The sequence below is a fragment of the Mercenaria mercenaria genome, chromosome 6 (genome assembly GCF_021730395.1).
Source record: "Mercenaria mercenaria strain notata chromosome 6, MADL_Memer_1, whole genome shotgun sequence".
Lineage (NCBI taxonomy): Eukaryota > Metazoa > Mollusca > Bivalvia > Venerida > Veneridae > Mercenaria > Mercenaria mercenaria.
In genome coordinates, this window is record NC_069366.1 from 54123152 (window position 1) to 54398905 (window position 275754).

General features: G+C 34.9%; 5 protein-coding genes across 15 annotated transcripts; 2 read left to right on the forward strand and 3 right to left on the reverse strand.

The window, feature by feature from the left end:
- Positions 1-1987: 1987 nt before the first annotated feature.
- Positions 1988-152540, reverse strand: LOC123548857 (teashirt homolog 2-like). Of its 11 annotated transcripts, XM_045336454.2 has the most exons (3): positions 14096-14218; positions 12533-12697; positions 1988-12163 (listed from the first exon to the last, which is right to left on the reverse strand). In XM_045336454.2, exon 3 carries the CDS (start codon positions 12111-12113, stop codon positions 8517-8519), a length of 3597 nt encoding a protein of 1198 aa, XP_045192389.2. In that variant the 5' UTR covers positions 12114-12163; positions 12533-12697; positions 14096-14218; the 3' UTR covers positions 1988-8516. The 11 variants fall into 11 exon arrangements, with proteins under 11 accessions (XP_045192389.2, XP_045192385.2, XP_053401918.1 ...); XM_045336450.2 differs by lacking the exons at positions 12533-12697; positions 14096-14218 and adding an exon at positions 152391-152540; XM_053545943.1 differs by lacking the exons at positions 12533-12697; positions 14096-14218 and adding an exon at positions 81405-81428.
- A 40-nt stretch (positions 152541-152580) lies between these two features.
- Positions 152581-169329, forward strand: LOC123548856 (zinc finger protein 62 homolog). Its single transcript, XM_045336447.2, has 3 exons — positions 152581-152674; positions 155955-156942; positions 157700-169329. The coding sequence occupies exons 2-3, from the start codon at positions 155966-155968 to the stop codon at positions 161268-161270; spliced, it is 4548 nt and encodes a 1515-aa protein (XP_045192382.2). The 5' UTR covers positions 152581-152674; positions 155955-155965; the 3' UTR covers positions 161271-169329.
- A 20292-nt stretch (positions 169330-189621) lies between these two features.
- On the reverse strand, positions 189622-204088 carry LOC123548855 (zinc finger protein 62-like). Its single transcript, XM_045336446.2, has 3 exons — positions 204001-204088; positions 194536-195434; positions 189622-193616 (listed from the first exon to the last, which is right to left on the reverse strand). The coding sequence occupies exons 2-3, from the start codon at positions 195423-195425 to the stop codon at positions 190880-190882; spliced, it is 3627 nt and encodes a 1208-aa protein (XP_045192381.2). The 5' UTR covers positions 195426-195434; positions 204001-204088; the 3' UTR covers positions 189622-190879.
- Positions 204089-211441: 7353 nt separating this feature from the next.
- Positions 211442-230611, forward strand: LOC123548853 (HAUS augmin-like complex subunit 4). Its single transcript, XM_045336444.2, has 9 exons — positions 211442-211580; positions 216253-216392; positions 218212-218343; positions 220312-220449; positions 220977-221082; positions 221952-222091; positions 224256-224386; positions 227148-227216; positions 230250-230611. Exons 1-9 carry the CDS (start codon positions 211532-211534, stop codon positions 230449-230451), a joined length of 1107 nt encoding a protein of 368 aa, XP_045192379.2. The 5' UTR covers positions 211442-211531; the 3' UTR covers positions 230452-230611.
- A 12614-nt stretch (positions 230612-243225) lies between these two features.
- On the reverse strand, positions 243226-265326 carry LOC128557751 (uncharacterized). Its single transcript, XM_053545944.1, has 3 exons — positions 265052-265326; positions 251572-252329; positions 243226-250860 (listed from the first exon to the last, which is right to left on the reverse strand). The coding sequence occupies exons 1-3, from the start codon at positions 265252-265254 to the stop codon at positions 246095-246097; spliced, it is 5727 nt and encodes a 1908-aa protein (XP_053401919.1). The 5' UTR covers positions 265255-265326; the 3' UTR covers positions 243226-246094.
- Between the last annotated feature and the right edge of the window lie 10428 nt (positions 265327-275754).

Consider the following 275754-nt stretch of genomic DNA (forward strand, 5'->3'; position numbering starts at 1 on the left):
TACATTCTTGCTATTCTTTTCCATTGAAAATTATGACATTCATTTTGTCTGAACAGCAAAAGGAAAGGCGCCAATGTGACGTCAGTGCTGCTTAGTGATAACGGGCTGCTGTTTTGACGATGTCTGCATATAGTCGGGGAGAACGTTCCTTAGATGACGTAACAGTTGTTCTGTCTGGTAAACAGAATGGCCGGGAAGCTGATTTAATGTTAAATAAAACAAAACGTGTGCAATTTAGAACATAATCTTGTTTACAAATGGAAAGGAAATATAATGTAAATATAAGAAATGAGTTAATTTTTTTCGTAGTTCATGCGAAACGAATGCCAGAGTAGGATTGGCAAATTAAACATGAATCACTGCGATTCATGGATTTGCCGATCCAACTCTGTCATTCATTTCGCATGAACACCAAAAAAAAAAAAAAATTTTATTATTATTATCCAGCTTGTTTCATGGAGTCACGCTCGAAAGGTTATACGCTCGAGTTTGAGGACCAGTCTCAATTAGTGCTCAGAAACAACCAATCAGATTGCAGTTCTGAGACTGGTCTCCTGGCTGGTAAACTTGGTGGTTAAATTCAAATACAATCCATGGGTGATTAAATGCAACAAAAGCAACAGTGCTATCTAATCGGCTTGAAAAGTTTGACTGCTGTAGACCAAACCATTTCAGTCTCGGGTTATTGTGACATAATCTCGAGCACCAAAACATAGATCTTTTACTTGACCACAGGCAATCATCCTATGAAGTTCGAAAGATGTAGGCTGCATCATTCTCCAGTTTTCAGTTGCAAACCAAATGGTCTATTGAAGCACTAATCACCCAGCATGAGAAAAAGAACACACCCCATTTTCCTATAGAACATTTTTATGCCCCCCTTTGAAGGAGGGGTATATAGTTTTTCAAATGGTTGGTCGGTCTGCTGACCAATTGGTTTCCGGATGATAATTTAAGAACGCTTGGGCTTAGGATCATGAAAGTGGATAGGTTGGTCATGACAAGCAGATGACCCCTATTGATTTTGAGGTCAGTAGGTCAAGGTCACAGTGACCCAGAACAGTTAAACAGTTTCTAGATAATAACTCGAGAACCCTTTGGCCTAGGATCATGAAAGTTGATAGGGAGGTTGATCATGACCAGCAGATTGATAGTGAAATCATTAGGTCAAAGGTCAAGGTTACAGTGACCTGGAACAGTTAAAACTGTTTTCAGACGTTGACTTGAGAACGCTTGGGCCTAGGGTCATGAAACTTAATACGGATATTGATCATGACCAATAGGTGACCATTTTTGAGGTCAGTTGGTCAAAGTTCGAGGTCACAGTGACCCGGAACAGTTAACCCTTTTCCGGACGATAACTTGAGAACGCTTGGGCCTAGGATCACGAAACTTAATAGGGAGGTTGATCATGACCAGCAGATGACCCCCTATTATTTTGACATCAGTAGGTCAAAGGTCATTGTCACACTGACCTTGAACAGTAGAACTATTTTTGCCAAACACTAGAGAATGTTTTGGTCTAAGATCACATTTGATACGGAAGTCACTTATGACTGGTAAATGACCCATAATTATTCATCTGAGGTCAGTATGTCAAACGTCCAGTGCAGAGTGACCAAATAATTTCTGTTTCTTGTGCAGTTACTGAATGCATCAAGGGGGCGCATTTCGTGTTCTATGAGCTCTTGTTTAACTTCAGCCATAGTTACTGGAAATAAATCAATTTGCAATCATATTTGGTAAAATACAAATACATTCGTGACACAGCGATTATGATTGCTAACAAAAATGCTCAGCCATAAATGCTGGCTTACCATGTAGAATTCTTTTCTGTTGACGAAACTGGCTTATGGAACCCAGGTGCCTACCAAGACGTGTTCCTTGGGTTTTCCTCTGCTATTAAAAGTTGCAATGTCACCATATGACATATGCTGTGTTACAGTAACAAAGACCCAATGATGGAAGAATAAAACAAAACTCTTGATTGCTTTTTCATATTTGTTTGTATTATAATAATAAACATATTTCAACCATGGAAATTCACAGAACATCAAAAAGGCAAAAAGTGATGTATATAATTATATGTAAGAAGATATGATAAAAGGGATGAAAATAAAGCTAAAAATGTAAGCAAGCCATCAGTGTAAAGCTAGGAGGTAAAATATATTTTCTAAAATGTAAGATATAAAATTAATTATTAATTGTAGTATAACTAATAAATTTTCAAAAGAATTATTTATAGAAAATTTATGTATACAGATGTATTTGTCTTCAACTGTTAAAAATATTCCCAGTTAAACATGAAAAAAAAAAAGAGATAACCTAAAATGTATAATTACCCCTCCACCATTTTCATGGGGTCACGGAGATTCAATTATTTAACAATACAGATAGACTAAAGTTAAAAATGCAAGTATTTATGCATCGTTCATAATTAACTGGAGTAAAAAGTTTGCAATGTGTACAAAAATTCTAAGAGAAACTCTTGCTGAAAACACAAAACTTTTTTCATGGATTTTTGATTGACTGTAATAATGCACAAAGGCCACCTTGATATATGTGTATGATATACCAAGTATATTACTGTATGACTTCAGTAATTTGGACCCATAGTGTTCATGTTAAAAGGTATGTTGCAAAAATTTTGAAAGTTGATTCATAAATGCAGGTACTACTGGAACTTTGCAGAAGCAAAAAATTTTTAACTCATTTTTTCCCAAAACAAGATTACAACTGCATTTATATATCATCTTAATGAAATATAAGGCAAACAAAATGATAGTACCCATGCAAGGCCTGTATTCATCAGTTTTTTTTAGTTCGGAATTAAAGTTGCTAAATCACCAGTCAACAGTTCGTGCTATTGACCACTCTAGTTCAACATAGTTTGCTGCACAGGAGTAAAATGTTGAGAAAAACAAATTCGAAATTGGTTTATATTGTCATGTGATAACATACTCAATGAATTGATTACCAGTCTATAGTCAAACTATTTCCCCTCAGTACTCCAGTAAATAGTTTTGACTATTGACTGGCAAGTCATTCAGTGAAAGATAGAAATGTATAGACTCTACAGGATTTATCAAGCTATGACATTTCACTGCCTAGGGTCCAGAGGTAAAAACACTGGTGCTGAAATAATCTAATAAAGGATTTCTCTGCATTAAAACTGAACAACAACAAACATAAACATACAGAAGGAAATATACATCACTTAAAAGGCAAAGAAAAATCTTTGTGTCGCTTTTTCTAATGTTACAGCTGCAGTTCCTGACAATATATCAGTTTAGAAAGCAATTGTTACACAATCTTACATGAAAGTGATCTGATTCGTATCATAATATTTTGTTTTTGTCAATTTTTCTGTTAGTTGGAATTTCTAAATCAACTGATATTTATTTAATCTTCTCAATAAAACGATATTTATGTAACGTATGACTGCATTACAGTTAGAAATATATAAAAAAAATATATTACTGTTTTTTTTTTTTCAGAGTCTCAGTTATTGTAATACATCAGGTAAAGTCACATTTTCCACTGATACATAACTACAAAATGGGTAAACTTTGATTAAAACCATAAAAAAAACCCAACAAAAAACCCAGAGAAAATGAGTTTGTTTTACAAGTAAGATCAAAATATCTTTCTTTTGTGAACACCATATCATACAATTTTTTGCAAAAAAAATTATTGCATTTGGTATTCACCCGATGAAAGATGTTTTAACCTTGCACTAAAACAAACAAATATCCTCTATAAATATTCTGTTTTTCATTATAAACAAAACAGTGTAACCTATTTATGCAACTTTAAATGGTAAGTCATTAATAAATAAGTATTACAAGAACAACAAAAAGTACACAGGTACAAAACTGAACACAGCAGAACAAAAACAACTATGATATGTTAACTGGATTACACTGAAAATATCATGAATAAATCTCCAACATAATATATACATATAATAAATTCATTGGATTTTAATTGAATGGTTTTTGTAGTATTTTAAATTTCATTTCAACAGAACATGGCAATATATTTATACAATAACAGGACAGGGCAGAATAGAACTTTTAGCCATATAATTATATGACTGAACGCTTAACCTTTTTAAAATGAACTGGTCTATCATTTAGTTTAGGCAATACCATTTATTATTTGAAGGGGTGTACACTGAAAATTTACTGCCTGAATAGCAAACAGTGCTGACCATGATCAGACTGCATGGAAGTGCAGGCTGATCTTGGTCTGCACTGGTCGCAAAGACAGAATCCCTTGCCACCAGCACATTAAACTTGTCATAACAAAAAGTAAGGAGCTGGTTTTTCCTATCTGTCTTTGTTTTTGTATGTTCTCTTATCACTACTTTGAACTAATTTCTTCATACATTTCAACCTTTTATAGTTAAACTGGAAGAGTTAAAAAAGATGTACCAAAGTCTAGTAAGAAATAAATTGCAAGCACAAGTGAACAAAAACTATAAAACCGTAATAAACTAATTCCATGTTTTTTTACATTTATGCAGATTTTGATCTACTTCAAGTAAAAACGAGGATGAATCTTTGCATTAGTGAGGGAATTATCTATAGAACTTAACACAAGATATTGTAACAAAATTGAAATGGCTCAGTTTGATAAAGGTTTTGTACTTGATCACACTAATTCTAACCAAAAAAAATAGTTTTGTTCCTTACTTTCTCATAGTTCACAGCATGATATATGCATCAAATTAGTTTGATAAATTTGTCAATTTGGTAAGCTGGTACTTTGTAAATGTTTGAAATATTAATATAAATCATGGGAATTCTGCATTACTCATTTATGCAACATGCATTTTATTACCATGCATTATTTATTCAAAATGCCGCAATCTGTCCGTGACAAGAAAATCTGTTCATAAATTTTTATAATATACTATTTCATGCCAGCAGCCATTATTACCCGCAGAAAAATCCGTCATTTTGATGGAAAACATGTAATTGTGACGGATTGCAGCCATTTTGTTTGTCATCCTGCAAAAACATTGCTTCCATCATACATAACTATGAATAATCACTTAATTTTCCCCTCTTATATAAAACATGAAATAAACAAATTCATCATCCCATCAGCTATCTATCAAACCCTTAAAAGCAGTCTGGACTGAAATTTTTTTTATGTTGGAACCTAGACACTATTCTTGCATGTTCGTTATATTGAGTTTACTGCCTCATTATAATCTTTTGTCGGCCTTGAATTGTTGTGCAAGTAAAGACTCATTCATTGCAAGCAAAATTAAGATTAAATGCATGTTTTGTAAAAAGTTCTTTTTGATACATGGAAAAGATAATAAATTACTAATACGTCATTAATTACCATTTGAGCCGTGCCATGAGAAAACCAACATAGTGCGTTTGCGACCAGCATGGATCCAGACCAGCCTGCGCATCTGGTCAGGATCCATGCTGTTCGCTTTCAAAGCCTATTGCAAGGAGAGAAACCATTAGCGAACAGCATGGATCCTGACCAGACTGCGCGGATGCGCAGGCTGGTCGGGATCCATGCTGGTTAGCAAACGCACTATGTTGGTTTTCTCATGGCGCGGCTCATTTGATGTATTTACATAGTCTCCTTCAAAAGTTAAAACTGCAGAATTTAGTTAGTGCTGCAAACACTGATGCACCAAAAACACCTGTGTAAGCCCAAGGGCACATTACTCTCCAGAGCTTTGATTACACTTCAGGGTGATGTGTCTGTTGAAATACTTTGTAATGAAAAAATTTTGGCAACTCTTTTTTCAAGTACACAATGGTCGAGTTCCCTGTCAAGATTAATCGCTATGAATTGATATAATAGTAGACTTTATGGTTGAATGATGCTTTATCTATAATTTGTAATGTGCTATTTTTTAAAACAAATTTGATGGCAGTGGTACAAAAAATTTCTTAACAACGACTTAAAAAATCCTTAACTGGAAATAGAAAACAATGCCATCCCCAGTATCTTTCTTAATATAAACCTCTATGTACAAAAGAATGGGTAAAAAACCTGAAACATTTTAAAATATTAGAAAGATTTTGATTTCATACTAGTAAGGGAACGTGTACATGTAAGAGTACATCCTTTATTTCGAGATGCATCGGAAGCACCAAAATTCTGAACATCTTGGTTTTGCAGGAACACATTCAGTAGGTACGTGTGAAACCAAGACCTGACCTTATTAAACATGTACACTCAAATGTGTATATTTACTTTTGTAGATTTATATGTAGAAAACAAATAAATTTTAACAGCCCTATATTATTATTATTTAAAGGGAATAACTACATGTATACATACACTTACAAGTACGGAAATCACAACTTCTCTATTGAGTAACAACTGTATAGCTTGAATAATTTGTGACAATGTTTTAAGATACATAATTTAGTCTAAACAATATTCATCCAAATACATAAACATGTTTCCATGTATCATAACTTCTCAATATATAAAAGGGATCTTTTCATAGATTTCAGTACGTTTTTTGGGGGATTATTCATTTTCATTATTGCCGAACTACTATGTTAAAGTGTAATCTTTCTGTCTTTGGAAGCTGAGAACATCATATTCACTAAAAAATATGAAATCACATAAAATTTAAACTACACAAAATTTTGAGAGAGGATAGGCATATAAATTTACACTGATTGTCACAGCATAACAATTCATTAAATGAATTAAATATACATGTGATGATGCTCGCACCATTATACATACATAAATTGTCTTCACACACAAACAATATACACAATTTCCGATAACAACACTTCATAACAAAATATCTAACACTTGTAGAAAAAACAAAAATGGCGCATAAATACAATGTTCAAATTTAGACTAGGCTGTCAACTTTTTTTATACAAAAGAACGAGATATGAATAAGAAAACTGCACTATAGTGATGTGGAATTTCTTGACTGACACATGCTTCATAAGATATAAATATGCAAAAACAAAAAATATGTATTTTGTACATAAAAGAATATTCTGATCTAGTGGAAACAAAATAATGTTGCCCTTAGTTCTTCAAGAGGATTGTTAGACTTTCTTTGATTCAATAACCACAGTTTTGCTAAAGTAATATTTTGCCAGTGCCCCTAATAAACAAAGTGATTTGGAAGTCCATGCTCCATCATTATCAAAGTTAACGAGTTTGGGACCAGCAGGCAACCCTCGATCATTTTCAAAATTGCGTTTCAAAACAACAAATCAGAGGCTGAATTTGGAGACTGGTCTCAAAGCTAGGTTCCATAATCCTGGACTGGTTTCAAGCTCAGTTTTACAACTTTGGACCAGACATTAATCAGTACTTTGAAAGCATAAAATGTGTGGCTCAGAAAAAAAAGGTTTCTTTAGCACTAAGCATTAGTAAAACATGCTAGTAGCACGAAAATTTCGAGTCCTGAGATTTCATTATAAAAAAAGGTGTTTGGGCTTGAGTCATCAATTCTGCAGCATTTTCAGAATTTTGGATGGTTATTGTGCTGTTCATCAAAACATACATGCACTTTAGATAAGAAAACTTGAACTACTGGAAAAAAAGCGACTGAGCTGTTAACATCCAGCTGTTAATCTAAAGGGGACATTATCATGATTGTCCATTTTACTTTCCATAAATCTCTAAAAAAAAGTGCAACAAAGGTGTAAGTGCTTAATTTACTAAAGGGCACACACAATAGTTTCTTTTAACCTCTTGAAACAATCAGAATAAATGCTCAGCAACTGTTTTTATAAAAGCACCATTAGGACCTACAAATTAATTTTTTAAATTCCAAATATACATAAATGCAATCATTTATCATGTAAAAGCAAAAAGAAAGCTTAAGAGTTATCTAAAGCTATGTAAAATATCAATCATAAATGTATTTTATAACAAATAACAGTTCACAACCAAAATAGGATACACAAATACTTGGAATTCTTGTTCATACACTTTATACACCTGGTAAACAGGGCTTATTGGATGTACTGTAGTACATTGACAGTTCTGAACGTTAGCATTTTTTTCGTTGTTGTTTCTTAACCGGATAGTGTTTAAGTTGCAGGACATAATAAACTCTTACTTAAGAATTTTTTATTTTTTTCAAAAATCTTTCAATTAGCTTTAAGTCAAAAGCAGTTTATACTATAAAGACGAAATAAATTTTGTTATGATTTATGACATGCACCAAATGAAAATGTTATACAATATCTGGACCAAATGTATTTTCTTAATTAATATTCAGGGCTGTATTTTAACAAATATATCTTGGCTCTTCCATTTTTTTCTCATTCTAGGCCTATAAAACAAAATAATAATTTCAAGTCAATAGCTGACTGTATATATGAAAAATTCTTATTCTGATGTAAACAAAAACAAACATTAATTTGTCCTGTGTTAGTCAATGGCAGCTTGTGTGCATGAAAAAAATGACATCTGAAAAATAAAGAAAAATTTTAAAAACTTCCATACCAAATGCTTTGATAAAAACCTGTTTACCACAACTGAGATTCTTATTTAGTTCTGTTTTCCTTTGCTTTGTTAGCAAGCTCCTTTGCCATCTCATAATATTTTGAGAATTTGGCTGTATGATCTAATGGTAAGTACACATATGGACTCATATTAAATGCCTCCTTGATCCCATAGCGTTTCACACTTGACAGATGGCATCGACTTAGATGATATCTGTATGACCCTTTCGACGCAAATTTTCGACTACACGCTGCACAGCGATACTCAACTGGTTCACCGTCACTATTTGTCGGCGAATTCAATGGTTCATAATCAGACAGACTATCTTCGTCAGGTCGCGACTTTGAGTCTTCCTCATCACTTTCACCGTTTTGCGCTTTTACGCTTAAGTTCAGAGGCACACTAAGGTCGAGACTGGATTGATGTAACGCTAAATGTGGAGGGAGGTATTTAAAACCATGGGAAGCTGCTGCTGTACCCATTAATTTTGGAATGTCGGATTTTGTGATCAGTCTTTGTAAACTATCCAAAGGATGTTCACTAGTTAAGTTCTGACCATAAACAAAACTACTAAGATTGTCTAAAGCAGAGGATTTTTCCTTGTCTGTTTTACTTTCATCATCATTTTCATCCATATTTAAGTACTTAGTTTCTAAGTTTTCATTCTTATCAAGTTGACTAGAACTTTCAGAAACACCTGACTTTACACTATTTCTCCCATCATCCTTCTCATCACTACCATCAGATTTTGGTGATTCCAATTTTTCAAACCTTTCTTTACCTTTCTCTAACTTTGATCTTATTTCTTTCTTAACAACATCGTGATTACTCACTTTTGACTTATTTCCTTCTCTCTCACTTTGTCCTTGTTTAAAACCATTACCCAGGTTCAAGTTGAGCGCTGCATAGAAGTTTTTGTAACGACTAAGATAATCAGTTGTATCAAAACTCATTGCACTATTAATTGGTCTAGTATGGATGGTAGCATCTGAACTGCTATGTGGACTGATGATTATGTTGCCCTTTTTATAGTCAAATTTGTTACTGAAACTTTTTTTAATGAATGATTCCATGGCTGACAAAGCAGACCCTTCTGACGCTTCTTTCGCATGATCTGGATCTATTATGTCAAGTTTCTTTCCAAGAGGTACTTTTCTCGAAGTGTTACCATTAGATTTTTTCTCATTGTCAGATCTGTCCACCTCAGCTTTAATAATCTCTCTTCTCTCATTTCTAGAACTTTTACTATCTACTAAAGTCTGGATTTCTTTTAGGATGTTTTTACTTTTATCTCTGATCTCACCTAGTTCCAATTCATCACTATCACTTTCAAGTTTTATGGATTTTTCAGATTCTTTTGTGTCCCTTGTGTCACTAACTTTGGATTTATCGAGACCATCTGTATCATCTAAAATGCTTTTACTTTCTTTATCATCATCTAATGATTCTACATCTACATCAGATTTCATTTTCTCTACTTCACTATCACTATCAATACTTGATTTAACTGAACCATTATCTAACTTTCGCTTTTTCTCTTGTGATCTTAGCAGATCTGAGTCTTCATCATTCGTTTTGTCAAAATTTCTCTTTTCTGTATTTCCCTTTCTGGCATTTTCCTTTTCCAATTTAGCAACATCTTCACGCAACTTCTGTCCTAAACATGCTCTAACATGCTCTACAAATGACTTAGTTTCAATCTTACAGTTACAATTCTCACAGTTTATTCTACTATCATCAGTATCATCTGTTGATAACTCAGGACTAGCAGAACCTCCAGCTAAATGTCTTTTGTAGTCATAAATAGCTGCCATGCTTGGATTTCCATATGGATTTAATGATTCGTCAAAACTATATCGCTTCCTCTTTTTGAACTGCAGGTCACTAAATGACTGTGGTGGTCTGGGTGATTGTTTTTTGTGGTGCCCAGACATGATCATGTGATTGGCTAGGCCTTCCATGTCAGTAAACGACTCTTGACACACTTTGCATTTGAACACACATTCTTTATCTTGTTCCTTGTCACAATAAGCTGAACACTTGTGAGTTCTTCTAGCATGCTCAGAGCTCACAATCTTTGTGTAATGCTGTGTCTTCATCATGTGAACTGTTAACATTGGCAGTGTTTTGAAGGATTCCCCACACTGGATACAGCGTAGAATTCTACGTGTCTGTTCAGATTCCTGATTTAACCACATGTCCTGACCCCTCACAAGTTTTGGATACTCTAGCAAACTTACAGACTTATTCCTTGCTGGCAGATGTCCAGTTTCCTGTAAGTGCAGACTCAGTGAATACAGCCCATCAAACCATTTACCACACGTACATAAATGGTTTGTGTAATTTTCACCCTGCTTATCATCAAGACTAGGATCGTTTTCAATGTCTGATTTGTCCAATTCCCTTTTTACAGATTTCTCATTTACAGAAGAGTCCTCACGCTTGATAGTTTTGATACTATCATCATTGCGACTTTTGTGTGAAGGTGATGGAGTCAGATTTCGATGTCTTGAAGGGTATATCTTCTCTGGCGTCAGTTTTGGTTGACCATTTGACATTGGTAGGGCAAAATGAGGTAGCGACATAGATGCCGAATGAAGTAAAGCTTGATGAAGGGCTGGAATTTCTGGTCCATATAACATGTAATTCAATGGTTTTCTTAATCCACGCAGGTGAAAATCTCCACCAAACTTTTGTTGTAAACTTTGTAGACTAGTTGAGGAAAGTCCATTTTCATGCTTAAAAGAATCATGTTTTGAGTTGCCATTTCTCTTTGGGCTTCCCTTAGGCTCACTAGAGGGCTTTTTAGAAAGGTCTAAAGGTTGGTCTTCCTCTGGAGACATAAATAATGATTGACTAAATGGATATGATCTTGAAAGGTAAGAACTATGTGGAAATGTGGATTTATTCAAGCTTGTTGGTTTCAAGCTAGATGTCCTTAGACTAGCTATTGAATGTGAAAGCAACTGTTTGGGATGAGAAGCTGTCTTTGGAGGTACGCTCGTACTTGTGCTAGGTATGATCACTGAAGCTAATTTAGAAGTAAACCCTTCTTTATGTGATGAGCTGTCTCTGAACCTTTTTGGTGGTGAAGGAGATGACAAATTACCTGACTTTAATGGAGAGAAATCTTGTCTCATCAGTTTCTGGAGAGGTGGAGTTTCAGGTCTCTTGTTTGTCTTTTCAGCATTACCAGACATCCACTTATAGTCATCTATTTCTAACTTTTGTTTCACCTTTGGAATCCTTATCTCTACTGCTTCCTTAAGTTCCTTCTTTATTTCTTTTTCAATGTCCACATTATACACAATATTTTCTTTCTTTACACTAACATTTTCGTTTTCAGTACTATCAGAAATCGCTTCTTTACCATTACCTTCTATTTTAACATGTTCACCTTTCAAGGATTCTGCAGTTTCAGTTTTCTTGCTTTCAGAAGTCATATTTTCATTTTCATCATTCTCACATCCATTGACTTCACATTTAATACAATTTTCAACGGTTTCACTTTCCATGTTATTAGATGAATCTTTATGATTTACTTCTGGTTCAAGGTCATCTGCCTGATTTTTCTTTATGTCAAGGTCAGTGACCTTGCTGTCAAAGCAGCTGGGTTCAGTTGAAGTTTCTATCTGCATGTCTGTTGTGTTTTTGTCTTTGTCATCATCATCTTCATCATCACCTGATGCTGAAAATAGAGAAAGCAAACCTGAATACAAAATGCACAAAATCTGTATTAAAGTGGCAAAATGCGAAATATAATAGGCAGAACACATCCTTTTTAGACAATACCACTTTGCACGTTGCAAAACAACAAAGTAATAACATTTGGCCTTCAAATATTGACAATACCACTAGGCCACCCATGATTTTTATCTTCCAACATAAAATAATATGAGTGGTGAAATATTTTTATCAAAAACTTACATAATTATTCCATTCATTTTGTTTTACATGCTCAAAATCTGATCACGATTACACTTTTTCCACCAACAGGCAAATTTACAATTTTGACAGAAATACATAAATTTTAGCAATTGCACACTGGGAGTCATACTTCACATCCTGGTTTGAACATCATGTTCTCAAAATATGAAATGTTTACACATACATCATCCAATTAATGTTGTCAAAATTTGTTTGTTGTACTGTCTGCATTTTTTTCGCCATGTAACGTCATTGAAACCACAATAACAATGTTCTGACGAAATAAATTTCATCCCTTTTCCATTAAAAAATAATTTTTTAAAAACGACAAGCCGGCATGAATATTTCACAACAAAATAAAATGAACTATTACATAAATCCTGTCAAACCATCTGCATCATCCAGTGTCTTACAGATAATCTGCAGTTATTTCAATCCACATCCTTCTTAAATTATTTACATTCATGATAAAATTAATGGCCAAAATATCTCCACAAATCAGGTATGAAACAGAATTAATGGCCCAGTCAGGGACAACCAGTTACACAATTGAACAATCCTTTATAAAATGATAAATGTTTTATACGATCATAATTTATAACAAATTTCGTAAAAAAATTTACAATGTCATCATCATTTATCAATCACCTGAAATCTACCCGATATAAAACATTCAAAACTTAACTATTATCCGCAATATATTTCTATACAGTGTTGCACAGGGGTTCATTATTCATTTGTAAGCCGGTACGGTGTTACAAAACAGAATTTTTATGGTTTTACTGCATTTACATATGCATGTTCAACAAAAAGGGCCGTATAATGTTACAACAATGTCCGTCAGTCGGTATGTCCAAGGAGTTGTCACCACCTGCTTTTAGACGGATGCAGAATTTGAGTTGAGTTATGCCCCTTGTATTTTTTAAATTACATATTTCTTCAGTGCAGAGGTTAATGTTATACTGACATGCTATGCAATGCTTGCTGACTAAATGTTAACTTAAAAATGTCAAAAAATACACATTAAGTTAAATTTCCTTGAAACTTCAGAATAGAATTTTTGGAAATTTAAAACAACTCTCAAAAATGGTCACACAATCCATTTTCACAAGATGACTCGCATTAATTTAGTCAATATCAGAACAATTAATATATTCTTTGTCCTCTATTCAGTAAAAATAAATTGATATTTGTTTTATGACCTATTATTAGTTATTACATAAAAAACAGGCTCCAGTCTATTTTCGACTATTATTCAATCCCATAATTCAAGCATCAACTGACACTTGTCCATTCGAAAGCCATCAATTTTTATGCAATATAATATTACGAGCCTGCACGATTAATGTCACTATCATATATCCGTAATAAACTGGTGTCCCACAATGGATTTCCACATTCATTGTTCATGAATAAACAATTTATACATCTCCGTAGATGAATGCTTGTCAAAAACTTAGACAAACTAATTCGTTTCAATATTACGCACATTTTTTTTTTTCAAAAAAAAAGTTCTGCAATGTGTCAATCTTAACGTCATTGTGGAACAAAAGAATTGCGTATTAAATAAGGTTATATCTAACGATTTTCTCTCAAACACAATGAGTACTTGAATGCAGCCATAACTCAAAATCTTGACACTTATTTGACGACTGATCAAGAAGGATAACTGTGTAAAACTTGAGAGAATTACTTCCAGGAATTATGTAGTGGTTCAAAGTCTTCAAACAATAACGGAAACACTTTTTCTTCATTCACTGTCAAATACAACACAATAGCAACTTCGTCTTTAACTGTTTTTTTATGTTATTCTTATATTTTATATTGTTCTTTGTAGTGGTTAACACTGTTTTGCAGTAACAGAATGTTAAGCGAGATAATGTTTATAGGATATCCTGTTGTATGAGCACTTGAAATACAGCATGTTATTACACAAAACATGTAAGCTCCTTATATTTCAGTATATTCAGGAAACTGATAAACCTTCTTAAGTTCATGATTTTAATAGCTAGAAGCCCCAGATTTCATTATTATTTTTTTTGTAGAAAACTACTTATAGCGGTAAGCATTCACAATACGTTAAGTCAAACATATAGAATATACTGACGGCTGTTCAGTGTCTTCTTTATATATATTTCTCAAAAAAATATTTCACATTATCAAAATGTGCTTATGAAATTACAGTATAATTCAGATTTCTTTTTATAAACCAAGATGAATCAACATTCTCATTTTTTCAAACTGCAGCATGAAACGATGACCTATGACGTTAAATGTCATTAAAACTACATGTGTATATAATAGAATTAAATTTGTCAAACTTTTTTTTACTTATATGTAGGATAAACCATTTGATACTTAATAGTAAATGATAAAAACCCTACCATTATGCAGCTGTATACATCCATTTCTACCAGCTAAATGAAAGTTGGTGCTGTGCTTTGTAGCAGAAAGAAAATTGAGTAGTCTACTTAAGGTCTTAAATTTATTAACATATTTCAACATTAATTTTTTACAGATATTATCCCAGCAGGAGATCTCGCACTTGCAAATTTATTTTTAAAACAAATCCATTAAATCATGTTACATGAATATGAATATAGGCCAGAATTATTAAATATGAATGAACACTGATTTATTCCTTTTTCATCAATTCGGATCATAAATAATTTTCATATTTTTCATATGTAATTTTATATAGAGACATTAAGCGGAATGGGGAAACCTGACACTGGCGGGGGATTAGTAATTAATTTACATCTTCAATAATGATTAATCTTCCAAAAATTGGATAAATCTTGATGGTTCGGAAAGACAATGTACACAAAAACACTCTTGACAGTGACAGATAATTTGTCATGTCATATTTTATATCGATCGGCACTGAATTAACTAGATTATAAAATCAAACAGAATTGAAGAGGGTTATACCTTAATTTTTCCGTTTTTCTCTCTTATTCCTTGTTCAAATTATTTGTACCATTATTCATACTGTAATTTATTACCATAAAGCACTCATTTTAAATTGAATACATATTTTACCTTGCGGCTTTGTACTTTAAAAAGCTATGATTAGAATACTTAACAACTTTTCTTCCGGCCGCTGATGTGAAACAACATGAAAAACTTTAAAATCTGAACCTACATTTCTGGGTTATTCTTTGAGGAACAAATCTATAAATGGCAATAAATATAAATACATCATTTCAAAAAAATGTGAAAAAAAAACACTTTTACCTTTATTATGCTAATTCTCACACCATCAATCTCTCCCTTTTTATCTTTTTTTTTTTGGGTTAATCTTGAATTTCACTGAACAAGCAGAGGGCTGAACAGAAAACTGTTGTCACTCATTGAATTTAAAGAATTGACTAAGTGCGATTTTTTCCAACAAAACAAAATATATCAGAAAAATGTAGTTACCTATTATCCAACAATACCACAATATAATCTCAATACTAATTAGAATATAACAAACTGAAGTAATAATAAAACTCACTTTACATATTAATTGTTAAACACGAAAGTAATGATTTTCCCCAAATTAGGCACATTTCTGAAAATGTCAACATTTTCTACCTCAAAAAGCACCATCAGTGTGTGTCATGGCAATGACAAATGTTTCATTTCCCCAACTGGAATCAGTAATTAGAAAAATTGCTTAGTTAGCCCCGCCTCTGATAAATCTTCAGTTAATAAAGCCCATATATCAATTAAAGTCACTGATTAAAATAGATAGAATCCATTAGATAGTATTTCTTATGATATCTTGTGTACATCTAAAGAGGCAGCGCCACAAAACCATGTTTTTCAAACTATCCAACTGTCTCAACAAAAGCTACCTCACACAAAGTTTGGTGAAAATTAGTCAACCAATATCAAAGATACTGAGCAGAAACCATTTCTTGTCCCTAGGGACTCCAAATATAATCACAACCTTTGTTTCAATAAATGCTATATAAGCACACCACATTTGGTGACAACAGGTGCATCAATATTAAAGGTTAATTGAGCGGAAACCGATTTTCCATTTTTAGTAACAATGGTCTTGACCCCAGCATCCTCAAATGCAATCCTATCTGTAATTTCCAACTATGCTACCTGAAATCTAATATTCCTTGAATATATAGTTATTTATTTCTAGTAACAGTGACCTTGACCTAAGTGACCCCAAATACAGTTCCAACCTTTCTCTTTATAAAAGCTGTCTTAGGTGACAAGAGGATTAAGGTGTATCAAAAAAGTCGAGATACTGGGTGGAAACCATTTTTCTATTTTTAGTAACAAGTGACCTTGACCCAAGCAGCCCCAAATGCAATCAATTATATTGGTGATAACTTCCTCTTTCAAAAGAAGCTTGTTTATGATTGTTCATAATTTCAATAAAGGGAAACAGCATAAGCTGGCACCATCACCAACCTGTCCATCAGACTACGGAGAATGTACTCCAGAAATGTAAAAGGCATGACCAGGAGCAAGCTTTGACTTGGCAAATACAGATACCTCGATCCTCCAGAAACTGTGTGGAGGCACTGAGGATCTGCGGCAAACCACAAGTTTCATCGAGGCGACTCACGTCTGAGAGCGTAGGGCGAACAAAGAAGATAACCTGAACTTTCTAGGCTTAAATTACATTCCATTTCAAATAAGAAAGCTGTTACGTTTCATAACAAATAAAGAGCCATTTATTTTTGCAACAAAATTTATTTAAATTAAATAGTAGTAGTATTTTTTAACTGAGATCAAAATTGACAAAGACGCAGTAGTTCCATGCACTTACTGCCAATAACCACCAGCAGTTTTGTCTTTAGAGGTTAAGAACATAAGAAAACTTTGGTTATCAAATGTCAGTTTTCACAATATAAAATATAAAACTAAATAAAAATTCTATCACTATGCAGAAGGACATTTTACTCTTGCATGTACATATAAATGGGTACTTTTTTTTTGACAAACTGAAGTGTAATTCAGTGCTTTAACTTTCAAAGGGTGATAACTGTGGTAGCTAGTGATGGGCCGACAATCGGCGACAATCAAATAATCGTCGGCGTTGCACTCATGAGCGCGGTCGCCGACTTCACTTTTCCCTGACAGATTAATTACTTGGCACCCTAAACGGATAATTTAGTTGTTTTTGACCTTCTTCTTTCTGGTATTTACGGTTCTTTGGTGAAGTTACGCTACGGGAAACTACTCTACGTAAAAATGGCTTCCTCCAAAGTCTCGAAAGAAATTGGGGTCATCTGCGATCACCCAGATTTAGGATAATATATGGCTTTAAAAAAAATAAGCAGAGAAAACCATCAACACAAACTCTTGACATAAGTATGGCAGTATGCACAACATGCCATAAGACTTACGCAAGCATATATTAGCAAAGATATTTTCAATTTTTGATTTTGTAGGATTGAAATCATTCCACTCGTTTACTCAGAATTAATATATCGTTAACACTTTGTTTTGCTTCAAATAATTTTGATTTAATAACACAATATCACTGGATAGGTTCCTGGTGAAATTAAGACGAGTACCTGATTTGAAGTTCATTATCTTCACAAAATTAATGTTTTACTTTTATGCTGTTAACTTACTCAGTATATGAACGGATAAAACAGAAGTAGGATATTTGATGTCTGTGTGGTTCACTTCTTAAGGAAAGACATCAAACATACATTTCCGATTATATCCGATTAATCGAACCGGTTGGCTTGTCCGATTATGCCGATTAATCGGTTGGCAAATCTAACCGATTTGCCCATCACTAGTGGTAGCAGTAGTCGGGCTACCAACTAGATCAATCTTTTTTGATTTTTTTTTTCAAACCATTTCTCTTATATATTCCAAGCGATCTTTCACAGGTATTATCTCCCCTCCAGTGAAAAGTTTCACTTCAGGGGAGATAACAACCTATCAGAAATTTATATCTCCCCTGATATAATGATACCTGAAGGAAAACGTAATAATTTACTGTTATATAATATGCTGTCACATATTAACAACTTTAATTAAAGTTAATTAAAAGTGGTATTCAAAAAAGACAGCATGTCATCAAAATATTATTAAATTCAAGTCATTAAATTTTGTCAATGGCCACAAATGATTCATAAAACAGAGGCGGAATAGATGCTCTGATAAAGTTCATAATGTGTGTTCATACGACACTGGTGGGGTTAATGTCACTGTATGGCCATAATGTTACTTGTTGACAATTTAAGCAAGGCTAAATAAAATGTAGACAACATTTGACTGTAAGTCTCTTGTATATGTATTTCTGACTAAATCAAGGAAATAACTCTGGTGTTGCTGAGTGAAATCCCAAACAAAAAACCCAAAGTGCAAAACTTCCTGTGTCAAATAATATACTAGGTTAAATCCTTTTTGAAATTTGTGTGACACAAACTTTTAGGCCCTTTACACACATTCTTGACTAAGTCAAGGGCTATAACTCTTTGTCTGGCTTAGTGAAACAACTTCTCATGCTAAATGACACTCCTATGATAATTCAGGGAAATCTGTATGACACAATCATGTAGGTCTTTCATGTATATTTTAGACTAAATCAAGGGCCATAACTCTTGTCTGGCTGAATGATGTCCCAAACAAAACCCCAGGTGCACAGGCTGAATGATATCCCAAACAAAATCGCAGGTGCACAACTTCATATTCTGAATAAAATTCCTACAATGTTTCATGACTCTAGGTCAAATCCTCTTTGAGATACAAGCTGCAAAAACTTTTTGGTTCCTTATGCATATTCCTGACTAAGTCAAGGGCCACGACTCTGATTTAACTGAGTGAAATCCAGAACAAAAATCCAGCTGCACACTTCACATGGTAAATGATATTTCTATACTACTAAATGACTCTAGCTTAAATACTTTATGAGATTTGTGCCATACAATCTTTTAGGCCCTTTCTGCATATTTTTGACAAAGTCAAGGGCAATAACTCTTTGTCTGGCAGAGTGAAATCCCATGCACAAATGTACATGATGAAATACTATTCCTAAAATGTTTCAGAATCCAAATCAAATACTTTTTGAGATCTGCAAATGTTTTGGCCCTTTATGCACATTTTTTACAAAGGCAAGGGGCATAAATCTAGTCAGACTGAGTGAAATCCCAAACACTGAATAACATTCCTACTGTGTTTCATGACTAAGTGTGAAACATTTTGAGATCAGCACAACACAAATTAGGACGGATGGCCATGTGGATGTACATGTCATATGGCAAAAAGGCAAATCAAAGTACCTGGCCCCACCCACTCCAAAAACATTTTTTGGGGGCACAAAAATATACTTTAATATGCTTAGTCTCTAGCTAGAAAAAAGCACTTGATTACACTGCAACTCCAAGAGTTACAGACAGTTAAGAAATGTGACATTTTAGAAGCTGTTATGATTTCAAATCTATTCATTTTTCAGTTGTAAATATGCCACAAAACTTCTCGCATTTTGATTAAATCAAACTTTCCAAGATTTTAATGAAGCGTTATCAAACTGTTGATCAAAAGCCATATTCTAGATATATAATTCACACCAATTATATTGTAGAACATTATAAATCATAAAATTACTGACATTTCTAGATGAAATATTTCTAAAATGTAACAGAAGACCGAAAGTGTCTCATCATTTGTACCACGTTTTTAATCAAATAATACAATTCAACCTCTTAAAAGTGTATAACAGACAAAATAAAAGAGAAAATGATTTTTCAAAAAACTATTATATTTTAGTGATTAAAGTGCGCTGCATCTGCACACTTAAGAGAGCAAGACTGGGGCCACTATCTTGAACTACCTTAAGACTTACAATGTTCAAGATGTCCAGAAAAGGTACTTATAAGGTATTCGCAGCAGACATTTCTTCGAAAGACTTATTACAACACTTAAAATTCCTGGTAAGTAAGGGTGAAAAGCTCCTCCACTTTAATGTTTTTCTAGGTTATGAAAGATCTTTTCATTGCAAAATGAAATAAAACTGTTACTTCCCCTTATCGGTACAGTGATTCCTGTGTACAGACAGGGTACCTTGCGGCAAGATCCTTAAATGTGATATAGAAAATGTTGATACAGTTGAAAAGTTGTCTTTGTACAGCATTGTTATATATCATAGTTCTTTCTATGGATGCCTAAGGAGAATACTGGACATTCCATACAAAACTTGGCACATATGGCCATAAGTTTAGAGTTTAAGTTGAAAGGTCAAAACCACCTGTAAAGCTATAAATGGACCACTCTAAAATGATAGAAGTCATTGCAGAATAAATATCAAGCAGCTGTTTGTTTTTTTTATTTCATCTGGAAAAACAGTCTGATGAAATGCTGATACTAATTTAACCTTTAACACCCCTTGGAATAATAAATGGTATTGCCCAATGCTGATACTAATTTAAGGCTAAGGGCACTTTACCTCTGGCAACAGATAAAATTCATTTCATTTGAACAACTTTTCCATGCTGTCAAGCTGGTGATCAGGTGGTACATGTGCAGCAGGTTGAAAGTCATGTTCCATAACTTAACAATATCATAACTAACTAACAATACTTTACCCTTACCCTGCTATATTTCTATAATGGACTGGTCCATCTTTCAATTTGGACAGTACCACTTATTATTCAAAGGGGTTTTCACTGAAAATTTACTGACTGAATAGCGAACAGTGCAGACCATGATCAGACTGCACGGATGTGCAGGCTGATCTTGGTCTGCACTGGTCGCAAAGGCAGAATCATCTAAGGGTTAAGTAACAATAACTTTATGAGGGCATCTCAGTCATACCTTACCTTTAGCTCAAATCTTAACCCTTAGCCTGCTGGCGGCAAGTGATTATACTTTTGCACTGTTCGACATTCAGTCAGTATCCTCAGTTTGGTTACAGCTCCCCTTTTAGCAGTTAATGGTACTGTCCAAATTGAAAAGATGGACAAGTTCATTCTAGAAATTTAGTAGGGTAAGGGTTAAAGACCTGCTCCAGTCCTACCTTTTAACCTTAAATTGTCACTGAAAAAGCATGAAAATCCTGACTATGAACAGTGACGCCTGTCAAAATAGAGTATATTTTACATAAAATTCTTTATAAAACACCTGTGGTTTTGCGTGCTTAAGTGTGGCGCGTGGCCATTAACTGTTACCTATTGTAATCATGGGTTGCATACACACAATAGAATTTGAATAGCCGCGGAGCAGGGCTTTAACTTAGAATACCGGTAACTTTTTGAGCCAGTGGCCTCTGATCAAGTCATGGACTACCTCAGCTAGCATTGGAGAAAACCAGCAGAGTACAGGATAGGTGTTTCAAAATGCACTGGGTAGGTCTTTGTCATGGTTTGGTGTTACCATCTAATTGTCACATTTCTCTACAAGTTATGCTGGTATCTTGTAAAATATTTTGCTATAAATTTTTTTTTATCACATTATATATTGCCGGAGTGTAATAAAGCCATTACATAAAACACTAGTGTAATAAGGCTTTGACATCAACGTTGTTGTCGTTTATAGGATAGGAGACGTTGGTCAAATTGACTTGTTTATAATAGTTAAAGAAAGTAGAATTTTTTGATGTTTCGACAGGAAAAGCTAAAAAGAAACTTGTTGAATAAAATTGATAAGCAGAGCCTCGCATTTTACTATTTTATTCAATTTGTTTAATAAATTCAATATGAAAAGACACTTAAGAAATATCGTCTATATCTCCTCACACCAAATCCTCAAATTCTATGCTGGTCTTTTTATGTGATGAAAACCTTGTATTTTAATTATTTTAATTTAAAATAGTTTTCATACAATGCACCTGCAGGGTGAATTCTTTCCAGGAATTATCCTGATTTCACCTTAAATCATTATGTGGTATTCTCTGCTGGTAGAATAATTTACATAAGTAAAACATTGGAGTCGCATCTTTTTAAGACCACAGTTCTTATGAAATAAAAATGTGGTCTTTTAACACGTGGTCTCTCATAATAAGGTAAAATCATTAATATCTGTGGACGGACTTTTTTTTCGTGGATTTTGTGGTTGAGATTATAATCCATTAAAATAAATCCCAACAAACTAGCAAAATTTCCATTCATTTTATGTTCAAAATTTCAACAGGCCCACTAAATAACCATTTTGGTCAAATCCACGAAATTACATGCCCACGAAATTAAATGATTTTACAGTTTGTTTACAAAAGATCTTCTTTTCTTTACCTACCCTACTCTGATCACCATAAAAGAATATTAAATTTTCAAATTGTAAATTTCTGAAGTGAGTAAACAAGTCCACTAATTAACCAGCAATTAAAAATATCGGTCATCAGTATTATATTCATACCCGAGTAACTATCAATATTAATATTAGAAACATCTGAAACACAATAAAATACAAACATAATACCCTTGGGGTGATTAGCTGAATATGACTGAATGTAATTAAATAAATAAATTCATTAAAACCTATTCATTGTTCAAAAAAAACAATTATACCGATTTGGCCCATCAAAATCTATCAGTCATAATTAATTACTTCACTATTTGGAAACGAGATATTTGATACCAGTATTGCAAACTTATCAATCATTATCGTGATTTTGACAGAATATCAAATGATAAAAGGACTAATTTGTTCAAAACAGACACAACCTTGAAATACCTTTGATCTATTTAGATAACGATTTTTTTTCCCCAAATTAATTAAAGTACCATACTTATACCAACATTAAGTCCAAACAACAGTACATGTACAGTAATCAAATGAGGCTTAAACAATCATCCTACCTGATTACATATATTTTTAGTCAAACTGAAATTTTGTAAAATATAAAAATTGCGTGTTTTTGTAACCCAAATTTTTAGCATACATTTATTGTACACCAATTTTTAATAGCGTTCTTATATAATTCGAATCTATATTCGTGGGCTGAGCGCGAAACTATTGCAACTGTATATAAATAAAGAACAAGATACAATAGTTTTGCGCTCAGCACTCGTATTGCAAAAAAATCAAAAGCAATTCATATCATGTCAAACTAAATACAAGTCTGTGAATCTGCTATTACCATTTAGTAAAACCCTCCCGTTTTCCAGTGTCATTCCAAGAATATACTAAAGCGTCAACTAAAACACTGTGAAAAAGACAGATGTTTTTTCCGAGGGTTGAACACAACACTGTCGTATCTGGTAAAAGCCATTTTGTTCTGACATCAAGTTCTCAGGAAATTATATTTTATACAAAATTCAAGACCTACTTACAAAGTTGCTTCCTTGATGAACTGTCACATTAAGAACAGGAAAAAAACATACGCAGATTCATTATATACAGTGCGGCAATGCCAAAACATTTAATTAAAATCTCAGTGTACTAACATATGCAAGTCAAAATCATATTTTCAATTTACAATTAAAACTAAACATATTCCATTCAAATTTCTATTAAATACATGCATACATGTACATAACTATAATGCACAATAATATCAAATACTGTAATATTACTTTTGTAACAAATTTCTTTAAAAAAAAATTTTACAAAATTTTAAATACTCACGCGGGTGCAGTAAGGCAATTTTCTTAAAATTCCAATATTCTCTTTATGGAATATTAAAGCAACGAACACATTTTCACTTAAACGAAATCCCCTAATGATAACCGTACCACCATTATACTATCACTAGTATCGAGTATTTAGAAACTGCGGCGACACCTCTAAAGGAAGAACGAAAATGACAATGATCCTACAATTGCTACTAAACACTGTCAATTTAATCACCAATACCGATATGATACCATAGTTTAAAACAGTACCGTAGTTACCAGTGCAAAAACCTGTTTTATTGCAAAAGTGCTTTTTTTTTCAGAAAGAGACATTCTAACATTCATGGAATAAACTTTAAAATGTTTTAAACTAAACTGATAATTAACTTAAATACTTATATAATATATAACATTATTATTTTTAAAGAACAGAAAAAAATGAACTCTAGCTGCATTCTGACAACTTACTCATGCCAGGCAAGTATAAAACGTCAATTCCTTCAACACCCAAACAAAGTTAGTCAAAAACATCACACTGTGTTCAACAAATAACACTGACAACTCATCCAGCAACAAATATGAAATCAGCAAAATTTTATACTGTATAATAATTGTAAAAAAATTCCAAAGGGCAGTAAGCCAGTAACTGTGTAAAAATTAATATTTACTCCTACAATCCAGTATACTGGCACTGCATATATATTTGAATATATTTTTGAAAAGATATTTCAAAGAAGCATTGTTCTAGACTGATCTGAAATTTACAAGAAGTTAGGAACAGTAAATTAGACAAACTTTGTGACAGACAGACTGGCAATCACACAGGAGAACCAGTGTGACAGACAGACTGGCAATCACACAGGAGAACCAGCGTGACAGAACCAATGTAACAGACAGACTGGCAATCACACAGGAGAACTAGTGTGACAGACAGACTGGCAATCACACAGGAGAACCAGCGTGACAGACAGACTGGCAATCACACAGGAGAACCAGCGTGACAGAACCAATGTAACAGACAGACTGGCAATCACACAGGAGAACTAGTGTGACAGACAGACTGGCAATCACACAGGAGAACCAGTGTGACAGACAGACTGGCAATCACACAGGAGAACCAGCGTGACAGAACCAATGTAACAGACAGACTGGCAATCACACAGGAGAACTAGTGTGACAGACAGACTGGTAATCACACAGGAGAACCAGTACGTGTGACAGAACCAATGTGACAGACAGACTGGCAATCACACAGGAGAACCAGTGTGACAGAACCAATGTGACAGACAGACTGGCAATCACACAGGAGAACCAGTGTAACAGACAGACTGGCAATCACACAGGAAAACCAGTATGTGTGACAGAACCAATGTGACAGACAGACTGGCAATCACACAGGAGAACCAGCGTGATAAGACAGACTGGCAATCACACAGGAGAACCAGTACATGTGACAGAACCAATGTGACAGACAAACTGGCAATCACACTGGAGAACCAGTGTGATAGACAGACTGGCAATCACACAAGAGAACCAGCATGATAGACTGACTGGCAATCACACAGGAGAACCAGCGTGATAGACAGACTGGCAATTACACAGGAGAACCAGCGTGATAGACAGACTGGCAATCACACAGGAGAACCAGCATGACAGACAGACTGGCAATCACACAGGAGAACCAGCGTGACAGCCAGACTGGCAATCACACAGGAGAACCAGCGTGATAGACAGACTGGCAATCACACAGGAGAACCAGCGTGACAGACGGACTGGCAATCACACAAGAGAACCAGCATGACAGACTGGCAATCACACAGGAGAACCAGGGTGACAGACAGACTCTGGCAATCACACAGGAGAACAGAAACACTAAAACTCTATTGCATTATGCAAGGATGGAAATACATCCAGAATCCATAATGTGAAATAAATTTACCTCGAATTCCTAAACCTGAATTTTTTTATGGTTATAATGTTCCTGATGATTTCAATTTGGATCCCAACTATCTTCCCACTATGCAATTGATTTAACACCCCTCTAGAGAATTTTCATTTTGGAATTTTGTACTTCACAGAATTACCTTTGCTGTTTAAAATAAAGCAAACATAACTGTTTCAAACAAGAAGAAGACACAGGCAGCAGTATCGGACCTGGGACAAAAATATGTTTGTTTTCATCCTAAATGAGTTAAAAATGAAAAATATGTAGTGAAATATGAGCCCCCTTCAAAATATACATATGTCTACTGAAGGCCAGAATCTCGAGAATCGAGCCTGCGAGCAATGGGTTCACTTCCCGGGCCGTTGTGAAATAATTTCTCTAGATAATTAAACAAACTACCTATCACCATTTCACGTGTACATTTAGCTACAAAATGAGACCGACCCCAAGTCTCTAGCCCTACCCATTCATGAAATATCTATCAGAAAACGAGTGCCTTTCTGCTGCAAGTTCCAGGTAGACAGAAATGTGGCACAACGAAACGGTACGAAATCACGGACTAAAATATGTTTGTCAGCCAAGCAAGGGTCAAATTAAATAAAAAATACTAAATAGTATAAATAAATACATAAACTAGGGCCACTCACAATCGTCAGTAGCATATCAAACACGCGATATTGGCGTTTCAAATTTTTCCACGGTCTTTCAATTGAATGCTACGCCATTGAACAGAATTCGTAAGGTATTTTTAAACGCAATTTCTGATTGGCCAATAGCGACACACCTCCGACAGAACCGCATCGTTTCGCACAAAATTACTCTGATATTATCGTATCGATTTCAATGGCGGATAATACAATTGAAAGACCGACGGAAAAATAAAAAAGTAAATATCGCGTGTAGCAGATAATACTGACGGTGGTGAGTGGCCATAATTTGCATATTTAGTAATACTTGTTATTAATGTCAAATGAATTCGACCCTTGCTAGGCTGACAAACATCTTTTAGTCCGTGATAACGTACCGTTCCGTTGTGCCACATTTCTATCTACCTGGAACTTTCAACAGATAGGCACTCGTTTTCTGATAGATATTTCATGAACAGGAAGGGCTAGAGACTTGGGGTCGGTCTCATTTTGTAGCTAAATGTACACGTGAAATATTGATAGGTAGTTTGTTTAATTGTCTAGAGAATTTATTTCACAACGGCCCGGGAAGTGAACCCATTGCTCGCAGGCTCGATTCTCGAGATTCTGGCCTTCAGTAGACATTATGTATATTTTGAAGGGGGCTCATATTTCACTACATATTTTTTATTTTTAACTCATTTAGGATGAAAACAAACATATTTTTGTCCCAGGTCCGATACTGGTGCCTGTGGAAGAAGACAGATCCTGAGACTGCTGTGTTTGGAAATGTAAGATTTTCCTTTTATGTCCAATGATCTTTTGTGAAAATAGACTCTGGGTTGTTAAAGTATGTGTTATAAACGACAAAACCTATATTTCAATTGCTAACACTCTAAAAAGTTCTGAACTGTTATGTCATAATTATATATATATATCCTGAAGAGCAACCATTTACTGAAAATTCATTTAAGGGGAGGTAACAAACACAAAGCATGAATTTTAAAAAGATGAATTAACTTTGACAATCATGGTGCATAGTCCAGTCAAACAAACATTAAACTTTTGATAACTAATTCTGGATAACCAAAAATTTGACTTTTAACCCTTAGCTTGCTGGCGGCAAGTGATTCTGCCTTTGCGACCAGTGCAGACCAAGATCAGCCTGCATATCCGTGCAGACTAATCATGGTCTGCACTGTTCGCTATTCAGTCAGTAAATTTTTAGTAAACACCCCTTCAAATGATAAATGGTACTGCCCAAATTGGAAGATGGACCAGTTCATTACAGAAATTTAGCAGGGTAAGGGTTAAGTCCATTACTTATTGATGAACATCTTTAACACTTCATAAAAGTACATCATGGTTTAAAACAGATACAAGAATGTCGCATACCCAGACTATTATCTCCGATATTATTTCATTTTCAAGCCTGTGTTACAACTTCCTGTTAAAACATTTTTTTTCTCCAAACTCTGGAATCGAAAAATCAAGATGAAGAGTTACAACAGGGAGACTGACAGTTAACGAAATGAAGACAAATTATTGTGCATGAGAGATTACCGCAGAAATAATGGATGTGTTCAATGGTTGGGGACAATACTCCATTTATCATGTATAAAATAAATCAAACAATAATCATCATCAATTCTACACTAATTGGTGAGAGATTTTCCCCCCTCAGACATAAAATATCATTCACAAATCACAACATTGTCATATGCGCCACACTTAAATAGAACTATTAAACACTCAGACTCGTGCAGTTTTTGCCAATCGCTAAATGCATCTTGCATTCCATGAACGTCGCAGCAATGCTAACTACAAGACAAAATGCAAGTAAAAACCATGCCGCTTTACAAACAGACTGACAGAAAATATGAAACCAACAAAATAATGAATTACGCAAAATACTTCCGCAATGATCTACAATAGTTGCACTTACTTACTTGCCTACCTGCAGAGCAAGCAACTTTAATTTATATAGTAAAAGAGACTGTTATTATCAAATTTACCATGTTTTACATGGAAACTGATCTCTGATGCTTTATCAACAAGAAATTTTAAATTTAGTTATAATAATACATAATATTCAGGTTCAGTCATTAAGTCCAAGGCGTTATAACTACAAAAGTTCAGACTAATTCTTTGGGTCCGAGGCCTTAACTATATAGTGTTCAGACTTTAAGACATCAGGTAAACAATTCTTGGTCCGAGGCGTTATATAACTACAAAAGTTCAAACTTATTCTTCAGATTAACAATTCTTGGTCCAAGGCGTTAACTATATAATGTTCAGACTTAGACATCAGGTTAACAATTCTAAGTCAAAGAGTTAACTATATAAGCTGCGCCATGAGAAAACCAACATAGTGGGTTTGCGACCAGCAACTGGATCAAGACCAGCCTGCACATCCGCGCAGTCTGGCCAGGATCCATGCTGTTCGCTAACACTTTCTCTAATTGCAATAGGCTTTGAAAGTGAACAGCATGGATCCTGGCCAGACTGCGTGGATGCGCAGGCTGGTCTGGATCCATGCTGGTCGCAAACACACTATGTTGGTTTTCTCATGGCGTGGCTCATATATGTTCAGCTTTAGACATGAGGTTGACAATTCTAAGTTGGTACGATACTGTTTCCTATTTCTATATCATTATATCACATACCCCTTATGAGGTGTCTAATCAATTCGGACATCAGGTGAGCATATTTTGATACATTCCAAACCTCTTGTTACATAATTTATGACCCTGTTTACCATACTCCTTCAATATGAACTTCCTTCCCATTTTTTATTAAAATGTGTGTGTCAACATTCCTTGCCTGTTTTAAAGTACCACAGGGTGATAACATCTTGAGTGATATCTCTCAAAACAAGTAATGAAAACCTTGTTTTGACTTATTACCCTGTATATTGGATGTTTTACTCATTTCAATCTCTCCGAAACTGACATAAATCATTGTCTATAATGGACAAAAGCCATACAAATCAAAGTATCAATGTGTCCACATATATTTTATGGTCCTGACATTACCACATACTTTGATGCCATCAATCCTTATGAGATTTGATTATAAGACAATTGGAAAGGGAATGATCAATACAAGTTTATGTACAAAGACAGACTTATATGATATCAGAAAAAAAAATTACAGCCATGGAAAGTCTAGAAGGTTAAGTAAACCAGTAACAATTTTATGACATGCAAGAAAGTGTTACTTGAACTTCTTATTTGAATTTTGCCCATTTTAAGAAAAACTTAAGTAAGATAAGATTAATGAGCACAAAAATAAAATTGTAACAAGATTTAACATGACAGCTTCTCAACCCAGAAGTCAAAGATTCAAGAGCTCCATCACCTCATACAAAACTGTTGGTTCAATACTGTAGACTGAGGAATTTCCACCCAGGCTTTATCTGGGTCTAATACTGTAGTCAAGGTATTTTTTGCCCAGGCTTTATCTGGGTCCAATACTGTAGTCAAGGTAATTTTGCCCAGGCTTTATCTGGGTCCAATACTGCAGTCAAGGTAATTTTTGCCCAGGCTTTATCTGGGTCCAATGCTGTAGTCATGGTAATTTTTGCCCAGGCTTTATCTGGGTCCAATACTGTAGTCAAGGTAATTTTTGCCCAGGCATAAATATTTAATAGCAATTCCATGGTTAGCAGGCATATCTACAGGGGGAAAAAAATAACTATTCTTTGTTTCCCCTCCTGCTACCCTACTCATAAAAATTGCCCCTACTCAAAATATTTTATCTCAAATATGGAAGCAAAATTATCGGGATGTGCAGCTTTACTTCTAAAAGAATCTTTTCTCTTGGAAGTTTTGTTACTTACAAATCATACAAATTACAGACAATGAGATATGTATTACAGAGAAAAGTGGTGTTCTTATAAATATGCGGGAGACATCTAGACTGATTTTACATCACACATTTAATAGTTATAATTGGAAATGTATCCAAGAAAAAAAAAATTAAGGTCGCAGCAAGATTGCAGTTGCAATCTTAACAAGTGTGCGGCAAGCTTGTTTTAGCGTGCAGCAAGATTGCGATTGGAACCATCGCAACCATTATTGAAGCTTGCAGCCTTTCAAGTTTGCACAATCATAACAAGATTGCAAGCTGCGCAATCCTGCAAGCTTAATAACAAGATTGCAAGTTGGCACAATCATAACAAGATTGCAAGCTGCGCAATCTTGCAAGCTTACACAATCATAACAAGATTGCAAGCTTGCGCAATCTTGCAAGTTTGCACAATCATAACAAGATTGCAAGCTTACACAATCATAACAAGATTACAAACTTACACAATCATAACAAGATTTGCACAATCTTGCAAGTTTGCACAATCACAACAAGATTGCAAGCATGCGCAATCTTGCAAGCTTACACAATCATAACAAGATTGCAAGATTGCGCAATCTTGCAAGCTTATGCACACTTATATGAGTGTGGACAAAAAGACACTTGTTAGTCCCTCTAAACCTTGTTATGATCGTGCAAGCTTGCAACACTTATTATCTTCCTCAACCTTATTTAGGTTTGTGAGACAAGAGTCTCAAAATTTAATTATGTATGTACTTCCTTAATTTGACAAGCTGCAGTTTATAAAACTTTCACACTTTAAATGAAACAATATTTGTTGTGATCAGTAGATAAAGACTTAAAAATCAGGGACAATACTAAAAAAAACAACAACATATTTTGACAAGACAAAAAAAATTAATAATTGGTTAAATGTATTACCTCCCTTTTATACGTATCAGTGAACTAACAGAGTTTTAAAAAGGTTACAGGATCACAAGCTAGTCCCAATCTTAAATAGTATTAAGATCGCAGGATGCCCGCTGCAAGCTTGCAAAGCAAGACTTATCCGCAAACTTAATTTCTATGCGAGCATCTGCAAGCATTATACATGTATTACATAACTGCAATCTTTTTAAGATTGCATAAGCTTGCGCAAGCTTATGGCAAACTTCTCACAAGCTTGCCACATGCTTGTATTTTGGTTCGGGTAATTTCCAAATTTTAGCAAAAATAAAAACATTGATCGTATCTACTACTCGACCTACAGTAAGCAGTAAGCTTTTGCGACATTTGAACTAAAATAAGTAGGTGTAATTAATTTTTCAAGAATTAATTTTTCCTTCCTATAAAACAGTAGACAAGACATAATTACAGAAACGTGGAAAATAAACTCTCACTTCTGTTCAATACAATTAAACTCCGATTTATCACTGTCCTTATAACCCTATACCGCTGAGACAGGTTAAACCTGTCTTTAATACATACTTAAATATCAACATATATTATTCATTTTTTTTTGTAACTTCTCTGTCTTGAGGAATTGGGTGTAATTATAAGCTAATTGCTGGCAAGCTTTATTTATACTTTGAACTTGAGTGAGTAAAGTACTGTAAACTTAGCAAATTTGCGCGGACACTAAGTCTTATAATCTTATCCTTGAACTCAAACAGCTTCGAAATCATCACTAGCTAAATAACACTTATGAAACAAGAACATCAAATAGTCAGTAACAAAATGCAAAATATTCCTTTAACAAACATGTCAATGTTTACAGTTATTTTCTGTGGACAGTTAAAGGAACACTGTGCCCATTCAAAGGAAGTTATTTATGATAAAACTAGAAATGTGTCCATAGGACACAGATGCCCCCACTACATAACAAAGGACACAAATTTTTTCCTAGGTCAGGGGCCAATTAACTCCTACAATACTGAATGAATCCGGACGTGAAACCCCAGGTGCACAACTGCACATGCTGACCAACATTCCTGTAAACTTTGGTGACTCTAAGTCAAATACTTGAGCTACGCGCCACACAACATTAAAATGACCAATTTTTAACTAAGTCAGGGGCCATAACTCCTACATGACTGAATGAATCTGGACGGGAAACCCCAGGTGCACAACTGCACATGCTGACCAACATTCCTGTAAACTTTGGTGACTCTAGGTCAAATACTTCCGGAGCTAGGCGCGACACAACATTAAAACGACCAATTTTTAACTAAGTCAGGGGCCATAACTCCTACAAGACTGAATGAATCCGGACGCAAGACCCAAGGTGCTCAACTACACATGCTGACCAACATTCCTGTAAAGTTTTGTGACTCTACATCAAATACTTTTGGAGCTAGGCGCGACACAACACTAAAATGACCAATTTTTAACTAAGTCAGGGGCCATAACTCCTACACAACTGAATGAATCTGGACGCGAAACCCCAGGTGCACAACTACACATGCTGACCAACATTCCTGTAAAGTTTTGTGACTCTAAGTCAAATACTTTTGGAGCTAGGTGCGACACAACATTCTCGGACGGACGGACAAGGGCAAATCTATATGCTCCCCCCCACCCCCCAAAGTGGGGGCATAAAAACAAAGGTGGAGCATTTTTTTAGGTTGTAATACTTTGACTTTCTATATCTGAGGTCATGTTGTCATGAAAGATATTGTCATGCATTTTACAGGTCACTGCACGAGGAGAGTGTGCACTGTGACATGACTTGAAATTAGTATATTTACGTACTTATTTACTTGTCACTGATCCCGAAGTCTGACCTTTAGACAATTTGTTTTATATGGGTACGGTAGTCAGATGTTCCACTTGTTTTCTTTTTTTTTTTTATTTATGACTGTTAGTTCTAGTTTAAGAATTTTAGTAATACATTTTCAGAATATATCTATTATTACATAATATGTAAATTTTAACATGTACAATACGTATACCTACAGTACCTTACTCTAAAGTTCTGTTCAACTGCGTACAACAGACTATTTGGCTGGTGTGTACAATATAAATATTACGGTAATGAGGTGCAAAAATCACATTAAATTAAAGTAATTAAAATACAAAGATGTTACCAGCAAAATTTATGTCAAAAAAAGGTGTTTTGTATGAAAACATTTGACAAATTATGAGCCCATTTGCATGAAATATAAATTTCATTTAATGAGTCTACTATTATTTTGATGCACATAAATTACAAATACACAAAAGTACGAAAATGTGCTGTATTGTACAGTTGCAGTGTATCATATTTCAGATTTTTAAATGTACCATGGTTGATGAAACTCTGTCAATAAGACTTTATTAATCAAAATGACAGGAGAATACTGCCCTAACAATCTGACGATTTCATACCAGAAATGTTTCTTACGCTAAGGAGGAAATGGGTAAACATCAAAGCAAAGTAAATATTTTAATGACATATCATTTTTTGCTTTCAAAACATTATGGCATGATTAGATAATAATTATGAATCACACTTTCATTACAGTCTGTCCAAAAAATGATTAAGTCAACCCAAACCAAAATGGCGAGCTTAATTAAGCTTGCATTAAGGTCGCAGCAAGATTGCAGTTGCAATCTTAACAAGCATGCAGCAAGATTGCGATTGGAACCATCGCAACCATAATTTAAGCTTGCGCAAACTAATTTGCGTGCTTCCAGCAACCTATTTAAGATCTTGCAAGCTTGTAAGGTTGCGCATGCTTGCGATTGGAACCCTAGCAATCTTAATTGTGACCTTGCAAGTTTGCACAATCATAATAAAATTGCAAGCTTGTGCAATCTTGCAAACTTACACAATCATAACAAGATTGCAAGCTTGTGCAATCTTGCAAGCTTAAACACACTTCTATGGGTGTAGACAAAATCATTTGCCTCCTGCAACCTTGTAATCATATCAAGGTTGCCTGCAAGCTTACAAGCTATACTATCTTCCTAAACCTTACTTAGGTTTGTGAGACAGTTTTAATAATGTAAAAGTCTAAAATTTTAATTATATACTTCCTTCAATTTGACAAACTGCACAGTTTGTAAAACTTTCACACTTTCATAAAACAATATTTTTAGTGCTAAGTAGATGAAGATTTAACAGTCAGGGTCAATATTTTTTTAAAACAACTTATTTTTACATAAAAAGTTTAATTTTAATGGTTTAACATATTACCTCCCTTTTATATCTATCAGTGAACTAAAAGAGTTTTAAAAAGGTTACAGGATCGCAAGCTAGTCGCAATCTTGCAATCTTAAATAGTCTTAAGATCGCAGGATGCCCGCTGCAAGCTTGCAAAGCAAGACTTATCTGCAAACTTAATTTCTATCGCAAGCTTAGTCGCAACCTTAAATAGTATTAAGATCGCAGGATGCTCGCTGCAAGCTTGCGAAGAAAGACTTCTCCGCAAACTTAATTTCTATGCGAGCATCCGCAAGCATTATATTACATAGCTGCAATCTTTTTAAGATTGCTGTAAGCTTGCGCAAGCTTATGGCAAACTTCTCACAAGCTTGCCGCATGCTTGTATTTTGGTTTGGGAAAGAACAACATTTTTATCAGTCTAAAGAATAGAGTGACTAACAATAATTTGATTTCAGAAATCAGTTCTTAAATTATGATTCAATTCATTCCATGCAAATTAAAAAAAAATTAAAATATCTCTACACTAAGACTTCAAAGCAATCTCGTTTATTGTTTAGATCATTATTGCTTTAAATCTATTTTTCCTTTGAATTTGTTAAGTAATCGAAATAACAGTGGTTAGATTTAACTTTATGCTAAAGTTAAGTCATACTGTAAGGATTTGCAAAGTTGATGTATTGGTCACCTTTTTCCTTAAACCCCAGTCACACATACGGCGTGGATAGCTACGTCTAGGCTCTACCCACGGATAGAAACATAGTAATCCGTATCGATCCGTACCTGAGCTAGATGACCTGAGCCGTACCTCAAAGTAGTTATTCGTATCAATCCGTACAAATACTTGGTCAAAACGTATTCAAGACTAATCCCAAATTTGCAAGTTTCTCCAACTTTTGAACATGCATAAAAGTTTGAGCAATCCATAGCCATTTGAGCGTGACTTTAGTCCAACTTGGTTGAAACTTATTCATCCATAGTTAATTAAACGTATTAAAATGTAGTTATCCATACTGAAACGTACCTTGCCGTAGCTGAACGTAGTTTATTATCCAAGGCTGCCCGTACTTAAGCATAGTTCAATGTAGGTCACTGCAGACCGGTCCATGCACTGGGCAAGTTGCCAGGCATAGTAAAATGTTGTTCAACTTAGTACGTCGTACCTATCTGTACTTATTCACGTCCTGTATTGTTTTGTTTGTTCCCCTTTTCTCACCATTTTTCCTATACTAAGACGTACTGCTCCGTACTTATCCGTGTCAGCCCCCCACCGACCAATCCCATCCGCACTGTACCTCAACGCAAGGACATATCCATATGTGTGACTGTAGCTTTAAGGTAGTTCTGCACATTTGATTAACCAGAAGGGATGCAGTAACTTCATTTATCCAGAAAACGTTGAAAAATGCATGGTAGCTATTTTTCGGGTAGCATTAATGTTGCCAGAAATCTATATCCCATGTCTTAAGGTAGTGGACCTGTATTGTCACTTGGTTGCGAACGACAAGAAGAAGTATTGTCACTTGGCAATTTCCATATGATTACATACTCTAGTTATGCAGTTTGGCATTCTTCGGACGTAAATGTAGCTCACCCCACATATGGCTTTCGGTAAAGAAACGGATAATGCCAAAATTTACCAACAGTCATTATGGGTCCACTACCTGAAGTGTTAAATGGTCAGCACTACTGTCTTTCCTTAGGTTAATTTTGACAACAAACAGGACTGGTTTTAATGCAAAAACAATCAAAATGATAACATAGAATATATAAGCAGCAATGTAAGGACTCTGATTGATATTTGGATATATTTTCAAATTGGTCAAATAAAAAAAATCAAGCACACAACCTTATCTCTTTTTTTTTTGGCTGAATTTCCTTCGGATACAATGGTGCAATGAAAACATGGTTAAAAAAAATTCTGCAGTTTAGAATAATACTTGTTTCAAATGTGCAGAGCAACCATAAGTATAATGATTCTGAAGAGTTAAGTAATCGCTGTACCTGAAATATATTGTCCTTTCAAATACTGCAGTATTTAAAGTACCAGACACTATTCATCATACTGTTTCATAAATATTTTTATGGCTAGCTCTTGAATTTGTAATGATGATTATGATGGCTTAAAAACATAACATATCAATATTATTTAGTTCTGCCATTTTGGTAAAAAAAATCAGCAATAATCTTTGTCTATCTGTCTGCTTGTTTACATTCATCACAATTATACCGGATGATGTATGATGGGTAAGTAATGCTCTTAGAACTACAAAATCTCCCAAACTCATATATCTTCATTTAAGTGGTACATATTTCAAAATTACTAGTCTCCATTTTCAACTGACAAAATAAGAAAAAAATTAAGTGAACTAAAGGATTCAAAATTAGCTCATTCCATTCAGCCTTAAACAAATTAGCTATAGAAAAGGGCACACTTATTCCTTTTGCATATGTTTTTGATGTAAATCAGTACACGGGGTTCATCAACTTGATATTCAGAAATTAAAATCCTCACAGCTGTATTACAAGTAAATTAAACTGGCAATAAATATGCTACTGAAGATTAACTATACTTCTACTATGCAACGTTTGTAAAATCATACTTGTGTTCACACACACACAAAAATTTCCTCCGTGCCGGCACAATTGAAAAAAAAAAGGTTAAAATTTGTTGCTGTGATACCTTTTTTTTTTTATAGATTGTTACAGTGTACAAAATGATCATAATTCCAAACCCCAATTGTCTAAAAATTCACAATAAAAACATACTACATACACACAACTAGAAATGTATCCTGATACATATGATGTGTAGTTGGCTATAGTTATTTCCCCTTATACAGTTTACATCATTTTCCAAGGATGTTTTGCCAAGTTAGTTGTTACCAAATTCAGATTGATATCACCGAAATATGGCTGAATAAATTGACAAATTAATTTGATAACATTAATCTACATTTTGTTGGTATGAATTGCATGCCACTATTTGCTGGCATTAAGTAAATGAAAATGGCTGAGGTATGGAATGCATAGTATGCAAATTGTTCTCTGACCGATTGGGCTAATACAAAATGCATGTTTATCTTCATTTCAGTCCTTAACAGTGACTCTGTTTCAGATAATTTTGTCACTGATATTTTTTTACAGAGTTTTAATAATTCATTTTATGTTTTACAGTAACTATTCAAGTCCTAAATCAACGACCGTGGTAAATCCTTGTTAACGTAAAAAAGGGTTATATTTTCTATTTAAGTTATTTTCTGTAGTCAAATAGGAGCCAAGACAAGAAAAATATAGTTCTTCCATGCTCCTGCTAATACAAATCTTTAAATTCATTTTTCACTCGTCACATAATTTTTAATGAACATGTTTTAAACTTTGTGTGGCCTAACAGGAATAAAACCAACAGTTTTTCAGTGATAGAAATTTAAGTGCAAAATGTTAAGCTGATGATAAATGGACTTCCTACATGTATACATATCAACCTTTGTTATCCTCCAGATTGCATGGAAAGAATCAAATGATAATTTAATATATCAGTATTGTAAAACATATAATTATTTATATTTCTAGATATCTTCCCTTATGAATTTAAAACGATTTAATATCAGTACCATTTCCATTTTAACAACATAACAGAAACTGCAATTATATCTGAATAATGGAAATGAAACCAGCATTAAGTATGCAATAGTATGTAATGGAAATTTCACCAACATTCTGGTGTGAAAAATCCATGCACATTTCCTTTAAAACATGAAAGTTTGATAACACATTGATGTATAATAATATTAGGCGCCATACAGGCATCGATGAAAGTTTGACAACACACTGATGTATTATTAGGCACCATACAGGCGTCGATGAATGTTTGACAACATACTGATGTATAATAATATTAGACGCCATACAGGCATCGATGAAAGTTTGACAACACACTGATGTATTATTAGGCACCATACAGGCGTCGATGAAAGTTTGACAATACACTGATGTATTATTAGGCACCATACAGGTGTCGATGAAAGTTTGACAACATATTGATGTATTAGGAGGCGCCACACAGGTGTCAATGAAAGTTTGACAACACTGTGATGATTGATGTATTATTAGGCGTCATACAGGCATCGTTGAAAGTTTGACAACACACTGATGTATTAGTAGACGCCATACAGGCGTCGATGGAAGTTTGACAATACAGTGATGTATTAGTAGATGCCATACAGGCGTCGATGAAAGTTTGACAACACACTGATGTATAAGTAGACGCCATACAGGCGTCGATGGAAGTTTGACAACACAGTGATGTATTAGAAGATGCCAAACAGGCGTCGATGGAAGTTTGACAACACTGTGATTATTGATGTATTAATAGGCACCATACAGGCATCGATGAAAGTTTGACAACACACTGATGTATTAGTAGATGCCATACAGGTGTCGAAGAAAGTTTGACAACACACTGATGTATTATTAGGTGCCATACAGGCGTTGATAAAGAGTGCTACTGCATTTGATAGAATACAGTTTAGAAACAAAATGATGTTACAGAACGATGTTACAATTAAATTCGCACACACTGTATAGATTATTAGGCGTGTAGAAATTCACTAGAAGTCAATGCACTCCTAACTTATTCCGCGGGACGTTCAACTTTTCATGTTTTAACAGTTTTCAAACATGGTTACGCATTGACGTCATGTCAACCTACTATATTTGGCGCCATACAAAAATGCTGTTTTCAAGGGCAGGTAACTTTTTTAAGTACTAGCGACCTCTGACTTTTATTGCATATTTTTGTTTCTTAGATGATTGTCCTTCAATATCCAAAGTTTGAAGAAAGTCTGTTAATGGGAAAAATTTTGCCCATCTCATATACAGAAACTTTAGAGAATGCCTTTAATTAACATTATGCAATATAACAGTTTATTGTACTAAAGCAACAAAATATGAGTTTCCTACATGTATACATTTTGAAATATCAACCTCTTTATCACCTGCCAGACAACATAGAAACAATTAAATGACAGTTGAATTTGTCAGCATTGAAAATGATATAATTATTAATATTTCTAAAAACCTAATTAATATAATTATTGTCCCTTCAATTCCATTTCTAATTTGCTCTTCATAAAATTAAATACATGCTAACAAATATATAACAGCATACTGTCATCTACTAAAGGGCGATACAGTTGTATTTCCTTCTGTTCTGTAACAGTTTACAACAGTACTGCACTAATAAGCTGCACATTATTTCTTCTTATAGAACATTTAGGGAGGAAGTTGCGAGAAATATGCAAACTGTACAACAATATCCAGACATATTAACCTGCAATCTCCTGTTTTCAGCCAGCGAAAGTGACTTAGACATCATATTCTGACTCTGACATATTAAATACATATTTTGATAGAAATTTCATCACAGAAATATGGACAGAAACTGTCATTGCTTTTTCAGCATATATTATATGAAACAAGTGAATGAAGTATTGCCATGCAATACAAAGTCCCCTACTGGAAGGCACCTAATTTTTTCCACTGCAGTATAACATAATGAACTGATATCTGTCAATGATGTATAAACAATATTGCACTACATATACAATATGTTATAACATTATAACAACACACTTGGATTAAAATGTGCATATATAAAAACCCACAGTTGTTTTCATATTGATTTTTTTTGGCTGATTATAAAAATGTTATCATGTAAGTTATTTATAGTAACAACAAAGGGAAATTAATCTTTAAAAAAAAAAAAAAAAAAAAAAATAATAATAATAATATAAGTCCACAAGAAACTGTTTACCAGGTAGAGATAGGTCAAAATACACCTAAAAATTGGATGTAACATGCATGCTGTACCACAGAAAAGTGGTCTCGATTTTTCTCTACCGCCAGTAATAAAAAAGTTACAATAAAATCTATTTATAGTAACAACAAAGGGACGTAATTCTAAAAACAAGGGTGCCTCATGGTGGTGAACATTTGGTCCAAGTTACATCAAAATCCCTCCATGCATGAAGAAGAAATGTTCCGTACAAAGTCATTCTTGAATTTGACCTTTGACCTCTAAATATGACCTTGACCTTAGACCTAGGGACCTGGTTCTTGCGCATGACATGTTGTCTCATCCAGGGGAATATTTGTGCCAACTGATATCTAAATCCTGCTTTGCATGACAAAGTTATAGACCGGACAGGAAAAAAAATCCTCTTGACCTTTGATCTCAAAGTGTGACCTTGACCTTTAAGCTAGGGTACTGGGTGTTGCGCATGACACGTCGTCTCATCATGGGAAACATTTGTGCCAAGTAATATTAAAATCCCTTCATGGATGGCAGAGTTATGGACGGGACAGGAAAAAAACTCTGTTGACCTTTGACCCCCAATTGTGACCTTGACCTTTGAGCTAGGGGTCCGGGATTTGCGCATGACACGTCGTCTCATCATGGGGAACATTTGTGCTAAGTGATATTAAAATCCCTTAATGAATGTCAGAGTTATGGACCGGACACGAAACAGACCCTGTTCATGCTATGTTAACATTTGACTGCTAAGTGTGACCTTGACCTTTGAGCTAGGGGTCTGAAAGTTGTGCATGACACATCGTCTTATTATGAGGTACATTTGTGCCAAGTAATATTAAAATCCCTTCATAGATTGGAGAGTTATGGACCGGACAGGAAAAAAAGCCTTGTTGACCTTTGACCTCCAATTGTGACCTTGACCTTTAAGCTAGGGGTCCAGGTTTTGCGCATGACACGTCGTCTCCTCATGGGGAACATTTGTGCCAAGTAATATTAAAATCTCTTCATGGATGGGAGAGTTATGGACCGGACAGGAAAAAAGCCCTGTTGACCTTTGACCTCCAATTATGACCTTGATCTTTGAGCTAGGGGTCCGGGGTTTGTGCATGACACATCATCTCATCATGGGGAACATTTGTGCCAAGTAATACTAAAATCACTTCAAGGATGGGAGAGTTGTGGACGGGACAGGAAAAAAGCCCTGTTGACATTTGACCTCCTATTGTGACCTTGACCTTTGAGCTAGGGGTCCGGGTTTTGCGCATGACACGTCGTCTCATCATGGGGAACATTTGTGCCAAGTAATATTAAAATTCCTTCATGGATAACAGAGTTATGGACCGGACACGAAATTGCGGACGGACGGAATGACGTAAAAGAGCATTCCTATAGTCCCCAAAACTGGTTTTCAACCAGTAGGGGACTAATAATAAAAAACTAGAAATGTGTCCATGGGACACAAATGCCCCCACTACATGACATTAAAATGACAATTTTTTCCCAGGCCAGGGGCCATAACTCCTAAACGACTGAATGAATCCGGACGCGAAACCCTAGGTGCACAACTGTACATGCTGACCAACATTCCAGTAAACTTTGGTGACTCTAGGTCAAATACTTTTGGAGCTACGCACGACACAACATTAAAATGACCAATTTTTAACTAAGTCAGGGGCTATAAGTCCTATAAGACTGAATGAATCCGGACATGAAACCCCAGGTGCACAACTGCACATGCTGACCAGCATTCCTGTAAACTTTGGTGACTCTAGGTCAAATACTTTTGGAGCTATGTGCGACACAACATTAAAATGACCAATTTTTTACTAACTCAGGGGCCATAACTCCTACACGACTGGATGAATCCGGACGCCAAACCCCAGGTGCACAACTACACATGCTGACCAACATTCCTGTAAAGTTTTGTGACTCTATGTCATATACTTTTGGAGCTAGGCGCGACATAACACTAAAATGACCAATTTTTACAAAGTCAGGGGCCATAACTTCTACATGACTGAATGAATCCGGACGCGAAACCCCAGGTGCACAACTACACATGCTGACCAACATTCCTGTAAAGTTTTGTGACTCTACGTCAAATATTTTTGGAGCTAGGCGCGACACAACATTCTCGGAAGGACGGATGGACAAGAGCAAATCTATATGCCCCCCCCCCCCCCGCCCTCAAAGTTGGGGCATAATAAAAAAAATCATATGATAAATCTTGAGCAAAGCAAGACAGTAGTGTTGGACAGGCATCACAACTTACTGACTGCAGAAACCATGGCAAAAGGCTTTGAAACTGAACACCAATTCTTTCAGCGTTCTTGATATTTGCTATTTCATTGCCACTTTTGCCTCTCTTTTTTTAAATATTTATACATGTGTTTGAATAAACAAGCTTTTTTTGTTGTGATTTTTGAACTGCAAGACAGTGAAACTCAAACTAGAAAATATGCAATCTTATACAATTCAGTTTTAGTCAAGCTTCTTGAAGACTTGTAAAGGTAAGTTAATTCTTGCTAAGTGAGTTACTGAAGAAAGCTAATTCAGGTCCCTTTCGAGAAACCAAATTGCTCTCTAAGACAACAACCATGACCTAAGCTAGGACCTCTCTCAACTGGGACAAATTCTTGCATCATTTTTAAACAAGTACAGTAAATTAAAAAGAATTTGAAACTGGTTTACTCCTGTTATGAGAAAAGTGTAAGAACTCACATTAAACATATACAACATAACCTTTAAAGCTTCTGAGAAAACCAGGTGCCCTTTTCGGCATACAACATTTCCAGTAGCCGCAGCTGTCACTCACTGGTCGTGAAATTGTCAAAATATGTTAAAAATAACCTGTTACCAGACTGTGTCAAATTTCATTTGGAAACAAAACATTTCAGTTTGAACTTTCTCAAAACAAACTAGCGATGACATAGAGGCTGCCAAAGTGTGTAATTACTATCTTGTAACAGTGATGAAAAGATTTCAACAACATGGTTGCTTCCAGTTGAAGCCCTGAGTGAAATGTCTCTCACAGAAAGTAATAAAGAGACTGTATAACAATTATTTTAATAGAGGAGTCAGCTGCTGCCTTTTTTTTAATTTATCTGAAATGTCATAAGAATACTTCGAGATTTAATTGCCCATTATTGTCTAAATAAAATACTATTGTTCTCGATGGGAAAAAAATGCTGAAATTAAACAAATACTGAAGAATAATTTATAGATTCAACAAGCTTATATTTACACTAACAAGAATCAACAATTCTCTTTTTTTTTTTGTAAATGACAATCACCGCTCGGCATTAAATCGTTTCACAAAATTGCATTTTATGGCAAACATTGTTACAAAAACACGCAGCTGTCACTGGTTTTTTTTTTTTCAAAATTACAAATATTCTATTGATTATCTCTGCAAGTTTTCATGACTTTTGGCCATTACCGCATTCATTCTTCAAATCAACAACCCGCTGACAGTTGCAATGACATTAGCTCACTTAAAGACAATAAAACATTATCTTACGGCACCTAAATACCTATTGTATGCAAAATAATTGTCTACTACTCCTAAGAGACGTACAATTACCCTGTTCCATATGTAAATCAACCAAGCTTCTTGATTCGAAAATAAAACAGCGGCAACAATTGTCTATCATTTTTGCACCTTAAAACCATTTGTTTACGATCTGGGGCTATGAGAGATGGACTGAAACTGCCGTAAAATGACCACTCTTCCTATTTTAATCAAATATGGGCGGGTTAAGTCACTCATCCAAGGGAGTATATAATTACCGGGATTTAAAACTGTCCACTTGAAGACAGAACAGATGAATACAAGATTTAATTGTGTATCTTGTAGCAGTAATAAACATTTGAAGTGCCACCAGCAACAGAAAAAATATCCTTAAATAAGACGGATCAGTAGCCTCCCTTTGATTGTATTTTTTTTGTCAGCTTTATATTGGTATGTTGAACAAAGAAGAGCTAAGCTCAATGTCCTGGTTAAACACGGATCTGGCGCATGTTTAAGTGGTATTTCGGTATGCCAGGAGGATTTTCAGTCAATGCAAAGATTGGTTCGAATCCAAATTTAACAATCAACTTTGAAAGTTTTCTCACATATTATAGGCCTGGTCTATAATTTCTCAGCCAAATTAAAACTTTCAACTATGGTTCTGGTGCCATGACACATATCAAAGTCTTTTATCTACTTTCTATTTTGCTACCATGGCTGCATTCCAGATCTTGCTAGAGGACCTTTTGGATGGTTACGTTGCCCTAAAATGGAGTAATTGTTTAAATAAATATTAATTTTTTTTTAATCTGTGATATCCCCAAATGAACTCTAAAGGCAAAAAAATCACAAAATGTATAGATTTAAACACCCTAAGTGCTTACTGTTCATATATGTATTGGGCAACTTCTTTTCATGAGAACTACTTTTTTAATTGCTATTATTGTGCCATGCTAAGAGTTTCAAAAGATATCAAAACAAGTTGGCTGGTGATCAGGTCAGATCAGGACACTGGGTGTTCTTGGATAATATTTATTATTTTGTTGTCTACAACTAACTTTCAATTTTCAAACATAAAACACAAATGGAAGACATATCATCATTTCTGTCAAATCCTAAGGAAAAACATGCCCCTTGTCCAAGGTCAAAACCAACCTTTGACCTCCTGATTCCCAGTCTGGTACCAAGGGCTAACTACCGTTATGCACAATACACACGTGCGTATAATTTTTGTCAAACAACCACCCTAACAAGAGCTGTCCGTAAGACAGCGCGCTCGACTTTTCTCAGTGCTTGACTCTGAATTAGAGCTTTGCCAGTAAAAAAAAAAATCCAAGTTAAAAAGGGGCATAACTCTGTCAAAATTCAAACCAGAGTTATGAGAATTTGTATCTCCTGGTGTAGACTTTGATAGTAAATAACTATTTTGTGTTTCAAGTCAAAAGTTTTAATAGTAACAGAGATATTTGACTTTAACAAAAATTTTAACAAAAAAATAATCCAAGTTAAAAAGAAAAAAAATCCAAGTTAAAAAGGGACATAATTCTGTCAAAATTCAAACAGAGTTATGGGGATTGTTTCTGCTGGTGTAGACTTTGATGGTAAACAAGTATTTTAAGTTTCGAGTCAAAAGCTTTGATAGTAACAGAGATATTTGACTTTATCAAAAATTCTAACCAAAAATTCTAAGTTAAAAAGGGGCATAATTCTGTCAAAATTCAATCAGAGTTATTGGAATTGTGTCTCCTGGTGTAGATTTTGACAGTAAATAACTAGTTTGAGTTTCAAGTCAAAAGCTTTAATAGTAACAGAGATATTTGACTTTATCAAAAATTTTAACAAAAATTTCTAAGTTAAAAAGGGGCATAATTCTGTCAAAATTCAAATCAGAGTTATGGGGATTGTTTCTCCTGGTGTAGACTTTGATGGTAAAATCAGAGTTATGGGGATTGTTTCTCCTTGTGTAGACTTTGATAGTAAATAACTATTTTAAGTTTCAATTAAGTCAATAGCTTTGATAGTAACAGAGATATTTGACTTTATCAAAAACTTTTACCAAAAATTCTAAGTTAAAAAGGGGCATAATTCTGTCAAAATGCAAACCAGAGTTATGGGGATTATTTCTCCTGGTGTAGACTTTGAAAGTAAATAACTATTTTAAGTTTCAAGTCAATAGCTTTGATAGTAACAGAGATATTTGACTTTATCAAAAACTTTAACCAACGGCGACAGCGACGCCGACGACGGGGCGAATACAATAGCTCTACTTTTTCTTCGAAAAGTCGAGCTAAAAAGCAGCCAGACTGCACCAAATGATGTCAATATTTCAAAAAATTTCTGGGGGAGGCCCCCCGTACCCCCACTAGCGAGAAGGGAACACCCCCTTCCACTCCAACCCCCTTTCCTATGTGTATAACTTATACTGCCCTGGGTACGCCCTTGGGTACTATAGTTATGTACTGAGCTTATACAAGATCACTTAACAGGGAAGGTAGCTAGGTGCTATGGTTACAAGCAAACAACATATTGACAGCTACTGCAAATATATCATATAAAATTGTGTGTTTTTTCCCAATCCATTTTTATAACCCAAAAAAACAAAACAAGAGGGCCATGATGGCCGTAGATCGTTCACCTGAGTTTCACAGATTGCTTGAAACATTTTGGTTTAGGTCAGCGCATGGAAAATATGTGAAATAATTATGAAAATGGGCAATTTTTTTCCAAGAAGGGATTTTTTAAAAGTATCACCAATATACAAACAGGTTTTAAGAATAATAGAGAAAACCAATTTGACAAAGATTTATGATGATCAAATAGAAAATGTGACCTCTAGAGTGCTAATAAGGCTTTTTATTATTTGATCCAAGAACCTTGGGTGAACCAATTTAAAACAAGAAATTATCTCTGGTAATTTAGTTTTGAATTTGACCTAGATTCCATGCAGAAAACATTCTGACAGTTTTATGAAGATCAAGTTGAAAATGTGGTCTCTAGAGGTTAACAATGTTTTCCTATTAAATGACCTAGTGACCTAGTTTTTGATCCCAGATGAGCGGAACAGCCTGACAGTTTCATTAAGATCTGACAAATATTGTGATCTCATGAGATTTAAGAATAAACTGTTGAAGGTGATCATAACAGCTCACCATGGGCATTTTGTGCTCAGATGAGCTAAAATGATTGTCACATAATACAGCATTAAGACTAAAATAAGTAGTTGAATCAGTAAAAATGATTGGATATCCCATTACATTTGAAGCCAGACTGTTTTTGAAGTGAATTTGTGTCAAGTATTGGTGATATTCTTCTTATTTCAGTGTAAAGGGAGGTAATTTACCATCTTCTTAACACTGAACAGGAACTGCAAGCAGTGATGACACACTGTGATTTTTTTGCCTTTTTTTATTCTACACTGTTGTATATCATCATTTAAACAATTTCAGTTGTCAAAACAAAAAGTGTTTTCATTTCATTAAATATAAAGAACAATAATCTTAGAGCCAGGCTATAGAATGGATCCAAAATTCTGCAAGCTTCGGCAATATAGTTTTAAATCCATTGAAACATCATAAACTTATAAAAGTACTGACTCTTGAATATACTTCTTGCTCTTTTGCTCACTTTGTCACCATTAATTATAGCTGATACTAAATGCCCAGTGTGTCAAAATGGTGAAGGGAGAACTGAAGAATAGCCAGAAGTAGCAGAAACAGCTGTAGTCTATTGTCTAAATCATGTCCAGGTAAACTGTGTTGATGCTGATAAAAATCATATCTCTCCCCGACAACTGTAAACCTGTCAAACTCGATTAACACCCTGTCTTATAAAAAGTCCAGCCAAAATGTTATTACAATATTAAGTTTGTAAATCATCGTAATAACTAATGCATCTTTTATGATAATCAGGTAATCAACATCGATCGGCATTCATTTTAAATGCGAGGGGTGTTGGCATGAATATATTTCTGTATAAAGAGTATCCCCGGGCTCATCAATTGTCACCCTCCACGCTGATGATGCAGAGCTAGTTAAATGTGCAAGCGATTGTTTGTGTCAACGCAGCATGATTTAGCATTGTTGTTTATTGTTGGCAACACAAAATAAATGCCTCTAATGCAGATAAATACAGGTCTCATTCGCCACAACCAACAAACACAATAGTTTACGAGCTCAATTTTGTAAATTAAGCTGTTTCATACAGATCACAATGAACAGTCCCCGACATATGTTACTCTCATATATCTTGTATTGCGGATTTTCTAACTGTCTCATTAATTATTGAAAGCGATATTTTTCTATATGCATTATTTGCAATTGAGTATTCTGAACAGGGAAGGAATATAAATCAGTCAAGGCGTGACACAATTTATCTCAATGCGTGTAAATGATAATTATTATTCCGAAAATAAATAACACTTAATTAAAAAAAAAAGTTAAATTACAAACACTTTGCTGAAATGGAAATAAGATTTACAAGGCTAGATTGAGCTTTTATTAATGTATACGAACTAATGAAATATAATTTTTATCATTCCATGAAGCCTCCTGATGCACAAGTTTCATTTTATCAGGAAAGTATAAGCAATGCCCAATCTGGGCAATAATTATCTAGTACAGGAGTGGTCAAAGAAGGGATCAGTTATTATCTGCATATACAGGAATGGTCCAAAGGGATCATTTATCTTGAAGGGATCAGTTATTATCTGTATAGTATTACAGGAGTGATCCAAGAAGGGATCAGTTATTATCTATAAACAGGAGTGATCCAAGAAGGCATCAGTTATTATCTGCACATAGGTATGGTCCAAGGAGGGATCAGTTATTATCTGTATACAGGAGTGATCGAAGAAGGGGTCAGTTATTATCTGTATACAGGAGTGATCCAAGAAGGGATCAGTTATTATCTGTATACAGGAGTGATCCAAGAAGGGATCAGTTATTATCTGTATACGGCAGTGATCCAAGAAGGGATCAGTTATTATCTGCACACAGGTGTGGTCCAAGATGAAAGGATCAGTTATTATCTGCACAGAGATGTGGTCCAAGAAGGGATCAGTTATTATCTGTATACAGGAGTAATCCAAGAAGGGATCAGTTATTATCTGTATACAGGAGTGATCCAAGAAGGGATCAGTTATTATCTGCACACAGATGTGGTCCAAGACGGGATCAGTTATTATCTGTATACATGAGTAATCCAAGAAGGGATCAGTTATTATCTGCACACAGATGTGGTCCAAGAAGGGATCAGTTATTATCTGCACACAGGTGTGGTTCAAGAAGGGATCAGTTATTATCTGTATACAGGAGTGATCCAAGAAGGGATCATTATTATCTGTATACTGGAGTGATCCAAGAAGAGATCAGTTATTACCTGTATACAGGAGTGATGCAAGAATGGATCAGTTATTATCTGCATACAGGAGTGGTCCAAGAAGAATGGATCAGTTATTTGCGTACAGTAGTGGTCCAAGAAGAAGAGATTAGTTATTTTTTGCAAACAGGAGTGGTCCCAGAATTAGGGATCAGTTATTTGCATACAGGAGTGGTCCAAGAAGAAGGTATCAGTTATTATCTGCATGCAGGAGTGGTCCAAGAAGAAGGGATCAGCTATTATCTGCATACAGAAGTGGTCCAAGAAGAAGAGATTAGTTATTTTTTTGCAAACAGGAGTGGTCCCAGAAATAGGGATCAGTTATTTGCATACAGGAGTGGTCCAAGAAGAAGGGACCAGTTATTATCTGCATACAGGAGTGGTCCAAGAAGAAGGGATCAGTTATTATCTGCATACAGAAGTGGTCAAAGAAGGGATCAGTTATTATCTGCATACATGAAGGGTCCAAGAAGAAGGGATCAGTTATTATCTGCATACAGGAGTGGTCCCAAGAAGAAGGGATCAGTTATTATCTGCATAAAGGGATGATACAAGAAGAATTCAGTTGATTTTTTTATAAACTTGTTTGGCAATAAATTTATACCATCTGGGTCAAAACATGCAGGTATATTTTTCTACTTGCAGGTATAAAATTAGATCTGCAGGTACAATTTTAACATTACTGCTACTTTTAACATAAATTGTACACCATCCACTTTATTATGTTTTATCAAATACTGTCATGCATGTCAACAAAGACCTTTTATGGTGGTCCTTATAAACAAGTTTGACTGTATATATACATAATCTAAATTTATTTCAAATTCATTAATGTCTATTTACCATCTTAATATTTCTAGATCTCCGCATAAACAAGACTTAGTCTGTTCCTTAGTCCTTCCTGGCTTAAAACACAACAACAAAAAACTACACTAACAGCAGAATACTCACTTCTACTATATTAATATCTCAAATTACTTCCCTTTATCGCCATCAAATTTGTTTTTAAGCATATAATCAGGCTACAAAATTATAGCTTTAAAAAATCAAAAATAAAAAAATGAAATTTTAAATAAAAATTGTAACAAATTCGATACCTTATTCCAAAATCCAATATCCAAAATTTGTCACACAAAGTTTACTTCAGTATTGTAGGACCAATGTCCAATTTATAATAAAGTTTTTTATATTAGCAGATAAGGCCTGGCAACATGTTCCGATAGCTGCCATATTGCCCATCATATTGACTAGATTTATGACAATAATTGCGACATTAAATCAAACAACTTGTCCCGAGTTGGCTTAATTGATTTAGACTACACTGTCATATAACCAAGCTCAATGTCAGATACGGAATGACTGTTTTTATCTAATTCTCAGAAGCTCTTATTTCTAGAATGTGCTTTGCTTTTATTGTCAAAAGGAATAAATGTGAAATAAACAAAATATTGTCAAAACTTCTCCTTGCTCAACAGTTAACTATATCGTTTGTACTATGTATATATGTGCCACTGCGGGCTAATATATATCCCAATGCGGAATAGATTTGAATAAACTCTAAACTCTATGTGCGAAATTCTGTTTAGATTCTACTGAAGTTCATAAAACCAGCAACCATTACAGAGGGGTTAAGCTCTGAAATCGTAAACATTTCCTTAGTCAACAATACTAATGCTCAACAGCAAATGTCCCCTTCCAAATGCACACTTGACTTACTTCCTTCTACAGGAAATGCAAGACTGAAACTTAAAGTCTAAGAACTTGCTTATTCCCTCATAAACCACCATCTACAAACCAGATTTCCTGAAAAAAATGTACTTCTAAACTTAAGTGAACTCAGGATTTAGGTTTGGTGACTGAAAGATGGATAGACATTATGGACAAACAGATGGACAAAGGGACAAACTGATGTGCATATTCTACATACTCCTATCTATTTATGTCCAAGGTTTCATGAAAAAACGAGCTGTCTCCATAGGATGACACATGCCCCCCAATGGTACTTTGAATGAATAGTTATGGCCGATGTTAAGAGTTTAGGACCTTTGACCTATGGACCTGGGTCTTGCGCAAGACACGTAGTCTTACTGTGCCACACATTCATACGTAGTTATTTTAACAAGAGATCACAGAATGATCTTGGCGCCCACCAATGTGCCATTTTTGAGTGTTCCAAATTTCAAGACTTAATGACTAGCTCAAAGTCAAATTTCATTTCCGTACACAACACTGTGCATGTGGTCCAAATTCGAAAGCTGTAGCTTGAGCAATGTGAAAGTAGGTCACTAGATCAATTTCAAGGACAAAGTTCTTTGTACACAGAACTATGCATGTGCATCAAGTTTGAAGGCTGTAGTTTGAGAAATGTGAAAGTAGGTCACTAGGTCAATCTTAAGGTCAAAGTTTATTTCGGTACACAAAACTATGCAAGTGGTCCAAATTTGAAGGCTGTACCTTGAGAAATGTGAAAGTAGGTCACTAGGCCAAAATCAAGGGCAAATTACATTTCAGAACACAAATCTATGCATGTGGTCCAAATTTAAAGCCTGTACCTTCAAAAATGTGAAAGTAGGTCACTAGGTCAATGTCAAAGTTTGTTTCGGTACACAATCCTATGCATGTGGTCTAAATTTGAAGCCTGTAGCTACGGAAATGTGAAAGTAGGTCACTAGGTCAATCTTAAGGTCAAAGTTCATTTCGGTACACAAAACTATGCAAGTTGTCCAAATTTGAAGGCTGTAGCTCGAGAAATGTGAAAGTAGGTCACTAGGTCAAAATCAAGGTCAAATTTTATTTCGGAACACAGAACTATGCATGGTCCAAATTTGAAGCCTGTACCTTCAAAAATGTGAAAATAGGTCACTAGGTCAATGTCAAGGTCAAAGTTTTTTTCAGTGCACAAAACTATGCATGTGGTCCAAATTTGAAGGCTGTACCTACAGAAATGTGAAAGTAGGTCACTAGGTCAAAATCAAGGTCAACTCATGTCAAGGTTAATCTTGCCACTCAAAACCATATATGTGGTCCAAATCTGAATGTTGTAGGTTATTGACAAGAAGATTTTAAAAGCTTTTCCCTGTACAAGTCTATATAAACCATGTGACCCCCAGGGCGGGGCCATATTTAACCCTACGGGGATAATTTGAACAAAACTTGGTAGAGAACCACCAGATGATGCTACATTACAAATGCCAAAGCCCTAGGCTTTGTGGTTTGGACCAGAAGATTTTCAAAGTTTTTCCCTATATAAGTCTACGTAAACCATGTGACCCCCGGGGCGGGGCCATATTTGACCCTACGGGGATAATTTGAACAATCTTAGTAGAAGACCACTAGATGATGTCACATACAAAATATCAAAGCCCTAGGCCCTGTGGTTTTGAACAAGAGGTTTTTCAAAGTTTTTCCCTATATAAGTCTATATAAACCATGTGACCCCTGGGGCGGGGCCATATTAGACCCCAGGGAAATAATTTTAATCATCTTTGTAGAGGACCACTAGATGATGCTTCATACCAAATATCAAAGCCCTAGGCTTTGTGGTTTTGGACAAGAAAATTTTCAAAGTTTTTCCCTATATAAATCTATGTAAATAATAGAAATAAACAAAGGGCCATAACTCATTCAAAAATTGTTGAACTAGTCTGATTTTCAGGGGGACACAACTAGGGTACCAATACATCATTCTGACAAAGTTTGATCAAACTCCCCCTGGTAGTTGGAGATGCGATAACGAGAAATTGTTAACGGAAGGACGGACGGAATGACGGACGGACAGACAGACGGACGTAAGGACGACGGACCACGGACGCAGAGTGATTTGAATAGCCCACCATCTGATGATGGTGGGCTAAAAATTCATGTATGAATGACAAAGATATGGACCAGACATGCCCATCATTGCATTATCATAAAATGTGACCTTTAACGTCTAAGTGTGACCTTGACTTTTAAGCTACGGACCTGGGTCTTGCATGCGACCCATCGTCTTACTATGGTACACATTCATGCCCAATAATTTTAAAATCCATGCATGAATGACAAAGATATGGACCGGACACGCCCATCAATGCACTATCATGAAATATGACTTTTAACGTCTAAGTGTGACCTTGACCTTTGAGCTACAGACCTGGGTCTTGCGCACGACACGTCGTCTTACTGTGCCACACATTTATGCGTAGCTACTTGAAAATCCATCCATGGATGACAAAGATATGGACCGGACACGCCCATCAAGCACTATCATGAAAAATGACCTTTAACGTCTAAGTGTGACCTTGACCTTTAAGCTACGGACCTGGGTCTTGCGTGCGACACGTCGTCTTACTGTGGTACACAATCATGCCAAGTTATTTGAAAATCCATCCATGGATGACAAAGATATGGACCGGACACGAAAATTGCAGACAGACCGACAGACTGTTCAAAAACTATATGCCTCCCTTCGGGGGCATAAAAAACAACTCTTGTACTTCCAAAGTTATGACAGACTCCACTATTTCTGACTTATGGATGGATGGACAGGTGGATGAACTGATGGACAAATGGAGAAAATAATGTTACATGCATGCTTTCCAGACTGTCTTCTATCCATATAAGAAGTTTCATGAAAATATCTCGAGTACTCTTTAAGTTATTGCAGGATCTACTTTTATGTCACTTTTTGGGGGCTATCTGTTGAAAGGGTATAACTGTTCATGAAATAATACAGTTATATAAAAACAAATTTCAGTCTTCTGTCAAAAGTGTAACTCTTCAAAGGTTGAACTGTATACAACTATTTCCATGGAAAAAGAGACTGTAGACTGGGTAGGTGATTGGCACTGCAGACTGGTGCAGTTAGTGGACTCCTCAAGATTTTACAATTGAGATATTGGGCTTACAGCTGCAGTAAAATTGGAAATAATCATTGACAGTGTTAGTGAAATACTTGCAGTAATTTGTAACCTACCTGTGATAGACAGGCTGTTATTGATGAACCTTATACAAGAACTGACAAGATAGAACACAGATGCCCATATAGGCTTCCCCATGAGGGATTAATGCAAAATCTTGCAGCATTACTTTAACTTTCTTATCATTATATGTACTGACATTGTCTTGCTTCAGACATTTGGGAGCATTTTCCATTTATAGAATGTGTTCTTGAATGACTGATTGACTGATATTGTGAATGATTGACTGATTGAGTGAAAGAAAAACTGATGTTTCAATTTACGTAACACTGGCAAGTATTCCATGTGTACATGATCAGCTGTCCATGCTGCATTTGACAGTGTTTTAAGCAAAAAGGCTAAAGACCAATTTTCACAAATGCAAATGCTAAAACAGACACAAGCCTTAGTTAAAGACACATGTAACACCAGGTGAATGCTTAAAGCCCTGCTCCGCGGCTATTCAAATTCTATTGTGTGTATGCAACCCATGATTACAAAAGGTAACAGTTAACGGCACGTGCCAAACTTTTGCACGCAAAACAACAGGTATTTTATATAGAATTTTATATAAAATAGACTCTATTTTGACAGGCGTCACTGTTCATAGTCAGGATTTCCATGCTTTTTCAGTGGCAATTTAAGGTTAAAAGGTAGGACTGGAGCAGGTCTTTAAATGTTTCATGCTAACTTAAACCTCAGATTGACCTTTACAGAATAATTAGTAATTTAGCAGATTACTGGCATTAATTCATCTATTTTTATATTAATTAAATGACAGACTGACCTTCAATTAACTGTTCACCCGACTGATAGAAAAATTGATTGACTTATTACATGCTAATTATAAGTTCTCTTTAATGAGGAAGAAATGAATATATAGCCTTGAAAGCAGAGGTTGCAGGTTTGAACTCTGTAGGAGGTATCACAGCATCTTGTTGAGGTCACTGTGGCCAAGTGGCTTAAAATGTCTTTACTCTGAATCACTTTGGTATCAAGGATGCGAGTTCAAAACCTCCCTTCAGGTGAATTATAATTCTTCATGCAATAGGAAGCCATCTTGATGGCTTACGGAACTCCAGTGGTTATACCAAGGTGCCCGCCCATGTCTGAAAAAAATGTTTGGAGGGGCTCATTGGTCTTTTCCACAGAAACTGAAAAGAAGATTTCCAGTTTTAAGCTAAAATCAATGCAAACCTAAGTTACCTATGTCTGATAATACTTTACATCAACTGCCAAGGCGGAGACACAGCTCTCAAAAGAAATTACCTTTCGTAAGTGTAGGTAACAGGCAGTAATACATAATTCCGCAGTGAAATATGGCTGAAAATCGTAATAAAGCATCCTATCATAGAAGACAATTCCTGTTGTTTGTGTTACACTTGTCAGTAACGATTAATTTACGATGTCTGTCTTCATATAAAACTTTGTAATAACAGGTAATATAGAATTTAAGTCTCGGAAGAAAAGAAATTAAGCAAGTCTGTAAATACACCTGCGTTAAATTAAAACAAAAATATAGGATATAAAGTGATTTGATTGAAACAGAATGAATATGTTTTATATTTTTTGCTGTGGAAGTGTCAGTTTATGTAATATATTTTCAGAATGGCAAAACCTGCTGTGAAGAATTGACAAGAAAAAGTGAGGGAAAAGCTGTTTTTATAACCTTAATTAATTTCAGGTATAAATTCTCTCAATTTTTTTTTTCAATGATCAGACTTCATGGACTTCTACCATCCTGTAAAATCAGAATTTTTTGCAAGAAATTACTTTTTGCTTATTCTTCATTTTTTTGTCTATCTTACAAAATTTAAATATCAGTCAACAAATTGGAATTTCTTTTATGTTAAATTATAATTAAAACAACTGCAAAAATTAATCCTCAAATACTGATTACTTTTATGCTAAATATTAACATAAATTACAACTACTGCAAAAATCAGTCCTCAAATTATAATTACTTTTATGCTGCATACTCAAAAATTAAATCTTTTAATGCTTAAATAATTACTACTACTGTAAAAAATCAGTCCTCAAATATTTATTAATTTTATGCTACATAATTACAACAAATGCAAAAATCAGTCCTCAAATATAATTTTTTTTATGCGAAATAATTACAGCTTCTGCAAAAATTAGTTCTCAAATATTGATAACTTTTATACTAAATAATTACAACTACTGCAAAAATCAGTCTTCAAGTATTGATTACTTTTATGATAAATACTGTAATTACAACAAATTTCAAATCTTGATGATTTCTTTTATGCTAGATAACTACAACTAACTGAAAATTAAAAAATTAATTGGGTTCAAAGAATTAAGTTAATATTTATATACTTTCAAATAAAATACATTAGTATCAAAAACATACTTTTTTTTTTATAATGAAATAGAAGGATAGATTTATACTTTTATTACCCGGCCATTAATGTTGTATGAACAAAGAGTCTCCTTGAGGCAACATATAACTATTACATAAGAAAATGCAAAACTGTTAATAGTATGGCATCTGTTTCCTTTCATAACCATTGAAATAAACATAAATTTTCTTCTGTTAAAACAAACAAAAAATGAAGAAGAAAAATTGAGAGAAAAAAACAGACACACAAAAACATACACAAATGAAAATCTATTAGTACCATCTGCCCCTTTATTTACATTATTCGTCAGATTCTCTTATGACAGATTTATTCCCCTCCATTTATTTTCATGTCAAATCTTGGTAGTTTGACAAAGTGATTTTAAAATATTATTTAAGCAGGGGGGAGTGTGGTGAAAAGCTCTACTACAGGCTGACATTAGTTGATGGTCGTAAATCAATCAAACTGTGACAGGTGATTATTGAGTTAAAATAAAGGTAGGGGTAATACTGATAGCTGAATGAAACTATCCATGCAAAAGAGATTTAACTCTCTCACAAAATGAAAGGAAGATAATGCAGTTTTCCTATAAATCAATCTTTATCACCAGAGTAAAGTTTTTCATCCTAAAGCCTTTCTGAAAATTGTTGATGAATACAATATTACTCTGGCCATTTCAACATGGATTATTTGAAATCCATGAATTATTAAAGCTAGTAAGTGGATTTATATCTCCAAATGAAAACAGTAATTCAGCATTATGCTTTAAATTACAGTTTTTTGTTTACAATTTAAGCTCGTTTGTTTTCCCTGAAAGAATTTAAATGGCAAAGATTATGTGGTGCATCCTTAAAGTTGTCCCAGTTAGAATGAAGTTCATGAATTGATGATTAGAACTTTCATGAATAGTTCATGACCACTTTTACTAATATGAGGGGCCATATCTCTAGAGCCATGAGGACAATCTAGATAGTTATTGAACCTGGCCAACATATTTTGCACATACACACTGTGATTCAGTTTGGTGAACCTGTTCAAGTTAAGAGTCAATTTTCACAGTTTTGGGTTATTCAAGGAGAGACCTGGAGGATCCAGCTGGCTGATTATCGAACTTAGTAGAGATATTATGCCCATAAACATTGTGACAAAGATTGGTGGACATTTGATGAAAACTGCTCAAGTTAGAGAGCCGGACACTGTCATTTTTTTTCACTTCTGAGTAATTCAAGCGCCATAACTCTAAGACAGTCCAGCAAGATCTAGTTGGTTATCGAACTTCATAAGAGGTATTATGCCCATTAACATTGTGACCAAGTCTGGTGAACATTGGATAAAAATTGCTCAAGTTAAAGAGCAAGTAACCTTTGTGGATGCCGCCCAATCACCAGTGGACCTGGTGTTCCCATAATTACCATATTTCACAAGCATACAAAAATGGGATTGTTTATAAACTTTCTAAAGCAAACTTAACAGGTAATAAACAATTAACAGTAACATTGGCATAGTCATGAATTATTCATACAACATTAGAAACACTATTACTAAAGTTTATGAATGTTCTTAATATTCATAAAATATATTCATGCAGTTTGTTAGTTCATGAAACATTTGAAAGGATTGTGTATAATCATCTTCGAAATTCTGAAGACTTAAAAATGCAAATGTGAAAATGCCAGCTGACCCTAAAAATAACCTTGACTTCCAAAAAAAAATTCCAGATCTCAGAAGTCATTTGCAGTAATAACTCCTTACACTATTTCTAGGCATCCTGAAGAATATAAGGGTGTCTATCTTGTATGTCCCATTTGAATTCAATTCTTGACCTCCATGTTGCAGACAGTTCTGAAAATCATCCTAAAGAGACTTGACATATTCAAAATCATATTACCAGTCTACAAGTTCTGTAGCAAACACATTTGACCTGGCAAAAATATGACTTTGGCCATGGCTAAAAATATGACCTTGACCTGTTTAACCTGGCTAAAGCATGACAATAACTTATACCCTAACTTCTTAAAAGTTGTTCAGCATCTCAATGTGTGTTCTCATCAAATGTCACGGAAGCTCTCATTTGTGCTCAAAATCAAATAATAAAATCCTACCAGAAAGGCATCTATAACTAGCTGTCAAAACTTCAAAAACAACTGCTACCTTTACAGAAAACTTGCATGCTTAATTGTTTTTGAACAATATCATAAATCTATCAATGTAGATCTTTGGAATCTTTCATATTTTTTCTGAATATCATCTTTGTGTTTTCTCTGTGCTTTCTGCCGACTGACAGCACCTGACCTTCAAAAAACAATAGCAACCTTCTGAATACATTGATCAATCACTACATTTCCCCCAACAAAACAATCAAGTTCCTGAAGCACAAAGATATTTTTTCTCAACACGTCAATGGATTGATGAACGCAAGCTGACAAGGGAACACTTGAGCCGCGCACACTGAAAACAGTATTAGTACATAATCATTGCAACTGTCAAATACAACTCACCTTCAATTATATCTGTCAGTCACTCCCGTCTTAAGTAATTCAATTACTTCTGTTTTATTTCTAAATCAAATGTGACAAAAACTGTCACTCATTGTCAACGTTTTATGTTCTAGATGCTGATCAAGTTTCAAGATTCTCGGTAAACTTGCAAAATTTCTAACCTTCATGTACAGGCGCAGAAGCTTTGTGCTACTTTTTTGATACAAACACCAACTTAATTTTTAGCATGCAGCATCAATATTTATGCACTATTCGGTTTTTACTGCCTTATTTCAATTTAACTGAACATTTTAAGCTAACCAAAATATTTTTTCCCTCAAAGCCAGTATAAACAGGGTGTATGACCAGCACTTATACTAAAACCAGGCACTCCCTGCTTTTTAAACACTCAAATTAAAACTAAGTAAATCTGAACATAGGATATAATCAAAGCCACATAAATTTGCATAAATTATTCAATTTAAACAACTAGTAATATACTAATTAAAGTCACAAAAGGAAACTAAAATTAAATTAAAATTAAAATTTCTGAGTTTTGTTTCTCTTTCTTTTTTTTTTGCTGAAGAACTGGAATATACATTCCTGAACATTACATATTATTTTAAATTCTTTATCATGTTCTTACAGCTTAACAAACCATTAATCTAAGCATATATAGACTAAGTTTTAATACACAAAACACATTAAATCTTTAATGATTTACTAACATACTGTCAAATTAAAAAAAATTCAGCAAACTCATTTTTTTTTTTCATGTAATATTAAAATAATGCCATCAAATTCAAATACCAAATTAGATTTAATCATCAACATCATCATTTCTTTGTTTCAAACTGAATGATAAACTCACCTGAAATCAGTTAAACTCCAGCTTTACAATGACACAGTATGAATTTCCACACTCCGCTAGTCAATATTATTACTCTGTTGTAAAGGATTTATTTGCAAAATTAAATGCTCCATCACTGTCCTTTTATACCACTTTAAACTTTTTTCAAATATTGATATATTTAAATGACTCAATAGTAGGCTGTTTTGTTTACTCTCCTCAGCGTTATGTCAAATTATAAAGTTGTCAAACTCAGAGCTGGCGTTTTTCATTCCATGTTGATTTCACCTGGACAAAACCTGTCAATCAAATTTCTTGTTATCACAATGGGAGCACCTGTTTGGTTACAAAGGTAGAACAATTTCGACATAACGCAACACAACAGCTGAGTTCAGTCACAAATGTCTGGTAAATTAGACGAATTATTAATCAAAGATCTATCCGGAGGACTTCAGGAAAATTGGGACCGACAGACATCATTCTGTATCATTCATTTATGTTGAATAACAAAGGAAGATATACCGATTTTGTCTCAACTTTTGACAAAATAGATAGGGTTTTATCAGCTATTTGTCCCTAATTTATAACATCCACTTTTTGTTATGAAGATAAGAATAGCTTTATGAAACTGTCAACAGGAAGCAGTAAACTGCATCATGCCGGGTAATTGCTCTTGCACCTTGCATTTTCTACATTAAAAAGAAATACAACATGCAAAAAAAAACACCCAAAAAACTGACTATTTATTGCTCAATTTATGCTGTTATTATAATCACAAATTTTCAAATTCAACAGGTGTCATTTTTTTTATTTCAGGAGGAATTTTATGTGTTTCCATATGACAGTGCCAAAGACGAATTCCACCTAAAAATCTGAAAACTTGGGCACCATTCTCAGTCTGGTTGCATCCACTTGAGTTACCAAGATGAGGTAGTAAGAGTGAAGTTTGGAGACCAGTCTAAAAAGTGGACTATTCAATTAGTTCTTTATGAGAATCACTTGTAAAACTTACATACCTAAATGTTAGAGCCTTTGTGGCTTGTTCACAGATCTGCTTTTTTTAATTCATTACAAAACAACTTGTACACTTGCCTGAGTTAAAGTAGTGGACCAATAATGATACTTCAATTTCTGTTGGAATACATATATCCTCATTAAACCACTATGGCATTCTGAAAACTAGTCTGACTACCGACTAGATAATCTTTTTAATTTTTTTTTTCAATAATTACTCTTATATATTCTGACCAATCTTTCTTGGCTCTGTCCAGTGTTTTGAGAGTGTCAGGAGTTATCTCCTGTTAACAAAACACAGGGTCTGGACGACATAAATATAGCTCACAAGCAGACAGCTTTCCATAATATTAACCAGAGAAACCGAAATCGTGTATGGAAAACTGCCATTTCAGGTCCGCAACCTTATAACCAGGACTAATCAAGGGCTTACACTTTTCTCAAAGGAAACGTCTTCTTACAAAATGTAAACAGAAATAGGAAACAAATGAACTTACTAGAAAAAATGATTCAAACAAACCAGCTGAAAGTAGATCCTCACAATTATGATCAACAATGTCAGATCTTGGTTCTAATGTATGTGTGTGTGTCATTCAGTAGAGATGATTTTCTGTGCAGCACAATAGCTATACTTCACTTGAAAGCATATATCAACTTAATTTAAAAAATATGAAATCAATTATTAATGCCTCGGGTAATTTAACTTGGGGTTATTCTAATTTTACTCTGTTTTAAATAAACAACATCAATTAACCTTATTAACTGTTTAAAGCTTTACTGTCAAAACTTAATATATATTATTAAAGAACAGATGGATATTTGAGCAACAGATCAAAGTGGCGTGGTCAATGACAGTTGGGTTTTTATGGCAAGTTAGGTCTACAGGGCATGCTCATAACTTTTTGTGATAATCATCAAAGTTAGTATTGGAATATTGACAGTCCATAAATGTACTGCTGATAACACATGATTGATAGGCAGTTAGAAAACAAATTTATTTCCAACTTAACATGTGTACACTGTCATTTGGTTTGTAAATGAACTGAGCCTGAAGGGCAATTTTTTTTCTCACTATTATTACGATATACGTATTAACATTAAATCTATACCGAAAAATTAGAAAGCCCCTTCTCTCGGCCACATACAATATTAAAATGTTTTATTGTATAACCATTTTTCTCCCCCAATTGCACCATGTGATTCTGTAATACATTTCCATACTGAATACAAAAAAAAATGAATATTGGATACACTCATTTTCACAATGAACAATGCAACTTTTTTTTTGGTATATTAATTCCCAGGAAAGCTATTGACCAATGGAAGTATCTGCATAAAATGCAATGTCAATTAAAGCCTGGCATACTGTTCCTTCCATATACCTTTTCATTATCAATCATTTGCATCTCCAGCATAATGAAATACTGCAACAACATCATTAATTGCATGATACTGGCATGCAGTACAATAGGGTTATTATAACAGTAGCTTGATCTGGGATGCAGTATTCGGCTCGAGTGGTTTTTGCCAGATCGGATCTCACGAGGCGCGCAAGCGCCAAGTGTGATCCGACCTTGCAAAATCCACGAGAGCCGAATATAAAGTCCCAGATCTAGCTACTGTTATAATGACCCTTTTATTATATACCTTTACCATTTTGATTCTAGTTTTGCTCTTGAACGAAATCTTCAATGTTTATCAATATTAAATGGAACATAGTGAAGTTTTTATTTGCGCTTTTTACAGAAATGTGTCAGGTCATGCATATTAATGAAAACAGTCCGGCAGCATACAATACGGAAGGTACAATACGGAATTTAAAAGGTGCAATACGGAATTTTTGTCTGTCTCTTCATATTTAATTGTGAAATACAAGCAGATTTTTTACAGAATTTATATAGGTATATAATAAAAAAATATATATATTCCTGCAGTCTTCAGTAATGTACAAAATACTTAAACAGTTCTAGATATACTTAAACAATCACTATACCAAATTTAATGATTAAATATGTCAGCTTGTATAATACAGAAAAACAGAAATTGTGCATTCCGCACACATTCATCAAAAATGTATTGTTAAGGATTATGTAAATTAGGCAGAAATCAAATTAAACAAGGATGATGTCAACATGGTATGACACATGCACCAAGAAAATGCTTGACAGAATAATAAATAAAGGCTACAAGAGTTATATCTCCAGAAAAATAATTGGACATGAAAGCACCCATTATAAGTAATAGTTATAGTATGTGTGAGAGTGTGTTACCAGGATATATCAGAGCTAGGGGTACATCGAGGGTATTTTTCTCTGCACATATCGTCGAGGCCGGTAGGCCGAGACAGATATGTGAAGAGAAAAATAACGAGATGTACCCCTAGCTCTGATATATCCTGGTAACACACGAGCACTACATATTATAACTGTTTTATCGCATAGCTTATCATTAAAATTTATATATTATTTTCATTTAAATTTGTTTATTATTATTTTTACTATTTTGATTCCCTTTCTGCGCCTCGCTGACTGAAACACTAAAACTTCTGTTTTAGAAAATGTTTTCCCCAGATAAAAGTACCCAACAAATTTCTGCATTGGTTTTAAATCTTTGCATTTCATTGGCCAGACATATTGTAAAACTTGTTGTTTTGTTTGTAAAAAAATCAAAGAAAAAGAAACATTTGAGAAATCTCAGAATTTCATATATTTCATGTATTTCTGAATTTGGCAATAACTATCAAGTTTTTGAAATATTCTAGTTTATTTATTCTTTTACTTTATAAATGTAGGTGTTTGTGACAATTCTTTCTCTGTGAATTGTAAATTGGAGCTAAAATCATCTTTTCTTTGAAAGGAAAAAAATATACTCCCTTGATAGGACCTCAATAGAGAAAAAGTGTTCCGATATATATCGGAACAGTTTTACTGTGCTGATATATATCGGAACACTTTTTTTCTTATGAAACTCTATAGAGATTTCCGTGTTGATATATATCGCAACAGTTTTGTAAGATATCAGCACAGTTTTGTAGTAATAATGTGTGTTACTATGTATAACATGCTGCAAAGATCAAAGGAAAATTGCTGCACTATGCGATAATTGCTGATAATATGTGCGTATGTCCACTTCATATGGTGAAGATGTATATTACCAAGTATCATTTCTATCAGATGGAAACTATGTAATAGTTATAGTATGTGTGAGAGTGTGTTACCAGGATATATCAGAGCTAGGGGTACATCGAGGGTATTTTTCTCTGCACATATCGTCGAGGCCGGTAGGCCGAGACAGATATGTCATACATGTGATAAGTTCAGAATCCCAAAACTGGAGGTTTGCCATTTTTCAGCTGGAGTTGGGGTCTCAAAACTGGAGGTTTTTTATTGACAAAAATTAAGCGCGCGGACACAAAATTTGGAGACAAAATCCAACATTTTAGGCCACACAATAACGCGTAAGTCTACACCGGAAGAAACTATCCTCATAACTCTTGATTAGAACTTTGACAGAGTTATGCCACTTTTTAACTTACATTTTTTTGTTAAAAGTTTTATATAATGTCTAATATCTCTGTTACATTCAAAGCTATTGACTATTATGCCCCTTTTGCTGGCAAAGCTTTAATTGCCCCTTTTACTGGCAAAGCTTTAATTCAGAGTCAATAACTGAGAAAAGTCGAGCATGCTGTCTTACAGAAGCTCCCTCTTGTTCTAACTTTAAACTTTCTTAATAGATTAAATTTGTAGAATCAAAGTCTCAATTTAGGTCTGAAATGGTGGTGAACATGCATTAACATTATTCTACTCGAAGACTGAAAAAAAACGAAGCTCTAAATTGGTCTGAACACAACTCATAAACTTTATGTAAATTCCTTACCCCACCCACTTTCGTATAAAAATACTGATTATTAATGATTTTGACGTGAAAAACAGAAAACAGAAATGCATCAACATGTATTTACCCTTACCAAAATAATGTAGATTGATGTTATCAAATCAGTGAGTGTGTGTTTTCATCCATTTTTCAATGAAATAAGTCCGATTTTATTAGCAAATTAATTTGGTAAACATTGGAAGAAAATGGCGTAACTGCATTAAGGGGAAATAACATTCATTTTCTAAAAATAGTAATGGGATGGTTTTTCCAACAATTATTTATGTGATTTTATTATAGAACAAAACTTGTCTTTGAATAATCAAAAAATCGTTTCAGCTGGGAATTATTTCTTATGACTGGGAGTTTTTTTGCTTCAAACTGGTAAAAAATGGAGCCTAATTGGCATTGAGAATGGACCGATATTCGGCCCCGTGAGACAGGTGGAAAAGGTCCAGCTTGTCTTATCCCTTATCAAAACAAACAATTAATCATGTTATCAAAATTCACCTGTGAAAAACAACTCTTTCCTCCAGCTACATGTGTGTCAGTCCGTGACACTTCGATTTACTGTGTAAACATGTTTGGCACTCCTCGGTAATTATCAACCCAGTCATAATACTGTTTTTTTTTTGTTTTTTTTTTTTTTGAAAAACGGGAGAATTATGGTTTTGGTCGGGAGACGGGAGGCAAGGTGAAAAAATCGGGATTTTGACCCTCCCGCGCGGGAGATCACATGTATGGATATGTGAAGAGAAAAATAACGAGATGTACCCCTAGCTCTGATATATCCTGGTAACACACGAGCATTACATATTATAACTGTTTTATCGCATAGTTTATCATTAAAATTTATATATTATTTTCATTTAAATTTGTTTATTATTATTTTTACTATTTTGATTCCCTTTCTGCGCCTCGCTGACTGAAACACTAAAACTTCTGTTTTAGAAAATGTGTTCCCAAGATAAAAGTACCCAACAAATTTCTGCATTGGTTTTAAATCTTTGCATTTCATTGGCCAGACATATTGTAAAACTTGTTGTTTTGTTTGTAAAAAAAAATCAAAGAAAAAGAAACATTTGAGAAATCTCAGAATTTCTTATATTTCATGTATTTCTGAATTTGGCAATAACTATCAAGTTTTTGAAATATTCTAGTTTATTTATTCTTTTACTTTATAAAGGTAGGTGTTTGTGACAATTCTTTCTCTGTGAACTGTAAATTGGAGCTAAAATCATCTTTTCTTTGAAAGGAAAAAATTATACTCCCTTGATAGGACCTCAATAGAGAAAAAGTGTTCCGATATATATCGGAACAGTTTTACTGTGCTGATATATATCGGAACACTTTTTTTCTTATGAAACTCCATAGAGATTTCCGTGTTGATATATATCGCAACAGTTTTGTAAGATATCAGCACAGTTTTGTAGTAATAATGTGTGTTACTATGTATAACATGCTGCAAAGATCAAAGGAAAATTGCCGCACTATGCGATAAATGAGGAGTAGAACACACCATTAAGTGTGACAGACTGACGAAGAGGCAGAAGGACAGTTCAAACACTGTTTGTCTCTCGAATCTACAACCCCAGGGTTTAGGGAGGGCGGGGGCATAAAAATGAAAAAGTTTTACTTAGATCATATTAAAGTGTCTGAAAAATAGCCACCAAAAATGTAAATTAAGCAGAATTCAGACCAGTAACCTCTGCCTGGAAAATAATCTATGCTGCGAATTTTATTTACTGAAATAGGCATAAATTCAGTACAAACAAAGCATTACATCAATACATGTATATCAAATTAATGATGGGCAAAACATATGTGTAATTATTCTATGAATGCATAAATTAATTTATCTTGGACATATCAAACTGCTAAAGGCTATGCAAATGATATTGAAATTTTCTAATTAAAACATAAAAATATTTTCTGCTGACAGATGGACACTATTTTAATAGCAACAAATGATTTAATTAATTGATGGACATGATAAAAAATAAAGGGAAATATTTCATGTCCTTAGATAAGGGGTGTTGTCAATCATGTAGGGAACATCTGCAAACATTACGAAAACATAAATCAGAAAATATCTCTGAAGATTTGCATAATTCATGACAATTTTATTTTTTAGCTTTTGCCAATCATGACAAATTCAACAAGTAGATTTTTTGTGATAAAATATTACACCACCCTACTGCATAAGGCAGGAAACATCAAACAAGAGCACCGCCTTGCAGGTGCAGACGCTCATCTGATTTTTTTGTATCTGTATAATAGAAATATTGTCCTACCCATGATTTTCTAAGTCCAGAAGGGGCCATAATTCTTGCAAAAAGCAATGTAGAGTTATGGTACTTGCTGTGCAGAGCCAGCTTTTAATGGCGAAGAACTACTCCAAGTTTTAAAGCAATAGCTAAGTTGACCTAAATGCAAAACTTAACCAAGAAATCTGATATTTTCTAGGTCCAAAAGGGCCCATAATTCTTGCATAAAGCAGGATGGAGTTATGTTTCTTGCTGTACAGAGTCAGCTTTTGATGGTGAACAAGATTAGTGTTGCAAGTTTTAAAACAATAGCTTTGATAGTTTAGGAGAAAAGCTGACCTAAACACAAAACTTAACCAAGAAATCTGATTTTCTTAATAAGTCAGAAAGGGGCCATAGTTTTTGCAAAAAGCAGGATGGAGCAGGGCTCCAGAAATTTTGATAACTCAATCGGTCTGAAACGAAAATCCTGACATCGGTGCTACCCCACCCACCGCATTCCGAATATTACATATTTTGTAAAACGTGATAGGGTAAAGAAATAAGCATGTCATGCATTAAAACTGAGTTACCAGTCACTGCGCGTTACCATACAATGAAGACAGTTATTCATTGTTATGTGTGATCGTTACTTTGTTTAAATTTCGATGTTTTATTGAGATAATACGAGGCATTGACACCGTGTGCGTAACTAGTCTAAAAGCCAACGCACGTGACTTCGATACCGTATACATGGCAGATACTTTGTGGTTAAAGGTCAGTAATTCAAATCCTTCTTTGTTTCATATAAAAAACGACAACTTCATGTCGTCTTTACGTATCTTTGGAGAACATCACTTCTTCATACACCAATTTTTCATGAAAGTTCTATCACAAATTAACGAAAAAATGAAAAGAAAATAGGGGGTTGAATAGTTCCTAGTGAAATGCCAGTCAGTTGTGGTCTGCTACCCAAAAAATGGCGCATATTTGCTCTCCGCCGCGCAATAAACACCTACTTCCGGTTTCGATCTGCAAAACTGCCATGTGGGTTGTATGAACATGAAAACCGTCTCATTTCATGCAGAATATATTCTAGTAGCGAAAAAGTGTGATTAAAGCAATCGTTCTACACGAATTTGCACAGAAAACGGGAAAATTAGGATCTATTTATTATGGACTTCTTTCGACTACACCACGGAAGCACATTTTCGACCGAATTACTGACCTTATTCCTTGTGATATTTCCTCATTCTTTGACGAAATTCTATAAAATACAATGCATCAAAGTGAGTTACACGACACATATTCTCTGCTAAACAGCCTCAGTATTTAAAGAATACTCTGCCGCGGCCCGAATGTGTACGTTATTTGAACGCTGAGATCGAATTTCCCGCATCATTCAGTATAGTACCAAAACGTCACGCGGGTTGGCCACGGATATTTCATTTCACTTACGTTGTACTTCGATAAGCAACTACATTTTATAAACTTATATGTTTTCTTCTGATGTAAACAAAATTTCATTTTGAAACGTTTTTTAAAAGACCGATTTGATAAACAGTGCCACTCCGGTTTTCTTTATCATTCATGGTTGCCCGTCCATTTTTTTCTTTTTTGTACAGTCGGGTTGCAAAGACGATTTTCTGCATTTGTTTCAACTGGAGCCCCAACAAATGAATCATGTAATTTTTTTCAAATCAAGTAATTATAAAAATTATTTTTATCGGTTTTCCGTGTGATGTCTCATTAAATCAAAGACCTACAAGAGATCACAGAGTGATCTTGGCGCCCACCAATGTGCCATTTTTGAGTGTTCCAAATTTCAAGACTTACTGACTAGCTCAAGGTCAAATTTCATTTCCGTACACAACACAAATCTATGCAAGTGGTCCAAATTTGAAGGCTGTAGCTTGAGAAATGTAAAAGTAGGTCACTAGGTCAAAATCAAGGTCAAATTTTACTTCGGAATACAAAACTATGCATGTGGTCCAAATTTGAAGCCTGTACCTTCAAAAATGTGAAAGTAGGTCACTAGGTCAATGTAAAGGTCAAAGTTTGTTTCGGTACACAAAACTATGCATGTGGTCCAAATCTGAAGGCTGTAGCTTGAGAAATGTAAAAGTAGGTCACTAGGTCAAAATCAAGGTCAAATTTTATTTCGGAATACAAAACTATGCATGTGGTCCAAATTTGAAGCCTGTACCTTAAAAATGTGAAAGTAGGTCACTAGGTCAATGTAAAGGTCAAAGGTCATTTCAGTACGCAAAACTATGCAAGTGGTCCAAATTTGAAGGCTGTAGCTTGAGAAATGTAAAAGTAGGTCACTAGGTCAAAATCAAGGTCAAATTTTATTTCAGAATACAAAACTATGCATGTGGTCCAAATTTGAAGCCTGTACCTTCAAAAATGTGAAAGTAGGTCACTAGGTCAATGTCAAGGTCAAAGTTTTTTTCGGTACACAAAACTATGCATGTAGTCCAAATTTGAAGGCTGTAGCTTGAGAAATGTGAAAGTAGGTCACTAGGTCAAAATCAATGTCAAATTTCATTTTGAAACAGGAAACTATGCATATGGTCCAAATTTGATGCCTGTACCTTCAAAAATGTGAAAGTAGGTCACTAGGTCAAAATAAAGGTCAAAGTTTTTTCCAGTGCACAAAATTATGCATGTGGTCCAAATTTGAAGGCTGTAGCTACAGAAATGTGAAAGTAGGTCACTAGGTCAAAATCAAGGTCAACTCATGTCAAGGTTCATCTTGCCACTCAAAAATATACATGTGGTCCAAGTTTGAATGTTGTAGTTACTGACAAGAACATTTTAAAAGCTTTTCCCTATATAAGTCTATATGAACCATGTGACCCCCGGGGCGGGGCCATATTTAACCCTAGGAGGATAATTTGAACAAACTTGGTAGAGAACCACTAGATGATGCTACATTACAAGTATCAAAGCCCTAGGCTTTGTGGTTTGGACAATAAGATTTTCAAAGTTTTTCCCTATATAAGTCTATGTAAACCATATGACCCCCAGGGCGGGGCCATATTTGACCCTAGGGGTATAATTTGAACAATCTTAGTTGAAGACCACTAGATGATGTCACATACAAAATATCAAAGCCCTAGGCCCTGTGGTTTTGGACAAGAGGTTATTCAAAGTTTTTCCCTATATAAGTCTATATAAACCATGTGACCCCCCAGGGCGGGGCCATATTTGACCCCAGAGAAATAATTTGAATCATCTTGGTAGAGGACCACTAGATGATGCTTCATACCAAATTTCAAAGCCCTAGGCTCTGTGGTTTTGGACAAGAAGGTTTTCAAAGTTTTTCCCTATATAAATCTATATAAATTATAGAAATAAACAAAGGGCCATAACTCACTCATAAATTGTTGAACCAGTCTGATTTTCAGGGGGACACAACTAGGGTACCAATACATCATTCTGACAAAGTTTGGTCAAAATCCCCCCAGTAGTTTCTGAGGAGATGCGATAACGAGAAATTGTTAACGGACGGACGGACGGACGGACGGACGGACGGACGGAATGACGGACGGACGGACCACGGACGCAGAGTGATTTTAATAGCCCACCATCATCATGATGGTGGGCTAATAATGTACAATTATAGCTCTTTGATTAAATGCAGCGACCATTTGTTTGTTACCGTCATCAAACATAGCCTTTTGAAATAAACCATCTGTCAGATTCTAAATAAAAGAAGTGGATCCCCGTCGAAATGATTTGGATCCTGTCAGAAACGTTAGGAAACCAGTCAAAAATGTTTAATACACCGCAGTCGGCTGCCTGCAAACATTAAAGGATGTGCCGCGCGAGCACTGATTGCGTCACGCACTAATTACAGACCGATTATCAAAGTGACAATCAGACCGATTGACACGTTTATTGATTATCTGAAAGTGCGACCAACAATTTCCTACTTGGCAGGTGATCGTGTATTGAGATATCAGACCAAAATTTATACTTTTCTCCATTTTTACGGGACCGATTTTTTTTGTTTTTTCACTTCACGAATCGGTCTGAAAAGTCAAAAATCGGTCCAAAACCGACAAACCGGCAAATTTCCGAAGCCTTGGGATGGAGTTATGTTTCTTGCTGTACAGAGTCAGCTTTTGATGGTGAACAAGTGTTGCAAGTTTCATAGCAATTAAGCTTTGATAGTTTAGGAGAAAAGTTGACCTAAACATAAAACTTAACCAAGAAATCTGATATTTTCTAAGTCCAAAACGGGCCATAATTCTTGCAAAAAGCAGAATAGAGTTATGTTTCTTGCTGTACAGAGTCAACTATTGATGTTGAACAAGTGTTGCAAGTTTTAAAGCAATAGCTTTGACAGTTTAGGAGAAAATCTGACCTAAACATAAAACTTAACCTGGCAACGTCGACCCTAAGACACCATAAAACTTAACCTGGCAACGTCGACCCTGAGACACCGACGACGATCAAGTGATGACAATAACTCATCTTTTTTTTTCAAAAAATCAGATGCGCTAAAAATGATAGATATTACAGGCGGATCTAGGATTTTGGTTTAAGAGGGCTGCAGACCTCCTAGGGATCTCAGGACATGCGCCCCCCACCACCTCTGAAATTTTTTGGCAACTATACAACAAATAATGCCACCTGACATAAGATTAATATATCTGAGCATGAATATTTGAGACAATGTCATCTTTTGAATTTGCAAATTTTCAAAAAAGTACTTTGACAAAGATGATAACTTTTTGATCTGACAACTGTCTGCTCAAGCCACTTAAGTAATCATAAATACTCGTACTACTGATATTAAGTAAGCCGACAATTTTGAGTTGCATGATTGATATCTCAATTTTAGGCTCTCTAAAATGTATGTTCGACATACTTTTTTTGGGAAAGGGGGGTCAGGCTGTGGCTGCCAGTTGATGAGATTAAAAACTGATGCTAGTTTTATGAAAATCTTCAGAGGGGTTTAGACAATACTGAGTGAAGAAAAGACTGACTAGTAAGTCAACCAACGGACATGCCCAACTCCAATATAGCTGCTATATGCTTGGTATCTGGGAGTATTTAACTTAGTAACAGACAACTTTCCAGTCTTAAAACAGTGAAGAAAGACCATAGGTGCACCTCCAGCATTTATATAAATCATTTGGGTGGTAGACAATCAGCTGAATTCCTCAAATGACACTCATGCAGAGCTTAAACCCAGACATGCAGGGCATTTAGACATCCTAAGTCAGCATTCCTTAACCACTCCACAACAAAGGCTGCTATAATTTCAAACTGAGCAAACATGAATATAAAAAAAGATTAGTAAAATGAAAGGATGCATTTTCTGCTATCATGAAACACTAATCAGAAAAAAGTTTTTTGAATTCGGTAATTACGTTTTTTGAAATCATGATTCCAAAGTAAAAATTTGACCTGGCAATCTGAGATGATCAAATCAACAACAATTTTTGAGACTATCATAATCATTACAGTATCATGTGAGATTCTGTTGGGTGAAAAATATGGAATCCTGTTGGGGCCATTTATAATGTCGCCGTCGCATTTGCGGGGTCGACACACGACAAAGCGAAGTGACATAGCGACATTACGAAGTGACACCCGACAATAGCAAACGACAGCGACAATCCCAAACGACAATGTCGCGGTATCCACTTTGAAATGTCACCTTTCAAAAGCACGATATATCGCGATGTCACTTCGCGTTGTTGAGCGTCGTTTCGCATTGTCGCTATGTCACTTCGTATTGTCGCGATGTCACTTCGCGTTGTCGTGTGTCGACCCTGCAAACGCGACGGCGATATTTTCAAACGACATGCGATAATCACAAACGATGCTCGACAACGCGAAGTGACATTTTCCAGATGTCGTATCGTATGTCGCGTGTCGCGGGTTTGGGTGAGGGTCGACGCACGACAATTCCAAACGATACACGACACGCGAAGTGACACTCGACAATACGAAGCGACATTTTCATAATGTCGTATCGCATGTCGCCCGTCTACTGGTGAAAGGGTAATGATTTTAAAATCCTTGCAAATTCACAAATTAAATTATATAAAGATTAAATATTTAGAACAAGGAAACCATGGTAGGAGTAAAATATGACAAGACCCACAATGCTAAAAGATCTACTTGAGAGTCTCAGAGACTGTTTGTCAACAACTATTAGTGATTATCTCCCTAGTGGTACATTAAACACTGTTTTGTGGCACTGAAAAATCACATGACCCTTTCAAAGAACTTAAAGTAACTTCTTATTACAGTAGATTTGCTTTTGTTATCAGATACATTAGCCTTATTATTCTGAAAAATTCCTAAACAAGAGGGCCATGATGGCCCTATATCGCTCACCTGTTATCATTGCACTTGAGGACAAGAAGATCCTAAGAACAGGAACAACAAAGGAAAGAAATTTAACCAAAAAGAAAAAAAAATTCTTACAAGATACAGATATGTCAAAATACACCTAAAAATTGGAGGTACCATCCATGTTGTACCACAGAAAAGTGGTCTCGGTATTTCCCTACGGCCAATAATAAAAAGGTTACTAAAAAGGTTACTAAAAATAAGCTATTTATAGTAAAGTAAAAGGGAAATAATCAAAAAGAAAATTATTGTAAGTGAACAAAAGAAGGATCTGCCAAATAAATATGTTGACATAAATGAAATTTCAGATCAGTATCTTCATTAGTAACAGAGATATACCCATTTTAATTTGAAATAAAGGGAGGTAATTTGACATAAAATCAGTCCATAGTTATCTACCCTGATTGGCTCAGTCCAACTAATGACAATAATGAAATTTCAAATAAGTCCTATAAGTACTTACTGATATAAATCCATTTTGATTACAATCAGGGGAGGTAATCAGATATAAAATAACTCTTGAACCTACGATTGGATCTGATTTATCATGGAATCCAAGATTTATTGTTGTTGAGGATATTTTGGAAGTTTGTATCAAATAAAACCATAAATGAAGTCTCTATATGGCTGTGAAAGCCAAAATAGCCAATTTTGGTCAATTAAGGGGCCATAACTCTGGAACCCATGATGGAATCTGGCCAGTTTAAAAAAGCAACCAATATCTTGTGGTGATACAAGTTGTCTGCAAGTTTGGTTAAAATCAAATCTTAAATGAAGCTGCTATTGTGCAGACAAGGTCAAAATAGCTAATTTTGGCCCTTTTAGGGGCCACTACTCTGGAACCCATTAAGGGATCTGGCCGGTTCAACAAACGAACTGAGATCTTATGGCAACACAAGTTTTGTGCAAGTTTGATTAAATTCAAATCATAAATGAAGCTGCTATTGTGCAGACAAGGTCAAAATAGCTAATTCTGGCCCTTTCAGGGGCTGTAACTCTAGAACCCATAATGGAATCTAGCCAGTTCAAGAAAGGAACCAAGATCTTATAGTGATACAAGTTGTGTGCAAGTTTGGTTAAAATAAAATCATAAATGAAGCTGCTATTGTACAGACAAGGTGAAAATAGCTAATTCTGGCCCTTTCAGGGGCCATAACTCTGGAACGTATAATGGAATCCGGCCAGTTCAAGAAAGGAACCAAGCTCTTATGGTGATACAAGTTGTGTGTCAGTTTGGTAAATATCAAATTATAAATAAAGCTGCTATTGTGCAGACAAGGTCAGAATAGCTGATTTCAGGCCTTTCAGGGGCCATAACTCTAGAACCCATAATGGGATCTGGCCAGTTCAAGAAAGGAACCAAGATCTTATGGTGATACAAGTTGTGTGCAAGTTTGGTTAAAATAAAATCATAAATGAAACCACTATCGTGCAGTCAAGAAATTGTTGACGGACGCACGGACTGACGACGGACGAAGGGTGATCACAAAAGCTCACCTTGTCACTATTAAAAATGTCAGTACCTTGCTAAAATCTAAAACCAATCTTTTGTGATGGCAGAGATCTCTTTACTGTGAGGGGAGACAACTATCTTTAACATGGTGAATGGATTACAAGACTTGTTATTTAGGTACACTAAAAATCTGAGCTTCTCTCCTAGCAGAACGACAAGGCATTTACTGCAGACAATACGGTATAACTAAAAAGAGAAATTCTCATTTGAGATTTCTTAAATTTTTTTCACAAATTTTGTCATCCTGGCATTGAATTATAAATGCTCTGTTGCTTGATTAGTTAAAAATAAGAATGAAAGTTGATTTTCATGACAAAATGCAATGTTCCTCTAGGGGTCTTTGAGCAACACTGATTTTTTTTTTCGCAATCTCCATTTCGCTGTTTTTCTTACGGTGCAAGTATTCAAAATTAGTCTTAATAAAAAATTATTCTAGTTGTACGCAATGCTAAAAGAGGAAACATTGTAACAACTATCTTACAAGGATCATTAAGGGCCAGAAATTAGCGATATGAAAGTCCATTACTGATGACAATATAAAGCATGCAAAGTTTCAAGGCTATGAGAATCCAAACAAAACCAACGAAAACTGTTTTTCTAGTTTTAAAAGGACCCTAATTATGACAAAATTTAAGAGAAAACTATGGTTCTTGGCCTTCTTACTCACATAACAATGATTAATAAGTATACAATATTTAAACGCTATAGTTCTTATAGTATTCAAGGAAAGTAAGAAGTGAACTAAAACAAAAAATTAACAAAAAAATCTAAATTTTTTCCAAAGGGTCATTATTAACTGTAACAAAATGCATGAGAATTAAGTTTCTTTTCTGATTCATTCATGTATAAAATTTTCCATGTTAACCATATTTTTGATAAACGAAAAAAAAAAACAACGCTGATGGTTAGTGCTATATATACATTTCCCTTGAACAAATCTGAGAAACATAAAACATATAATTCCCTGTATCTATGCACAATTATAGAAAGAAAACACATATGCTGGACACTACTGGTTTAGCCTTTGCAACAGTGAAGATCATGATCAGCCTGCACATCTGTGCAGTCTGATCATGATCTGCACTGTTTGCCATTCAGTCAGTATCTTTTTGGTAAGCACCCCCTTTTTTTTTTAAACAGTTTATGATACTGTCCAAATTGAAAGATGGTCAAGTTCATTAAAGAAATTTAGCAGGGTAATTAAGGGTTAATATTTATTCATGTCAGCACTTCTAGAAGTTACAAAATTTAAAAGCTCTATTAGATTCATGGCAGAAAGTCACATCAATAAATTTTTGATCAGCTGCAGTAGATATACATGAATAAAGTACCAGGATATATTATATTATTTAGCAAGTTAAGTGGGACATTAAAAATAATAAAACTAAAATGTCAAAAAACATAATAGTCTGAAATTGAATTTTGAATAAAATATCAATTTTTAGTATAAAAATATAAATAAAATTTATGTACCTGTCATTAAAATGTTCAACTGATGACACTCCATGGACTGTAATTTACGATATTTTATCAATAAACTTCCAACCATCATTTGTATCATTAATATATAACTAATTAGCGATAAATTATCGAAGAAACTATAAAAACAATTAACGGTAATGAAAAACACACCGCAGTAACATAACCACAGTAGTAAAATGTCACCTTTGTTATGACAACACGGTATCAAAAAAGTGCACTCTTCCTTGCGTCACTGTACACTGTAGGACTATTGTCACTTTGCGTATGTCGTATAGTTGACAACATTTAAATCTTTGCGTTATGTTTTTACTTGTATCAGGTTAACTTTCATCAAACTCTTTTCATGATTTTTAATAAAGAAAGTTGTAAACATCCAAAACAGCAAATCAGACAGCAGTAAAACAGTGAATGGTCCAGACTGCAACAGGATGAGCAAAAGATACGAGTTATCCGGGGTTTCGTCCAGGCGATCCAAACAAACAAAATATCAGGAAAATGACTTCGGAACACATGAAATATCAGGAAAATGACTTGGGAACACATGAACTGCTTGTGTAAGCACAGGTGCTTAAACCAATCAATGCTCGCATGAGCAGTATACTACATTCTTTATCTAATCTAACAGGATGAGCGAAAGGTTCGAGTAAATATCTTGGGGTTTCGGGCAATCCAACAAACAAAATATCAGAAAATGTCTTTGGAACAAAAGAATTGCTTGTGTAAGCACATGTGCTCAAACCATCAATGCTCACATGAGCAGTGTTTCATTTTACAATTTATCACATTTTTGAAGATAAAATTTTTTCAAGAGTTACAGCTTCTATTTATCATTAAATTTTAATTCAGACCTTAGCAAGCAAAGCTGAGAAAATTCAGAAAATCCGGATGTCATACATTCTTAAAAGAGTATGAAACTTACGCTTAAATAATGAGCATTGGAATTAACTTGGTGACATTCTTATGTTCAAAGACACAGAACTCTGCCAAAAGCCATTTTATAGAAGTTTTGCAAAATGAACACAACTAGGCAATGGTACTGCTAATTCCTATTATAAATTTATAAAGATTCTTAATCCATCAAGAGGTAAAATTTTCAGATGTAGTTCAATCAAGGCTTAAAGGCCCGCAACTCTTGTCAAAAATCTTTCAAACAGATACGCTGATTGTATGAACAACTTCAATAATGGTATTGATTCTTCCTTCATCAAGTTTGGTAAAATTCCTACTAACAGTCTATATAAACTTTTGCTGGCAGAAATGATAAAATTGGAATTGGACTGCTGAGATATGAAAGATCCTGGTTCTGCAGAACACTGTCCCCTGGCTTGCAGGTTTGGCTGTCTATCCTGAGCAAACTTATATCTTATATATGATGTCCTAAATAGGGTGAAATCACCCTTTAACCAAAGGGGACTAATAACCCAAATAATCTTTTTGTTCACAAACGTGTTATAGTAACTGAGTCCTCCGTAACCCTCGGTCATGAACTTTAAAAATGACCCTGCGAAGACAAATTATCCAATTAACAAAATATTTGAGCTGCGACATAAATAAAGGTGAGAAAAGTGATAAGCAAATTAATAATATACATCATCCTACATCATAATGTACATATAACAATTAGTGAGCAATGTCCAGTGACACCTAACACAGACAAATAGCGAACCTCTCCCTGGCGCCCATTAGGTACGATGATTTGTGATCCACCGTTAATCAAGATTTTGTCATCTCTGACAGCAACTAATGTAATCCACGACAACTTCTGTGTTGTAAATTAGCAGCAAACATGAAGAAAAATGTTGACACATTATTTTTTGCAGTACTTTCGTCGCCCTCAGGTGGGAGATGTATAAGAATCGTTTTTATTTTGCCCGCTACTGATGGATGCCTCGTCCACATTTTTTACACAGTATCAGTCAATCATTTTAACTTGATTGCGAACAACTTTTCATTTAGACGTTTTTCTGACAGTATGTTTATTATAAGGCTGTGGCATCATTATTCATGAATAAAAGTACAAAATAATCAACAATTTTATAAATTAGTTGTAACAGATTTGTGGTGTAAATCAGCTTACACCATTATATCAAAACTGCATCCATTAAAATGTTTGGGAATGAAAAAGAACTGTTTTGCTTTTCTGGGTTTAACGCCATTTTTCAACAGTATTTCAGTTATGAAATGGCAGGCAGTTAATCTAACCAGTGTTCCTGGATTCTGTACCAGTAAAGACCTGTTCTCCGCAAGTATCAGCCAAATTCCCTTCATGAATCAGAGGTGGAGGCCGGATGAACGATTTCAGACGCGTCTTTTATCAAGTCGTCACTGAGAACATACACCTCGCCCAAGGATCAAACTCACAATCCCACTATCCATAGATCTAAACAATCCCCACTGAGCTAAGCAGGAGGGCTTGAATGAAGAACTAGTTACCCCTAATAACAGCAATTGCTTGATAATAAACAAGCAGGCGCTACTCACCAGACCTAGATCATAAGCAGGTAACCTAGTATCTAATTTGATCTCATTTCATTAAAACAAACATTCTGACCAGGTAAATCATTTAAACCAAGTATATCAGTGATTTAACCTAGTGACCTAGTTTTGACTCCAGTGACCTCAATTGACCTAGTTTCATGCAATAACTTTTGAGGCCCACATGAAAGATTGGGAAACCGAATGTGTAGCCTCATTAAATAAAGTCTTTACTTACTTACTTACTTACTAATAATTCTAACCAAGTCTCACAAAAATCAGGCAGGAAATGTGGCCTCTTAAGTGTTAATAATGTTTTTTGTGGGTTGATCTTAGATTATCCAATTCAAGTTTGACCTAGATTTCTTAATAATAAACAACCTGACAAGGTTTCATGAAGATTAGGTACAAGATATAGCCTCTGTGGTGTTTACAAGTGTTTTCTATTATTTGAAATGGTGACCTAGTGTTTGACCTTAGATAACCCAGTTTCAAATTAGACCTAGATTTCATAGAGAAAAACATACAAAGTTTAATGATGATAAAGAAGAAAATGTGTCCTCCTAGAGTTGCTAAGTTTTATCTATGATTCGAAATAGTGGCCTAGTTTTTGACCTGAGGTAACCCAGTTTAAAAAAAAATGAACTAGATTATACAGAAAAGAAACATTCTGACAAAAAATATGACAATTAAATACAAAATGTGGTCTCTAGAGTTTTTAAAATGACCTTTTCTGTGACATGATGACCTAGTTTTTTCTTTTAACTCGGGTAACAGTTTTAAACTTGACCAAGACTGCACAGTCAAACTTAACCTAGGGAGCTAGTTTTTTACCTCAGGCAACCCAGTTTTGAACTTCACCTAGATTTCATAAAGACAAATATTCTCACAAAGTTGCACTGAATTCCGGAAAAGGACTGCCTAAAGGGGCCCCACTTCCAGGCAGTCAAACACCTTTAAAAACTCACCATTTTCAAAGAAATGTTACACATGTTCGTTTTGATGCATTGGCAATAGCGTGCAAGTGGTGAAATTTTACATAACTAGGTGGAACACAGTTTTCAGCAATTGTTTATCTTTATTTCTTTACAAATGGCATTCATTTTCAAAGGGAGACAACTTTTTCTCGACGGATACTGAAAATATTCGGAAAAAGTTGTCTCCCTTTGAAAATGAATGCCATTTGTACATAAATTAATCGGAAAAAGTTGTCTCCCTTTGAAAATGAATGCCATTTGTACTTAAAATATTCAGGAAAAGTTGTCTCTCTTTGATAATGAATGCCATTTGTAAAGAAATAAAGATAAACAGTTGCCTGCTAATCTATTATCCAGTCAGACTCACCCTACTATTCTCTTTTGAGCTTGATCTTGAACTGTCACATGACCTAAAGTCACATTCTGTACACTGATTACATAATTACATACACCTCTTGTGCAAAATTAGCAGGAAACATTGCCTTTTGATCTTTGACCAAACAGTATGATGATGACCATGACCTACCAAGATTAAAAATGGGTTCCCTTGGCAATATTTGTGCCACACTATTGAAAAAGCCCAAGAAGGGTAAAAGGTATGGTGCTTAAAAACATTTTGTATGGCAGTTGGATGGATGACATCAAATGTCACTTCTAGGGCTATTATTCTGTTCTTTCTATTGCTCTTTTTTAATCATATAAGAGAATGCTCAGCCAGTTACTGTTATCTTTTGCCTTCCTGGTAACATAGGTACACATTTGTAAAGACAGACAGACAGACAGACAGATGAAAGACCAGACCTAAAACAATATGTCTCTCTTGGGAAGCCATAATTATTAAATAAACAAAAACATATAAGCTATGATGAAGAAAAATATAACAAACATTTGCATGCACCAAATGCCAAACAGAGGCCTACCCATAAATCATGAAAAATTTATCTTTTCTGTCCAGCATGATGCATAGCAGAGACCCATATAGGTGTGAGTGACTTATTGTAATCAGTATAATTATGTCAAATATCACTTTTGACACAATCCATATTTCAAGCATTAAAAAATCTCTCTCAATGGATTACCTTCTAATTACCTTCTGGGGTGGTAGGCCATCTTTTTTTCATTAATAATACTTTGTTCTTTATTAGCAAAAAATATGTCAATACATCATTCACACATCACTGCTAAATCAAGTTAGCCATGTCTTTTGTTTTTCATCCTTGCAGGAAACTGTGTGTTAAGGCCTCTTAATCTTTAAATTTAATGAGCTATGACAGTTTTTTGTTCAGCCTTCAAGTTCAATACAAGATCCTGAACATTGTTATTTATAGCTTGCTCTTTTTACCACCTCTGTAACAAATAGTATTGTAACACCATTTCTGCTAATTTTCTATAGTAACATGAATCTGCTTTTTCCTTATAGCATAGCATCATAATTATAATTATGTTAAAATATTTATATCATTCAGTTTTTCATGAATGAAACAATATTGCAATATCATTTATTTTTTATGGTGAAATAAACATACTTAAAGGATAAAATTCCCCTCACATAAAATCCTTCAGTGACTCAAACCCCATCTTTCTATCCCCAAACCTAGACTCACTTTAGTACTGACTGACAAAATCCTGTACTCATAACATGTCATGAAGAATAGTTACAATTACCTTAATGGTAAGAACTCCGATTCCAACTGACTATTATTCACGTTTTATCAAAGTCTTAGAAAACAATAATGTGTTTCAGTCAATAAGAATATTACAAAATACTTCTTAGAGAATAGCTTTCACATATTTAACCCTCCTCACATATTTCATCAGTTCCTGCAGAAGTTTTACTCTTGACAAGCAGTTGATTGACATTGATGGCATCAGTGAATGATGCCACCATAGCAACCAAAGAAGCATCCAGTCTCCTGAGGGATTTGGATCATTTTTATTGGAACCAGACTGTCTCCTGCCTGACATTGAGTTATGGGTTGATCAGGGAAAACATTAGGCAGTATTTGACAAGAGAATTATAATAAATCTTTCAGGATTACAATAATGATCTAGGACAGGGTGTTGTGTGCAACTTTTTCCTTGTCTGGTCTGGATATACTGCCAATATTTATTCTCTTTCTTGGGCACAGCTACAGTCATATGTAGATTCAGTCTAGATGCAAAGCAGAATGGGGAAGCACTGGCAAGTACATAAAAAACAGGAAAAATTAAAAATGTTTATAATTTACTCAGAGTGAAATATTTTGAGAGAATCTTACCATAGGTAGTCATATGACTGGAAGTGAGATTGCTTCCCCTGTAACAATGTGTTCAAACAATGTCACATGACCACCAATACAGTTTTAAACCTCTCAAGCAAAAAAAAAAAGGAGTAACCTTATAAATGCTTTTAGTTGTAGAAGTGTTTAATTTACACAAAATTTGCAAGAATTAACAGTCTCTGCATTGATCAGGATATTATGTATTCTGTATCAAAACTTGGAAAGATTTTCATATTCGCTTTGACTCCATTAAAAACTCATCTGCAATTAACATCTTCTGTTACTACATAAATCGAAAATAAATGCAAATTGCTAAGGCAGACTATTCTTTTAATGCCTCTGACGTTAAGAAAAAGAACACAGATTCCAACTTTACACCAGAATTTTATGTATAAAATCACAGAACTTTATATTAATTCAATTTTGTTTAGATTTTAAAAACACATTAAAATCAAGAAGTCTTACCTTCCTTTCTGTACTGCATCAACTTTCTTTCATTCTCTGTCAATTTTATTCCAATAATCTCACTAAAACAAACTGAGTAAGTGGAACTTTTGATAGATTTACCATGATTGATACCTCGACAGATTTCTGCCCAGAAAAACTCATAAACTTAATTCTCTGTCTGACAAGAACCCAAAATTTATCACTGGTTTAAGCCATTCTGAGTACTTCAACTGGAAAACAAATGATTTCGAGTCAAAGCAAGGTCTGAAATTAGCTGAATCAGGCATTCAATCAATCAATAAGAACAAATAAATGGTAAGCACAGGATTTTATATAGCATTTCTTGATCAAATCATCTAGTAGAAAATTGATGTTGAAAGACAAAATGGGTGATGATGGTCACTACACATCTTATTAACAACTAATATATATCACTGGAGAGAGATTGTTATACAATATTGATGAAGTTTAAGAGTGATTTTTCAAATTTTAACAGACAAGGGATGTTCAAAATGTTCCAATATGGAAGCTGTAATCTTTGTTTTTTGTCATTTTCAGGGAGTGTAACATGTGTTAACAGAGTGATTCTCACGCTCGTATGTGGTTTGCACACCTTTTAACATAATTATGCAAATTCCTTGCAAATCATGACTGTATCACAGCCTTGTAAAGGATATTTATTCAAAAGGAAATTACGTCAACGAGATCAAACAATGCTGACATTCTTGCACATTTCATGGACATTTAATGATGTATCAATATTTTCATTTGTTAGCTTTTTTACAAGTCTTATATTAAAATAGTGATTGCGACTCTTCATTTCATGTTATAATATAAGTATATATAATTTTATGTTTTGTACCAAGTTACATGAATATTTATCAATTTATATAAAAGATATCAACATAAAATCTTTGACCTCTGAAAGTGACCATGACCTTTTAGCTAGGCGTTTAGGTCTTATACTCTTCTGTCTAGTTATGATAAATGTTTGTGTCAATGTACTTAAAATATCCATCTATTCATTCAAAAGTTACAAGTCGGATATGAAAAATGATGTAAAAATCTTTGACCTGTAAGTGTGATCTTGACCGGAAATGTTGGAGTATGATCTTTATTGTGACAAGTCGTCTTGTTATGGTGAATGTTTGTGTCAAGTTATTTGAATATCCATGATTAGATAAAAAAAAGTTATAGACAGACAAGAAAAATGATTATAAATCTTTATCCTCTTACTTTGACCTTGACCTTCATGGTAGAGGTATTGGTCTTCAATGTTGAATGTCCTATTGTTTAGATGAAAGCATGTGTCCAGTTATTTGAATATCCACGAATGCATAAAAATGTTAAGAGAGCAGACAAGAAAAAAAAACCTTTATCTTTGACCTCTATGTGTGTCCTTGACCTTTAAGCTAGGGGTCTAGATGTTGAGACAGCTTTGTACCTAACTGCTAAAGGTAATTAATATCCCTAGAAAATGCTTGATGCAGGAAATGTTTGCGCAGGTCACCTTAATGAGGTAAACAATTTCTGTTAGTTTTCTGAAAATCCTTCCAGTGGATTATATGATACCAGCAGGCATGGAATAAAGCTTTCTGATATTTGACCTCAAAGTGTGACTGACTTTGAATGTTGTTACCTGTGTCATTTGCTCTGCAAATTGTTAATGATGAGGTCAGTAACCAATGCTAGATTCAGGAACATCACTCAAACAGTTTACAAGATATGGACAACTACTTGACCTTGACCTTAATGTGAACTTAACCTTGAACACAGTGATCTTCATGTCTTGTGACGATGACTTACATTTACACCTAGTTATTTGAAATTCCATTCAATGGTTTTAGAAAAATGATGAGAACTGACTTTCTTTTATTTTTATCTGTAGCAAACTATCTTTCACCATCCAAACTATTAACATTTCCCCACACATAAAAATGAGACTAGAAGTATATCAAAAGCAATAAAAACAAAATTCTGAAATGTTTGAGTACATGGTGTTTTTATGTAGTATGGTATAGTATTATGATTATCAAAGGTGACATAAATCAACTTGTTGCCAAAAACTGTCAAAAACGTCTGTCGACAGGCAACTGTTCATCACTGACGGTTACCATTCAGAGTGTCATAAATTAATAACAGTAATGAAAATGTATTAGCACCAGCCTGCCAAATGGTAGTGATAAAACAGCTATTTGCAAATAAAATATGATTATGTAATTGGAACAGGTCTACAAAAAATATACAAGATAAATAGCAAGAGTTTCTGGAGCTTTTAGTGAATCATTACTGTTTTTTCCCTCAGAATTCGGCTCAGGTTTATCTTTGCATATAAAAACATCATGACTTGATGAGAATTTACCTCTACTTATAATTACATTAAGCTCAAGATTTATTAATAATGGAGCTCATTCGTAACTTACATCAATAGTTGAGAACGGTAATGAGGGCAAGGGATATTAAAATTGAAAATTTTGTAAAAACGTGCCAATATCAGTGCAAGAAAAATTATGAAAAAAATTTGTTTGGCAAAAGTACAGTCTGCTCAATCAATTGTTGTATGACGAAAACCAGTTAAATATCAAATATCGGTTTCAGACCATTAAATTTTGATACCAATATGGCCCAAAATTGCCCATCTGCTAAATCCTGTTCCATATTACGGTACCTGCAAATGAATGTATACTTTTATCTCACAAGAAATGGTTCTAATAACAAATTCCTGTTTTGCGCTGTATCTACCTGGATGGATGGATTACCATTCCAGTTTTGACCACATCCCATACCTTAGGTAAGTATTTTAGCCCCGACTGTCTCACTTGAATCACTCATTCAATAACATTACACAAAATAATACTTATTTGTGAAAATCCTTACAAATATAATAATCAGAAATAACCAGTTAAATATAAATGCCCATAAAGTCCATTATACAAATTTTTTTTCTCAGAAAATCGACCTTGCTAAAAATATGAAGCTGTCCCTGTCATTAAGATCACAATGCAAGAATAATGAAATCCTTATTAAATCTTATGCTTCAGCTAGAAAAGTTAGTTTTTCATGAAAAATGTACCACAAATAAGGGCCATAACTCCAGAGAAAATCATTGAACTTTAATAACATTCTAACTATATATACAACTAGGCTTGGCAGTGGTAACTCCTGTGATGTTTGATGGAATTCCAACCTGTGGTATCGGAGAAGTAGCACAGATAAAAACAAGAAGCTGCATTCAATAAACGCTTGATGCCCTCTGTGGCATCCTTGTCGATACAAAGCAACCCAAGTCCAAAACAAAGTCAAGTCCAAGGTCAAACTGAGGTCTGGTGATGTCTGAAGATGAGGAATGGTCACAGATTACATCTGCATTAGTATCAAGTCATTCTAGTAAGGGGTATTGATGGTAGACGAAACGGTCCCATTTGGTTAACCTCGGACGGACAGACGGATGGACAGACAGGACAAACACTATATGCCTCCTGCATCAGTAGATGCCAGGGGCATAAAAATTGACAACTCAAGGGTCATGACTGCTGAAAATAATCTAATTTGAACATGACAGTAATATACACAACTTCACACTAATCTCTAGTGAGGTTTAGTGAAATTCAGCCTAACTGAACACCGCAAGTAGTGTAATACTGTAAAATATGACAAATCAAGGGCCATAACACTGTTGAAAAACACTGGACTAGAACATGACAATGATATGTACAACTAGGCTTGGCACTGATAACTCTTGTAAGCTTTAGTGAAAATCTGCCCAATGGTGTAAGAGAAGTTGCCAAAATAACAACAACAACAAAATCGACAAATAATGGATCAAGATTCTTTTGAAAAACACTGAACTGGAACATGCCCATGAAATGAACAACTAGGCTTAGCAATGATCACTTTTGTGAAGTTTGGTGAAATTCCTCCAGGTGGTACCGAAGCAGTTGCCCGAACAAGGTTAAATACAACAAATCAAGGGCTATTACTCCACTGAAAATCACTGAACTGGAACATGCCAACAATATGAACAATGAGGCTTGGCACTGATCTCTCTTTTTAGGTTTGGTGGAAATCTGCCCAATAATATAAGAGAAATGGCCAAAACATCCTAAAATTTGATAAATCAATGGCAATAACTCTGCTGAAAATCACTGAAACGGAAAATGCAGATTATATGAGTAATGAGGCTTTGCACTGACCACTCCTGTAAGGTTTTGTCAAAATCTGCTCTATAATATAAGAGAAGTGGCCAAAACACCATAAAATTTGATGAATCAAGGGCCATAACTCTGCTGAAAATCATCAAACCTGGAAAAGCTGATGCCAATGATAAGAAAACAAAGCTTGGCAATGAAAATCTTGATACGTTTGGTGTAAATCCATCCAGTGGTATCAGAGGAGTTGTGTGGACAAACTGTGACAGACTAACTATAACAGACTGACAGACAGCACTAAATCATATGTCTCCCCAACCACATGTAGGAGACATATTAAGTGCAAACATTCTGCGAATTTCGTAACAGCTTGAATTATTTTAGTTGAAACTTAACACACATATTCACATTTCAACCTCTCCATCCACTGTCATTTCAATTTAATTCAATCTGTCTGTGCAGTCCTACTGAGAAAATTTTCATCATTTTTGCAAGACCAATCAACAAATAAGGAAGAAAGTCCATCTGTTATTCTGGCACCAGCATTCTGAATTTTCATCTTTGTGTCATCTAATGACAAACTGAAACTTTCACTTTTAAGAAAGACAATCACTATGTGGCTAGAACCTTTCACTCTATGAAACCAATTAGTTGATAATTCACTGATCCTTCGCATTCAATATCAGTCTTGTAAGCTACATTTGATATAAATGGCCTAGGTAAAACATACAGAAAATCCAAGTTTCCTGTTTCTGAAAGAAAGCTTTTTTTTCTTTTTCAGATTCATTGTAAGTGTTGGGGTCACCTGCAAGGCCTCCAGTGCTTTTTCACATTAACTCACCATTACCAGTTGATGAAACCAATTAGTTGATAATTCACTGATCCTTTGCATTCAATATCAGTTTTGTAAGCTATATTTGATATGAATGGCCAAGGTAAAACATACAGAAAATCCAAGTTTCCTAGTTTCTGAAAGTTTTTTTTTTTTTTTCAGATTCCTTGGAAGTGACGGGGTCACCTGCAAGGCCTCCAGTGCTTTTTCACTTAACTCACCATTACCAGTTGCATAGAAAGCCATTATTACGTTATTTCACTCTGATCCTTTGACTTCGGAAACAGTCTGAACAAAGATCAAGAGGCGCATAGCAAAACATGGTAGACGAAGAGTTCCTAGTTTCTGAAAGTTTTTTTTTTCTTTTACAGATTCATTGGAAGTGACGGGGTCACCTGCAAGGCCTCCAGTGCTTTTTCACATTAACTCACCATTACCAGTTGATGAAACCAATTAGTTGATAATTCACTGAGCCTTTGCATTCAATATCAGTTTTGTAAGCTATATTTGATATGAATGGCCAAGGTAAAACATACAGAAAATCCAAGTTTCCTAGTTTCTGAAAGTTTTTTTTTTCTTTTTCAGATTCATTGGAAGTGACGGGGTCACCTGCAAGGCCTCCAGTGCTTTTTCACATTAACTCACCATTACCAGTTGATGAAACCAATTAGTTGATAATTCACTGAGCCTTTGCATTCAATATCAGTTTTGTAAGCTATATTTGATATGAATGGCCAAGGTAAAACATACAGAAAATCCAAGTTTCCTAGTTTCTGAAAGTTTTTTTTTTCTTTTTCAGATTCATTGGAAGTGACGGGGTCACCTGCAAGGCCTCCAGTGCTTTTTCACGTTAACTCACCATTACCAGCTGTTCACTAGTAGAGAGGATGAGCTTTGATTACTGTTCATGTTCAGGCTCTGATCCAGAAAAATTTGACTGGGGGGCGGGCACCAGTCTAGAACAAAGATGTCACCACCGAGGCGCATAGCAAAGACAGTGGGTAGGTACGAGAGGGGGAGCCTCTGGCTATGTTGAGGGGGGGGGTGTGTCCCTCCTGGAAATTTTTGAAATACAGGTATGAAATGGTGACCACTGGTGCATTTTTAGGTCTAAATGTTGGGGTAATGGAGGGGTTAGTCCCCTCTTGATGTGGGAGGGGGTCAGGGGCCTCTCCCCCTGGAAAATTATGAAATATAGGTATGAAATGGTTTCTGGTGCGTTTTTGGGTCTAAATGTTGAGAAAATAGTATAGGTCAGTTCTCAGCCAACAAGGGGGGGGGGCATGAGGCTCCTTGGCCCACCCCTGGACCCGGGCTTGATGTTGGAACTACCGAAGTGTTTCAGATTTCAAACACAGAGGTGTTTACCTGTAAAAAGTGTTTCCCATTTCCTTCAGAACACTGAGTTAACCAGTAAGAAGTGCTAGATTAGTGAGTTTACCAGAAATAAGTGTTTCTCATTTCCAATGCAGAGGTGAATTTACCTGTAAGAAGTGTTTCCCATTTCCTGTAGAAAGGTGAATTTATCAACAAGAAATGAAGTGTTTCTCATTTCCAATATAGTGTGAATTTACCAGTAAGAAGTGAAAAGTTTCTCATATCCAACAGAGAGGGTGAGTTTACTAGCCATTTCCAATACAGGTGAATTTAAAAGTAAGAAGTGTTTCCCACTTCTAATAGAGACGTGAATTTGAAAGTAAAAAAGTGTTTCCCATTTCCAGTAGAGAGGTGAGTTTACAAATCAAAGGCCTGAAGGGCCTGAGAGTTGGCTAATGATTGATGTACTGGTAGTATAGTCTACCAGTTTCAGTTTGGTTTTAGTTTTTTTCCCCAACTGAACAGAGATTTTGTTACAATAGATGAAATGGACATTCAATCGATGCCTAGTAAAACTTTGATTGACATTATACAAGTATTTAAACCCAATATATTTCTCTAAAATTGAAGAGTGGTTCGCAAAAATAAAAACTACAATTTGACAGGTGACACTAAGATACTGCCCATGACTATTAATATTTTTCCAGTAAACATTTGCCTCCGGCATTACCAAAACAGGCAATTATCGGCTGGTATATATTCGCACATGATAAAATTTGAATATGAAAATTTATATATTGAAATTTTATAGCGCGGATTGCCACATACATTTTGTAACGGATGGACGAAAGAACTGTTCAGATATTTTACAGATAAGGGGCCTGGCAATAACCGTGTCACACGCTAGGTATTTGGGGTGGGCGATATACCGCGGTAGACCGGTTATTGCGATGTTTTTTTCCGATGATACGATATTGCGATATGATTTTCGAATACCGGTTATTTTATAACATTAAGTAACACTAACGTTAACCAAGAAGATTCACAAAAAAAATCCTTTTCTAGCAGCCAGCACGATTCAACTTTGTTTTCATTTTTCTCCTTTCATTTCCGGTGCAGGTAGCAGACTGGTTTACAGCTATTTTACGGACCCAATTCCACATAATAAAACCAATAAGAAAATTTAGATAAATATAATTTCGTATTTGTCAGCGACTCATTAGTAATTTTTCTATCAACTAGAATTTATTATTCATACAACAGCTATACCACTTTCCTCGTTTATAATCGGTGAATTGAGCAACCTGTGTAATATGATTGTATCCGTAAACCGAATGTAGTGCCGCACAATAAATCAAATAATATTTTGACGCAGTCTACTTTCGCTTTTGAATATTCGATAATACTCCCCATAATCTAGTCAACACTTTTTATTTTTTTGTTTACTGGTATTTTTATTTATTGAGAAGGTCAAGCAAACACTCGTGTTGTTGATACTAGTCATTTTACTCATTTTTAATTGAATAAATTTGAAAAAAAAAACAGTATGATTTGTCATGTTTTTGTTCATTAAATAACTGGTACAATATATCGCAGTATATTGCAATATCCACATACAATATTGCAATATATCGCAATACCAATATTCGTGGCAATACCCACCCCTACTAGGTATTGTTCAATCATATTATAAGGGATGTGAATTTAAAGTATACTTACTTTTGCGTTTAAAGATATGTAAATGTTGCTGAGTGTCAATATATAGTGTCATGAATGTTTACACTGACAGGAAAATTACGCATTCGAAACTAAGAGAAGTTACTCGGACTAGCTACCAATTTCGGAAAAGATAACCAATATTAATAAATGCAGTTCTTTTTTAGTTAAAACCATCATTTATTCTATTTCAGACCTGTTAACCCCTTCAAAACCATGTCAGTAGTCCCCAAGTCTACGTACTTTCAATTATCCGTTTTGATTTATGTAGACAGACAGGCCCAGACTGGGCTGAAAAAATGTTTGAGCCATTTTAACGTGGTCGGTAGCAGGGTGGGTGTGGGGAGGGGTGTTCCTTCCCGCTTTGAACTGCAGTCAGATTTTGAAATGGGCATTGTGGCAGGTGGTAAAAGGGCAAATGTATCAAACTGTAAAGTGGCAATATGGGGGAGGGTGTGGGAGGATACCCCCTCCTGTAAGTAGGGTTTGGGGTATCACCACAAGGAAATTTTGAAAATATAGACCCTTGATACAGCCTTTGGTGCGATTTCTAACTGAAAATTTTATGTTTCAATTTCTAAATATTACCTAGATTCTTTTTAGTATAATAGTGTAATATTCAAAGTATGAATGACTGTCACTTCATATTTTTACTTTCAGGTCATGCCTCAGCACTAGAATATAAGTCTGATATTGATTCTATGTATGTATTATAAAAATAAATTCTAGAATTCTAGAATCATTTCTGTTACAATAATATCTATCATGTCTGTTACTTTAATGTTTAAATTTCATAACACAGCTCGATATTTACCCAAAATATTATATCTGGATATGATTACACTTTCTTTTATACCGCCAAAATCTCTAGTTTCAACAATATGTTTTACAAATTGTGATGATATGAAGACAGTTTAGCAGCAATTGGCAGTATCTGACATTGAAGTTTACGGTGAAATTATTTAAATCATTTCATAAAAAAAATTGTTTCGTTTCGTCAAAGCACTCTAGCATAGATGATCTACTTTCGATTTCAAAAACTACAAGAAAATACAATTTAATGTTTCGCCGATTTGTTTATTTCTCAAGAAATAAGATCATTTTTAAAATCAGTAGTAATTAAACAAATCAGTAAGAGCTCTTTCTCGGGATAATTTATCCGCTTACTGACTGCAAAAATCAAGCCATGTGTCATCATGAAAAGCAGAATGGGTGACGGTTTCATTTTTTTGCGAACCTGAATCGTAAGCAAATTATCCAAACCAGTCAAAATTCCAGAAAGGTTACGATCTAGATTCTTTCTAGTATTACAATAACCAAAGTATGACTGTCACTTCATCTTTTTACTTTCAGATCATGCCTCAGGACTAGAATACGGGTCTGACATAGATTTATGTAGGTGTAATAAAAATAAATTCTAGAATCATTTCTGTTACAATAATATCTATCATGTATGTTACTTGAATGTTAAAATTTCATAACACAGCTCGATATTTACCCAAAATATTATATCCGGATACGATTACACTTTTCTCCAGTTTCAACAATATATTTTACAAATTGTGATGATACGAAGACATTTAGCAGCAATTGACAGTATCTGACATTGAAGTTTACGGTAAATTACCTCTTATTTAAATCTTTTCATAAAAAAGTTGTTTCGTTTCGTGAAAGCAGCCAAACATGGACGATCTACTTTCGATTTCAAAAACTACAAGAAAGTACAATTTAATGTTTCGCCGATTTGTTTATTTCTCGAAAAATAAGAATTAAAATCATTTTTAATAACTGTAGCAACTAAACAAACCAGTAAGAGCTTCTTCTTCTGATAATTTATTCGTTTACTGACTGCAAAATTCAACCCACACAAAGTTTATAGAAGTTTATCATACGATGCGTGTATACATTCAATGTGGGAGAATTAAGGCTGATCGGGATCGGCTATGTAACTTAACGCATCCAGACGATTCAGATTTTGTTTTTAAAAAAGCATTGTGTGCATTTCTGTAATTTTATATACGTTTTTACACCCTTAGAAATTATTAGACATGCGTATTTGCATTATTTCTATACGTAATTTACGCTTATACGCATCTTATCTGGAGCCCTGTGGAACTATTTTTTGTCTTTCGCTGGATGTTACGCAAGCTTTGTAAGCCTGCGCAATTCATAAAATGCACATTTATGCTTAATGAGTTACATTCGAGTATTGCACAATTACAAGTCATAAATATGACAGATTACATCGTATATTGGTCATAGCAAAGGGAATTGACACAACTTCATTCATGCAGTGAACTGTTTGAAGTTTGAGAAACCTAATGGAACTACATCCCTTCACTGTGTTATTTGGTCCATTTAGAGAATCGCTGAACAGCAAGGACTCGTCAAAACGCTAAAGCGTTTAGCTGACTCAATAAAAAGTATTTTCCATTTCCAATAGAGAAGTGAATTTACAAGTAAGAAGTATTTCCTACTTCCAACAGAGAGGTGAATTTACAAGTAAGAAGTGTTACCCACTTCCAATAGAGAGGTGAATTTACAAACAAGAAATATTTCCCATTTCCATTAGAGAAGTGAATGTTCCAGTAAAAACAGTTTTCAATTTTCAACAGAGAGGTGAATATGCAGGTAAGAAGTACATTTGTATTTCCTATTTCCAAGAGAGAGGTGAGTTTACAAGTAATAAATTTTCCCATTTCCAACAGAAAAGTGAATTGTGTCAGCCATTTCCAGTAGAGAGGTATGTTTACAAGTAAGAAGTGTTTCCCATTTCCAAAGGAGAGCATGAAGTGTTTCCCACCTCCAACTGAGAAGTGAGTTTACAAGAAATAAGTGTTTCCTTTTTCCAATAGTGAAGTGAATTTACAAGTAAGAAGTCTTTCCCACTTCCAACAGAGAAGTTAATTTACAAGTAAGAAGTGTTTCCCACTTCCAATAGGGTGAATTTACAGGTAAGACAAGTTGCCAACATCCAATAGAGAAGTGAATGTACCAGTAAGAAGTAGTTCCCTTTTCAAATAGAGAGGTAATTTACAGGTAAAAAGTGTTTCACATTTCCACCAGAAAGGTGAGTTTACCAGTAAGAAATGTTTCTATGATTCCCATACAAGTGCAAGGAATTGTAAGACGAGTTATTCTTAGTTTTGAATAGGGAGTTCTAAATTTGATACTTGTACAGAAGTTGAGATACGTCATTGTACAAATATAGGTACAAATGTACATGTACACAATTATAGCAGTATTTGGAACATTGCAACATCAGCAGAATTATTTTGGACATCTTTTATTACATGCCAATAAACCTGTTATGTGTAATGGAACCTCATCCTGTCTATTTAATCACTTAGTTTTGAGATAGTCAATCTATCAACTTTATTCAAATGAGACTTGTGTACTTTAATCCTTCTGAGAAAATGTTCATCATTTTTACAAGATGCATCAACAAATCATGAAGAAAGTCCATCGGTTATTCTGGCACCAGCATTCTGACTTCTCCATCTTTGCTTCCATCTGATGACAAATTGAAACATTCTTTTTAAGGAAAAAAATCTCAAAAGACAATTAAGATGTGGCTAGAATCTTTCACTCCATGAAACCAATCAATCAAAAGATTTCAGTCGATATTCTCTGTTCCTTCTCATTCAATATCAGTCTTGTTAGTTATATTTGATATATTGTAAAACATATGGGAAATCAAAGTTTCTAAAGGAAAGACTGCTATTAAGTAAGAACTACTTTTTCTTTTCAGATATACTGGAAGAAATATGGTCACACAGGGCTTTGCTGGCGTAGTAGTAATCTCCCCTTCCCTGACTCTGTGTCTTCCATTCTCCAACTGTGTCTCCCCTTCGTAGACTGTGTTTTCACTTTTACTTTCCTGACTCTGTGTCTTCTCTTTTCTGATTATGTGTCTTCCCTTGCCAGACTGTGTGTCTTCCTTTCAAAGACCCTATGTCTTTACTCCCCGACCCTCTGTCTTCACTTCCCTGACTGTCTGTCTTCACTTCCCCAACTCTGTGTCTTCCTTTTCCTGACTCTAACATTCATTCCTGTAACATTTCATGACACAATACCTGAAATATATGTTAGGTAGGTGCAACACAAACTTAAGCTCTTTATTCATAGTTTTGACACTTAAGTCAAGGGTTTTAACTCTGGTCTTAATAAAATCCCAAATAAACCGATGATGCAAGGTCAACTGCTTTTTGAATATCTTCAGTGGTAAAGGTCTAAATGAGACTTGAGGTAAACATGTTTGTATGTATAGAGATATAACTCCTTGTCGAGATGTAACTGTGATTGATAGAATATATCACTATTACAAAGATGAAAAGCTTTGAATTCAAGAAGCGGCTGGTCGCTAATGTTGTAAGAACTTGGGCCTAACCATTTGGCTTTTCAATGTTTAATAAATGTTTTGTTTTTGTATATACATGTATATATAAGCAATAAAATATGATTAAACAAATTCAAGAAGCATTTGGAGATATGATGGAGGTGAATGCATACAAAGGTATGCAAGGTGACCTAGATGGGAAACTAGCATGGACTGGAAACAGTATGGGTAGTGACTTCTTCCTGTATTTTCTCTCCTGGAGGGGAGGGGGATCTAACCTGCTGGTTCCTGGAGGGGAGGGGGATCTAACCTGCTGGTTCCTGGAGAGGAGGGGGATCTAATCTGCTGGTTCCCGGAGGAGAGGGGATCTAACCGGCTGGTTTGGATCTTTCCTTACTGGCTAAAATAAGAGATAAAGGGGGTAAATAAGTGGAGCTTTAGTATTCCGGCTTAGAATTGTTTTCCAAAATGATTCTGAACTATTTCTTAAAATCAACACACTATCATCTAGCAGTATCTTTCTCTGTCTGAAGTGTTATAAGAGCTGTATCAATGAAAAAGGACAAAATCAGACATGTTGCTTCTTGGGAGAAAAAAAGTCAAAGAACAAAGTGTGTGACAAATATGTTCTAAATCACCACAATGCATGTTGGGATATAGATGCTGAATCCCGACTGACAGAGATTGATGGGTAGACTCAAATCAAGGATGGTTCCCAATCCCTTCTTACTTCTTGATTGATTGTCAACATTTGTCTTTCACTTTTACTCACACATTTCTCATTTATCTTTCTTTTTATACATTTTATATGAAAAGAGTAAGATACATATCACTACACCACTAAAACAGAACATTATCATGTTGTGACTCAATGTTGTTCTACTTTATATATAACAATATAACTGATTGTTCATATTCATGTTAATAAAGTCCACAACCTTTTTTGAAAGTTTTTCTAGCAGCTGAAATTGATTTGTTTGGTGAGTTTTAAGTCTCTGACACTGCTCAGGTCATGCAATGGAATAGTGAGTAAAGTTCACAATGGCACAGCCTATTAAGTCTGCAATGGAGCAGCCAGTTAAGTTCACAATGGAACATCCAATGAAGTTCACAATGGAATAGCCAATAAAGTTCACAATGGAACAACCAATTACATTCACAATGGAGCAGCCTATTCAGTTTACAGTGGAACAGCCAATTAAGTTTACAATGGAACAGCCAATAAAGTTTACAATGGAGCAGCCAATTAAGTTCACAATGGAACAGCCAATAAAGTTCACAATGGAGCAGCCAATTAAGTTTACAATGGAACATCCAATGAAGTTCACAATGGAATTGCCAATAAAGTTCACAATGGAACAGGGAATTGAGTTCACAATGGATTTGCCAATAAAGTTCATAATGGAGTAGTGAAACAGTTCACAATGGAACTGCAAATAAAGCTGACAATGGAGTATTAAATAAGACTCACAATGGAAAGCAAATAAAGCTCAATGGAATGGTCAGTAAATCTACCAGCAGAATAGCAAACGGAATACCACACTACATCAGAAAGTTTCAAATCAAATGTCACAGCAAGTTGCTCACACACTTTGTCTGAAGAAACCCCTGTTCAGAACTAATAAGTCATTTATAAGCATGTATAAACTGTGCTCCAGACAAAGCATTTCTTTAACATGTGACAAGTTGCTAATTTCTAATAAATCAAAGTCTTCTAACATATTCTAAGTTCCAGTGTTTAGTTCCAAGCTGTTCAGGCATGGTATAAATTATGCCTGACACATGAATGTCATAGTCATCTATTGTGTTCAAAGACAAGTACAGTACACACAGGTGAGAGAGTACTTCTTTAGCTAAAGACAAAGTATTCATACTGGTTCTACAAATAACACATTATTTCAAACTACTGTCATTTGCATACATACTGTAAACTCCATTCGAACTGTAACATACACATACATCGCAATTTGCTTACATACAGTAATCTGCACATACATTGTAAATTGCTTACATACTGTAATCTGCACATACATTGTAATTTGCTTACATACTGTGATCTGTACATGCATTGTAATTTACTTACCGTAGATACCCGTGTATAATGCGCACCCGTGTATAATGCGCACCCCCGATCTTAGTCCAAAATCCTGGGAAAAAAAAAAAAAAAAAAAAAAAAAAAAAAAAAAAAATTTGGTCAATTTTGAGGTGGATGGAAAACGAAAGTAGAGTTTACATCGACACCGGTAATAAATTTTATCTCCACGGCGGACAGCAGCATCGGTCTCACGGTACTATCGATTTTTGTTTTCTCGAAAATAAAACCAGTAAATTATTGTTATATTTGTTGTTTTACCTTTTTTAATTCACTATTTTGAATAAATAAATAGCAGCTGATTCAATATTTCGGAATGGTATCTTTCAAAATGACATGAGCTTCTCAATTTAAACTGATAACAAAAGGTGTGATAGTCTTTTTGTCACGATCATAAAGCCAGTAATTACCGGCAATCAACGTGTCACCTCGTGTCAATTATGTTGTTCACAGTTTGATCTCGGTTAAAGATAATTCTCGATCTTTAATTAGTAACATAATTTTTGTGATTTATAAACATTTCTTTCGTCAAAATACTTTTAAATTTATATGAAATTAATTTTGTTTGAAAGAAAAATAAACAATTCGATCTTTTACGGAACGTAACGGCAATCTTAGATTTTAGCGGAGACAGTAAGCGCGGGGAGTAGTTTCCCTTTACCAAAATGGCGAACATCGGTAACAAACTTGTTTTGAAGTTGGAAAATTGTCTATACCTGTGTATTATGCGCACCCACGATTCGGGGGTGGTCCCGGGGGTCAAAAAACTGCGCATTATACATGGGTATCTACGGTATATACTGTAATCTGCACATACATTGTAATTAGCTTTCATACTGTATACTCCATTAATACTGTGATCTGCATATACATTGTGATTTGCCTACTGTAATCTTCATTTTGTACTGTGAACTGCAAATACATTGTGTTTTGCTTACATACAGTAATCTCCATTCATACTGTGATCTACACATACATTGTAACTGGCAAACATACTGTAATCTGTATTTGTATAGTTATCTACAGTTGTATTATCATCTGTATACATCCTGTATTCTACATTTATACTACCATCTGCAGTCATACTGTAATCTGCATACATACTGTCCTCTGCAGTTATACTATCATTTGCAGTTGTATTGTCATCTTTAATTCATATTGTCAACTGCATACATTGTAATCTGCATTTGCACTGTAAATCTGCAGTGGTAATGTCATCTGCATTTGTACTGTAATCTTTCTTTATACTGTCATCTGCATACATTGTAATCTGCATATGCACTGTAAATCTGCAGTGGTAATGTCAACTGCATTTGTACTGTAATCTGCAGTCATACTGTCATCTGATAAATATTGTAATCTGCATTTGTACTGTAATCTGCAATCACACTATGACTATCATCTACATACATTTTGTAATCCGCACTGGTATTGCCATCTGCAGTCTGTCATCTACATACAAATTGTAATCTGCATTCGTAGAGTGAACTGCAACTCTTTTTGTGAAATCATCGTATTAACCTATGCAATAATAAATCAAAATTCCTGTTTGATTTGAGAAATAATTTACAGCAAAAGAGTGCTTTAACACTATTTATGCACAACGAGCGGTTATACGTTGGGCGTAATAATTTCATGAGGGAGCAGCCTGAGTGAAATTATTTGTACGACATATTACCGCCCGAGTGTATATATAGTGTTAAAACACCGTTTTGCTATAAATTATATCAATTCTAATATGCCTTTTATCTAGAACAGTAGATAAAATATTGTAGCGCTCTTTCTAGGTCGCAACAAAAACTTTGACGTCACCGCATGTTAACGTGACGTCATTCTAGCGTAAGCGTGTTTTAACAGAGACAAGCATATTAGAATGTTTCATATACTGTATGTATGCATAATATCTATGTCTCCTGCCAATGTGATGCTTGGGCTATTTATAGAAAACTCAATAAGTATATACATGGAAACTCAGGTGTTGGAAATGTCCCTTACTTAATCATCTCAGATCAACAATAATTAGTGCCAATTAAATAGGCTGCTAAATGTAGGAGTTGTATGAACAAATCATAAATTACCCAGGACTTCCCAGACTACAGCTGCGAAGGCTGACATCAGGAACAATCAGTGAAGAATCAATTGCTAAAGTACATCAATTAGCATCCCCTTTTTAATTAGGAAATCAGTATTCGGGCAAACTTCATTAAGAGCAATAAATATTAATTTTGATAATCTAGATTTTTTAAATGTTCAGCATGAAGTACATAATGGTGTTACACCACAGGCTGTGTGAAATGAATTATAATCCATCATAATATATTTTGGTATTAATAATAAACAAAAAATTTGCAGAGTTCGACCCCAAGGGAAGAAAAATGCTCTCAAGTTAGATCCCTAGGAAAGGAAAATGATCCCCAGCCATGTGAACGGAGTGTGATGTCCAACTTCACAACAAACATTTGGCTTGTACCACAAAATTGATACAAACATATTGCTTTAATTAAAGTATATCATTTATCAGGGGCGTTTGGTTTGGTACAAAAAATTAAAAGACAACATATTAATTTAACTGTTAAAAAAAAGGGAAATAAATACATAACTAATAAATTTTATACAGCATTGCAAAAGCTTTGACAATTCATCAAACTTGTTTATCTTTTTCATTTTTTCATTATTTACCCACTCAACAGACACAATAAATGATACCAGGTAGTTTATGAGAAACTTTATTTCAACTGAAATATGTAATAATTATTCAGATTTGATAAGGCAATCATCATAAAATTCTATATACAAAAACATGAACAACTTCAGCTCTTATCCTTCTGTTATCTGTACCGATATATTATATATCACTCCCCAAAAAAGAAACCTTTAGCATTTATCAAGCTTTTCCTCTTGAAATAAGCCATTTCTCACTTCTCCTCGATTTTCAAGGCTTATCAGATAACTTCTGATCAATCATTCCTGGATTTGGTGGCAATGACACATCATGTCACATGCATCAATTAGTGTTAAATTAAGCCCAGAGGAGGAGACAGCATAAAACATACTTAAAATTTTCCATAGAATCTTGATTCCATTTAAATTTACAGAGATTTTCAATCTTCTAGGTTGATTCAAGTGCAGAGACTTAAAGTGTGATTCCTTTTTCAATTTTTTTGAACATGCATGATTGTCACAGTTACAATAGATTATAAAAAAGTTGTTGCTTCTTCAAGAAATGATTACAATGACAGATGACATAATGTTGACAGTGTTGATGGTGATGTTGGCAAACCTGATGATCAATACTGTTGCTGTTGTTAGTAATTATGCTGATGATAACGGTTGTCTTGATTAAGATGTTGCTGCTGCTGCTGTTGCTACTGATGATGGTGATGATTTGAACTGTCACAATGATGAAGGTGATGATTATAAAAGATAATATACTGCCATAGAGGAAGGTGATGATGAAGATAAAGATGGTTGTCTTGATGAAGATGTTGTTGCTGCCAATTTCTGTAGTTGATGATGATGACAGTTAGGATTGTTATGATGGTGGTAGTGATGATCATAATAGATTGTTATAATGACACAGAGGAAGGTGATGATGAAGATAATGATGGTTGTCTTGATGAAGATATTGTTGCTGCCAATTTCTGTAGTTGATGATGATGACAGTTAGGATTGTTATGATGGTGGTAGTGATGATCATAATAGATTGTTATAATGACATAGAGGAAGGTGATGATGAAGATAATGATATAAATGCTGATAATAATGTAGTTAATGGTGATGTTGGCAATAATATAAATGATACTATTATTATTGCTGGTGATGGCTATGACCATGATAATAATGATGATCACAGTGATGATAATACTTTGATTGTGATGCTGACAATGATGAGGAGAGTTTACTATTGTTTTGTATAATCTATGTTAGAAACTTAAGCAAAGTGCTGAGTCTGGGAATTCTTACTGATCTCACACAAAAGTCCTTCAACTGCAACATCTTGGTACAAAATGACCATAATTTATTTGAGACGGGTCATTTTTTAAGAAAAAAATACAGACAAAAATACTAGACAATACTGACTATTATGAACTGACATGAAAAATGTTGGTACTTTCAGTGAACTGAGTAAAAATTTGACTTTCCCTGTCACTATGAGTGACACTTACAGGGTTATGGCTAAGTATAAAGACAGCATATGATATTTAAGGTTGGACAGCTCCTACACTATCATGTGACTATATAATTATAATAACTCTGAAAAGTTTCCAGTTAGTGTCTCTAAGTATTTACCTGGCATCTACCACCATGCAAGCAGGTTATTTTGAATAAATATCTTCAGGATACAATTATCCCATAAATGAACACAAAACACCTGAAAATATTGTCAAAGATTACTGAGTGCCAGGTAAATACTTACAAAAGTGTTTTTCAACACGACATAATAGTCATGTTGATATTTATTGTCAGGCAAAAGTGCAAGAAATTCCAACTAGAAAAAGACAACAGTTTGAAAATTCCCTGCAACATGACATTCCATGCCGATAACCACACCTTGAAAACAACAAAAATATTTGTTATTATAACAAATATTCAGACAGTTTTGGAATCTAGAGAAACTTATTCTGTCATCATGGAAAAATGCAATCGCATGAAATGTTATTAAGATTAAGTCGTGCATGTTCTTTTTTTTTTCTAGACTTCCCCACATCTTATGTTGCAAGAAAACTTGACAGATGAATTAAATGAAGCATCTATCACTGTTCTGCCAAACACCGAAGCTTTATAAATGTGATCTGAGAAATTTCTAAGGCTCCAAAAATGTCAGCTTTATCTTAATTATTCAATGAAAGATGACTTGTGCCAGTCAAAATGAACAAAAATGATTTTCAGGAATATAAAGGTGAAATAGACAATTTTATTCATCGTCTTATAATTTTTGCCTTCGCGCCCATTACAGATCTATTACTGTCCTGAAATTCTGTCATTTATTTATGATTCATAGAGAGGTTTCAGCACACTTTGTCTGTCTTTCCTTCAAAAATTGAATCAATCATAATTTTGGAATTCTTGAGAGAAAAAAAAAAGGAACAAGTAAAAAATGAAACTATTGGACACTTCGTAACCAAAGGGAGAGAAGTCAGTTTTCACAATGATAAGCTATGAAATGAAATAATTGTCTGCCCCACATAAAATACTGAATCACATTGATTCATGAAATAGAACAGTATTTAAGGTAGTTCTGCACGTTTGGATTGAAATAAATTCTACAATGTAGAATTTGATTAAACTCTTATTTTTCAAAACTTCAGAATATACCTAGAAAATTCAGCAAATAAAAAAGATAGGGTCGTGTGCTTGATTTTTTGCTAGACTGATCTGAAAAATGTGGACCTCACGCAAAATTTCATACTGGGAGTCTATGGGAAAATCATAACTTTCATAACATTTTATCGAATAGAATTTTTTCTACAATGTAGATTTTGATAAAACTTCTCACAATTGTATATAATCACATGGCCTATAATTTGGTGTAATAAAATGTATAGGTCTGTGTGCTTATTTTTGAGATATTTGACCATGATTAAAAGGAACCGGACATTTCACGTTAATTTTAAGACATTATTTTGAATTTTTTAACATCCCATTTGTTTTAATATCATATTTTGACTTAAGACATGTAGAAACAGTACCATTGTAATAAATTTACTCACAGGTTTCGATTAATTCATAAAGTGATTTTCATTTCCGTACGCCGAATCCTGGCTTTATTCTACGTTTTCCGGAAAAATGACGTTACGCCATCACTTCCGGCTTTTCAAACGTGCAGAACTATCTTAAGTTGATGAAATAATGGTCAGACGTGTTCCTGGATTCTGTACCAGTACTGACGTGTTCCCCTCCCCCACCCCGTCATTCACCGACATATTTCAGCTGTCTTCTGTAACATCATCTGGGCCCAGCTGTTCGGAACTTTAACAGGCTCAAAATATTAGAATTGGTGGGAAACACTCTTTTGATGTTTTGACTGGAAAGACTTTTTAGTGTCTCATACATTTGTTCTACTAAGTCTTCTGAAATATTGAAATATAACACTAAAAGTAATTGACCGTCAGCTTGATAAATTGCTAAAATTTTAAACAACCGGGTCCAGGAAGAACTGAATCACCTTGACAGGGGATCAAACTCCCGCAGCCTCTCTCCTGGTTCGTTATCTTGCATTTTACCTACTTGACTAACTATAGCCGGCTTTTCTTATATTTTCTCATTTCATTCCATGGTAATATTTTCTATATAATCTGTATACAAGACAACAGTATATTTTAAGTTTGACACTTTTGTTACTAATTGTCAAGCTTTGCGATATCTGACATATTAGGACCTCGATCTTCAATGTTATTATCAGCTGGAGTGGGTTTTGAAAGTTTTGGATTCCGTGAGGTGCTTACATAAAGTGTGATCTGGCCTGGCAAAATCAACAAAAGCCAAAAGCCTCTTTGTATATCAAGGTTCTGTTTAAATATTTCTTTTATTATGAAATTACCTCTACCTATTTCTAGTGCTACATCAGCCAAAACTGACCAAAATTTAAAATACATGACAAAAAACTCTTGAAATGGTGAAACTTTTTACACATGGAATGTTGAGACACCAGCATTACATCATGTCTGATCACAATGTCAACTAAATCAAGTAGTACCACCATTGAATATATCTCCATATACAATGAGAGTTATATTTGCATAAATTTTGAACTACAAATTCCTAGGTATTACCCACTAGCACAATACAAGGAAGATTTAGATGTTTTTTAATGTTTTTTGTCACAGGTAATACCACATAACTTTGGCACTGTATTCTCTCCCCTGCAGAGTTTATTCAGTGATGCAAGTAAAAAATAACTAGAGGTCACAGTTCAATCTGAAGGTGAGGTCAATGTTTCCCCCAGAACATTAATTGCCAGAAATGAAGTTACATCATTCTGAAAGTTATGCTACAGACAGGAAATATGAAGGACAAATGGACAGACAGACGCATGCAACACAACATAATATGGCATAGTTTTCAGCAATTACTTATTTTCATTTCTTTACAAATGCCATTCAAGGAGGACAACTTTTTGAGAATATTTTAAGTATCCAGTCATATCGGACAGTAAGGTAGAACATGTAATCGAGAGTAAAGATGTTACTTTTTTTTATCAAATATTTCTGTGGTTTGATGAAAATACTCATAAACCTTAAGCAACTTGAAGGAATTTTCTTAGAGCTATAATCTATCACTAGCAATGCTGGATTTTGAAAATTTCAAAGAAATTTAGTGAGGAATATAACGATTATACTCTGTTTCTTGTTGACACTTGCATAATCGCTAGGTCTAAACCACAAACCTGTATTTGCCATTCAAATAATTTACTAATGTAATTTTTGTATAGGAAACCAAGGCTTGTAGAGTGATTTACGACTGCAATATCACACCTAGATTATGACAGGCACATATAAATTACGAGCAAAGAAAGCCTGCATTAAATGAATCTCAAAATGAAATATGTATCTAAGGCACTAATTTGTTTTCGATAATGTATTTCTGATGACATGGGAGTGATGTAAATCAGGAAAATTGGATGATACATCAAGGGATATATCTTATCACACCACTTCTGACGATTTTATATAGAGACAATTAGAGGACCACTGTTTTATTCAATAATTTGTGAGCAATATGGACATGTCTTGACAAACTCTTCTCCACAAGTTCCAGCAATTTTAAGTACTTGTTTTCATTTTGATTTTTTCAGTAATCACTTATGAATGGTTTATTTCAAACTCTATAATAACTAATGAATGGCATATTTTTACTTCAGGTATCACTTACGAATGGTTTATTTCAATGTGGTACTCACGAATGCGTTATTTTAATTTCACTTATAAATGGTTAATTTCAGTTTCAGTAATCACTTATGAATGTCTTATGTTAACTTCAGTTATCACTAAGTCTTATGAGTTCTTTATTTCAATTCTAATAATCACTTATGAATGTTTTAACTTCAGTAATCATAAATATTTTATCTAAGATTCAGTAATCGCTTATGAATGTCTTATTTTAACTGTGATAATCTCTCCTTAGTGCTTTATTTCAAATTCAGTCATAATTTATGAATGTCTTATTTCAACTTCAATTATCATTTACTAATGTATTACACCAAATGCAGTAATCACTTATGAAACTCAATTCTAACAATTTTGCATGTCTTAAATGAATTAAAGAGAGATCACTACTGATAATAAATACTGCTGACTGTACTGATTTACTGCAAGGGAAATAATTCATAAAATATATGGCTAGGAGAGTTATCTCCAGAGCTATCTCAGTTAAAAAAATAAAACTTTCATACTCAGACGTTCCATTTTATTTTCATATAACAAATAAGATTATACAGAAAATAGGTTGTAATTTGATACTTATATGGGTACATTTCAGTAAATGTTCTGAGCTATCAAAATTAAGAACATAAATTCAAAGCTGAGTCTTTATAGAACACTTTGATTTTAAAGATAACAAAAGAATTTTAGCAATCCTCTCTAAAATGTACTCCACCTTTAGTCTGTTGGCGGCAAGTGATTTTGCCTTTGCGACCAGTGCAGACCAAGATCAGCCTGCACGGTTCATGGTCAGCACTGTTCACTATCCAGTCAGTAAATTTTCAGTGAACACCCCTTTGAATAATAAGTGGTACTGCCCAAATTGAATGATGGACAAGTCTATTTTAGAAATATAGCATCTAGTAAAGGTTTACAGGGAAACCACAGGGTCAAAGGTCATTATATCATGTTGGTTACACTGCACATCTTCAAAAGAGGCCTTGACTGGCCTGTACTGAATAGACCAGAAAGGAACACTCGCAAATACTTCAAATAATCTTCATATTTCTTGGTGTTTTTTTTTTAATCCTATCTCAAACATATAAAAACTTATTCATATGATTTTAATCAAAGGGCCATAATTCAGTGAAAAGTCATCCAACGTTAAAACCATTAAAACATGTACAACTACTCTTTGGTAATGAGCATTTCTATGAAGTTTCATTTAAATCTCCCCACCCACCAACAGAATAGGGGAAGTAGCCTGATATATATTTTATTAAGAAAAGATGTTTAAGAGGCTAAGTTCAAAAATAAATGAACCAAACACATCATTAGGAAGGTTTTGTAAAAATCATAGTTATGAAGTTTTTATCGAAATCCAACCAGTGCACTGACAAGATTATGTGACTCCAGATAGACAGAATGGCTCCCACAAACAGGACAGATAAAACAAGAACGATATAAACAAAAAAAATCTGTTTAAACCACATTAAACATCTTTCACAGAAACCAAAGAAAGCTTTAATGTCCTAATATAGCTGTTACTCAACAGAAAACTGAATCACCTGCAAAGATGGCACACCTTATCCGGAAACCTCCACCGAAGGACAGGTGATTTACAATGTCATCAGAGTATTATATCAATCAATGGTGTCACTACATCACAATAATCATTGAAATAAATAGAGATTCAGTTGACAAGTCTGTAATCTACAACCACTTCACCAGTTTAAATGAAAATCCTGTTTTAGGAATGTAGTGCAAATATAAGAAGAAAACCCCTGTTAATCTCACATTACTGGCAGTTTGAACAACATAATGACAAAATCAAATGATCTGATGAGTGCCACACAGAAAAAACACAACAAATATAAAAATGATAATATATATGATTGCTTGCTAATCGAATGTGGAGCGTAGAAACAGGGTGCCAACTACCCAAAAGGAGCTTTTACAACGTGGGCCAGAACTGGGGGAATTTCTAATGAAATGCCTAATAATGAATGAAGAGTTTGTCACAGAAGTTACCTAATGAAAGATTAACAAAGTGCCATAACTCTTTGAATTATGGTCAGGTACAACTGTAATCCACCTGTTCAAAATATCCAAATACTGCAGGTGACCATCTGCTGTACACCCAGTACATGATGTTACATTCTTCAAAATCCATGCTTGAAGATTATGCCACCTAAAATCTACAGACCAGATTATCAAATGGAAATAAATTTATAGAATACACAAGAGGTTCAGGATGACCCTATATTGCTCACCTGTTAAACTTGGCCTTGGAATCATCAACATTCTGACCAAGTTCATGAAGATAGGGTCATAAATATGGCCTCTCATAAGAGTGTTAACAAGCTCACATGACCCAGTTTTGAACTTGGCCTAGGAATCATCAAGATAAACATTCTGACAAAGTTTCATGAAGATAGGATCATAAATGTGGCCTACTGGATCATAAATATGGCCTCAAGAGTGTTAACAAGCTTTTCCTTTTATTTGAGCGGGTGACCTAGTTTTTGACCCAATAGGACCCAGTTTTGAACTTGGAATAGGAATCATCAAGATAAACATTCTGACCAAGTTTCATGGAGATAGGGTCATAAATGTTGCCTCTAGGATGTTAACAACTTTTCTTTTGATTTGACCTGGTGACCTAGTTTTTGACCCCACATGACCCAGTTTCAAACCTGGCCTAGAGATCATCAAGATTATAAAACATCCTGTGCAAGTGTGTATCAAATCAAAGCTTAAATGAAACCTCTATATGGCTGAAAGAGCCAAAATAGAAAAATCTAGTATAGTAACTCTAGAACCCTTGACGGAATCTAGCCGGTTTTTGAAAGGAACCAAAATTTATTGTGACTTAAGTGTATGTAAGTGTGGTTAAAATCGAATGTAAAATGTCACTTCTATAATGTTCACAAAGATAAAATTAACAAATTTTGGCTCTTTCAGGGGTCAATTTGGGGCCATAACTCCGGAACCTATGATTGGATCTGAAGGATTCATCATGGAATCCAAGATCTATTGTTGTTAAAGACTTTTTGCAAGTTTGTTTCAAATCAAACCGTAAATAAAGTCTTTATATGGCTGCAAAAGCCATAACAGCAAATTTTGGCCTTTTAAGGGGCCATAACTCTGGAACCCATGATGGGATCTGGCCAGTTTTCGAAAGGAACTGAGATATTATGCCAATACAAGTTGTGTGCAAGTTTGATTAAATTCAATTGCAAAATGTGGTCTCTATCATGTTCACAAGAAATTGTGGATGGATGACGGACAAAGGGCGAACACAAAAGCTCACCTTGTCACTATGTGACAGGTGAGCTAAAAATTTATTAAAGAGGTATTTACTAATCAAAAACAGGCAACAAAATATTTTTGTATAATTTTTTTTTGATTTATAAAATCACTTTATCACATGTCTGATGTCACAGGAGCAGGCCTGGATCCAGAAATATTTGACTGGGGAGGGCGGGGACACCAGTCTAGAACGAAGACGTCACTGCCGAGGCGTATGGCAATGAGAGCGGATAGGTATGGGGGTGGGGGGGACTCTACCCATTTTGTTGGGGTCGGGGGCTCTGGAAATTTTATAAATATAGGTATGAAATGGTGGCCTCTGGTACTGGTAGGGGTACTCCTAGACTAGCTCCTAGAATATGATATTTTTTTCCTCTTTTAAATTTTTGTTTTTAACCCTTACCCTGTTAAAATTCTATAATGAACTTGTCAATCTTTCAATCCGGACAGTACCTTTAACTGTTAAAAGGGATGCTAACCAAAAAGATACTAACTGAATGGCGAACAGTGCAGATCTTCATCAGACTTCATGGATGTGCAGGCTGATCATGATCTACACTTGTCGCAAAGGCAGAATCAATCGTGTCCAGCATGATAAGTGTTAAAATTGTGAATGTAGCCAGTCTATATCCTATGTCCAATATCATACTGATAACATTTCAATCATTCCCTGAGAAAATCTCTAAAATAGACTGGCATTTGTCACTATTACACAGAATAAAAGACAAATTACAAAAGCTTAAATTTTGTAATAAATTCTTTATTATCCATCTAATGGCTAGTCTAGGGTACTCCCTTCATTTTAGGGCGGTCAGGGGGCTCTCCCACTGGAAATTTTTTGAAATACAGGCACGAAATGGTGGCCTTTGTTGCATTTTAGGTCTAAAATTTTTTGAGGTAATGGAGGGGTTACTCCCCTCTTGATGGGAGAAAAGAGGGTGGGTGGGGGTCAGGGGGCGCTGCCCCTGGACAATTTTGAAATATAGGTATGAAACGGTGACCTCTGGCGCATTTCTGGGTCTAAAATTTGAGAAAATATTATTCCTTTGCCAAAACAGTAGGATGCATAACTGTATGATATAAGGAGTATGTAGTCAATTAATGCAAGACATCAAATAATCACAAATAAATCTCTTTAAAGTTTAATATCACATTAGAAATAGACACATTTCTTTTGTATTGTAGTTAAAATCATATTTACAAAAAAATGAAGGGTGTATTTTGTTCATGAAGTATTTTGCCCCAATGTTGCTTTAAATATCTGTCTTCCTTTTCATTCGCTGCCTGAATTTAAAACACACAAAAAAAAAAACGAGAATTCTGAAGTGTCCCATAAGGATGAAATGTAATATTGATGTTTCAATCCTTGATATTTCAGTCAAATAAATTATGACAGTGCCTTTTTTTTCTGGATGAGGAATATATCAATCATTTTCACAAATATTTTCATATCATGCCTCTAAATATTCTCAATTTCAAGATAAATGGCACAAGTTTTCTTTACCCATCTAAAATTTCTTGAACAACTCTTCTGTCAAAATAATAGATTATAGTTTGGTTAAAAAACATTTGACATTCTGTAAAAGATCTGTCAGCAATTTCAATGTTTTTTTAAGTTGATGTACCTTAGCCTGGGTAGCAATAGTATGGTGTACTTTACTTGCCATTATGCGGAATAAAACTAGTGGTGCTAAATCATTGATGCAACAGTATGGTGTACCCGATATGCCACAGGAATAGTATTGGCAGTGCTTACAATTACTTGTGATACAACAGTATAGAGTACCTTACAATCCACAGAAATAGTATTAGTGGTGCTTAATGTCCGTATGAAACAATAGTAAAGAGTACCTTACAATCCATACGAACAGTTATGGTAGTACTTTAATAATGTGTGAGTGATACAACAGTATGGTGTACTTTACAATCCATAGGAATACTAATGGTGGTACTTAATGTCCTTATGATGCAACAGTATGGTGCACCTTACTATCCATAGGAATAGTATTGCTGATGCTGAATGTCCTTATGATGCAACAGTATGGTGCACCTTACAATCCATAGGAATAGTTATGGTGATGCTTTATGTCCTTGTGATACAACAGTATGGTGTACCTTACTATCCATAGGAATAGTATTGCTGATGCTAAATGTCCTTGTGATGCAACAGTATGGTGTACCTTACTATCCATAGGAATAGTATTGCTGATGCTAAATGTCCTTGTGATGCAACAGTATGGTGTACCTTACAATCCATAGGAATAATATTGCTGATGCTAAATGTCCTTGTGATGCAACAGTATGGTGTACCTTACAATCCATAGGAATAGTATTGCTGATGCTAAATGTCCTTGTGATGCAACAGTATGGTGTACCTTACAATCCATAGGAATAGTATTGCTGATGCTAAATGTCCTTGTGATGCAACAGTATGGTGTACCTTACAATCCATAGGAATAGTATTGCAGATGCTAAATGTCCTTATGATACAACAGTATGGTGTACCTTACAATCCATAGGAATAGTTATGGTTATGCTAAATGTCCTTATGATACAACAGTATGGTGTACCTTACAATCCATAGGAATAGTTATGGTGATGCTTTATGTCCTTGTGATACAACAGTACGGTGTACCTTACAATCCATAGGAATAGTTATGGTGATGCTTTATGTCCTTGTGATACAACAGTATGGTGTACCTTACTATCCATAGGAATAGCTATGGTTGTGCTTAATGTCCTTGTGATGCAGCAGTATGGTGTACCCTACTATCCATAGGAATAGCTATGGTTGTGCTAAATGTCCTTATGATGCAACAGTATGGTGTACCTTACTATCCATAGGAATAGTTATAGCTGTGCTTAATGTCCTTGTGATACAACAGTATGGTGTACCTAACTATCCATAGGAAAAGCTATGGTTGTGCTTAATGTCCTTGTGATACAACAGTATGGTGTACCTAACTATCCATAGGAATCGCTATGGTTGTGCTTAATGTCCTTGTGGTACAACAGTATGGTGTTCCTTACAATCCATAGGAAAAGTTATGGTGATGCTTTATGTGCTTGTGATACAACAGTATGGTGTACCTTACAATCCATAGGAATAGTTATGGTGATGCTTTATGTGCTTGTGATACAACAGTATGGTGTACCTTACTATCCATAGGAATAGCTATGGTTGTGCTTAATGTCCTTGTGATACAACAGTATGGTGTACCTAACTATCCAAAGGACAAGCTATGGTTGTGCTTAATGTCCTTGTGATACAACAGTATGGTGTTCCTTACAATCCATAGGAATAGTTATGGTGATGCTTTATGTGCTTGTGATACAACAGTATGGTGTACCTTACAATCCATAGGAATAGTTATGGTGATGCTTTATGTGCTTGTGATACAACAGTATGGTGTACCTTACTATCCATAGGAATAGCTATGGTTGTGCTTAATGTCCTTGTGATACAACAGTATGGTGTACCTAACTATCCATAGGAAAAGCTATGGTTGTGCTTAATGTCCTTGTGATACAACAGTATGGTGTTCCTTACAATCCATAGGAATAGTTATGGTTGTGCTTAATGTCCTTGTGATAAACAGAGTGGTGTACCCACCCGCTTAGCTCAGTAGGTAAGAGCGTTGGTCTATGGATTCCGGGGTTGCGAGTTTCGATTTGATAAACAACATTGTGTCTGAAATCATTAGTCCTCCACCTCTGATTCATGTGGGGCAGTTGGCAGTTACTTGTGGAGAACAGGTTTGTACTGGAACAGAATCCAGGAACACTGGTTAGGTTAACTGCCGCCGTTATATGACTGAAATACTGTTGAAAAACGGCGTTAAACCCAAAACAAACAAACAAACCTTACAATCCATAGGAATAGTTATGGTTGTGCTTAATGTCCTTGTGATGCAACAGTATGGTGTACCTTACTATCCATAGGAATAGTTATCGTTGTGCTTAATGTCCTTGTGATACAACAGTATGGTGTACTTTACAATCCATAGGAATAGTTATGGTTGTGCTTAATGTCCTTTTGATACAACAGTATGGTGTACCTTACTATCCATAGGAATAGTTATGGTTGTGCTTAATGTCCTTGTGATACAACAGTATGGTGCACCTTACTATCCATAGGAATAGTTATCGTTGTGCTTAATGTCCTTGTGATACATGGTATGGTGTACCTTACAATCCATAGGAATAGTTATCGTTGTGCTTAATGTCCTTGTGATACAACAGTATGGTGTACTTTACAATCCATAGGAATAGTTATGGTTGTGCTTAATGTCCTTGTGATACAACAGTATGGTGTACCTTACTATCCATAGGAATAGTTATGGTTGTGCTTAATGTCCTTGTGATACAACAATATGGTGTCCCTTACTATCCATAGGAATAGCTATGGTTGTGCTTAATGTCCTTGTGATACAACAGTATGGTGCACCTTACTATCCATAGGAATAGCTATGGTTGTGCTCAATGTCCTTGTGATACAACAGTATGGTGCACCTTACTATCCATAGGAATAGCTATGGTTGTGCTTAATGTCCTTGTGATGCAACAGTATGGTGTCCCTTACTATCCATAGGAATAGTTATGGTGATGCTTAATGTCCATTTGATTCAAAAGTGTGGTGTTCCTTAAATGCCACAGGAACAGCATTGGTAATGCTTAATGTCCTTGTGATGCAACAATACTGTGTACTTTACATGTTATACATATATTATTGCTTGCGCTCAAAGTCCCTCTGATGCAATAGTATGGTATACCTTACAATCCATAGGAATAGTATTAGTGGTGTTTATTGTCCTTCTGATACAACAGTATTGTGTTCTACATCTGATTACTAAGGAATAGTGGTGGTGCTTAATGTTATCTTCCTTGCCTTATTTATCAGTATGGTGAGGTATATGGGTCATTACAACAATTTGTCCATGTTCATCAAATAATATTGTGCAGGTTTAACCCTTAATATTTGTATAGTGTGGTATATAGATCATAACAGTGTGGTAAAGATCATACATGGTGCAGCCTTAATCCTTTACTTCAGTATGGTGTGGTACAATCATAGGTTAATCCTTTATACATAGGTATGGTGTGTTATATGGGCAACAATAACTGTGGTAATGTCCCTTGACAGTAAGTTTAATGTCCTTAACAGCAATATGGTGGTACTGGTAATTAGAAGTATGGAATCTACTTTAACTAGTAGTCTGCAAGGAAAACATTGAGTACAATATGTGTGTGCCTTGTAGACTTTTTCTCAAATGCTGGATTTCCTATTTGAAGAAATATCTTCTCTTTTTGCAGGATATAAATTCAAGACTCAGAAATTGCTGATGAAAGGCTTACAAAATCATTCAATTTAGACAGCTGTAAAATGTAGTATTGTTTGTGTTTCAAAAAAAAATCCATTTAAACACAAAATTCTTTCAGATTTTGAACAAAAGTTTTAATGACCACTCGAAAAGAATATTTATAATCAACATCGTTTTTTTCTTTTTTAAATGTGATGGCACATGTTTCTCCATAATGAAAAAATAATCTTAAAAAGACACTTAAAACTTGAGTAATACTTTCTGTCTGTCAATATTCACAGGATATATTTAATGCAAGTCACACCTGGTTTTTTGATTATAGGGGATAGAAATTCAAGTTTTTCTCAAAATGATGAAATAAATCATGGAACAATAGTTTACCCTGACATGTTTACATCCATCCATCAAGTTGCAAGCCAGTGCTTTTCAATACGGATGACATGACAAGAAAAATGTAAAAATACCCTGTAAAGTACATTTGCTATATATTATTTCCGTTCTTGACGTACTTGACAGTTTTTGCAACAAAAAAATGCGATTTTCATTGAATATAATAAAATTTATGAGTTTCAATTTTGAAAGGACAAGTGATATAAAAGTATGATCCATTCGAGATATCGTTAATAAAACATACGCCATTAAATAATAAATATCTGCTTAATTTTCTATGCTTGAAATAAATTTCAAAATGAGAACATTTCACTTTTCTATTAATTTTATTTTGTGAGTCACAGTATATATTATACTGAAAAGAAGCAAAACTGTTTTACGACCTTTAAAAAGACCTAATATGAAAACCCCACAACCTGGAAACCCCGCAACCCCTTACTGCCCTATCATTATATTTCCATGTACAAAGAAAAAGGAATTGCAAAATGCACCATTTGCAGTGGATGTACTAGGTAACACCAGAAATGTTTGAGTGCCGAGTAAAGTATCGGTTTGGTGCCGATAAATGTCTTTGTACTTTTTATAACAGTTGAAATGAAGTTTCCGACGTTAAATTGTGACTTTCCTGAGCACTGAAAATGTTGTTTAACTATGTTTGATTTTCTTTATTTCAGAGGCATATTACCTTTTTTATCATATCTATTATAAGGCTGCCTATATTAACATTTTTGAAAGTAAGGTTTATATATAGTGCCCCTATCCTTCTCCACCTCTCACTGGCATTGAAAATACTGACAAATAAACAGACTTTCATCAATCTATGTTCAAATCTGGGATTTACTGATTATAAGACCTTATTGTAACCATTACTGCTAAATGAGTTTACTTCCAATTGTTATGTTTTATTATAGTAAAATAATCATTAAATCAGTCAAAAATTAGCAGTGAGAAAAAAACAAAATGTGAAGTTGGAAAAGTTTGTTGAGTATACCGATTTATGATCCACTGAATTCAAAAATGGTGTGTTGTCTACAGACTCATCCATAAATGCAGCATCTAAAACTTCAAATGCTCCTGTTCCAAAATGGCGGTATGCATGCTCTCAACCTACAACCAAGACATTAAAAACAGAATCATCTACTTAACTGAGACAATATGATAAATTTCTTTTCTAGACCAAAAAGATATTTCTTAAAAATACTTTTTGTTCTTGTGTGCTCATTCAATGACTGAAGATCTTTTTATTCCTTTCAATACAAACTGCTGAACTGACAGACGCATCTTGTCACTGTTACAAAAAGTACAAAACCGAGACATTTAATCAGCATTAAAACCAGTACTTTGCTTGTCATCCAACCGTTCCTCATGTTATCCCCTGACATAATTTATAAATATGATCATCTTAGACATAAGCTGGTAGGATATTAAACGAACAGCATGGATCCTGACCAGACTGCGCAGATGCGCAGGCTGGTCTGGATCCATGCTGGTCGCAAAGCCATTATATTGGTTTTCTCATGGTGCGGCTCAAATATGATCATCTTAGACATAAGCTGGTAGGATATCAAACTCCAAACAATGAAAAATTAAAATCTTCCTATCTTGTATGTGAAATAAAATAATTGGCACCATAAAGTAATGCTTTATTGAGCAACCTTTTCTTAAATTTTCAACTTGTTGGTTCAAATAATTAATTTCACATTTTGTATCATTTATAAGTATAATATTCTTGTAAGTTTTGGGTTCCATATCCAATTCAAATTCAAATTCATATAATTTAAGTTAGATGTTCCAATATTAAAGTCTACAATTTCAAATTTGTATAATCTATGTACATATTATTCTTAGATGTCTGTTGTTATAATATCAACGTCTAACAATGACAAAAGCAACCGTTTAGAAATACTCAGAAATTATATATGCCCATAAATCGTAACAACACCTTTGCGTTTTGTTCGAAAGCCATTACTATAAAACATCCTATTGTGTGAACTATTGTCTGAGAGAAAATAATTGAAATGAATGAGGACTAGTGACAATAATTATATCATATCATGAAAATAATAGTCATTCAAACAAACACAATGAACATTTATTTATTCGAAATTTGTCGCATAAATCCTTTATTTTCAATTTGCGTGAATTTATTTTCATAGAAATGAGCATAAAACACAAGTCTACAAATTAAAGGACAACAAAGGATTTGATACTAATATGGCTGCTTCCGCTTAATGAAACGAAATTGCCATACTTGGAACTGGGTATGAAGGACTTAAATTAGGCGCATATGAATCTAGTGTTAAAGAATTGCTGAATATAAATCAGCCAGTGCAACGCAAAGTCTGCAACTTTGCTAAAATATCAACTTGTCACTTCAAACACGACCTCACAAGTGGATGTCATTATTTAAAGGTAAATACAAAACTATCATGCACAGTGCAATTAACTTAATTGTTTGTAAAGTGCACAAATGATTTTACAAAACCACTGAATTTTCGTTTTTTATTTTGTTTTAAATGTGACAAGCAAAGTGTTTTAAATCTGTCTTCTTTTTTTTTCAGGCACTGGTCCAATTACAATACATGTAAAGTAGCAGCTGAATTTACGTTCAGTTTACACTGATTTACTAATCATCCATTTTGAAGAATTACTTACAGTTTATTACCACAACTCTTAATTTATACAGCTCCATGGAGTTTCAAACTCGTATCTTCTAGCACGAGGGGCTGAAACCTTATATTAACATGCAAACTCCCTGCAGTGATTGCCTCCCCTGCAGCAATATTGCACATAATCATGATATGATGATTACCTATTTGAATAAAATGAATGAAAATCGTTTAACTGACTCATTGACTTAAAGACTGATTCATTGATTAACAGATTGATTCATCGACTGACTTAATTAGAATTACTGCTATTTTCAATTGTAGTTTTGTTACAATAATAACAGTGGCAAGTTAACGAACCTGGTCTCCCTGGATTCTGTTGGAGTACTGATTTGTATCTCACAACTTCCCCACATGAATCATTTGTAGACAAACATAATGACCTGTCTGTCAAGTCATTGCTAAGAACATCTACCTTGTTTTTGGATCAAACTTGCTAAGAATATAGTTTGGCAACACATTTCTGAGAAATATCTTAAAACAATTGAATGAAGTATTGGCATTCATTACAAAGTCCCCTACTGGAACATTACTAATTATCTTGACTGCATCATACTATCTGTCAATAACAATACTGTGCTATATATACAGTTCATCATAAAAAGGTTTGATTATAAATTTGCATAATTATATAATATGAAAGAACTACAGTTGATAACTGCTTTTAACATCTATTAATATAAAACAAGAGGGCCATAATGACCCTTTTCTCTCACTTGACTTAGTTATTACCTCAGATAACCAGAGTACCATCCGATCTGATATATAGTTGAACTGTTCATTACAAGAAACATTCTGACCACCCCAAGTAAAAGGCATTTGACTGGGAGTATCGCCCAGCTATAAAGTTCCCTACCAGAAGGGGCATTTGTCATACTTGCTGCCATAGGAACCACATTTTTTATGAAGAAGTCACTATCTGTAAGCCAAGTTTCATGAAAATATGTCTTGTACTTAGAAAGTATACATCTATCTTTTGTGATCAATGGATGTACAGAAGACAGGCAAAGGGACAAAATGAGATGAACTGTATATTTTAATCTATTGCTTTTTAAACATGTCCAAGATTTTATGAAAAACTCTCTGGTAACTTTTAAAGTTATAACAGAACCAACCGTTTGTGACTGACAGAAGGACAGGCATGGACAAATGGAGAAAAAATAGTGTTCAAATAATTTGTTTCAGCCCAAGTCCAAAGTTTCTCAGAAAATGTTTCATTGAATACTGAGAAAATTCTTAATTTCTCCAAACACATTTACAAGATGAATGGTTTGTTTGAGCATTTTTACATTTGAAAAACGAGCACAATAAAACCTGTCTGACAAACATAAGAAAATAATCATGATTAAGATGATCCTGGCTTTCAGAACTGGAAACACTCATAACTCATTCCAGGGGACATTACTCTTAATCATCCCATTTTCACAATATGACCGAGCACTGTAATTGTCCCACTGATGTAATTGATAGATAACTCCATGTTTGGCTAACTAGCGCTAATTATCCTTTTCACGCTGGCAAACTAAATCACCACATCATTCCAATGCAGGATGAGAATCAGTCACCGACAACCACGAAATGAAGGATAATTTAAACCAGTCTTTATTTCAGATGAAGTAATCAAACATTTTCCCCGAATTAGCGAAAATGTTTGATTGCCTTGCAAATAGTAAAGGAGCGAATTAACAAATTGGGTAATTTCTGCATGCATTCTAGAGACAAAATATAAGTACTATTTTTAACCAAAGAGACAAGTATGAGAATATTAATATAAAGTTTAACATTAATTTATTCCTGTATCAAAGGGAAGATGGATAAACAAGAGATCACAGAGTGATCTTGGCGCCCACCAATATGCCATTTTTGTGTGTTCCAAATTTCAAGACTTACTGACTAGCTCAAGGTCAAATTTCATTTCTGTACACAACACTTTGCATGTGGTCCAAATTCGAAAGCTGTAGCTTGAGAAATGTGAAAGTAGGTCACTAGATCAATTTCAAGGACGAAATGTGAAAGTAGGTCACTAGGTCAAAATCAAGGTCAAATCACACTTCAGAACACAAATCTATGCATGTGGTCCAAATTTAAAGCCTGTACCTTCAAAAATGTGAAAGTAGGTCACAAGGTCAATGTCAAGGTCAAAGTTTGTTTCGGTGCACAATCCTATGCATGTGGTCTAAATTTGAAGCCTGTAGCTACAGAAATGTGAAAGTAGGTCACTAGGTCAATCTTAAGGTCAAAGTTCATTTCGGTACACAAAACTATGCATGTGATCCAAATTTGAAGGCTGTAGCTCGAGAAATGTGAAAGTAGGTCACTAGGTCAAAATCAAGGTCAAATTTTATTTCGGAACACGAACTATGCATGTGTTCCAAATTTGAAGCCTGTACCTTCAAAAATGTGAAAGTAGGTCACTAGGTCAATGTAAAGGTCAAAGTTTGTTTCGGTACACAAAACTATGCATGTGGTCCAAATTTGAAGGCTGTAGCTTGAGAAATGTGAAAGTAGGTCAGTAGGTCAAAATCAAGGTCAAATTCCAATTCGGAACACAAAACTATGCATGTGGTCCAAATTTGAAGCCTGTACCTTCAAAAATGTGAAAGTAGGTCACTAGGTCAAAGTCAAGGTCAAAGTTTTTTTCAGTGCACAAAACTATGCAAGTGGTCCAAATTTGAAGGCTGTAGCTACAGAAATGTGAAAGTAGGTCACTAGGTCAAAATCAAGGTCAACTCATGTCAAGGTTCATCTTGCCACTCAAAACCATACATGTGGTCCAAATCTGAATGTTGTAGGTTATTGACAAGATTTTAAAATCTTTTCCCTATATAAGTCTATATGAACCATGTGACCCCCCAGGGCGGGGCCATATTTGACCCTAGGGGGATAATTTGAACAAACTTGGTAGAAAACCACTAGATGATGCTACATTACAAATGCCAAAGCCCTAGGCTTTGTGGTTTGGACAAGAAGATTTTCAACGTTTTTCCCTATGTAAGTCTATGTAAACCATGTGACCCCCGGGGCGGAGCCATATTTGACCCTAGGGGGATAATTTGAACAATCTTAGTAGAAGACCACTGGATGATGTCATATACAAAATATCAAAGCCCTAGGCCCTGTGGTTTTGAACAAGAGGTTTTTCAAAGTTTTTCCCTATATAAGTCTATATAAACCATGTGACCCCCGGGGCGGGGCCATATTAGACCCCAAGGAAATATTTTGAATCATCTTGGTAGAGGACCACTAGATGATGCTTCATACCAAATATCAAAGCCCTAGGCTCTGTGGTTTTGGACAAGAAGATTTCCAAAGTTTTTCCCTATATAAATCTATGTAAATTATAGAAATAAACAAAGGGCCATAACTTACTAAAAAATTGTTGAACCAGTCTGATTTTCAGGGGGACACAACTAGGGTACCAATACATCATTCTGACAAAGTTTGGTCAAAATCCCCCAGGTAGTTTCTGAGGAGATGCGATAACGAGAAATTGTAAACGGACGGAAGGACGGACGGACGGAAGGACGACGGAAGACGGACCACGGACGCAGAGTGATTTGAATAGGCCACCATCTGATGATGGTGGGCTAATAAACAAACAAATTCACAATTATTTAAGTATCTTGAAATATAAACTTATTGAATGACATGCTAGTCAATAGTTAAAATTATTGCGACCTTAATTGCAAGTTTGCACAATCATAACAAGATTGCAAGCTTGTGCAATCTTGCAAGCTTGTGCAATCTTGCAAGCTTACACAATCAAAACAAGATTGCAAGCTTGCGCAATCTTGCAAGCTTACACAATCATAACAAGATTGCAAGCTTGTGCAATCTTGCAAGCTTACACAATCATAACAAGATTGCAAGCTTGCGCAATCTTGCAAGCTAACGCACACTTATATGAGTGTGGACCAAAAAGACACTTCGCAGGCTTAGCGCAAAACGGTTGTAACTCCTTCTTCATTTCATATAAGTTACAACCGTTTTGCGCTAAGCCCGCGACTTGTGAGTCTCTCGCAACCTTAATATGATCGCGCAAGCTTGCAACACTATCTTCGTCAACCTTATTTAGGTTTGCGAGACAGTTTAAGGTTTATGAGTATATCATCAAAACACAGAAATATTTGATAAACAAACAACATCTTTAACAATATTTTACCTGACCATTACATGTTCTGCCATACTGTCCCGTATGACAGACACTTTAAATATTCTGAAAAAGTTGTCCACCTTTGAAAATGAATGCCATTTGTAAAGAAATAAAAATAAACAATTGCTGAAAACTGTGTTCCACCTAGTTACACGAAATTTCAACACTTGGAAGCTATTGCAAATGCATCGAAACAAACATATGAGACATCTTTGAAAATGGTGAGTTTTTAAAGGCGTTTGACTGTCCGGAAGTGGGGCCCCTTTAGGCAGTCCTTTTTTTCCGGAATTCAATGTTTATATCAGTATACTGACACTTGTTTCTAGAGTAATATACATGTTTTACATGCTCTTCAATTTTCATGTGAAACAACTCTTTCTTTCTATTATTTGGTGTTGTTTGATTTTTTCTCAAAACGTAAGGCTAAGCGTTAAATAACATTAGTCTAAAATTTTAATTATATATGTACTTCCTTTAGTTTGACAAGCTGCACAGTTTATAAAACTTTCGCACTTTCAATGAAACAATATTTGTAGTGATCAGTAGATAAAGACTTAAAAATCAGGGACAATATTAAAAAAAACCCAACATATTTTGACAAAAAAAAATTTAATAATTGGTTAAATGTATTACCTCCCTTTTATACTTATCAGTGAACTAACAGAGTTTTAAAAAGGTTACAGGATCACAAGCTAGTTGCAATCTTAAATAGTATTAAGATCGCAGGATGCCCGCTTGCAAAGCAAGAGTTATCTGCAAACTTAATTTCTATGTGAGCATCTGCAAGCATTATATTACATGACTGCAATCTTTTTAAGATTGCATAAGCTTGCGCAAGCTTATGGCAAACTTCTCACAAGCTTGCCGCATGCTTGTATTTTGGTTTGGGAAGGTAGCATTAATAATCTAAGACAAAACTAAGTAATAAATTCTTTATCAAAAGACACTATTTCTGAGGTATAAGCATCCTAAATTAAGCACTTATATAATGATATTCAATATATCAAAGTCGATTTTAATTCACAATTGGGTATACAACTGAGATCTATGTCATGTTACACTAAGTCTTGTAAGTTAATAATAATACTAGTATGCTGTTTAATATTCATAAATGTTTGTGAAAATCGATGGAATATTACTTCATCTACACTATCGTATTTTTATTTTTAACAATCAATTTAGCATGATCTTTAAAGAGGTTAAGTTTAATTCTGAATTCTAAAAATCAAATTGAATCTTCAACATATAATTTGGCACCATACAGATGCCTAGAAAGGGGTGCTACAATATTTGATCTACTTATTTATATAAAACACAATTCCAATTCAAAATAATAAAATAGAACAATGTTTTAATTACATCACACGCTCCTATTACAGTAAGTTAATTGTTCCATGTGACATGTAACCTCTTCGCATGATTTCAATGATGTCACATCAACTTGCAATTTGACACCATGCATGCGCCAAGAAAAGATGCTGAAATAGTGTCTCCATATTTCATCAAAGACTTCATGATTAAAATCAAAATCATATATAGCAAAGCCATGTTTTAATATACTGAAACACTCCCCAGGCGAAATGAAGGTCATATGACCATAGACTACCATGGTCTACCATGGTAGTTCATGGTCATATGACCATGGTTGACCATGGTCGACCACATTTTGTTAAATGGCACCACGGTTTTTGATAGTCAATAATCACCATGGTCGACCATGCTTGTGGACCACAGTCAACCATGGTCCACAACCATGGTCGAACATGGTGTCATTATTGGCTATAAAAAACTGTGGTGCCATTTAACAAAACCTGGTCGACCATGGTCATGACCATGAACTACCATGGTAGTCCATATACACAGGGATCAGTCTTGACAGATACTTGACGGACAACTAGCAAACACAAAAGCTCAAATGCTCATGGTAAGAACCAGTCCTCACATGAGGTTAAAAATGGACAGAAATAAAATCAAGTGTATATCTGACTACTAAAATTTAATTCCTTTTTCATTTATTGATGTATCAACTTGCAATTTTTTTTTTACATTTTAAAGAAGTATGCAATATGACCGTTTCTTCGGTAGTAGTTACTTATGCAAATATACTGAAAATTTGGGTATATTATGTGAAAAAATTACTTTGTAACGAGAAATCTTAAAATCAGTATATTTGAAACAATGCTTTGCACTTTACAAATTATAAGGTTTGTTTGAAATATATCAAAATATTTCACCAACACAGATAAGTAATTAAATGTATAAATATAAATTTGAAAGGGTCGTGAAAATACGTGACAGTTTCAGTCTATATCTATTTTTGCAAGTCAGTCATTTATTATTCATAAAATTGCTAAGATGACAACAAATTATAGTCAGACTATGAAAGTTTACCTTTGAATCTGTCTATAAATGCAGGAAAACTATTCTATATCTAGGAAAACTTTTGGAGCCAAAATGCAGTCAGGCATCTTTGGTGCATTGTGAAACTTGATAATTGTGAAAATTACTAACATGACCATGGTCAACCGTGGTTGAAAAAAAGTTGACCATGGTCAAACTGTTGATTGTCTTTTCTGACCATTGTCAACCATGGTCGACCATGGCCAATCTGATATTACCATGGTTGACCATGGCCAGCCATGGTCCTGACCATGTTTTCACCATGGTTTTTTATGGTTGACCACGTTAGTTCATGGTCAACCATCAAAAACTGTGGTGACCATGGTCAACATTTCGTCTGGGTTTGAATCAGTTATTATACTACATTGTGTTTAAATATATTAAAACATGTTCCTTCTATATACTAATTGTTATGTTCAAGAACTCTCTTGAGTTGCTCAATTACTGATCATGTTTTAACAATCGCAACAAACTTTCCTGACCCTTGGACATTCTACCTCAGAGTCTTTGTGTGTTTCAGACTATGCCCCTTTTCATAATTGTATATAATAACCAAAAGTCCCAGTTTATAAGTAATAGTTATAGTATGTGTGAGAGTGTGTTACCAGGATATATCAGAGCTAGGGGTACATCGAGGGTATTTTTCTCTGCACATATCGTCGAGGCCGTAGGCTGAGACAGATATGTGAAGAGAAAAATACCGAGATGTACCCCTAGCTCTGATATATCCTGGTAACACACGAGCACTACATATTATAACTGTTTTATCGCATAGTTTATCATTAAAATTTATATATTATTTTCATTTAAATTTGTTTATTATTATTTTTACTATTTTGATTCCCTTTCTGCGCCTCGCTGACTGAAACACTAAAACTTCTGTTTTAGAAAATGTGTTCCCCAGATAAAAGTACCCAACAAATTTCTGCATTGGTTTTAAATCTTTGCATTTCATTGGCCAGACATATTGTAAAACTTGTTGTTTTGTTTGTAAAAAAAAATCAAAGAAAAAGAAACGTTTGAGAAATCTCAGAATTTCATATATTTCATGTATTTCTGAATTTGGCAATAACTATCAAGTTTTTGAAATATTCTAGTTTATTTATTCTTTTACTTTATAAATGTAGGTCTTTGTGACAATTCTTTCTCTGTGAACTGTAAACTGGAGCTAAAATCATCTTTTCTTTGAAAGGAAAAAATTATACTCCCTTGATAGGACCTCAATAGAGAAAAAGTGTTCCGATATATATCGGAACAGTTTTACTGTGCTGATATATATCGGAACACTTTTTTTCTTATGAAACTCCATAGAGATTTCCGTGTTGATATATATCGCAACAGTTTTGTAAGATATCAGCACAGTTTTGTAGTAATAATGTGTGTTACTATGTATAACATGCTGCAAAGATCAAAGGAAAATTGCCGCACTATGCGATAAAATCAAGTTCAAGAACAGTCTCGGAACTGAAACTTGCCATCGGTCAATTTTAAATGTGATGTCATTATCAACTTATCAGATACTGGTGTATCTCCAACTTCAGTTTATAACCTCATACAAATGGCCCATATACAGTCAAAAACTGTTATCTCGACTTTGTTTATTTTGAAATTTCAATATCTTGCATGGATTTTCCCGGTCCCGATTTTTTCCTTCTTATTCCATATAAATCAACTACGGATATCTTGATTTGGTTATTTCCATTTTTTGATATTTCTGCTAAATTTTCAATACCCAACTTTGAAATTTACTCTATTTTGACATTGGTTATTTCGAGTAGACATTTCTCGTCTGCCAAACAGGTGCTAAAAATTGCACGCGCTTGTATTTGCTTAATTGCTGTCTTTCCCTTGGTTCCAACGAAGTCGAGATATTGAGGTTTAACTGTATTGTCAATCAACATTCTTTATTGTTTTTTTTTTTATGATAAATAAAATCCTGTTTTTTTCTAGTTTTATTTCAGCTATAAAAAACTGCATGACTGAAACTGCTACAATTACAAAAGCTATACTGTAAGCTTTTGGCAAAAATTGATTACTTGTAGACTTTCTTCATCAGGTAATTATATAAAAGAATTACATCAATAAATGACACTGATCAGGCCCGGATCAAGGGCACGGCCGAGGGGGCCCGTGCCCCCGCCACCACCCAGTTGGCCGAGAAGTGACTTGTACTCACCAAAGATGCCCCTCAAAATTTAGACCCAGAAATGCACCGGAGGCCACCATTTCATACCTGTAGTTCAAAATTTTCCAGGGGGAGATCCCCCTGAGCCCCCAATCAAGACGGGAGTATCATACTCCTCCAATACCTTAAAATTTAGACCTAAAATGCACCAGAGGCCACCATTGTATGCATGTACTTCAAAACATTACAGGGGGAGTCAATCTGATCCGCACCTGGCCCCTGAATCAATACCCAATATGGGCAAAGGCGCCCCCTCGATAAAGGCGCCCCCTCGAAAACCTTGCACCTCGGCATTGATGTCTTCGTTCAAGACTGGTGCCCCCCCAGTCAAAAATTTCTGGATCCGGCCCTGCTGATCATAATGTAATAAACCAAAAAATCTACTTCTTTGCAATTAAAAAGGCGATCAGTGATGTCTTTCACTGTTAACAATAGAACCAGTATGTGCTGGAGACGAACTATGGGTCTTCTCAACAGTGGGCTTGGTCTTATTGTTGAATGTTGTTAGCCTTAATAGTGGGGTGGCCTTAATACTGAATTTTCATCAAACTACTTTAGAATTTTCTCTCTTACTCATCTCAACATTTATTTGTTCTTGTACCATAATATAATGAAACTGATAAACATTATAGAAAGTGTATTTCCATCAAATCCATCATTCAACATGTATTATTCTGCATTAAGATACTCTTTAAAAATTGTTTTTGAAATAGCTGCAAAAGGATCTTTAGGTAGGAAATCAAAGAGAAATTGTGTCATAAATTCTTCAAGTAGGAAATCAAAGAGAAATTGTGACATAAATCCTTCAAGCTAATCTCTTACCCAAAGTTTCCCTAATTAAATATTCTAGACACCAAGTCTGCATTTCATAACTTGAAAGGCTAACCTAATCCATCAAAATCTGAAACACAAGTAAAGGCCAATAAAATAAACATCAAAGCATGCAATTTCAGTGAAATAATGCATTTTTTTATCTTTTTTTATCAGACAGTGTTTTGTCTGAAGTATGAATTTTCTTATCAATCAGCTAGTATTGCTGTCAATAATATTATGTTTTGCAACCAAACATGCAGGTTCTCAGTAAAGTAAGATTGTTCCTTTAAAGCTGGCCTTTCAATTTTTCCACTTTAAGCACCAAATGCTTTCTTGTGTACAGGGTACCTGAGTCATTTGTATCTAAATGTAAATGATACTCCTAGGGCAGGGTTACAGAAATCCCATGTCCGGAACATTGGGACTATCATGCAGAAAGTTCCGTTGGGCAACTAAATCTTTCAAAGTAAAACTACCATGCTTAGTAGTAACCTTCCAGTAGTACAGAAATCACTTCATTTCATCAAATGGACTTTGACAGCTACTAATTATCCCTCTGTTTATCTAATTAACCCCTGTGATCCAGTGTTATATTACACTTCAGAGGCATGCTTGGAGTAGAGGGGGCAATTGTTTACAAAACTCACGACTGTCAAGGGCTGTAACTCAGGTCATACAAAGTAAAATCCATCATTAAACCCCATATGCTGAATAAACAACACTATCCAGATCAAATACTTTTTAGGGGGCCTCCGTGGACAAGTGGTTAAGGTTGCTGACTTCAAATCACTTGCCCCTCATCAATGTGGGATCGAGCCTCACTCGGGGCATTGAATTCTTCATGTGAGGAAGCCATCCAGCTGGCTTATGGAAGCTGTTGGTGGTTCTACCCAGGTGCCTGCCCGTGATTATATAATGCACGGAAGGGCACCTTGGGTCTTCCTCCACCATCAAAGCTGGAAAGTCACTGTATGACCTGTGGTTGTGTTGGTGCCACGTTAAAACCCAACAAAAAACAAATACTTTTTGTGATATGCAGAACACCAATTTGTATTGATGAACATCTGGATGAATGATAGACATTTATTTACTATCATATTCAACTATATCACCCAGGACATCAAGTATGATCAATTTAATTAGTTAACATTAACATGGGCAATAAGAGGTTGTTTTTTTTTTCAAAACTGCTGCTTCACCTTCCACATCCACTATACCAGTACCATCCTAATACCTGTAAATGATAAAAAATGAACATGGCCACATTTAGTGCCACTATCAGCTGTATAACTTCAAATATAAGTAACATTACATAAATCAAATAAACCCTTTTGAAATAATCACCTTTAGGTAAATAAGTTCATTATTAACTCTTTGAAAACCAGGAAAAACCTCTTAAATCATGAGAAATATGTCACGATATTTTAAATGATATATTGCCAATTTTCAGAAATGAACAGAATAACACTATAATCAATCAGGCTGATTAAAGACCGCTGTACTTTGATCTCATATCAGACTTAAAGATTTATGTATTTAATAAACGGATGACTAATTTATAGCTGGAGACAAAAATAAATTATAAATTTTGGTATTTAATCACAATGAAAGAATTGAGTAGCTATCAATCAGATATATTGGAAAAGATTATACTCATCAATTATAGGAATCAATATGACTCTTCAAGATTAAAGGTAAAATTACTGGGTTCATTTGAAGTTTATTATGGTCTATTTAATTAATATTTAAAATATAACAAGAGATCACAGAGTGATCTTGGCGCCCACCAATGTGCCATTTTTGAGTGTTCCAAATTTCAAGACTTACTGACTAGCTCAAGGTCAAATTTCATTTCCCTACACAACTGTGCATGTTGTCCAAATTCGAAAGCTGTAGCTTGAGAAATGTGAAAGTAGGTCACTAGGTCAATGTCAAGGTCAAAGTTTGTTTCGGTACACAATCCTATGCATGTGGTCTAAGTTTGAAGCCTGTAGCTACAGAAATGTGAAAGTAGGTCACTAGGTCAATCTTAAGGTCAAAGTTCATTTCGGTACACAAAACTATGCAAGTGGTCCAAATCTGAAGGCTGTAGCTTGAGAAATGTAAAAGTAGGTCACTAGGTCAAAATCAAGATCAAATTCTATTTCGGAATACAAAACTATGCATGTGGTCCAAATTTGAAGCCTGTACCTTCAAAAATGTGAAAATAGGTCACTAGGTCAATGTAAAGGTCAAAGTTCATTTCGGTACACAAAACTATGCATGTGGTCCAAATTTGAAGGCTGTAGCTTGAGAAATGTAAAAGTAGGTCACTAGGTCAAAATCAAGGTCAAATTTTATTTTGGAATACAAAACTATGCATGTGGTCCAAATTTGAAGCCTGTACCTTCAAAATGTGAAAGTAGGTCACTAGGTCAATGTGAAGGTCAAAGTTTTTTTCGGTACATAAAACTATGCATGTGGTCCAAATTTGAAGGCTGTAGCTTGAGAAATGTGAAAGTAGGTCACTTGGTCAAAATCAATGTCAAATTTCATTTTGAAACAAGGAACTATGCATATGGTCCAAATTTGACGCCTGTACCTTCAAAAATGTGAAAGTAGGTCACTAGGTCAAAATCAAGGTCAAAGTTTTTTTCCAGTGCACAAAACTATGCATGTGGTCCAAATTTGAAGGCTGTAGCTACAGAAATGTGAAAGTAGGTCACTAGGTCAAAATCAAGGTCAACTCATGTCAAGGTTCATCTTGCCACTCAAAAATATACATGTGGTCCAAATTTGAAGGCTGTAGCTACAGAAATGTGAAAGTAGGTCACTAGGTCAAAATCAAGGTCAACTCATGTCAAGGTTCATCTTGCCACTCAAAAATATATATGTGGTCCAAATTTGAATGTTGTAGTTATTGACAAGAGACAAGAACATTTTAAAAGCTTTTCCCTATATAAGTCTATATGAACCATGTGACCACCAGGGCGTGGCCATTTTTGACCCTAGGGGGATAATTTGAACTAACTTGGTAGAGAACCACTAGATGAGCTACATTACAAGTATCAAAGCCCTAGGCTTTGTGGTTTGGACAAGAAGATTTTCAAAGTTTTTCCTTATATGTCTATGTAAACCACATATGACCCCCAGGGCGGGGCCATAGGGGTATAATTTGAACAATTTTAGTTGAAGACCACTAGATGATGTCACATACAAAATATCAAAGCCCTAGGCCCTGTGGTTTTGGACAAGAGGTTATTCAAAGTTTTTCCCTATATAAGTCTATATAAACCATGTGACCCCCAGGGCGGGGCCATATTTGACCCTAGAGAAATAATTTGAATCATCTTTGTAGAGGACCACTAGATGATGCTTCAAACCAAATATCAAAGCCCTAGGCTCTGTGGTTTTGGACAAGAAGGTTTTCAAAGCTTTTCCCTATATAAATCTATGTAAAATATAGAAATAAACAAAGGGCCATAACTCACTCATAAACTGTTGAACCAGTCTGATTTTCAGGGGGACACAACTAGGGTACCAATACATCATTCTGACAAAGTTTGGTCAAAATCCCCCCAGTAGTTTCTGAGGAGATGCGATAACGAGAAATTGTTAATGGACGGACGGACGCACGGACGGAATGACGGACGGACGGACCACGGATGCAGAGTGATTTTAATAGCCCACCATCTGATGATGGTGGGCTAAAAATTTATATTTCTCTGAAAAAAAGGTTTAATCTATGAACTTCTCCATACAGTGATAATTATATCTATTATCTACATGTAGCCTGAAAGAATTTTTATATAATTTAATGTAAAATTCATGGCAGCTCCTTAATAGGAACTAATATGAATACTAGGTTAGACAGACAGACAGACAATTTTGTTTAGAGACTGCTAGATGGTCAAGTTATCAGAATGGCAAGACAACTCTTAACATGTAGACAGTTGTCTGTGAATGTAAGCATCATGTGCCAAAAGTAGATTTTTTTGAAGATTTCAACTATTTCTTTTATTTTCTCAGGGGCTTATTTTTCACAGCATCATGCTAATGTAGATCCACTGGCTTTCTGTCTGCACAGTGCCTTCCGTAACTCTGGAAATGGTCAAATCCATAAATGATCTGAAATCTGTGGCCATCTGGCCAAAGTCCATGTGACCCCTTTCAGACAAAGCACAGACTTTTCATCATGAAAACACCTCATAAATAAATCACTCTTGATTTTTTTTTTTGTCCAAAAACAGTCACAGACTGTCTGTAAAAATAAGACTTCCATTTTCCCTATACCTCTGATAATATGATCATGTTAAAAGGAAAGAAAGCTGAGCATTTTATGACAAAGACAAGTCAAAAGTGTCATCAGAATGATATATTACAAATATAAATCAAGCATACCAGCATTCCAGTGCCAGCTCAAAAATATCTGGTACCAATCAAGCAGGCCACTATCTGTTTTACACCCATCCCTGTGATTAGTAACGATTGATAACCCTAACAATTGAAACAATTAGCTGTCATAAATAATGACTTGAAATCTACATATTTTATAACAAGGATCAAGCTGTCACAATAAACATGATTAGAAAGCCAGTCGGGCAGATAAGCTGTCTCTTTCACAATGAGGCTGATGCACTACAGCCCTACAAAACATTGCAAGTCAAAAAGTGACATCTTCTGAGATATATACAACTCCATGAGAATAATTGTACATGTGCAGTTTGTTACTTAGTCCAGACCCTACATTTTGTTCACAGACCGAGATACTCCTGAGGCTATTCATATTTTGTACAATTATGTCCCTTTTCTTCTCAAAATTCATTGGTTGTTCGGGAAATACAATAAATGTCTATTTGATCTTAAATTAATGATATGGGTTTTCAACTGCACCGAAGTAATAGCTAGGATTTCTATACCAATATCAGGGTTCTGCATGGTTGAGTGGTTTTAAACGCTGAATTACGTTGCCCCTCACCACTATGGGTTCGAGACCTCACTTTGGGTGTAGAATTCTTTCATATGAGGGATTCATCCATCTGGCTTATGGAAGGTCAGTGGTTCTACCCAGCTGCCCATCTTTACCTGCACTAATACATGGAGGGACAGCTGGGATTTTCCTACACTATCACATACTGGAAAGTCACCATATCCGTAGGACGGCCAGCACATATTCATGCAACCTCGCCAGGTATATTTATGTTTTTGACAACACAGAAAATGACGTCACTCGACCTTCAGCTATTTCGGAAGTAAATAAATGAAAGTAGAAATGCTAAACTTGAAACGAAAGCCTCATTTTTGATTGTAGATAGTCTGGGTCAACGCGCAGGGGTCACTCGTCTAAATGTATTGCATATGGACTTTTTTTTTTTTTTGCTATTGGGGAGCCAATTTTCATCACTTTATTACAAATTGAAATTACCTGGGCTTTAGTACAGCATGTCAGCTTTTAATCTATGAAAAAGTATTTGAGCTCAGAATAAACACAAATCCCACAGGGGTCCATAACGGACCAAGGGTACATTGATAATTTTGGAACTTCATCAAATCGCTCAAAATGTCATTTCTGATGTTGTCTGAGTGTCAGTATATGCCTCAGATGTAAGATATAACCGTATTTGAGAGCTGCAGACCTAGACATTTCAGAAATATTTTCAAAATAAGTTTCGTGTAATAAATGTTGTTTCTACGGAAGCGTGAAAGGGCCATCAGACGCTAATACGTTTTAGTACGTTAAGGCTGTGGAAAGGATATCACGTCAATATGATGTTAAACCGAACAAATCTCTGCATTACTGGCTCCCGTCCCTGTTCTTATTTACATATATATAAGTTTATTCATTAAGAGGGAAGTAACTCCAGCAGGTTGTTCTACATTGACATTTTTATTGCCCCTGGCTCCGAACATAGGTTCAGCCATCAGATAAAATGTGATAATTGAATATAAAATGTGCTATTTTAGAGGCTTAATATTTTCTTATTTTGCTTGCAGTATTTATATAAAAAAATAACCACACAGCCAGGGAGCCAGGCTATCCAACCCTGTTCTCCACAAGTATGCAGAACCTTTCACAAAGAACTGTGTATAAATGCTGTCTGATCATGTCTTAGTCCCACTATAGGATCAAACTTGTGTCCTCTACCTACTAAACTAATGTTTTGTACTTACAATAGGGGCAAATATATATCAAGGTTTGGTAAAGGGTTCTGAGTGTAAATAAATTTACCACAATCACTTGACTTAATTATGAAATTCAGTGCTGGATTGATTAAATACTTTCTTTAATTACCCATTACACTGATATTAGTGTTGTTAGCATAATGTTTCTTACATGTGAAGCTAGATCATAATTTTAATTTTTCAGGATAACATGACTAGCTGTACAATTTTACATTAACAAGAGCTTGTAGAACACAAAATGCCCACCCCCCCTTGGTGCATTCAGTTATTGCACAAGGAACAGAAAATATTTGGTCACTGTACACAAAAGTTCTACTGTTCTTTTATTTGGTCACTGTACAAAAACGTTCTACTGTTCCTGGACAATGTGACCTTGACCTTTGACCTACTGACTTCAAAATCAATACGGGTCATCTGCTGGTCATGATCAAATTCCCTATTAAGTTTCGTGATCCTAGGCCCAAGTTCTCAAGTTATCATCCGGAAATGGTTTTACTGTTCTGGGTCACTTTGTCTTTGATCTTTGGCCTACTGACCTAAAAATAATAGGGGTCATCTGCTGGTCATGATCAACTTCCCTATCAACTTTCATGACCCTAGACCCAAGTGTTCTTGAGTTATCATCCGGAAACTGTTTAACTGTTCCGGGTCACTGTGACTTTGACCTTCGACCTTCTGACCTCAAAATCAATAGGGTTCATCTGTTAAGCATGATTAACTTCCCTAATATGTTTCGTGATCCTAGGCTCAAGAGTTCTCAAGTTATCGTCTGGAAACGGTTTAACTGTCAACTGACTTTGACCTTTGACCTACTGACCTTAAAATCAATAGGGGTCATCCGATGGTCATGATTAAACTCCCTATTGAACTTTCATGAACCTAGGCCTTAGCGTTCTTGAGTTATCATCCGGAAACCGTTCAACTGTTCTGGTTCACTGTGACCTTGACCTTTGACCTACTGACTTTAAAATCAATAGGGGGTCATCTGCTGGTCATGATCAACCTCCATATCATCTTTCATGATCCTAGGCACAAGAATTCTTGAGTTATCATCCGGAAACCATTTAACTGTTCTGGGTCACTGTGACCTTGACCTTTGACCTACTCCTCTAAACAAGAGCTGTAACAGGAGACAGCGCGCTCAATTATTTCGATGCTGAATAGTGAAACTGGTCACATCTGAGGAAACTGGAGCAGTCACTGGAGTGCTTAATGACTCCAATGGTGGATGAAGATATTGCACAATAGCTTGAGTCTGTGTCAAAAATATTGAAGTAATAAGAGAGGTAAAGATAAAGTGTATCAAAACACTATATAAGTATAATTCTAAGCAAAAAGGGAGTATAATTCATAAAATATTGGTGCAAGAGTTATGCACCTTGTGTCATATGATGTGAGTGATGATGTGGAACAACTACTTCAAGTTTGAATCAAATGCATTACATAATAACTGAGATATAGTGAAAATGCATCAAAATTAACCTTAAATTCTAAGTAAAAGGGGGCATAACTCATGAAAAATTGGTACCACAGTTATGCATCTTGTGTCATATGATGTGGATGATGATGTTGAACAATTATTTTAAGTTTGAATCAAATCCATTCAGTAATAACAGAGATAGGGTGAAAGTGCATCAAAACTTTAACCTGAAATTCTAAGTAAAAAGGGGAAATAATTCATGAAAAATTTGTGCCAGAGTTATGCACCTTGTGTCATATGATGTGGGTGATGATGCTGAACAACTATTTTAAGTAGGAATCAAATAAATTCAGTAATAACAGAGATAGAGTGAAAGTGTATCAAAACTTTAACCTGAATTTCTAAGAAAAAGGGGGAATAATTCATGAAAAATTTGTGCCAGAGTTATGCACCTTGTGTCAAATGATGTGGGTGATGATGTTGAACAATTATTTTAAGTTTGAATCAAATCCATTCAGTAATAACAGTGATAGAGTGAAAGAGCATCAAAACTTTAACCTGAAAATCTAAGTATAAAGAGTATAAATCATGAAATATTTGTGCCAGAGTTATGGCCCTTATGTCAGATGATGTGGGTAATGATGAGGAATAACTATTTTAAATTTGAATCAAATCCATCAAGTAATTACAGAGATAAGAAGAAAAAAGAGAAAGAGCAAAAAGAGAAAGTGTAAAAAAATCTTTAACCAAGGTGGGGACGCAGAAAGACGCTGATGCCAGGTCGAGTAGGATAGCTCTCCTTATACTTGGTATAGTCGGGCTAAAAACAATAGGGGTCACCTCCTGGTTATGACCAACCACCCTATCAACTTTCATGATCCTAGGCCCAAGCATCCTTGAGTTATCATCCAGAAACTGATTGGTCTATATATCGACCGACATACTGACCTACAGACAGACGAACATTTGCGAAACAATATAACTTCTTCTTCGAAGTGGGGGCGTAAAAATCAATCCCAACAATATGTGCGGTTATAGTTTTAGTTTTGGTAAATACACACGAAGGTGCACAACAACAATTAAGAAACATATAAAAATACAGAAATTATAACACTTATTTTTTTTTAATACTGTTATTATAAATTCTATATCACAATTTTCATTTTTTTTCTAGTTTTGTTAATTACTTCTTATACCAGTATAAGAAATTCTATAATAATTTTGTTGGGTTTTATGCCATTTTTCCAATAGCACAGCTGCCTAACAAGTTTACCTGGTATTTGATAAGTAATTAATTTCCAACATGAATAGAAGCAGTGATTTATCTTAGATTTTAAGTCTTCAATAACTCATTATGAAGAACGTACACCTCATCTGGTATTCAAACCTACAACTTGCTAAGTGGTAGTCTTGCACTCCATCTACTAGGCAACTTGAACTGGCTTATGCTTTCAACAAATGTAGATATAATTAAACTCGTCAAGGCCATTTTATTAATTTCATGATCATTACAAGTCCATTTAGACTCTTCCTGTGCTTACATTATAAAAACACAAAGAATATTTCTGAAAATCAGATTTTTATTACGCATCTAGAAAAGAACATGCCAACAACACAAGCTGGCGACTCGAGAAGTTCATTAACATGAAGACATCGTATCCTGTATGGGAATGACAGTTCCTTTAAGGCACGATGTCACTCGATGTCAATTTCTGCGACACTTCCTAAATTACTCGTCATTACCTGAGGTCGAGATCGGAGTCCCGACAGACTTTCACAGTATTTGTAACTTGCTCTTCTAGCAAGCTGACGCATTTCAAATTCAATTATGCGACAAATCAAGATCGAAATTTTGTCATTTTTTGCGGAAGGTCATCAGTGAGACCTGTCAATTCACCTGAGGCGAGTCTGACAATGTCGGCTGTAATGATCCACCATGACAGTTAAACAACTCAGTTCGATGGGAGCTAATTAAGGTGTTCACATCCACAATAAAATAGCCGGTGGAAAAATTAGCCAGTACAGCATCTGTCTGTAACACTAAAAATAGGGCTACATTATATCGACTTATTATATTGATGACCACCATGAAGGGAGAAACCTCAAAAGCACTAAATTGTCCTTTGATAAATTCTATTGAATATTAATATTGAAGGGTTAAAGGTAGAATATATTTATTAAGTGCTTATTGACATTTAATAATGTTTGTATAAGAACATAATAACTCTTTAAACAGCTTAAAAAGTTTTCAACATAATGATTATTTTTGAGAAGAAAATAACTGAATTCTTAAAATTAATGAAAACTCATTTTATTTTTTAAAACATTATCTTTAAGAGGCACTACATTTTTTTTTTATTATTAATTTAATTCACATGGCACTGACTCCTCCAGGAGATACACAATTTTTAATATAAGTATCAACTAATATAAGTATCAACTACTAACTTGATTAAACAAAAGGTTCAAAGAATCAATCGAAAACTTATACTTTGTAAGCTGTATGGAATTAGACACTATCAAAAATGAAATAAACCCAAATTTTATGAATTTTAAAAAGTCAAATTATCAGTAACAATCCAAAGTGTGACCTGCAAATGAAGAAATGTGCCACTTAGTACATTTGAACAACTAGGGTTGTAAAATGTACAGTCCATAATAATTATAATGCAATAATAATATTTCAAGGACCAAAATTCCCCGACGTAAAATTCCAGTTAAATTTAAACACCATGTAAATAATTATAAAATGCGAGATATTATAAACAAGTTTCACCTCAATGGACTTGACTGATCAGCAACTGGTTGCCATAAAAATTATAAGGCAAACTAAATATATGTAAGAATACAATATGACAGTATATACATTGAAGAAATTAGTTTATTATGAGTTATGTCCCCTTATGGCATTATAGAACAATTTAGTCTGAGATGCATAAATATTTCAGTATTTTATTTGACGTTAAGATTATATTAAGATACAGACAAATCTCATTTCTTCATACCCTAATACATTAATTCAGCTAATTTTTATTATATTTTCTTTGTGCCATTCCTGTTTTTAAGATGTCTACTTATTCATTCATACAGTAAATCAATTACATCCAAAAAAGGTTTTAACAATGTAGAAGAACAGTCTATGCCCCTACTCCCTGGGTGTAAAGCTATATAACAAGAAATTGATGGATAAATCTTCATTTCTCTATCAATATTCTATACAGTACTTACATCTATATCTATTGTAAAAAAGATATAAACATTCATTTTTTCAAATTATCTTAGCAGGATGTATGTAAAATATTGCTATGTCAATGTTTCTCATAGAACACAGACAGCTTTTCCCCCCTGTTTTTATCATTTTTGATGGCTTAAAGGCCACTTTGTCTTAGTAAGAGACCTAGTCTACCATTTCTTATTCATGATATTGTGACGTACTTCAGTTGTTAAACTGCTGCTTCCACCTTTGCCGTCATGGTCTGGAATGGCACAGTCTGCAAGTGAAAGCCATTGACAGGAACAGCTGGTTCTATGAGTATTTTCTGCATGGGTATTATGACTGGGAACAAGAGAACACAGGTTCGGTCATGCCTCTGGGCAGTTTTGCGCATGAGTTCTTAAAGGCCAATACATGCACTTTGAGTGCTACAGCTGCCAAGCAGCTTCAACTGCTGCAATCAAAGTATGCCAGTATCTTCTTGTTGTGTACCTTACAAAATATCTATCAACAGCTTCACAATGGGTATTGTAGACCTAAGTAAATATGTAGAAATGTGTCTTCTTTTTCTAAAACGTGAAATAACGAAGATTATCAAAATTAAGACTTGTTTAATACAAGTCACTACTTCTTAAAACCTGATTCATTCTATTCAAGACAACAAATACATTAAGATTATGCTTAGAAGGAAAAAAATATGCAGCTTTTTTTCCAGTACCCTGAACCATGGCCTAGAATTCTGAAATATCGGATAACTGTCAGTCTGTTTGATTTGATTGACAGATTACGATTGACAGGAGAGAGGAGACAAAAACAAGCCCTGGAAAATATGTCACTACTGGTCTGTATCTATATGTGCTTGGGGAATTTATTCCAAACTGTCTTATTTAAATGTTATTGTAGCTTTTTCTTTCTGAAGAAAATGAAGAGTATTTGAAAGAAGTAATTCAAGGGAGATTAATGGAATTTAGTCAGAAAGGTAGGGGGAATTTAGTCAGAAAGGTAGGGGAGACAATTACAATATAGATCAAAGTTGAATGAATGCAGGTATTTCGTGGATGCAATTCAACCAACCAGCATCAAATGTTTGTCAATATTTTATGCACAGGCTTTAAGCAATTTTAAGCTTCATTGGTGTAGATAGACCTCCAAATATACAGGCACTGATATGCATTGCTGTAGAGCCATAAAGCTTAGCTGTATAGATAGCTTCCTGAGTACATCCCTTACAGATAGTGTGGCCGGGTCCAGTGAATCAATGGCAGTGACTTAAACCACCAAACAAACAAGTAAAAGTCCCATTCATTTTATGTTCTAAAGTCGAAATCCATGAATTCATACATTTTGACAGAAACGACAAGAAATTTAATAATTTCACAATATTTAATGATGTAATATCTGAAATCAGATAAAAGGATTGGAACTCCGGTGGGCATTTTTTACTGAAAATGAAAACTAAAGCAGACATATCTTATTCTAGGTGATATCAATGTCTGGGGCTTGACAACAACAATATTTACTGATTTATTCAGAAAGTCTAGAACTATACGCCAACTATTCTTAATTTCACACAATCAAATTTTAGTCTTAAGTATTATGATTGCAAAATCCAAGAATCGTGGGCTGAACTTAAAACTATAAAAACTCTTTCTTTATTTAATATGAATTAAACAATTTTTTACTCAACCCTGAAATTTAATTTATGTTTTTTTTACAAAGCTGTTCTGGTCGAATGGTCAAAATCCATTTCTTTTTTTTTTTTTTTTGCTAAAAAAGACATAGAAATCAAAGAAATTCTCCAGGAACAATTAAAACCTGTACAAACTGTACAAAATTAGCAGAATAACAAGTTTGATTGTCCTGAAAAACTTCTGCACCTTCGTTGCCTGTAGCAAAAATATTAAAAGATGTAAAAAAAAATTTTGGTCGACGCTGAATAGAGTTTATATAAAAAATCTTATAAATACCTTAAAATCTTTAAAAAAAAAATATTTCAATAACATTTTAATTTTAACTTAATTTACTATAATTTTGTGTAGTGACCCAACCACTAAATTCACCAAAATCTAGTACATGTATATTTACAGTAACTAAATTCATCATGTAACAAAGATTCTTGCCATCCCTCAAGCAGCACCATTTTTTAATACAAATGAAAATTTTCAACCAGTGTGTAATTTTTCAAATTGAAAAACAAGAAACGACATGACTTCTTCATAGAATTTATATGTCATGTCCTCTTACTCAAAAACTGCTTTTAAAGTCTAAAGGCCTGACTGATCCAACACCTTCATCAAATTCTTCCTAAGAAAAATCTAATAAAAAAAGTTTCCAGATATAAGTGTGAACCAATCAGATGAACAATAACTTCAGAAAAAACTTTGATCTATCAAACAAAACCAGTAGTCACATACACTTTTAGAAAAGCCAGGCAAAATATAATTACATCAACATTGTAAAATCACACATTTTTGATGGGTCAAATTTCTGCAACACCAATTATAGTCTTTTCCCAATGTTCCAGCAGCTTTGCTTTATTCTGGTTTTATATTGTCATTCCAGTATCTATAATTTGAAACAGTTTGATTGGTTTAGCCGAGACATTTACACATCAGTGTATCCCTTTCACCATTTTTGTATCTGTAGGCGTATTTCAGTCCTGCGTCAATGCCAAAACCATTATCAGTAATATTCAAAAAACAGCAATACCGTTCTTATTTCTGAATGAAACATGTAAGTAGGAGTACTCACTTTGTTAGTTAGATAATTTCCTGTTCGATGATCATGGTTTTAATTCAAAATTTGATTTAAAAATCTGTTTTTGAGATTTTTGATGCAGAGAGCAATATCACTAAACAAGAGCTGTCGGAGGACAGCAACACTCGACTATTCAGCAGCCTTGCCGATTGAATGAATATGAAAGTCGAAAAAGGGGCATAATTTAGTAAAAAAGCAAAATAGGGTTATGGAACTTGCATAGTGCTTATCAGTTCATGACAGTGGACAAGTGTGTGAAGTTTCAATCCATTCCCATTAGTTGGTACTGAGATACCAGCTGACATATAAGAATTTAACCAAAAACTCCTAAGTTGAAAAAGGGGCATAATTTTGTAAAATGTAAAGTTGAGTTATTGACCCTTTGCACTGCATGTCATATCATGACAGTGAACAAGTGTGTGAAGTTTCAATCCTTTCCCATTAGTGAATATTGAGATACTAGCTTACATACAAAAACTTAACCAAAAATTTCTGTGTTGAAAAAGGGGCATAATTTTGTAAAAAAGCAAAATAGAGTTATGGGACCTGCTTTGTGCATGTCAGATCATAACAGTGAACAAGTGTGTGAAGTTTCAATCCATTCCCATTAGTGAGTACTGAGATACCAGCTTACATACAAAACCTTAACCAAATATTTCTAAGATGAAAAAGGGGCATAATTTTGTAAAAAAGCAAAACAGAGTTATGGAACCTGTGCAATGTAAGTCAGTTTATCACAGTGAATAAGTGTGTGAAGTTTCAATCCATTCCCACAAGTGGTTGCTGAGATACCAGCTTACATACAAAAACTTAACCATATCCGGACGCGGACGCCTATGCGGACGCCGACACATGGGCGAGTCCAATAGCCCGACTATTCATAGAATAGTCGAGCTAAAAATGAAAAATCGGCATGGAACATGGAATGATATTAATAAAGGACTGATTTTGATCAGGTGTTAACTTCATGCATATGAACACCCTGCCCTTAACACAAACATTTAACTTAAAGCCCCAAGAAAAATATATCTTAAAAGAAAGACTAAATCAAAACCTATACCTTGTACACAAAATTAGTAATAATGTCACCTCAATTCAAGAATTGCATAACTGCATTGACAAAAAGAAGCAGTTATCACTTTTTAGTGCTGAGATGACATTAAGATATGAGCCGCGCCATGGGAAAACCAACATAGTGGGTTTGCGACCAGCATGGATCGAGACCAGCCTGCGCATCCGCGCAGTCTGGTCAGGATCCATGCTGTTCGCTAACAGTTTCTCCAATTCCAGTAGGCTTTAAAAGCGAACAGCATGGAGCCTGACCAGACTGCGCGGATGCGCAGGCTGGTCTGGATCCATGCTGGTCGCAAAGCCACTATGTTGGTTTTCTCATGGCGCGGCTCATATAATCTTTTTAGTTCATCTGATTTTTTGAAAAACACTTGTTTACCATCAAAAGCTGACTCTGTACAGCAAGAAACATAACTCCATCCTGCTGTTTGGAAGAATTATGGCCCCTTTTGGACTTACAAAATCAGATTTCATGGTTAAGTTTTATGTTTAGGTCAACTTTCCTTCTAAACTATCGGCCAAACTATCAAAGCTGTTGCTTTAAAACTTGCAAAAGCTGACTCTGTATAGCAAGAAACATAACTCTAATCTGCTTTTTGCAAGAATTATGGCCCCTTTTGGACTTAGAAAATCAGATTTCTTGGTTAAGTTTTATGTTTAGGTCAACTTTTCTCCTAAACTATCAAAGCTATTGCTTTAAAACTTGCAACACTTGTTCACCATCAAAAGCTGACTCTGTACAGCAAGAAACATAACTCCATAGTATATTAACCGCTCCACAACAAAAAACCTGTGTATATATATAAAAAAAATCAGTTTACAAAGTGGTACTGTTCAACCCAGAATGAACTGTAGCTAACTGTCTAAGGTAAGTGCAAACAGTTGGCGAGGTATCATATTAAATATACTGCTTGTAAGATAATCGGTATTGCAATTTTAGAGAAAATTAATCCCTCATGATTTCAAATTTTACAGCATGTTGTGATGAGGTTGTTAGAAGAATTACCTTTTCTGTCACTTAATGAGAACACTAAGTCTTACATTTGTTTAAATGAAGATGGCATAAAGATCTGTCTCAGTTTTCAACTAATCTAAGAATGTATTAGAAACAAGAGAGTAATTTGCCCCATATCGCTTACCTGAGATAACAGAAGTATTAACATTCAAAGTCTGTATTAACCCTTACCATGCTAAATTTCTATAATGAACTGGTCCATCCTTCAATATGGGCAGTACCATTTATCATTTGAAGGGGTGTTTACTAAAAATTTACTGACTGAATAGCGAACAGTGCAGACCATGATCAGACTGCATGGATGTGCAGGCTGATCTTGGTCTGCACTGGTCGCAAAGGCAGAATCACTTGCCGCCAGCAAGCTAAGGGTTAAGGATTTACATCAATCATTAAATAAAAACCTCCTCTATATATACCCTTGGATGTTAACTGTATTTATATGCTGGCTTCACACTGGTTCCCCACTTCGTCTTAATGAGATAAACATTTAGCCCAAGTTTCACGAATATCCTTCCAGAGGTTTAGAAGATATGGACTGGACAATGGCTCAAATGTTTCACAGTCAGCAGCAACCTTGACCTTCAGCAGGCATGAATGAAAGAAGACTTTACAATAGGTCTTGATATAAGGAACATTATCAACCAGAGTTTCAGAAATATCCTACAAAGAGTTTAGAAGATGGACAGGCAAATCTGAAGAATAGACTGATATACCAACTGAAATGTCCAGAGAATTAAGCATTTACCTTTAACATGCTAAATTTCTAAAATGGACTACCATTCAGTTTGGGCAGTACCATTTCATATTTGAAGGGGTGTTCACTGAAAATTTACTGACTGCGAACAGTGCTGACCACGATCAGCCTGCATGGATGTGCAGGCTGATCTTAGTCTGCACTAGTCACAAATGTAAAATCACTTGCCACCAGCAGGCTGAAGGTTAAAACTACTGTAGCAAAAATAAGCATATAAACATTAACCATTCTGATTAAGTCTGGTGGACCGTGGTAAGACCTGCCTAATTATACTGTGAACTTCTATAATTTTAAGCAATTCAAGGGCTATAACTCAAGAGTAACTGCATATACAGCTGGTAAACAAACTTTTCACAGATATCATGCCCACTCAAGTTAGATAGTGGACACTGTAACTTTTTAAATCTTATTTCAAGAACCCTTACACCAAAGCCAGGGGACCATCCAGCTGGTTATCAAACGTGGTTTTGACATAATGCATATAAAAACATTCTGACCAAGTCTGGTAAACACTGGATTAGAACTTTGATGAGATATTGTGCCCATAAACGTTGTGACCAAGCTTAGCAAACATTAGATAAAAACTGCTCAAGTTAGTGAGTGGACATTGTCAATTTTCACCATTCTAAGTAATAAAAGGGCCATAATTCCAGACACTTCAGAACAATCTAACTGGTTATCAGAAATGGACAATATATTCTTGCGACTAAGTTTGGTAAACACTGGGTAAGACCTGCTTAAATTTTTTGGGGGCAATTTTGAGTAACTAAAGGGCCATAACTGAAGAAAGACTGGGAGTACCTAGCTGGTTAACAAACTTGTCACAGTTATTATGCCAATAAAAACTGTGACCCAGTATAGTGAAAATATGATAAGATCTACTCAAGTTAGAGAGCAAACACTGTCAATCTGTACAGTTAATAATTCAAGGACTATAACTCCAAAGACTCTGGGAAAATCCATCTGTTCATCAAATTTTGATGAGATATTATGCCCATAAACTTTGTGACTAAGTTTGGGAAACATTAGATAAGAACTACCTTAATTAGTGAGCAGACAATCCATTTTCACAATTTTAAGTAAAACAAGGGCAATAATTCAACAGCCTCTGGGACAATCAAACTGGTTATTGGAACTGGCTGAATTATTATGCCCATAAACACAATGGATAAGAACTGATCCAGTCTGAGAGCAGACAACTATAGCCTATATGCATCCCAACCACCTGCCCCTGCCACAGCATGTGATCACATAATAAGTCAAATTTCACAGGCGTATGAAAATTACAAATCTTACTTAGTCTGATCATGGAGGTAATACAGAGATGGAGTGCGGACGAAGGCACTTCAAAGGTACACTGTGCGGCACCGCAGCTTTGTTATCCTCTGATAAGTACCTGTCAGTCAGCAGTAACTAGGTGTTAATCACATATCATGTTGTTCCTTACGGAGTTTATCGAGTGAGACCCGATGAACAGCCGGAATAGTCCGATAATGGGATCGGGATGTTCCGATATTTTCCGTTTAGTAACTACCTGACACTTCAAATACACATTCTGATGGCGTTTTGAAATATTGACATCTTGGCAATTAAAGTTGACGAAATACATGCATTCTCATGTCATCCACGGTCATGCAATTCTATTGATTTACATCGAATTTGTTCTTTTTGGAAAGACTTTATTGTAAGTGTTACTTATGGCAAATAATGATTAAGAAAACTAAGATTTTGAAGGGATTTTCTTTTCCAATGAATTAATTCAAGTAACAGGGATATGGAGTGATTCTGACAATGACTGGCCATACTGTCCACGAGAACACCCAAACGATAGAGAAATGATTAATTGCGAACATGTAAAATGCGAATTTGAATGGTGCCACTACTCTTGTGCCAATTTGAAAGCTAAAACTATTCCGGAGTGTCCCTGGATATGTTCAGAATGTAAAGACAAGAAAGATATGAATACGAAATTTCACTTTATAATAAATGAGATTATAACGTAATATTACTGACCTACAAATCCAGTTTTAGCTGTACAAAGCGTATATGGATATTAAAACATGTCTTGTCAATATGCTTGTACATCATAGTCTAGGCGAATTAGTGAAATGCAATGCACATATTTTTAAAAAAAAAAAATCATGTGCATCTTTACAGGCACTGACCTCCAGATCGTGCGACAAAATTGTAGAAAAATGTTCCACTTTAACAGTGAGATTTGACACCAGCTTCAAATCTGCGAAATAAATTAAATAATCGAATAAATAAATAGATATATAGATAAATACACGAAGAAGGTGTTTAGTAACTGTATAACTACTTAAATAAATAAAATTTAAGTTATATGAACGACTTACATAAACTTGTAATCAAGACCAATTATTTAAAATATGCAGTCTAAAACACGGTCATTATTTAAAATGCTCACGACTGCTCACGTTTTTAATACCCAGTTAATGAAAATTTGATACCTTAACTTTAATTTAGCATGTTTACATTTTTTAGGAAATTTTAGGAAATCTAGAAGAATTTAGTTTAAAATGACTACATAGAAAACTGTAAACGCTTACTTTTATGAGTCACTGTTATCTGAAGAGTTAAAATATCACAGAAACGCAGGCTTTAAGAAATAGTACATTTATTCTACCGATGAATCCCCCGCAGTGCGCATTGTTTGTATTAATTAGTTTCAAAATATGACACATGCGCATATGTCACCCACAACTTCCGTTTTGTTGAAATTTAGATGCATCTGCTGATTGACGATAAAACCGCGGTGCCGCACAGTGTGTTCAAAGGATTATGTTAATTACATGTGAAATGGTGATAATTAAGTGACTGTGGTGATATATCTCGTAGGATTCTGAAAGGAGCTCAGCACGGAACAACATGTGGTATAATAAATAATTATCACCAATTATCTCGTCCGCACTCCATCTCTATATTACCTCCATGGTCTGATTAGACAATTTAGAATTACCTAGATTGCAGAGTATTTATCAGGGATACAGGTGATTTCTTGAGAATGGTCAGAGGAAACTTGCAAGTTAAAGTAAAGAAGATGTTCCAGTCACAGAAGCTTCCCCTGCAAGGTGTAAAGCGTCCACACAGGTTATCATTTTAAAGGATCGGTGTAAAGCTTCCACACAGGTAATATTGTTAAAATTCTGATGTAAAGGTTCCACACAAGCATTTTAAAAAATGGTGTAAAGCTTCTACATAGGTCATCACTTTAAAGTCTTGCTGTAAAACTTCCACACAGGTAATCATTCTAAAGTATTAATGTAAAGCTTCCACACAGGCTATCATTTTAAAATATCGGTGTAAAGCGTACACACAGGTTACCATTTTAAAATATCAGTGTAAAACTAAAAAATCCACACAGGTTATCATTTCAAAGTATATGTGTAAAGCTTCAACATAGGTAACCATTTTAAAGTATAATGAAACAGTTCCACATAGGTAATCCATTTTAAATTATTATATAAACTTCCACACAGGTAACCATTTGAAAGAGTGTCGTAATTTAATGTAAAGGAGTAACGGACTGCTGTTGTACTGCATACTATGTAAGTGTCAGTCATCAGAGTCAGTTATGCTAACAGTTCTAATAAAATAACAAAATATTTGCAACATGATCAATCATAGCAAATGAAATCCAAAAATCAATTTAATTGGTCTGGCCTTACTGTAATTACCCATATCACATACAATAGGCATGTTATTCTTCAAACAATGAAAAAGACACTTCCTAATCAGCCTGATATGAGCTGTCAGGGTTTATCGTTCTGACAATTTTCTTGATGAATAACAGTTGGAACATAAAATATTTTTTGTTATTATCGAAAATGTGTTTGGAGGTTGGAAACATACAAAACTGTGGGCTTATTGAATACGACAAATATGACAAGCTTCTTTATACCAGACATACTAAGATTTTCTATAAGCACTTATTATGCTTTTTGTTCAAGAAAACAGAACTCTTCCCTCCTTGTTCAAGGGACACAACTCTGTCATTTGTATGACCTTGGACATAACTTTTTTCAATTAGCCATAACTTCCTGTGATGGATCTGATTTCATACATCTTAAATAACATTAAAAACTTAACACACTAAAATATCTGTCCAAGCTTTTTTTCATCCACAACTAATATAAATGATACTCAACAAATGTCTACTGAACTTTTTACTGTCATTTTTTAAAAAGATACGATTAATCTAAGGTATATATATACATCAGTATTTTTCCTTCATATACAAGACAGTTCCTCCAACAAAGTCCTTATAAACCTAATAATCTGAAATTCAGTGTTTAATGTCAGTGCTATAAAATCATTTATAATTCACATATTCTGTCTTCAAAGATGTAAAACATACCAAGTTTCATTATGAAAGTTTATTCTCCTATAGAGAAAAATTAAATAAATGACAAAATCATTCTGATATTATTATGGCATGTAAACATTGGCTGATAATTCGCTAATCAATCATTCATATTCCTGTTCTGAGCTGTAATCATTCATTTTACAATGCCATTCTCGACTGTTAACTTATCAATAAATTACAATTCTATAGAACAATAAAAGGCTCAGAAGTTTCTGGCGCTGCCGATGATGCCTTGATATGCAATATGTTAGTGCATGAGTTTTTTGTGCAGAGAGATTCCCATTAACAATATAATAAATTGCAATACTGTTGAATACAAGAAGCAAACACTTTTAACTGCAGACTTTGTGGCGCTTGAAACTGTCCTATTCATCACTCCGTAATTTTACTGCTTGCTTGAATTACTCCGATTACTGGAGAATTTACATGAAATATGGTAGCCGAATACTCAGTAATTATTTCTACAAGAGAAATCATTGTGTCTAACATATGAGATGATAAACTGCCATCTCTATACTAGCAAAAGATGAGGAGTTTTGGACAATGATGATATATGCCCCCTTGACTGGTCCACAGACTTATAAATAATGACTCCCAACACACTATAAACACAGCCTATGTCAAATCTTTCAGACTGGTTCTCACAATTTATGACTTTTCTTCAGAACCTAGTGCCTCATTTCTACAGAACATGCGACAAATCAATTAACATCCCGAAAATTGAAATGGAAAAAAAAACCCTTCCATATTGAAATATTCTGGGTTGAATGAGTGACTATGTTTTATAAAGCAATTCCTGATGGATTACATAACGAAAAACATGCCCTGGGCACTTAAAATAACTAAAATTGCAGAAACATCTATTCAGGATGCTGAAGTCACAGTATAATTAATTGAATTTCATCTACTGCATGGTACAACCTTTAAAGAGAATACAAATACATATTAGCTGCATCACAAGTTCACAACCTTAAAGACTTAAAAAGAATGTGAGTTATCATATCAAAATTTGGCATTTAAAAAAAAAATAGTTACAAGGGATGTACCATAAGTAATGCAACATACATAATAAGTGAAAAAAAATCCTACAACTTACTAAATCATAATTGTATCAAATAAAGGTCCAGCTTAGCTTTAACTGAAGTTTATTATATGTTGATAGTAGAAAGTAAACACTTTCATGTGTTTTTGTGGGCATTTTCTTTAACAAATTTTGATACAAAATATATTATAATATCTTCATTACTGAACATATTTTAATAAATATTCAAGGATATATTTGGTATTTTATTCTACATATACCATGCAGTCTGGACTTTTATTTTATTTAAAATGTTACAAATATATCAAAAAGGATTAAAAACCGTATGGAACTTTAATGAAGTTTCATTGGCTTAAATAATTTTAACATGAACTATTCATTTCAGAAAAGTATACATCAAACTTCATTAATTAAAGATTTAATATATTCCAATTAGTATCACTTTAATAAATATCTAAGCATTAAACAATGACTTGTACAAAACAAAATTCAATGCAATTTACAGGATTTAAATATTTAGTTCAAAAGCAACATAAAGTTGTTGCACTATGAATGTCCGGTATCCATTCGTTACCTTAGATCTCATAAAGCAATTCTCATGTACCACACCATTGTGTACTGGAAAGAACATCAAATAAATAACTTATGGAACACCCCTCATATAATTTCAACATAAATAGAATGAAATACAGTAATTTGTATTTATCCCGTATGTTATATTTCAGAAACAGCGGTTGCTTGATTATGACATAAATTAATGTACCATTTTTTGTAAGTATTGTATATAAACATGAAGGTAAGATTGCTTTCATCTGTACCATGATTTCACTAAATGACAAAATAAATAAAAAGGAGGTATTGCAGCACATTCAAGGGAGATCACTCTAGTAAGTGAGGCAATATTAACCACTAATGAAAAGGCTTAAACCCATCAGGACATAACTATTGCTGGCTGTGAGGCTATGACCTCCAACATGCCTGCAATCAAGTTGTTCAAATTGTGTAACAAAAAGTGGAAAATCAGCCTAAAAGTTGAATTTTGAATTTTTTTTACCCAAGGTTTTATAGGTGTATGGTGGAGGAAAATCTGAGGTGCCACAATTTTTTTCAGGCACAGGCAGGAAGCTGTATAGAATTCCAGACCTTCTGTAAGCTGGCTGGGTGTTGTTTGTTTTTTTTGACAAAACCTCTTCAGTCTGGCTCAGATAAAACTATTGACAGGAAGTTGCTGATGAAATTGCTGCTAGACTAACTGCTATTGCTTACAGGAAAATATATTTATGAATACAGTATGCTTTGAAACGATCTTACTTTAAGGTAGTGACCCCTTTGCAATCGGACTTTGTTGATTAAATAGTATTCTCTATTACGCAATCCTGACTGGTATGGTACACCGCTTGTATCGCTACAGTTATCAACATGATGTGAATATGCATAGAGAATATAGAGCTCATGGAAACCACTAGGGGTTTTGAACAGCATGGATCCTGCCAGCTGCGCATACGTGCAGTATGTCAGGATCCATGCTGTTCGCTACAGTTTACTCCAATCCATGGGTTAAAACGACAGCATGGAGTGACAGACTGGGGATGCGCAGGCGGTGATACATGCTGGTCGAAACCATATGTATTTTTCATGCACGCTCATATAATTGCACAAAATTAATGAGCGTCATTATGAGCCAACTTTCCTTTGATATGCAGAATGGCCAAGTTAACAGCAAGAGAGAGAGAGGGGTAGGAGAGGGGGATGAAAGACATGTATGTCCGCGACATTTTTTCTGTAAGTTATAAACAGTGCCTATAACAGATACAGCATGTTAAGACAGCTTTCAAAAGATCTTAAAACTTGTGCACACAACGAAAGAGAATGTAACTAGTTCTTGCAATCTGTGGGTTCCTGCAAATTAGACAGAAAATGGGCCATATATGCATACAAAAGAACAGCATAATAAAACACATTCATAATTAATTTTACTTTTGCTGCAGTAAACTGTTTATTGGAAGAATTTTGATACAGGCTAATATAAGCGTATACTTTTCATAATGCAAGATTTATCACTCAAGTAACAGTTATGATATTGTTGCAAGACAAATAAAATAGGTGACATCAAAACTTTGTCTTGCATGTAATCTAGTATTTGAGCGACAACAGAAAACAAGCAGAACCAGTCTATAAAATCTTAATGTCATGAAAGTTGGTAACAGTAATATTTGTGAAGCATAAAAAAAACAATAGCTGAAATACTGGTATTTCATAAAAACAAAATACAATTAATGTTAAAAATGTATGCTGCAAATTTTTAGTACTCACAAAAAGTCAAAAATATGCACAGTGCAGCACAAGCACTGAACAAAATAGTCATAAGTACTGAGTAATTATGGCAAGTATGCAGCACTCATGAGTTTGAGTACCAAAATATTTTCTTAAGTACTTAACACTGGCAAGTACTGAGAAAAATTGTTCTTGCACTCATAATACTCAAGTACTGAATTACTTGCCCAACCCTGGGTAATACAAAATTTGCATGTTATGTTATCATATAGATTAATATCTATTAAATTTCCACTGAAATAGTGAAATATGATAAATAATAGCAATATATTCAACCAAATATTCCTCTATCACCCTCATAAAAACTATCAGTTCTAATTTGAAGAAAAAGTTACAGGATTTTTATAGTATAATGGTTTGCAATTATCTTTCTCCGGTTACAGATTTGCAGCTCACCCTTTAGATAAGGGAGAGATATAACAAATTAAGCTCTCACATCAAAGTCAATTTGAAAATAATTCTGACTGAACAACTGATAAGATAATAAGCATTGTATGCAGTAAAAAATGCCATTTATCTGTAACTGTACATATGTTTGAAATATGTCATACTGGGGATAAAGTAAAGCCAAAGATAAAAAACTTTTGGTTTTCATGCTTTATTAATGATCTGCAATATTGCTTTTTTAAGGTACACTTTTATCATTAGATACAAACATAGAAGTACAGTTTTCCAACATACAGTAACACTAATACATTACATTATTTTCATAAAAGAAATAAATCTCTTCCAACAGATTCCAATTTTTCCACTTCTTCAGGTATTAAAAAGTCCTAGTTCAGAAAGGAACGTACAGCTTCTGTGTAAAATAGTTAATTGTCTTAATACTGATTAGTTATAAGAACTGTTTAGTTATACAGTCACATTAGACATTCATATTTTCCATAAATATCATATGAAAAACACTGTTGATCGAATAATTTTCAAAAATATCTTGACAGCTGCACAGTCAGGAAAAACATCCTGATAATCATTATTCTATGATAGTTTTACCTTCTTAGTACAAAGACGTTTTTTAAATATTTATCTGTTTTATGATGTTTTTATAGGCATACAGAGGTGTAATTTGTATTCTTAAAAGATCATAGAGGAATGACAATGCAGTAAACAAGTGGTACTTCCACAAAAAGTTAGTAAAAGAATCAGTAATCAATTACTATTTGTATTCTTATTAACACTACTTTAATTGATCACATTTCTTTCCTAGTATACTATAATGCCTATTTACTTTCCCTCCTAAATTTTTCAACACATATTATTTAGGCGTTACTCACTTATCATTCTTAATCATCTTATATTAAGACCTCCAATTTCAGTGAAATTTAAATTTCATCTATTTCTCATTTCAAGAAATTGGCCTTTCCCATCACTCAGTGTCAGCATGAAACATATGTCAATCTCAATCTTTTTAAAAGAAATTATTTGATTAAACATACAGGATCATTACCCTACCCCACTTGGTTTGTCTGATGTGTTTTTGCCATTAAAATCATTATTTATGGATCTCATACCTTGGCACACAAGTAATAAATGACATTATTCCCTATGTGCTGTGAGTGACAAAAGAAACCATCAATCAGTAACCTATTAGCATCTCTTGTTTCACTTTACTCGCATGACTAATATATTCCTTCAAATGCTAGAAAATATCTGCCTCTGTGCAACATTACATGAATCAACCCTTTCAGGCATATAATTAGAACTTGTGAACAGTTGCACAGCACCTTCTTAAATGAATAAATGACAATGGCCCACAACATTTTAGGTCCACACCAAATTCAATACCCAGGAGCAGTCAAGACATAAATTCATAAATCTTGTGCTAATGTCATCTGAAAGCCTGCCTGGGTTTTGTTTGCTTTCTTAAACAAATGCCCCAACAATAATGCCCAGGTTTGATTGATGTACACCTAGATTGATCGTACTAGACCGAACAAAGCCCGGGTGACAATTGATTGACAGTCTGCAATGAATTTTTTGATTGATGCATCTAGTTACTAAGCAGCAGATGTTGAATTGTTATAGCAACCATGCAATGAGAGAGAAACTTAGCACTTCAAACGGTGCAACTGTATTTCAGTTATGATTACCATTCAATAAAATCCCAATAGACAGCATTACTTCATACTTAGCGCTGTATCACTTTTGTAAACAAACAAGCGCCTAATTGACCATGACAAAATCCAATACACATGTTTTAAACTCCCTTTTCTGCAAGAAATAACAAAAGACAGCACTTACATGTTAGTCGCTTCGGTTGAAATTGCTTCCGCCTTGTCATTCTTCCACATAGAAACTTGTTTTCTTTCTTAATTATCGTTTATCAAATTGAGAACTGATCGTGACATTTCTGTTTTTCATCTGCTCTGCTTCTTACTTGACATGACACAGGAAGTAATAACAATGAGGTCAATCACTTCGACGCATGCGCATTTCGCTCAAGTACCTGTGTCGGAAATCACGAAGTACTAGCAGGAACAAAGTCATATTTTCTTCGATTTTCTGGATCAGCAATTTGTTGGAAGGTAAAATTATACATGATTGTCGTTATGGGAATGTCTGACCGTCAGCCTGTCATAATTAGCTTAAGCCATACTATCCTAGATATGCAACAACACATCCACATTAAGACGTGGTGGTATGGTGGTCTGTAAGTGGCATTAATTGGTCGCTGTCAGGAGTAGGTTATCCCCCTTGATGCGAATGGTACATATTTTAGGGTTATTTTAGTTGTACAGTAATGTTGAAATTAAGGTTTTTAAAATCCAGTTCAAGGGAAACCTCATCCAGCCATGAATATAATTTAAAACTAGGAATTTACTGAAGAAAGAGCTTTGTAAATTGTATCTGGACTGTTCAAAGAAAAGGGAGAGATATGTGTATATGTTTGGGTATTGCAGATCCTTTCCAGTAAATTGTTTTTAGTTGCTTGCAACCAATAACCTTAGGTTCATCAGAATTGTTTAGAGACCACCCCTCATTTGAAGTTTGATACGTCGTTAAGATTCTATATTTTGCAGGAAATGTCAAACTTCTTTTTCAAATGTATTTTTCTTTGACTTTGTTCTGGTGTTTTGGTTGGATGTATAATATATTTATCTAGTTAAAGGTCGATCCTCTCCCAGTTATGAAAAATACGTAAGTTACATATTTTGTAAAAATAGCTGTATTGTGTCATTTTGACAGTACTTTCACTTTCATTCTGTTTTTTTTTTTTGTAATTATTGAAAATGTACATGTTTTGCACAAGGAGAAATATATTTTAAATAGGCACATAATAATTATAGACATCAAGTCAAAATATTTTTGAAGAATAAGTCTGATATTTTCTACAAAATACACTGGCAGTCAAAGTACATTATAGGAGACATAATTTCTTATGCCAGCATTAAAAAACCCATGTATTAATTTTTCAGAAACATGTCTGTTTTAACTTTTATTAGGTTTGAGGACTAGAAAGCTGTGATAGAATTTTATGTGTACAGCTATCGGGATGGGCCAGTTTAATACTCAACCCAGGATAAGCTGGTCCTGTGAGAGGCTGGAATAATTTTTTCGCTGGTTTTTGGCATATAGGTAGCAGTTGAACTGTCTGTCTGTTTGTCCCTCTGTCTGTACAAATCAGATTTTAACGTTTTGACTGCAGCCCACATTAATGACCCAAATTTAGCTCATACTCACACTCAACAATCCTTGTGGCAAGACTTACAAAATGTAAAGATGATCATGAACCTCATATATACAGTCTTCATCTTCAGACTTAAAACCTTAAAAAAACAACATTTTATGGTCTTACAGCCCACATAAATTACCAAATTTAATTAATACTCACACTCATTAAACCTTGTGGCAAGACCTACAAACTGACCTAATATAGATGACCTTCACCTTGAACCTTCATATGACCATCACCTTCAAACTTAGGGTATCCGATCCATAAGTAAGCAAGTTCTATAACAGCGCTATTAAAATATATCAAATTTTGATGCCTGGTTAGGTCATATAATTTTGATATCATTTGAAAGTGTAAAGTTTACTGAAAAAGAAAATATAAATTACATGACAAAATATCTTATAGAATTTTTATTGTTTTTTACTTTTATAGTCTTCAATGATACTTTAACAGAAATCCAGTAATTGCAGGTAAAATTTATCATTTCGCAATCAAAAAACATGACTGGAGTGATTCTTGTATATTATTTATGGTCATCTTATTTACTAATTCTTGTTCAGCAGACACCACTCTTTCAAATGATACCAAAAATCTTTCAAATGATACCAAAAAAACATGGGGTCACCAGGCATCGAAATTTTACCTATTTTGTGGAACCTCAAAAAAACATTTTGGTTAACCAGACTGTACCATTTTGCCTACTGCCCACATTAATGACAAGATTAAGTTCATATTCGCACTCAACAATCCTTGTGGCAAGACCTACAAACTGACCTAATAAATTGGGCTGAGCGCGAAACTATTGTATCTTGTTCTTTATTCATATACAGTTACAATAGTTTCGCGCTCAGCCCTCGCTATATATATTTGTATATAATTGAATTTGGCCCTCATAGTAATATCACCTTCACCTTCAAACTTAAGAAATAAACAACATTAATTTTTTTGTCTTACAGCCCACATAAATGACCCATTCTAACACTTTTAAGATTTTCTTTTCATATAAAAGAAGAAACTTTTCATATAAAAGAAGAAAGATTTTACAGTGTATTGTCTTGTCGATGAGAACACGTTTTGCAAAATGACCTACTTTTGGCTATTGCAGTTTACTCCCTCATATTTAAAACCACATTTTATTCCGGATTACTATCCCTTCCTGGTGTAATTCAAACGTGTAAGAATGGAAATAGATTATAGTTTTGCATGCTTTGTTGGCAAATAAAACAATGTTCTTTCATTCAGACGTGTCTGAACTCAAAACCATGATTTATTTACCAATAAAGCACACAAAACTAAAATCTATTTCCCAAATATAGTTCATATTCACACTCATAAACCCTTGTGGCAAGACCAACAAACTTACCATTACGTAGGTGACCTTGACCTTCATATGATCTTCACCTTTTAACTTAAAACCTAAAAAAAAACATCTTTGGTCATACACCTGGGGTGCATGATTTTGCGTTTTAGAAACACAAATCCTTGTTTAATAAACAAGTGCTTTAGCATAAGCTGGCCACATAAGCTGCAAATAAAAAATGAATTTCTAATTTTTATGATTTTGTATTGTGGTCTGTTCCAAATAAGTTAGCAGAATATTTCTTGTGACATGTTTCTGTCTTTACTGGTATTAACCTCAAATATAAAATAATAATAAATGTGAAGCTATTCACATTTTGAGACTGTATTATAAGACTCACATTCATATGTGATCTTTTTTCAAAGTTCATGCTGATTGTCGCATATGATAGTCAGGACTGTATCCAAATCTTTATCCAAATTTATATCCCAAAAATTAATGATCTGCTGCTTACCCTATGTCGTTAGTATCATCAGTATACACTGGATAGACCCCTGCAGTGCTGGAAAGCCAAACCTGTTGCCAATGGCGAAAGAGCATCATGCCACAAAATTTGCCCATGTTTTGGATTTAAACTTCCCATGTGTCCAGTGCTTTCCAGTCATCAGACCTACATTGTATTCAGATAACCAAGTTAGGTAATTTTTGTCTGAATTTAATGTAAATTATGGTCTTTTTTTTCAACTTAGAAAAATAAGTTACAATTTTGCATGCAGCCAAGTAGCAAGCCGTATCTCAGTTTAACTTTTGATTCCGAATGCTTATATTTCAGGTAAAAGAAAGATGGATGAAGAAGATGATGACATCCATTTCTGCCTTATCTGCAACAAAACGGTGCCTGGTCTCGCTAATTACATAAACCATAAGAAAAATGAATGTTCAGGAAGGAAGGGTAGAATCAAGTCAGAAAACAGTCCACAGAATACAGTCAGCATTGAAGAGTCTGGAAAATTTGAGAACCAGTCATTTCCTAATTTACACAAACAGGGTGAACATTTAAACCAGTCTTATCAGAATGACAGTTTTGGTGCTTTTACTACAACCAGTCCAAATTCTGTCTATCATGATGACCAGAGCTCATTTCTTAACTCAGTCACTGGAACGATAGGAACAGCTGAGCAAACAATAGGAAATCAACTTGAAGCCACAAGTGATGTTTATAAGAGGATTTTGTCATGTACAACACAAAGTACAAGTCAGGAAAATATTTTCCTTTCAACACAGTTGAACTTGTCCGAAACAAGTCAAATGACTCTGAACACTAACACTTTGTCTTGCAGTCTGAGTCCTATTTTCTCAACAACAGAAACCGCAGGACTAACGAAAGGTTCTGATTTAACTGCAGAGACAGAGGATTTTGGTCTGCTGAGTGCAAGTGTGTCCGGCAACAGGAACAATACCCCAATACAGGAACAGTACAAGTCTTCTGACCATCTGAAGGTCAAGGTCAATGACTTGCCTAACGCTGATCAGATTGCAAAAGGAGAATGTGACCAAGTGGAAGACTTCTTTCAGTCTTTAGAACTGATGAGCAAAACTGACCCAAGGGCAGACAAGGGCTCAAACTTTACCCAACTCCCAATCTCAAACATTCTAAACAACCTGACCTTCAGTGATGATGAAGATTTAGGTTTTGATTTCGGAGATGACATGTCATTAGATAGCCTGTCTGATGATGAGGATGGAAGAGCGCCACCTGGTAGTCATACTGGTGGGAAGTGGAAGCCTGGGGAGAAACCATTGGCATACAGAAAATACAGGTAATTATAATGTGTTTGAAATGATTCCAGTGTGTTTATTTTGTGTAGGTTTCAGTAAAATGGGGTTTTCAAATATGAAATGAATACTATTTTTATCTGCTTTTTGGGATTTGAAAGGTAGGGATTGATAGAAGCTTAAAATCAACTAAAATAAGTTGCCCATTATTATTGCTTCACCTCCTACAAGATTCAAGCATTTTCACTGGTCTAAAGGCAGTCATGTGGTGACCCCTATATTTGTGTTAAGGGTCAGTAATTTTTTTTCTAAGGAAACGCAAAACATAAGCAATCAATAACACAGATTTATTTCTGTGCCACAGTGAAATCATAAATATCCTTGGGGGAGGGGAGGGGAGTTGGGGTTAATTTTCATATTTATGTCAGTCCAGGAAATTGAATCCAAATAAAAGTCCCATTCTGGCATTCATTTTATTTTCAAAACTTGAATTTGTGCCCACGAAATTAAATTATTTTGCTGTATTTGGTTTGTTATATTCTCAGTGATAATGAGTAAGATAAATCAGTTACTGTTACATTGTAGTTGTACTTGTTTGAAATTTTAGTCTGTGTAAAACTGACAAGACAAAATTCATATGTTATATAACTGAAAGTAGAAACCTCTTTTTCAAACTCTACAGTAGCATTTGATTGGCTGCTCCTGAACAGGCATTTTAAATGGCCAATGACAAGGTTGAAACTGATTTATGAAAATGTTTGCTTAAAAAGTGACCTTAACATGTTTAGTAATTATTTTCAGACAAAGATTTCATGGAAAATGGCCACCAGGGGAAAGACCCCCGCAGACTGCAATACGAGGCAGACGAGGCCCTTCTAGCCGTGGTAAAAATATAGCCCTCATTCCAGGACACAAACCAAAACATATCAAGAAGGAGAAGAAAACAGCAAGCAAATCTACAAATAAGATATTTGTTTGTAATTTTTGTGATATAACATTTTTCAATCGTTTTCAATACTCTAGTCATTGTGGCACAAAAAGTCACAAAGAAAATGTTCTTCGTAAAAACGAAAGTCTGGAAAATGTTATTGCTAAAAAGGAAAGTCTGGCAGCAGAAAGTCAAGAGCCTAAGAATGCTACGGTTGAAATTGAAAATAAAACAAATGATGAGGTTGAGTCAGGGATTGAAAATCAAGAAAGATTAAATCCAGCTGAAGGTATTTTTGAGAATCTTGTTGAAGAAAATAGTGTGCAAGAGAAGAAAATTGAAAACAATAATTTTGATGAATATTCAGATGGCAATGAAACTGATGAGTATTTTGAAGAAACTGGAGTTAAAATGGGTCTAAATGAGGCAAAGGTAGATGTAAATAATACTAGGACTGCTCCTCCAGAAGAAATGAAATACATTGAAGTGGCTTTGAAGCTCCATATTTGTACAGTTTGTGACAAAAAGTTTTCTAATAAATACATGTTAGCCAGACATCTGTTGACAAAGTTTCATCAGAATCGTTCTTTAGCAAATAAAGAATATCACAATGAGCTGATTCAGAAATACCACAAGTGTATTGTTCGTCTTAGTCCATTTCAGTGTGGTATTTGCCGATTCTATTTCAACAGTAATGAAGACTTTGTGCAGCATTTAAAAGGTGAAGATCACAAGGAAAACTGCGAAGACCTTGTCGGCGAGATACAATGCACACTTTGTCGATTTAAAACTCATTCTAGAGAGGAGGTTGATCAGCATATTGAATCTGCTGATCATGTTGAAAAAATTGGAAAACGTAACAGAATTTGTATCATCAAAGAGTGTCATGCAGGTTGTGTTTGCAAATTTTGTGGACTGAAAATGCATTCTTTTGAGCGTTTGCAGCGGCATATCAAATTGAAACATGCAGATGGAAAAGTTGTATCAGGAGTGCAGAAGAAAGTAATTGGGGTGAGAAACAGACCAAAGTGCCCAGAGTGCAATCTCCAGTTAGCATCATTCAGTGCTCTGACAGTTCACATGCGAAGGAGACACACAAAAGAAAAACCTTACCAGTGTGAAGTTTGTTCAAAAGCATTTGCTGACAAACATGCTCACAAGTTGCATCTGAAATCTACTCTGCATAGTCGTAGGAAATTGACACTGGATTCAAATGAAAATGATGCAACAGACACGGATGAAATAGCAGATGAAAAGGAAAGACATGAAACAGAGGATAAGGAACTAGATCAAAAATCTGAAAGCAAAGAATTAGAAAAAGAAGCTTTAACAGGTGAAGCTGAAAATACAAAATCTTCACAAGTGCAGATGGATGATATAGCTGATGTGAATGAGGATGAAACTGTTGAAAGTGGCCTTCTCTTTAGAAATGACCTTGGTATCCATGATGAAAAGGACAAAGATTGGGTGCCAAAGATAACAGGAATAAAGAAAAGAACAGGAAGGTCAAAGAGCAAAGGGGAATCATGCGGATATTCACAAAAAGATAAAAAGAGTATAAAATGTAATCATTGTTCATTTACTGTGAAAGATTATGATGATTTGAGACCACATTACATGAAGGAACATTCTGCTCAGATAAGAATTTGTGAACTGTGCGATACAGTGTTCTTGTCAGAGAAGGCGTTAAAGTTACATGTGTTAAGCAAGGAACATCAGGCTAATATTGAACTGTCAAGTGAAACTAACAGAAGTACGGAGATGTACTTTCAGTGCCATGTTTGCAAGAAAAAATTCACTGATGAGAAATACTGTAAATTTCATACAGCTTACCAACATTTTCACAGCACAACTGAGCAAGAAGTTTATAAACAGAGTGGTTATAAAAGTGTTACGCGAGATAAATTTGCAGATTTTCTAAAATCGGTTGAAAATATTGGGTATAAAGAGCCAATACAATGTCCTGAGTGTGATACTGTAATTAAAAAAAGTAACTTAATGGTTCATTTAAGAAATCATACAAACGAGAGGCCTTTCCTCTGTAAGATTTGCCCAAACACATTTAAATCAAATTACACTCTACGTAAACATTTACTGAAACATTTTGGATGCTTAGAACGGGATTGCGATATCTGTGGAAAGCACTTTAACAAACCATCAAATTATGAAGAACATCTTGAACTCCATGCTTTGCAGAAAGCCAACAAAGAAAAGACACATGTGTGTGATGTTTGTGGTCAGGCGTTCTATGTAGAAAGGCAGTTGGCTGTTCATTTACGTAGACACAGGAGTAAAGATTTGAAATGTGACCATCCTGGTTGCCATTGGACATTTGCGTTTCGGCACGAGTTGAATGCACACAAACGCACTCATTCAAATGAGAGAAAATATTTATGTGACACGTGCGGCTTTGCAGCATATGAAAAGTATCATCTGAGGAGGCATGAAAAGATTCATAAAAATGAAAGAAAATTCCATTGTGAATACTGCACTTACAAAGCCGGCAATAAAACTCATTTGCGACGACACATGAGGATCCACATAGGTTCAAAACCGTTTAAATGTCCTTACTGTAATTTTGCTTGTAACACTCATGAAAATATTAGGAAACATATTTTAGAAACAAAGAAACATGAAGGTTTAAAGGTGTATCCCTGTAAATTCTGCGAGTTTGGAACAAACAATAGTAAAGAATTTCGTGGACATCTAATGTCTAATCATGCAAAGGAGTCGGACGACGGAGCTAGACAGATGCCTCTGTCCGTTTTTACCGGACTTTTCCAGAAGGAGGAAGATATCGACAGACCTCCTGAAGGAACAAAAGTCCTTCCTTGTAAGGAAAGAAAGATAAAGAAGAAGGACGAAAGTGAAAAAAATGGTGAAAATCAGTTTGACAGCAGTAGTGACTGGACAGACAGTAAACAGTCTGAAGCTTCAAAGAAAAACAAAAGGAAAAGAAAAAGCGATACTTTCCAATATGTGATTGAAAATCAGGATGCATATGATTTGTCAATGAAGGACAGAAGGATGTCTTATCCAGCAGAAATGATGAAGAATGACTACAGTCAAGTGTCTCAGTCATATCCAACTGGTTTAGTTGTTCGGAGAGAAACTCCTTCCCCTCCATATGCCCATGATCATGTAGAGCCTTACCGAAGATTTCAAGAGCATGAAAATGCACAGGTGGGAGTAAATGCACACATTGGAGTAAATGCTGCTCTTGATCTAGGTATAAGGCATGTTCAGCATGGTTCCCATCAAGTTCAGAATCCAGGAACCAGCCTAGCAGGACCGTATGGTGAGCAAGGTTTTATGAAAGTTAATCAAGAGGAAATGATGCAGTACCATGATTATTCTACCAAGTTTGGTGTGTCAAGGAACAGAGAGGATTCCGAGGAAACTGGAAACCTTATAATTGACATGAACTTTCAACCTCACCACTGAGTGAGTCCAGTTCTGCTAACTTCTAAAGAATAGCTGCCATATTCTAGATAAAGCATTTATTTGAACAGTCATTGAACCTAATCAAAGATATTAAAAAGGGTAGTAACAAAAACCATTTTCTAAAGCATGTTGAAAAACTTTCAGTGATTTGTTGAAAAATACCTACTTTTGTTGCTAACATTCTTACACAAACGTTTATATACATACTATGCTTATGAACTCTGTGGTACTATTAATACACACTATTCGGTTAACACACGCACACACACAGGATTGATATGTAGAAGTGACAGTAACAGGACCAGATCTTTTTTTGATACAATGTAGGTATTTGATAGATTTAGCTCACCTGTCACATACTGTAAGTGTATTAATATTGGCAGTGGCTACGATTACGGTACCGTAATCCTAGCCTCTGGTTCTAGGATTACGGAAGTTCCGTATTCCTAGACAACCCTATGAGGATAGGCTAGGATTACGGAAGTATTTAAGAGGCATCAAATATATGTTAGGACATGCATAGCTGACATTGTAAAATTACTTATTTCACTATTATTTCGTGCTATCGATCCGCTGTTGTGGGTTAGTATAATCTTAATGGTGGCGCGCGGAAATATTATAGAATTATCTATGTTTCATATATACCTGCAATTTTTGTCATCAAATCAACACAAATGGTCTTTAATAACATACAATATGGTTATAAATAAAAAAAATAAAGTATAGAATATTTTTAAACCTAACCTTTACCCTCATATTCCTATAATATTTCCGCGGGCCGCCATTAATATAGCGTTTATATACTAACCCAAAATGGCGGATAGATAACACGAAATAATAAGGTGGCATCAAAAATCACTATTTTAATAAAGTGAAATAAGAATTTTACAACATCATTTATGCATGTCCTAACATATTTTTGTTGTCTCTTAAATACTTCCGTAATCCTAGCCTATCCTCATAGGGTTGTCTAGGAATATGGAACTTCCGTAATCCTAGCTTCCGGTTCTAGGTACCGTAATCCTAGCCACTGCCAGTACCGTAATCCAAGCCTCCTGTTCTAGGATTACGGAAGTTCCGTATTCCTAGACAACCCTACGAGGATAGGCTAGGATTACGGAAATAAGTAAGGACATGCATAAATGATTTTTTAAACTTACATATTTCACTGAAAATATTAAATTAAAAAAAAAATAAAATATTCTACTTAAAATTTTATAAAATTAGTTTGTTTGTCACTCGAGTTTTCCACGAAAAAAAGGCGAAATCAACTCCCTTATTTATAAGTTTTTCTTTCCAAAACCATACTAAATGTTTTTTTTGTTGTTTTATTTTTTAAATTGACAGACAAACGTGGATTATATTCTTAATGATAGCTCAAAAGGATTTTTTAAAAATATTTCATACTTTAAATTTTATGATTTGATTTTGCCTGTCACTTTAGATTTCCGCGCAAATAGAACCGGGCGAAATCAACACCCGTATGTACGACAGGCATGAAAAATCGCTGTTTAAAGTGAAATAAGTAAGTTTACAACATCATTTATGCATGTTCTAACATATACTTGATGCCTGTTACATACTTCCGTAATCCTAGCCTATCCTTATAGGATTGTCTAGGAATACGGAACTTCCGTAATCCTAGAATCGGAGGCTAGGATTACGGTACCGTAATCGTAGCCACTGCCTTTTTTATTTACCATTCTTGTTTTTCTTGGAAATGGTAAACATGTTTTAAATATCCATAACCGGGGCACACATAACAACAACACTACTAAAAGCGTGATTTGAAGGTTTTTGAGCATCTTATTTTTATTTTTAGTTATTACAAACGTTACATTACACATAATTTTGCATATAACTTAAAAATTTGATAAACAGGAACACAATTGTTTTAAGAATAACAACTTTACATTCGAATTATTTTGAGTACGAACAAACAGTGTACCGATGAGTACGAAGCTAGTGACTAGCTTTCGAGGTTTATTATATGAATTCTGCGAACAATCAGGTAAAAACAAACCAACTGATACTAACAAAAATCATTAATATAATACCTAAAAACGGGCAATAGCACAAGTTACACGCGATACTTATTTATTCGCAGTTATTTACAATAACTGAACAGACGCTTTGTAAAGGGAGTAAACTCTAAGAGAAGCTAGTGCGTACATTGATGGGGGCAGTACGTTTGGGGTTGGAAACTGATACAGCTAAACATACTATGGATTACATTGTATCTATAATGCTACAAGAAGAGGTTATTATGGAAGAAACAAGATGCAGATGCCAAATATCAGTCTGCGCAGAAATACACATACGTCCCTGGCAAAGCATTTCAAAAATAAAAATCATGTATTAACAGCACGTGAATTGCCTTGTTTGCACACGATTTTTCTCCCGTTTATACATGGGCGGATCCAGTGAAAAAAGTAGTTTTTATGCAAGAATGTAGACCTATGCATGTTTATTTGCAGGCCGTGTTGATTTCATTATGAATACCAGTCAGCAGCCAGCCATTTAGTGTTGTCTACATTCTGATGGGCAGTATAAGCCAGTTTGCGTGAATAGGCTTTATTCTTGAATGTTTCGGGCTATTCCGTATTTCATCTGAAATTGGTGTTTCAGATACCGCCAATTGGTTATTTTAGCGCTGCTGATACTGCGCTAATACAAGTACGCGCTAATAAGTCGAAACTACTCAATTTAAAGCGTTTGCGCTAATATAAGTACACTTACAGTAGTGACAAGGTGAGCTTTTGTGATTGCCCTTCGTCCGTCTGCCATCCATTCACAATTTCTTGTGAACACGATAGAGACCATATTTTGTAAGCAATTTTAATTGAACTTGTACACAATTTGTATTGGCATGATATCTCAGTTCCTTTCGAAAACTGCAAGATCCCATCATGGTTTCCAGAGTTATGGCTCCTTAAATGGCCAAAATTTGCTATTTTGGCTTTGCAATCATATAGAGACTTTAATTTGATACAAACTTGCAAAGTATCTTTAACAACAATAGATGTTAGATTCCATGATGAATCCGTCAGATCCAATCATAAGTTTCAGAGTTGTGGCCCCTGACTGAACCCTGAAAGAGTCAAAATTTGTTAATTTATACCTTGTGAACACAATAGAAATGACATTTTACATTTGATTTTAACCACACTTACACACAGCTTAAGTCACATAGATTCCATCATGGGTTCTAGAGTTACTGCCCATGAGTTCAGCCATAAAGAGGTTTCATTTATGCTTTGATTTGATACAGGCTTGCACAGAATGTTTATCTTGATGATCTTTAGGCCAAGTTAGAAGCTGGGTCATGTGGGGTCAAAAACTAGGCCACCAGGTCAAATCAAAGGAAAGGCTTGTTAACACCCGAGGCCACATTTATGACCCTATCTTCATGAAACTGTCAGAATGTTTATCTTGATGATTTCTATGCCAGGTTCAAAACTGGGTCATATGGGGTCAAAAAGAAGGTCCTCACTCAAATCAAAGGAAAAGCTTGTTAACACTGTAGAGGCCACTTTTATGACCCCATCTTCATGAAACTTGGTCAGAATGTTTATCTTGATGATTCCAAGGCCAAGTTTAACAGGTGAGTGATATAGGATTATCATGACCCTCTTGTTTTTGAGTCGGCTAAAGGCTGAAAGCCTTTTGACGAGTCCTTGCTATCCAACGATTCTCTAAATGGACCGAATAACATGTGAAGGGATGTAGTTCCATTAGTTTTCTCAAATTTCAAACAGTTCACTGCATGAATGAAGTTAAGTTGTGTCAATTCCCTTTGCTATGACCAATATACGATGTAATCTGTCATATTTATGACTTGTAATTGTGCAATTCTCGAATGTAACTCATTAAGCATAAATGTGCATTTTAAGAATTGCGCAGGCTTACAAAGCTTGGGTAACATCCAGCGAAAGACAAAAAAATAGTTCCAGCAGGGCTCCAGATAAGATGCGTATTAGCGTAAATTACGTATAGAAATAATGCAAATACGCATGTCTAATAATTTCTAAGCGTATAAAAACGTATATAAAATTACAGAAACGCACACAATGCTTTCTTAAAAACAAAATCTGAATCGTCTGGATGAGTTAGGTAACATAGCCGATCAGCCTTAATTCTCCCACATTGAACGTAAACACGCATCGTATGATTTCTATAAACTTTGCGTGGGTTGAATTTTGCAGTCAGTAAACGGATAAATTATCGGAAGAAGAAGCTCTTACTGGTTTGTTTAGTTACTATTGATATTAACAATGATTTTAATTCTTATTTTTCGAGAAATAAACAAATCGGCAAAACATTAAATTGTATTTTCTTGTAGTTTTGAAATCGAAAGTAGATCGTCTATGTTTGGCGAAACGAAACAACTTTTTTATGAAAAGATTTAAATAAGAGGTAATTTAACCGTAAACTTCAATGTCAGATACTGCCAATTGCTGCTAAATGTCTTCGTATCATCACAATTTGTAAAATATATTGTTCAAACTGGAGAAAAGTGTAATCGTATCCGGATATAATATTTTGGGTAAATATCGAGCTGTGTTATGAAATTTTAAGAAAAAAACTAAAAACAAACTGAAACTGGTAGACTATACTGTCAGTACATCAATCATTAGCCGACTCAGGCCATTCAGGCCTTTGATTATATATACTGGTAGTTATTAAGTCTTTCACAAAGTAACTTCTATTATTTTAGCATCTGTATCCCTACATCTTTACTTTGTAATGTTGAAGCTTCTACTTCCACATACTGTTCGCAATTTTTTATATTATTTTTAGAGCCAAATCTACTGAAGAAAACGTTAGATATGAATTGTTAAAAATAAAATGCAAATGTATGAAATATGCCATAAAAGTAATAAATATATGCATTGTTTACAACATAATATATATTTAACAAGATATATGTTGCAACTTTTGTAGAAAGCCTCTTCAGCATTTTTCTTAACATTTTGTTTTTATATATTTGGAAGAAGAAAGTCTTTGAAGAATAAAATTTCAAATTGAAAATTCACTTGAGGCAAAGTATAAAATATACCCAAAAAGCATGATCATTTCCATCACATGTACAGATATTTAGCCTTTACCCTGCTAAATTTCTATAATGAACTTGTTCATCTTCAAGTTTGGACAGTACCATTAACTGTTAAACAGGGGTGCTTACCAAAAGATACTTACTGAATGGTGAGCAGTGCAGATCTTGATCAGACTGCATGGATGTGCAGGCTGATCAAAATCTACACTGGTCACATAGGCAGAATCAATCGTGTCCAGCATGGTAAGGGTTAATGGGCGATATCATTTTATGAGTTAATAAAAATGTTGCTGTTTCAGAGACTCAGATTTCTTATGGTGTTTGCTCTTCATGCTTGTAATTTTGTAATTTTGCCATTTTGATTAGAAGCTTGTATTAATATTAAAAGAGATGCTTGTATCAAAAACACTTTTTTATGTGTACTTAATTAATAGGTTTTGTTTTGTTGTTATTTGTTGTATGAAAATCCAGATGGTATATGCTTACAATTAAAAGCAATTTTAAGATGTTCATGATTATGTTGGTGCTTTAAACTGTTAGTGGTTATTGAGTGTAAATAGATGGAAAAATTCTGATGTATATTGTAATTGTTTTGTTTCCTTCTACACCACCGTTTGGATGTATTCTTTGCTCACATTATGCTCTTCTTCTTTCCTCACATTATGCTCTAGAAGAGCTGTTGTGGTTGTCCTGTGTATGCCATCATGTGTCAGCATTGTGGTGTGGCATTAAAATATTGTTCATACTAATCATTCATACAGAGGTCTTTTTATCCAGTCTTAATTAAATCTGGTCAGAATTATTCCCTTTGACAAGTATCTGGGATTAGATACTAGATCACTATGTCAAATCATAGAACACGCCAGAGTCCATATTTTCAACTTGATATACATGAAACTTGGCTAAAGTGTTTGTCTTGATGAAATCTAGGTTAAATTTGAAACTAGGTTATCTGTGATCACAAAAATATGTCGCTAGGGAACCCTTGATTACTTAAATGAAACCTGGTCATGATGTTTGTCTTTAAGAAACCTTCGTTAAGATTGAAAATGGGTGTGTTTATGCTTAAGACTACATCAGACTGCCTTATCATAGAAAAACTTTATAGCTCACATGAGCACAAAGTGCTCATGGTGAGGTATTGTGATGGCGCTGTGTCCGTCGTCAGTGCGTGTGTCAAGTCGTCCGTCATCAACATTTGTGTTTAAACGACATCTCCTCCAAAACCACTGAATGGATTTTGATGAAACTTGGCCATGATGTTTCTTGGGTGGTCCTCTACCAAAGTTGTTCAAACGGTTCCGCTTGGTTGCACATAGGGGCCGCCAGAGCTAAAAATAGAAAAAACTTCAAATGACATCTCCTAAACCGATGGTCCAATTTTGAAATAATTTCACACAGATGGTCCTTATGTCACCCTCTACCAAGATTGTTCAAATTATATGGATTCGTCGAAAAACATGGCCACTAGAGGGCGTGGTCACTTTTCCCTATATGTATATAGTGGAAACTTAAAAAATCTTCTTGTATGAAACTGCTTGCCCGATTTTAGAATAATTTTACACAAATGGTCCATGTGTGACCCTCTACCAAGATTGTTGAAATTATTTGGATTCATCAAAAAACATGGTCGCCAGAGGGCGTGGTCACTTCGCTATATGTATACAGTGGAAACTTTAAAAATCTTGTGTGAAACTGTTTGCCCGATTTTAGAATAATTTTTCTCAAATGGTCCTTGTGTGACCCTCTACCAAGATTGTTCAAATTATTTTGATTCGTCAAAAAAAAAATCATGGCAGCCAGAGGGCGTGGTCACTTTTCCCTCTATGTATATAGTGTAAACTTTAAAAGTCTTTTTCTTTTTTTGTGAAACTGCTTGCCCGATTATAAAATAATTTTGCACAAATAGTCGTTGTGTGACCCTTTACCAAGATTGTTCAAATTATTCCGATTTGTCAAAAAACATGGCTGCCAGGGGGCATGGTCACTTTTCTTCTCTGAATCAATAATAGCTAGAGCCTTGATATTAGGCGTGTGATATCAGATTTGTAATGTCTACCATAATTGTTCAAATTATTGCCCTAGGTTCAAAAGTGTGTGTGACATATATATGATATAGGCTAACATAGAAGAAACCTAACTCTGTACATATACAAACACACTTGAAGCCTTGTACACAGGTGAGCACTTTAGGCTCAATGACCCTCTTGTTAATGCTGTAAAGGTCACACTTTCTGCTTGTTCATTGTCAAACTGTTTGTCAAAATGAAATCTAGGTCAAGTTTGAAACTGTGTCAAAACTGAGGTAATTTTGTAAAATCATAGAAAACCTTACTAACACCAAAGGCCACATTTTGTACTTGTTTACATAAAACTTGGTAAAAAAAACCTGTATTTGTCTAGATGAAATTGAGATTAAGTTTGTAGCTAGACCATACAAGCTCAGAAATACCCGGTAACATTGTGAAATCATAGAAAACCCTTGTTTACACATTAGATGCCACATGTTCTTCTGGTCTACTGAAACTTTGTCAAATTAGTTGGAAGAAGTCTAGGTCAAATTTACAAATTGATCAAAGGGGTCAAACTCTCTGTGTCAAACTTTAGAAATAAAACAATCTAGATGCCACATTTTCTAACTGATCTTCATCACTTATGATTAGAATGATTGCCTTGGCACAGTTAAGTTCAAGTTTGTAGTTAAAACTGTGTCAGATTGGATCAAAACAATACATTTTTGCCTGGTCTAAAGGAAATCGAGTTAGAATGTTTGTCTCTGTAATGTCTTTTTTTTCAAGTTCCAAATTTGTTTTCAAGTGAGCGATACATGGCTTTGATGGCCTTCTTGTTAAATGTCCATTTGCATTGTTCTATTAAAAACATAATAATAAACTGTTTATTAATCATTTGTGCAGAATGTGCAAAATTTTAATAAAATTGATTTTGGAGGTGCTTAAAATTGTTAAGTTTTGATCAAAAAACTATACGGACAGCTTACCTACTTACCGTGGTGTTTTGTTATTTTTATTCCCCCCTTCGAAGAAGGAGGGGTAGGGGTATTTTGTTTTGCAGATGTCTGTTGGCTGGCATATCGTTCGGTATGTAGACCAGTCGGTTTCTGGATGATAACTTAAGAACGCTTCGGCCTAGGATTATGAAAGTTTATAGGGAGGTTGGTCATGACAGCACATGACCCCTATTGATTATGAGGTCAGTAGGTCACAGTGACCCGGAACAGTTAAACGGTTTCCGGATGATAACTCAAGAACGCTTGGGCTTAGGATCATGAAAGTTGACAGGAAGGTTGATCATGACCAGCAGATGACCCCTTCAGTAGGTCAAAGGTCAAGGTCGTAGTGACCCAGAACAGTTTTACAGTTTCTGGATGATAACACAAGAACACTTGGGCCTAGGATCATGGAAGTTGATAGGGAGGTTGGTCATGAACAGCAGATGGCCCCTATTGATTTTGAGGTCAGTAGGTCAAAGGTCAAGGTTACATTAACCCAGAACAGTTGAACTGATAACTTGAGAACACTTGGGCCTAGGATAACAAAATTTTATAGGGAGGTTGGTCATGACCAGCAGATGACTCCTATTGATTTTTAGGTCAGTAGATCAAGGTCACAGTGTCCCAGAACAGTTAAACGGTTTCCGGATGATAACTCAAGAACTCTTGGGCCTAGAATCATGATGGTTGACAGGGAGGTTGGTCATGACCAGCAGATGACCCCCTATTGGTTTTGAGGTCAGTAGGTCAAAGATGAAGGTCTCAGTGACCCAGAACAGTTAAACCATTTCCGGACGATAACTTGAGAACGCTTCGGCCTAGGATCACGCAACTTAATAGGGAGGTCTATTTTATCATACTGTGAATAGTCTAGGTAATTTGTATCATGCCATCATGCTTAATTGTAAAAGTATTTTATAATTGGAAAACGAATATGAGCAAAACTTTCAGAAATTTATGATAAAAAGTATCAAATGGATTTTTATACTCTATGAAGAGGATATACAGAGCTCACATCCCAGGTCACTAGGTCCAAGGTCAAGATCACACTTGGAGGTCAAATAACTTCTGTGTCTGCTCCATATTATCTAAATCAAATGGAAGATTTTCATAAAATCAACATCAGTTATGTACCCCATCAAGACAATGCACAGAGCACACAAGTCAGATCACTAGGTTCAAGTTTAAGGTCATTTATGGGAGTCAAAGGTCAAGTAGCTTAAGTCTGTGTCGGTCTCATATCTTCTAAACAGATTGGAAGGTATCCATAAAACTGGCAACATTCAATAACCTTAAAAAAAACAATATGCAGAGTGCACAATTATAGTCCATAAGGTCGAGGTCATGCTTAGAGGTCGAAGGTCAAGTTACTTAAGTTTGTGTTTGCTGCATATATTTAAAACAGCTGGGAATCTTTTCATAAAAAAAGCATAAAACTTATATTTTTCCCCTCATCAAGCTGACATGCAGAGCCTACAACCCAGGTCACTAGGTCCAAGGTCAAGGTCACACCTGACAGTCAAAGGTCAAACAGCTTAGCATCCTGTCTTTTCCCCATCTTTTAAATGATATGAACAATTTCATAAAAGTAGCATCTATTGTTTACCATTAGTAATGGCCACTAAGGATGGTTCAAATGTATACCTGATATTATTTACATGGTTGTACTATAAAATCTTCAAGACTTAAGCCGCACCATGAGAAAACCAACATAGTGCATTTGCGACCAACATGGATCCAGACCAGCTGCGCATCCGCTCAGTCTGGTCAGGGTCCATGCTGTTTGCTAATGGTTTCTCTAATTGCAATAGGCTTTGAAAGCGAACAGTATAGATCCTGACAAGACTGCGTGGATGCGCAGGCTGGTCTGGATCCATGCTGGTTGCAAATGCACTGTGTTGGTTTTCTCATAGTGCAGCTCAAGTATTGTTGATGTAAAATTTTGTGTTTTTACAAACATGAGTTTATTTGAAGATCAAATGAATGAATATATTAGTGCTGCTGAAACAAAGATGAAATCAAGTAAAAAATGGTCCCCCACCAGTAATAGCGATCCTTCAGTTTTCATTCATTTTAAATTGAAATGTGGTACTCAATAGTTTTGAGAATATAAAACAAAAGATAGAGGATGTCATTGATAGATGACTTTATATTTCTGGGATCATTGATCTGGCAGTCTCCTCTAGGGTGTGATGGAAACATCATTATTCATCAAGCTTGCTGTTAAAAGTTACATTTCACACTAGAAACATGTCGCATGTTAGGAACACATCAATCTTCGAGAGAAACAAAAAATTGAGATGTCATCATTCACTTGGAGGTTTTAGTTCCTTACAAATGGCCAAGCTAACAAGTTTGGAATATGATGAGTCAAGTATTTTTTTGGAGAAATTTTAAGTAAACATTATGATAAAAAGCTACAAATGAAATTTTGACAGGCAGATAGAGGCATGTTTCAAGTTTTATTTTAAAAAGTTTTTATGGATAGATGTCCCTGCATAGATGTCTGCAATTACTATATTTGATACGCTCTGGGATTTTATATTTAAATAATCTTTAAACTGGGAAGAGGTAAAATGTTGCATGAAAATGCTTTACACATAAAAAAGTAGAATTACTTACAGTACAAATTAAACATTTTTAGCTCATCTGATTTTTTGAAAAAAAATGATGAGTTATTGTCATCACTTGAGCGGTTGTCAGCGTCGGCGTCTGCGTCGGCGTTGCTTGGTTAAGTTTTATGTTTAGGTCAGCTTTTCTCCTAAACTATCAAAGCTATTGCTTTGAAACTTGGAATACTTGTTCACCATCATAAGCTGACCCTGTATAGCAAGAAATATAACTCCATCTTGCATTTTGCAAGATTTATGGCCCCTTTTGTACTTAGAAAATATCAGATTTCTTGGTTAAGTTTTATGTTTAGGTCAACTTTTCTCCTAAACTATCAAAGCTATTGCTTTGAAACTTGGAATACTTGTTCACCATCATAAGCAGACCCTGTACATCAAGAAACATAACTCCATCTTGCTTTTTGCAAGAATTATTGCCCCTTTTGGACTTAGAAAATCAGTTTTCTTGGTTAAATTTTATGTTTAGGTCAACTTTTATCCTAAACTATCAAAGCTATTGCTTAAAAACTTGCAACAGTTTTTCACCATCATAAGTGGACCCTGTAGAGCAAGAAACATAACTCCATCCTGCTTTTTGCAAGAATGATGGCCCCTTTTGGACTTAGAAAATATCAGATTTCTTGGTTAAGTTCTATGTTTAGGTCAACTTTTTCTCTTAAACCATCAAAGCTATTGCTTTAAAACTTGCAACTGTTGTTCACCATCATAAGCTGACCCTGTAAAGCAAGCAACATAACTCCATCCTGCTTTTTGCAATAATTATTGCCCCTTTTGGACTTAGAAAAATCATTTTCTTGGTTGAATATTATGTTTAAGTCAACTTTTCTCATAAACTACCAAAGCTATTGCTTTAAAACTTGCAACAGTTTTTCACCATCATAAGTGGACACTGTACATCAAGAAACATAACTCTATCCTGCTTTTTGCAAGAATGATGGCCCTTTTTAGACTTAGAAAATCATGGGTAGGACAATATTTCTATTATACAAAAAAAATCAGATGAGCGTCAGCACCCGCAAGGCGGTGCTCTTGTTATACAAGAGATGAGCCGTGCCGTGAGAAAACCAACATAGTGGCTTTGCGACCAGCATGGATCCAGACCAGCCTGCGCATCCACGCAGTCTGGTCAGGCTCCATGCTGTTCACTTTTGAAGCCTATTGCAATTGGAGAAACTGTTAGCGAACAGCATGGATCCTGACCAGACTGCGCGGATGCGCAGGCTGGTCTGGATCCATGCTAGTTGCAAAGCCACTATGTTGGTTTTCTCATGGCATGGCTAAGATATAGTTTAAAAAAATTTGGGAGCTATGAACCAAAGTAATACAAAGGTTTGGTTTCAAAGATTTTATTAGAGGAAAATTTTCTTTTCCGGGAAAATATACCTCCTATAATTTACTAAAATTGTGACCAAAAAAAAAATGCAATTTTTTAAGCATAACTTTTTTTCTACAGGCAACTTTTTTTTTTTCTTTTTTACTGTTTAAGTGGCTTCATCATACACAACAACAAAAAGAAACACGGGTATCCATGCTTTTTCTGAGTTACTTAGATAAAATGCTCGCATTTAGACTGATTTTACAAAAAAACATCTGTGATAGATAACAAATACATTTTTCTGATATCATCCGCAACTTTTGAACTTCATTTTTCGCCCAAAAGAAGTACTAGTAAGTAAAAGATCTGCACTAACAGATAAATAAGGTTTGATACACAGTAACAACTTCCTGAAATGTGATTTAAAGCACATTTGAAAATTTACACTATTGTTTTAGCAACCTAGAGATATTTTAGCCCTACAAGATTTACTGCTACTGCCTAGCAATTTTTTTGACTCTTTACCTCCTCAAAATTACCTCCCTTGATATTTCGTAACAAACTGATATGAAAATAAAGTAGTATTTTAGACTGTAAATTGTGATTCGTTACCACTCTGGGGAATATAAACAAGCTAATTCAAAAAGTTGTAGGCAGGTTTAAATCATCTATTAAACAATATATTCTGTAAAAGCTCTATATTTCCATTCTCACACAAGAATACTTGAGGAATTAAGCTGTCCTTAAAAATAGTGGATACCAATTTACTTCTGAAAAAATAGTGGATACTGATTTACTTCTGAAAAAATAGTGGATACCGATTTACTTCTGAAAAAATAGTGGATACCGATTTACTTCTGAAATTTTACTCGGAGATTCCTATCCGTTCTAAAAGTTATGATATTGAGATGTAAATTCGTAGACATGCCCCTTTAGAAGAACTTTAATATGTATAGAATTAAAGCAACCATAGATATACATCATGACGATTATGAAAAGTATCTGTGACAAATTATTTAATAAGACGCTGAATTCGTTGAAAGGAAATTTATAGAAATGCCAATTTGTCTAAACAAATGTATCAATTTCATTTTCATATCCATTGTGTAACTTAAAAAACAGAAATATATTAGCGTCTAAATAGTAATAACATAGTATTGTTGGTGTCTTAATAGGGCTATTATTTATCAAGTTTTGTTCTAATTAAATATCATATCTGCCTTAACTTTGAAAATTTATCGTGCACTTAAACCATATAGCCATAAAGGGCTCATTATGAACTGTATTTTGATTTGTGATGGCCTCTAATTATTATTCTCATTTCAATTTCTATTCAGTGAAAATTATTAATTTTAAGTGTGAGATCTGAAAGACCTTTTGAAGAAAATTAATTTAAATCACTTTTAACAAACGCCATAAATTTCTTTTTCTTTTGTTAAAGACATTCGCCGATTATTATAAAGATTTATGTAGTATTTTCAAAATGTTACTTTTTCTTGAAAACAAGAAATTACTGTTTGATCAACCTTTTCAGTAACAAGATTTTTCTTGATTTCTTTTTTAATGTAAGACAATACCCATATACATCACTCTAAAGAACTCTGAAAGTAGTAATAGTAACTTTTTTAATTTCAAAACATCTTGATTACTTTTGAATTTATCATCAATAAAATAAATTGATTGTGAAAGGGGATTATTATGTGTCCTGTGTCGAAGCCCTAGAGGCAATTAATCCATAGTGTTTATTAGTGCAGCATTTTATCTATCTATCTATACTGCCACGCCCTCTTTCCGAGTATTACGTGCAGGTGCGCGTCTGTGTGAGAAATGTAAAAGAAGAAATGTACAGGAGGGTAAAAGCAGTACTAATGTATTTGTGAAGAGTTGAAAAATCAAGACGACACTTTCTTGTGTGCTCAACTCACCAAACAGTTTCCATCTAAGTCAGATCAAAATAGGTATATGTCATCAAAATGAAGAGGACATACCCATGTTGAAGGGACTTAGATGTTTCATTATCCTTCTTTAGTATGCCCCTGTACATGGAATTGAGGATCTTTTTTTCCCTACAATGTAGAATTTGATTAAATCTTGATTTTTCACAGCTTCGCAATATACTGAAAGAGATTTTTGTGCTGGTCTGATGCGAGTTTTCATAATTTGAATCTATGGGAGATGGAATTTTTGCAAATGTTTCTATAATGCTTATTTTAATGACATTTTTTCCTATTTTAAATGTCTCTGTTATGGGCAAATTAAATGTTTAAGTCTGAGATATATTTATCTATGATTAAAAAGACTTGCAAATTTAAGTGGGTTTGAAAGCATTATTTGGAATTATTTCACATGTCAACATTTTTGTTACCATTTTTGAGCCCCAACCACCCACCTTCATTGGGGAAAAGTGCTCATAGTTTACTGGTTTGTTGTTGGTGTGGTAGACAATTTGGTTTCCAGTCAGTAACTAGACAATGATAGGTCTCACTATGGATGGTTGCCTGTTGTCAGTAGATAACACCTTTTGTTTTTAGGGTCAGCAGCTCAAAGTCAAGGTCACTGAGACTTCCATAAAGAAAATTTTCTTCTTTTGATAACTAAATAATGCTTTGGCCTACTGGTAGTGTCATGAAAATTCACAGGATGATTGCCTATGGTCATCATTTTTTGAGATAAGTAAGTCGGAGATCAAGATCACAATAATCTCTACACTGAAAATGGTTTCATCTCAATAACTAAGGAATGCTTTGGCCTGCAGTTATCCAACGTCATAGGATGATTGCCTGTGGTCAGTAGGCCAAAGGTCAGTATCACAGTGACCATAAGTCTGAAAACTATCTCTGTGCAGTTAGTAAAGAACACTGACTACAGTTGTCAAACTTTATCAGATGACTGCCTGTGGTCGATAGATGTTCCTTATAGTTTTGGGGTTAGTAGGTCAAAGGTCAAGGTCTCAGAGGTCTCAAAACCTAAACTGTTTTCTGCTCATGAACTTGCAAACCTTTTGGTCTACTACCTTTACACTTCATAGGATGATTGCTGACCCCTAATGTTTTGGAGGTCAGTAGGTCAAGGTTACAGTGACCTTGGGACTAAGAACAATTTCCACTCAATAACTTTAATCTACAGCAGACCTCAGCACTATGTTTCCTTGACCTGAATTCCATATCCTCCAGACCTTAGCAGCATATTCCCTTGAGCTTAAAGCCATTTCCTCCCAACCTAAGCAGCATATTTTCCTGTAGTAAGCATCATATTCTCAATGGAATACAGTGTCCTCCTGACCAAAACACAAGATACTTTTGACAGAAACTCAATATTCTCTTGACTTTGGTGCCAGACTGCCAGTTTTGTTCTGACTGGAGCACCAGTTATACTTCTGTTATAGCACCTTTTTTGGTGTGACCTTTGTGCTAGATATTCTTCTGAACTAAGTACCAGATTTTCTTCCAATCAAAGCACCATTGTAATTTCTTGACCTAGGAACCAGATATACTTTTGACTGAAGCACCATATTCTCCTGACCTTGGTGCCAGATATTCTTCTGACATAAGCACCGGATATTCATTTGACATAAGCACCAGATTTTCTTCCAACCTAAATATCATTATATTTTCTTGACCTTTGCAACAGATATTCTTTTGATTAAAGCACCAGTTATATTTCTAAATTCCACTTTGTTTAGTTCTGCTCATTGTTTTCTTGTTTAGGGCAAACCCTCTATTTTAACTGGGGACCATATGCCGCTTTTCATGGAATTTTTTTACATGCAAGTGTATCATTGAAGGTTTCATGTGCACCGCCGTATGAAAACATTTGCGGATGTCTAAACTATTTTTGTACTTGTAGCATGTGCAAATGTTGAGTTCTGCTCAACTCGGGGCTAGAGGGCATGGACGGTAGCATGCATTTCCACTACCGTCCATGAACGTTTTTGTTGTGTTGGGCGACCTGTGGAGTTCCCACTTTTTCTATTTTTCTGATGTAGCACCTTTAATTCTGACCTAGGCGCCAAGTATTCTCAGATTCTTTAGACCTAAACATTGTTTTATTCTCTTGTCCTAGGCACCAGATATTCTTCTGACCAAAGCAATGGATCTTCTTCCAACCTAAACACCCTTACATTCTCCCATATTGTTCTCACTTAAGTGCCAAGTATACTCCTGATTTTAAGCACCTTTATTTTTCTGATCTAATTACTGCCATATTCCTCTAATTTAGATACCGTACTATTTCTCCCTAGTTCATGGGAGACATTGTTTTTGCCTTCGACCTTTGTCTATCGAATGTAAAGGTAAAGGTGAATTTTATTTATTGTTGCTTTTTGAAACAATTAACATAAGCCCTGTAAAGCTTTTGAGTGAACAGTTAAAACCAATTATATGCAGCCCCCAGCAATTTGCTGGTACCCATTTACATCTGGGCCAACTGAGGGAGGCAATTACGATTAAGTGCCTTGCCCAAGGGCACACCACGATGGGAGTAGCCAGGAATCAAACCCAGGGCCTTCACTTATGTAGGAAAGCATCTTAGCCCCTTCAACCAATGCATCCAGCTGCACTTGTCTGTGCTTCATCTCTAAAACCCGTTGCCGGATTTCAATGAAACTTCATAGGAGTGATATAAGTAGGAGGCCTAGTGGTGACGCTTGCATTATTTTTAGCCTGACTATTCAAAGAATAGTCTAGCTATTCTACTCACCCTGGCGTCGGCATCGGAGTCACACCTTGGTTAAAGTTTTGCATACAAGTATATATGGCTATCATTTAACAAGTATATATGGCTGTCATTTAAAAGCATATTGCTTTGAAACTTAATTTTTCTTTTTCTAGGTCAATTTCCAACCTCACTTGGTCAAGTCCCATAACTCTGACATGTATTTTGAGCAAATTATGCCCGCTTTTGAACTTAGAAAATCCTGGTTAAAGTTTTGAGTGCAAGTTACTATCTCCATAACAAATGCAGATATTGAATTGAAACTGCATGTGTCTTTGGGGTTATAAAATTAGGTGATAGCATCAATTCTCATAACTCTGGCATGCAATTTGGCCAAAATATGTTCCGTTTTAAACTTAAAACTTTTGGTTAAAGTTTTGCATGCAAGCTACTATCTCCAAAACTAATGCAGATACTGGATTGACTCTAACATTTAGGGCAATATTCCTGCTTCTGGGACAACAATTCAAATAGTTGAGCATTGCCTGTCTTATGGACAGCTCTTGTTTGCAATGTTATATACCCTCCAAGGTCATTTTTGAATAACATTTGGCCAAACTACTTATATACTGTTGGTAAAATGTGACGAAAACAATTGCTAGGTTTCATGTTTGAAGGAGTTTTCAATGAGTTGTGGCCCTTTGAGTTTTACATAGTCACACTGAAAATTTCAATATACCTTTTCTATGTACGTTAACAATCCTTTTCACTTCCCTTCCAAAAAATAGCAGCTTGCCATATCAAGTCTAAATACATGTAACAATGAATGTATCTTTTTCTTAAGACATAAACTGACCCCCTAGAAAAGCTTTTGTCAAGCATTTGTTGAAGACTGTTACATCATATTCCAAAATTGTTAGCTTGGCCATTTGTAAGGAATAAAAAGTGAATGATGACATTTCAATTTTTTCCTTTCTTTCTCTAAAATTGATGTGTTCCTAATATGTGACATGATCCTAGTGTGAAATGTAACTTTCAGCAGCATGCCTGATGAATAATGATGTTTCTATCACACCCTAAAAGAGTCTGCTGGATCAATTATTCAAAACAAGAGGACCATGATGGTCCTGAATCGCTCACCTGTCCCAACATGACCCAGTTTTGAACTGAGTATGACATCATTGTTTTCTATTATTTTACATAGTGACCCAGTTTTTGACCTCATGTGACCCAGTTTTGAACCTGACCTAGATATCATCAAGATGAACATTCTGACCAACTTTCATACAGATTCCATGAAAAATATGGCCTCTAGAGAGGTCACAAGGTTTTTTCATTATTTGACCTACTGACCTAGTTATTGACGGCACATGACCCAGTTTCAAACTTGACCTAGATATCATCAAGATGAACATTCTGACCAATTTTCATGAAGATCCATTCAAAAGTATAGCCTCCAGAGAGGTCACAAGGTTTTTCTATTTTTAGACCTAATGACCTAGTTTTTGACCGCAGCTAACCAAGTTTCGAACTTAACCTAGATATCATCAAGATGAACATTCAGACCAACTTTCATACAGATCCCATGAAAAATATGGCCTCTAGAGAGGTCACAAGCTTTTTCTATTATTTGACCTACTGACCTAGTTTCTGACGGCACGTGACCCAGTTTCGAACTTAACCTAGATATCATCAAGGTGAACATTCAGACCAATTTTCATGAAGATCTTGTCAAAAATATGGCATCTAGAGAGGTCACAAGGTTTTTCTATTTTTAGACCTACTGACCTAGTTTTTAACCACAGCTGACCCAGTTTGGAACTTGACCTAGATATCATCAAGATGAACATTCAGACTAACCTTCATACAGATCCCATGAAAAATATGGCCTCTAGAGAGGTCACAAGGTTTTTTTATTATTTGACCTACTGACCTAGTTTCTGATGGCACGTGACCCAGTTTCGAACTTGACCTAGACATCATCAAGGTGAACATTCTGACTAATTTTCATGAAGATCCATTCAAAAGTATGGCCTCTAGAGAGGTCACAAGGTTTTTCTATTTTTAGACCTAATGACCTAGTTTTTAACCGCAGCTGACCCAGTTTCGATCTTGACCTAGATATCATCAAGATGAACATTCAGACCAACTTTCATACAGATCCAATGAAAAATATGGCCTCTAGAGAGGTCACAAGGTTTTTCTATTATTTGATCTACTGACCTAGTTTTTGACGGCACGTGACCCAGTTTCGAACTTGACCTAGATATTATCAAGGTGAACATTTTGACCAATTTTCATGAAGATCTTGTGAAAAATATGGCCTCTAGAGAGGTCACAAGGTTTTTCTATTTTTAGACCTACTGACCTAGTTTTTGACCGCAGTTGACCCAGTTTTGAACTTGAACTAGATATCATCAAGATGAACATTCTGACCAACTTTCATAAAGATCCCATGAAAAATGTGACCTCTAGAGTGGTCACAAGCAAAAGTTTACGCACGGACGGACGCACCGACGACGGACGACAGACGCTGCGCGATCACAAAAGCTCACACTGTCACTTTGTGACATGTGAGCTAAAAAACAACAAACAAACAAAAACCAATCATCTGTCAATGACATCCTCTGTTTGTTGTTTAAGACTTAAAAAATTTCAATTGAAATAGCTCAGTATAGATGCAACAAGGTGATGGCCTGACTTGGACCAAACTTGAATACACCTAACTCAAACATAACTTAGTCAAAAATAACTCTTAAGTTCCATAAGGCTTTAACTTTTATGTTAAAAACAGATGAAAAAGCTGTCAAAGTAGGTGCTATGCATAGTGAAATTGTTTCAAAAGTACAAAATGTACTGCTTTCATTACTGATCATGAACATATGAGCCACGCAATGAGAAAACCAACATAGTGGCTTTGCGACCAGCATGGATCCAGACAAGCCTGCGCATTGGTGCAGTCTGGTAAGGATCCATGCTGTTCGCTTTCAAAGCCTATTGCAATTAGAGAAACTGTTAGCGAACAGCATATATCCTGACTAGACTGCGCGGATGCGCAGGCTGGTCTGGATCAATGCTGGTCGCAAAGCCACTATGTTTGTTTTCTCATGCTGCGGCTCAATTATGAAGTTTTAAGTCAAAAAGGGAGGTAATCCAATACAATGGGTTCAATGAAACTTTCTCCTACATCAATCAACATTCAGATCTTTGATACATATTAGAGAAAACTATCAAAAACAGCATTAAACAAGGAATTAATATATTCTATGTTTATAACAAAAAATATGTGACAGCCATGTTATAAACAAAGGCATTATGAGCCTTTTAAGGTAATGTTAGTCAAAAGTCTTCCTTGTAACTCAATTGTATATCATGCTTTATTTTCATTTCCCCAAATCAAAAACATATGAGCCGCGCCATGAGAAAACCAACATAGTGGGTTTGCGACCAGCATGGATCCAGACCAGCCTGCGCATCCGCGCAGTCTGGTCAGGATCCATGCTGTTCGCTAACAGTTTCTCTAATTGCAATAGACTTTGAAAGCGAACAGCATGGATCCTGACCAGACTGCGCGGATGCGCAGGCTGGTCTGGATCCATGCTGGTCGCAAACCCACTATGATGGTTTTCTCATGGCACGGCTCATATTATAACTAACCTGGAAATGAACAACATACTATTTCATGCTTTTGAAATACAACAGTTGTATTTTGTAATTTCCATTTCAAACTGTGAGATTTTCGCCGTTATGGAACTACCCGTGAATGTGAAAGAATACATGAATTATAAAATTAATTCCAAACTGTACATCACTAAAGATACATAAATATATAAATACCAAACATATGCGCTTCACCTATTAACATGTAGAAGAAATCTAAACAGATCAAAGGTCTAAGAGAAACACTTTAAAGTGCAACTGATTGAGTTATAGGATGTTTGTTAAGCCCAATCTCTCTAAGAATATTATGAATGAGAAAATGATTACCTTTATTCACAAATAATGCTTGTTTTATTACCTTTGTTGACTTGGCTCTGCGATTTATACCGAAATCAGTTGCAGTTTGACACTTCAAAGAGAGGTAAGAAATTGCACCTTTCTAGCTGAATACCATAACAGGTTAAGTCCCTTGAGTGAAGTTGGAAGCATCAATGCTTTCTTATGAAGTTTTATGAAGTAAAAATGCTTTGAAATTCTGTTACTTTTAAGCTTTATTTAAAGATATCTGATTATTGCAGGTATCCAGACATGAACAATTATGGAGCACTAATTTCCATTCATTTTGTATTTGTGGCAGTCCATGAAATCAAAACCACAAAATTCCACTTGGGACTACAAAATAACAAGAGGGCCATGAAGGCCTTGTATCGCTCACCTGACCTATTGACCTAAAGATCATTAAGATTAACATTCTGACCAAGTTTCATTAAGATATGGTCAAAAATGTGGCCTCTAAAGTGTTAACTAGCTTTTCCTTTGATTTGACCTGGTGACGTATTTTTTGACCAGACATGACCCAGATTCGAACTTGACCTAAAGATCACCAGGATTAACATTCTGACTAAGTTTCGTGAAGATATAGTCTTAAATGTGGCCTCTAGAATGTTAACAAGCTTTTCTTTTGATTTGACCTAGTGATCTAGTTTTTGATCCCAACTGACCCAGATTTGATCTTGACTTATAGATCATCAAGATTAAGATTCTGACCAAGTTTCATTAAGATATGGTCATAAATGTGGCCTCTACAGTGTAAACTAGCTTTTCCTTTGATTTGACCTGGTGACCTAGTTTTTGATCCTACATGACCCAAATTCAAAAAGGACCTTGAGATCATCAAGGTTAACATTCTGACCAAGTTTCAAGGAGATACAGTCATAAATCTGGCCTCTACAGTGTTAACAGGCTTTTCCTTTGATTTGACCTGGTGACCTAGTTTTTGACCCTGGATGACCCAATATCAAACTCGTCCAAGACTTTATTGAGGGTAACATTCTGACCAAGTTTCATTAAGATTGGGTCCAAATTGTGACCTCTAGAATGTTATCAAGATTTTCCTTTGATTTGACTTGGTGACCTAGTTTTTGATCCCAGATGACCCAATATCGAACTCGTCCAAGACTTTTTAAAAGGTAACATTCTGACAAAGTTTCATTAAGATTGGGCCAAAAACGTGACCTTTAGAGTGTTAACAAGCTTTTCCTTCCATTTGACCTGGTGACCTAGTTTTTGACCCCAGATGACCCAATGTCGAACTCGTCCAAGATTTTATTGAGGGTAACATTCTAACCAAGTTTTATTAAGTTTAGGCCAAAACTGTGACCTCTAGAGTGTTAACAGTCGAATTGTTGACGACGGACGGAGGACATACACAGGCGAACACTAAAGCTCACCTTTGAGCACTTCGTGCTCAGGTGAGCTAAAAATGCTTTTACAGAATTTTCTCTTAAGAAATGGACAGTCACGGTCTGCCAGCATGAAAATACTGGGGTGAGCCGACAGGCAAGACCAGTATGATTTTTCAGAAGGGTACAAGACTTAGTCCAAATATATCCTGTATTGTTCTGGACAATGTTTAATCTGGCCTCGACAAATTCTTTGAAAGCAACTGGTCGTGCAGGGCGATGTGCCTAGAATTTTCAATTGTCCGGCTACAATTTGTACGCATCCTGCAATCCACTAAAAAAATGTTATTTTACAGACATCGTCTATTTTAATCTCCATTAAAATGGTACATACTGGAATCTTGTTCTTGACTGCCTTGCGTCTAGCTCATGCAGTACTGTGACACCAGAGTTTGGCGGATTTTAGAGTTGCAAACAACAAATTAACTTTTAACTTTCCCTCACAATCTTTTAGCTATCTGGCTTCTCCGCTTTAATTAGATTTATTGTATTTGTTGTCAAAAATCACACTCTTCCTGCAGGATGAGTACTACAGTAATTTCCACTTGCCCAGAACTGATTTCTACTCGTATTAATTTTTTACGTATTTACGAGAGGACAAGAAGATTTGTCAAGTCCTGTTAATAATCTTTCTATTCTAAGCTTACTTTTCACAGTGCAAAAGGAAAACACACAGAATGCTATCTTTTAAAAATATACATAAACATCGCGTGAAGTATTCATTGGATACTTATATTGGTCAATGTCTTTTTGTTTCATTAACATGGACTGATGGAGATTCGAATCAAACTTGTAACATCATCCAATATGTAATATGTTGTACAGTGGAACTTCCAAAAACCGGACCTTCTGAAAACCGGAAACTTTTGAAAACCGCATGAACCTCAATTTTTTCTGTTCTTATTTCTATATAGTTTTAACTTCTAAAAACCGGAACTTCCGAATTCTGAAAACCGGACGATTTCTGAAGGACAGTTTATATTTTAACACTAACATTGACTTCTGAAAACCGAACAGCAAAATATTTGCCAGATTAAAACTGTCACCTGTTAATCCAAAAACGCCCGTGGCAAGTCATCAACATGTTCTTTTGTTTATCAATTAGCTGCACATGTTTATTTTGACAGCTTTACAATCACAATGATCATTTGATGCAAAAATAAGGAAGTAATGGGCGATTATCTTCATTTGTATTCAATTGAAAACGTGATGAATCAAATATCTTACATGTGAAAAACTTTCTTAATGTTTGAATGAAAGAAAGATTGGTGTTTTAATTGATTTCGTTACATCGCTTTATCAATGTTAATTAAATATAGACACATTCGGGGCTCCGAAGATGGTAAAATGTAAGTGGAAAATGTTTTCATAAGTACTAGCCTATTAATAAAGATATTCTTTATATTTGTTAATCATGTATTGTACGTATTTTTAATAGATCAATTAATTAATTACTTTATATTAACATGTAAAATTATTAATGATATTATCTCCTGCATCCTACATGTAAGAAAACTTAACTATTGTGCACACATTCACTTTGCCTTGTAACATACCTTCAAACTTCTGAATTCCGGAAACTTCCAAATACCGAACTTTTAGACTGGTCCGGAGGTCGTTCGGTTTTCGGAAGTTACACTGTATACAATATGTAGAATAGACTGTCTACAATTATGAATTACTGATTGGGAGATAAAACTAGGTATAGAATAAATGCATCTATTAAACAAGACCTGCTTGTAAAACACATATGCACCCCTCATGGCCTACTGGAGGAAAGTTGTGTAATTTTGTATGCCGTTACCAAATTACATACAAGAGGACCATGATGGTCCTGAATCGCTCACCTGTCCCAACATGACCCAGTTTTGAACTGAGTATGACGTTATTTTTTTCTATTATTTGACATAGTGACCCAGTTTTTGACCTCATGTGACCCAGTTTTGAACCTGACCTAGATATCATCAAGATGAACATTCAGACCAACTTCCATACAGATCCCATGAAAAATATGGCCTCTAGAGAGGTCACAAGGTTTTTGTATTATTTGACCTACTGACCTAGTTTCTGACGGCACGTGACCCAGTTTCGAACTTGACCTAGATATCATCAAGGTGAACATTCAGACCAATTTTCATGAAGATCTTGTGAAAAATATGGCATCTAGAGAGATCACAAGGTTTTTCTATTTTTAGACCTACTGACCTAGTTTTTAACCACAGCTGACCCAGTTTCGAACCTGACCTAGATATCATCAAGATGAACATTCAGACTAATCTTCATACAGATCCCATGAAAAATATGGCCTCTAGAGAGGTCACAAGGTTTTTTTATTATTTGACCTACTGACCTAGTTTCTGACGGCACGTGACCCAGTTTCGAACTTGACCTAGACATCATCAAGGTGAACATTCTGACTAATTTTCATGAAGATCCATTCAAAAGTATGGCCTCTAGAGAGGTCACAAGGTTTTTCTATTTTTAGACCTAATGACCTAGTTTTTAACCGCAGCTGACCCAGTTTCGAACTTGACCTAGATATCATCAAGATGAACATTCAGACCAACTTTCATACAGATCCAATGAAAAATATGGCCTCTAGAGAGGTCACAAGGTTTTTCTATTATTTGACCTACTGACCTAGTTTTTGATGGCACGTGACCCAGTTTCGAACTTGACATAGATATTATCAAGGTGAACATTCTGACCAATTTTCATGAAGATCTTGTGAAAAATATGGCCTCTAGAGAGGTCACAAGGTTTTTCTATTTTTAGACCTACTGACCTAGTTTTTGACCGCAGTTGACCCAGTTTCGAACTTGACCTAGATATCATCAAGATGAACATTCTGACCAACTTTCATAAAGATCCCATGAAAAATGTGACCTCTAGAGTGGTCACAAGCAAAAGTTTACGCACGGACGCACGCACGGACGACGGACGACGGACGCTGCGCGATCACAAAAGCTCACACTGTCACTTTGTGACATGTGAGCTAAAAAAACAACAAGGTCATCTGTTGACTTACAGGCAAGCACCCTATGAAGATTGACAGCCAAAACATACTTTACTTATTCAGCAGAAACCATTTTCAGTCCAAAGGTCCCACCTAAAAAATAGGGGTTATCTACTGACCACAGGCAACCATCCTCTTAAGTCTAACTGAAGGTCCAAGTATTCTAAAGTTATCGACTTGAAACTTCAGTGTAAAGGTCATGGTAAACTTGACCTACTCTCAAATCAATAAGGATCATCTACTGACCACATGCAATCATCCCAAGAACTTAGACTATTGTGAGACCAAGCACTACGTTATTGTTTTTGTTTGTTTTGGGTTTAATGCCGTTTTTCAACAGTATTTCAGTTATGTAACGACAAGCAGTTAACCTAACTAGCGTTCCTGGATTCTGTACCAGTACAAACCTGTTCCCCGTAAGTAACTGCAAACTTCCCCACATGAATCAAAGGTGGAGGACAAATGATTTCAGACACAATGTCTTCTATCAAATTGTCACAGAGAACATATGCCTCGCCCAGGGCTCGAGTTCACGGCCCTGAGATCTGTAGATCTGCACTCTCCCTATTGAGCTAAGCAGTTATTGAGCAGAAACCGCTTTCAGTGTTGAGGTCACTGTGACCTTTGACCTACTAACCCTCAAACCAACAAGGATTATCAACTAATCACAGGTGATCACCTTTAGGAGAATGAAAACCTTATGCCATAGCATTCTTTAGTGATTGAACTGCAAATATTTTCAGTCTCAAGATCACTGTGACCTTGACATTTCACCTACTGACCCCATAAAGAATAAGGGTCATTTACTGACAACTGGCAATAAACCTAGGAAATTTGATCAAGCATTCTTTAGTTATTCATCTGAAACCAAATGTTCTACCAACTGACAAAACTTCAGTGCTGGTTGACCAGTCAACAATTTGCAAAATAATATAACCCCTAATTTTCGAAGGGGGCACAATGAACTGGCAATAAAACAATTTTTTTCTTGTATAATTTTATTTAGTCTTAAACCGCATGGAAAATTGTACAGAATATATTCCAACAAGTAAACATTAACACAGGGCAGGTCAAAATAACGCAGTTTCAATAACATACACATGCAAACATATCAAAGATCTGCTCAAGTAAGTGCACTAGATGGCTTATAATAATACCAAATTTTGACATGTATATTATAACATTATAAACAATAATTTTGAAATACTAAACACTGTACTGTGAAATCATTAATATATGTGGGGGACTAATTTTCGTGGTTGAGTCAATCCACGTAATTTAATCCCAACAAACACGTAAAATTCCCATTGATTTTATGTTCAAAAGTTGAAATCCACAAATTCATATCCCCACGAATTGCCTATTTGACCAAAACCAAGAAATTTCATGCCGACGAAATTAAATGATTTTACAGTAACTTCATTGGTTTAAGCTAGATATCTACATTCTCTCTATTCATTCCACTGAAAATAATGGTGTTTATTTTGAAAACCACAAAAGGAGAGGCGCCAAAGTTATAGCACTGTAGTGTAGTCAAGGTGGATGTTGCCTATATGACATCAGAATTGTTCTGTTTTGTGAACAGAATAACCTGGAAACAGACTTTTACATTAAATACAACAAAATATGAATAATACATAAAAATATCTTGTAAATAAATGGAAAGGAAATGTAATGTAAATACAAGACATGTAATTATTTTTTCCGAATTTGTGTAAAATATACAATAAAAATCTTGAACAACTGAATAAAATATGATCAGAACATTAACCACTAAGCGCTGGTGCCAAAAATAAAAATTGGAAAAATTTTCCTAGTGAAATTATATTTAAACAAATGAGTAGTAAATATAAAAATAAGAATGATTAAAGTTGCCTTAAAAATTCATCATTTATCATTAGGCCTATTTCATTATTTTTAAGAATAATAAAATGAACAGCAAATAATCAGCAAAATAGTGTCAACATATTCCAAGAAACAGATGGGTAAATGCATTTTACCAATGTTAGAGATATTGACTTAATAAAGGATATCTGATTGTAGCTTATTTGAAATTCAAAACTAGAAAATGTGTCCACAGGACAAGGATGCTCCCGCTATGTGATGTTAGGACACAGAAGTGCGAGTCCTGTAATAATACTTTGACAACAAAATGCATATACTGAAGTTATGGACTGGAAATGTAAAATGGCTGTACATATCTATTTCACCTTCAAAAGATTAAACATTTGATTGCCATGAATATCCTTCAATGCATATTAAAGTAATACCACCAAACAAGAAAAATGAAATTAAATCTTTGACCTCTAAGTGTATTTAAGGGTCTAACACCTGACTCATCACCTTATTATGGCGAATGTTTGTGCCAAGTTTATTGAACAGCCATCTACAAAAATAGAAAAGTTACAGACCAAACAAGAATTAGAAGAGTGTCCATAGGTGCCCCCACGTCTCTACTGTATGCATATTTTTGACTAAATCAAGGGCCATAACTCTTGTTGTGTGAAATCCCAAGTAAAGCACCAGGTACACAACCTCACATGCTGAGTAACAATCCTGTAAGGTTTCATGACTCAAGTACAGTTTAAATAGTCTATTTAAATGCTGTAAAATACACATAATACATTTATTATTATAGCTCTTTGATTAAATATGGGACTAATATAAGAGTATACAAAAGTACCGCCGTCTGCATGGTTACATCACTTGATACATGTTATCCGCTGTGTGATGCAAGAAGTGTGAAATATATGCTCAAGTGTCATCAATCTATAATGGCAGTAAAAAAGACACGTGAGGAAGGCAACACAACGCGTATGAAAATGGGCATGGCGCTGCGCCAAGCTGAAAAGACATAGAAAAAAAAATCTTTGAAAATTAACAATAAAACAAAATATATTGTCTCGTTACGTTGAATGTTTGTGTCTAATCTCAACTATTCATCCATTCATACAAAAGTTACAGACTGGACAAAAAAAAATATTGTAATTTTTCAACTTCTAAGTGTTACCTCAACCTTTAGAGGTATAGGTCTTGAACATGACATCTCATCTTGTTATTGTTAAAAGTTTGTGCCCAGACCTATTATCTATATACAGAGTGGACTAGAAAAATGACCTTGAATCTTTGACCTCTTATGTGTGACAGTGACCTTTTAAGGTAAGACTACCAGCCGTGAATGTGACATACTGTCTTGTTATGGTAAATGTTTGTGTCAAAACATTTGAATAGCCATGATTAGATAAAAAGTTTCAGAGTGGAGAAAAATCTTTGACTTCAGTGTGTGACCTTGATCTTTGAGCATGGGGTCTGGATTTTTTTTATTGTGCTTATCTGTGCAAAATAATTTCAAAATTTCATAATGCACAAGTTATATGCTAAACACAATTTCGTGCATGCACATACACACAGACTCACACTAACAGGGGGTAACACTATATGTCCCCCTCCATTTTTAATGGTGAGGGCATAAAAAAAATGCAACATCAAAATAGCACCATTGTGACATTAAATGTCCATTTCACATTTTTTATCTTGAGCACCAAGTTAAAATTTTACACAAACATTTTGGTAAATATTTTATAATTTTGAATGGAAACTTAACTAAACGATCTTTTTTCCAAGTTTTTCTTAGTTATGATAAAAGTACATGTAACTCTGGATCACCTCTCATACATGTATTGGTAAGTTTGCACTGAGGCTAAATGTACTTATGATCATCTCCTTTTTGTTGGTCGAGCATCGTTTTATTTACTTTAATGTGCTTTAACATGTATGGAATTTCTTATAGCTGTTTTACTCATGATGAGCTTATTTACTTGTGTTTGTCAGAAAATAGCTTTAAGCTAGTGTAATATGTTGTACTTCTCTTATGTTAAAATCTTCTTGTATCATGTATTTGTGTAAGGTCTGTGGTTATACCTTATATGGAAATAAACCCCTGCCTAACCCTAAAAATAATACCCTTAGGTCTTCTTTCAACCATCTGTAATTACAGGAATATCCACATATGACCAACATAACAATAAATGTACATGTACCATTATTAAGTTGAACAACTGATTATTTATTCTTAGACCAAACTTTGCTCAACAGCATAAAATATTTTTTTTATATATATTACAAATTTTAAATATTTTTTTTATACATTTGTACTGTACAGATGGCATAATAAGTAATATATATAAATAAATCTGCATACAGATTCTAACAAAATTCTTTCAAGTGACAAAATCAATGAATTCAATAGCAATGCCTGAAGTGGTTACTGGCACAACAAAACCTACATATGTAAATGTACATTGGCCCAAATATATAGCCTGAGTCTGGTTCCTAATATAATACAATGTACATGTAGGTTTTGGAATGCCAATAAACACAGAAGGCACATTATTGCCATATAATGATTGTTTCTTACATACCTAAATGTAATTTCCAGTTATTGGCACAGTACACGTACATGGTGTGAATTTCAAAAACCAAACCTTTCCATTGGTCGATTTCAAAAATGAGACTGAAATCAACCAATCAGATGTTAGAGTTTTGAGATTGACCTTCATGTTCTAACTGACTTGTACAATCTATATATGTATATTCCTGCTCGGCTGTAACAGTCTCTTCTTCACCCGGCTTGATTTTTCGTCGGGTTTTTCTCTCCTTACATGGGAATATTTCCATACCCACACAGGGTGCCCGAATATCTTCCTCCTTATTGAAAAGTCCTGTAAAAGCAGCCAATGAGCCTCCCCGTAAATCTTCCGCAGTAATTTCTTCATGTTCCAACAAGAGATGTGTACGAAACTCTTTTGTGCAATTTGTTGAATACAAACACAATTTACATGGATAAACGTTTAACCCTTTATGAAAACTTGTTTCCAGAATGTGTTTGCGAATATTGTCATGCGTGTTACATGCATACGAGCAATATGGACATTTAAAAGGCTTTGTTCCAAGGTGTATTCTCATGTGGCGGCGTAAATGTGTTTTCTTTATTGTCTTGTAGGGACAATGTTCACACTGGAGAAATTTGTCTTTTGAATGGATTAGCTCATGACTTTGTAAATATTTTTTTGATTTAGTCGAGTAACCACAAGTCGGGCAGATAAACGGCTTTTCACTCGATTCGGAATGAGTAACCATATGCCTCTTTAGAGAATGTGCATTCGAGAAAGCCCACAAACAGCCTGGGTGATCACACTTAAAGGATTTCTCACTATGTTTTTTCATGTGTTCTCGAAGTTTTCTCTTCACATAGAAGGCATCTCCACAAATATGACAAATATCAGTTTTTTCTGAACTCTTGACCTGTGCTCTATGAATGTCCATGTGAACATTATAGCTAGACTGTCCTTTAAACTTCTTACCACAAATTTCACAAGATTTTTCCCAAAGGCCAAAATGGACAAGTAAATGCCTCCGTAAACTAGAGCTATTAAGAAATGCATCAGTACAGATATTACATTTGAAGGGTTTTTCACCCGTATGTCCACGTAAATGACCCATCATATTAATTTGCCTGATAACAGAACCGCATTCTGGACATGTAAGCATATCCTTTTTGGATGCATTATCCACTTGTGTCACAAATTCTGCAAATTTAACTCTTGTTATGCTACCTTTTCCATTTTCTCTTAATACATCGTCTTCCGTATTAAGATGAAAATGGTAATATGCTGTATGGAATTTAGCGTACCCTTCTTCTGCAAACTTTTTTTTACATACATGGCATTGAAATTTACCCTCCGTCTTGTTTCCATATTTTTCAATGTTGGCTTGATGATCTTTACTATTTACATGCAATTTGTATCCCTTTCCGTGCGGAAACACCAAATCACATACTTCACAAATTTTTACCATTTCTGCATGTTCTTTCATATAATGTGGCCTCATTTCATTGTAATCTCTCGTCTCAAACGGACAATATTTACACATAGAGGCTTTTTTCAAACTATAATCCTGATCGCTCTTTTCTTGCATCCCATATGGATCCGTCTCACTACCAGCAGGGTGTGATAATGTGTGCGTAATTAGTTCATTTTGATAACTGGGTCTACTCTGATCAGTGCCGACGATAAAATTTTCACTACAAACCAAACCTGTAGTATCACCATTGTTCAATGTTTCTTCATTCTTTTCATCTAGGGTTCTGTATTCAATATTATTGCTCAGTCTTTTCCCAAACTCTTCCAGGTGCTGAGGAAACACAGACTCCAAAGTTGAAGTTTGCTCTTCCTTAACTTGATTTTCAACAACCCCCAACTCTGTTTTCAAACTTATATCATGGCAATTTTCTAACTCATCCATCAACTTTTTATTTTGTGCTTCTATAGCTAATTTTTGACGGATATGTTCAGCTGTTTGAAAATGTAACTTTGTTGAAGTTTTTTTCAAAAACTCAGACGGGCAAATATTGCAATGTGCATACTGGTATTTTCTTAATCCCTTTGATCTTGATTTATAAACTTTTATAGCACATATTTTGTCTTTCTGGTTTACTTTCTCAACATGGGAACGGCTCTGAAGGTGATCCATTAATTTCATGTGTGAATGAGCTTTAAACATACAAAGGGAACATACAATATCCCCGACTACAGTTTCTTGTCTCTCCCTGTGAGCTTCACTTTTAAGATGATCTTCAAGGTATTTACTGCTGTTGAAAAAGTAGGAGCAGATATCACAGCGAAATGGACTTTGGTGCATAACTGATCTGTGGTACTTCTCAAAAAGGCTTAAATACTCCTCATCTTTTCCTATTGCTTGGTTTTTATGATATGTTGAAAGTAAATGATTTGCTAATATATACCTGTTAGGAAACAGTTGATCACATATTGTACAATGATGGGCCCTATTTATTACATAACTATCTTTACTTTGTTTAGTTTCATCATCAGAGTCACCATCCTCTGTTTTAATACCATCTATGTTATCAGCTGGTTCATGATCAGATTCAAAATCACCTGATTCATTGCCATCCTCATCCCTAGCATCATCTCTAAATTCTTCATTGTTCTGTTCTTCATCCACTTCATTGTGACCAAGATATGGTTCTACTTCTTCACCTGAATGCACTAACACTTTGACCTCGTCACTGCCCTCTGCCTCAGTATCTGCCTTGTTTTCCCGAGATTTATTCTTGTGCTGCCTCGTTTTAATATGCCTAGCATACTCAATATAATCCTCGAACTGTAGCTCACAGATTTTACAAGATATCACCTCTGACTTCAATGACATGCTACTTGCATTTTTTGCTGATTTCCCACCATTTCTGAAATTAGAATAACAAAACTGATAAATCTGAGCCATAAACAGGTAAAACAGGAAAAAAGACTACTACATAAAAAGTCTATACAAATTATTTTATCTGGAGCCAGGATATAAATCTGCATCAACATGCAACAAAACATTTGACCAATCTATCAACTGCATAATTGTCAATGTGAATTTCATTGCTTACTACACTGATTTTGGTTTTATATTCATAAATATTTTCACTATCAGCAACGACTGACATTCTGACATTACTGGTACAGAGCTTTCATCTGGAAATTGGAAAGAGAACTTTGCGTTTCAAATTGGGAAATTTCTGCGTGATAATTGTCCATTTTGGGAAAAAATAATCAACCGGAATGTAAACATCGAAAGACTAATTAAATTTCCTGAAACACGGACTAAAATCCAGGCCATGGAACATAACGGATTAGACTGGTAATGCGTCACACATGGTTCTGTGCACTGTGCGACAAAAAATCGATACCAGGCAAACACTTCCTCTGGAAACACTAAAATGTAAACAAAATCTTAACCATCTGTTGGCATGATTTTGGGAAATCTTACCTTGCATTTTGGGAAAGATCTCTGCCACAGTTGGGAAAAAATAGTATATTTTTGGATTGGGAAGCGGCCTAATATAGGCCTCTGTAAGGATGAAAAGCCCTGTGGTACCAGTGCACAAACACAACAAACATAACTACTTTTTTACATACTGGTACCATTCTCCTTTTCAAGTGACACAAGATGTATACTCAACTTTCAAGGGACATTCATTTTTAATTCTCATTCTACATTGGTTTTCAAAAAGTCGTATATGGGCAGCTAAAATTGGGCCAAGTGATATGTAAACATTTTGTTTCTCTTTGACAACAAATGAGTAGTCACACAATCAAAGATTTACTATTTGATTTTACCTTATTTTACCCTTTACTTTCCTTTTGCGCTTTATCTGACAGCCATCTTGTTTTCGGTTCACTGATTTTATATCAGCACTGGTATATTTGGTATCTTGGAATATGTTCTTTGAAGCACCACTTGGGCTAATACTCAATATACCATATTCTGATTTAACAACTGATTGATCTGGCCTGTCGAGTTCTTTATATGTTTCGGTTTCATTTATATTCGCTTCAGCGATAGACTGTGTATCTATATGGTCTGAATCATTGGCATCTTCTACATTCTCTGCTGTACCCAGTAAGGCTTTCCTTATGTTGTCAGGTATACCTTCCAAATCAAACTGTTCGGATGACTGACCTTGATTCCTATCTCCAGCAAATTTGTTATAAGCGTCTAAACGAGCTAACTCTTCACTTTCACTTAAATATTCACTTGCATCATCCTCAAAATGTGTCTTAACATCATTGTCTGAACTGTTCTCACCACTATGCTGGTACACATAGCCTGACATACTGGTTTCTCCATCAGTTCTATTTCTGCCCACATTTTCCTTCAGCAGACTGGTCGCCTCACTTTTCCCTTTGGACCGATTGAATTTGTTATACTGTAGTGGACTGGTTTTGTCAGACTGAATTGGACTGGTTTTGTCATACTTTACTGGACTGGTTTTCCTGTTTTCAATCCGCTGAGCTTGTGCCACTAAATCAATGTCTTTGTTTTTAAAGATGTTTTCACTTATCCTGATATCAATCGTATTCCCTTCAACATTTATCTCTGCTAAGCTTCCCGAGTCTGTTGATTTTTTCTTGTCTGTGCAGGAATTTTTTCTGTGAATCACATAATTAAGTAAACCAGTAATGGTCTGGTTACAAACAATACAGAAGTGTTTGTCCTCATCATCCATTGTCCACTCCTGCAATTGAAAGATGGCAGTGCATGATCAAATTGACTCAAAATTATATGCATCTGACCTTGACTATATGTATGACGTGGTAAGGAATGTGTTTAGTATGAAAAACAAAAATGCTGAAATTCGCAAAGGTATGACTGAGAGTTAGACTAGTCTGGCTAGATAATCTTTTAATTTTTATTTTATCATTACTCATTCTGACCACTCTTTCTTGGCTCTGATTATATATGTTTGGAGAAGAAATGGGACAAAATTATACAAAATCTAAATAGCCTTAGGAGTTATCTCGGGTCTAAACTCAGACTAGACTGAGACCAGATGTAAGAACTTAAAACCTCTGAGACATTGAAGATATCTGTTCATCAGACAGCACGTTTGACAGGTGAAGAGAATAATTCTCTCTATTCATTGAATAGTGAAGCTATTAAATAAACCCCTCTAACACATAATTCACAAGAAGAAGTCATTTAAACATTTTTCAATTTTTAACACTGGCACCCATCCAAGGGGACATGCAGAACCATTTGAACAAACTGAAGAAAGGTGTATTAAGCTACCCAAGTTTGGTTACGATCCATCCTGTGGTTCTTAAAAAGTCATTACAAAGTTTTTCTATTTAAGCTTCAGACAGTCTGGTAATCCCTCAACCAAATGAACAAACTTGAGAGAGGGCCATCCAAGGAAGCTACAGCTTGGTGAAAATCATCATGAATGAAAAACATAGAATTTTATCATGAAACGGGATCCTCATTTTCAGCATGTATAGGTCCAGGCTGTATACATGGCTGACATGTGAATAATATATTACCCCTTCAAGTACAATTTTTATCCAGGTTTGAAGTACATGACTCTTCAAAGGTATTTTATATTGAAAGAAGAAGGAAAATACAGTTATTTAACACTTTTCCATGTATTGTAGTTTCACCATTAATTGTAGAAGTCTGCGTAGTTGATAATTTTACTAGTTTGCGCTTTCGCTTTCTTATACAAGCTAAAAATGTGTATGTTGCAGGGCTTGTGTTTCCACAGTTATGCATTTTCTCTCATTTTTCAACAAATATGTATGATAACGGAATTTTTGAAGGCTTTAGTGCAATTCTGTTAATGACAAACAATTATCATGGAGTATTAGGTTATTATCATTAGCAGAATACCAAACACTTTACACGGTACCCTATTTATCTTAACGTTTAAAGAAACCATGGCAACAGAGATGTTTAAAATATCTTATATCTGGCTTTTTATCATAATTTCTTAGAAAAATAATAAATAAAATCATCTTTCTTGTTTAATGTAGCTTCAAAACATTTTATTTTTAAAGTAAATAATATGTTCCTGTTATCTGCATAAATTCATCTTAACAAATTTCAAAGCTTAAAATACTTACAGCAGTATCCCTAGTCTGACATTTTTATGGAAAAATCATTATGCTTGCAATTATTATTCTCATGGATAGTGTGAAATTGTGTTCTTTCAATAGATCAGTGTCAGTGCCTTTGAATTTTCCATTTAGATCAAAGGGCTATAAAAACAAGAGCTGTCCGTAAGACAGCGCGCTCGACTTTTCTCAGTGCTTGACTCTGAATTACAGCTTTGCCAGTAAAAAAAAATCCAAGTTAAAAAGGGACATAACTCTGTCAAAATTCAATCAGAGTTATGGGAATTGTGTCTCTTGGTGTAGACTTTGATAGTAAATAACTATTTTGAGTTTCAAGTCAAAAGCTTTAATAGTAATACAGATATTTGACTTTATCAAAAATTTTAACAAAAATCTAAGTTAAAAAGGGGCATAATTCTGTCAAAATTCAAATCAGAGTTATGGGGATTGTTTCTCCTGGTGCAGACTTTGATCATAAATAAGTATTTTAAGTTTCAAGTCAAAAGCTTTGATAGTAACAGAGATATTTGACTTTATCAAAAACTTTAACCAAAAATTCCATGTTAAAAAGGGGCATACTTCTGTCAAAGTTCAAAACAGAGTTATGGGAATTGTGTCTCCTGGTGAAGACTTTGATAGTAAATAACTACTTTGAGTTTCAAGTCAAAAGCTTTAATATTATCAGAGATATTTGACTTTATCAAAAATTTTAACAAAAAATTCTAAGTTAAACAAGAGGGCCATATCGCTCACCTGTTATCATTGCACTTGAGGACAAGAAGGTCCTCAGAAAAAATATCTAAGTCCAAAGGACAGGAACAACAAAGTAAGAAATTTAACCAAACAGAAAAACAAAATTCTTACAAGGTACAGATATGTCAAAATACACCTAAAAATTGGAGGTACCATCCATGTTGTACCACAGAAAAGTGGTCTCGGGTTTTCCCTACAGCCAAGTATAAAAAAGTTACTAAAAATAAGCTATTTATAGTAAAGTAAAAGGGAAGTAATCAAAAAGAAAATTATTGTAAGTGAATAAAAGAAGGATCTGCCAAATAAATCTGTTTTTGAATGAAATTTCAGATCAGTATCTTCATTAGTTACGGAAATATACCCATTTTAATTTGAAATAAAGGGAGGTAATTTGACATAAAATCAGTCCATAGTTATCTACCCTGATTGGCTCAGTCCAACTAATGACAATAATGAAATTTCAAATAAGTCCTATAAGTACTTACTGATATAAATCCATTCTGACTACAATCAGGGGAGGTAATCAGATATAAAATAACTCTGGAAACTACGACTGGATCTGATTTGTCATGATTTATTGTTGTTGAAGATATTTTGGAAGTCTGTATCAAATTAAACCATAAATGAAGTCTCTATATGGCTGCAAAAGCCAAAATAGCCAATTTTGGACCTTTAAGGGGCCATAACTCTGGAACCCATGATGGAATCTGGCCAGTTCAAGAAAGGAACCAAGATCTTGTGGTGATACAAGTTGTGTGCAAGTTTGGTTAAAATCAAATCATAAATGAAGTTGCTATTGTGCAGACAAGGTCAAAATAGCTAATTTTGGTCCTTTCAGGGGCCATAACTCTGGAACCCAATAGGGGATCTGGCCGGTTCAACAAAGGAACTGAGATCTTATGGTAACACAAGTTTTGTGCAAGTTTGATTAAATTTAAATCATAAATGAAGCTGCTATTGTGCAGAAAAGGTCAAAATACCTTGGGTTCTGGAACCCATAAAGGAATCTAGCCAGTTCAAGAAAGGAACCAAGATCTTATAGCGATACAAGTTGTGTGCAAGTTTGGTTAAAATAAAATCATAAATGAAGCTGCTATTGTGCAGACAAGGTCAAAATAGCTAATTCTGGCCCTTTCAGGGGCCATAACTCTGGAACCTATAATGGAATCTGGCCAGTTCAAGAAAGGAACCAAGATCTTATGGTGATACAAGTTGTGTGCCAGTTTGGTAAAAATCAAATCATAAATAAAGCTGCTATTGTGCAGACAAGGTCAAAATAGCTGATTTTGGCCCTTTCAGGGGCCATAACTCTGGAACCCATAATGGGATCTGGCCAGTTCAAGAAAGGAAACGAGATCTTATGGTGATACAAGTTGTGTGCAAGTTTGGTTAAAATAAAATCATAAATGAAACCACTATCGTGCAGACAAGAAATTGTTGACGGACGGACGCACGGACGGACGACGGACGAAGGGTGATCACAAAAGCTCACCTTGTCACTATGTGACAGGTGAGCTAAAAAGGGCATAATGCTGTCAAAATTCAAATCAGAGTTATAGGGATTGTTTCTCCTGGTGTAGACTTTGATGGTAAATAAGTATTTTAAGTTTCAAGTCAATAGCTTTGATAGTAACAGAGATATTTGACTTTATCAAAAACTTCAACCAAAAATTCTAAGTTAAAATGGGGCATAATTCTGTAAAAATTCAAACCAGAGTTATGGGGTTGTTTCTCCTGATGAAGACTTTGATAGTACGCTCGACTTTTCTCAGTGCTTGACTCTGAATTAGAGCTTTGCCAGTAAAAAAAATTCCAAGCTAAAAAGGGACATAACTCTGTCAAAATTATGGGAATTGTGTCTCTTGGTGTAGACTTTGATAGTAAATAACTATTTTGAGTTTCAAGTCAAAAGCTTTAATAGTAATACAGATATTTGACTTTATCAAAAATTTTAACAAAAATCTAAGTTAAAAAGGGGCATAATTTTGTCAAAATTCAAATCAGAGTTATGGGGAGTGTTTCTTCTGGTGCAGACTTTAATGATAAATAAGTATTTTAAGTTTCAAGTCAAAAGCTTTGATAGTAATAGAGATATTTGACTTTATCAAAAACTTTAACCAAAAATTCCAAGTTAAAAAGGGGCATACCTCTGTCAAAGTTCAAATCAGAGTTATGGGAATTGTGTCTCCTGGTGAAGATTTTGATAGTAAATAACTACTTTGAGTTTCAAGTCAAAAGCTTTAATATTATCAGAGATATTTGACTTTATCAACAATTTTAACAAAAAATTCTAAGTTAAAAAAGGGCATAATTCTGTCAAATTTCAAATCAGAGTTATGGGGATTGTTTCTCCTGGTGTAGACTTTGATGGTAAATAAGTATTTAAAGTTTCAAGTCAATAGCTTTGATAGTAACAGAGATATCTGACTTTATCAAAAACTTTAACCAAAAATTCTTAGTTAAAAAGGGGCATAATTCTGTAAAAATTCAAACCAGAGTTATGGGGTTGTTTCTCCTGATGAAGACTTTGATAGTAAATAAGTATTTTGAGTTTCAAGTCAATAGCTTTGATAGTAACAGCGATATTTGACTTTATCAAAAACTTTAACCAAAAATTCCAAGTTAAAAAGGGACATAATTATGTCAAAGTTCAAACAGAGTTATGGAAATTGTGTCTCTTGGTGTAGACTTTGATAGTAAATAAGTATTTTGAGTTTCAAGTCAGAAGCTTTAATAGTAACAGAGATATTTGACTTTATCAAAAATTTAACAAAAATTTCTAAGTTGAAAAGGGGCATAATTCTTTCAAAATTCAAATCAGAATTATAGGGATTGTTTCTCCTGGTGTAGACTTTGATGGTAAATAAGTATTTTAAGTTTCAAGTCAACAGCTTTGGTAGTAACAGAGATATTTGACTTTATCAAAAATTTTAACCAATGGCGATGCCGACACCTGGGCGAGTGCAATAGCTCTGCTTTTATTTCAAAAAGTCGAGCTAATAAATAGATCGGCAACTTGAAAGGCATATAGAGCAGATCTCGCCAATATCACACATGGGAACTGAATGAGATCTCGATTTACCGGTGTATGAAACAGACAGCAGAAGGATAAAAATTTGTGTCGTGAAAAAGATCGTTTTATTTATAATGATAAAGGTGTTTTTTTTTAATGTTATTAATGTTTTCTACAAGGGGAAGGAATGAATTTATGATTGGAAGGCTGAGAAATCAACAAATGTCGTTTGAAAATTGAAACCGATTCGGTTTATTACGTGGCGGCCGTATCGCCAGTGTAATACTTTAATAAGCATCTGTTGATTTATTCACGACTCACTGGTAAAGTCGGCAAAAGCTTTAATAAGATATGCGCTGACAAGAGCTTACGCGAGATTATCTCTTGTTGCCATTCTGTGTATTTTATATTTCTTTGTTTAGATATATAGGTTACGGGATTCGTTTCCGTGGTAACATTAATTTAATTCAAGAAATCACTGATTTCTATTTTCTGCTGAAATTTTAACAATTTTAGAGCATAGTTATATAAGTACCACATTATCAACTGAAACAGAACAAGAGCTGTCTCCATAGGATGACACATGCCCCTGATGGCACTTTGAATGAATAGTTATGGCCGATGTTAGAGTTTAGGACCTTTGACCTACGGACCTGGGTCTTGCGCGCGACACATCGTCTTACTGTGGTACACATTCATGCCCAATAATTTTAAAATCCATGCATGAATGACAAAGATATGGACCGGACATGCCCATCAATGCACTATCATGAAATATGACCTTTAACGTCTAAGTGTGACCTTGACAGACTGTTCAAAAACTATATGCCTCCCTTCGGGGGCATAAAAATAGGTATTACAAATCAAACCGACCAATTTTTTTTTTTTAAATGGCAGTAATAAGTAATCTTTCACCCAAACATATAATTTCCCAATAACTTGAATAAGTTATAGCCTGTTTGCACCTATTTTCGCAGTACTAAGGGAATAAATGAATAAAGGAAAGAAAAAATTAAATTATTCACGTTTTTCATCGTCTGCTAACTATTTTTGTCTCCAGTTCCCGGTAGTTATTTTACCGCGTTGTCTGCTTGCAATTCACGATTTTCTCATGTTTTTCAGTGCACTATATAAATGATTGTTAACTGATATTCTTCACTCGAGGTTGAATATTTGACAGCATAACAAGTATTTTGATTATTTGTTTATTTCCGCCCACCCACCCTTACAGACATTTCAAGTTTCTTAATAGTTATTGCTGATGGCTTGTAGCTGTATTTGAATATTAAAGGCAGATTTGACTTTTTGACTGTGATTTAAACAAGAGTAATCATTAGTTCTAGACAGACTCCTTAGGGCGGACATTACGTCTCCTTTATGTTCTGATAGAAAATAAGGTTCACAGAAAAGTAACATTCACAAGTACGCATTTAATACTATATTAATATATTTTATGCTGTTTTTCCCCATGCAATGTTATTCTTTCGTTATCAAATGGAAATTGCTGTTATCCTCTTTTGAGGTAGTTTTCATTTTATTTTGATTTTACCTTGAAAGAATGTTATGTTTTACACACTGCATAATTTTTCTTATTTTGTGGTTATTCAACGAAGCTGAGAGAGACCAGAATGGCCATCTTATATGCTGTTTAACTATTCTAGATTAGATGAGTTCAAGTTATTACATTTGGTTCATTCGGGACCTAATAGAAAACACATTTTTACAGTTTAGATTTTCATGTACATCAGACTGTATGTTTGCCTTAAATTTTGATAGTATGTTTTCATGCTGAGTGGTGCACAAAGATAAAGATAACCACATTTACCCCACTTCTACTGGTCGATCATCACCACATCGCACAACATCGTACCATCTGACATTTGCAAGACAAATATATTCGTATTTTTTGTACATTCATGATTGGAATGCTGTCAAATACTAAGACCTGTATCCTATATTTTTGTTTGTTGTTTTTGTAGTTAGGAACATGAAATCAGTGAATAATTGATTTACTCACGATATAGAGTGAGTAAGCAATATTATGTTGCTATTATTTCCTATTAACTTCGTAAACCTTTTCTTTTCCACTATTATTTCAAGCAGAAAATTATTTTTCTAGTCCTTGTTTACTTTTAAACCCATCATGTTCCGGTGCATGTGACCTTCACTTTCGCCAAGGGAGTTAATTCTAATTTCGCGGTACGGCATCCGACTTGATACAGCGCTTCCTGTGAAAGTGTAAAATGTATAGGACCCCTAAATTTTCAAAATGAATTTCGTGAGTAAGACATTAACAATTACTGCAATGTAAAATTAACACAGTGGAAGGGTAAGTCCGTCAAATAGTTGGACAACACACAAGTCATTACCAATTTAACTGAGTCAAATGATCGACGAGGGCATTTAAAAATAATTGACCTACGTCTACAAAAATAGGGTGTGAAACGTAATCAGCTTCCAAAGTAGGTCAAATCTGTTTACTGTAGGGAGTGCTGCACATTGTTGTTCTTGCAAAAATCAAATACAGCGAGACCAGATGTAACGCGAAAATAGCAACAAATGGTATAAATGACTTTTAAGTAAATAATCTTCTAACTTAAGCCCAGTTTATTATATTCTCTTACATGAATGGAATACAAAAGATATGTTAACTTAACTAATATCCCAGACTAGTGTAGCAGCTGAACCACAGACCATATATATGTGTTGTTGAATATTCTCGACATTATGGATAAAATCCCATTTCCCGGTATTAACCACCAATAAACGCCCGTTCCCGGTTTTACGGTATGGGGGGGGGGGGGGGGGGGGGGGGGGGAGAGGGGGTATCGGACATTACGCTACATGGCGGTAGTGTTTAGATTATCCTTTTTTCAAGTTTTAAACAAAGAAAATGAATAAAAGTATTGCAGATTATCATTAAACATTGTTGTAATTAAGATGTAGCAAAAAATATCCTCAAAGTTTACTTTATTTTTGAAATTTTATGTTTTATTCTACACTGCCGCTTCCGTTGCTCGATACCGAAGGTGTGAAATTATTCGCACATTTCAAGGTAAACAGATTATTTTTGCAAAAAAGATGTTGCCGAGGTCGTAGAACAGTATTTCCATTGATGGCATTGTGAGAAAGTAAGAACTTTCCAAAATCCTTATCTTCTGGCCAAAATAATCGCTAATATTGTACACGGTCTTTATATCGGTAAATCTCGCCAGTCCCCCTGACCCTATTTACGGAAATACCGGAAAACGGGATTTATCCTTAATGTCGATATGGTCAATGCAACAGTTCAATTATCCGAATTGAACCTATCCGAACACTAGTACATAACTCAATTATTTCGCATCATCAAGCATTCTGTAATCGCCCATAACGCAACTTGCAATGTTTTATTGAAAATTAAATAATAATTTATATAAATATACCGTTTCTTTAACGTTTTGCTCTCCGTTTTATGCTTTACATAGCTTATTTTACGTTTAGTTATGTTTTGTTCTTGGTGCAGTGAATACCTTTACGAATAGAATTATGTATATATCGCTGTCATCCATCACGTTTGTTAGTTCTGCCCATTGTTTTCTCGTTTAGGTCGAACCCATTATTTTAACTTGGGGACCATACGCCGCTTTTCATGGATTTACACACTATTGTATCATTGAAGGTTCCATGTGCACCGCCGTATGAACACATCTGCGGATGTCTCTAAATTGTTTTTTTTTGTACTTATAACATGTGTAAATGTATGGCATGAGGATTGCACAATAAATCCAAAAACCTATGTTCTCACAATAAATGTTGAGTTCAGCACAACCCGGGGCTAGAGGGCGTGGTCGGTAGCATGCATTTCAACTACCGATCATGAATAGGCTAAATCAAAGCGAGCCTGCAACAGTTTCGTTGTTGAGCGACCTGTGGAGTGTCCACTTCTTCTATTTCAAATACAACATTCTCTCTAAAAAGAAATGTCAAAGTCAGTTTTGAAAAAAACAACACAATAGTATGAATAAAGTACATGAGCTTAATACTTACGCTTATGCTCATATCTTCCTCAATATATCAGTCTTCTTTGAACGATACCAAGCTAAGAATAAATAATCAAAACTGTTCTGCAAAAATTATTATTAATTACATCTTGCTTTTGTAAATCACTCTTTCCAGTTTGAAGGTGGCATTTAAGCAACATTTTATGGTATTTTTTTTAACTTTTCATTTACCTTATTAACAGTGATTTAAGAATAAAAAGACTTTACAAGTATACACAAAGTTAGATTATTGTTGTAAATTGACGGGAAACTCAACAAATCTAACATATATTTAGCACTCATAGCCCATAAATAAGTGTCAGTTATAGGATGCTATAAAGTTGTGAATAAATCCATTACTTGATCGTAATCTGGTTTACTAGCTTTGATTAATTGTTTGAAAAGGTGACCAAAACAGATGTACGTTTTCCTCGAAAATTTAAAAACAAAAACCCGACTTTTATCTGTTAATTTATACAAATTCAAAGTATAAAGAGATGTTAAACCAAAAACCACATTTGTTCTATTATAAGCACCTACGATTTTTTACCCGTTATACTAATATACTTACCATTTAATTTGAGGAGAGAAAAACTCAGCAAATATTTGCAAGAGAAAATACAAATTATTAGGCATGTTATTAAACATTTTTCTGTTCTCTTATTTGCAGAAATAGTAGAGTATGACATGTTGGCGTACTTATATTTGCAAAGGAAAATGTTGGTACATATCAACGAAATGTGAAAATTTTCAAAACTATTTATTCCTTATACACTCAGAAATATACATTTCTGGACAAAATTAGATGTGACTGAATTTTAACAGTAGAACAATTTCTGAGCTGACATATTTGATATTTGATATTTGAATATCAGGATAAAATCAATGAAAGAATAACAAATTAATTTAACCATCGATTTAAATCACAGTAAATTGTCAATGAAAACACTTATTGGGAGTGCACTAGTTATAACTACGGGAGGACCGATTGCTTATGTTATAAGAACGAATGACCAGTCGTTTAAATTTACTTTATTGTATCGTAAATGTTCTGTTCTATTTGTGCATATACATGTATATAAGTAAAACATGTGTTTAAACTAACATAACACACAATTCATACGTTTTTAAGACAGTTTGATGTATAGCTATATTCACTCTTATATGACGCTTTTATGTGGCCTAAAACTTGAGATATGTAATTATATGATTACTATTGAATTTCATGAAGTCCAATTTCTGTAACAATAATGAAAAGTAAATGTACATAGAAGCTTTACAAGTTTATGTTGAACTCTTACATTCTATGCAGAATGTTCCTTTAATAGCTTGTGGACCTTACCTATTAGATTATTATCTTTGGAATAAACATGTAGCAATTTATCATTAATCACCTTGTTTGCCACACATTAATTAGGCTGGTTATGAGAGACACACCTTTTAATTATGGAATATTTTTGTATATGGTAGATTTTGATGTAATAAATAATAGCGAGCTCGGAGAGCAGACCCGATGGGCTTGTTCGAGGAAAGAACTTTACGGAAACGTGAGTATATTTTCATTTATTGAGGACAGAAGGTACAAACGGGGTATGATGGTAGTAATTTGCCGTGCATACCTCATTTTTCCGCTGGAATATAGTCCATATCAGTATATGGTGCCATTTTCCTGCCTAGTAAAGGTCATTTTCTTTAAAGAAGACTGATTGTAAAGAGGAACGCTTGAGGACGATTTTAAGTACTAGTATCTTTATATGATGAAACTGCTGGGTACAATACAAGTAAAAGTAAGTATTTCCTGCGGTCTACCCACTGGCATCAGACCAGAAAAAAAATGCCTCTGTACATGTTATACCCTACCCCTGTGTATTCTATAAGAACCATGGTCGTGAACGGGAAAATATACTAACCCATTTCAGTCGCGCATTTCATAACTAAAACACGCAGTTCGGTAAATGTGTAGTATGGATATTAAACACGCGATAATTTATCTTCCATTGCGTACCGGTCACATTTCTTCAATACTTCTTGTCTTAGAAAAACAATGCGTAGTTTACAGCTTTTTTTTAACGTTACACAAAAAACTTGCTTGAACTTCCCTGGTGAAGTTCCGTTCTAGATTATAAAACCATTCTGATTGGCTGATGTGAAAATGTATGTCAATCGTCATTTTACTACACGTGTATGCTAAAATGTGTATATGCAGGATAAATGTTCAAAATGAATTAAATAAACAGAACAGATGTTTACCAATGTATGATTTCAAATTCAAAATCACATACAAGATGAATTTCATTCATCATTTCGAGTTTTATTGTATAACTGTGAATATTTTGCATTCTGTTTTTGTTTGTTTACATTTCGCCTAACATGTGCACATTGCTGTGACCTCTAGACCGGATGTTCATTAGGGGAGTTCACGCAAGTTTTTTTTGTAATGTTGACGAAAGCATAAAATATGTGGAGCATCTCTGCAATATGGAATATTGAGACAATGTGACTGGTGCACGATGGAAGATAAATTATCGTTTGTTCAATATACTAGGTACGCATTCGCCGATCTGTGCGTTTTAAGTGCGTAATATACGATGGAAATGGGATAGTATATTTTCTCGTTCATGACCATGGTTCTTATAGAATACCTAGGGGTAGGATATAACATGTACAGAGGCATTTTCTTTCTGGTCTGGTGCCAGTGGGTCTACCTACGGCAATATTAGCGTTTTTGTCACGTTTCTCAGTCACATAAGTATGTTTTAATTGCATTATGGTCAACATCATAGTTTTCGAAAATCTTGATTGTCAATATCCAGACACTCAAGACAAGGTCAGTTTCGCAAGTAGTATAAGTCTAGACATGCTGATAAAATATTTTATGTTAGTGTATTTACAAAGAAAATATTTGTGGAGAAAATTAGTACTGTCTTACCTGAATAGTAGTTTTTGAGTAGTGAATAATTTCATTGTAACAATGAAAAAAATGTAATATTTGATATTCTCGAGCTCGCCTTGAGGCTTTATCTTATTATATATATATATATTTATTTATAGTTTATTTGTCTCATATATGCACATCATAACAAGACATGATATACATATATTACAAATAAATGCTTTTCTGTTCTCAAACTGAATTATAAGAGACATTACAGAAATTTAAACTTTTCTGTTCTCAAACTGAATTATAAGAGACATTACAGAAATTTAAACTTTTCATGATAAAACTAAAACATCGGTTTTAAGTTCAGATGCGAAGGAATTGAACCACGAGAGCGTTAGCCCAAATGTTTAAATATCTTTAAGCATCTAAACGATGAAGCGTGGTAAAGTATACAATAAACTACGAAAAGTCCTGGATTATTTTAATTCTAACATGGCCATTGAAATATTTTGATGAAAATCATGCTGGACTTCAAGGCGGTGCCCCACTGTGTTCCTTTGTTTGTTCGTTTTGTCCTTCTGTGTGTGCGTGTGTGTGTGTGTGTGTGTGTGTGTGTGGTGTGCACGTCTGCGTGCTGTGGGTTTCGTTTTGGGGAGGCTGCGTTTTTGGTACGTGGCATTCCCTGTTTGATATTTGTCTTTGTTTTTTTTCCATTATGTGAACCGGACGTTATGCGGCAATTTGACGTCATAATTGACGCCATAATGCTCTCTTAAAGGCCTAGATCCACTGCTATATAAGTGCACCCCCGCTAATCCAATAAACAACTCCAATCGTATCTGTTGCTTATCAGCAATTATGAAATAGTAGTTAATTGGTTTGAAATTAGCACAGCAGGGGGTCCCCAATAGACCATGAAGATGTGTGCAATGAAATTGAAAGAAATAAATTTTCCATCTGTGAATGTAGAATAATAATAATAATAATAATAATAATAATAATTTTTATTATTATTATAATGATAATAGTAGTAGTAGTTATAATAATAATGATAATAATAATGATGATGATAATAATAATAATAGTTTGTAATAATAATAACTTGTAATAATAAAATTAGTAATATTAATAAGCCACAGGTATAGTGGAAACTGGGTATTTTGGTTGTATTGACAAATCATATCTGCCAATATCTTAAGAATGAAAAATGCCATACCAGTGAAAGTGATCTTACATTGATTCTTATATTTGAAAATTACATAAACAATGGTAAAGTGTTTTATCATAAATGTGCAGTCAATGTTATTGGAATATAACATATTGAGATCAAATCAAATTTCTTTCTTTTTTTTCAGTTTCAGTGAAATGTTCAATAAAGAAGTACCTTTTTCATGCTTTATTTGATAATATTTAAATGCACATACGGTTTTCTATTTAAGACGAACGCTCTTTACAATATTCAAACAGAAATACGATAAAAATTTAGATGTGAGTGGATGACACATTATTCTTAATTGGTACCTGAAACAAAAGTTCATCAAATTATGACTTGAATTCAATATGAATAAAGATGACATTATGTTTTATATTTATAAATTTTAAAAGGTTAACAAACCAGATAGAACTTGAAAAATTAAAAACGTGTTGTTCTTTTTTAAAATCTGTAAAAAGATCCCTTGGAAGCATAGAATGCAACAAAATAGAATAATAGCAGACTCGGTTTGATTCAGTCTGTTCATGAAATGTGCAACACCTCTCATGCCCTCTAGCACCGGCAGCGGAACTCTATTACACCTCTATTGAATGAATTCCATGACCCCAAAGGACCAGAAAATATAACAACACTGATTCCAAGTACGGGAAAAGTTTTTACAGCCGCCACACGGCACTTACAGATTAACACGAAGAAAGCACTTGTCCCCCCAAAAAGTGTCTTTTTTCATTATTATGTTTGAACAACAAACATGTTTCTATTTATAAAAAGTGCCAAATTTTATATAACTTTTAAACTTATCAAACATTTATGAAATAAAAATTTAATAATAAAATACTTGCAATGCTTTCTCTCCTAACTATTGATACAATTATAAGGATGACTGACTTCCAGATAAACAATGACCCCTGTTTAATGGAATGTAGGACGTTTTGGCCAGCGGACGTTTTGGCCCGGACGTTTCGGCCTAGGATCTTTCGGCCTAGGATGTTTTGGTCAAGCATTTTTTGGGGGTAGGACGTTTTGGCCAAAAATAAGTTGTGGTTCCATATCGTGCTAAATATGGTCTGGAGATTATTCTAAAGAATGTTATAGTATAAGTGAACAAATTAAACTGATAATAAAACATACTCATGGTATTTTATTTTTATTTTTATAATCTTTCTATATGTATACATATAAACATATACACATTGTATGTGTTTGTGTATGTGAAAATATTTGCCATTTACAACAAACCAAAAGAGTTATGAAAATAAATTTTATTCACAATTACTTTTTTAAAAAGAATGATCAATTATACTGTAACATATGATAACATATTAATGTCCAGATCATAATTTGCATATTATGGAAATAATTTCTTTTTGGCCAAAACATCCTACCTCAAAAATTTTCTTGGCCAAAACGTCCGTGGCCAAAAGATCCTAGGCCGAAACGTCCGGGCCAAAACGTCCGTGGCCAAAACGTCCGTCCTCCGTTTAATGTAACCATACCGTGAAAGTCATTAGCCCCCAACTGTGCTAATGAAGACAGAAATCCCTTTGCTCACTGCCAAGATCTATGCTTTTAACGGTCATCGTGTCAACCACTGTTTATCACAGAATATAAGAGCTTGATTTTTTCTTTGTTTAACTTGCAATCAAATGGAACCGGGTTCATGTTAGTATTGTTATTTTTCCATTAACTTTTTCTTGAAGTTGATAAAATTATAAGATTTTTGCGTTTTGTTATGTGATTTATTTGTTTTTTTTTTATTTATCTAGTGTCATTTAAGGTCAGTAGCATAATTACAAGACAAGGCAATAAATATAATATCACAGCAATATAAAAGATAAAATGTAAGGATAGATTTCCCAAAGCAAAGCGCACCCCAAACACAGCCATAGAGCCATCGCAAAGTAGGCCCACAACAAAAAGAAGCTGTAACGGAAAAATATTGTAGATGGGTTGCTTAAAAAAATCCAACAATAAGTACATTATAGATATATGCAAAATACAGAAAAATGGGGGTGGGGTTGTAAGGGGTAGATAAAAGGGTCGGATGTGGAGGGGGGGGGGGGGGGGGGGTGAGATTATTATCACAGATACACATAGAACATACAGATCATTAGTATACAAAATTACTTCTACTTTCTGAAACATGCTTTTCCAAAAGAATTTTTTTGATTCACACTTTGAATATTTTAATATATTTAACACTTTGATGTGTTCAGGAAGAGAATTCCAATCCTTAGATCCAGTATAACAAAATGTCTATTTACTGGTGTTGTTATTAATACTAGGTAACATAAAATTCTTCTGAATAGATCTGGAACTTTTAACAAAGTTTCACTGTTCAAAGTACGAAGGACAAGTGCCATAAAACACTCTATGCATATGATTGAGCCGTAATTGCTTCACTCTATTTTCTACATTCTAACACTTTAGGTGAACATAATCTAGCCAAGTAACAGAATCCCTAGGAGAGTAACCCTTGATGAATCTAATTATTTTGTTTTGCATCACCTGTAATTTATGTTTTAAATTCGTACCAGGACGAACAAAAATAATCAAAATGACATATTACCCCTTTGTGGTTCTTAGTGGTCCTTAGTGGTAATAGGTTGACCCTCTCAATTGTTGCACAATTGTTTTTTTTTTCTTTTCTGTTTTTGCACAATCAAATTTTTTTCTAAGACATCTTATAAAATAAAGCTACAGAATAGAATTTTTGCTGGTTTTGTATTGAATCAATCAGTTAAATTTGGTCAATTTATCATTTTCCTATCTGTTTTTACTTAAATTCGAGATGTGCATCAAAATATTGCGCGAAACGTGAAATTACGAGACGTTCAGTGATGACAGCTAGATCGGAAGAACGGAAGTTTTCGGCATTTTACGAGAAAAGTAGTTGAGCTATTCACAAAATGAACTCCGTTAAAAGATCATTATGCTAAGATACCCTGTCCCTTGTCCAAGAGTGCTTGTCGGTTAGGTGGGGGAGGAAGTGTTGGGGGGCGGGGATGGGTTCAGGAAAAATGCCTTCCAGGACCATGCTGGTCGACGCAAATATTGGATCCTCGATAGGCAGTGTCAGATGTTCTACTAGCGCTTGTGCCGACGACATATGCCTGTGTGCAGATTCTTTGATCGAGGTACAGGGGCTGCTAAACATCTCAGCTGAGTTTGCAAACATGGAACGGTATCTGCTTCAGCCTAAGAAGAGTGTACATATACATGTTAATCCTCGGCGTAAAAACAATACACACCTCCCTTTGATATTAAATGGATCAGAGCTTCCTACAGTGAAGAGAGCACTGCATTTGGGAATTATCCGTACAGAGTCTCTACTGAACAATCAAAAAGAAAATGTTGATGAAAATCTTAAAAAGGCAAGAAGAAAAGCATACAGCCTATTTGGAAGTGGTTATCAAGGGCACGAGGGACTCAACATATCCTCTGTGATCCTTCTATACAAGACATACGTGGTACCGGTATTGTTGTATGGATTGGAGCTTTTACTTCCACCAGAAAGCATGATCAATAAGCTTGAACTGTTTCAAAGAAAATTCGTTAAAGAAATCCTTCGGTTACCGGACAACACAGCAAACCCTTCCATTAATCTCATAACTGGAATTTTACCTATTGAAGCGCAAATCCATATTCGTGCACTAACTTTTCTCCATACTTTATTAATGCAAGATGACAATAGTGCTGAAAAAGAAATCCTAACGAGGCAGATCCAAATAAAGTCAGTTAATAGTGCATCTTGGTTTGTAGAAGTGCAAAAGTTCATGTGGTTATATGATCTTGGTTTGATTGAGGATATTCTCCATGATACACCCACTAGAGGCCGTTGGAAAACTATTATACACGGTGCTGTCAACCGATACTGGATTAAGCGCATAGACAATCTTATACCCCTGTACTCTACATTACAATTCCTAGTATATGATACATTTACTCCGGGCAAAGTAATTCCTCTTCTGGCACCAGAGTTTTCGGCAAGAGAATCATACCGGTTGAAGGTTAAGTTGCGGCTGTTATCCGGAACATATTATCTTCAGTCAACCAGAGTGAATTTCAATCAATACGACATTGATCCTACTTGCCAAGTGTGCGGGGAGGCTGTAGAAACTGTTGAGCATTTTGTTTTGAAATGTATCGCATTGGACGGTATTAGGGGTACTATTCTGGGCGACATTGAACATCAATGGAGAGAGATTACAGGAACCGACTTTACAGGGCTAGACGTCAATACTAAGCTAGCCATTATAGTCAACAGTTGGCCTATTGTTAGGAGATATCTCAAGTCCCCTAGTTGTGTGGAGTATCATGACCTTGAGAAGCATTGTGGGCGATTACTATTTGGTTTGGACAGAGCACGGCTATTCCTTCTGTCTGCCTGCGCTGGGCGGGGGCCACAACGTACCAAACACTCTTTCATGCAAAAAGGTTTCATTTAAGTAAATAGCGCTTCTTCCATAAACTGAGCTGTATAAAGTGTGTATCGCGACACGTGTACTGTGGTGATTCGGGTGGTGGACTTAATATAACTGTGATTCTGGTGGTGGAATTTAACGCAATCATCTACGAACCCTGTTCGGTTCCCCTATGTAGGGGGGAGAAGATAAACAAGAAACAAGAAACATGGCCTAGCATGCATAGGACAAGTTGTACATGTTCAAGTTGAATGGGTGCCTGTGCAGTTGGCGTCTGGTGAGGGGGCGGAGGTATGAAACAGCTTGTCTGTAAATTTACAGACTGAGGGTATGGCAGAAGCTATCCAAACGATGGTTGTGCCAATAATTTTCTTTGTCTGCTAAACCATTATGCCCGTACATTCACTTTTAGACCATCACTTGACCACATACTCTGCGGGACACATGACTCATTCCTTGTAAGAACTTGGTGGCATTGAGTTTGCGTTGTTCCCAAAGACGAAATATTTGTTTGTCGTATTGTCTTTTTTTTTTTTTTTTTGGTGTCGCTGCTGTTGCCAGCACAGTTGTCCGCCAGTTCCTCAATGTCAATTTCTGCATCAAGGGCCTGCTTGTGTCTATTTCATGGATGATACTGACTCTAATAACAGAATTTCAGATTTCCTCCTCTGTATTTTTGCAGTCCTGGTCACTAACTATAGGGGCCTTTTACTTAACAAAAATATAGCAATAGATATCACAGGACCAGCTTTTTAATTCACTGCATGCAATACCATATACGAAGTGGATGATACTTCCAAAATAGATGGAGGCAATGCGCTAACAGAAACACTGGAGCAGAGAACAACGTCAGACTTCAGTCTTTGACTACATTAACATTTGAAGCAAGTTGTAATGCAGCAAATGTGAAATGATGTACCATAGTAACACAAGCAGTTGACAGTAAGGTACTTAATTCAGTAGAAGTGGTAGCAACAGAGGAGGGCTCAGTGCTCGTGGCAGCAGTGGATGTAATAGGCACAACAGGAACAGAAGCAACGGTTAACACGGTATATGATGCAGTAGGTAATGCGGTTGTCACAACAGCAGTTAACAAGGAACTCAGTAAAGTAGTTAACGCTGTAGAGCTGACAGAAGGATCGCATGGTACCAGGGAAGATTGAATTGCAGTACAAGAGTAAAGGAAGCATGTGGCAACAGGATACTGGATGCAGTTGGAAATGCAGTGGAGGTAGTGGGTAATACAGAACAGGAGGCTGAATTTGCCATTATAACAGAAGCATGTGATAACGCTGCACTTGATACAGCTGTTGGAGAAGGGCTAGAAGCATGCTTATTTGAGTTGTTTTGGATAATTATTAATTTGGTTCTATCTTGATTGTTTCTGTAACTCTAGCAGGATTGAGGGGGGAACAACTTGGCTTATAAATATTTGTCGAGCCCGCTTGTGGATGCGAAGACATAATTGTCCAAATGGCTGTTCGGTGTATGTGCGTCCGTCCGGATTTGTTTGTCCGGACCATAACTTTGACTTGCATAGAGCAATCTTTGTTTATATTTTGCATGAATGTTAACCTCGGTGAGACGGAGTGTCATACGCAAACCCCAGGTTCCTATCTCAAAGGTCAAGGTCACAGTTTGAGGTCAAAGGTCATGTCAGATGATGGATCTTGTCCGGCCCAGAACTTTGACATGCATTGAGGAATCTTGTTTATATTTGGCATGAATGTTAACCTCAGTGAGACAGAGTGTCTTGCGCAAACCCCAGGTTCCTATCTCAAAGGTCAAGGTTAGTTGGAGGTCAAAGGTCATGTCAGATCTTATCCGGCCCATAACTTTGACATGCATTGAGGAATCTTGTTTATATTCTGCATGAATGTTAAACTCAGTGAGACAGACTATGTCAAAGGTCAAGGTCACAGTTATGGATCAAAGGGCGGGCTCGGCATGTCTTAATCGGACCACCTCTTCCTCTCTGTAATGTGATGTCAAAGCATCATTACCTGTTTATTATGCCAAAATTGTGTTTGGATACTCCTTTGTATTAAATGAAAATGCCTGATGACCTTTGAAAATTTGTTGAAAAAATTAGCAAACTTGTAATTTTAATTACCTGAACTCACTGCCACAAGTCAGATATATGTTTCATGGATGGATAACATGTTGCCAATTAAAAATGACTTTCAGACAAGAGCGGTAGGATATGATGAGAAATATAAGATTATACATGGTGTCGTCAGCTAAAATATGCCAAATTAAACTTGGATAGTTTAAACTTTATGTAAATTTCTTCTGTTAAAATTTTTTTTAACGTCTTAACAAATCTTTTATACAACTTTATATTTCTGAATGTCAGAGCTTCCCGAACAGGAAATAACTTCCCAATCTAGAAATATAAATACATTTTTACCTTGAATTGTATTTAGAGCTGTCAGTCAGCTAAATTATCCTTGAATTGTATTTAGAGCCAGTAAATTATCCTTGCATTATCTGATCAATGCAAACTGAAAAGTTAAAAATAAACTTCAATAAAACGATTACAGAGATGTATTTATAGTATTTCCTTATAACTCCACTGCAATCAATTTGATTGGAGCCTACTTATATTTTATGGTATATATATAGAATTTTGATCAGATATTGATAAATCCTATCAAATTTAATTGGATGTGATTGATAATTTCTAAATTTCAGACATGGTCAAACTGTTACCTTGGTTTTGGGCCAATATAAAAAATTTTAAGCAACATAACATTTAAAGAACTGCATGTTGATGAGTATAAATTTTGTATTTGTCAGAAATAAGTGTTGAAGCATCTAGAAATATTATTTTTTACCAGTCATCAAGCAGGGCTTTATGTAACTTAAGTACTCTGTGAAAGACCAGCAATTCAATATAAATATATGTACGAGCTTCCGGATTGGGAAATTAAGTTTCAAGTTTTTGGACAGTATACCAAGAAAAGCTGTTTTTTTTTTTCATGACAAGCACATAGCAGAGGTGCTTTACATTTTTCTCATTATAAGATTCACATTTTTACATCAAATTGATAGCGTCAGAGGATGAAAAAATTTGGATGTATTTGTGAATTTATAAGTGAAATGTTCAACTAATTTAAATCTTGTTATTTTTTCAGTCAACAGCCAGCTTCCACACATAAATATTAGTGCAAGCGAAGTGGAAAAATACCCAGATTTTTGTGTACTGCTGACAAAAATAGCATCTTATATTCAACCAGATGGTGTCTCAACTCAGACAAGTAAAGATCTTAAACAGGTAATTCTGTTTAGGTATTTCTGTTTCACTTTTAAGGGGCCACCAGGGCCGCGTGGTTAAGGTCACTGACTTGCCTCTCACTGCTGTTGGGTCAAAATACTATTTGGGGACTTCAGAATTCTTTCATATGAGAAAGCTATTCATTTGGGTTGTGGAATATAGTTCTCAAGAGGGGCACTAGACTGGCTCCCATCCCTATGTTTGTTCTTATTTACATATATCAGTTCTCTTCATTAAGAGGGAAGTAACTCCAGAAGGTTGTTTCTACATTGAGATTTTTTATTGCCCCTGGCTCCGAACATAGGTTCAGCCATCAGATAAAATTGTGCTATTTTAGAGGCGTAAAATTTTCTTATAAAATGTTTCCAGTATTTATATAAAAATAACCATGCAGCCAGGGAGCCAGGCTAGAGGGGCACCTGCAGTCTTCTTCCCGATCACAGTCCGGGGTGTAACTTTTTCAAGTTATCGCAGTTTATAACCCATTCGAGTTATTGCTTATACTTTCATAACTTGTTTCAGTTATCATAAAATATTACAAAGCCCTCCTGCGCCAATTCCTCATTTTAAATGAGACTAATGCAATTATTTCCTGAATCCTTGACCTTTTATCTTTCCAGCTATGCAGTAAAAATTTTTATGCAAGGCTGATAATGTTTTACACAAAGGTTTTAAAGCTGTAAAACTCTTAACATCCCATTATGCTTATCAGGTCATGATCAGACTAAAAGAGAATTTGATTAACCACAGTTAATGCTACTAATTTCACTTTAAAGGTCACTTTGTGAGAACAGCAAAAAGACTTTTTGAATAACTTACCTGAGTTAACTATATTTTATAACTAATACAGGTTATAAAATGCTTGAAAAAGTAACTTAAATAGGTTACATAACTTAAAACAGTTACACCCCTGACTGGATCAGAACATGGAAAATCGGCATTTGATGTATATTTCATGTTGGTGTGACATTTAACCCAGCAAGTAAAAAACAGTTTCTTTTAACCCTTAGCCTGCTGCAGGCGAATTTAACAGCCTTTGCAAACAGCTTGGAACCAGATCAGACGCCGATTAAATCGGCTACTGATCAGGTTCCAAGCTGTTTGCTACTCTGACAATATTTCTTCCAATTTTGGAGCAAATTGAATGAACTTTACAATTTTAGCAGATGACATTTCCAGCGGACGACAATTTATCTAGCATGCTAAAGGTAAAGGAGAAAGACATTCATTCTTCTCCTTTCCTTAATAATCATGTTAATTTGTTGTTGTAATTGTACAAATCTGTAATGTACTCTTTGGAATCGATATGTTTAAACTAAAAAACAGTTTCTTTTTTAAAAGTCATTAGAAATGCAGTACTGTAAGTTTGCTGTTCATTATTTTTTCAGTAGACAACTACTAACGTGTTTTCAAGACTTAAACTTGCAAAGACCTTGGAAGTATTTTTTTATAGCATTGAACTTTTATTGTAAAATACTGAATGAGATCAAGTGAAAGTACCGGCGTCATTGAGGAGTCAGTTGTGCAGCAAGGTTTTAATCTGTGACTCCTAAATTGAGAGCTGTTGTTTATGTATTTAAGGTCAAAGCAACTTGCAAACTTAAATATACCCTTTAATGAAAAAAAATCTATCAAAAACAATATCATACATGAAAGAACCAAATAGCAGCTCTAAATATGTGTATTTTTTGGTATTAAAAAGTAGCCCTCCTTATGCTAAACAATATGAAAAAGTAGCCCTCCTTATGCTAAACAATATGAAAAAGTAGCCCTCCTTATGCTAAACAATATGAAATGATCTGTTTGTATTTGTGTGTAGGCAGAAGAAGTGTTAAGGCATGAGAAGCATTCCTGGTTGTTGAACCACATTCTATATCTGGAGGTTCAGGAACTGCTGCTGGATTATGAGCTAAAGAGTCAAGACATTTCTCTCTCATCTAGAGATCAACAGGTAAATCTCACCATTTTCTTGACAGTTTTTCATTTTTTCATGAGATTGACAGGTAAACCTAATTTGTTTTTTTTTTCACATGAGAGCAACAGGGAAATCTGAATCATTTTCTAACAAGAACAGCTCATAATTCTCACTATTGTACAGTTTATCATTTTCTTGTTAACTCAACAGATAAATCTCACCATTTTCACATAAGCTCAAAATGTTATTCTTACCATGTTCTCACAAGACCATCTGGTAAATCTTGTCATTTTCTGTTAGACAAACGTTTTCTTGATGTTATCTTGTAAGACTCTTTCTTGACATGGATGCACTTTCTTTTGTATCTTGTTCACAGTCAGGGGTCGTACCTCTACAAGTTACTTTCTAGAATGGATGTGTTATTATGAACAGGTTGAATTTAATTGTTTCCCTTAACCACATGCTAATTTAAATCTCTTCTGTAAATTACTTTTTAGTCAAGGTAACTTTACCCGCCCGCTTAGCTCAGTAGGTAGAGCGTTGGTCTACGGATCGCGGGGTCGCGAGTTCGATCCTCGGGCGGGGCGTATGTTCTCCGTGACTATTTGATAAACGACATTGTGTCTGAAATCATTAGTCCTCCACCTCTGATTCATGTGGGGAAGTTGGCAGTTACTTGCGGAGAACAGGTTTGTACTGGTACAGAATCCAGGAACACTTGTTAGGTTAACTGCCCGCCGTTACATGACTGAAATACTGTTGAAAAATGGCGTTAAACCCAAAACAAAACAAAAACAAGATAACTTTATTGAGTTATATCTATTCAAGTACTACAAAGAGCTAAAATCTTTCTTTTTTTAGTGAGACAACTTTTCTGTGCAGTAAGCCAGTATATACAATAATTTTATTTTAAAGTTTAATCATTGAACATAAAAATTTGGTTCATTTGAACATAACCTTTGTACCAAGACTTTGAAATAGGGGATTATGAGTATCATCTGCAGCAGAATTAGGGCAATAGATCCATTTATTATATATGACTAAAAAGTCATTATTGTTAGTTAGAAAGCAAGGACCTACGTTCCATCATTTTATCTAAAAGTTGAATGGATGGTAGAAATAAAAATGAAATTTTAAATTTTAACGTGATTATTTTCTTTTTGTCCATATTTTGGACAGCTCGGTGTGTAAAGGAGCTAGCTTTTATAGCAAGCGGAAGTAGTTTTATCAACTAAATGTATTAAGTGATTTTAAAAGTAATTTGAGCCGTGCCATGAGAAAACCAACATAGCATCCGCGAAGCCTGGTCAGGATCCATGCTGTTCGCTATCAGTTTCTCCAATTCCAATAGGCTTTAAAAGCGAACAGCATGTATCCTGATCAGACTGCCCAGATGTGCAGGCTGGTCTGGATCCATGCTGGTCACAAACCCACTATGTTGGTTTTCTCATGGCACGGCTCATTTGTACAAGAGTGACCCTTAAGTGACTGGTTAAGGTGATTGCTATTTTGACAAAATAGAGAAATAAGTTCTCTTCTTGAACACATTAAGAAAGCTCATTTTATATCATAACTTGACCTGAAGAGAAAAACTTTAATTTTCTAAAATGCCAGAAATGCTAGATTGTTATTTAGTAATATTTACTCTTCGAAGAAGGAATAGAATATTCCATTTGTAAGCAGTCAAAACTTACACCAGTATATAAGAACATGGGAAGATACTTCTTTCATCATACATGTGGAATAGCTCATGGTGCACAGTTGGTCATGCTGCAGCTCAGGTCAGTTGTTAGCTAAGCCTAAGGTTTTACTTTAGATATAATACTACTTCTTTTCATGAATCATTTGACAGATGTTGGTTAGATAGAAGATCTAAAGGTCAAGGTTCACAGGTAAGCAGCCTAAATTCATAGTGTTTGTGCCCTCTTGTGCTTCTACCCCTAAAAATGCTGGTGTGTCTGACACAAAATTGTCAAGTTTACGATTTTTTTGCCCACATTTCAGTTCCACAAGATCTTACAGCAATGTCTGACACAAGCAGAAATAGGTGATTACCTAGACTTCAGTCCAGATCCCAGTTCCAAAGTCACCACCCTAGGACTCAGTAGGGAGGAATTAAGTGCCCAGAATCCATATAAAAAGGTAAATAATACGTTGGCTTCCTGAAAACAATAATTTAGAAATTCTGTTAGTTTTGAAAATGAAAGAATAGAAGGGGAAATATGCATGAAAAAGTGTAGTTTTATGAGAGTACTTAAGGTAATGGACCCTTAGTGACAATCAGCAATTTACCTGAGATTACGTTATCTCCCGATGTTTCTTCGGCATGTTCTGACTGCTAATGTAGTTCGTACGGGCAACCAGATGGAGAATGCCGAAGTCCTATATGGTGAAAATGTAAATGCCTGGAAATTACTGATATTCATTACGGGTCCATTACCTTAATCTATGTGCTTGACTTCACCATAAAAAATCAATCCTTCTCAGAATTAGATATAACGGGGGAAAAAAGCTGAAGAACTAGTACCTATGCCTTTTGAAAAAAAAAAGTATGATACCCTTGTTTATGTTTTGAAGAAAAATGTTTTGTTGCCAGTGACTGCCATCAGTATGAATTGTTAGTGCTGTGTCTTCATGGTGATGTAACGTATACATGTATATCATTACAGCATTTACAGTCATTACAACAGGCTTTAATACCAGAGATAGAAGAAAGATTGAGAAAAAAGTGTGAAACTTTGGTTGTTGCACATGATCCACAGAATTCATCCACAGGTATTCCTTTAATCCTTAATTGCTTATTTAATTGTGATTAGAATGAAAAAACTTACACATTTACATATACAGTTAATAGAATATTTACTGATGGAATCATAACGTGGCTCAATTTTGGTTGTCAGTAAAACAAAGAAGGAAATCAAGCGTTCTGTATTCTGCGGTAAACAGCAGTTGACACATGAACAAATGAGAGAACATGATGATGTCAAATTACCTCATGATGTGTGGTTCGTTACTACTCCTCATGAATGCAGTTCTGCATTTTTGGGGCATATAGCATTGCTTTTGTACGTCCCAAAATCTTGTGTCCAACTCCTTCGACACTGTTAACCTGATCTGCCTGATCTGCTACAAACTTTCACAGATCAAAAGGCTTGATGTTTAGTTGACCATAAAGGAAGGAATTTTTTCTGACTATGTTTACCGCAGTTGTGGCCCTTTGATAGTTTTTGCTATATATGGAATATAGAGAAAAATCTTGTGTGTCTAACTCCTCCCGCACTATTGGCCTGATTGGCTTCAAACTTCCACAGGTGAACAAGCTTGATACGCAGATGACATAAAGGAAGGAATTTTTTCTGTGAATATTTTTCTGAAGTTATGGCCCTTTGATAGTTTTTGCTATATAGAGTATGGCACAGTATGTTGGAGCATCCGTGTCATATGGACACAATTTCTAGTTTATCACAACATGTTAGGATGAAAAATACCTGTTTAAGTAAGTGATGTCAAAGACTTCAATTAAAGTGGGCTCTATTTGGGATTTGATGTGGTGATTGTTTGGTTTAAGAGTATGTGATTCACATTAAAATGTTTTAATTTCTTTGCTTTAAACCAGGCCAATTTGTTGTCTTCATCCTTTCCAGAAAGTACAAAATTAACATTTGCCAAATCGTCCCAGTTACCAGCTATAGTTGAGAATGATAAGCATCACCTAGAAGAAGAAAAACATCAGCTGAAAGAGGACTTTGTCAAAAAGGATAAACAGTTTGCAGCATATTATCAGGTTTATTTTGCATGCTCCCTATTCAACATAAAACATGAAAAGATTTATAATGTAATAATGACTGTAGAATCATTTAAGAAATAATGTGTAGCAAAAGAGTGTTTTAACACTATTAATGCATGATGGGGGGGGGGGGGGGGGGGGGGGGGGGTTATACAATGGTGTAATAATTTGACGAGGGCACAGCCCGAGTGAAATTATTTGTTCAACGTATTACTACCTGAGTGTATAAATGGTGTTAAAACACTGTTTTGCTATAAATTATTTCAGTTCTGATATGCCTTTAATCTAAACAGTAGATAGAATATAGAAGCGCTCTTTCTTGGTCGCAACAAAAACTTTGACGTTACCGTGACGTCATTCTAGCATAAGAGTGTTTTAACAGAGAATTAATATTAAACAGTGACATCTTAATTTAAGGTCAGTATTTGCCAGAAAGTTGAATTAATGACAAGTTGTTATACAAGAAAGTAAAACAAGTAGTAAGATAATTTTGGATCAGTATCTGGAATTATTATCGAGTTGTTGTAAGCCTGGGTGAGCAGAGCTAATGACCTATCAAAGAAGCATGATAAAGCAGGGAATTTGAAACACAAAATTAACATATTTTTTGTGTATTTACAGTACTATGAATAAGATCTAAAAATAATATATATTTTTAACACAGGAGCCTGAAATTCTATCTATAATGCTCCAAATGGCTAAATATAAAAATTACCCCTCCTATATATATAAAAAAAGAACAGGAATGAAACAAAACCGTACCCCGCCCACTTTTTGTAAACAAGAAACTTCGAAAAACAGAAAAGCATCTCTATACGAGCGGTCTTATTTTGAAGAGGACAAAAAAATATACTAGAAACACTGCTTACTTTAAACTGTCTTCCTTTTAACTAACACAAAATCATCATTTTCAATACCTTTTCGTTCATCGCCGAAACCATTGCGTGACGTCACATATACATGTACCTGTTTCACAGCCTCGCAGTTAATTCGATGTACTTTCACTTCGATAAGAAATAAAGGTAAGATATTGTTTATGTTCTATATTTTATTGTTCATTTTTCCATGAATAAAAATTATATATTTGCATTTGTTTGTCAATGTATTCAACTAATATTTTCAAAACAAAAACGTAAACAAAAGGGGAAGTAACTCCATTATTCACTGGAGGGAAATTTAAAAATTGGAAACTTCCATAGTGACTATTTTTTATTATGGCAGATAACCTGAGCGCTGCGATATGGTATGGAAATCCTGTGTTTTTTATAAAAATGTTGCATTTGACCCTTAATTAGTTATGACACATCGAAGTGAAAGTATATCGAATTAACTGCGAGGCTGTGAAACAGGTACATGTATGTGACGTCACGCAATGGTTTCGGCGATGAACGAAAAGGTATTGAAAATGATGATTTTATGTTAGTTAAAAGGAAGACAGTTTACAGTAAGCAGTGTTTCTAGTATATTTTTTTGTCCTCTTCAAAATAAGACCGCTCGTATAGAGATGCTTTTCTGTTTTTCGAAGTTTCTTGTTTACAAAAAGTGGGCGGGGTACGGTTTTGTTTCATTCCTGTTCTTTTTTTATATATATAGGAGGGGTAATTTTTATATTTAGCCATTTGGAGCATTATAGATAGAATTTCAGGCTCCTGTGATTTTTAATAAAAAAATTTCTAGATTTGAAGTAAATATCTAAAGATAAAACGAGCCGTGTCATGAGAAAACCAACATAGTGGGTTTGCGACCAGCATGGACCCAGACCAGCCTGCGCATCCGTGCAGTCTGGTCAGGATCCATGCTGTTCGCTTTTAAAGCCTATTGGAATTGGAGAAACTGTTAGTGAACAGCATGGATCCTGACCAGACTGCGCGGATGCGCAGGCTGGTCTGGATCCATGCTGGTCGCAAAGCCACTATGTTGGTTTTCTCATGACACGGCTCAAATATTTTGTGAAAGATGGGTACTGGATATTATTTGCAACATTGTGTTGTATATCATGATTATACCTTGTGACCAACTGGGCAAGAAGCTTTGCCATGTTATATATTAATTTAAATATTGATGTGTTACATGTAATTTGAATTGTTGTAATATGGTCGTAATAAAGAATAAAGTATTGTTGCATGTAATCTATGTGTAAAATTGATCTCTTTTTTTTCAGAAACTGCTAGATTCATTAGGTCTGTTAGAAACTCTCATATCTAAGTTCAAACTGGAGAAGCAGTCAGAACACGACACGATAACAACAGAATGGCTGTATGCTAAATGTGATGCTATGTGCCTTAAGATCAGGTAAGATTGTACAGCAGGCTCTAATTAATCATTGATACCAGATCTCTCGCGGGTTAAGAGAAATAGTGTTTTCAAAATAACTGCTATCTAGTACTGGTATTTGATGCTAAATGAAATTCACCCACTGTGACATATAGAGAATAACAGGCCACTGTCTTCATATCAATGTTAGCAGATCGAGGTTGATATTGGCTGGTGAAGTTCATCAAACCCCTTCCACCATATCTGCTGAGCCTAATAAAATTGTTATCAAAAGACAGTTGTCTGATATTTATCATGAAACTCGTAACCTGCCTTAAACAAGGTATAACCTCATCTCTTATTTTGTAAAAATTGACTTCTGAAGCAAAAAATGAATTCATATTTTACGGATTTGAAAATTTATCTGCTCCTAAAACATCTGGAAGAAACAATACGGCAGCCATATTAAATTCAACTTAGACAATGTTTATTGACCTCTTGATATTCTTATTAAAAAATTACTATTAAAAAGATAGCAGTAAAATAAACTTTTACCTGCGTAAAAATAAAAAATCATCCTCTTGAATAAATCAGAACATGCTTTTATTTCCACATATATTTTAACATGATTCAGGTAGCTACATGGCCCAAGTCCTGAAAATTTCTCTTCTAGACTAAAGTTTAATGACCTGATATCAGAGCTCCAGATAAGCTTTTGACGCAATTGGGTATTTACCCATCACTTTTTGTCTGAATTGGGTACTGGAAATTTGAATTGGGTAAAAATAATATCATTATCCAGCCTTTTCCGAAGTAATTGGGTATTTGCTAAAACCAATTGGGTATTTTACCAATCTCGCACTAACAAATGAGTATTTTTTGCTTACAGTATACATGGTATATATCATTAAACAGGACTGACTAAGTACCTAAGTACTTTAATGGCGCCCTTCAATGTTTAATACAAAAATGTATTTAAAATTGTAATGAATGTTCCATACTGTTGTTTTCTTTTTCACTTTTAATGCAATCAGAGATCAGTTCATCCACAATATCCCGAACGATGTGGTCACCGCAATATGCATTCTCCCAAAAAATGTCATCCAGTATTGATGACACTACATCGTCACAAACAGATAACTGTCATTGTTGAACAGCAAAATATCCCACTAATTTGTTTGTTTGTGCTGCAACAATGTTTTTTTTCTGCAACCTCTTTACAATTTATTGTCGTAAAATTGTTTACAAAGCGTCCAAATACACCGATCACATGGTTCGCACAGGCCATGAAAAGTCCTTGAATTTGATTCCTACTCCTTGAAAACTACTTGAATTTTGTAACAGTCAGAAACTACTTGAAAACTACTTTAATTTAGGAAAAAACGTACAAAAGATGACAAATAGTCCTTAAATTAGTCGGGTGCGAAGTGAAAACGGACAAACATAATAAACGGACCAAAATAAACTAAAAAACGATGAAAAAAAAAACAACCGTTAGGGCCATTAGGGCCTGCCATGGAGTCGGCGATAGTATGGTACGGTACTGTACTTTACGGGTTTTATGCTCTTTCAAGTAATTTTCACACTGTGTAATTTATCCGCGATGTGTTGAACGTAAATCTTGTGCTACATTGTTTAATTTTGTCCTAAATTGGATTTAAATTGGCTATTTCATGTCTCAGCAACAGTGACATTGCGCCCATTTTAGTCCTTGAAAATGGAGGAAAACTACTTGAAAACTCCTTGAAAACTACTTGAATTTTTTTTGGGAAAGTCTGTATGAACCATGGATCAGCCGACTGAATGGTCCTGTGATTTTTCCTATAAATTGCAACCTGTTCTGCGGTAACGTATAACCAGTCAGTCAAAACCAGCATTAAAGTCTCGTACCCGTTCTAGTAATAAGGAAAATGCGATACGCAAGCGTTTTTTTACGAATTGGGTATTAGGAATTCTACTTGCGTTTCAGTACGCACACTGTATGAATTCATTTGGGTTTCTGCAATTTTAATTGCGTAAATACGCAAATACGCAGCTTATCTGGAGCTCTGTGATATCAAAAAAATATAATATCAGGTAAGTGATACCAGGCACATTGCATAGTAGTTGCATGATTAGGATCAGTAGACCATTTGGTTTCTGCTCAATAACAAGAGAATTCTTGAGCCAACAGTCAACAAACTTTATAAATGATTGCCTATGGTCAGTAGGTGACCCCCTATTGTTTTGGGTTTCAATACGTCAAACATCTTAGTCACGATGATGTTGAGACTGAAAATTTCTTGTGCAAATGTGTATTAGAAGGTTAGAATTCAAAGGTCAATGTAAAACTTATGTTGAAACAGAAAACAGTTTCAGATCAATATCTGGAGTACTTTTGGGCTTGTGGTCATCAAAGGATGATTGCCTGTGGTCAGCTGATGACCACCCTATCGTTTTTGGGGTCAGCCCCTCGAGTAAGGGCACTGTGACCTATATAGATTGAAAACAGATTCTAATAAATTCTTGGAGTAAACTTGGACCTATGGTCATTGGATTTACATGTAATTATGATGACCACAGTTATATATGAGATCATAAGTTCAAAGGTGAAGGTCTTGGCATACAGAATGATATTTTCAATTACCTCCTTCAGGCCATCATGGGGTGTGGGGGAATGTTGTTCTACAAAAATCTCTTGTTGCAACGGAGATGTGAAAAAGAGATTTTTTGCATTTTGAATCAACAAGAACCGCTAAAACAGAACTAAAGTATACAATGTCGTTTTTATTGGCATTGATAATATTTTCCTATCTTTCAGGCTTGTTGAGTTACAGATTTTATGTGATACATATACAGTAGAAACATTAGAGTCATTAAAAATCATCAGGTAAATACAACAACATAATTATGCAATAATATAATCTGTCTTTAGAAATTTGTGGAACTTGTTATGTAACAGTTCAGGCCTCCTAGTGAAACCTTTAAAACCTTTAAAAACCTTTAATTTCAGAGCAAACCTTTAAAACCTTTAAATCTTTTGAAAAAACCTTTAAAACGGCCAAATAGCCTGATATTTTCACTCAGAACCTATATTTTTGTTCAAACTGCTTGCCGTGCCAGTTTAAAGCAAGAAATGGTTATACTACTGTATTTCTTCCCCCCTTTTAAGTGTTGTTATTAGGATACTGCTTGTGTATCTTTCATCTTGAGTTTTTCAGAATGCTGTTGTGTTCTCCAGACCACATACATGTAATAAATACATACATGTGATACATCCCGGATTGTCCAGGATTGTCCCGGAAATTACATACTCGTCCCAGTGTCCCGGACAGTCTTGAATTGTCCCAGAAAAATAAAAATACAGGAACAAATAAAAATAATCCCCCAAAAAACTTGTTTTTTTTGTCTATGACTTGTTGAATTTTAGACAATAAACAGTCTCCGGTGTCACATTGTTTCTTCCTAATCAATTTCATGCCCTCGAGCGGGACACGTGTTGATTAAGTCCGCTTTGATCACGCGACGATCTTTTGATGACACTGATTTAGTTACAGTCAGTTATTATGATGACCCTGATTAAGAACTGACAGGATTATGCAATCAATAACTGTTTTATGGTACTTAAATTAGGAACAATAGTCGTAAATCTGTTTGTTTTAGCACATTGGCGGTAAAGCTACATGTAGCCTTTATGGAAGAGATTATTGAAAACGGTCAATTAAACGATAATTATTTTAAAAGGTTGTAATAATTTAAGATCAAGAGCGATTGTCACGCATTCTAAATTAAAATATTGAATGCCTTTGCCGACGGACCCATGGAAATTGACCCGACTCCAAATATCTGATATTGGCGATTTTATTTACAAGATATATTTTATTCCTTTAAGGATTCAATTTAATTTTTAGCTCATCTGATTTTTTGAAAAAAAATGATGAGTTATTGTCATCACTTGAGCGGTTGTCGGCGTCGGCGTCTGCGTCGGCGTTGCTTGGTTAAGTTTTATGTTTAGGTCAGCTTTTCTCCTAAACTATCAAAGCTATTGCTTTGAAACTTGGAATACTTGTTCACCATCATAAGCTGACCCTGTATAGCAAGAAACATAACTCCATCTTGCATTTTGCAAGATTTATGGCCCCTTTTGTACTTAGAAAATATCAGATTTCTTGGTTAAGTTTTATGTTTAGGTCAACTTTTCTCCTAAACTATCAAAGCTATTGCTTTGAAACTTGGAATACTTGTTCACATCATAAGCAGACCCTGTACATCAAGAAACATAACTCCATCTTGCTTTTTGCAAGAATTATTGCCCTTTTGGACTTAGAAAATCAGTTTTCTTGGTTAAATTTTATGTTTAGGTCAACTTTTATCCTAAACTATCAAAGCTATTGGTTTAAAACTTGCAACAGTTTTTCACCATCATAAGTGGACCCTGTACAGCAAGAACATAACTCCATCCTGCTTTCTGCAAGAATGATGGCCCCTTTTGGACTTAGAAAATATCAGATTTCTTGGTTAGTTTATGTTTAGGTCAACTTTTTCTCTTAAACCATCAAAACTATTGCTTTAAAACTTGCAACTGTTGTTCACCATCATAAGCTGACCCTGTAAAGCAAGCAACATAACTCCATCCTGCTTTTTGCAATAATTATTGCCCTTTTGGACTTAGAAAAATCATTTTCTTGGTTGAATATTATGTTTAAGTCAACTTTTCTCATAAACTATCAAAGCTATTGCTTTAAAACTTGCAACAGTTTTTCACCATCATAAGTGGACACAGTACATCAAGAAACATAACTCTATCCTGCTTTTTGCAAGAATGATGGCCCTTTTTAGACTTAGAAAATCATGGGTAGGACAATATTTCTATTATACAAAAAAGATCAGATGAGCGTCAGCACCCGCAAGGCGGTGCTCTTGTTAAATAAATGTTTAAGCCTTAGAATGATACCAAATTAGCTAGAATCTAAATCACGATGACCAGGTTGATTCTTCATATATACATGTAGTAAGTCTCCTAATTCTGTTCACCTCGGGAACGCAATAAATTCACGTGCCGAACTATAGATGTGTATTACCCGTACAATGTATTTACCTCCCTTGGAAAGCTAGACTACATTTGCAGCAAATTAAACAGTAAGTGAGTGAACAATGTTTATCTCGCAAAACTACATGTAATATTACGATATTTTTGCATGAAACAGACGAATACCAATGTCACGATGTATGTCCCAGACAAAAGGTAAAAATCCCGGAAATTTTAACTCAGAATCCCGGAAATGTTCTGAAAAATTATGGCATGTATGAGTAAAAACCTATATATATTATGTGTTTTCAACGAGAATTCCGACAAAAATAGCCTTTATTTACTCTTTATTTTTTAATATTTTACACTAAAAGGCCTTTATTTCCATAGATAGGAGCCTTTATAAAAACCTTTATTTTTGTTCAGGCCTGCTAGGAGGCCTGTATGTAGCAACTTTGAATATGATCGTATAAGTAATTGCATTATTAAACAAATTTGCAACCAGTGGGATATAAGAAATGAAGTCCAATACACATGGTTTTAAAGTAATTAAAAATGAAATTCTTAGTTTCCTGCTTTTATCACTATCTGATGTCTGCATTTGTAGGAATAAATAGAATGTCATATTCCATCTTCGAAGTTCAGTCAAGAAGGGTAAAAAGACAGGTGATATTTGTCTTGAAGCTCATTTTGTTTCTAAATTGCAAATAGGGCCACTTCCAATTTTCATAAAATTTGCTCATATAAAAGGCCATCTATATCTGTTAAAAACCTGTATTTTTTTTTAAAAAAAAAAAGCTTGTAGTTTTACTTATTTTTACCTTGTATTGAGAAAAACTTTAATTTTAGCCATTGTGACCGTGACCTTTTTTTTTTTGAAATGTCATTATTTAGGAAACATTTGGATGATGCATACAGAGACAGTGAAAAGGAAAAGCTTCATAGGCAACAGGCTATAAAGGCGTATGATTCTGTCGGTGATGGTTTCGAAGAGATTGTAGCAGAGTTTGGTAAAATGAAGGCAGAATTAGAAAATAAACAATGGGCCTTGGCAGAATTTGACAAGAGTAATGAGCAGAAGGGCACCGCCACTTGAATGATGATCTAAATACATTTTAGGTTATAGAGAGCTATTTATTGTTGCCACATAATGTGCTTCAGAATACTGTACTACATGTATAGTGCTGAAAAGAAAATGTTGCAATAAAAGTGTTTATACGAGATATTTTATTGCCGAATAAAGTATTCAAAGAAATTTGTTTTGTTGCTGATGGTATATCAGAGGAGTGTTATTTTATGGAGGAACTGTATAACTTGTTAGCTTACCTGAGCAAGAAGTGAACATGGTTGAGATACTGTGGTCATGCTGTGTCAATTGTGCGTGCATCCGGTTGTCCCGTCATAAACAATTTCTTTAAATGACATCTCCAAAAGCACTATTATTATTTAAAGTCGATTTTGATGAATCTTTGCCAGGATGTTCCTTGGGTAGTCCTCTACCACACCTGTTGAATATAGGGGCTGCCAGAGCTAAAAATCGAAAAATCTTCAAACATCCCCTAAACTTTTTGTCCGATTTTGAAATAATTTCACACATTTAGTCCTTATGTTACCTACCAAGATTTTTCAAATTATTCTGATTCATTAAAAAACCTGGCCCCAAGGGGTCGTGGTCTTTTTTTCCTTATAATTATGTATACAGTGAATTTTTTTTGAATCTTCTTGTGTGGAAGTGCTGGCCCGATTTAAAAATGATTTTACATAAATGGTCCTTGTGTGACCCTCTACCAAGACTGTTCAAATTATTTGATTGTCAAAAAACATGGCCGCTAGAGGGCGTAGTCACTTTTCTCAATATGTATATAGTAGAAACTTGAAAAAAATTCTATGAAATTGCTGGCCTGATTATGTCTCCCACCACACCACTGTTGTGGGGGAGACATATTGATTTACTCCAGTCTGTCACAAAGCTTGTCCGCACTCTTTTAAGTCGAACATTTCTAATCCGGTTTTCACCAAACTTAGATAAAATGTGTTTGACCATAAAACCTCGGCCAAGTGCGATAACTATCCAAATCGGTCCAAGCATTTTGGAGTTACGGCCATTGAACCCTTTTTACTCTTGTCTGCTCTCTAAGTCGAACATTTCTCATCTGATCTTCACCAAACTTGAACAAAATGTGTTTGGCCATAAGACCTTAGCCAGGTTCGATAACTAGCCAAATCTGCCCAGGCACTTTGCTTTATGGCCCTTGAATTACTGGTTGGATCCACTCATCCAGACCATCTAATTGGATCCACTCGTCTAAACCATCTAGAGAAACTAGACATTTTTCATAGGGGCAGTTGTGGGAGACATACTCTTTTCTCAAAAGCATCTCTACTTTTAAAATAATTTCACGCAAATTTTCCTTGTGTGACCTTCTACCAAGATTGTTCCAGTTATTTTGAACCGTCAAAAACCTGGCTACCGGAGGGCATGGTCATTATACATTTATGTATATAGTAGTAACTTTAAAAATCTTCACCCAAACTGTTGTGACCTACAAAGATTGTTCTGAATCGTCAAAACACATTGCCGCCACCAGAAGGCGTGGTCACTTTTCCCTATATGTATATAGTGGAAACTTAAAAAATTTCTTGTATGAAACGGCTGGTCTGACTTCAAAATGATTTCACACAAATTGTCCTTGTGTGACCTTCTACCAACATGGTTCAAATTATTTTGATTTGTCATAAAACGGGGAGTTATAACTTTTTCCCTATACGTGTATTTATCACAGGTGCTCGTCCAGTCATGGGCCCCATATATGGGTCCCCCATAAAAAAAGTTAAGAACTACTGTTTTAATCCTAAAACGAAAAAAAATTTTTTTTACTATATACTGATACATTGAAAAGGTCCCTATGTTGCTGTAACGCTATGGAGGTTTACTATATCTTTAATTTTTAAAACCTAAAATCATTCAACTCAAACTATGATGTTGACCAATGGATTCAACAGTTAGAGGTTTCATTGCAATAAGTTATTAGGTAAGGGTAAATTTCCTGAACCACAGCAAATTCAGCCAGAGCCACACATCACGGCCTGTCATAAATAGAAAATGTAGCGTAAAGATAAATCAGATGGTTTGCTTTATTCATTAGAAAATGCATTTTGTATACAAAAAGTATAAAGATTAGTATGATTACTCTGTAGGAAAAGTCAGTTCCAAAAATGCAAGCTTTTGAAATCACAGTGCTAAAGGGAAATTACTTACTGTGAAATCATTTAATTTCGTGAGCATGAAATTTCGTGGTTTTGGTCAAAACGACAATTTCGTGGGGATATGTATTCGTGGATTTCAACTTTTGAAAATAAAATGAATGGGAATTTTACTTGTTTGTTGGGATTAAATTTCGTGGATTGACTCAACCACGAAATCCACGAAAATTAGCACCCCCCCCCCCACGAATATTAATGATTACACAGTATTCAGTTATTGCAGCTTCTATTTTTCTGTTTTCATACTACACTTGAAATGTATGGTGATACTCGTGCATGTATGCAATAGTTGTTACTGAGATAATATTTGTAACTATTGTTTGGATAATAACACAAGTTACCTTTATGCTATTATATTTATCATGTCATTTATATAAAAAATAATTTGATTAACACAACAGATACAATAAGATCGAAAATGTTACATTTACAAGATCGATGCTAATGTGATAATACGAATGCAGTTTCCATCTTTGGAGACTACGGAACGATAAACACTGGATCCTACCTGTTTTGGCGCTCTCTCGGTCCTTGTGGAATGCGCGAGTTATGCTGCGTTTACACTTTGCCACGATGTCCACGATTTGAGAGAAGCGTGGTGAGCGTGGGGGCTCGTGAGATCGAATCGTTGTGATCTTGAGGGAACTTGGTGGAATCGTGATGATCGTAAGGATCGTGACAACATTTTTGACAGTCAAAAATTTTGCCACGATTATCCCGATTTATCTTAAATCTTGAGAGAGCGTGATAGAACGTGGAAATCGTTGTAGAGCGTAATGCAGCTTAACACTTTAACAGACCTTAACGTAGCGCATCAGACCTTGATGCTCCATCGTATGGGGATCTTGGAAACACGATTCTAAGTTCCACTAGATCTGGAGGCATCCTTACATAGTTGACGTTGGAACCATCATCTTCACGCCAGAGTTCTGTGTTGGAAAGTTTATGGCATTGCCCCAGTTGATGCCTTCGGTTTCCACTTAACCATGGTCTCACCAGCAGGTCCTAGGCCTTCTATTTCTTCTTCTCCTTCCTCTCTCTTCTATCCTGTCGTGTTCCGTCCCTTGTTGCTACTGCCGACGAGTAACTATTATAGGCATACACGAAAACTGCAAATTCAGCATCTTGTTCAGCTCTTTGATGCATAGCCCGTTCCTCTTTGGAATCTTTGGAGAGAATGAGAGGATGACCTATGCCTCCTATTTATTCTCCAATCGTGCTCAAAACGTGACAATCTTTATCAAATCGTGGCCATAAAGATACGAGAGCTTAACAAAACTTGATAACGTGAGGGATTTAAACAGAACGTGACAAAACGTGATAGCATATCGTGGTAATCATAAGAGAACTTGAGAGAACGTGATGAAAATCGTGGCAGATCTCGACCAGAATCGCGTTTGTTTCGTAATAAAACGCTGCAAGTAGTAACAAAACGTACTGAGAGCGTAAGAAAGCATAGGAAAGCGTAGAAATACAAAATTAATGCAATAAATCGTGGAGCTCTGAGCTTTTCTTTAAATCGTGGACATAGTGGCTAAGTGTAAACGAAGCATCCTGTGAAGAGCTGCCACTGGATACTATATTCATGAATATTTTGTAATGTTGAACATACAATTTGAGAGAAAAGAGACGTAATATGAGTGAATAATGTGACATTAATTAAGTTATATTCATGTATGTATACACTCGTGAGAATTATCACATTTTTAAAATATTTGATACTCACTTGTTATCATTTACATTGCCACCGGTGGAAGTGTAGCTTGTGCTTTAATTCACATAGAATATTTGGAAGTCCCAGAAGTATTAAGTTGCAACTGTAGCTTATGACTATATGACCTGTATATAGTTTCGGAAACTGCATTGAAAGTGCCAAGACTTGAACATAAAATCATAATTGTGTGACCTGGTTTATTGTACCAACAATTAATTTTTAGCTCGTCTGATTTTTGAAAAAAAATCGACGAAGTATTGTCTTCACTTGATCATCGGTGTCTGCGTTGGTTAAAATTTATGTTTAGGTCCACCTTTCCTCAAAAACTATAAGAGCTACAGCTTTGAAACTTTGTACACTTGTTTATCATCATTAGGTGACTGTGTAGGCCAAGACCCAAAACTCTAATGTGCATTTTGTCAGAATTATGGCCCTTTGTACTTAGAAAATTTGAGTTTCTTGGTTAAAATTTCTGTTTAGGTCTACCTTTTCTTAAAAACTGTAAAAGCTACAGCTTTGAATCTTGCACACTTGTGTATCATCATAAGGTGATATGCTAAGCTGCCGCCCCACCTCTCAAAATTGAAGGGGAGGGTGTGGGGCAAAATCATATTACAATTTACTAGTATACAGTATTCTTGCTTACATGACTTTTAAGATCTGAAGAGATTTTCATCAATATTCTTGCTTTCCAGTCTTGTATTCTCGTTCTGTGTGCTTTCGGATGATATCGGTATGATTAATGGGAGGGGTGGGGGGGGGGGGGGGGGGGGGGTTCTCTCTCTCCCCTCCGCACACACAATTATGAACGATACAGAATAAGATTATCATTCCTATTTCATTTCCATGTAGCTGCTCTTGCAGATAGTCCTACCTATCAAGCCATTGATAAATATTTAATCCCCAGTTATAACTGGATTACTGTGGGAAGAGTTGTAAGGTACATGCATATTGTGTGACAACAGAAAATGTTTTAAGTGTAATAAAATAAATTCAGATTCACTATTTAATATGCAATTTAGACATATCCCTCATCATGTATAAAACATGAAAAACAAGAGCTGTCACAGGAGACAGCGTGCTCGACTATTTCGATGCTGGACAGTTAAACTGGGCACATCAGAGGAAGCTGGAGTTGTCACTGGAGTGTTTAATGACTCAAATGGTGGATGAAGATATTGTACAATAGCTTGAGTCTTTGAGTAAAAGTGCAACTAAACTTTTACCTGAAATTCGCAGAAAAAGGGGGAGATAATTCATAAAAATATTGGTGCAATAGTTATGGTTCTTGTGTCATATGATGTGAGTGACGATGTTAAACAACTATTTTAAGTTTGAATCAATCCATTTAGTTTTGTTTGTTTTGGGTTTAACGCCGTTTTTCAACAGTATTTCAGTCATGTAACGGCGGGCAGTTAACCTAGCCAGTGTTCCTGGGTTCTGTACCAGTACAAACCTGTTCTCCGCAAGTAACTGCCAACTTCCCCACATGAATAAGAGGTGGAGGACGAATGATTGCAGACACAATGTCTTTTATCAAATCGTCACGGAGAACATAAGCCCCGCCCGGGGATCGAACTCAATACCCCGCGATCCGTAGACCAACGCTCTCCCTACTGAGCTAAGCGGGCGGGTAATAACTGAGATAGAGTGAAAGTGCATCAAAACTTTAACCTTAAATTCTAAGGAAAAGCGGGGGATAATTCATGAAAAAATTGGCGTGAGAATTATGGCCCTTATGTTAGATGATGTGTGTGATGATGCGGAATAACTGTTTTAAGTTTAAAGCAAATCCGTCAAGTATTTACAGAGATAAGGAGAAAAAAGACAGCGCGCTCCACTATTCGGGGATTTGACAGTAAAATGAATATATGTCTGAATAAGAGACCTCTACTATAAAAGGAAGATACACCAAGTGGCATAATTCCATCAAATACACAAATTAGAATTATTAGGATTATTAAAACAAATGGTGATGGTAAAGATATATTTTGAGTTTCAAGTCATTATCTGATATAGTATCAAAGTTATGACCAGAAAATGAAGTTTGTTAAAAAAAATTTAAGTGTAAAAGGGGCATAATTTGGTCAAAAATACAAATCAGAGTTATGGGGATTGTTACAACACATGCAGATGATGGTGATAAAGATACATTTTAAGTTTCAAGTCATTATCTTATATTGCATTAAAGTAATATCCAGAAAGCAAAGAATGCAAAAAAAAAAAAAAATAAGTACAAAAGGGGCATAATTCTGTCAAAAATATAATTAGAGTTATAGGGTATGTAACCACACATGCAGATAATGATTATAAACAAATAGATATGTCTATTAATAAAGCTTTCGAAAAAAATTTAACATGAAAATAATTCCAAGTATAACTCCTTGGTGACCTTGACCTTGGGTATAATGGGCCCAGCCCCTGCATATACTATGTTTGTATGCTGGACAATGTTTATGAGAACTTACAGTAAGGTATAAGCAATAGCAACAAAGTTATGACAGAAAAACAAAGGTTGCCGAAAAACTTTAACCTCAAAAATAACCTAAGTATAAGACCTTGGTGACCTTGACCTTGGATAAAATGGGCCCAGTCCTTGCACATACTTTGTTCGCATACTGGACAATGTTTATGTGAAGTTACAGTAAGATCAAGCAATAGTAACAAAGATATGACAGAAAAACAAAGGTTGCCGAAAAACTTTAACCTTAACAATAACCTAAGTACAACACCTTGGTGACCTTGACCTTGGGTATAATGGGCTCAACCCCTACATATACTTTGTTTGCATACTAGACAATGTTTATGTGAAGTTACAGTAAGATATAAGCAATATTAACAAAGATATGACAGAAAAACAAAGGTTGCCAAAAAACTTTAACCTTAACAATAACATAAGTATAACAGCTTGGTGAACTTGACCTTGGGTATAATGGGCTCAGCCCCTACACATACATTGTTTGTATACTGGACAATGTTTATGTGAAGTTACAGTAAGATATAAGCAATAGTAACAAAGATATGACAGAAAAACAAAGGTTGCCGAAAAACTTAAACCAAGAAGGGTCACGCCGACGCCGACGCCAACGCCGACGCCGGGGCGAGTAGTATAGCCCCCCTATTCTCCGAATAGTGGAGCTAAAAATTATTGAATAAAAGAACACTAATAGACACTTTGTTAATAATCAGCTGTTCCTGAATATCACATGTTACAGTAAACGGTATTATGGGAGAAATATGTAAAGTGATTAATACAATTATATTTCTTAAAAAATAAGATAAGAAGTTTTTAAAGCATGCATGAACTATATGGCAGCTTTATTCAAAGACTTAAAAGATTTTATTCATAAACATCAGTAGGTCATAGACCATGTAAATACATACATATACACATATGGCGACAGTAATGGATACTTTATACACAGGTGGCAGTATCATTGATTGGTCACCCCCTCCCCACCCTAAGACCCCTGATACAACCCTGAAAAAAATTTCTGACATTCTCAGGTGTTCCATAATATCCCCACCGTACAAGACCCCTGATACAACGCTGAAAAAAAAATGTTCAACTATCAAAACAGTACTTATTAGAAGGTATAAAGTCTGCTATATGTCCATTTGCCAAACAATGTGGAACATATGATATCGTCGTTTCGGCGATTTAGATGCATTCTGACGGCAAAACGCTATGCCTATCATTCACTTAAATAAAAAGGTCTGCAATTCCACAGTTTACCTAATTCAGTTCCAACGAATGACTATATTCTAGCAAAATATTTCAATTTCACTTAATTTTGAGTTGTTGGAAGCCATCTTGAACTGAAACGCTCGTCCAATCAGATCGTGTGTTACAACACAGGTAGTGCCAAATCCAAGATGGCTTCCAACAACTCAAAATACCATGAAATTGAAATATTTTGCTAGAATATAGTCATTCATTTGGTCTGAATTAGGTAAACTGTCCAATTGCAGACCTTTTTATTCAAGGGAATGATAGGTATAGCGATATGCTGTCAGAATGCGTCTGAGTAGCTGAAACGACGATATCGTATGTTCCACATTGTTTGGCAAATGGACATATAGCAGACTTTATACCTTCTAATAAGTACTGTTTTGATAGTTGAACATTTTTTTTTCAGCGTTGTATCAGGGGTCTTGTATGGTGGGGATATTATGGAACACCTGAGAATGTCAGAAATTTTTTTCAGGGTTGTATCAGGGGTCTTAGGGTGGGGAGGGGGTGACCAATCAATGATACTGCCACCTGTGACTTTATATATATCAAGGTAATGACTGCTTAACAGTGAGAGGAGACAAAGATTAGCATCGTTATGTAACACCTTTCAAAACAATATAGAATGTTCTTGAACTTCTTGTTACTAACCTAGCATTTTACAAATCAAACAGTTCTAGTATTTTATTTCTGTAAAGTTACTACAGTAAAAGCATGATAATGCAACAATGATAATATAACAATAATAATGCAGGTAAACAAACACAAAATTGACAGAAATACAATTTTCTTTGGAAACGATCAATCTTGAATTTAACACAAAGGACATTATACATATATAACGGTAATTCCTAAGAACAGAAAAAATATAAATTGATGTAACTGAAATTAATTCCCTTTCATGTTTAGAAAGGGGAGAGGCTGGAGTACAGTTAGTGCCTTCAATTGTATTTGAACCCGAAATAGGTTATTTAAGCCTATCTAAAAGACCTTGGTACAACGTATTCTATATAATTTTTATGTACTTTTTGCTGTCTGAGTCAAAATTTAACTATTACATAATACAGGCCTCCTAGTGAAACCTTTAAAACCTTTAAAAACCTTTAATTTCAGAGCAAACCTTTAAAACCTTTAAATCTTTTGAAAAAACCTTTAAAACGGCCAAATAGCCTGATATTTTCACTCAGAACCTATATTTTTGTTCAAACTGCTTGCCGTGCCAGTTTAAAGCAAGAAATGGTTATACTACTGTATTTCTTCCCCCCTTTTAAGTGTTGTTATTAGGATACTGCTTGTGTATCTTTCATCTGAGTTTTTCAGAATGCTGTTGTGTTCTCCAGACACATACATGTAATAAATACATACATGTGATACATCCGGATTGTCCAGGATTTCCGGAAATTACATACTCGTCCAGTGTCCGGACAGTCTTGAATTGTCCAGAAAAATAAAAATACAGGAACAATAAAAATAATCCCCCAAAAAACCTTGTTTTTTTGTCTATGACTTGTTGAATTTTAGACAATAAACAGTCTCCGGTGTCACATGTTTCTTCCTAATCAATTTCATGCCCTCGAGCGGACACTGTTGATTAAGTCCGCTTTGATCACGCGACGATCTTTGATGACACTGATTTGTACAGTCAGTTATTATGAGACCCTGATTAAGAACATGACAGGATTATGCAATCAATAACTGTTTTATGGTATTAAATTAGGAACAATAGTCGTAAATCTGTTGTTTTAGCACATTGGCGGTAAAGCTACATGTAGCCTTATGGAAGAGATTATGAAACGGTCAATTAAACGATAATTATTTAAAAGGTTGTAATAATTTAAGATCAAGAGCGATTGTCACGCATTCTAAATTAAAATATGAATGCCTTTGCCGACGGACCATGGAAATTGACCCGACTCCAAATATCTGTATTGGCGATTTATTTACAAGATATATTATTCCTTTAAGGATTCAATTTAATTTTTAGCTCATCTGATTTTTTGAAAAAAAATGATGAGTTATTGTCATCACTTGAGCGGTTGTCGGCGTCGGCGTCTGCGTCGGGTTGCTGGTAAGTTTTATGTTAGGTCAGCTTTCTCCTAAACTATCAAAGCTATTGCTTTGAAACTTGGAATACTTGTTCACATCATAAGTGACCCTGTATAGCAAAAACATAACTCCATCTTGCATTTTGCAAATTATGCCCTTTTGTACTTAGAAAATATCAGATTTTGGTTAAGTTTATGTTTAGGTCAACTTTTTCCTAAACTATCAAAGCTATGCTTTGAAACTTGGAATACTTGTTCACCATCATAAGCAGACCCTGTACATCAAGAAACATAACTCCATCTTGCTTTTTGCAAGAATTATTGCCCTTTGGACTTAGAAAATCAGTTTTCTTGGTTAAATTTTATGTTTAGGTCAACTTTTATCCTAAATATCAAAGCTATTGGTTTAAACTGCAACAGTTTTTTCAACCATCATAAGTGGACCTGTACAGCAAGAAACATACTCCATCCTGCTTTCTGCAAGAATGATGGCCCCTTTTGACTTAGAAAATATCAGATTTCTGGTTAAGTTTTATGTTTAGGTCAACTTTTTCTCTTAAACCATCAAAACTATTGCTTTAAAACTTGCAAACTGTTGTTCACCATCATAAGCTGACCTGTAAAGAAAGCAACATAACTCCATCCTGCTTTTGCAATATTATTGCCCCTTTGGACTAGAAAAATCATTTTCTTGGTTGAATATATGTTTAAGTCAACTTTTCTCATAAACTATCAAAGCTATTGCTTTAAAACTTGCAACAGTTTTTCACCATCATAAGTGGACACAGTACATCAAGAAACTAACTCTATCCTGCTTTTTGCAAGAATGATGGCCCTTTTAGACTTAGAAAATCATGGGTAGGACAATATTTCTTTATACAAAAAAGATCAGATGAGCGTCAGCACCCGCAAGGCGGTGCTCTTGTTAAATAAATGTTTAAGCCTTAGAATGATCCCAAATTAGCTAGAATCTAAATCACGATGACCAGTTTGATTCTTCATATTACATGTAGTAAGTCTCCTAATTCTGTTCACCTCGGGAACGCAATAAATTCACGTGCCGAACTATAGATGTGTATTACCCGTACAATGTATTTACCTCCCTTGGAAAGCTAGACTACATTTGCAGCAAATTAAACAGTAAGTGAGTGAACAATGTTTATCTCGCAAAACTACATGTAATATACGATATTTTTGCATGAAACAGACGAATACCAATGTCACGATGTATGTCCAGACAAAAGGTAAAATTCCCGGAAATTTTAACTCAGAATCCGGAAATGTTCTGAAAAATTATGGCAGTATGAGTAAAAACCTATATATATATGTGTTCAACGAGAAATTCGACAAAAATAGCCTTTATTACTCTTTATTTTTAATATTTTACACTAAAAGGCCTTTATTTCCATAGATAGAGCCTTTATAAAAACCTTATTTTGTTCAGGCTGCTAGGAGCCTGCATAATATCTATATTAAAATTTGGAGGGGCATTCTCCCAAGTTCTCCATATATAATGCCATTCTGTATGTTTTTCTTTACTGCTAATAAACGTTTACAAAATTGCACAACCCGCTAACTTGGCTCAATAGGGAGAGCTCCAATCTACGGATCGCGAGTTCGATCCTCGGGCGTGCCGTATGTTCTCCGTGACGATTTGGAAAAAGACATTGTGTCTGAAAACAGTCGTCCTCCACCTCTGATTCATGTGGGGAAGTTGGTAGTTACTTGCGGAGAACATGTTTATACTGACACAGAATACAGGAACACTGGTTAGGTTAACTGCTCGACGTTACATAACTGAAATACTGTTGAGAAACGGCGTTAAGGTGGAATGCGCCTAATTTGAAGTTGTTGGGTTCCGTTTCGAAATTTTGTTTAATATAAAATTCAGCATATTCCTCATAGAATGCGTATTTTACTTTTTTGATATTTCTGTAACTTTTTTCTCTACAAACGTTCAAACACGACTATTGACGTCCATTTTTGATGAACCGTTATTTCACGTCCGTCAGACTGTTTTCTTAAAACGTTCTGTTCAGTCAACAAGTATCGATTTGCTTGTTTCTCATCATATTTTCATTTAAAAATGTCTTTGAAATGGTGTATAATTTGTGGAGATCATTTTAACGTTGAAGTCGATATTTAAGTTAAAGTGACGTCAGAGCGACAAATTAGGCGCATTCCACCTTAAACCAAAAACAAACACAAAATTGCATATGAAATCTTTCAAGTGCGTTATCGTTATAAAAACCCTACACTTCACATCCATAATTAAGTATAGGTAAAACTAATTTATCAAACATATCTAACTTATGTTTAACAGTTATGGAGGTAAACTTACGTAAATATTTTTCTAATTTAAAGATAGCTTTTAGAGACTGACCAGCTATTGTTTTCTGGGCTTCAGAAAATGATCCACCCGGAGTAAATACAATTCCAAGATATATAAACTTATTAACTATTTCAAGAACTGGATTTCCATATCTTAATTGTAAACCATCTGGTCTTCTTCCACCTTTTCTAAAAATCATTACTTTTGTTTTTGCAGAATTGACTGACAATTTCCATGTTTGACAATAATCATTTAACAGATTTAAGTTAAACTGTAACTCTTCACTATTGTTTGCAAAAATTACAATACTATCAGCATAAAGAATCAAAACATTTTAAACATATAAGTATCTATACCATCCACCCCGCTTACAATATACATATCTTCAATATCATTAACAAACATAGAGAAATGGACAGGCGGCAATGGTCTAACGCCAAGGTGACATTCAAAATTATCACTTAACTGATCCATGTACTCAGTTCTTGATTAAACATTGGTATACATTGACTTAATAACATCTAGTATTTTCCCCTTAGTCCTAATTTTATAAGTTTAAACCGCAGATTTTCATGAGTAATATAATCAAATGCCTTACTGAAATAAACAAAAGCACAATGAAATTGCTTACTTTTATTATCTAAATGACTCACTACTTAGATCTAAAACCTGATTGCGCTTCTACACGAAGTCTGTTATTTAATAATCTTGTAATTAATTTTAAGTATACTAAGTAAAGTGATACCTCTGAATAATTATTATGAATTTCATTTATACATGCTTCTGGGAAATAACCACATTCGAAAGTTTTGTCGAATAGGATCAACAAATAGTTTGATAATACAGTCTTACCATGTATGAAGAGTTCATTTAAGTATAAATCTGGGTCACAAGATTTGTTTGCGTTCAATTGTTTAATAGAGTATAATAGCTCATCTGATGTGAAAGGCGTATTTAACTCTTCAAATATAATATTAAATTCGTTATTTTCATACCGTTCAACAACAACAACAACAAAAAAAGAACAAAAACAAAACAAACATCTGGACTGAAAAAAAAAAAACAACTTTCATTTGGATTGTTTACACTTCCGAAATAATTTTCAAACATGCGAAGTGATTTATTATTTTTCTTAATACCACAAGAACTTTTTAACAATTTCCAGTAAAGTTTTGATTTTTTTTCTCTCTAGTTGAATGGGTTTCACTTCTATCATATTCATATCCAGCTTTACGTAAGGTATTTTTATATTCTGTACGCATATTTACCATATTCTATTTTGTTCTGATTTATCTTGTCTATAAAAATTTAAAGTAGCATAAAATAGCCTACACATTTCCTCAGAATCAGCATTATACCGTTTGTTAACATTAGAATTATCAACACTGGTGTAATTACTACTACCAAGATATGTTTAAATAAAGGGGACACTACTTCATCTAATATATCGGACAGTTCAGCAATACAATTGTCAATATCAGTTTTACATGTCGGGTCAGTAACACTATTACTAAATATGTTTAAATTGCACAAGTTTTCATTTTCAGTCAATCGATTCTATAAATCATGTATTTTATCTCTGTTCCAAACATATTTCGTATTTGTAAGGTACATTTTCATAGATATTATCTGTTTCTACAATAGGCCTATAAAATATGAAATTAAAATCAATAACACAATGATCTGATAAAATATTAGGATCATGCACTTTTGAATAAATACATAATAATTATCAAACATAATTTAGGTTCCATAGAGCAATACTGCTGACCCCATTCGGTGAAATTATAAAAAAAATCAAAAGTTTACTTTCGAAAAAAGGTAAAAGCCATTCAAGTCTTTGTCAGATATAGCCTTTTTCTACTCGGTCAAGTAAAATGTTACTCTTAACAAAAAAGTCAACAATATCTAGTGTGTGATAACATGTATTTATATACCATCTAGCATTTATAATACTTTTCTTCCTAAAATCCTAAATTACATGTAGTTACATATAATCGACATTTAAAACTACTCGCCCACAGTTCGGGTGAAAGTTTTTCCAATATGTTCTTTTCCACGAAGTTTTCCATAGAATGTATATATGACACTGAAAAATGATAAAGTGGGTGAAAGTGAAAAAAATGATTTTGGTAAAAATGCAAGAAGAATGTCAATTTTCTGCATTACTTTAAAAGCGTTGCAACAATTTACTACCTTCTGCACAGTATATTTTGGTTATTTATAAGAATATCTTACAGATATCTTATGTCAGGGCACTCACTTTTAATGGACATTGGAGAGAAATTAGTTTTTTCGTCTGAAATGTGTGGGTCAGTCACTTTAATACCACATAAATACAAAACTTAACTGATTACGACCGTTCTCGGTCACTGAATAAAATCGAGATTATTTGTTGTATATAAAAAAGGATGGCGAGAGTATTATTTTTGTTGTTGTTAAAAATCAGAAATGCTACAATTATTATTGTTAAGGTTACTGTACCACATAAACTTTTCATGCGAAACAAAACGTTCAGTAATTTACAACAGACGTTGAAAACAATACAAGAAAACTTACAAACCAATAAAATGCAAATTGAATTTAAAGACATTCAGATAAGAAGTAATTAATCACAAAACAAAACAAATTATGCTTTAAGCCAAATATGAAATAAAATTTGCAAATTATTACACAAAATGGATTTTAATAAAAGCGGTCACTGGGGCATATTGCAATTTGCAATATATGGCAGATTAGAAATAACCAACATTTAATGTATGATAACATGCATAATAGTCACAGTTAAATGCAGAATTTTGATTTGTATGAACTTTGCATATTATATTGATAATCATTACAATTGATATGTTGTATATCTCGTTATACTATTATGCATATCATTTAATTTGGTCGATTGTTTTCACTTCAGTTGAATCGTGTTTTTGTATCTCTTTAAATCAAACAGAGAAAAAACTCACAACCAGTAATCGGCAGACATAAAGAGATTTTATGAAAAGCGGTCAGTGTATAGGAATTCCTTATCTTAACTTGGAGAGCTTTCCATTGTCTGGGAGCACTTATCAATAAAGGCCCGAATGTTATATAGCTTGGCATTACTAATAACGTAATGCTTTTTTTATATCTCAACCAGTCAGTTAACTTGTATGAGTTTTGTTCTGTAGTCTGTACCGTTCGGAAAACACTAATTTTAAGGACTTTTTCATAGTCAATTTTTTGTGGTCACTAATCACTTTTTGATCAAACATAGAATACAGTCAATGGTAATATTTAGTATTAATTCGAAATCCATTATGTATATCAGTATAAATTCCATTATCATGTATATATATTTCAGTATAAAATATTATTTATTCAGGAAAAATAAAATATGTTCACATTTTGCAACGGAATGATTTCAGGGATTCGATTTATCTTGCTGCTTATATACGTGACAATATTATTTTACCCTTAGTCTAATGAATCGATGTACGCCGTCTTGATAAATACTTAGTATATAAATATGTACTGGTACAGAAGTACAGTATCGCATCAATATGATTTCTGAAATAATTCGATCACACTAAGGTGATTACTGATTCCTCATGGTTCCGTTAGGTAACTCAAGGAATTAAATTCAAATGGTCTTTTGTACAATTTTAAACAATTTGTTTAATCGGTTTCGAGATCACTGAATGGCGGTTGTATTGATTTGTAATGTATTGATGGACCTATTGAAATACTAGTTTGTATTCCTAAAAGCTCGTTTGTTATGTCATCATCTATTTTCTTCTGAATATCTTTGTAAGCCGGTGCATTTTTAAGGACTGCCATGTAATGATGAAAATTACTATCTGCTGAAGCTTTAATACATTCTCGTTCAAAATTATCTGATGTAGGTAGTCTATTTCGTAAAAATTGAAGCTGGTTACCAATGAAGTTAAGATGCTTTTGAGCAACCTGAACCCGGCAATGTAACAGAACAAGACGTAAGTTCCTAAAAGTCAGCAGAATGATATTCTTTGCTGATGCAAGGAAATGTGTTAATTCCAACCTTATGTTGGAGTCATTGTCTTTGCAAGTATATCCATCTTCACATCCTTGACACCTATTTATGGTTCTATCTAAATGCCTTGTAATTAAAGGCCAGTATTTATAATATTCTATAGATGAAGTATTTTCAAGAAAGATATAAGAATTTTTTAACCTCCTCAGCGTTTCACACAGTGCCCGAAATACGGCGAATATAGATTTGCCCTGATGACATGTATAATGATGTCTAGTGCTGCTTTGTAACGAATGTGTTATTTTAACAATAGTGTTGATTATTGGAATAGAGTATAAAAGATGCGTTTTATGAATTTTACAATAAAACAAACTGTTTCTTTCTAATCCTATGTAAAATATCAGATTTTCATAACAGTTCACTACATGTCTTAATCTTACGTATTTGAATATGTTCATTCCTGGTATAAGCGAATTGGGGCGTTTACATATATTTGGCATCCCTTCATTTGGAAATTTAGCAAGAAAACTGATTAATAAATGCAGCTCTGCATGTCGTTCTGGGATCTTTAATTTTAGACTCCCACCATATGAGGATATAAATTTGTTATTTTCAAATATTTTGGCGAAATAAAACGGCGTGAAACCGTCCTTGTTTACACAATTTAAAACATGCTTCCCATATAAATTTACCATGGTTTCAGTTGTTTTACCGAGATTGTATGCAGCCGACATGTGTATCCCCGATATCGATTTACAATATCGACAACACACTTGAAATATTTCAATGGAATGTTTATTTCTTCTGAGAAATTCTGATAAAAAGTTGTCAATAACTTCAGCATCTTCAGGCCCCTTTTCCCACTGTAACAAATATTCCCCATTTAAAACTGGCTTTGAAAAGGCCATAAATACTATATCATTTAAACCGATGTAATCATTTAGAACTTCCATATTATAGAATAGAAGTTTTTCAGCAGACCGGATATTTCCTGCGAGCAGTGCTTTATGAATTATGTTCAGTCCATTTGAATCGGAACAGTTTAAGAAAGCTGAATTGTATGCAACAGAAATGTAAAGCTGGTATACCAACATGTCAAGTAAACCGATGCCACCTCTTTTTGCCACGTGATGCATCGGTGATATTGATGTCCCGCACATGTAAAAAGCATGTGGCCTGTATAACACAATTGTTTTCAGTGTATGCTTTCGTGGTATTTGTTTGATAGTCAAAACTTTAACTAAATGACGCGCCAAATGAGCATCACTTAACGTTCTATCGTAAATCATGACAGCTTTTGTCAAGTGAAGGCTTTTATCAATTATTTCACTTAAATGTGGCTCAATGTATAAAATAAATTCCGTGGAATTTAAATTTTGGATTACATATAAAAGAGACAATTCCCAAGGTGTCATCAATCTCTTGCATTCGTGGTTCTTGAGGCATTTGGCATATATTTGATATATTCGTTCAGAAGGCACTGTAAATGTAGAGTCGCTATAATAGCCGTTTTCGTTGTCTTTTTCAACTCTCTGGTTAAGAAGGATTGCGAAAGAAAATGGGTATATGCTATTTTTATCCTTTTTTGAGAGCAGCTGATGAAAAAGTGTTATATGTTTTGTATATAGGTAGTGAACAATTCTGTAGTGTCCGAAACGTAATGCATAATGAAGAATATTTCTTCCAAAAGTATCAACGTGATTGATATCATGGTTATAATATTCTACAAGCTTTTGAAACATGTAAAGAGTAATTAAATGCAACGTTTCTTCAGTCTCCATATTTTCCGCTTCTTTAAAATGTACGCGTAGAACTAAGTAATGTAACATTCCTAGTTCGTATTCATCCTTTAAATCTGGAACATTGCTAAAATATCCGTCGGTTAAATATTTAAAACTGAAATAAGACGACGTAAGAGATACAAGATGGAAAATTGTTGAACCATTATTCGTCTTTAGCTTTGAGATATCATGATTTAAACGTTCCTTGCTGAATGAAAGATATAGCATGTTGTCGTTGCTTGCAGCATAATGTTCTGGGTGATTTCCTCTTACATCGGTAGCTGTCCAGTTTACAAACAATCTGTTGTCCAATGTAAATTTCAGGAGCTCATTTTGACTGTGAATTGCTACTAAATGTGCAAATGAAGCTCCTAGAGGACACCCACTGGCATAAGTATATTCATTAGAAGAAAGAACCACTTTAGATCTTTTCGAAAGACTTATTGCAGGTTTACACGTATCTTTAACAAGGTGTCCAGATAACCATGGCAATAGACTAGTTTGGCCGAAGAAAACAGACGACAAAGATGCAGTATACCCAAATGAATCGACGCAGTACAACGTATCGGGGAACGTTTTAATCAGTAATTTTGCAACATCCAGGGAACTCATTTTTATTGCGGCAAAAAGAGGATTTTCTTGCATGATAACCCACCACACATCCAACGGATATACTTCCACATCCACATTATGACAATAGCGGTGTAGTTTAAACACGTAGTCATCTACAGAAGTCATATTTTTATCTGAAATACTAGCAACCTCTCTGAGAGATTCATTTACCTGCTCATCAGATATGCATTCCAACCGTACTCCATTTTCTATCAGCAACTGAACAATAGCTATATGGTTCCATTTTGAGGCGTAGTACAAGCATTTGTTATCTAATATTGAAGGTGACCATTTCTTTATTTTCAAAATAACATTTATATGTCCGTTTTCACAAGCAATATCACTCGCCCTCAAACCAAGAACATTCTTTAAGTGAATCGTGGTCACATTTTGTTCAATTAGATAATTGACTATATTTTCATGACCGTGTTGTGCAGCTATGTGAATTAGTCCGTATCCTAAGTATAACTTCTGTTTTATAAAGTTAATTTTATACGATACGTTGCAATTGGAAATCACAAAATGTCCAGACAAAATAAAGTTTATATTTGCTCCTTTATTGTGTAACATTTTCAGCTGGTCTAGGTTACCTCTTGCAGCTGCGACAAATGCTGCATTTACTCCACCCTCGTTTAGTTCTTCAATATCAGATATGTGGTTAAGTAACAATGCCAGTGCTTCAACTGATGAAGTTTTCCAAATAAGACGATGTAATAAAAATTTCATTTTTACACCAGCTGTGTGGCTGAAAACAAAATTCGCAAATTCTTTCCTTAAACGTATATCCCCTGATTCGCTAATGTGAATGATAAAATCTATAATGTCTTCAGAATAATTTTGATCTTGACTGAACTTAGAAAACATGTATCTAGCGATATAGCTGTGTCCTGATTCAATAGATATACGATATTTTGTATTGTTATGATCTATAAGCCAATAATATACTGCTTGATGGGGAAGTGTTACATGTTTTTCGAACCTCAGGATGAAAGGGAGTTTATCAATAGCATACCGGAACGTGTCGGCGTCAAACTTATTATTAGCTCGTATAACGTCAAGTAATTCGTTTGTATCTAAAGGCCGGAAAGAGGCACATATGATTTCTAAGATTACCTTTGAATCAATGAAGTCCTCATATACGCTAAAATATCTATCGAAATTGTCTTCAAGAATATCTCCAAGTGTCAATGGCAAGCTTGTTATAGCATCATCATTGTCTTTTGCTCTGATATATTGTAGTGCATGAGTGATATACAGAAAGTTTAAATTGTTGTGAAGATATAAATCTAAAGTTTCTGACAAATGTGTATGTTCAGCTAACGTGTCCTTCATATATTCGTGAATATCCTTTACATTTCGTGGGTCATTTGACTGCAAATATATCATTTTTAATTTCTTTAATGAACTTAATGATGTCATATTTCGTGACGTTATGATAAATTTTATCCAATAAGGCATATGTTTCATTCTCTTTGTCAGGAGTTCTAGAATAAAATTTCTCCTTAAAGGCGAATAAAAGCATTCATCCAGGCCGTCAAGAAGTATAATCCATGGAAATATGTTGTCAGTAGATAATTTCTTTAAAGGAAAAGTTATACCTTGGTCAAAACAAGCTATCATTTCTTCCTCGCACGCCTTTCTGTCGTATATGATAGAAGAACTTGGCAACATTGATATAATATTACCATACTCTTCACTATGAGATGCTAACAGCGCTGTAAGTCTCCTTATAAATCTTTCAACATTTTGAGTTGCTTCAACGTCATATTTACAGACGTGGAATGCAACAATGTGATTTCTAACTTTATGTCCGACTTCACCTTTCTTACAACACAATAAATGCGATATAATTGCCGATTTTCCAAATCCCATTTCTGCCACAAGAACGATTCCATTTTCAGTGTTGCCAGGCAGTACAAGTGTACTTTCTAGATCTTCTATTAACCATTGTCTTCCAGTTAGTTTTTTATGTTCGCTTAAATATCCCACTAAAGGTAGGTCTTGCATAAATGGATACGAATACGTTTCCGATAAACAACCTGAAAAGACAAATGTATACAAGGTTTGTCTGTATATGTTGGGTTTACAACACACTACATTTAAATCGTACTTTTAGCAAGCTTCATTTAAAATGTCTGTGTGACAGACAGACAAGGGGTGGCGCTGCGATAACGCCAGCTGAATGGCTTCTTCCTCAAACGGAGGATTTTATACCCTAAGTGAAGGTTCGAACCTAAGTTGCTGGAACGGCAAGTGATTCAAAGTCGGCGACCTTAATATCTCTGCCATGGAGACCCCGTGTAAATGAGAGTGGATTGTGCAACACTCCTCATATCCAGTAGTATATCGGCTTAAGCTAAGGAAACGCATTGAATTTACCTCCATGATCCAAAAGTAACAAACTAAACGACAACTCGTCGGGGGTCTTTTTAAGGCTGTCATACGTACTTAAATACTGCAAATGGATAAGAAACAAAGTTTGGGAAAATAGAACGCTGCCAAGATCTATAAGAAGATATATATAGTTGAAAGGATAGAATGCAGGCAAACAAAATAAAGGCAGACTCATTTTGATTGAGTCTGTTCGTTACAGGTAATTAGATTTGCGACAACTTTCACTTTTTGGAATGAAATAACATTTACGATTTTACTGCCTTTGAATAATTGGTATTTATGTATAAGAAAAGGCAAAAACAGATAAAGTATTCTGAAAAGCTTTTTATCATGTCAATAATATTCTAATTACGTACCAGAAAGGGATTCTTCCACCTTGAAATAGCCTCTGTTCTCGCCTTTAAATAATTTATAAATCAGGATGGAAAAGATGGCAAGAATAAATGGTATTACTATGATGCCCGTTACATTCCTGCTGTTTTCTTGCTTTTTCCTTCGAGCATTCTCGCATGATTTTATCAAAAGTTGATGACAATGGTTAACTTCGTTTCTTAATTCAAGCTGGGTCTGAAAAAGATCATCTTGAGCCAATTGTTGTGAATATTCTATCTTTTTAAGTTCCCTGTCTATGATTTCTATCTTAGTGCTGTTCTCGGTAAGACTCTGGTGGATTTCAGATACTGTAGCTGAAAGGTCATCCATATTTTCTAATTGTTGAAGCTCGTTTAGACACTTGTTGACATTAAGATCCTGTTTCACATCAGGATCTTTAATCAAATCTCTCAACATATCAAATACATTCGATTTTTCTAACTCTGTAGCACGAAGAGATGGGTTGTGTCCAAAATATGTGTTCCTGAATTTCTTTAACCTTTTGGTTACGTGATTTTGTATGTCAAATTCAGAACACGACACCCAAATGTGACATTGCGAAGCAATATCTTGGAACTGGACAGAAGGCATCGACCATGGTAAAAATAAATCTGCTATACTTTCATACGACTTAGGCCATTCCCAAGACTTAACGTCATCCCATTTTATATCAGACTTCCTTTTAGAGCTTCTTAATTCTGCAAGAAGATTTTTTCTCCAGCTTGTGCATGTATCACACCATCTGAAATTAATCGTTTGTAGTGTTATCATAAACGGCTAATATGGAAAGATTTTAATGATATTTTTGATATCAAAACTTGGCATTTGATTGATGTTATTGAAAAGATTGCATTCATTTACTAGTCCATATATTACATTAGCTATTAAACCACCAACTGTGTTTTACTCATTTGTATTTGTTTACGCTGCGCTGCGTAGTCATAGCCGTTTCCAGCCAAACTAATCAATGTAGGCCCAGCGAAATTTGAATTTTGAGACCTGTTATCAATTACAGGTCGATGCCTAGATGTATTCTAAATCGTAATTAGTTGTTCTGTATATAGAAAGGGGGCCTTAATTCAAAGCCCGAGTGTTATTTTAGAACATATCTGGGTATTGGTGGAGGTATTTTTGTTTTCTTGATTGTTTTGAGATGTTACTTTCCGGTCAAATGTCAAAAGTTCCAGAAGTTTTTAATAAATATTCCAAAATGTTTTGATGTTGTTAACTGAATGTTATTTACTATACTGTTTGCAGATCAGATTGCCTCATTCGACAGAATAGCGGAGGTGCTGAAGCTATTTTTGGACCTCGTCTACACAGGTAACTGTGCCCTTTCAGCAATCATTTTTTCCGATACGAGGTAAGATTAATTTATGGTATACACTGAATGAATTTGTTTACGTTGGCCGCATGACCGAGAATTTACAAGATAAAAGGCCGATGATTTAAATAATGTTGAAAAGGATGTTAAACCGAAAAGTAAAAGATCGAATCGTCATTTAAATTTTAAATGAATCTTGCCACGAAATATTGCATTACTGTACATTTAGGTCCCATGGATGTGAAAAAAAACGGAACCCTCGAATATATTATAGGCATTGTCTTGCCCAAATTTCAGTGCATTTTGCTGCAGACTTTTCTTTTAAATTATGTATCTCGTGTTTAGCCTTTACAATGTTGGAGTCGCTCATTTTAAATAACTGTAATCTATCATTGATTGAAAGTAATAAGTTCGATTCCCAAACCGACCATGCCCCATCCACTCGGACCTCTCCCTCCTCACCCCCCCCCCCCCACCCAAAACAAAAAAGAAGAAGAAAAAAAATAAAAGTTTAGGCCTAAACTAAAAATATATTGGAGTTAGATTTGCGATAGTTAAATTACGGAAGATTATATAATGCATTCTGCAGAAGTTTAACAAATTAACAAGATTTTTATGGATATGACAGTAGCTTGAAGGTTCAATGATACCTTTCGATAATACCTTATATACCTTGCTTGGCCGGAAATTACTGAAGACGCAAATGACTGTATCTTTTCATTTTTGGTTGCGGGTTTATCCCGCTACCAAAGTTAAAATGTATTTCTCACAATCATAGCATCTTTATTTTTTTCCTCGTCGGTAATAATTATCAAAACAAACAAGAGAACGCTGTTCCCATTTCGACGTAGTTGTAGCAAGTCTCGTCAGAGACACTTGTAAATAGTTAGGCTAAATCCGAAGACACTCGATAAAAGCCTTTAGATTTGTACTGCCAAATTCGCAAGAAGAAAGTAGTCCTTCGTTAACAAAAAGAAAGCAGCGGTAAACATTTGCGATATCAGCTGGAAAATGGATTTGAAGTGATATTAATCATACAATAGAAATCACTCAAGAGAAATTCGCTGTTAAAATATTGTACTTACAGAATTAAGAAAAAAATTGTCTTCCTACTCGAAAGCGACCTTCAACGAATGTAATCATGCCTATCACGCGTGAACTGTATGGGACAGTGCTTATCGATTGAATTCCACTGGAACTATCTGCGGTTATCAGTCGTGTATTGTTTAAACCTTCATAGTTGTAGGTTTAACATGTTATGTTTGTTTATTGACGATACGCAACTCAAGGTTATTGCTTTTGAGGATTAAGACAATTTTCTATGAGCATTCAATACCAGCTACATTTCTCTTAGGGGGCAAGGGACAGTAAATTTGAAAATTCCACAAATCTGTGCTGATACCAGTGCGAAAAAAAAATCATAAAAAATCCCATTTTGAAAAATTCCAAGGATGTTTTTGAGCGGATGTATTGCATGTACTTAGCATTTCATCATGTGACACTTTCAGCCTGTCGAAACAACTAAAACGCCGGTTACAGGACACTAAATTTTCAGACAAAAATGGCCCAAAAATGCACACCTTGCGCGACCTGTATCGTATTATCTGCAAATGACTGACCTAAAACATATGTATATCTTTAAAGCATGTGACCGGACAAAAATAATGGTGGGAAGAAAAGTGTCTCATAACCATTTACTTTTTCTCCAAATTTGAGCTGAATCTGGATGGATGGATGGCCGTTTTCATTTCGTCTGACTTCCGTTACCTCGGGTAAGATTTTAGACCCAGCCGTTTACACGGAGCTTGGAAAATCGATACAAGCATATATTTTGCTCGTACGCAGGAATCCTTAGTTCTATAAACATCATGAATATAAATGCCTTTAAAGTACAACTGTTGATTTTATTTAGAAAACGTACCCGGGCCAAATACGTAACTGGCCCCTGCCACTTTAGGGAAAGCCTAGCTATTTTTAGATTTGCATTCGCGCGGAGGATCATGGTAATTGATACGATACAGAAATCTGTTAGACTGTGTTACTGTAGGGATAATACACGTTTTTTTGTGTATTAACGTCTGCAGAAGCCCGCGGGATTGTTTGTGACCGAGACCGAAGGTCGAGGTCACAAACGTATCCCAAGGGCGTCTGCAGACGTTAGTACACAAAACAAACGTGTATTGTCGCTATTCTTGCATAAGAAAACATTACACGACGACTTAATGTAGTATTTTTATATGTGATGATTTGACGATTCCTGTACATTTTTTAATTGCCATTCTGTTGTTCTTGGAAACGGTAAACATGTTTTAAATATCCGTATCCAGGGCCCAGAAATAATCAACACTATCAAAAGCACATCATGAAGGTTTTCAAATGATTTTTGTTTATCTCTCGTTATTACAAACATGAAATTACCAATAATTGTTCATATAACTTCACAATTTGGTGAACTGGAGCACAATTTCAAGGATAATAAGTTTACATTCGAGTTATATTGAGTATGGACACAGTTGGAGTACGGATGAGTACGAACGTAGTGTCAAGCTTTCAAGCTGTTTATATAAATTCTTCCAGAAATTAAATAAAAACATACCGACTGATACTTACCAAAATCATAAATATGATTCCTAGAAACAAACAATCGCACAAGTTGCACGCGATTCTTAAACATTCACGGTTATCTACAAAAACTGAAACGACGCTGAATTCTAAAAGGGGAGTAAACAAGGGAAAAAGCGAGTACGAACATTGTTGGGGGCAGTGCATTTGGCGTTGGTAACTGATACAACAAAATATTCTATGGTTTAGATTGCATCTTTTATGCTACAAAAAGAGGCTATTATGGAAGAAACAAGACGCAGATGTCAATCTGAGGAGAAATACATGTACGTCCCTAGGAAAGCATTTTAAAAATAAAAATCATGTATTAACAGCACGTGAATTGCCTTGTTTGCACACGATTTTTCTCCCGTTAATACATGGGCGGATCCAGTGAAAAAAAGTAGTTTTTATGCAAGAATTCCCTTGTCTTACAGACTTAATTTATTTACGGCTGAAATAGAAGTCGCTTGTAACTGGTTTGTTAAGTGGCAGGGGACAGTTTCGTATTTGGCCCGGTACGTCTTTTTAAAAAAATAAAGTAGGTAGTGTACTTTAAAGGCCTTTATATTTAACTGGTTATTTATGGTGTTTACAGAACTAAGGATTCCTGCCTACGAGGAATTATTGTATTAAATAAGTGAATAAATGCTTGAATCGAATTTCTTAGCTTCATGTAGGTGGCCGGGTCTAAAATCTTACCTGAGGTTACGGAAGTCAGATAAAATAGAAACGGTCATCCATCCATCCAGATTCGGCTCAAATTTGCGGAAAAAGTAAATGGTATGAGACATTTTTCTCCCCACCATTATTTTCACATGCTTTAAAATATAGATATGATTTAGGGTCATTTTTTGCCTCAAAATTTAGTGTCCTGAAAACGGAGTTTTACTCGTTTTTATCATAGGAACGACGGAATCGGCAGGCTGAAAATGGCATGTGATGAAGTGTTAAATATATGTAATAAATTCGCTCAACACTTTCCGGGAATTTCTCAAAATTTTAATTTTAATGATTTTTTCACACTAGTATCAACGCAGATTCATGAAATTTTCAAATTTATTGTCCCTTGCCCCCATAACTGATGCTGTATTGCTAAGACAGATCATTGGAAAAGACTGCAAATGGAATCAATTTCAATTCCGACTTATTTATAATCTCTCCCCTAGTGAAAGAATAAATACCAAAATAGTGTCAATGTTTTGAAATAATTATACAATTAGCCAATATCAATACAATATATATAACAAATACGCCAATATGGGCCGTTTGTTTTTCGGTGCAAGTTTCGGATTTGTAAAACAATCCTTTCGAAAACAATATTCAGGGATTCTTCTTCAGAAGTGTCTCCGCGATTTTGACAAACCTCTTGAAGCAAGTTGTCGAGATTTTAATTATTGAGTAGTCATCTTTCGTTGTTATTATTGTACAGTTAGTATAATGGTTGATTTTGTCGGACAGCTTTTATGTAAATCTGAGTTTTCTGTGAGTTTGTAATTACGAGTGATCATGTCTTAGTCATGGTCTTGCGCATCAGCTCAGTGGTAATAATTGTCAACATGCAACAGCTAGACATCATGGACAAAAGTGAGATATTGATATATCCTTCAACTGCGTTCAGCTCTGCGGAGCCCATCTCTGTTACTCACTCTAATGACGTACATTTAGCCATTGACCTGTTTATGTGAGAAAGTTGTCACGAGTCGTGACTCACACTCTACTGGTTCTTACTGAAAGTCTGTTGAAATCTGGCATGAAACCAACAAAACAAGGAGGGTTTTTGAATGTATCTTATTTTAGTGGTGATACTTGATAGGCTGGTATTACTAAGTGTATACATTTGACCAACTGACATTCATGATCTGCAATGAATCCCTTGTTGTCAGCACGTTCAGAGCTTTGATTAAACAACGTATCCGTAATATCCTTTTCATGACTGTTAGACGGTGATACTGGGCCTATGTTTGGACATCAAAGTAACGTAAAGCTATCGTTCGTTGTCTTCTTTCTTCAGTTCTGTATTGTATATTATTGTAAAACCGAATTAAGTAAATAGATTATTCTAATAAATTAAATAATTTTGTTACACTGTATGCTATCTAGTAAAAATCATCTTAAAGAAGACTGTATTTATTGTTTTTGTACCGGTACTGAAAACTGGTATAAAATGAATTCTCAATTCTCAGGCTTTGACAGGTCTTTCTGTTCGGCACCTCCCGTAATAGGAAATAGCCGGAGCATGTCGTCTGCTCTCCTTGCTAAATTATCCAATATTGATCTGTTTACTGAGCTTAGACGATGGAAGAGAGACAACTGTGTATAGCGTTGATTTTAATAAACAAGGGAAGATAATAGTATCGATTTTTATCCAATTCTTCAGTGTAGATTACTCTTTCAAGTGATAAGGTGAATTACATAATTATTTGGGGAAAAAGCTAGCGGGTGGGGCGGGGTAAACCTGTTACGATTACTCCAAAAGTTACTTCTGCTTCGCCGCTTTTGTGACGTAAACGTATAACTGTATCGATTTCAAAAAGGATGAAGGGACAATTTGATCTGCAAACAGTAATTACAAAAATCGTCTCATGATAAAGAGAGCGCCCTTCTTGACTTACAAACAAAACAGAACTGCCATGGTCATGAACTGCCTACACTCTACCATAATAATGTAATAAATTTAACAAGAAAATTATAACCCAAGTGTTATATGTTGATGATTTATATACGTTGGTATATTTACTTAGAGGGTATTGTTGTTGTTGTTGTTGTTGTTTTCTTCACCTCCTCCGTAGGAGAACAGCTTATGAATACACAGCAATGAAAATTGACTAAACAGTTCACTACTATAAACACCTTAACTACTATATACAGTCATAAACTGATCAACTTGTATTTTGGAAGGACAAACAGTCAATGTGGTGCAATCAGCCACCTCTTAAGAAAGACAATGCTAAAGGTCAGCCTGTAAGAAACCTACATTGAAACTCAGATAATACTAATAGAGCAAGGATACTTTTAAATGTAAGTCATCTTGGTTCAAAGGCCAGTTTTTGCCTTATTGTTAGGTGATATTTGTAAAAAGTTTAACTATAATTATGCATATCGAGGGCTGAGCGCGAAACTATTGTATCTTGTTCTTTATTTATATACAGTTACAATAGTTTCGCGCTCAGCCCACGATATCCTTTCCGCAGCCTTAACGTACTAAAACGTATTAGCGTCTGATGGCCCTTTCACGCTTCCGTAGAAACAACATTTATTACACGAAACTTATTTTGAAAATATTTCTGAAATGTCTAGGTCTGCAGCTCTCAAATACGGTTATATCTTACATCTGAGGCATATACTGACACTCTCAGACAACATCAAAAATGACATTTTGAGCGATTTGATGAAGGTCCAAAATTATCAATGTACCCTTGGTCCGTTACGGACCCCTGTGGGATTTCTGTTTATCCAGAGCTCAAATATTTTTTCATAGATTAAAAGCTGACATGCTGTACTAAAGCCCAGGTAATTTCAATTCGTAATAAAGTGCTGAAAATTGGCTCCCCAATAGCAAAAAAAAAAAAAAAGAAAAAGAAGTCCACGCGCATACATTTAGACGGGGTGACCCCTGCGCGTGACCCCTGACTATCTACGAATCAAAATGCGGCTTTCGTTTTCAAGTTTAGCATTTCTACTTTCATTTTATTTACTTCCGGAAATAGCTGAAGGTCGAGTGACGTCATTTTCTGTGTTGTCAAAAACATACATATGCCTGGCGAGATTGCATAAATATGTGCTGGCCGTCCTAAGGTTATCAAACATTAAACACACAAATACTTAACTTAAAAAATAAAATAATAAAAGTACTTAACTAAAAATATAAGACACTGTTTATGACGTACGTACTGTGTAATAAGTTTGGTGTTGATTACGGAAAGAGGAATGGGCATAGCCATGCCTAGATTAAGATTACGGAGCCTTGTACATTTAAGGAGTTACAAAATGAGTTACAAATTTAATACAATGACATATGCTAACAAATGCTTATATAGAAATTACTAGTATACTACTTTCTTATATACATACCAATTAAAGTAACACAATAAAGCTGGTTTAAAAAATAGCATAAATTAACTTTACATGCATGTTTAAAGCAGTATCCGGAATTCCGGTTGGAATAAAAGGTCTATATCTTCAATCATATGAAATAAATGTGGCAAATAACAATGCATACAGTATAATAAATCAATATTTGAAAAAAAAAATAGAAGTATTACACATGAAAAAGGTAACCACAGGCAGATGTTTTAAAGAACGGAATGTTGTAACTCCATAAAGCTAAAAATGGTCTAAAGACTCCTATAACTAATCGTTTAAAATTAATCAAAGCACCGAGAGGACTGATGTGGGCAGCGGCTGACAGCTTCTGGTAATGGGCATGAACAGTTAGCTTAAGTTTGGTGATTCTAGTTAAACTAATTTTGATTAATAAGCATTTTCAATCTTTCTTTTACCAAATCAAGGGGTAAAACTCTGCTTTTACTCTGTCAAAGGGGATAAAATAATATATGAGCAAAGCTCGTATGCTTATTGAAAATTTTGTGAGGTTTGGTTAATTTAGCTCAAAATCATTTTTTGAATTATAAGCATTTTTTTACAAATCAATGGGAAACACCCTGCTTTTACTGGAAAAAGGGAAATAACAGTAAATGTGAGCAAAGGTCATGGACTAATTGATAATTATGTGTTATTTGCAGATTCTGGTTATAACAAGAGCTTGTAGAACACTTGCATGAATTAACTGACAAGGAACAGAAATTATTTGGTCACTGCCTACTGGACATTTAACGTACTGATCTTAAATCAATACGCATGGGTCATTTACCAGTCTTAAATGACCTCCGTATCAAATGTGATCTTAGACCAAAGCATAATCTAGTTTTCTGGCAAAAAAAGTTCTATTGTCAATGTGATATTGACCTTTGACCTACTGAACTCAAAACCAATAGGGGTCATTTGCTGGTCATGAAAAATCGCCCGATCTCATGATCCTAGGCCCAAGCGTTCTCCAGTTATCTTCCGGAAACTGATTTGTCTACAGACCGACCAACATCCATCATCAGACATTAATATTTACAATATCCCCCTCCTTCGAATGAGGAGAATTAAATTTCAAATAAGAAGATGCCCATGTCTCCCTAGTCCCCCAATTCATAGTCGTAATAGGCAAGAAATCAATAGAGGATAGGAGCGAAAGACAAAGAGACACTAATGTTTGGCTGCAATAGAGATCATCTACTTGGCAATTGTCCAATCACCCTATGAAGTTACAAAATTCTGGGTCAAATGGTTTTCAAGTAAACCGTGTTCCATGTTCAGGCCCCTGTGACCTTGACCTTTGATCGGGTGAGTCCAAAATCAACAGGGGTCATCTACCCTATATGTCCAATCATCCTATGAAGTTTCAACATTCTGGGTCAAGTGATTCTCAAGTTATTGACCCAGAAAGAGTTTTTCCATCTTCATGCCTTTGTGACCTTTCCCTTAAGTCAAGTGACCCCGGAACATTAAGAGTCATCGACTTTGTAATTCCTATCATCGTGATTGAAGGTTCTGGGTCAAATGATTCTAAAGTTATTGGTTGGAAACTGTTTTCAAAGTTCTGGTTCCTGTGACCTTAACTTTTGATCAAGTGATTCAAAAATTAATAGGGGTTATCTACTCTCATCTAATCATGTCCAATCATCCTATGAAGTTTCAACATTCTGGGTCAAGTGATCCTCAATTTATTGATCAGAAACGGGTTTCCATGTTTCCATGTTCAGGCCCCTATGACATTGACAGGTGATTTTTTTTATTTTTTATTTTTTCCAAATGAGATCTCATCTTGGTAAAAGCAGGCTATGAATATATTATACATAAATTACATAGATAAAGGACACTTCAGAATAGTTCTTAAACTATAAGCAACCATAAAAGAATATTTACAATGAAATTAAATGTTTCATTCAATTTTAAAACAACCAAAATAACTACTACTATCTCCAATATCAGCACACATCATGATCTTCCGATTGCATTCAGTCAATTTTCAGCTGTAGATTGATATAATATACCTCATAATCATGACAATATGCATGTTTTAGTGTTGTTATATTTTCTGGTCCTTTGGGATCATGGAGTCTATTCAACATATGTGTAATAGAGTTCTGCTTAAGCCGGCGCTAGGGGGCACATTTCATTACCTCTCATGAACAGACACATTCAAACCGAGTCTGCTATTCTTCTTCTTGGCTGCATTCTATGCTTCCAAAGGATCTTTTTACGAATTTTATAGTTCAAATTCAAATATTGAAAACTGAAATTTTTCTAACTTAGTTTGAATGATCTCAAATGATTTCATTGCAGTCTCCCGAATCCCGCTATTGTATAATTATTCGAGAAGAAATCGTCGTCAGAACGTGAATACTTGGGGACGAAAACACCGCAACTCTACCGACGATTAAAAGGCGAATTTGTTAAAAATAATGTTTCTTTCGAATTAATTATACCCTTTAATGATATGTCAATCACAAACACCAGCTGGAATGTAATATTAAATCAAACTGAAGTGCATACGTTCGTATTTTCGGGAAACAGGTACGAATTTTTCGCCCCCTCAGTTACGGCTTCAATTATTTTTCTAAGTCGTACAAATAAAAATTATTTACGTAAATATTATGAAAGTATCGTATCTTTCTCTATGAAAAATAAATTGATAACACCTCTTCTGTTGATTTCATACAATATATCTTTCCATAAGCCCATTTCTATGCTACAAAGTTCAACGGATACACGGGTGCAATTTTATCCGAAAATTAGAACGCACGCCGTGCTAGTTAGATGTTTTCTGATCATGTGACCAAAACAAGGTCTTTGGTATTGTTATAATAATAAAAGTTCGATCAACTTTTCTAGCAGGAACTGAGTTTTACTTTAAAACGTTCACAAAAGACGCAACTTGGTTTTAATACCGATTATAGATCTACGCGGAGGGTGCTGAAGTACTATACTATTTTTGTAGGTTATTTTATACTTCTTTCGTTATTTATAGTTTATTTTGTTCACGGGATGAAGAATTGTTTTGGTCATGTGATCAAAGCAAGCATGCTCATTTTCATACGCATTATTTTTGTTATAAAATATAGATTACGACAAGTTTGTACTTAAGCAGTGCATTTTTTGATAAAGTTGAATCTCAGAAGCTTTCTGAAAGTTAAACAGACTTGAATTACGTAAAATTTATGGAGGACATGGAACTACTTGTTCTTCGGTGTCGGATAAGAATTTTGACCGTAAATTTGTGGTGTGGTAAATCTGTGGTCACGCTTCGCTGCCCACAAAAACCATCGCTATCTTTTCGGCGCTTATGCGCATGCGCAAATACTACGTCACCGATTCAGGGACAAAATATTAGACAAAAGAGAAAAGATCCATAGTATCTAACATACCGGTATGCCAATACGCTTTAATAACTTTCGTCAAGAAAACAATAATTCATTTAAGGTATTAGAAGCGTAATAGAGTACCTCCTTTTTGAAGAGTATTCAATTCCTACCATAAACCTACTTTTACTGCAATTCTCAGGGGGACGTAGGTTCAACCCCTTCTGGGGCCAATTTTTTTTTCTTATTTTCCTTTTTTTCTAGTAAGTTTTTACTTCTTTCAAGACTTATAATTGATTTATTGTACAAAAATGGAGTAAAAAATAATTTGATAAGCGATTTCTTGCTGTTCAAAGTGAATTTACTACTTAAACAGAAGTGGTAGAGTTACACATCTTTAAAAATAGTGAGTTACATGCGGTAAAGGTTCTCTATTTTGCTTTCACTCTTTAGATTACATATCGTGGGAGAAATTTAGGTAGGTTTTACGTCTGCCCTAAGGTTATTTTTGAATGAAGTGAGCAAAATTCAAAACAGAAACACAGGATTCGACCTTATTTTTTCAATGTTGAAGTTAGAATTCTGTCTCATTAAATCCGTTTCCTTGAAGCACCCTAGAAAAAATTATATTGACATTTTTAGTTTGTGTTTTATAATTGTTTACCAATAGTTTGATGTTTCTTTTATTAAAATTAATGGTAAAATTAGTTCTCTGCAAACGTTTTTGATAGTGGCCATCACTTTTAAATTTGTCTCTACTCGTGCTTGAGGAGATACCATAAATTATACAAAATTTATAAAAAAAAAAGGCACGGTAAAAGTTGTTTAAAAACTGCAAAACAGTGCAAAACACGGTCACCTTTAAGAATATACCAAACAAATGTCATTTTGTAAACATTACTATTAGGCATCTAATACCTTTAAACTGATTTAAACCGCTACGACTACTTATAAACCGCAGACATTATTTACGTTCACGGTGTCACGTACACCGATGTTTACAAGTGTGTCTACTTAGACCCTGCCAAAAAAAAGCTCCATATTTTTAAAGTGCTGCCGTTTCTTTTTTTTAAAAACTTTTATTAGCATATGTGCCAAATATAATGATGAAAATGTATTTTGTTAGTTTAGGTGCATTCTTAACTACATGTATTTACAAATATTAGAGTTATTTTACACAAACATTTATTTAACATAATAAAAGTTAGTATTCTCTAGAGGCTATGGGGCAGGCCATAAATTGATGTATGGTAGTATATGTTCAAGTCGCTACATGTTGGGTACAATATATGGATGTGTAGATAGATGATTCCACTTCGAAGAGTCAAAAGTTGTCCACTATAGTTTTGGCCTTTGACAGACGGACAGACGTTCAAATTTTGCGGAAAAAGGGCAAGATACGAAGTGGAAATTTCGTGTGTTTACATACACGTTTCTATTCCCCGTTAAGTTACACTGGTACCGGAAACGTCAATATTTTTCCATACACTGACGCCTGAATTTCATATCGGGTGCGTGACGTAATTCAGTGTTTGTTCTTGCACTATTTTTTTTTTCTATTTAGTTCAGTATTGTCAATCCTATTCAGGCTATTGAACAAATTTATGATGTTTACATTATATTTATACGTGTAGATGTGTATGTAATAAAAAGGTTATTATCTTTGCATCGGGAAATATGCACTCGTTCTTCAGCGGAAGAATATTGCGCTCCTAAAGTCGCGCAATATTTCCGCTGAGAACTCGTGCATATTTCCCGATACAAAGCTAATAACCTAAAATTATTATCTCGAAATTATTCGAAATTTCGACTTATTAACTTTAAATTTCGACTTTCTAACGCGAAATTTCGACTTAGTAACTCGAAATTTCGAGTTAATAAATAACATACACCTGGCACTAATGCTCTTCCGTATCTGTCCGTCTGTCAAAAGCCAAAAATGTAATGAACGACTTTTGACTCTTTGAAGTGGATTCATCTATCTGCACATCCATATATTGTAACCGTGAACCAGAAGCCTCGAATAACTATATATGTATTCGTTTATTTTCACGTTAATCTGGGTATCTTTACAAGTATCTTACTCTCCTGTAAATACAAACTGGGTGATATATTGTGTAGATTTACCTTGAAAAGTCTGCTCCAAATGACTTGCTGCATTGCGTAGTGCAGTCTCCATGACTTGCCAGTTTCCTGTAGATCTTTTGATGAATGCGAGTAATCCCATTTTTCGTGTATGGCTCAAGGTTTTGCCCGACATAAGCCAAACCACGATATATGCAACAATAATTTTGATGGTCTTCGTCGCGTAATAATTTTTTAAAATCCATTTTATTAAATGACTTTTTCAGTTCAGACTGTCATAAACTAAACAAAATCAACAAACTTTGTATCGAGCAAGGTTACCTTATCATGTGTTTCAATCGATAGAATAGTGTCATAGCGAGATAACGGTAAGGGTATTTAGTGCTGCTTTTTGAAAATCCTAAGGTACGTTCCAACGTGTCAAGTCTCCACGATATCGTGTTGCAAAACATGGTCAGATAAATTTCCTTGTTACTCGTATCAAAAGTGGGTTTGTATTTCATCCAATAAGACCATGTATACTGAATTTTAAAGAAATGAACTTATTATATGTGTAGATGTTTTGTGATATTTAATTCTTGTCAATAGTGATCTTACCTTACAGTCATTATTGTGCATGTAGTTTAAAGATAAAGCTCGTAGATAGTCTTCATAGTGTTACGAAGTCTAACAGAATACGCTGCAAACTCTAAACGATTGCACATTCCTATGTTAACAGCTCTCATCGAGTTGTTTAAATATTGTTGCAGATTCGCAACGAAAATCATAAAATATATATCATCATATATTTCATGCTACCTTAGCAGAATTCCATTTTCAAATGTGACTGTTTGTTCGACGCAGCGTCAGATGCCACAGTAATGAGATAGTTCTTTTTTTAGGTAAACATTAAGCCTGTGCCCTTGACAGTGTGTATTAATATATTAATGAGTCTGGAAAACTACTTATGTCGCCGGAGAATGGTAGTAATGAGTCCTATAACTGTACAATGACATCTTTTATGGAATAGAAATCATTATTTTTCGTTTTAGGACAAATACTATTTTATAAATGGTAAAACACATTATTTAGATGGCATATTCATTTCTGCAGCATATGTGTAATTGTTATGCGCATGCCTACCGGAAGGCGAATACACGAAAGGACGAAATTGCACATTTGTTGTGTGTTCGTGTCGGCGGGTCGAAGTAACGAAAGGTCGAAAGATCGAAAACTTCTTATCTTATTTCTCGTGTGTTCGCCTTTCGACTTTCGAAGCGAATACACGAAGACACGACAAAAGAAGGGCGACAACACGAAGTTTTGATACCCGCCGACATAAAAAAAGAGAGAATAAAACAAAAGTTCGTGTGTTCGCCTCTGAAATTTCGTTATTTCGCCTTCAATGTTTCGTTACTTCGTGTATTTGCCTCGGATGTCGAAAGGCGAAAACACGACAAATAAGCAGTTTTCGACCTTTCGTGCTTTCGTGTCTTCGACATTTCGATCCGCCGACACGAACAAATGTGCATTATTTCGACCTTTCGTGTTTTCGTTACTTCGACATTTCGCCTCGCCGACACGAACACGCGAAATGGCAGAAATCAGCCACCATAAAAACAGGCCCTACAAGTTATTTTATATGGGTCGTTCCATAGGAAAACCTGTATTAGTGACATGATATAATTATTTCATACTTCAATAGTCGTGTGACTAAAGCCTTAGGGTTCCAAATATCATAAGACACTATGCGAGTAAATCCATTTCTGTTTCCCAAACGTACGTATGTAGAATATCAGAAAATAACAAATCAGTTCTATTTTACACCCCAACTCTATCTCGTGAGACACTCTTTAGAGACCCACGAATCACAAAAGCTTTATGAATAATTTCGTGTTTGTTTTCAAACGGATTTCTACATATACATAACGGCGTTAAACCCAAAACAAACAAACAAACAAACATATACATAAATGCTCTATTTAACATCTCTACTATATTGCGAGACTAACGCTTTATGAACCAACATGTTGTACAGACTGTAGGAGTAACTTCGATTTTGTTTTCTAACAGATTACTACACTACCTACATAAAATATTTTTTAAAAATTCGAAAAATTCTATTTAGAATAATGTTTGCATATATGAAATTAACTATATTAGTGCCTAATCTTTAAGCTATTAAAGAACATACCTCAAAACGACGAACTGTTGATACAAAAATATTGCTTATTCTAAAAGGCTTTAAAAGATAATATTTTTTAAAGATTGCAGGGATACCGGAGATAACACCTTATATCACGACCTGAAAACTATTTCCGTGGTGTATCAATGATTCAAGAACCAGAAAAACTTATTCGTCCATGCAGGGCTCGACTCCCGAGTCAGCACGTATTTTTTTTCTATTTGCATTTTTAAGACATTTAGAAACAAAAACTCCTGTTTAATGTTCATAAAACAACTCAATTCAAGAAAGATATCTTAAAGAAAATTTGGCGTCAGCCTTTAAAGACTAGTACTTTAAATTATGAAATTGAAAATTACAAACATTGCGAATGAAACATTAATTTATTAGTTGAACGCGAAGCGTCGAACTAATACGTATTCTGGACTGAAAATCAACTGACGTTTCACTAAAGACAGTTATCGCGTAAGTTTTACCGTTTTTCAGGCTAATTCGTAAGATATTTTATTGATATAAACTGTTCTTGAACATGTTCACAGTCCGTTGAATTCATACATATGTAAATACAGTAATTTAAAGAATGCGTATCCGCATGAAAACACATTTTTAGGTCTGTTACCACGATCATGCTAATTTGAAAAGTGAAGTTATTCCTTAAACATATGCCGAACGCGTGAAATATGCCGATAAAAATAGTTCGAAAGTATTAAGTTTCTCTAATTTAGCCTTAATATAACATATTCATTCATCAGTAATAAAACAGCATTTGATCTGAATCATTTTTATACATGTATATACCTGCGATTCTTCCTACTTCCCGACTCCTACGCAGTTCTTCTATCTATCTATCTATAAATACTGCATGACACCCTTGCGAGTATTTTATGCAGGTGCGCGTCAGTGCATAAGAGTTTAAAAGCAGGAATGTACAGGAGAATTAAAGTAATACATAAAGTATTTGTGAGAATTTGAGAAGAAGCTGATAGTGCTAATAAAAAGGCGAAATGTACAGTAAAAGGATTAAAAACAGCCTGGTCACTCAGAAGTCCTGGCCCAGTTTGGTTACCCCTTGCCTAAACTGGTCCAGGGTAGGTGCTTGAGCAATGTCAGCCGGCAAAGAATTCCAGAGAATGATGGTGGCCGGGTAGAAAGAGAACTTGTAATAATTACAGGGTGTTTGAATTTGCCGGAAAGATTGGGAATGCATGTGTCTAGTGAGCCGGGTAGGAGGTAAAATATAAGATGGCATTGGCACTGCAACCAGTCCATGGACAATCATCGAGTGGCAAGGGAGATCACTGCGTAGGAGTTTGCTATATAAGAAACTGTTTGATTTCGTCTAAAAATGGACTAGATTTTTGAATTACTTCCCTTTATTATTATTTTTCTCCTATTTTAGTACAGCTTTGATAAAGACCGATTCATATTATTTATTTCCTATATTTAATTTTATCTTTTGATATTTCTTTTCACGATTGATGTAAAATTGAGTCAAAATATTTGTTTAAGTTTTACTATTTTTATGTAAATTTAGTTTTAGTATATATTGCTACATTGCTTCAATCTCTACATAGCGAAAGCAATACTGTGCCTGAAATGGCGGATGGACCCTTATTAAACTTAAAATAGATAGAATGTATCAATATAAATAACACGTTACATATGTAATGTTATGCATGCAATCGTGCTGCATCTGCACGGTTTTTATGTTGCATGTTTGTTTCAATATGTAATACTAAATAGACTTATTTCATTATTTACAAGATAAATATTGGCATTCCCTCGTAAATGTGTCCCGATTTTAGCGGGACTTTACGATGACATTTAACAACGTTACGCCAGTTCCGGCTTTGTATTACAATTGTTGTTGAACTGAAAGAACGGCATGGTGTAGAAATCTACTCGAGTTTTGTCATTTTGATAAAGGCCATAAGGCCGAAACGTTAATAAAACAGAGTCCTTAAAATTGATCGTTAATCAAAATAGAATCAAAGAAGTACATAACGAGTGATTAGTTATGTAGAATATCACATGGGGTCGTTTGCATGATGTGAAGTTTCCCGATGTTGGCCTACATATGTGTCTCCGATTAATGAAACTGTTTGATTTCATTTAAGCAAAATAGAATCAAAGCATCACAAGGGGGCGTTTGTATCTTCTCTTGATGTAACCCTACAATGGAAATTCCGTTCATGTGCCCCGCCAGCGCTTCGCTTAGTGACTTGCAGCTATATAAGTTCAATATATATCTTCTGAAAAAAAAAGAGAAAAGATCCGTATTCCTTAATTGTCAAAACATTCATAACACGATTTTCATCTGTACAGTTCCTTTTTTTATCTGAAAACCGTGCGGAAGTAACAACAGCAGGATTTTGGGGTAGATAGGTCTAGTTTCCCGTTTGGTGGATCCCACTGACTTCTACTGTTGTTTTAGCAGGGTTGGTCGTTTGTAGAAACTTTTCTTAACAAGGTAGCGGAGTTTAAAGGCAACAGCCCATGAATTAAAGAAGTGGGGTTGCAACACTTTTCATGTATTGGTGTCATGATTAAGTCGTGACATCAATACATTGTATTTCTAGGATCGGCTAAACTAGAAGTTGATTTCGCATAAATGTGTAGAATTATACAACCCGTGCTCCAAGACTTGAGAAAGTTTGTGTATTATGTGATATCGTGTTGAATTTTGAAAAAAAAATTAGGTTTTTCTATTCTATTCGATACTTTCAACCTAGCTACATGGAAATACTTTTAAAAGTATGCCTTCTAGCTTATAGTTAAGAATAAGAGAAGGGACCCATGATCCTTAAATTTTGTCAAAACATTATTCTATATATCTGAAAATTGTGTTTTTGTTTTGTGAAAGTCGACACAATGGCTATTCTTAATTAGTAGCCTTATTTATTTAATACATAACGTCTTAGTAACACAGTAAGTGAGAAACAGTAAACTGTATTTAATAGTTAAACAACATGGTAGATTATCATGAAAGCATATTGCTATACAGATTGATCGAATATTTGTAAAACTAATTGAAAGCATTTACTATAAATGACTATCAATGTTTGAATCAATACTATCTGGTAAATTTTTACTTTTGTTTCAGTTTTGGTAGAACAAAATGCGTTGCAAGGGCACATATGATGTGTTAAAGATCATGGAGTGGAACGTATTTTGTTAGTTTTTTATACACCAGGGGCTGTGCTCATTTTTACATTACGCACAAGAGAGAGAAAAAAGGAGGGACTGTCCCCTATAAAAATGGCTGGGGAGGGGGTTCGGAGTTCCCCTCCCGGCATATAGTTTTCGTATGAAAACAACCAAAATGTAGATTCCTGAGTGTGTGAAAAGAGCCTCAAACACTTCCTATATATATGCAATAACTTTGTACTGCTTTGTTGTTTTAATGTGTTAGTGTTGTCGGAGGGATAGTCCACAGATTTTTAAAAGCACGAAAATGTTGAATTCTGTAAAACGAAGTTTAAATGTGAGGATGACACGTGGGTCCTCCACCTAGATAGTTTTTTTTTTTAAAACAAAACACATAAACATAAAAGGCGAATTAATGTTTTAGGGGTCTTGTATACTTTTAAAGGTATTATACAACCCGTCTTATGTGATCTTTTCTCGTGAATCTCGTGAATTTTAATCTGAAACAGTCTATACTTACATGTACTTATGGGCGTTTGTGAAACCTGTCCCTGGGTCATGCGAACGACGCATCAAATAACTGTGTTAAACAGTTGTGCCATATTCCTTCAGTTTCTCTCGATGCATGTCAAAGTCAGAATTACATTGACCTCTCTCACGTGTGTTCCAATGGTCCTGCTTGACTGAATCTAGGGCCTTTCATGGTCAAAAGGTCAAGGTCGGATGAGCGACTAAGTTCCACCATGACTCTCTTTGAAATAATATTGTCCATTCGTCACAAAATATTTTTTTTTGAAATTATGAGATTATTATTAATACCGTTTTGCGTTGGATTCGGACTTACATTTTTATCTCCCTCAAATGAAAACTCCGTCGTTAATACTTAGTAACACAGTAAGTGAGAAACAGTAAAACTGTATTTAATAGGTTTCTATGAGACGTTGCAACAATCGTGTAGAGTTTGCATCAAAATGAAAAATGTACATTTATATGCTAAACGAGTGAATATGATTGAAAATTTTGTAGAAACCAGGGTAGATTCAGGAAAGCATATGTATATACAAGTGACAATATTTAACTAATTGTACATTTACGTAATTAATTGCTCATCAGTGTGGAATCAATATATCTGGTAAATTTTACTTTTGTTTCAGTTTCAGTTTTAGCAGGAAATATAGTGAAGTGTTTCAGTTATGTAGTCTTAACAATTCACACAATTGTTTGCAAATTGCGGTATAAAATCTTTCTTTCCCGGAAAACAAACTTCATTAAATTTTCCTGTGTAAATCACCTGAGAAGAGAGTTTACAACAAGACATCGTTGAGACTTGACTTATACTAGAAGTGTATGTATAGGCATAGTGTAGAGATCAAATAAATAATGGATACCACTACAAAAGTCTCGGTTAACAGTTTCGTATGCCTTTTATGACCGTTTAATTTCTGTTTACCGACACCTTTGTGGCGTATCTTACTTGTAAGGAGAAATTCCTTCAAAAGTTTCATGAAAAATGTACCACATGGAGATAATTCAAGAAGTAAAAAACATGATTTATGGTTCCTGTACACTTTAATCGCTGTCATTATAAAATGTTTTCGCCAGATCTTTGTAATAGTTTTAAAGTCACAGTATGATCCGGACAATTTATTAGTAAAATAAAGGGAAATAATTAAAAATGTAAACAAGATACATGAACGGTTCTTTTACTTTGTACTTCCCCACAATGCTCTCCAGTTTTGTATGCAGTTTAAATAAACTCACTTCAGCACTTTGAAGAGCAAAGCTTCGAACAAGAATTGTTAAAGGGGTATGATTCAAATAGTAAACAATGTATAGTTATGGTTCTTGTACATTGCATTTGTTTATCATTGCCTCTATCATTGGTTGAAGTTAGATTAATATCTCTCTCATTGTTTGAGTGTGCTGCTCCGAACAAAATATAATGAGTAAATTGAATAAAGGGAAGTAATTAAATATGAATAAGGTAGAGTGGTGGTTATTTTGAACAGTTTTGAAGTTATGCTCCGGACAAAAGTGTCATGACCAAGTCGAAAATGGTAAAAAAAGTAAGAAGGGTAGAAATTTAGTTATTGTAGATAACACTTCCTCTCAATAGCCTTTGTCATTGTGTGAAGTTTTAACAATATCCCTTCACTAGGATTGGACTTGTGCTACAGACAAAATTGTTACGAGTAAAGTGATGGTTAAGCAAAATCCCACGCACGGACGGACGGACGGACGGAGACCATTACCATACCCACTTCGCCTTCCGTGGAGAGATAATAATTGTCAAAAATTTCATTTGCATCTTCTGTTTCTGCACACATCATCGACGGTGGAGGAAGACCACAGGTGCCCTTCCGTGCATTATTTCATCACAGGCGGGCACCTGGGTAGAACCGTCGACTTTCCATAAGCCAGCTGGATGGCTTTCTTATATGAAGAATTCAACGCCCAGAGTAAAGCTCGAACCCACATCGATGAGGGGCAAGTAACAAAACCACAGTCTTTTATGATTCATTTGAAACTTCAGCTTGCGAGATTTAAGATTATAAAGATTCATTTCAATTCTGTCATAAACCATACGTTGACATTACTTGGCTTAAAGCTGACTTCAAGTCCAAGAAGGCGGGCAATATATATATAATCGAAATCAAATTTGTCATAATTAAAGATACAAGACTTATAAGTTTTTTTCTGTTGTTTCAGTCTCCTACCGTTGGAACACCGGAGGGGACTTTAGGAATGCCCTCTGTCCATCCGTCTGTCCGTCAGCAAATCTGGATCTTGCAATTCAAACTAGGTTCATAAACTTTGTATGTGTATAGACGGTAATATGTTGATAATGCACATACATGACTTATGCTTGTAGGTCAAAAGTCAAGGACACTATTGAAGGTCAAGTAAAATTTGTTTCCGTTCCATAATTTTTATATGCTTTTATGGATTATCTTAGTTGTACAAATAAACGTTCCCGAAGATGAGACAATGTGTCAACACATGTTCTATGCTTGTCGGTTAAACGTCAAGGTCACTGTTCAAGGTCAAGTGAAAATTCGTTTCTGCCCAATACAATGTAACTTTTAATTGCATTGAAGGATTTTTATAACTAAATAGAAATGTTTCCCATGATTAGACTATTTGTCGCGCACATGATTGTCGGTCAAAGGTCAAGGTCACTATTGAAGGTCAAGTAAAAGTTTGTTTCCGCCCTATAACTTTACTGTGCATTGATGGCTTATCTCGATACTGCACAAATGTTCCCCATGATGAGACAATGTGTCGTGTACATGATCTATGCTTGTAAGTCAAGGTCACTATTGAAATCTAAGTAAAAATAGTTTTTGTTTCTTAGCTCCTTAATGCATTGAAGCATTTTAGTCTTAACACTGTTGTCAACAACCACATGGGACGAACACTAACAAAGTTTTATACCGTTAGAGTCTGTATTGCCACTGCAATACTCGGTCACTTGTTAATTAGTGAAGTCCGAATAAAGTGGATCTGAAATTACTTCGCTGATTTTAAAGATCCAATGGTGGCTTAAAAAAAATAGAGGAACATGATGACCCTAGAACATTCACCTTTATAGTTACGCTGCTTGCTTGAACTGTTTTTGGTAGATGGTTATGCTAAGAAAATGAGAAAATGTCTGTGAAAATATTTTGAAGTAATGCCAGTGTTTTCCGCCAAGAATATTTTAAAAGTTTTTACTAAATAAATATGGGCAGGTAACGCGTGTTAATGTGGGTAAGATGTTAGGAGAAAGATGACATAGGATGCCATCAGACAATATCAAACAGTTTCCACTAAATACATGTAGGAAAAACTGACCACACCTCATGGCGGCCGTGTGTTTTGACAAAAAGAATAATTTGTACAATCTTCGTAAAGAGTCTGAGTATAATCATTTTGAAATTGTGTCTGCTGTTTCTAACAGGAAGATTTTTAAAGTTTCTAATATATACATATATGGAAAAAATGACCACGCCCCCTGGCGGTCATGTTCTTTGATGGATCAAAATAAGTTTAACAATCTTAGTAGCGGGTCACACAAGGACCATTTTTGTGAAATAATTTCATTTTATTTTAAGTTTCCAACTTTTCAATATATACATATAGAGAAATATGACCACACCCTAGGCGGCCACGTTTTTTGACAAATCGAAATAATTTGAACAATCTTGGGAGCACGGACAAGCAGCTTAAAACAATTTTTTAAAGATTCCACTACGGAGGTGACCGTTAGTACAGGTTAGACTGTATATACATATACGGAAAAGTGAACTTGCCTTCTGGTGGCCATGTTTTTTATGAATCAGAATAATTACACAAGAACACAAGAACCATGTGTGAAATTATTTTAAAATCGGGCCAGCAGTTTCATACAAGAAGTTTTTTTTAAGTTTCCACTAAAGGAAACTGATATGTCATCTGTCGTCCACGTTTTTCGACGAATCGGAATAATTTAAACAATCTTGGTAGGAAGACACACAAGGAAAATTTGTGTGAAATCATTCGCGCCAGCAGTTTTGTACAAGAAGATTGTTAAAATTTCGCAATATACATATAGGAACAAGAGCTCCATAGGATGACACATGCCCCCGATGGCACTTTGAATGAATAGTTATGGCCGATGTTAGAGTTTAGGACCTTTGACCTACGGACCTGGGTCTTGCGCGCGACACGTCGTCTTACTGTGCCACACATTCATGCGTAGTTATTTTAAAATCCATGCATGAATGACAAAGATATGGACCGGACATGCCCATCATTGCACTATCATGAAATATGACCTTTAACGTCTAAGTGTGACCTTGACTTTTGAGCTACGGACCTGGGTCTTGCGCGCGACACGTCGTCTTACTGTGGTACATATTCATGCCAAGTTATTTGAAAATCCATCCATGGATGACAAAGATATGGACCGGACACGAATGCACTATCATGAAAAATGACCTTTATCGTCTAAGTGTGACCTTGACCTTTGAGCTACGGACCTGGGTCTTGCTCGCGACACGTTGTCTTACTGTGGTACACATTCATGCCAAGTTATTTGAAAATCCATCCATGCATGGATGACAAAGATATGGACCGGACACGAATGCACTATCATGAAAAATGACCTTTAACGTCTAAGTGTGACCTTGACCTTTGAGCTACGGACCTGGGTCTTGCGCGCGACACGTCGTCTTACTGTGGTACACATTCATGCCAAGTTATTTGAAAATCCATCCATGGATGACAAAGATATGGACCGGACACGAAAATTGCGGACAGACTGACAGACGGATCAAAAACTATATGCCTCCCTTCGGGGGCATAAAAAGTGACCACGCCGCCTGGCGGCCATCGGAACAATTTGAATATGCTTGCATAAGAAGCATTTGTTTGAAATTATTTTCTAGCGGCTTAGGAGGAGATATCGTTTGAA

Bases quoted from the DNA above. Each gene is read 5' to 3' on its own strand.
- LOC123548855 (XM_045336446.2), bottom strand. From the start codon at position 195,425: ATGGATGATGAGGACAAACACTTCTGTATTGTTTGTAACCAGACCATT. The intron at 193,617-194,535 runs GTAAAATCAAAT...TTCTAATTTCAG, and splicing joins AAAGTAAAGGGTAAAATAAG to AAATGGTGGGAAATCAGCAA.
- LOC123548857 (XM_045336449.2), bottom strand. From the start codon at position 14,156: ATGAAGAAAAAGTGTTTCCGTTATTGTTTGAAGACTTTGAACCACTAC. The intron at 12,164-14,095 runs GTAATTCTCTCA...CTCTATTTTCAG, and splicing joins CCACTACATAATTCCTGGAA to CATCAGGTGATGATGAAGAT.
- LOC123548856 (XM_045336447.2), top strand. From the start codon at position 155,966: ATGGATGAAGAAGATGATGACATCCATTTCTGCCTTATCTGCAACAAA. The intron at 156,943-157,699 runs GTAATTATAATG...AATTATTTTCAG, and splicing joins TTGGCATACAGAAAATACAG to ACAAAGATTTCATGGAAAAT.
- LOC128557751 (XM_053545944.1), bottom strand. From the start codon at position 265,254: ATGGATTTTAAAAAATTATTACGCGACGAAGACCATCAAAATTATTGT. The intron at 252,330-265,051 runs GTAAATCTACAC...GATTAATTTCAG, and splicing joins TTTGGAGCAGACTTTTCAAG to ATGGTGTGATACATGCACAA. The intron at 250,861-251,571 runs GTACGTAATTAG...TTGTCTTTTCAG, and splicing joins GGTGGAAGAATCCCTTTCTG to GTTGTTTATCGGAAACGTAT.
- LOC123548853 (XM_045336444.2), top strand. From the start codon at position 211,532: ATGACAGCTAGATCGGAAGAACGGAAGTTTTCGGCATTTTACGAGAAA. The intron at 218,344-220,311 runs GTAAATCTCACC...CCCACATTTCAG, and splicing joins TCTCATCTAGAGATCAACAG to TTCCACAAGATCTTACAGCA. The intron at 224,387-227,147 runs GTAAGATTGTAC...CCTATCTTTCAG, and splicing joins GCTATGTGCCTTAAGATCAG to GCTTGTTGAGTTACAGATTT.